Source organism: Bufo bufo, chromosome 1 (genome assembly GCF_905171765.1).
Source record: "Bufo bufo chromosome 1, aBufBuf1.1, whole genome shotgun sequence".
Lineage (NCBI taxonomy): Eukaryota > Metazoa > Chordata > Amphibia > Anura > Bufonidae > Bufo > Bufo bufo.
The window spans coordinates 569,947,892-570,163,337 of record NC_053389.1 but is presented as its reverse complement, the minus strand read 5'-3'; the positions used below and the strand labels follow the sequence as shown (position 1 = coordinate 570,163,337).

Here is a 215,446-nt window from a genome sequence, read left to right as displayed (position 1 = left end):
GTTTTTTCACGGTCCCATTGACTTGAATGGGTCCGCGAACCGTTTTCCGTGAAAAAAATAGGACAGGTTATATTTTTTTGACGGACTGGAACCACGGATCAGGGACGCGGATGACAAACGATGCATTAGCCGAGTTTTCAACGGACCCATTGAAAGTCAATGGGTCCGCAGAAAATCACGAAAAACGGAACAACGGACACGGAACACAACAACGGTCGTGTGCATGAGGCCAAAAACTCAGTTTCAATACTGTATGAAGCAAGCGCTCCATACAGTATTAGAATGTATTGGCTCAGATGGGCCGAAATTATTACCTCGCGAAGTATCGCGAGACTTCGCATAATAACTTCAGAAATTGATTTATACTGTAAAAAAACATTTCCAAAGTCGATTCGCTCATCCCTAATATCTACCAATGAACACAATGGGCAATCTAATGACTGCCAGCTATAGTAACCCAGGGTGACTTAACAAAAAAAAAGGAAAAAAAAGTTTTTAAAATATAAAAAAACGAAAGTTTAAATCACCCCCCTTTCCCCATAAATAAAATACAAAATTAATAAAAATAATACACATCATGGGCAACACCCATACTATTAAAACGTTACAATATTAATCCCATATGGTGAATGGTGTAACTGAAAAAAATTCACCATTTTTTGTCACTTCAATTCCCAATTTTTTTTTTATAAAAAGTGATCAAAAAGACAAACACTTCAAAATGGTATCGCTGAAAAGTACAGATCGCCACGCAAAATCGAGCCCCCACAGATCTGTACGCATAAATAGAAAAAAGTTCCACTTGCTCCTTCATTTTGTCATACTATTGCTGGAGGCTGGCTACTTTTTCATGGAAGGAGAAGTAAAACAAAACAATAAAAAAAGGGAGGTTAGGAAAACCTTTGGACAAGGAATATCCCACTCACAAGGCGCCAACGGTAATAGGACTATTAGTGAATTATTAATATATAGATCTCTAAAAAGAAGAAAAGAAAATAAGAGCAACAAATATAGGGGAGGCTGCTAAAAAAAATAGCGTTAGCGACAGGCTAAATGCTTAAATCATCATCAGAAAAATAAATAAATATATATATATATACATACATAAAGGGTTTGGTTTATAGCAGTGATGGTGAACCTTTTAGAGACCGAGTGCCCAAACTGCAACCAAATACCCACTTATTTATCGCAAAGTGCCAACACAGCAATTTAACCTGAATACCAATATAATATATCTTCCATGTACTTTATCATTTAGCTATAATAGCCGGCCTACATTCAATGTGCTGCCTGTGCCGTTCATAGTGCGCTCTGTGCTGATGAGTGGCAGGAAAAGTCTAAAGCATTTTAGTACGCCATAGACTTTTTCCAAGGCGCGGGTGCCCACAGAGAGGGCTCTGAGTGCCGCCTCTGGCACCTGTGCCATAGGTTCGCCATCACTGGTTTATAGTGTTAATGACCTTCTTAGTCAAAAGCTACACAGAAAGCGCCTAATCTCCACAAACATCAATGATAGGAATCAATAGAATTTCTTGATATATCTCTAAATAGTACTTTTAAAAATCATTAACGTCATGAATGGCGAATTAGTATTATAAAGCCACACTTTAAAAGTTGCTACTCACTTCACTGGGGGGCTGTCAAACAGGTTGTACTCGAGACACCTGAGACTGTACACCCCCCCCCCCCCCCCCCGGCCAAGGTCGCCTAAAGAATCTGAACCGCTGAAGTCAGCACATGAAATCTTAAAAGAACACACACTTTGGAAAGATTACTACTCACTTCACTGGGGGCTGTCAAACAGGTTAAGCTTAAGACGCCGGAGACAGTACCCCCCCCCCCCCCCCCCCCCCCCCCCCCCCCCCCCCCCCCCCCCCCCCCCCCCCCCCCCCCCCCCCCCCCCCGGCCAGGTTCACTTGTAGTGTATCAGAGGTTTGAAGTCAGCACACACATTCCAGGGCTTCTCTTCACTCTCTTTAATGAACAGGGCTCAACGCGTTTCGGGGTGTACATAAAAGACCCCTTCCTCAGGAGCAGAATATTAAACTACAAGTGAACCTGGCCGGGGGGGGTACTGTCTCAGGCGTCTTAAGCTTAACCTGTTTGACAGCCCCCAGTGAAGTGAGTAGTAATCTTTCCAAAGTGTGTGTTCTTTTAAGATTTCATGTGCTGACTTCAACGGTTCAGATTCTTTAGGCGACCTTGGCCGGGGGGAATACTGTCTCAGGTGTCTCGAGTACAACCTGTTTGACAGGCCCCCAGTGAAGTGAGTAGCAACTTTTATAGTGTGGGTGGCTTTATAATACTTATTCGCCATTCATGACGTTAATGATTTTTAAAAGTACTATTTAGAGATATATCAAGAAATTCTATTGATTCCTATCATTGATATTTGTGGGGATTAGGTGCTTTCTGTGTAGCTTTTGACTAAGAAGGTCATTAACACTATAGACCAAACCCTATATGTATTATTTTTTTTTTTTTCTTCTGATACTTTTTCATGGGCCACCCTGTACTAAGAATAAGGGCAACCTCTGCCTGATCACGATAGTGCTCCTCATACATACAGAGTGATGAGTGCTACTAAGGGCTATCTATACTGTATATAATTATGGTGCTCCATATCTCACTATAGGGCTCAATATATAAAAATTCATAATTCTGACTTTTTGAGTGCTACTGGTTGAGGGTACATTCATACGACCGTGCTGCCACCGTGCTCGTGTCGCAGGCCGCGGGTCCACAAAACACGAGTACTGGGCATGTGAACTCCGCATCACGGTGCAGACCTATTGCCTTCAATACAGGACTGCATAGCCTGACAAAGCAGCTGCACATGACTTAAATAAAATACATTAGTAAATTTCCCGCACATTAAAAATAAACATTAAATTAAACTTAAAGCAGACCTTTTAACCTCTTCAGGACCCTGCAATTTTTCACTTTGAGGCTCCATTCACACGTCCGCAATTTCGGTCCGCATTTTGCGGAACGGAATTGCGGACCCATTCATTCCTATGGGGCAGCACGATGAAGAACAGGCATATTCTATTAGTGCCGGCAACGTGCGGTCCACAAAATGCGAAACACACATTGCCGCTTTCCGTGTTTTGCGGATCCGCGGCTCCGTGGATCCGCAAAACACATTGCTGACATGTGAATGGAGCCTTAGGACCAGGCCGTTTTTTGGAAATTTGACATGTGTCACTTTATATGGTAATAACTTTGGAACGCTTTTACTTATCCAAGCCATTCTGAGATTGTTTTTTCATGACACATTGTACTTCATGATAGTGGTAAATTTCAGTCAATATTTTTCATTTTTATTTAAAAAAAATACCAAATTTACAAAAAATATTAGAAAAATTTGCAACTTTCCAAATGTTAATTTCTCTGCTTTTATACCAGATAGTAATACCTCATACACTGCTCAAAAAAATAAAGGGAACACTTAAACAACACAATGTAACTCCAAGTCAATCACACTTCTGTGAAATCAAACTGTCCACTTAGGAAGCAACACTGAGTGACAATCAATTTCACATGCTGTTGTGCAAATGGGATAGACAACAGGTGGAAATTATAGGCAATTAGCAAGACACCCCCAATAAAGGAGTGGTTCTGCAGGTGGTGACCACAGACCACTTCTCAGTTCCTATGCTTCCTGGCTGATGTTTTGGTCACTTTTGAATGCTGGCGGTGCTTTCACTCTAGTGGTAGCATGAGACAGAGTCTACAACCCGCACAAGTGGCTCAGCTTATCCAGGATGGCACATCAATGCGAGCTGTGGCAAGAAGGTTTGCTGTGTCTGTCAGCGTAGTGTCCAGAGCATGGAGGCGCTACCAGGAGACAGGCCAGTACATCAGGAGACGTGGAGGAGGCCGTAGGAGGGCAACAACCCAGCAGCAGGACCGCTACCTCCGCCTTTGTGCAAGGAGGAACAGGAGGAGCACTGCCAGAGCCCTGCAAAATGACCTCCAGCAGGCCACAAATGTGCATGTGTCTGCTCAAACGGTCAGAAACAGACTCCATGAGGGTGATATGAGGGCCCGATGTCCACAGGTGGGGGTTGTGCTTACAGCCCAACACCGTGCAGGACGTTTGGCATTTGCCAGAGAACACCAAGATTGGCAAATTCGCCACTGGCGCCCTGTGCTCTTCACAGATGAAAGCAGGTTCACACTGAGCACATGTGACAGACGTGACAGAGTCTGGAGACGCCGTGGAGAACGTTCTGCTGCCTGCAACATCCTCCAGCATGACCGGTTTGGCATTGGGTCAGTAATGGTGTGGGGTGGCATTTCTTTGGAGGGCCGCACAGCCCTCCATGTGCTCGCCAGAGGTAGCCTGACTGCCATTAGGTACCAAGATGAGATCCTCAGACCCCTTGTGAGACCATATGCTGGTGCGGTTGGCCCTGGGTTCCTCCTAATGCAAGATAATGCTAGACCTCATGTGGCTGGAGTGTGTCAGCAGTTCCTGCAAGACGAAGGCATTGATGCTATGGACTGGCCCGCCCGTTCCCCAGACCTGAATCCAATTGAGCACATCTGGGACATCATGTCTCGCTCTATCCACCAACGTCACGTTGCACCACAGACTGTCCAGGAGTTGTCAGATGCTTTAGTCCAGGTCTGGGAGGAGATCCCTCAGGAGACCGTCCGCCACCTTATCAGGAGCATGCACAGGCATTGTAAGGAGGTCATACAGGCACGTGGAGGCCACACACACTACTGAGCCTCATTTTGACTTGTTTTAAGGACATTACATCAAAGTTGGATCAGCCTGTAGTGTGTTTTTCCACTTTAATTTTGAGTGTGACTCCAAATCCAGATCTCCATGGGTTGAAAAATTGGATTTCCATTTTTTTATTTTTGTGTGATTTTGTTGTCAGCACATTCAAGTATGTAAAGAACAAAGTATTTCAGAAGAATATTTAATTAACTCAGATCTAGGATGTGTTATTTTTGTGTTCCCTTTATTTTTTTGAGGAGTGTATAATAGTTATTACTTTACATTTATCATATGTCTACTTTATGTTTGGATCATTTTGTGAATGCCATTTTATTTTTTGGGGACGTTAGAAGGCTTAGAAGTTTAGAAGCAAATCTTGAAATTTTTCAGAAAATTCCCAAAACCCACTTTTTAAGGACCAGATAAGCTCTGAAGTCACTTTGTGAGGCTTACATAATAGAAACTGCCCAAAAATGACTCCATTTTAGAAACTACACTCCTCAAGGGATTCAAAACTGATTTTACAAACTTTGGTAACCCTTTAGGTGTTCCACAAGAATTAAAGGAAAATGTAGATGAAATTTCATAATTTCACTTTTTTGGCAGATTTTCCATTTAATAAAATTTTTTTCCAGTAACAAAGCAAGGGTTAACAGTCAAACAAAACTCAATATTTATGACCCTGGTTCTGTAGTTTACAGAAACACCCCATATGTGGTCGTAAACTGCTGTACGGGCGCATGGCAGGGCACAGAAGGAAAGGAACGCCGTTTTTTGGAAGGCAGATTTCACTGGGATAATTTTAAGCTGCCATGTCACATTTGAAGACCCCCTGATGCACCCCTAGAATAGAAACTCCAAAAAAGTGACTATTTTGCAAACTACAGATAAGGTGGCAGTTTTGTTAGTACTATTTTAGGGTACATATGATTTTTGATTGCTCTATATTACACTTTTTGTGAGGCAAGGTAACAAAAATAGCTGTTTTGGCACTGTTTTTATTTTTTGTCATTTACAACGTTCATCTGACAGGTTAGATCATGTGCTATTTTTATGACAACTTTTTTTGGTTGTTTGTTTCAGTTTTACATAATAAAGCATTTAAAAAAAAAAGATTTTTTGATGTCTCCATATTCTGAAAGCCGTAGTTTTATTTTTATTTTTTGGTGACTGTCTTATTTAGGGGCTCATTTTTCTCTGGCTGAGATGACTGTTTTATTTCTACTATTTTAGGGTGCATATGACTTTATAATCGCTTGGTATTACATTTTTTGTCACCTTACATCACAAAAAGTGTAATAGCACTGTGATGTAAGGTCACAAAAAATGGCTTTTTTTTACACCGTTTTTATTTTTTATGGTGTTCACCTGTGGGGTTAGTTAATTTTATATTTTTATAGAGCAGGTCGTTACGGACGTGGAAATACATAATATGTATACTTTTTTTTATTTATTTAAGTTTTACACAATAATATCATTTTCAAAAAAATATAAAAAATAAATAAATCATGTTTTGGTGTCTCCATAGTTTGAGACCCATAATTTTTTTTTACTTTTTGGGCGATTGTCTTAGGTAGGATATAATTTTTGTGGGATGAGATGACGGTTTGATTGGCACTATTTTGGGGTGCATATGACTTTTTGATCGCTTGCTATTACAGTTTTTGTGATGTAAGGTGACAAAAAATTTTTTACACTGTTTTTATTTTTTTACGGTGTTCACCTGAGGGGTTAGGTCATGCTGTATTTTTATAGACCTGGTTGTTATGGACGCGGCGATACCTAATATGTCTACTTTTTTATTTTGTTTACATTTAACACAATAAAAGCATTTTTGAAACAAAAAAATCATGTTTTAGTTTCTCCATAGTCTGAGAGCCATAGTTTTTTGTATTTTTTGGGCTTGGGCGATTAGGTAGGGGCTCATCTTTTGCGGGATAAGGTGACGGTTAGATTTGTACTATTTTGGGGGGCATATGCCTTTTTGATCGCTTGCGGTTGTACTTTTAGGCTACTTTCACGCTAGCGTCGGGACTCCGCTTGTGAGCTCCGTTTGAAGAGTCTCACAAGCGGCCCCGAATGCATCCGTCCAGCTACTAATGCATTCTGAGTGGATACAGATCCACTCAGAATGCATGAGTCTGGCAGCGTTCAGCCTCCGCTCCGCTCAGCAAGCGGACACCTGAACGCTGCTTGCAGCGTTCAGGTGTCCGCCTGGCCGTGCGGAGGCAAACGGATCCGTCCAGACTTACAATGTAAGTCAATGGGGACGGATCCATTTGAATTTGACACTATATGGCTCAATTTTTAAACGGATCCGTCCCCCATTGACTTTCAATGTAAAGTCTGGACGGATCCGTCTGAAGCTACTTTCACACTTAGAATTTTTTCTACAATATAATGCAGATGGATCCATTCTGAACGGATCCAAAGTCTGCATTATATGAGCGGATCCGTCTGGGCAGACCCCAGACGGATCCGCTCTGAACGCTAGTGTGAAAGTAGCCTTAGTGATGTAAGGTGACAAAATAATGGGTTTTTTTAGCACAGTTTTTATTTTTATAAATTTTTTACTTGAAACTTTATTTATTATTTTATTATGGAAAACACAATTTTTTTACTTTTCATTTTTGTCCTACTCTGGGACTTCAACTTTTGGGGGTCTGATCCCCTCGGCAATGCATTACAATACATTGTGTATTGTAATGCATTGCATGTCAGCTTGTATGCTGACAGCCTGCCTGTGAGACCCAGCATGAGGGCTGGGTCTCACAGGCTTCCGTAGAAGGCAAGCCCCGAAGCATATGGAAGGCATCGGGCTGCTTTCTCTGCCATCTGGTCACCGTCACTGATGCGGAAGCAGAGGGCACACGTACTCTCCGCAAACCCCGCGCATGCTGTGGTCAGCTTTGACCGTGGCATACCGTGGCATACAAGGGGTTAATACACCGGCATCGTCGGCATAGGCAGCAGGGGTCCGGCTGAATGTACACAAACCCTTTAAGGCCAGCTTCACATCCAGTGATCCAGCTCAGTTCCCCCTCCAGCTTGGTGCAGAAAATGACGGAGGGGAACTAAAGCCAGAACTGGTCCCATAGTTTTCTATAGGATCTTTCATATTCATCCACCGCATCACTGATGACGTTGGATGTCAAACCGCGCTGAACAGAAAAGCGCTACATGCTAGGTTTTCCTGTCCGACACCATCAGTCTATAGACGCTAGATCTGTGCACATACGCATATATCAATTGTGTCTGGCTCCAAGTCTAAAACATGGCTGGGCACAACTGATATATTTGAAGCAGGTTAAGCAAAGGTCTGGAGATCACAAAGCAGATATAAATGCTGGACATTGGTATTGCACAGTAAGGTTTTCAGAATATTTTTTTTTAAACTTCTCTTTATTGAAAGAAAAGGATATTGACATATCACAAGTTGATTCAACGGTAAGCATTATCTTTTACAATATATTCATTATATTTCCCTTTTTTCCTTACATTTGCAAAACAAAATTATAACTTTCCCAAACCCCCCCCCTCCCCCTCATCTCGACTCTTGTTTAGAAGAAGATAACAATAATGTATATGAAAACATCTGTCCCTTTACCAAGATCTATTTTTTGAATTTCTCATTATGTAACACATACCATGGATCTGAATTCCCCAATCTCAAGAACCATTCCGTTTGGACAAACGGATTAATGGTTGTTAGGATCTCTTCCTCTGTGAAAATTTTTCCCATATATGTTCTCCACTTTTTGAAAACGTTTGGCCGTTAATAGAATCACATGTACTGAATCTGCTAGTCGTGATCGAATTTCTGATCTCCCCACATGAAACAAAATTAACTCTGGATCCAATGGGATCTTCATTTGGCATTTGATATTAATCTTATCAATGAAGGATTTCCAGAAAGCTTGGATTTTTATACAGGACCATAATCCATGTGTGATATCAGTATTCGGAAGACTGCATTTAGGGCAATGTGTAATTCTATCAGGTAAAATAGGGGTTGCACCCTTTGGTAAGTGGAAACCGTATATGGCTCGATGCACAATTTTGAAATACGTTTTCCTCCATATTTCATTGCTGATTATTTTCCTAACTTTGTCCCATCCCTCCAATAACTGATCAGGGAGGTTCATGTCCGGAAAATCCTTCAGCCAGGCCTTAAATAAAGATATATCACCTCTCCTAGATTCCTCTTCTCTCAAGCAGCTATAAATGAATGATAAGTCCTTCCGATTTCCCGCACTCCCCAATAATGTGTCAAAAGGGCCAGGTAAAAACTCTTTAGATAGGTCCCTCGCTTTTTCTTGTATAAAGACCTTTGAAATCCCCTTTTGTGCCCATTGTACCAGTTGTTTATTGGTTGTGGCAGATTCAAATTCAGGGTGACCCCATAGTGACATACTTTTTGAGATCCCACAGGAGAGGCCAACATTTTTTCTGATTGCTCTCCAGGTTGCGATAGTGTCTCTAAGAAGAACGCTCCGTTTAACCAATGAAGGCAATCGAGAAAACTTAGTATGTAACAGTGCGCTCAGCTTCCAGGGTTTCACTAGTTCTTTTTCTATATGGGGAACCGAATAGTGAGACGTGTCCTGAATCCAATCCAGACCATGCCTCATCAAACTAGCTAAGTTATACTTCCTAATGTCTGGGAAACCCAAACCCCTTCTTGACTTAAGTCTAGTTAATGTCCGCATAGATATCCTGCTCCTCTTATTCTGCCAAATAAAAGAGCGAAATGCCCGTGACAATTGTTGGACATCAGTATGTTTCAGAAGGAGTGGCAAGGTCTGCATGGGATAAAGGACTTTGCTGAAGCTCATCATTTTTATCATATAGCACCTACCTAGAAATGATATAGGTAAGTTCCCCCATGTTATCAATTCTGCCACAATTTTCTTAATTAAAGGAGGATAATTTAGGGAATAAAGTGTATCTGAGGTTTTGCCAATTTTTATACCCAAATATTTGATGTATTGAGGAGCTATCATTACAGGCACTTCCAACTGGTCAATCTCCTTCTTGTGCTGAGGGGGAAACAGATCTAGCAATTCAGATTTAGTCATGTTGACTTTAAGCCTGATAAGCGACCAAAATATGAGAGGAGATCAAAGAGTACTGGGGCGTCAGATCTGGGATAAGCTAAGAACACTAGTAAATCATCGGCAAATAACGCATGTGTAAGCGTCTGAGACCCTATGGATATTCCTCTAATTGAATCATTCGCTCTCAACGCCTTTGAAAGCGGTTCTAATGCAATGTTAAAGAGTAAGGGAGATAGTGGACACCCTTGTCTGGTGCCTTTTTGTAATTGAAAGGGATCTGAAAAGAAGCCTGGAATAGAGACCCTAGCCATCGGAGTACTATACAAAGATGTAATATATGTACGAAATTCTCCTGAAAATCCCATGGCATCTAATACGTCATTCAGCCATCCCCAGCTCACGTTATCAAAAGCCTTCTCGGCATCAATAGCTAGTAGAGCTGGAGATGGGTGAAATTGGGGATTGGCCTTGATATCATCTAATAACGCCATTACTTTTCTGATGTTGTACACAGCTGACCTATCCTGTATGAATCCCACTTTCATTATTATTGTATTCATAATGGACTAGATAACATGTACATAAGACACATGTGGTTATATTAATATCCTTTTGTTTCTAGTCTTTCCGCTGTTGTGTTTGTCCAATTGCCTATTATGTATATGCTTTTCCTTACCATTATTATTTTGTATATTCTATGAATTGTGGTGTCCCGATATTTTGATTCTGGTGGATGGATATCCATTGCTCCTCCCCCGGTGTGATGTGTGCGCGCATCATCTGGAGCCGCCTCCGGCGCCCCATGCCCGTGCGTCATACGTCATTTCCGCCCGGTCATGTAGTCACGTGATGTGGGCGTGTCTTTGACCTGAAGCCGGCTGTGGGGTGGCCGGACGTGGTTACACCAGAATGATCGCGCGCCGATAATCAGATGCACCTGGGGACCAGCAACTGCTGACATTGGATTGGTTGGTACAGATTTTAAAACTTCCGATCTGCAGTGATGGCGTTACCCCCTGACGAAGGCACGCCGAAACGCGCGTTGGGGTAGCGCCATCCTGGTCTGTTTGAGGTGAGGTCTTGTTTCATTGTTTCTCCCGGTCTTTTTTCATTCACTCATTTATTTTCATGTTTGATCCTTTCATGGCCGGGCGCTTACATCCAGCCTGGTTTTGGGTTTTGTCATTTATTTTGACCCACCTGCCTACTATACAATCAGAGTTGTCTGCGGGCACGTTACTTATCCATTATAGATTCTTTTCCCGCTGACCTCTCATATATTTTACCATCCAGACCGGAGCGTTCCTCCCAGGGTGGCGCTCTTTTTCTCTTCCCTGCTCCCTCTTCTTCTTGTCCCTCCGCATTTTTATATGTATTTTATACTTGTTATATTCCAATAAAGGATTTATTACATTCATTATCTGGCGCTTTGGCTCCTTTTTTCTGTTTTTTCTGATATGTGCCCTTGTAATATGTTGTTATACAGTTGTGTGAGTGATTTAGTTACCTCCGGGGCCATAACTTTATAAAATTCATTAGTATAACCATCGGGGCCTGGGGCCTTCCCATTAGGCCTCATGCACACGGCCGTGTTCCGCGGCCGAGAGCGGTCCATGGTAACCCGGCCAGGATTCCTTCTGACAGCAGGAGCGCACGGCGTCATTGGTTGCTATGGCGCCGTGCGCTTCATGCCGCCGATGCTGTACAGTGATACACTCGTATACGAGTGTATCACTGTACAGCAGCGGCGGCATGAAGTGCACGGCGTCATAGCAACCAATGACGCCGTGTGCTCCTGCTGTCAGAAGGAATCCCTCGGTTTTTGGGGAGACCTCAGCCCTTTAACATTCCAAGTAGCTATCTTCGTCATTTTACCCTTTTTAAGTTACTTGGCTGATGCACAATAATATCCCAATCGAGATGAGTAACTCTTAAACTTCCCTCCCTCTCCCCCCTTTCCCCCAACATAAAACATAAGCTAAACTTAATACTAAACAAAGACCCATTTTTGGGCCACAGGTGGATACACTGCATATAAACTCCGCCCCCAGAAAAACGTAGCTCTTATCGTAGAGAAGAACATATAAGCAACACATTAACATCCCACTTAAAGGTACAGTACCCCACAACATTACCCAGCGTCTCTTAAAATATAGAGTTCTGGTGATGATCACATTCTTCTGATCGTTAATCGCCCCCTTTGCAAAGCTATTGGCAGATCTTTCTCGCAGAGGGCAACTAGATCACGTGCCGGGACCGATTCAGGTACCCCTACTAAACGTAAGTTGTTCCTGCGGGAATGATTTTCTAGATCTTCTATCTTGGCCTTCATCTGTTTGTTCTCTATCTGGAGTAGAGAGCATGTAGCCTGAGTTTGAGCCTGTGATTCTTCCAGTGCATTAACTCTTTCCTCCACCGAGTCAATCCGGCGGCCTTATTCTGCTATATCTTGGTGAAGGTGCGCCAGGGAGGCTGATACAGTAGTGGCTAGTGACTCTTGCAAGTCCGGTAGAATTCGCACCGCCACTTCCAGTGCGAGACTTTTATAATCTATTCCTGCAGATGTCGGTTGCTTGAAGAGATGCAGGAGGGTCTTCACTGGATAGTGGTTGTGAGGAAGGCGGGTCCGCCATTTTGCGCGGCAATGCCAGCGACTGTGTTGCTTTCTGTTGGCTTTTTTGCTTGTTTCTGCTCCCCATGGTCACTAGAAACCGGTCCATGCACCCCCAACGGGAGATAAGGTACCGATCGGTTCGGATTTTGACAAGATAGCCAGGGAACAGAGATTTGCAAAGCAAGTCTGAGCGGAGCTCTACGTCCGACCATGCTGGCGCCGGAACCGGAAGTAAGGTTTTAAATTTTAAGTGTGCACTCCACTATTTATGTTGTCCTGTCCTCAGCATGATTTCTATTGCTACAAGATGTAGGCAATGCTATTAACCCCTTATGGACCGGGCTCATTTTCACCTTAAGGACCAGGCCATTTTTTGTAAATCTAACCAGTGTCACTTTAAGTGGTGATAACTTTAAAACGCTTTGACTTATCCTGGCCATTCTGAGATTGTTTTTTCATCACATATTGTACTTCATGACACTGGTAAAATGGAGTAAAAAAAATTAATTTCTATTTATTAAAAAATAGCAAATTTACCCAAAAATTGAAAAAATTTGCAAATTTTTCCAATTTTTAATTTCTCTACTTCTATAATACATAGTAATACCTTTAAAAATAGTTATTACTTTACATTCCTCATATGTCTACTTCATGTTTGGATCATTTTGGGAATGATATTTTATTTTTTTGGGGATGTTACAAGGCTTAGAAGTTTAGAAGCAAAAAACCCACTTTTTAAGGACCAGTTCAGGTCTGAAGTCACTTTGTGAGGCTTACATAATAGAAACCACCAAAAAATGACCCCATTTTAGAAACTACACCCCTCAAGGTATTCAAAACTGATTTTACAATCGTCGTCAACCCTTTAGGTGTTCCACAAGAGTTAATGGCAAATGGAGATAAAATTTCAGAATTTCGATTTTTGGAAGATTTTCCATTTTAATAAATTTTTTCCAGTAACAAAGCAAGGGTTAACAGCCAAACAAAACTCTATTTATTACTCTGATTCTGCAGTTTAAAGAAACACCCCATATGTGGTCGTAAACTGCTGTACGGGCACACAGCAGGGCGCAGAAGGAAAGGAACGCCATTTGGTTTTTGGAAGGCAGATTTTGCTGCATTGGTTTTTAGACACCATGTCCCATTTGAAGCCCCCTGATGCACCCCTAGAGTAGAAACTCCAAAAAAAGTGACCCCATTTTGTAAACTACGGGATAAGGTGGCAGTTTTGTTGGTAGTATTTTAGCGTACATATGATTTTTGGTTGCTCTATATTACACTTTTTTTTAAGGCAAAGTAACAAAAAATAGAAATTCTGAAATTTAATCTCCATTTGCCATTAAATCTTGTGGAACACTTAAAGGGTTAACAAAGTTTGTAAAAATCAAATCAGTTTTGAATATCTTGAGGGTGTAGTTTCTTAAATGGGGTCACTTTTTGGAGTTTCTACTCTAGGGGTGCATCAGGGGGGCTTCAAATGGGACATGGTGTCAAAAAACCAGTCCAGCAAAAACTGCCTTCCAAAAACCATACGGCGTTAGTTTCCTTCTGCGCCCTGCTGTGTGGCCATATAGCAGTTTACGACAACATATGGCGCATTTCTGTAAACTACAGAATCAGGGCAATAAATATTGAGTTTTGTTTGGCTGTTAACCCTTGCTTTGTTATGGGAAAAAAAGGATTAAAATGGAAAATTTGCCCAAAAAATGCTGTTTTGGCACAATTTTTATTTACAATGTTCATCTGACAGGTTATATCATGTGCTATTTTTATAGAGCAGGTACATATGGACGCGGCGATACCTAATATGTATACTTTTTTTAATTTATTTAGGTTTTACACAATAATATCATTTTTGTAACAAAAAAAAATCATGTTTTAGTGTCTCCATAGTCTGAGAGCCTCGTTTTTTGGCGATTGTCTTAGGTTGGGTATCATTTTTGCGGGATGAGATGACGGTTAGATTGGCACTAATTTGGGGTTCATATGACTTTTTGATCACTTGCTATTAAACACTTTTTGTGATGTAAGGTAACAAAAAAATAGCTTTTTTGACTTTTTTTTTTTTTTTTTTTAGTGTTCACCTGAGGGGTTAGGTCATGTGGTATTTTTATAGAGCAGGTTCTTACAGACGTGGCAATACCTAATATGTGTACCATTTATTTATTTAGGTTTTACACAATAATATTTTTTTTAAACAAACAAAAAAACATGTTTTAGTGTCTCCATAGTCTGAGAGCCATAGATTTTTTAATTTTTTGGGCGACTGTCTTATGTAGGGTATAATTTTTTGCGGGATGAGGTGACGGTTAGATTGGCACCATTGTGGGGGGCATACGCCTTTTTGGTCGCTTGGTGTTGCACTTTTAGTGACGCAAGGTGACAAAACAAATGTTTTTTTTTAGCACAGTTTTTATTTTATTTTTTTGACAGTGTTCATCTGAGGGGTTATGATATATATTTTTATAGAGCCGGACATTACGGACGTGGCTATACCTAATATGTATACTTTCTTTAATTTTTTTAAGTTTTACACAATAATATCATTTTTGAAACAAAAAAAATCATGTTTTAGTGTACCACCCCACAAATAACACCATTTTGGAAAGAAGACACCCCAAGGTATTCGCTGAGGGGCATATTGAGTCCATGAAAGATTGAAATTTTTGTCCCAAGTTAGCGGAAAGGGAGACTTTGTGAGAAAAAAATCAAAAAAATCAATTTCCGCTAACTAGTAGCCAAAAATTTGTTTTTTCTATGAACTCGCCATGCCCCTCATTGAATACCTTGGGGTGTCTTCTTTCCAAAATGGGGTCACATGTGGGGTATTTATACTGCCCTGGCATTTTAGGGGCCCCAAAGCGTGAGAAGAAGTCTGGTATCCAAATGTCTAAAAATGCCCTCCTAAAAGGAATGTGGTATCTCCGTATTCAGGAGAAGTTGGGGAATGTGTTTTGGGGTGTCATTTTACATATACCCATGCTGGGTGAGATAAATATCTTGGTCAAATGCCAACTTTGTATAAAAAAAATGGGAAAAGTTGTCTTTTGCCAAGATATTTCTCTCACCCAGCATGGGTATATGTAAAATGACACCCCAAAACACATTCCCCAACTTCTCCTGAATACGGAGATACCACATGTGTGACACTTTTTTGCAGCCTAGGTGGGCAAAGGGGCCCACATTCCAAAGAGCACCTTTCGGATTTCACAGGTCATTTACCTACTTACCACACATTTGGGCCCCTAGAATGCCAGGGCAGTATAACTACCCCACAAGTTACCCCATTTTGGAAAGAAGACACCCCAAGGTATTCCATGAGGGGCATGGCGAGTTCCTAGAGTTTTTTATTTTTTGTCACAAGTTAGTGGAAAATGATGATTTTTTTTTTTTTTTCTTACAAAGTCTCATATTCAACTAACTTGTGACAAAAAATAAAAACTTCCATGAACTCACTATGCCCAAAAGCGAATACCTTGGGGTGTCTTCTTTCCAAAATGGGGTCACTTGTGGGGTAGTTATACTGCCCTGGCATTCTAAGGGCCCAAATGTGTGGTAAGGAGTTTGAAATCAAATTCTGTAAAAAATGACCAGTGAAATCCGAAAGGTGCTCTTTGGAATATGGGCCCCTTTGCCCACCTAGGCTGCAAAAAAGTGTCACACATCTGGTATCTCCGTATTCAGGAGAAGTTGGGGAATGTGTTTTGGGGTGTCATTTTACATATACCCATGCTGGGTGAGATAAATATCTTGGTCAAATGCCAAATTTGTATAAAAAAAAATGGGAAAAGTTGTCTTTTGCCAAGATATTTCTCTCACCCAGCATGGGTATATGTAAAATGACACCCCAAAACACATTCCCCAACTTCTCCTGAATACGGAGATACCACATGTGTGACACTTTTTTGCAGCCTAGGTGGGCAAAGGGGCCCACATTCCAAAGAGCACCTTTCGGATTTCACAGGTCATTTACCTACTTACCACACATTTGGGCCCCTAGAATGCCAGGGCAGTATAACTACCCCACAAGTTACCCCATTTTGGAAAGAAGACACCCCAAGGTATTCCATGAGGGGCATGGCGAGTTCCTAGAGTTTTTTATTTTTTGTCACAAGTTAGTGGAAAATGATGATTTTTTTTTTTTTTTCTTACAAAGTCTCATATTCCACTAACTTGTGACAAAAAATAAAAACTTCCATGAACTCACTATGCCCAAAAGCGAATACCTTGGGGTGTCTTCTTTCCAAAATGGGGTCACTTGTGGGGTAGTTATACTGCCCTGGCATTCTAGGGGCCCAAATGTGTGGTAAGGAGTTTGAAATCAAATTCTGTAAAAAATGACCAGTGAAATCCGAAAGGTGCTCTTTGGAATATGGGCCCCTTTGCCCACCTAGGCTGCAAAAAAGTGTCACACATCTGGTATCTCCGTATTCAGGAGAAGTTGGGGAATGTGTTTTGGGGTGTCATTTTACATATACCCATGCTGGGTGAGAGAAATATCTTGGCAAAAGACAACTTTTCCCATTTTTTTATACAAAGTTGGCATTTGACCAAGATATTTACCTCACCCAGCATGGGTATATGTAAAATGACACCCCAAAACACATTCCCCAACTTCTCCTGAATACGGAGATACAAATAAAATTCCCTACACATGTTTGGTATCGCCGCGTCCGTAACGACCTGATCTATAAAACGGTCATGTTACTTTACCCGAACGGTGAACGCCATAAAAATAAAACTATGATGAAATTGACATTTTGCCCACCTTACTTCCCAAAAAAGGTAATAAAAGTGATCAAAAAAGTCGCATGTACGCCAAAATTGTAACAATCAAACAGTCATCTCATCCCGCAAAAATCATACCCTACCCAAGATAATCGCCCAAAAACTGAAAAAACTATGGCTCTTAGACTATGGAAACACTAAAACATGATTTTTTTTGTTTCAAAAATGAAATCATTGTGTAAAACTTACATAAATAAAAAAAAGTATACATATTAGGTATCGCCGCGTCCGTATCGACCGGCTCTATAAAAATATCATATGACCTAACCCCTCAGGTGACCACAGTAAAAAAATTAAAATAAAAACGGTGTAAAAAAAGCAATTTTTTGTCATCTTACATCACAAAAAGTGTAATAGCAAGCGATCAAAAAGTCATATGCACCTCAAAATAGTGCCAATCAAACCGTCATCTCATCCCACAAAAAATGAGACCCTACCTAAGATAATCGCCCAAAAACTGAAAAAAACTATGGCTCTCAGACTATGGAGACATTAAAACATGATTTTTTTTTGTTTCAAAAATGAAATCATTGTGTAAAACTTACATAAATAAAAAAAAATGTATACATATTAGGTATCGCCGCGTCCGTGACAACCTGCTCTATAAAAATACCACATGATCTAACCTGTCAGATGAATGTTGTAAATAACAAAAAAAAGTGCCAAAAAAGCTATTTCTTGTTATCTTGCCTCACAAAAAGTGTAATATAGAGCAACCAAAAATCATATGTACCCTAAACTAGTACCAACAAAACTGCCACCCTATCCCGTAGTTTCTAAAATGGGGTCACTTTTTTGGAGTTTCTACTCTATAGGTGCATCAGGGGGGCTTCAAATGGGACATGGTGTAAAAAAAAACAGTCCAGCAAAATCTGCCTTCCAAAAACCGTATGGCATTCCTTTCCTTTTGCGCCCTGCCGTGTGCCCGTACAGCGGTTTACGACCACATATGGGGTGTTTCTGTAAACTACAGAATCAGGGCCATAAATAATGAGTTTTGTTTGGCTGTTAACCCTTGCTTTGTAACTGGAAAAAATATATTAAAAAGGAAAATCTGCCAATAAAGTGAAATTTTTAAATTGTATCTCTATTTTCCATTTAATCTTGTGCAACACCTAAAGGGTTAACAAAGTTTGTAAAATCAGTTTTGAATACCTTGAGGGGTGTAGTTTCTTAGATGGGGTCACTTTTATGGAGTTTCTACTCTAGGGGGGCATCAGGGGGGCTTCAAATGGGACATGGTGTCAAAAAAAAAACATACGGCACACCTTTCCCTCTACGCCCTACTGTGTGCACGTACAGTCGTTTACGGCCACATATGGGGTTTTTCTGCAAACTACAGAATCGGGGCAATAAATATAGCATTTTGTTTGGCTTTTAACCCTTGCTTTGTTACTGGAAAAAATTTATTAAAATGGAAAATTTGCCAAAAAATCTAAATTCAGAAATTTTAACACCATTTGCCATTAACTCTTGTGGAACACCTAAAGGGTTAACAAAGTTTGTAAAATCATTTTTGAATACCTTGAGGGGTGTAGTTTATAGAATGGGGTCATTTTTGGGTGGTTTCTATTATGTAAGCCTCGCAAAGTAACTTCAGACCTGAACTGGTCCCTAAAAATTGGGTTTTTGAAAATTTCAAGATTTGCTTCTAAACTTCTAAGCCTTGTAACAACCCCAAAAAATAAAATATCATTCCCAAAATGATCCAAACATGAAGTAGACATATGGGGAATGTAAAGTAATAATTTTTAGAGGTATTACTATGTATTATAGAAGTAGAGAAATTGAAACTTGGAAATTTTAAATTTTTTTTACAAATTTTGGGTAAATTTTTTATTTTTTTTATAAATAAAAATTAATTTTTTTTTTTACTTCATTTTACCAGTGTCATGAAGTACACTATGTGACAAAAAACTATCTCAGAATGGCTTGGATAAGTCAAAGCGTTTTAAAGTTATCAGCACTTAAAGTGATACTGGTCAGATTTGCAAAAAATGGTGTCCTTAAGGTGAAATAGGGCTGAGTCCTTAAAGGGTTAAAGGTTAGAGTGCATTTTAGGTTCATCCTAAAATTTCACCCACAAAACAAATATCCCTAACTTTTTGTGAGTAGTGTAGGGAAATCCTAAAACATTTAATGTGAAAATGGCTTACTGTAGCTTATTGTACCATAATGTGCCTAAACCTCAATCAATTGCCTTGAAACTTTGCACAACCTATCCTGGAAGTTTCATGGATTTTAGCTACCCACAAGGCAAATGAGTGACATTAAGCTTGTTTTTTGGGGAGCTTAATGTGGCTTAATGCACAAAAACAACTCAGATGTTAACCAGCTTCCCATCCTACTAGACTCTCTCTATGCCAACATATTCTGAAGATTTGGGGTCATTTGAGAAAACATTCGAAAAGTTATTCACATTAAACTATTTTATTCCTTTTTGAAAACATTTAGCTTAATGTACCATAATGTGTCTAAACCTCAATCAATTGCCCTGAAACTTTGCACAACCTAAGATCTCAGCTCCCCAAACCTATCCTGGAAGTTTCATGGATTTTGGTTACCCACAAGGCAAATGAGTGACATTAAGCTTGTTTTTTGCCACACTAAAGTGAACTGGTCACCGGAATTTTGGGTATAAAGCTGAGGACGTGGGTTGCTAGATGGCCGCTAGCACATCCGCAATACCCGGTCCCCATAGCTCAGTGTGCTTTTATTGTCTAAAAAAAACGATTTGATACATATGAAAATTACCCTGAGAGGAGTCCTGTCCCTGAGAGGAGTCAGGGACAGGACTCATCTCGGGGTAATTTGCATATGTATCAAATCGTTATTTTTACACAATAAAAGCACACAGAGCTATGGGGACTGGACATTGCGGATGTGCTAGCGGCCATCTAGCAACCCATGTCCTCAGGTCTATACACAAAATCCCGGTGACAGGTTCCCTTTAAGCTCCCCAAAAAACAAGCTTAATGTCACTTATTTGACTTGTGGGTAGCCAAAATCCATGAACCTTCCAGGATAGGTTTGGGAAGCTGGGAACTTAGGTTGTACAAAGTTTTTTTTTATGGTACATTAAGCCAGGGGTGATGAGGATGAGGGGTCTGATGGTGGCAAAAGTCATTTTAGTTAAATATTGAGGGTCTGTCTCCCCACCCTCGTTAAATGAATGGATCCTGTACCTTCAACAAATTAAAATTTATGAGGATATGGAAAGGAAACGGAGAGCGGCACGTGTGACTGTTCAGACATAGTTACTACATTAAGCCATGGTACATTAAGCCATTTTCACATTAAATGTTTTAGGATGTCCTACGTATGTAATATAAAAATTTTCATCAGTCAAAAAAGACATTTTTGCTCATTCACTGTCTCCATAATAATAATAATTTTCAGTTATTATAGTTTTTTTTTTTTACAGGGGCTTTTTTGCCCCTATTATGGATGCAAAGCCCGGATCTCCTGTGATTCATCAGAACCATAGGTATGGTGCTCAGACTCATTTTCTGAAGAGCTACAGGAGGTCCAGGTATTGTGTCCATAATACTGGAGTAATAAAGCCCCCATTACTTTGTTTAGAGGGATTTCACACTTAGAGTTGCTGTGAAAGTGCTAGGGGTAGAAAAAATTACGGTCCACTGCGCATGCGCCGAGGTTAGGGAAAAATTACGGGCCACTGCGCAAGCGTTACTCGCAGTGGCCCGTAATTCTTTCCTACCCTCGGCGTTGGGTAGGAAAGAAAGTGTGAAATTTGCCTATCCCGTCATTGTGCGCAGACACACCTCCTTCTCAGCCACTCTGGTGGCGAGCAGCGAGACACACCTCCTTCCAAACCTTCCGGTGCGGCTACGTCACAACAGGAAGTGACGAGGATAGCAAAATTTCACGGGTAGCAAAAAATAACGAAACACCAGCACGCCAATCTCATTTATCATTTTGTGTCTCTTTTTGGGTTAGAAAATGACTTAATTAGATTTAATCTTGTTGAACGTCTGTCAGATCATGCACCTAAGTTATGTAGAGGCCAGCATATCAAGCTGAAGCGGACAGGGACTAAGACCGGCTTCTAAATCGCCGGTCTTGGTAAATGTCTCTAAGTGTGTTTTGTGCTCTCAGAAAATGTAGATTTTTGGTAACCTAGAAGCGGCTTGCCACGTACAGTATATTTTAACACATATGGATGATGACCATATATTATATGGCCTCTGTGACAATGTTTTTAAGGCCTCTTTCACACGGGCGTTGCGGGAAAATGTGCGGGTGCGTTACGGGAACACCCGCGATTTTTCCACGCGAGTGCAAAACATTGTAATGCGTTTTGCACTCGCGTGAGAAAAATCGTGCATGTTTGGTACCCAAACCCGAACTTCTTTACAGAAGTTCGGGCTTGGGATCGGTGTTCTGTAGATTGTATTATTTTCCCTTATAACATGGTTATAAGGGAAAATAATAGCATTCTGAATACAGAATGCTTAGTAAAACAGCGCTGGAGGGGTTAAAAAAAAATTTAAAAAAATTTAACTCACCTTAGTCCACTTGATCACGATGCCGGCATCTCCTTCTGTCTCCTTTGCTGAACAGGACCTGTGGTGAGCGTCCATTACAGGTCAAGGACCTTTGATGACGTCACTCCGGTCATCACATGATCCATCACCATGGTAAAAGATCATGTGATGGATCATGTGATGACCGGAGTGACGTCATCAAAGGTCCTGTTCCTGTATTTAATGCTCACCACAGGTCCTATTCAACAAAGGAGACAGAAGGAGATGCCGGGCTACGCGATCAAGTGGACTAAGGTGAGTTAAATTATTATTATTATTTTTAACCCCTCCAGCGCTGTTTTACTATGCATTCTGTATTCCGAATGCTATTATTTTCCCTTATAACCATGTTATAAGGGAAAATAATAATGATCGGGTCTCCATCCCGATAGTCTCCTAGCAACCATGCGTGAAAATCGCACCGCATCCGCACTTGCTTGCGGATGCTTGCGATTTTCACGCAACCCCATTCACTTCTATGGGGCCTGCGTTGCGTGAAAAACGCAGAATATAGAGCATGCTGCGATTTTCACGCAACGCATAAGTGATGCGTGAAAATCACCGCTCATGTGCACAGCCCCATAGAAATGAATGGGTCGGTATTCAGTGCGGGTGCAATGCGTTCACCTCACGCATCGCATCCGCGCGGAATACTCGCCCGTGTGAAAGGGGCCTAAGAGCACAAATGCTTGTTGATGTATATCATTGTGGTATATATAAGATTTGCACACCTCAATATATTACATGTTTTTTTATGTGTAAACCTCTGCTTGGATGTGAGTTTTAGGTCCAAATGTTTGTTTTGATGTTTTAATAATTGCCGTTTGTCACAAAATTACCTGAAGGTGAAGATGGTTGCCAACAGTCCATCAAGGCAACTGCAATCATCGGGTTGTCTGCTCTCAGGAAATACGGTATATAGGTTTTAGAGGGAGGACTAACTTTTCAAGGGCTGTAATCCCTGTATTTTATAGGTTGTTACTTTTTTTAAAATTTCCTGCTTAAAACCACATTTTTGGTGAGTTTATGAAGACATGTGCAGATATTTAGGTCTAAGTTGTATGTATGAACTCTGCACGTGTTGAACGTTCATTTTTAAGAGGTGTGGTCCAGGGCTGCAGCTAACGATTATTTGAATAATCTTTTAGTTGTCAATAATTTCATCGATTAATCGGGAAAAAACACCAAAATGACAAAAAAAGGGGTTTATATGATTTTACTTGAAAAATTATGTTCAAAGGCCATATTAAAACAAATTTAGGAGTCACATAATTATAAAAATTTTGCATTACAATGTAAAAAGACAGCATGTCCACATGGTCAGGGATGAGGCTAGCTCTCTTCTTACACGCTATGTTACTGAGAAGAGGCGTTCCGATGGTGTGGATGTACTTGGGATAGACAAGTATGATCTTGCAAGTTTAACTTTTATGGGGGATCTGTGGATGACACACTTTTATGGTGGATCTGTAGATGACACACTTTTATGGTGGATCTGTAGATGACACACTTTTATGGTGGATCTGTAGATGACACACTTTTATGGTGGATCTGTAGATGACACACTTTTATGGTGGATCTGTAGATGACACACTTTTATGGTGGATCTGTAGATGACACACTTTTATGGTGGATCTGTAGATGACACACTTTTATGGTGGATCTGTAGATGACACACTTTTATGGTGGATCTGTAGATGACACACTTTTATGGGGGATCTGTAGATGACACACTTATGGGGGATCTGTACATGACACACTTATGGGGGATCTGTACATGACACACTTATGGGGGATCTGTACATGACACACTTATGGGGGATCTGTACATGACACACTTATGAGGGATCTGTACATGACACACTTATGGGGGATCTGTACATGACACACTTATGGGGGATCTGTACATGACACACTTATGGGGGATCTGTACATGACACACTTATGGGGGATCTGTACATGACACTTATGGGGGATCTGTACATGACACACTTATGGGGGATCTGTACATGACACACTTATGGGGGATCTGTAGATGACACTATTATGGGGGGATCTGTAGATGACACTATTATGGGGGAATCTGTGGATGACACTATTATGGGGGAATCTGTGGATGGCACTGCTATGGGGAGGGGGATCTGTGGATGGCAGTGGCACTGTTATGGAGAGGGGGATCTGTGGATGGCACTGCTATGGAGGAAGGGGGGGGAATCTGTGGATGACCTTATATAGCATCTTATTCTATATGTGTCATCCACAGATCTCCCCCATAACAGTGTCTCCCGAGTCACAATACACCGACCCAGCTGCTCACAGCAATATCTAAAGAGTATTCCTTTCTCGTTACCCTGCAGTAACTTTTACTTAAACTTTAAATCAGCGCTATGAATTGATCTTTAATACCTTACAAAATCAAATACAATGAAGCTCCGGTAACAAACAGAGTGGGTGGCGGCGTAACGTCACTCACTCACGTGACGCGCCTGCTCCGCCCACTTTATGACTGATGCAGGCGGAGCAGGCACGTCACATGAGTAAGCGACGTTACGCCGCCGCCTGCTCTGCCTGTTACTGGAGCTTCATTATAAGGTAAAATAAAAATGCGCTGATTTAAAGTAAACCGCCCGCCCTCATAGCAACGAATCGGCGATTATTCGATAACTGGATTCGTTGACAACAATTCCCATTATCGAATATCATCAATAAAGTCGATTAATTGTTGCAGCCCTAGTGTGGGTACAACTTTCCGCGTGGGTCACACTTATGTACCAATACCAACCTTTTTGCAATTTTTTACTTTATTATAAAAATATTCCCAAATATCTCATTAGTTATAATGGATTGTTTTGTCTGGGGAGCAATCATTAGGAGAATTAAAATGGCCGCTGTCCTATCATGTTTAAACAATGTTTATGGAGTCATTTCAAATATTGTACAAATAAAGAAACAGTAATCTGTCGGTATAGACAGGTCAAAAGAATCATAGCAGTAAATTTCAAACAATACCGTCATGAGAACAGTATGATATTCTTTCCATGTAAGACATATATGTACAGGAAAGAAAGGAGGTTGGGAAGGGAACTGTGACATTGAAGTAAGGTGATGAAGGGAGGGGGAGGGGGGAGGGTAAGGAAGGGAACAAAAAAATAAAAATAAAAAGCCCAACAATGTCATAATTGGTGAATTTCGTGGCTTATTATGGGGCAGCATAAGGTCTCAAGAAGCGATTAGGGACAAAAAGAGGCTTGAGAATCAATCCAATTTGACCATATGCCTTCGCTTCGTCTGGGGCGTTACAATCTGATCTGCCTGAACTTTGATCTTATGTGCTCAGAGTCCTATGTCATTTCCGGTTTCCCTAATATAAGTTAGTATACAATCGCATAACATTCTCGTATACAAAATAAAATAAAATTCATTAAAATCGCATACATTAAAAATTGTACTTTAAAGTTTGTACAATTTTTTATGTATGCAATTTTATAGAATTTTTATTTTATATACGAGAATGTTATGCGATTGTATACTAACTTATATTCGGGAAACCGGAAATGACATAGGACTCTGAGCACATAAGATCAAAGTTCGGGCAGATCAGATTGTAACGCCCCAGACGAAGCGAAGGCGAAACCCGGGGCGTGTACTAATAGGACTTCGGCCATTTAATTTCTCCTGATGATTGCTCCCCAGACAAAACTGTTCTAACTAATGAAAGGTATTTGGGAATATATTTAAAATAAAGAAATATTTAAGTATTTTAATTTTTTTTATTCCTGGAGAACCCCTTTAAGTATTAGGCTCCCCCAAGGAATCCTCATTTTTTTTCAAGTAGTTTTTAAACAGACCGATCAAAACGGTTATGGTCCCCTTTAGTTATTCCGTTTAGAGAGAATTTTTTTTTTGATATATTGTGTATTAGAGAATTTTGAGTTATTAGGGGGGGGAACTCACGATCCTTATTTCTTGGCCAGGGCAAACACTCTGGCGAGCCTGTCCTGCAATAATGTGAATGGGCACCTTGTAATGTTTACTTTCTCCTGTGGAGGAGCTACAGGGAAACTGAACTCTTAGGGCTCACTCACACAAGCGCTCAGTGCCCATACCGCAGACTTGAGTATGTCCGCATCCGCCAGATTAGACAGAATATAGGGCTTCACCTTTTTGCGGTGTGGAGGCAGGGATCGGAAGCCCACGGAGCATTACGAAGTGATTCAGTGAGCTTCGGTTCTGTGCCTCTGCACTGCAAAAACATGTTCTATCTTTGCCTGTATATTGCGGATCACAGATCCATTCAAGTCATTAGGTCCGCATCCGCAAGTGGAGTGCACACGGCAGGTGCCCATGCATTTGCAGACCGCAATCTGCGGTCTGCAGCACAGGGACTGAGCAAGTACGCTCATGTGCATGAGACCTTACCGCCACATTTCCCCACAAATTATAGTTGATATCTACAGGGTCCTAGTAGCGGATACTTTGTGATCTGTTGTCAGGGGACACTACTAACAAGGATGACGACCATCATATGAAGAGCCATATTTTCTTCTTCCCCCCCCCCCCCTCATTTTTCTAAAGATTCAATTTACTGCAAGAAAAGAAACAAATACAGGTTGTACAAGAGCAATAAAAAAAATTAAATATTTATTTGAATAACAAGTTTGGAGTTTAAGCTGCAATGTTGGCAATGTCAATTTTCTTTGTATTAGATCACAAACTCATGCACCAAATTGGAAAAAAGGAAAGAGCTACCAACTACTTAACAGCTGCTGATTTATAAAGAAAAAATATAAAGGCATGTAATCACTATACAAAATATAAAAATGTATGAAACACTATCAACCACAGAACAGAAAAGGTGTTGATTATACTTAAAGTGTTTTGTACTTATGTGTGCGCACATTTAGAATTACTGAACTGAAGTGATTTGTTACCTCTGAATTTATCTGCACGTGGCCTGTAGTTACACAGCTCTAACCACGCTGCTGTTTTCTGTGCTACTAATAAGAAAGGGCTTTGTTAACATGGGACATGAGAATTACAGAAGAAAAAATAAAATAAAAAATCTTGTCAACCAGAAGTGCTTTAAGCAAATGGTGCACCCGTAAGACCCTTCGATGCCGCAGTAAAATGTGTACCTAGCATAGAAATGGTAACAGAGCACAACCTTAAGGAGGAGTGGAGAGTACAAGGCTAGAAGAGCGCAAGTCTAATAAGTCTAGTCTTTTTAATAATAAAAAAAAAATAATCATGCACCCTCCTGCTATGATCCACAGCCAATTTATTGCCTCTCCATAATAACTTCCATAGCCATTGAACATTGTCAGACCAATAATGATAAATACACATATATAAATGAAGACACTAACTGCTTGTTTGACACTACGAATGGCAATGTCTGTGCTGAGTGAACGCACCTTTAAAAAAAGAGCCTATGCGGCAAGAGATAAGTGTCTATAGATTCAAAATGAATCAACTGTATCGGATAACAATTCTTCAACTTAGAAGCTGCCTCAACATTAGGTGCATCTTCAGTTAATGTAACAGGAAGGGGGGGGGGGGGACAGACGGATAAAAAAAAAAAAAAAAGGGAAGAAGAAACAGAACAAAAAGGCAATGGATTTTTTTCTTAATTACTACCCTTCGTATAACTGACCCAAGGCCACGAAATGGGCAGACACAATGATATATATTTATATATATATTTTTCTTTACAATTATTTAAATTGTATGATGGTAAAGAATAGGGTCTATTTAAAAACAAAACAAAAAAGCTAGGGAAGCCTAAATTAAGAGGTGGCACCAGGCGTTGGGTTTACATTTTGAGTAGCAACTTGGGGGGCAACTTCTATGATTCGTGGCTTATCTATGATTCTAGCAGTGCGGTTGCCTTTTTCTACAATTCCAATGATCCAGGCTTGATGACCTTCTCCATACTTTGGGGACTTGATTTCAGCACAAAACCGGGCAGCCTGTTCTCGCGGTAGACAGATTAGGAGACCTCCTGCAAAGACCAGAAACTCTCAGTATAGCAGACTTGGCATTTACATAGAGGACATGAAACAATAACATGCACATAACAGGTCAGCATTCCTTAATAAATACCCAATTAACATTTTAGAACTGAAAATGATAAATTTCAGGATTACCAATAGGCCCAAAGTGTCTTGTTTCCAATAAATGTAACCAGAATAATGAACCACGCCCGTAAAATACTTACTTTTCCTATATACAGTATACATAAAGTCCCTTGCAGACAATAGAAACAACTACCAGGCTGCATGCTCAGTCTATAACTTGTGTAACACTGTGTATGGTAAAGTACTGGAGGGAGTGTATATCTCACCCAGAATGCTCAGATGGGTAAAATGATCAGGTAAAAGAATCCAGAAAGCTGTGTTCTTTCAACAAATAATAGTTTGCTAAGGTATTGTTGTTTAAGTTATTGCATGGGCTGGATTTTTATGGAATGGCATGTAGGTGTTGGTAGAGGGACCCACCATTCCCTCCCTTCCAGTACAGCATTTTCCCCTAACATGAAGTAATCCCAGGTGTAGCTTCTGGGCTCATTACTATGGAGATAAAGATAGGGCTGAGAGCCTCATTCACAGTCGGGTCGGTGCCTAGAAGCTGGACGACCTGTGGAGGCTGTGCAAAGCCTGATCCCCTGTGTTTGGATTTGAGGTATACAGGCGAGGTAACCTAATGTCTAGTTAGCGTCCAGGCGGGCAAGGTGATTTATTTTTGTCACATACATGTGGATATGCAAAAAGTGAATAATGAACTTGCAAGCCACTGTCTTGTGGTGGATGGAAAATAAAAGCTGTTTGGACTTGGAGTGTCATTGCCGACCCCACCACAAGAACACATATACATGATACTTGCTTAGGAGAGCTCATAGAATTAGGCTATTTTCAAATAAGCAGTAAAGCTATTCAGCAGGCTGTTCCGGCAAAGAAACTGCCTACTAGAGTTCACTGTATCTGGTATAGCAGGATAGGGCTGTGCACCGCCAGACCCTATTGACTATAATAGGATTCATACGGTTTACAACATGAGTGCTGGGTTTTGGCTGGACAAATAACGGTGCATGTACATTTTTTTTGTCCGGCCAAAACATGGCACTCATGCTAGGCCAGATCCAGTGAACTCCAGCAGGTCGTTACTCTGCTGGAACAGCCTGCTGGATAACTTTACCACAGATGTGAAAATAGCCTAAAGCTGGATTTACACAGCCCGATGTTCAGGCTGATTATCAGGAACAAACATTCCTATGAATGCTCGTTTCTAATAATCTGCCCAACTAAAGGTGCTGCAAATCACCCAATGAACAAGCAAAAACCCAGATGTTGGGGCATATAAAGATCAGACAAATGTCTTAAACTTTCTAACCCTTTTTTTTTCCGGAGTCCATGCATGTGTATGGAGGGGGGGGGGGGGGGGGGGGGGGTCATGAGAGATAGCTGTAGGCTGAATAAGCGTTTGGCTGGAAGTGGTTACCACAGCGCTGTACTGCAAAAACTAGCTTTTTCCACTACACAATGGACGGAGCTGTGTATTTCCAATGTCAACTTCCTGTGCAAGAGCTACACTAAAACAGCTGACTGGTGAGGATGTGCGGTGATAGACCCTATCAGACTGATATTCAATTTGATGGACAAGAAATGTGTCTTCCTACACAAAATACTTTTGTGACCCATCTTCAATCATTCAGGCTTTTGCGGGTTCAGGGATTTTAGTGACTTACCTGATGTCTCTGGGCAAGATCCATGCATAAGACCAAACATATTTCCACAGGCCTTGCTAACAGCAGCCATTTTGGCTAAGACAGGAAGGTTATGGATGACAAAGGAAACCTCATTCCGCTGCTGTTTGGCCAAGTTTTGTGCATGTCCTAAAATCCCAAAACCTGTAATATCAGTAGCAGCATGTGCATTAAATGTGTGCATAAGACCGGCAGCTGGGAAGAGAGAGAAAAGACACCAGTATTAGGCCAAATGGGATTCAGGAGCTGAATAACTTAAAGTACCAAAATGATAAACACTGAGTCCCAATCACATATTAAGTAAGGGTTTGTCTTCAGTATCTCTTGGCGACTCAATTCCGAAGGAAAAATTGGTTCCAGGCAATGGAACAGATTTTAGAAAGTGCCAGTGGAGCATAATCTGACAGATAAGAGTAAGGTCTTCAGGACAGTAAGGAAACCTAAGTATAGATATAATATGAAACTGACTGCCCTCTTCTCAGCTTCGAACCTCACTCGCTGCAAGAAGCTCAACACACTAACATGCTGCATTTAATCCAAAGGTGCCAAGTATATAATGTATGTACAACTCAGAAACCACCTCCAGTCGTCATCATAATCCAAAGCACTGATGAGATTAACCCCCTCAGGACCCTGCTATTTTTCATCCTTAAGGACCAGGCCATTTTTTGCAAATCTGACATGTCACTTTATGTGGTTATAACTTTAAAACGCTTTTACTTATCAAAGCCATCCTGAGACTGTTTTCTTGTCACATATTGTACTTCATGAGAGTGGTAAATTTGAGTCAAAATATTTCATTTTTATTTATAAAACAAAATACCAAATTTACCAAAAATTTGGAAAAATTTGCAATTTTCTACATTTCAATTTCTCTGCCTTTAAAACAGATAGTGCAGCTTACGGAGAAGTATGAGGCGGCACTGCTGGTGTGCAACACTATCAGGTGCGGGACGTGGGATTGTGTGACCCAGTCAAATATTGCAATGAATAGTGGTGCTCTGCTATCTAACAAGTCCACAGTATACCATAAGACGATCCAAGTGAAGAAAGAATAATGATAGCGGCACTCACCAAATTGCAGCAAGATTCTTCTTTATTACAAAATCGGAATAGAAGTTACAGCGGGCTGGGGCAGACCAATGTTTACAAACACTGAGTGATCAGCTGGCGACGGCCGTTTCGCGCACCTGCGCTTCTTCTGGCCTCTGACCTAGTCGCGCTACCCATGCGCTCATTTAAATGCATCCACGTTGCCTCGGCAACCACCGACGCTAAAAACATATACCTCGTTTATTTCAAAAACGAGGTGGGGTAATAGACATAACTTTCCCTGACACCAACACTAATATATATATATATATATATATATATCCATATTCACATGCTCAATACTCTATCTGCGTAAACACACACTTAGATCATTTCGATCATTTAGTCCCAAAGGACCCATGGCGGCAGTGCCTCCTTCTGCAAAAGGAGGCGGTCTCTATCTCCACCTAGTACTGGGGCGGGGACGTGTTCAAGGGCTGCAAATTTTAGGCATTTCGTGTTGTAATCATGTTTATTACGGACATGCTCAATGAGCCTGGTGCAACCTTTACCTGACCTAACTGAGTTGATATGCTCCCTGAATCTCTCATACATAGGGCGGATGGTCTTCCCTATGTAGAAGGATCCACAGGAGCATAATACCAGGTACAGTCAGGTCCATAAATATTGGGACATGGACACAATTGTAAAATTTTTGGCTCTATACACCAGCAAAATGGATGTGAAATGAAACGAACAAGATGTGCTTAAACTGCAGACTGTCAGCTTTAATTTGTGGGTATTTACATCCAAATCAGGTGAACAGTGTAGGAATTACAACAGTTTGCATATGTGCCTCCCACTTGTTAAGGGACCAAAAGTAATGGGACAATTGACTTCTCAGCTGTTCCATGGCCAGGTGTGTGTTATTCCCTCATTATCCCAATTACAATGAGCAGATAAAAGGTCCAGAGTTCATTTCAAGTGTGCTATTTGCATTTGGAATCTGTTGCTGTCAACTCTCAAGATGAGATCCAAAAATCTGTCACTATCAGTGAAGCAAGCCATTATTAGGCTGAAAAAACACAACAAATCCATCAGAGAGATAGCAAAAACATTAGGCATGGCCAAAACAACTGTTTGAAACATTCTTAAAAAGAAGGAACGCACCGGTGAGCTCAGAAACACCAAAAGACCCGGAAGACCACGGAAAACAACTGTGGTGGATGACCGAAGAATTCTTTCCCTGGTGAAGAAAACACCCTTCACAACAGTTGACCAGATCAAGAACACTCTCCAGGAGGTAGGTGTATGTGTGTCAAAGTCAACAATCAAGAGAAGACTTCACCAGAGTGAATACAGAGGGTTCACCACAAGATGTAAACCATTGGTGAGCCTCAAAAACAGGAAGGCCAGATTAGAGTTTGCCAAACGACATCTAAAAAAGCCTTCACAGTTCTGGAACAACATCCTATGGACAGATGAGACCAAGATCAACTTGTACCTAAATGATGGGAAGAGAAGAGTATGGAGAAGGAAAGGAACTGCTCATGATCCTAAGCAAACCACCTCATCAGTGAAGCATGGTGGTGGTAAGTGTCATGGTGTGGGCATGTATGGCTGCCAATGGAACTGGTTCTCTTGTATTTATTGATGATGTGACTCCAGACAAAAGCAGCAGGATGAATTCTGAAGTGTTTTGGGCAATATTATCTGCTCATATTCAGCCAAATGCTTCAGAACTCATTGGACGGTGCTTCACAGTGCAGATGGACAATGACCCAAAGCCTACTGCAAAAGCAACCAAAGAGTTTTTCTAAGGGAAAGAAGTGGAATGTTATGCAATGGCCATGTCAACCATCTGACCTGAATCCGATTGAGCATGCATTTCACTTGCTGAAGACAAAACTGAAGGGAAAATGCCCCAAGAACAAGCAGGAACTGAAGACAGTGGCAGTAGAGGCCTGGCAGAGCATCACCAGGGATAAAACCCCGTCTGGTGATGTCTATGCGTTCCAGACTTCAGGCTGTGATTGACTGCAAAGGATTTGCAACCAAGTATTAAAAAGTGAAAGTTTGATTTATGATTATTATTCTGTCCCATTACTTTTGGTCCCTCACCAAGTGGGAGGCACATATGCAAACTGTTATAATTCCTACACCGTTCACCTGATTTGAATGTAAATACCCTCAAATTAAAGCTGACAGTCTGCAGTTAAAGCACATCTTGTTTGTTTCATTTCAAATCCATTGTGGTGGTGTATAGAGCCAAAAATGTTAGAATTGTGTCGATGTCCCAATATTTATGGACCTGACTGTATACCACATATTTGGTCCTGCATGTGGTAAATTGTTTTACCCTATGCCTAATACCTGCAAAGAAAAAATATTTGCCCTGTAAAGCATATTGACAAAAAGAACAGTCCCCACATTTGTAACTTCCTATTGGTATACGTTCAGTGAGCCAATTACTAGTTCTATTCTCCTTAAGCCTGCTCCTCACCAGTTTATCTTTAATCGTGTGACACCTTTTGAAAGTGATAAGAGGTTTGTTATATGTTAAATCCTGGAGCCCCTCTTCATTTTTGAGGATGTCCCAGTTTTTAAGCATAACCTGTTTAATAGTATCTGCTAGAGGACTGTATTTAAAGGCAAATGCAAACCTATCTGCAGTGTTTTTTTCTAGAATTGCTTTTCTTCTTTAATAACTCACTCTGTGTGAATTGGCCTGCTCTTTCTAACGCTGCGTTTAGTTCTGGTTCCGGGTATCCCCTGTGTAGGGGTCTCTCCTTCAATTCCTGAGCCTGCAATGTGTACCCTGCTTCTGTGCTATTGATACGTTTCAAGCGTATAAATTGTCCGTATGGGACTGCCTGTTTTATGCTACGTGGATGATAGCTGTCATAGTGGAGTAATGAATTTGTGGCAGTTGGTTTGCGAAAACCGGTGGTGACTATGGTGCCCTCGTCAATTGTTACCCGTACGTCGAGGAAATCCAATGTGGTGTCTCCGAAGTTTACTGTGAATTTCATGTTCATCTCATTATGATGATTTAGGAACTGGACAAATTCCTCACACACCTGTTGCGAACCTTGCCATACCATAAAGACATCATCCACGTAGCGCAAAAATAACTTTATATGCTGCAAATATGGATTTGAGGTAGAACAAACATAGCGGTCCTCAAAGACTGCCAAATATAAATTGGCGAACGTGCAAGACACGGGTGTGCCCATGGCCGTACCATAGATCTGCCTGTACCAGCACCCCCCAAAGGTAAACACATTATTGCTGAGTACACCATCCGCATGTGGTATGCGGGTATAGAGGCTCTCCACATCAAGGGACACCAAATTAAAATCTTCCTGCCACTGGAAATTCTTCAGTGCTTCCAGGAAGGCATTGGTGTCTCGCAAACATGTAGGGGCATGAGACAAGAGCGGTCTCAAGAGCCAGTCCAGGTATTTAGATAAAGACTCGGTCACTGACCCTATCCCCACCACAATAGGGCGGCCAGGGGGTTGGGTCAGTGACTTGTGAATCTTAGGTACAAAGTACCAAGTGGGTTTTTTGGGGAATGGTGGCACAAGCCGATCCATGATACGAGCTGTAAAAAAAAAATCAACCTCAATATAACGTGTTAGCAACTCACAGAGTTGTACTTGGATAGCAGGGGTAGGATCGTTTTCAAGCTTGGAGTAGACAGAGGTATCTCCCAGCTGTCTATGTGCCTCTTGTAGGTAGTATTCCTTAGTAAGAAGTACAATATTGCCCCCCCTTGTCTGCCGGTTTCACAACGACATCATCCCTGTTGGCTAACCAATTAATTGCAGACCATTCTTCCTTGGTGGTATTATTCTCCACTCTGGGGTACACAAGGGCTTTTACATCTCTTAATATTTGTTTGTGGAAGATGTCGATGCTACTCCCGGCAGGCAAGGGGGGAGAATATGTAGATTTTATGCCCCCTTCAAAGCGACCTGCTTCTGCAGAGGGGGCAGGAAGACCACCTAATTCTGTGTCAGCTAGAAATTCTAAACAGGCAATTTCCATTTCATCATAGGTTTCATCTATTTTGAAGCAGATAGTGATACCTCCTAAAATAGTTATTACTTTACATTTCCCATATGTGTACTTCATGTTTGGATCATTTTGTAAATTACATTTTCCTTTTTTGGGATGTTAGATGGCTTAGATTTTTTTTTTTTAACCCATATTTCTATTTATTTTCCATATATAGGTTAAGGGAAATATTATTGATATTTTGGATAATACCAATAATTAATATTCATAAATAGGCGTGAGTCGTCTAGTGAAGACTCCGCCTATTTATACCTAAAATAGAAAACAAACTATGTTAGCTAACTAATTGCTCAACTATGTTAGCTAGCTACTTGTCTAACTAACTGGCTACACCACTGTTGCCTATACACTACACTTAACTAAACTACATGCGACTCACTGCTACTACGGCGGCTACAACAAAAGACTATAAACCGTGCATTATGAACAATAATAAAGTATTTATTAACACAATGACAAGTTTACAGTCTAATACGCTATATCTATATATATTTATGTATAAATGGTTATAAATATATATTCATATAGACGCACACACCGCAATACAATAATATAAACACAATACAAACCTAACTACACAATTCAATTCCCAATTCCACCCCACACACTAACTATACATTACACTCACACAAATACCAACCCACCCGCCTGGCTACTCACTGTCCCTACGGGGTACAAAGTAAATGGTGGCACTGCAAGGGTTAATACTTGCAGGCCAGGGATGTAGCCATGGGTACAGGTTCAGGGAATACAGCCCAGCAATGCAAGGGTTAAAGCGGGGCTGTAAACCACACAATCACTGCAATGTAGGGGTAAATACAGTGCAGGGAATGATTGACATAAAGGGGTTAACCCAGGGTTGGACATCAGGGGTTACCTGGGTCAGGGGTATTGGGGCTACTGCAGGAGACAAGGATATCAAGGGTTAATACAGCCCAGCAAGGGAATGCTGGGGCTGCGCACAGGGAATGCAGGAGAACTGGGGTGCAGGGATTGCAGGGGTTAATGCTCTGTAGAGCAGGGAATGCTCTGCAGGGCAGGCAATGCAGGGGTTAAGGACATGGGCAGAAGGGGTTAATGCTGGGGAACACAGGGGTAAAATGCAGGGATAAGGAGGCAGGGATACTCAGCCAATCCATGACTTGGTCAGCGATGAACACTGTCTGCTCTCTCTCTCTTCTCTGGGGCTGTTGGGGATCTGAGCGCTGCCTGCGCTTCCTTCCAGGTGGGTGAGGGTTGGGGCAGGTCAGGGGTCACTCCTTTTCTAGCGCAGGGCAGCCTGACACATGGCTGGCTGTGCTCTCCTATTTGGAGGGGGGGTGGGTACTGCCGGAGAGGTCATCAAAAGGGCAGAGGATCTTTATTGATCCTCTGTCCTTTGAAGTGGCCGAACCTGGACATAATTGTCCAGTTGTCGGCCTCTTCCTCCTGCAGGTACGTACCAGAGGGGGGGCACCCATGACTGGGGGGGAATATGCTGGCCGCATTTTATATATATATATATATATATATATATATATATATATATATATATATAAAAACCTGGGGCATATTATATAAATATATATACAGATGTATGCAATAACTGGGGCATATTATATTAGAAAAAATGGGCAGCACTCCAAAAAGTAAAAATACAAAAATCTTTATTTACCCCAGTGGGAAGTGCGACGTTTCGGCTCTAGACAGGAGCCACACATATACATATATATACACACACACACACACACACATACCTGTGGCAATGCATGACCACAAACTGGGGGAATACAAATCTATCCCCACATATACTGGTCAAATTTGGGCACAACATAAGCCCTCCCAAACCCTCCCTCCACCCCCCCCCCCCCCCATCGCAATAGCGATGTGTTTATAATAAGAGACAATTGCAAAGATATGTGAAAATGTATAGAACATCCAATCTCGTGTGAATTAACATTGTACCTAAATGCAATAAAAATAAAGTGATGCAATTTTATGTTGGGTGAGTCATTTGTGGCTTTGTTTTGTATGTATCTTGTACCATGGGTCTGATGGGTCTAATTTGGCATACCATTCAGTGTATATAAATGGGCGTATAGTCTCCACCATTTCTGACTCAGTAAAGAAGGCTGTCATGAATGCTCTCCATTAAAAAAATAAGTTTGTTAATGTCGATCTACGATGTTGTGTCTCAATATGTTCTAGCATCAAACATTTTGACATTTGCTGAATAACCTCTTTCAGTGGAGGTATATTTGGTTTAAGCCAGTAGGTTAGCAGACACCTTTTAGCTACTAAGCTGATTAAATGAATCTAAATAACCTACATAGAAAATGCCAGACCGCTGGTACTAAATTAATCTTTATTACAAAATTACATTAGACAACATACATGATTAAAAGATCCGTGCAGGAGATAAAAAGCAACATCACTGGAGGAGACATACAATGAACGGAGTCCCTATCCTTAAACATGATATTCAGAAGAGATGGTTATGCAAACATGAAAAACATACATAGTGGGGAAAAGGGACATTTACCCATACAAAGTCTCCTCCAGTGATGACGCTACCCCCAGACGAAGGTACGCCGAAACGCGCGTTGGGGTTGGCGCCATCCTGGAGGAGACTTTGTATGGGTAAATGTCCCTTTTCCCCACTATGTATGTTTTTCATGTTTGCATAACCATCTCTTCTGAATATCATGTTTAAGGATAGGGACTCCGTTCATTGTATGTCTCCTCCAGTGATGTTGCTTTTTATCTCCTGCACGGATCTTTTAATCATGTATGTTGTCTAATGTAATTTTGTAATAAAGATTAATTTAGTACCAGCGGTCTGGCATTTTCTATGTAGGTTATTTATATATTTATTGCCATAGGCTTGGGCATTACTTGAATGTTGATTCAACTAACGGTCGAGGTATTTATTTCGGTTAGTGATTAAATGAATCTAGTTTAGTATTATCTCTTTCCATGTGAAATAGGAGGATTTCTGGGTTCATTGGAATTTTTATGTGGTATTTTGTCTCTATCAATGACAGGAAGGATTGCCAAAAAGATTCTACCCTGGGCACAACCAAAGTCCATGGATGAGATCTGTGTTGGATGTTTGGCATTTGGGGCAATGTGTTTTTCTGTCCTCAGTTATCTTGTCAGGATCCCATGGGCTATGAAAACCATACATAGCCCTAAGCAGTATTTTGAAATAAGTCTCTCTCCACACCTCACTGGCCACCATTTTATGGATTAAATCCATCCAATAGTTGATCTGGGAGATTTAATTCTGGGAAATCCTTAAGCCATGCCTTGAATAGGGACAGGTCTTTTTTTCCCTAGAGTTCAGCTCTCTCAGGGAGCTGTATATGGTTGATAGGTATTTTTTGGATTTAGACGAACCCCGGATTGAGTTAAAAGGGTTAGTAGAGAATTCTAGTGATAGATCATAGAAACATAGAATGTGTCGGCAGATAAGAACCATTTGGCCCATCTAGTCTGCCCAATATACTGAATACTATGAATAGCCCTTGGCCCTATCTTATATGAAGGATGGCCTTATGCCTATCCCATGCATGCTTAAACTCCTTCACTGTATTTGCAGCTACCACTTCTGCAGGAAGACTATTCCATGCATCCACTACTCTCTCAGTAAAGTAATACTTCCTGATATTACTTTTAAACCTTTGCCCCTCTAATTTAAAACTATGTCCTCTTGTAGTAGTTTTCCTCTTTTAAATATTCTCTCCTTTTTTACCTTGTTGATTCCCTTTATGTATTTCAAAGTTTCTATCATATCCCCTCTGTCTCGTCTTTCTTCCAAGCTATACATGTTAAGGTCCTTTAATCTTTCCTGGTAAGTTTTGTCCTGCAATCCATGTACTAGTTTAGTAGCTCTTCTCTGAACTCTCTCCAAAGTATCAATATCCTTCTGGAGATATGGTCTCCAGTACTGCGCACAATACTCCAAATGAGGTCTCACTAGTGCTCTGTAGAGCGGCATGAGCACCTCCCTCTTTCTACTGGTAATGCTATAGGTCTCCCTATACACCCAAACATTCTGCTAGCATTTCCTGCTGCTCTATGACATTGTCTGCCTACCTTTAAGTCTTCTGAAATAATGACCCCTAAATCCCTTTCCTCAGATACTGAGGTTAGGACTGTATCACTGACTGTATATTCTGCTCTTGGGTTTTTACGCCCCAGGTGCATTATCTTGCACTTAACATTAAAGGGAGTCTGTCAGCACATTTACACCTTTTTAACAGTTCCCATAGCGCTGTAGCCGCAACACAGATGATTAAAACGGTACCTTTATATGCTTTTGTGGACTTGTAAAACTGCCAAAAACGAACTTTGATGCATATGTAAATGAGGGCTCGCAAGTGCCCAGTGGCGGCGTCCACCGCGTTGGTGCCCAGGCATCTCTGCCTCTTCGGCTCTTATCCCCGCCCAGCCTCTTTCTCTGCCCGCCCATCTGTTTTCTCGCCCCCTCAGCGAGATCCCGCGCCTGCGCGCTGACTTCCTTGGCCGAGGCATGCGCACTGCGATGCCCATTGCTGGCACGGCATCGCAGTAGCTTATGTGCATGCGCCGGCTAACGGATCATACAGAGAGGTAAATTTATTTGTATGATCCGTTAGCCGGCGCATGCGCATAAGCTACTGCGATGCCGTACCAGCAATGGGCATCGCAGTGCGCATACCCCGGCCAAGGAAGTCAGCGCGCAGGCGTGGGATCTCGCTGAGGGGGAGAGAAAACAGATAGGCGGGCAGAGGAAGAGGCTGGGCGGGGATAAGAGCCGAAGAGGCAGAGATGCCTGGGCACCAACGCGGTGGACGCCGCCCCTGGGCACTTGCAAGCCCTCATTTACATATGCATTAAAGTTCGTTTTTGGCAGTTTTACAAGTCCACAAAAGCATATAAAGGTACCGTTTTAATCATCTGTGTTGCGGCTACAGCACTATGGGAACTGTTAAAAAGGGGAAAATATGTGCTGACAGACTCCCTTTAAATTTTAGTTGCCAGATTTTTGACCATTCCTCTAGTTTTCCTAAATCCTTTTCCATTTGGTGTATCCCTCCAGGAACATCAACCCTGTTACAAATCTTTGTGTCATCAGCAAAAAGACACACCTTACCATTGAGGCCTTCTGCAATTTCGCTGATAAAGATATTAAACAATATGGGTCCCAGAACAGATCCCTGAGGTACCCCACTGGTAACAAGACCACGGTCTGAATATACTCCATTGACTACAACTCTCTGTTGTCTGTCCCTCAGCCACTGCCTAATCCATTCAACAATATGGGAGTCCAAGCCCAAAGACTGCAATTTATTGATAAGCCTTCTATGTGGGACAGTATCAAAAACCTTGCTAAAGTCTATATAAGCGATGTCTACTGCACCTCCATCTATTATTTTAGTCACCCAATCAAAAAAAATCAATAAGATTAGTTTGACATGATCTCCCTGAAGTAAACCCATGCTGTTTTTCATCTTTCAATCCATGGGATTTCAGATGTTCCACAATCCTCTCCTTAAGTATTAATTTCCCCACAATTGATGTCAGGCTTACTGGCCTACAGTTGCCCGATTCCTCCCTACTACCTTTCTTGTGAATGGGCACAACATTTGCCAATTTCCAATCTTCTGGTGACGACTCCTGTTACCAGTGATTGGTTAAATAAATCTGTTAATTGTTTTGCTAGTTCACCGCTGAGCTCTTTTAACCGCCTCACGTCCGCCCATAGGATATAAACGTCCTATGGGTGGACGTCTATTTCTGACAGCACGTTTTAAAACGTCCTGTCAGAAATAGCAGCTGCACGCTAATCGTGCAGCTGCTGATCGGGTTGCCCGCTGTCAGTGACAGCAGGGCAACCCAGAGAGGAGGCAGGGACAGTGCCCAGGTGTCCCTGCCTTCACGATCGCTGCAGACACAGCGCTCACCGAGCGCTGTGTCTGCAGAGAAGGAAGCGCACAGCGCTTCCTGTTCCGGCCCGGCGGTCATGTGACCGCCGTGACCGGAGTGTGCAGGAGCTGTGTGAGGTCTCTCAGAGACCTCGATCAGCCCTGCTGTGAGGCTGTACAGCGCAGGATTGCTGCTGTACAGCCTCTATAGGGGTGCATTTGTTCTGTAACTGGGGCTACTATGTCAGCCCCAGTTACAGGAGAAATCAACTGTGAAAAAAAAAATCAAAAGTGAAGTAAATGTCCCCCAGAGGTCTTGTATGACCTTATGGGGGACGAAAAGTGTAAAAAAAAAATAAAAAAAATAAAGGGTTGAAAAAATAAAATAAAATAAAGTTTCACATGTAAAAAAAAAAAGTTCCCAAGTAAGGAATAAAAAAAAAAAATTAAAAATAGAAAAATTAAAATAAAATAGACATATTAGGTATCGCCGCGTCCGTAAAAACCAGCTCTATAAAAGTATTACATGACCTAACCCCTCGGGTGAACACCGTAAAAAAAAACAAAAAAAAAACTGTCAAAACAAGCAATTTTTGTCACCTTGCATCACAAAAGGTGCAACACCAAGTGATCAAAAACGCGTATGTCCCACAAAATAGTACCAATAAAACCGTCACCTCATCCCGCAAAAAATGAGCCCCTACATAAGAAAATCTCTTAAAAAATAAAAAAACTATAGCTCTTAGAACATGGAGACACTAAAACATCATTTTTTTGGTTTCAAAAATGCTATTATTGTGTTAAAGTGAAACAAATAAAAAAAAGTATACATATTAGGTATTGCCGCGTCCGTAAAAACCAGCTCTATAAAAATATCAGATGACCTAACCCCTCGGGTGAACACCGTAAAAATAAAAAAATAAAAACTGTGTCAAAACAAGCAATTTTTGTCACCTTGCATCACAAAAGGTGCAACACCAAGTGATCAAAAATGCGTATGTCCCACAAAATAGTACCAATAAAACCGTCACCTCATCCCGCAAAAAATGAGCCCCTACATAAGAAAATCTCTCAAAAAATAAAAAAACTATAGCTCTCAGAACATGGACACATTAAAACAATTTTTTGGTTTCAAAAATGCTATTATTGTGTAAAACTTTAATAAATGAGAAAAAGTATACATATTAGGTATCGCCACGTCCGTAACAATCTGCTCTATAAAAATGTCACTTGACTGAACCCCTCAGGTGAACGCTGTAAAAATAAATAAATAGAAACTGTGCTAAAACAACCAATTTTTTGGTCACCTTGCCCCATAAAGTGTTATAATGAATGATCAAAAAATCATATGTACCCAAAAATAGTACTAATAAAACTGGCACCTTATCCCCTAGTTTCCAAAATGGGGTCACTTCTTGGGAGTTTCTACTGTAAGGGTGCATCAGGGGGCTTCAAATGGGACATGGCATCTAAAAACCATGTGGAGTTCCTTTTCTTCTGCGCCCTGCCGTGTGCCCATACAGCAGTTTATGACCACATGTGGGGTGTTTCTGTAAACCGCAGAATCTGGGTAATAAATATTGAGTTTTGTTTGGCTGTTAACCATCGATGTGTTAAAGAAAAAAATTTATTAAAATGGAAAATCTGCCAAAAAAGTGAAATTTTAAAATTTGATCTCCATTTTCCTTTAATTCTTGTGGAACGCCTAAAGGGTTAACAAAGTTTGTAAAATCGGTTTTGAATACCTTGAGGGGTGTAGTTTCTACAATGGGGTCATTTATGGGGGTATCCACTATGTAGGCCCCACAAAGTGACTTCAGACCTGAACTGGTCCTTATAAAGTGGATTTTGGCAATTTTCTTAAAAATTTGAAGAATTCCTTCTAAACTTCTAAGCCTTCTAACGTCCTAAAAAAATAAAATGACATTTCCAAAATGATGCCAACATAAAGTAGACATATGGGGAATGTTAAATAATAAATATTTTATGAGGTATCACTTTCTGTTTTAAAAGCAGAGAAATTGAAATTTAGAAAATTGCGAATTTTTCAAATTTTTGGGTAAATTTGGGATTTTTTCATAAATAAAGGTGAAATATTTTGACTCAAATTTATGACTATCATGAAGTACAATGTGTCACGAGAAAACAATCTCTGAATGACTTGGATAAATAAAGGCGTTCCAAAGTTATTACCACATAAAGTGAGATATGTCAGTTTTGCAAAATTTGGCCTGGTCAGGAAGGGGGCAAAGGGCCCAGATGGGAAGTGGTTAAGAGCTTTGGGTGTATCCCATCAGGCCCCTGTGACTTATTTGTATTAATTTTAGACAGCTGACTTAGAACCTCTTCCTCTGTAAAGACACACGCATCAAAAGATTCATTAGTCTTCCTCCCTAACTGAGGTCCTTTCCCTTCATTTTCCTTTGTAAAAACTGAACAAAAGTATTCATTGAGGCAGTCAGCTAGTTCTTTATCTTCTTCCATATACCTTCCTTTTGTTTTTAATTTGGCAATTCCTTGTTTTAGTTTCCTTTTTTCATTTATGTATCTGAAGAATGCCTTATCGCCTTTTTTCACTGACTGAGCTAATTTCTCTTCTGCCTGTGCTTTAGAAGCTATTATAACTTGTTTGGCCTCTCTCTGCCTAATCTCATAAATTTGCCTATCATCCTCTTTTTTTTTATTTTATATAATTACTAAATGCTATCTTTTTGTTTTTAATGATTTTGGCCACTTCTGCTGAGTACCACAGTGGCCTCTTCCTTTTTTTGCTTTTACTGACAAGCCTAATGCAATTTTCTGTTGCCTTCAATAGTGCCACTTTTAAGTAGTCCCATTTCTCCTGGACTCCATTGAAACTGTTCCAATCACTCTAGGGTGTAGAAATGCCATTAACTGATGGTATGCCAAGAAATGATGTGTAGGTAGTTGATATTGGGCTTGTATTTCCGGAAAGGTGTAGTACCACATGTCTAACCGCCTCTATGCCTCTTTCTGACCACTTCTGGAACGGTTTGTTTATAAAGGTTGCATGGAATTCTGGATGCTTCCAAATCTCCACTCTTTTATAGAGATTAAGAATGGCATATTATACATCTTTCTCACCACCTTCCATGCTGCTATTGTGTCTCGCAGAAGTACACTATGTTTACCCGATTTGACTTCCATAACCCCTGGATACATTTTTCACAAAGTCCCCCTCCTTCATGGAGGTTGCCCCCAGCGGCTTCCCTTGGAGCTAGGAAGCCGAGACTTGCAGGGATGGTAGAGGGGGACTTGAACTCCAAGAGGAGACCTCCACCTTGTCTGTACCACCTTCCCTCCGGAAATGGCAGAGGGACAAAGTCGGATTATGTTACCCGATTTGACTTCCATAAGCCTGGGGACGTTTTTCACAAAGTCCCCCTCCTCCATGGAAGTTGCCCCCAGCGGCTTCCCTCAGAGCTAGGAGGCCGAGACTTGAAGGGCTGGTAGAGGGGGACTTGTGATCCAAAAGGAGACCTCCACCTTGTCTGTACCACCTTCCCTCCGGGAATGGCAGGGGGGTGAAAGTCAGAAATTCTTACCCACCTACGGTGCTCCTTTCCTGTGTAGACATTTCCAAAAATCGCCCCCCTTCCGTGGAAGTCTTGCCTCCCAGCCGACACCTCGGATGTCATGGAACTGATGGTGGGATCAAAACACCCTGCCCACCCCCCAGGGTTTCTCTACCTTCTTCCGGGAGGTGTCCGAAAGTACCCCCCCCTTTCACGTCACATGCCTCTGAGACCCAGGTGTCTCGAGCCGTCATGCCCAGGCTCTGGAACTGCTGTCGGTATGAGACAGCCAGGTTCGATCTCATAGCTGGTTCTCTTTCTCAAAACGGACACCCTTATGGAAGTTCAGCCCAGCGGTCAGAGTCGGACCTTGTTACCCGATTACACTTCCATAAGCCTGGGTACATTTTTCACAAAGTCCCCCTCATTTATGGAAGTTGCCCCCAGCGGCTCCCCTCAGAGCTAGGAGGCCGAGACTTGCAGGGATGGTAGAGGGGGACTTGAACTCCAAGAGGAGACCTCCACCTTGTCTGTACCACCTTCCCTCCGGAAATGGCAGAGGGACAAAGTCGGATTATGTTACCCGATTTGACTTCCATAAGCCTGGGGACGTTTTTTCACAAAGTCCCCCTCCTCCATGGAAGTTCAGCCCAGCAGCTTCCCTTGGAGCTAGGGATCCCAGACTTGCAGGGCTGGTAGAGGGGGACTTGTGATCCAAAAGGAGACCTCAACCTTGTCTGTACCACCTTCTCTCCGGGAATGGCAGGGGGTGAAAGTCAGAAATTCTTACCCGCCTACGGTGCTCCTTTCCTGGGTAGACATTTCCAAAAATCGCCCCCCTTCCGTGGAAGTCTTGCCTCCCAGCCGACACCTCGCATTTGTGATCGGTAGGTCTTTCATTTTTTTCTTATGGAATGACAGACATTGATAGGTCTAGTAGTTCGCACTTAGATATGTTTACTTTAAAACCTGACATTGATCCAAACTGAGAGAGGAGCTTACACAGAGCCGGGAGGTCTCTATGAGGGTGTTCTAGAAACAACAATAGATCATCAGCAAATAAAGGGTGTTTGAGTACCCGTTTGCCAATGGCAGTACCTTTAATATGTTTGGAAACATTTATTGCTTTAGAAAGTGGTTCTAGGGTGTAGATCAAAAATAGCAATGGTACGAGGGGACATCCTTGCCTAATGCCTTTCTGCAAATTAAACACCTATGAAAGGTGTCCAGGTGTGGAGATCCTAGCCAAAGGAGAGCTGTATAGGGATGTGATGTATGTTCTAAATTGGCCTTTAAATCCCATGGTGTCCAATACCTCGTCCAGCCATCCCCAGCTCACGTTATCAAATGCTTTTTTTTGCATCAATTGCAAGGAGAGCTGGGAATGAGTGGAGGAGGGGAAGTAGCTTAATCTTATCCAACACCGCCAGTACTTTGCGTATATTCTAAACTGCTGCCCTGCCTTGTATAAAGCCAACTTGATGAGGGGTAATAAGCCTAGCTAGGAAAGTCAATAATCTGTCTGCTAGTATCTTTGAGAGGTATTTGAGATCGATGTCAATAAGGGAGATTGGGCGGTAAGATGATGCTAACATGCTGTCTTTACCTGGTTTTGGGAGTACTTTGATATATGCTGTGTTCATGTTTGGCTGACCTTGCAATATTTGGTTGTATAGAGATGTAAGGATTGTGGAAATTGTTGGAGCTATTATTTCCCTAACCTCACCACAGTGTTTATCCCAGCCCTAACTCATCTCTTCAACCTATCACTAACCTCTGGTGTCTTCCCCTCTGGTTTTAAACATGCTACCATTACACCCATCCTCAAAAAGCCTTCACTTGACCAGTTATAGCCCCATGTCGCTTCTTCCATATGCCTCAAAGCTACTTGAGCAACATGTCCATTCTGAACTGTCCTCTCATCTCTCCTCCTGCTCCCTATTTGACCAGCTACAATCTGGCTTCCGACCGCACCACTCAACTGAGACTGCCCTTACCAAATTCACCAATGACCTATTAACAGCCAAAACCAATAAAACATTCCTCTGTCCTCCTTCTCCTTGACCTGGCCTCTGCCTTTGACACTGTCGACCACTCCCCTCTGTTACAAACTCTCATCTCTTGGCATCACTGACCTGGCCCTCTCCTAGATCACATCATACCTCACAGACCAGACATTTAGTGTGTCCCACTCTCACACCACCTCGTCTCATTCCCTCTCTGTTGGTGTCCCGCAAGGCTCTGTCCTAGGACCCCTGCTCTTCTCTATCTACACTTTTGACCTGGGACAGCTCATAGAGTCCCATGGCTTTCAGTATCACTTTTATGCTGACGAGACACAAATCTACCTCTCTGGTCCAGACATCACCACCTTACTATCCAGAATCCCACAATGCCTATCTTCCATATCCTCCTCTCGCTTTCTAAAACGTAACATGGATAAAACAGAATTCATCTTTCCCCCATCTTGCTCAACCCCCCTAACAGACCTATCTATCATGATTAATGGCTGCACACTCTCCCCGGTCACCCAAGTCCGCTGCCTTGGAGTGACCTTGGATTCTGCCCTCTCCTTCCGACCACACATCCAAGCCCTTTCCACCACCTGCCGCCTCCAACTCAAAAACATCTCCCGCATCCGCGTTTTCCTCAACTTTGTGTTTGCTAAAATGCTTGTACATGCCCTCATCTCCCGTCTAGACTACTGCAACATCTTCCTCTGTGGCCTTCCATCTAGGACTCTCGCACCCCTCCAATTCATCCTCAGCTCTGCTGCCCGACTAATCCACCTCTCACCCTGTTACTCCTCTGCCAATCCCTTCACTGGCTCCCCACTGCCCAGCGAATTCAGTTCAAAATACTAACAATTACATACAAGGCTGTCCACAACCTGTCTCCTCCCTACATCTCTGAGCTACTTTCCCGATACATCCCCACACTCAATCTCCGATCCTCACAAGACCTCCTTCTCTCCTCTTATCACCTCTAACTACTATCGCCTCCAAGATTTCTCCCGTTCATTACCCACACTCTGGAACTCGCTACCCCAACATATCAGACTCTCACTTACAGTGGAATCCTTCAAAAGAAACCTGAAAACCCACCTCTTCAGACAAGTCTACAACCAGTGACCCTGCTGCCTCTATACCGCCATGACCAACTTTACCCTCACCTACTGTGTCCTTCTCCCATACCATGTAGATTGTAAGGCTACTTTCACACTAGCGGCACGGACCTCCGGCAAGCTGTTCTGTCGGGTGAACAGCCTGTCGGATTCGTCCTGCTGCTAGTGACCGTGTGCCTCCCGACTGCCGCTCCGTCCTTATTGACTATAATGGGGGTGGGGGCGGAGTTACGGGGAGGCACAGCAGCGCACGGCCAGAGGCTGCCGGAATAAAACTACGACACGTCCGACATTTATTCCGGCAGCCTCTCGCTGTGCGCCGCCATGCCTCGCCGGAACTCCGCCCCCGCCCCCATTATAGTCAATGGGGACGGAGCGGCAGGACGGATCCGACAGGGTGTTCACCCAACGGAACAGCCTGCCGGAGGTCTGTGCAGCTAGTGTGAAAGTACCCTTGGGTTCAGGATGTCTTCAGTTCAGTCTTTTAGATTTTTCAAGAATGCTGCGGTATTATCTCCGTCCAAAATTCCCGAACACTTGCCGTTCATTGACATGCATTAATGCCGCAAAAAATAAATGCCGGATCCGTTTTTCCGGATGACACCGGAGAGACGGATCCGGCATTTAAATGCATTTGATCCGTCTAACAAATGCCATCAGTTTGCACCGGCAATGGAACTGCCTGCCGGAATCCTCTGCCGCAAGTGTGAAAGCACCCTAAGCCCTCACGGGCAGGGCTCTCCTTCCGTACCAGTTTGTAATTCATCTTGTTCATGCTTAGTGCAATTGTCTGTATTACGGTATGAATGTATACCCCTTTTCATATTTACAGCGCTATGAAATGAATGGCGCTATATTATTATTAATTATTATTATTATTAATAGAGCATGTTGTTACGGACGCGACAATACCAAATATGACAACTTTTTTAGTTGTTTGTTTCAGTGACATAATAAAGCATTTAAAAAAAAAATAATTTTTTTGTGTCTCCATATTCTGAAAGCCATAGTGTATTTGTTATGTTTTGGGCGATTGTCTTAGGTAGGGGCTCATTTTTTGTGGGATGAGATGACGGTTAGATTTGTACTATTTTTTTTAGCACAGTTTATTTTTTTACAGTGTTCATTTGAGGGGTTAGTTCATGTGATATTTTTATAGAGCCGGTCGATACAGACGCAGCAATACCCAATATGACTACTTTTCTTTTTTCCCCCTTTTTTTTTTTACAATTTTTCTTCACTTTATTTTGGAAAAAGGACGCTTTTTTTTTTTTTACTTAAAACTATTTTTTTGTAAAACTTTATTTTTTTAACTTTTTTTCTCTTTATTATTTTTTACTTCAACTTTTGGGGGTCTGATAGCCTTTACAATGCATCACAATACTTCTGTATTGTAATGCATTGGCTGTAAGTGTATTACAGACTGTAATACACTTCAGCCTACTTCCTGTGAGATCCATGGGGCTGAATCTCACAGGCTGTCACAGAAGGCAGCCACGATGACTAAGGAAGGCCTCGGGCTGCCTTCCCTGCCATCGGGTTCCCGTCACAGCAGCGCGGGGACCCGATGGCCACCCCGCAGGATCCCGCAGTGCGAGGGTTAATGCGCCGGTATCTGTGTTTTTACCGATGCATACAGAAGGGGTCTGGCTATCAGTGACTGCCGGACCCCTGCCGCTGATTGGGCGGGCGCAGCTCCTGCACCCGCCCGAGCAGCCTGCCGTACATGTACGGTGCTGGTCCTTAAGTCACGTCCACCAGCGCAGTATATGTAGGGCGCTGGTCATTATGGGGTTAAGTATCTTTATTTATCACGTAACTAGAATAAATTCAGCTATAGGGATGAGCGAATCAGCTTCGGATGAAACATCCGAAGTCTATTCAAATAAAACCTTGTTAGAATACTGTACGGAGCGGGAGCTCCATACAGTATTATAATGTTATGGCTCCGATGAGTCAAATTTATCACTTTGCGAAGTCTTGCGAGACTTAGGGTAATAACTTCAAAAATTCATTTCTACTGTAAAAAAACTTTTACCGAACTCAGGTTCAGTTCAAAGTGGCTCCCGCTCCGTACAGTATTCTAACAAAGTTTTAAGTTGATTCGATTATCCCTAGTCAGCTATTTAAAATGATCGTTATACATAAATTAGAAAATAACTTAGGGGGTCATTTACCTGAAATACGCCCACTTCTCCCCACTAACACCAGGTCTAAAATTGTGGGCGTGGGCAGGGAAGGGGACGGCAGGTTTGTCTCATTTACCATTTTGTACGCCTGTTTCAGGAAAAAATTCTAAATGTAAAACAACTGGGAAGCGGTCATAAATTTAGAACAGATGGAAGATCCGCCGAAGTTATGAAGAGCCCGGTCCCTTTACATATCTCCGGCGCATACACCACCAGCTTAGGAGTTTATCAAGACCGGCGTCTAAATGTGCCTTTTAATATTTAAACCATTATACTTAAAGTGTAACTGTCATATTTTTTATTTTATTTGCTAGTTTATTAGAGCTAGGCATGTATACCTAAGTTAGTCTGTCAATGATTGTGAAAAGATCTGTAATTACCTTATAATAACAGCTTTTGGGGTGTGGCCAGCAGCCGGCATGAGCAGACGTGCCTGAACGTTGCTCCGGCTCCCGACCAGTATCCTGACTGCTGAATCAAGCTAAAAAGACACCAGACCGGCAAAACAGTACGTCAGAACCCTCTAAAAGGTGAACATGGGTCCCGGGAAAGGCCAGGTGGCAGCGGAGCGCTTAAAGAGTTTGCCCGACAAGACTCCCAAAATGGCGGCGCTCCGGCGGGAACCCCGCGCACTCAACACAAGCGCGCCAGGCTGGATTACAGGCAGCTGTGGAGGAGTCGGAGTCACTTGAACTTACTTTGAAGGAGGCCCATGAGCAGCTCATGTCAGCCATTCTGTCCTGCCAGTCTTCCCTCACCACCAAAATTGCTGAGGTACGTGTAAGACTTAGGTCTCCTCCGGCAGGATGTACAGCAGTTGAGAGAGAGAGTGCATGGGGTGGAAGAAAGGATATCAGAGCTGGAGGACCTTGCTTGCCCATTACCAGCAAAAATAAAAGATCTGGAGGGCTCAGTTGAGATGTGGAAACAGAAATGCGACGATTTGGAAAATCCTGCAAGGAGAAATAATGTGCGCATCATAGGCATGCCTGAAAGGGCAGAGGGCTCCGACCCTGCCACGTTTCTGGAGAACTGGTTTAAAGATCTATTTCCAGAGGCGGCCTTCTCCATGGCATTTGCGGTAGAAAGAGCACACAGAGTGCCTGCGCGCCCACCTCCGTCCGGAGCACCACCTAGACCTTTATTGGCTCGAGTCAGGCAAGGGCCAAACAATCTATTATATACGGAAACGCCCCTGCCTCTCTGTTTCCAGACTTTTCTGCTGAACTCCAAATTAAAAGGGCGACCTTTGTTTCGGTCAAGAGGCGCTTACGTAACCTCAACTTGGCTTACTCCATGGCATATCCAGCACGCCTTCGTGTGGTGGAAGGCGGGAAGACGCACTTCTTCACGGATCCGAGAGAAGCTGAGGAATGGGTATCTAGAAAGCCACGGAGAGCTTCGCCAACCTGAGGATCCTGGACTTAAGTATCCTACCATGTTATGTTTTCATAGGTCCCTCACTTTGCCGTTCTGGGACGACCCTGGGTGACCATACACCTATATAGCTGGCCTCTATCATTGAGGGGAAACCACTAATTTTTCCTAATTGAACGGCTATGTTCTGTTTAATTTATAGTATTACATTGTACTGAGTTCTGGTTATCAATACCCTGATCGTACATATCTGCTGCTTGCGGAGCCGGTCAGACACCTGCATACGACTTAAACGACCTGGGCTATGCAGGTCCCTGATTGTAAGGCTACGGAGAGTTTCAGCTCCGTTTATGTTCGGAAACTCCATAATTTCATTGTGAGGTTCTGGATATATATGTTGTGTTCAATGTTTACTTCTTTTGTTAAGGCAGGGCGAAATGTAAATTTATGTCAGTACATGGTCAATGGCTCAATGGCAGTGGGAATGTCTAGTTATAACTTCACTGTGTTATTAATGTGTGCCCATCCGGGAAAATCTTGGCTCTTTTTAAATTGGCCACCTTAAGCATTCTGTCCTGGAACGTGAGGGGGTTGGGGAATCGGGGGAAGAGATTAGCGATCTTCTCACATGTCCGTAAATACAACCCTCAGATCCTCTGTCTCCAGGAGACCCATTTGACTCCTGAAACTGAGGGTAGAATAAAAAAAAAACATGGGCTCAATGGTTACGTAGTGCCTTTGGCAGTTCACACTCAAGGGGAGTCTCCCTGTTAATTCATCGCAGCGTCGGCTGGGAGCCTCATGCGGTGGAAGTAGACACAGAGGGGAGATATATTTTTGTCTTTGCTCATGTGAATTGTATACCATTTGTGCTCCTGAGTACGGTATATATTGCCCTCCCCCAGCAAATCTATCTGTCCTGCAAACTGCGGCTAGCTTTGCGGCCCAGTATCCGCAGGCCCGATTACTATGCATGGGGGACCTCAATATGGTCATGAACACTCGGATGGATAGATTTCACGCTGGACCACTACAGGAGGTTTCAACATCCTTTACAACACTCTTTAATTGGTCCAAGGAAATGGGATGGCTTGATCTTTGGAGAGAGAGACATTCCGATCATATAGAATATTCCGGTTTCTCTCCCTCCAGTGGGGCTCTCTCCCGGATAGATTATATGATGGGCCCTCCCAATACCTGCATGGATATGGTGGATATTCATTATGCCCCCCAGGGATTGTCAGACCATGCACCCCTGATAGCCAAGCTCCAGGTACCGAATACCACTCACCCTCAACTCAAAGTGAGGATACACCCGTTTTGGCTCTCTCTTTTGTCCACCAATGATAGGATCCCGGACCAGCTTAAAGTATTCCTGGACTCACATGCTGGTGAACAAAATTTTCTATTATTATGGGATACCCTTAAAGCATATCTTAGGGGTTGCCTTAAATCTTCAATTTCGTACATTAAAAGAGAGACGCAGCGCAAAGAAGACGACCTAAACGCTAGGGTTAAAGAGGCGGAGTCTAGGTTTCTCTCCGACCCCTCGGATGCTAACAGAGAGCAATGGATGCAAATAGGAAGGATGTATATGGTTCACTGAAAAGAAAAAAGCAGCCGCAAATTCTTCTTCTTTAAACAGCAAACGTTTGAGATGGGTGGTAAGGCAGGGAAATTATTGACCCAGATAGTTAATAATAATGTAGCTGCTCCCCCAGTAGTTCGCATTCAGACTCCTGATAGAGTGATGAAGGAAAACACAGAGGGTATTGTGGCAGGATTCCGAGATTTCTATTGAGATCTGTACCACTCCAGAGTTTCATACTCGGACGTCGACTTTAGAGGCTATCTTGAGGAAGTTAGACATCCTCGGATCTCCTCTGCGGACAGATGTCTATTAGATGAGGATATATCCCTGGAGGAGATACTAGAGGCCGTCGAAGGGCTTGCGAATGGGAAGTCTCCCGGTCCGGACGGGCTTCCCTTGGAGGTCTACTCAAAATACATTGATATACTAGGGCCACAACTACTCAATTTGTATAAGGCGGTCTTGCATTCGGCAGAGTTGCCAGACTCCATGTGTGAAGCTTCTATCATAGTATTGCTGAAGCCGGACAAAAAAACACATTAGACTGTGCGTCTTACAGGCCCATATCTTTATTAAATCTAGATTATAAAATTCTAACGAAGATCCTGGCGAACAGACTGAATAGAGTGGTAGCCAGTATCATACATGAAGACCAAACAGGATTTATCCCAGGCCGCTCTACATCCAATAATATCCGCAGAGCACAGGTAATAGCTCAAATAGGAGTAAGGGATGGCAGGGAATGGGATATGGCCTCGCTTGATACAGCTAAGGCCTTCGATTCCCTGGAATGGCCGTATCTCCTAGAGGTTCTGAGTGAGTTTGGATTCGGACCAGTATTCCTTAAATGGATTGGGATAATATACAAAAACCCGAATGCTCAAGTGGTGATCAATGGGCACACCTCCTCCTTATTTGCCCTGGAGCGGGGCACCAGGCAGGGCTGTCCTCTCTCTCCTATTCTGTTCGCCATAGCGATTGAACATCTTGCTCTTAGGATACATACAGACTCAGTGTTTCGGGGTGTGGAGCTGGGGGGAGGGAGGACAGAGTGGGTTTATATGCGGATGATCTCATCTTATTCATGAGTGATGTGAACACTACTCTCCCTAGAGCTATAGACCTCATAGAACAATTCGATCACTTCTCTGGGCTCCATATCAATTGGAGCAAGTCAGCCCTCATGCCTCTATGGCAAACCACGTGGCCCTCGATCCATCACAACCTTAAAGTGGTGGACTGCTTCAAATATCTAGGCATTATTATAACCAAAGATCCAAAGGCATCCTTTACTAAAAATATTGCCCCTATAGAAACTATTTTTGTGGATATGTTTAGGATTTGGAAATCCCTACCCTTGTCCATAATGGGAAGAATTTGCCTTATAAAAATGGTGTTATTACCTAAAGGGTTGTATTTACTAGAACATGCTTGCACTCCGGTTCCTCATTTCTTCTTTGATCAACTTCACTCATTGATGACAGGTTTTGTGGGGGGGGATGCCAGGCGTAAGCTATCCCTAGATACCCTGCAGAGATCGAAATTGCAAGGAGGGGCAGCGCTTCCAAACTTTCATCTGTATTTTTTAGCAGGGCAACTGCGTTACTTGTCCTCATGGGTTACGGAGACACCATATCAAAATGTGGAATACTTCCTACAATATTGTCTGGGACTCTCCACATTATGGCCGGTCCTAGAGAATATTGGTTTATACTCTGGACGAGCATTGCAAATCCACAGACTAGCTCACCAGGTGTGGAAGGATGCTAAACTACACCAATATAAGGACTGGGCAGAGGTTATTCCATTATGGGATAATCCCTTATTCCCACACCTTCAAGGCATTGAAGGGACCAGCAGCTGGAGGGAATGCAGCATTATTACTCTGCGAGATTTATACCATTGCGGTGTACTCCGCTCCTTCTCTCAGCTGCAGGAGCAGTCAGGCTTGTTGAGGTCACAATTGTTTAGGTACCTACAAATCAGGCATGCCCTGAAGGAACAATTCAAGGATACAGACAGGGCTATATCCTCCTACACCTTCCTTGACAGGGATTATTAAGTCTCAAGGTCCGCGAGGGATTATCTCTGCTCTCTATACATATCTCCTGGGGAATCATATGTCATCAAGGACAATATTGGCAGAAAGCAAATGGAAGGGAAATATCCCTCAATTGACGGCAGATGATTGGTCGGAGGCACTGGAGGCCTGCACTTTAGTCTCGCCGTCTACTAACAATAGGCTTATACAAATGTTTATTTTGCACAGGAGCTATTTAACTCCCTCCAGATTGTATATAATGGGAAGAATGACGGACTCTAGATGTCTTAGATTTTTGGAACATGATATGGGAATGTACAGTCGTGGCCAAAAGTTTTGAGAATGAGACAAATATTAGTTTTCACAAAGTTTGCTGCTAAACTGCTTTTAGATCTTTGTTTCAGTTGTTTCTGTGATGTAGTGAAATATAATTACATGCACTTCATACGTTTCAAAGGCTTTTATCGACAATTACATGACATTTATGCAAAGAGTCAGTATTTGCAGTGTTGGCCCTTCTTTTTCAGGACCTCTGCAATTTGCCTGGGCATGCTCTCAATCAACTTCTGGGCCAATTCCTGACTGATAGCAACCCATTCTTTCATAATCACTTCTTGGAGTTTGTCAGAATTAGTGGGTTTTTGTTTGTCCACCCGCCTCTTGAGGATTGACCACAAGTTCTCAATGGGATTAAGATCTGGGGAGTTTCCAGGCCATGGACCCAAAATGTCAACGTTTTGGTCCCCGAGACACTTAGTTATCACTTTTGCCTTACGGCACGGTGCTCCATCCTGCTGGAAAATGCATTGTTCTTCACCAAACTGTTGTTGGATTGTTGGAAGAAGTTGCTGTTGGAGGGTGTTTTGGTACCATTCTTTATTCATGGCTGTGTTTTTGGGAAAAATTGTGAGTGAGCCCACTCCCTTGGATGAGAAGCAACCCCACACATGAATGGTCTCAGGATGCTTTACTGTTGGCATGACACAGAACTGATGGTAGTGCTCACCTTTTCTTCTCCAGACAAGCCTTTTTCCAGATGCCCCAAACAATCGGAAAGAGGCTTCATCGGAGAATATGACTTTGCCCCAGTCCTCAGCAGTCCATTCACCATACTTTCTGCAGAAGATCAATCTGTCCCTGATGTTTTTTTTGGAGAGAAGTGGCTTCTTTGCTGCCCTTCTTGACACCAGGCCATCTTCCAAAAGTCTTCGCCTCACTGTGCGTGCAGATGCGCTCACACCTGCCTGCTGCCTTACCTGAGCAAGCTCTGCACTGGTGGCACTCCGATCCCACAGCTGAATCCTCTTTAGGAGACGATCCTGGCGCTTGCTGGACTTTCTTGGACGCCCTGAAGCCTTCTTAACAAGAATTGAACCTCTTTCCTTGAAGTTCTTGATGATCCTATAAATTGTTGATTGAGGTGCAATCTTAGTAGCCACAATATCCTTGCCTGTGAAGCCATTTTTATGCAACGCAATGATGGCTGCACGCGTTTCTTTGCAGGTCACCATGGTTAACAATGGAAGAACAATGATTTCAAGCATCACCCTCCTTTTAACATGTCCTCTGCCATTTTAACCCAATCAGCCTGACATAATGATATCCAGCCTTGTGCTCGTCAACATTCTCATCTGAGTTAACAAGACGATTACTGAAATGATCTCAGCAGGTCCTTTAATGACAGCAATGAAATGCAGTGGAAAGGTTTTTTTGGGATTAAGTTAATTTTCATGGCAAAGAAGGACTATGCAATTCATCTGATCACTCTTCATAACATTCTGGAGTATATGCAAATTGCTATTATAAAAACTTAAGCAGCAACTTTTCCAATATTTATGTAATTCTCAAAACTTTTGGCCACGACTGTACATATATTAGATCGTTCTGGAAAGAAGTGCTGGATATCTTATCCACTTTAGGCCTCGGTCCTATCCCATTGTGTCCTAAGGCATGCATCCTTGGCATCCTGGAACAGGATGGATGGACCCACTATAACAAAAATTTACTTAGGGAGACTATTCCTGGCAAGGCAAGTTATAGCTCTCAAGTGGATGGCAGATGATTTGCCCACAGTAGGTCTTTGGAAAAGGCTAGTGAATCAGCTGATCCCACTGGAAAATGTGTTGTTTATACATAGGCAATGCCCTCAAAAGTTCTTGAAAGTATGGGGTCCAAGGTGTGACTCACCGCTGACCATATCCAATAATGCAACTACACCAGCAGACTCATCTATGTAAAGTGAAATAACACAAGTCACTGACATCTTTCCTACTGTTTTTATTGATGTACATGCATCTCAATATATCTGTCTGGGATTTATTCACTACTATATTGTAACTGGAATTACCCATAACTTTGTCCTATGTGATCTAAATGTATGACTATGTGATACTGCCTATCTGTGACATGACCTGCCATGTTACTTTTCAATAAAACGAGTAAAAATAAATAAATAACAGCTTTCATTAATGTCCTCTGTCCCTTTCCACTGCTCCCTTAAAACACCGTTACTAGGGCTGGTCTGTCTCTGGCTAAGAAGACAGGAAGACGGAGGGGCGGTCCTTCACACTGCATGCCTGCATTAGGCATCAGAGTGAGGAGGCATGTCTCTCAATAATCCAATCTGATTGGCTGACAGGGAGCTGCTGGCTACAGCAAGTGTGTATGTGAAGTGAGGGAAAGCAGTTTTAGCCTCAGAGAACAGGCAGAGGAGCCATCTTGAGAAGGTCCTCATATTGTAAATGTTTAAACAGACGTAACTAAGGAAAAAACTTAAGGAAAACAGTGGTATGTGAATGAAAGGAGATTTTTGTATAACTTACCAGTAAAATCTCTCTCTTGCTCTTCATTGGGGACACAGGAACCGTGGGTATAGCTATGTCCTCTAGGAGGCGTTGACACTAGGCGAAAGCTATTAGCCCCTCCCCTGGCAGCTATACCCCCTCCAGCCTGGAGAGAGAGCTTCAGTTTTGTGTACAAGCAGCAGGAGAGGCAAGTAAACCGACGAAAAAACGTGGAACACCAACAATGCCAAGGAACCAACAACGGGGTTCTAACCAGCAACTGCCGCAACTGTCGTCGAACAACAATACTGGGTGGGTGCTGTGTCCCCCAAAGAAGAGCGAGAAAGAGATTTTACTGGTAAGTTATACAAAAATCTCCTTTTCTCACGCATATTCATTGGGGGACACAGGAACCGTGGGACGTCCGTAAGCAGGGGGGGGGGGGGGGGGGGGGGAGAAGAAACCACAGACCCATGGAAGCAAGCGTACCTGCAGGCATCTAAGAACTGCCACCTGCAAGACCACGCAGCCCAAGACAGCATCCACCGATGCAGAAGTATGCATCTGGCAGAATTTGTGAATGTGCGTCAGGAGGACCAAGTAGCTGCCTCGCACAACTGTGCAGCCGAAGCGAGATTCCTCCGAGCTCAAGATGCGCCCACCGGTCTGGTGGAGTGAGCCGTGACACCTAAGGATGGGACCTGCCCTGAAAACGGTGTGCCTCCGCAATTGCAGCCCAAATCCAACGTGCGATTGCCACCGTGGAGGCCACCAATGCCTTGCGAGCACCTCCCAAAATGACAAAAAAAGGGGGGGAACCGTAAGCCAGAAGGAACTGGAGGCTGCTATAATCTTCAGAGCCCTGACAACATCCAAATGGCGTAACACCTTTCCTTTAGGGTGTGAAGGAGAGGGACAATGAGGGAAGGGCAATGTCTCGTTGATATGGAAGTCAGAGACCACCTACGGGAGAAGGAATGGGCCGGAGAACCGCCTTATCCTTGTGAAAAATCCCGAAAGGGTTCTCTGCGAGACAGCGCCGCCAACTCGGACACCCATCAGATGGATGTGACAGTTACGAGAAATACTACCTTCCAGAACAGGAGTCGGAGTGAGATCTCCTGCAAGGGCTCAAGGGAGAAGTCTGGATCGCTGAGAAGACTATACTCAGAACCCAAGGCGGTAGAGGAGGACGGTACGGAAGAACCGTATGGGCCAGTACCTGAAGGAAGGTTTTATGGCCCAGGGGACTCTGGAAAAGCCGTGTCCCCCAGGGCAGAAGGTGCCGACACTTCACCCTTCAAGGCACGAAGGGCTAATCCAAGGTCCAACCCTGATTGTAGAAGGACAGGACCGTGGGGAGAAAAACAAAAAAAAAAAAAAAAAACTGAATGGGGGAATGCCCCGGCCTTCACAGAAGCCCAGGAAGGACCTCCAGGTCCTATAATGGATCCTGAGCAATGCAGGCTTCCTGCCTGATCATAGTGCGGAAGAAATCCAGCGAAAACCCTCTACGCGACAGAATGGCGGTTTCAATAGCCACGTCGTCAAACGAAGAGACCTTAAATGCTGATGGAAGACTAGACCCTGAGAAAAAAGGTAGTTTCTGAGTGACAGTGACCAAGGGATGTCTTCTAGAAGGAGAACGAGGTCGGCGTACCACGCGACGGGGCCAATCCGGAGAGACTAGGATCGTCGGAATGCCCTCCACTAGATCTGTCGTAGAACCCCGGTAGGAGTGGTGGGAACACGTAAGTAGTGAGAACTCCTGCCAAGATCTCCTACTCTGGAGAGAAGGAGGGAAGCTTTCGCATAGTGGGAGGGATTCCCTGTAGAAAGAGGGATGTGGAGGGCGCCACAGTCCAGCGGTCGGGACCGGAGCATGTCTGGAAATGGACGGCCAATGAACGAATGCCTCGTGCATGCGGATGAGGGAAGGAAGTAACGCAGAGGCTATCAAGGCTTGCGGGGTGGCTATGAATCATGAGCCAGAGGAGGAAAAGACAGAAGGAGAGGAATAGGCTAGGTCTAAGCTCATTCCCCATCTGAGACTGGCGCTATACAGAAGTAGCCAGGATATGATGGCTGTGCAAAAAACTCCGCCTGAGGAGAAAGCCAGGCAAGGGGAGTCCACTGTATTGCTAGCCCTATACCTCAGCAGAGGAGGGGCCACCCCTATAAGCCACCAAATGCAGTGCTAGAAGAGTCCACCACCTGACGAAGGAGCTGTGCAGTAAGAACCCTAGTATGGAGTGGTAAGGCAATACCACTCCCCCAGTAGTAGATAGCGCTCGCCCGACAGTGCAAAACTGAGGGGGGAGGCCTGACTATCCCGTAGAAGCCATGTACCCTACTGCTCCAGAGAAGTAGAGCCAACGTAAAAACTCTACCTGGAAGGGCGCTGAACAGGAGCAACTGCCAAAGCTAGCGCCAGAGTAGGACCCCTACCTGAGGGGGACACCCCACTGCAGCGACCACGAACTCTAGCATTAGCGTAAGCTGCACCTGTGGAGAGTACACTGTAGTAGCTAAACCAGAGTGCTAGCAGAACCACCTTCCAGAGAAGGAGGAGTGGTGGATAGAGAATATAGAGTCAGTGAAAACACTCGACTCGCTGGAACGTACTCACCATATTATGTGCAATGGTGCACGCACTACGCTGCGAACAATATCATGACCGACTGGAACAAAGGGGGGGGGGGACACACAGGTGATGCTAGGTAACCACCTGAGAAGGCAAAGGAAGATATAATCTTGCCCAAAACCAGCACCAAAGAAAGAAGGATACAATGTGGAATAGCCACCGTATCTACTTGCAGCATCCATATACTACTAGATAAAGAGTATCGGGCACTCGCGGATACCAACTGATGCTACGTCCCACTTGTAATGAGCTAAGGCATCATAAGATGATTAATTAGTCCCCCACTAGTGGATCACTTGTGGAAGAGGGTAATGCAACAGGAAGCACGGTGATGTGCAACACTCCGTCTATGTAAAGGATAGTACGACAGTCGGAACTGTATCCAATGGTAGTGAAACTACTCCACCTAAGAAGTGGAATGCTCTATGAAGAGGGATTAATGCCCACGGTAGAACTAGAGCATATGGCGAGTCCTGTACCGTGTGGGAGTGCAATTATTGCACCTAAGTAAGGGGGTAATGCATACAGCACACCTTGTAACCAGTGATAATGTCATCACGTCACCTATGGAAGGTAATGCATACAGCAGGTACTGAACTCAGCAGAGATGCCATTTTGCCACCTACAGAAGTGGGAAAAAATACGTCCGGCACTGAACCCGTGTTATTGTACTTAGTCCACCAATAGCAGGGGAATGTATAAGGCAAGTACTGTATCCCGTAGAAGTGCAATAACTCCGCTTATGGAAGGGGGTAATGCATACGACAGTACTGCTGGCCACCATAGATGCAATCCTGGGAGATTGCTCCGGATTTATGTCAGGGTCTGAATCAGCAATTTTTCCCTCTCTCGACTGACTCTCTCCAGGAGGGAGGGTGCGTCTGAGCGTGACCCAGGGAGGAAGGGTGGGGGTGCGAGATATTCAAGGAGAAAAGACAACCCGCTGTGGCCCGCTTGCGCATAGGTTTACGCCTCAGAATCTCGCCTCTGGCAGTTGCGGACTGCGCAGGCGGACACTTCTCAACCAAACTACCCGGTGGGTGGGATGGGAATTTCTAGAGGCCCATCAATCGGATTGCGCAGGCGGTGCATTATCAACCAAACGACCCCGGAGGGTGGATTGGGAAGTTGCAGAGGTGCTCCATTAGGGCTGTTTCACACGAGCGGATGCCGTGCGTGACATCCGCTCCGTGAATGACAGCCAAGACCCGATGCAGACTGCAGAAGCACGGAGCATTAACATGATTGATAATGCTCCGTGCCTCTCTGTGATCTCTTTACTACGAAATCACAGTGACAACTTTATCTCACTGTGATTTCGTAGTAAAGAGGTCACAGAGAGGCACGGAGCATTATCAGTCATGTTAATGCTCCGTGCTTCTGCAGTCTGCATCGGGTCTTGGCTGTCATTCACGGAGCGGATGTCACGCACGGCATCCGCTCGTGTGAAACAGCCCTTAGAGTGCGCAGGTGGAGAAGTATCAACCAAGCGACCCTGGAGGGTGGAGTGGGATATCCAGAGGTCCGCCAATGGAATGCTCAGATGGAGAATTATGAACCAAACGACCCAGGAGGGCAGTTCGGGAGGGAACTGTCAGAGGTCTTCCGTTGAATTGCGCAGGTGAAGGATTATCAACCAAGCGACCCTGGAGGGTGGATTGGGACATCCAGAGGTCTGCCAATGGAATGCGCCGATGGAGAATTATGAACCAAACGACCCAGGAGGGTGGATTGGGAACTGTCAGTAGTCCTCCACTGGATTGTGCAGGTGAAGGATTATCAACTACGCGGTCCAGGAGGGCGGATTGGGAACCTTCAGGGGTCCTTTACAGTATTGCACTGGTGGAGGGATATCAACCCGACAGATGCTCCTCCAGAGTCCGGAAGGTGCACGGACCCAGTCTGGTACCGCATAGTTAATGTTACATATTTTAAGGCTGAAAGGGGATTTTGAACAGACACCCTGGACATGGTGTAAGGCATTACCACAGAGCTACCAGTGTGATAAGGCTGGATAAGAAGCAAGGAGTTAATGCTGCATTTCTAAGGCCCCTTTCACACGGGCAAGTATTCCGCGCGGATGCGATGCGTGAGGTGAACGCATTGCACCCGCACTGAATACCAACCCATTCATTTCTATGGGGCTGTTCAGATGAGCGGTGATTTTCACGCATCACTTATGCGTTGCGTGAAAAACGCAGAATATAGAGCATGCTGCGATTTTCACACAACGCAGGCCCCATAGAAGTGAATGGGGTTGCGTGAAAATCGCAAGCATCCGCAAGCAAGTGCGGATGCGGTGCGATTTTCACGCATGGTTGCTAGGAGACGATCGGGATGGAGACCCGATCATTATTATTTTCCCTTATAACATGGTTATAAGGGAAAATAATAGCATTCTGAATACAGAATGCATAGTAAAACAGAGCTGGAGGGGTTAAAAAATAATAATATTAATTTAACTTAGTCCACTTGATCGCGATGCCCGGCATCTCTGTCTGTCTCCTGCGTTGAATAGGACCTGTGGTGAGCATTAAATACAGTTACAGGACCTTTGATGACATCACTCCAGTCATCACATGATCTTTTACCATGGTGATGGATCATGTGATGACCGGAGTGACGTCATCAAAGGTCCTGTAACTGTATTTAATGCTCACCACAGGTCCTATTCAACAAAAGGAGACAGAAGGAGATGCCGGGCCGCGATCAAGTGGACTAAGGAGAGTTAAATTTTTTTATTTATTTTTTTAACCCCTCCAGCGCTGTTTTACTATGCATTCTGTATTCAGAATGCTATTATTTTCCCTTCTAACCATGTTATAAGGAAAAATAATACAATCTACAGAACATTGATCCCAAGCTCGAACTTCTGTGAAGAAGTTCGGGTTTGGGTACCAAACATGCGCGATTTTTCTCACGCGTGTGCAAAACGCATTACAATGTTTTGCACTCGCGCTGAAAAATCGCGGGTGTTCCCGCAACGCCCGTGTGAAACCAGCCTAAGGCCTCATGCACACGACCGTATTTTTTTGCGGTCCGCAAAACGGGGTTCCGTTTTCCCGTGATCCGTGACCGTTTTTTCGTCCGTGGGTCTTCCTTGATTTTTGGAGGATCCACGGACATGAAAAAAAAGGCGTTTTGGTGTCCGCCTGGCCGTGCGGAGCCAAACGGATCCGTCCTGAATTACAATGCAAGTCAATGGGGACGGATCCGTTTGACGTTGACACAATATGGTGCCATTTCAAACGGATCCGTCCCCATTGACTTTCAAAGTAAAGTCTGGAGTCCCTTTTATACCATCGGATCTGAGTTTTCTCCAATCCGATGGTATATTTTAACTTGAAGCGTCCCCATCACCATGGGAACGCCTCTATGTTAGAATATACTGTCGGATATGAGTTAGATCGTGAAACCTCATTTCCGACAGTATATTCTAACACAGAGGCGTTCCCATGGTGATGGGGACGCTTCTAGTTAGAATATACTACAAACTGTGTACATGACTGCCCCCTGCTGCCTGGCAGCACCCGATCTCTTACAGGGGGCCGTGATCAGCACAATTAACCCCTCAGGTGCCGCACCTGAAGGGGTTAATTGTACTATCATATTAAGAGATCAGGGCAGACCCCCCCCCTCCCCAGTTTGAATATCATTGGTGGCCAGTGCGGCCCCCCCCCCCCCCCCTTCTATTGTAATAATTCGTTGGTGGCACAGTGTGCGCCCCCCCCTTCCTCCCTCTATTGTAATAAATCGTTGGTGGCACAGTGTGCGCCCCCCCCCCCTTCCTCCCTCTATTGTAATAAATCGTTGGTGGCACAGTGTGCGCCCCTCATTGGCCCCCCCCTCCCTCTATAGCATTAACAACATTGGTGGCCAGTGTGCGGCCTCCCATCTCCCCTAACCCCCCCCCGATCATTGGTGGCAGCGGGTTACTAGCAATAGTACAATAGTAAAAGATTCATACTTACCTGGGAGCTGCGATGTTCGTGTCCGGCCAGGAGCTCCTCCTATCGGCCGGACACGAACATCGCAGCAGCAGGTAAGTATGAATCTTCTACTATTGTACTATTGCTAAGTAACCATGGCAACCAGGACTGTAGTAGCGTCCTGGTTGCCATGGTTACCGATCGGAGCCCCAGCGATTAAACTGGGACTCCGATCGGAACTCCGCTGCCACCAATGTTGTTAATGCTATAGAGGGAGGGGGGGCCGATGGGGGGCGCACACTGTGCCACCAACGAATTATTACAATAGAGAAAGGGAGGGGGGAGGGCGCACACTGTGCCACCAACGAATTATTACAATAGAGGGAGGGGGGGGCCGCACTGGCCACCAACCTATTATTACAATAGAGGGGGGGGGCCGCACTGGCCACCAATGATATTCAAACTGGGGAGGGGGGGGGAGGGTCTGCCCCCTGCTGCCTGGCAGCCCTGATCTCTTACAGGGGGCCGTGATCAGCACAATTAACCCCTTCAGGTGCCGCACCTGAAGGGGTTAATTGTGCTGATCACGGCCCCCTGTAAGAGATCGGGTGCTGCCAGGCAGCAGGGGGCAGTCTTGTACACAGTTTGGAGTGTATTCTAACTAGAAGCGTCCCCATCACCATGGGAACGCTTCTGTGTTAGAATATACTGTCGGTTCTGAGTTTTCACGAAGTGAAAACTCAGCTTTGAAAAAGCTTTTATGCAGACGGATCTTCGGATCCGTCTGTATAAAAACTAACCTACGGCCACGGATCACGGACACGGATGCCAATCTTGTGTGCATCTGTGTTCTTTCACGGACCCATTGACTTGAATGGGTCCGTGAACCGTTGGCCGTGAAAAAAATAGGACAGGTCATATTTTTTTCACGGCCAGGAAACACGGATCACGGATGCGGCTGCAAAACGGTGCATTTTCCGATTTTTCCACGGACCCATTGAAAGTCAATGGGTCCGCGAAAAAAAAACGGAAAACGGCACAACGGCCACGGGTGCACACAACGGTCGTGTGCATGAGGCCTAAACCCCACAAAAAAAACCTGTACTGGCCTATACAGAAGTGGCCGGTCAGGAAGGGGTAAAGAGACCAGGGCGGTGACTTAGCGGGCTTCTGAGGGCGGGGGACCGCTTAGGCGGGAAAAATCGCGTTAATGCGCTGCCCCCCCCCCCCCTGCATGCCACAAAGCCGGGTCCAAGTGAATGCGTGGGCCGACCGGGAAGGAGTCCTACCGGTCGGCCGGAGGACCGGCAGAGGTGCAAAGATGTACACCTCTGGGAGCCCGCCACGTGGGCCGGAGAAAAAACACAGGTCCGGAGGGAACCGCTCCCCCTTCGGGAACCTGGAGGACCTCCTATGTGAGCCGAACGGATGTGGTGAAAAAAAATTTAATATAAAACTGGGCGTAATGTGCTGCCCTGTGGCGCCCGGCTGAACTACACCCCGCGGCCCCATGACAACAAGCGTCGCGGCGCCAGCCGCCGCGATAACGACCGGTGCAGGCATTAACCCTTTTCGGAGCGGCGCATGACGACCGCTTCCGAAAAGGGCGAATCATGGTGTCTGATATCGGGGAGCGGGATATTTATCCGCTCCCCTCCTTGCCTGTTCTGCCGCCTGTTAGGCGGGGGACATGGAAATTAACCCCCTATGTGCCCAAGCCATTGGCACCGAGGGAATGAGGGAGCCATTTTGGGCCTATGCTGTACTGAGGAGGTCCTCCTTGGTAAGCGCGATGTCTCCAAGCCCCCTGGCAAGTAGCCGGGGAGGATTAACCCCCTATGTGCCTAGATACCATGAGCACCGAGGGGGGGAGTGAAGGAGCCTGTCCTTAGGGGTCCTGGGCTAACAAGTGGGGCCCAGTGCCTATTAACCCTACAGACCTGAAAAACAATGCCGCCAAGGGGGGGGGGGGGCGGGGGGGAAATGGTTAACCATACTTACCTAGTCCCGTGTACTCTCATTTTCATCTTCATCCTCTTCACTTCACCCTCCCTAAGTGGACCCTCAAGGTCACCTCTTCCAGCAGGGTCACCTCCTCAGCTGCTGGCACCGGAGTGGTAGGAGTCTGGTATGGCGGGAGGGTCTTCTTCTTGGCGGACTTAGGTGACCCCTTGGCTGGCGGGAAGCAGGGGAGCGAGGCTGCCCTGGATCCTCCTTTTGCTTCTGTGGGGAGGTCGAGCAGTGAGGAACTCCGACACCGGCCTCGCTCCCTGGGAAAACAGAGAGGCTAGGCGACTCTGTTTGCCCAAACCTAAAAGGGAAAAAGGAAAAAGAAAAAAGAAAGAAACGGCTAAGTAAGCCGCCCTGCATAAGGCAGGGAAGTCTTTCCTCCTATGACACTAAGCTAAAACTGAAGCTCTCTCTCCAGGCTGGAGGGGGTATAGCTGCAAGGGGAGGGGCTAACACCTTTTGCCTAGTGTCAACGCCTCCTAGAGGACATAGCTATACCCATGGTTCCTGTGTCCCCCAATAAATATGGGCGAGAAACTAAAGATTGCGTTATGGATAATGCTGCTGCAGCAGTAACGTATGCTAAAATAGATTTTTTGATGATAACACTTTAACCTCTTCCGGACACATGACGTACGGGTACGACATGTTGTCCCAGTACTTAAGGACACCGCAATTCAGACCTGCGGTTTGCAGCTTTTACATGCTGCGGCGGTTGCGGTGCCATCGGGTCCCGATGGCATGGAAGGCAGCGTGATGCCTTCCTGAGGCATCTGCGCTGCCTTCCGGTGATGAGCCTGTGAGAACCAGCCCCCTGGAATTGGAATGTATTGTAAAGGATTAGACCCCCAAAAGTTGAAGTCCCACAGTGAGACAAAAAATAAAGCGAAAAGTAAATTTGAAAAAATAAAAGTTTTCCCCCCTAAAAGTTTTAAGTAAAAAACAACAAAAACGTCATTTTCCCCAAATAAAGTAAAAAAAAAAGGTAAATAGAAAAATAAAAAAAGTATACATATTAGGTATCACCGCGTCCGTATCGACCGACTCTATAAAAAATAAAAAATAAATATAAAAACTGCTAAATAAACCATTTTTTGTCACCTTACATCACAAAGTATAATAGCAAGCGATCAAAAAGTCACCCCAAAATAGTGCCAATCAAACAGTCATCTCATCCCGCAAAAATCATACCCTACCCAAGATAATCGCCCAAAAACTGAAAAAATTATGACACTCAGACTATGGAAACACTAAAACATGATATTTTTTTGCTTCAAAAATGAAATCATTGTGTAAAACTTACATAAAAAAAAAAAAGTATACATATTAGTTAATCGCCGAGTCCGTGACAACCTGCTCTATAAAAATACCACATAATCTAACCTGTCAGATGAATGTTGTAAATAACAAAAAATAAAAACTGTGCCAAAACAGCTATTTCTTGTTACCTTGCCTCACAAAAAGTGTAATATAGAGCAACCAAAAATCATATGTACCCTAAAATAGTACCAACAAAACTGACACCTTATCCCGTAGTTTCAAAAATGGCATCACTTTTTTTTGAGTTTCTACTCTAGGGGTGCATCAGGGCGGCTTTAAATGGGACATGGTGTAAAAAAAAAAATCTGCCTTCCAAAAACCGTATGGCATTCCTTTCTTTCTGCGCCCTGCCGTGTACACGTACAGCGGTTTACGACCACATATGGGGTGTTTCTGTAAACTACAGAATCAGAGCCATAAATATTGAGTTTTGTTTGGCAGTTAACCCTTGCTTTGTAACGCGAAAAAAATTATTAAAATTGAAAATCTGCCAAAAAAGTGAAATTTTGAAATTGTATCTCTATTTTCCATTAATTCTTGTGGAACACCTAAAGGGTTAACAAAGTTTGTAAAATCTGTTTTGAATACCTTGAGGGGTGTAGTTGCTAGAATGGGGTAATTTTTGGGTGGTTTCTATAAAGTGACTTCATACCTGAACTGGTCCTTGAAAAGTGGGTTTAGAAGATTTGCTTCTAAACTTCTAAGCCTTGCAACATCCCCAAAAAATAAAATGTCATTCCCAAAATGATCCAAACTGGATGGACAAATGTCTTTTTTCGGCCTTATGTACTATGTTACTATGTTACTATGTATCAGTGGATCCGTAAAAATCATACGGACATCTGAATGCAGCCTTACAGGGGGGGGTGATCAATGACAGGGGGGTGATCAATGACAGGGGGGTGATCAGGGAGTCTATATGGGGTGATCACCCCTCTGTCATTGATCACCCCCCTATAAGGCTCCATTCAGATGTCCGTATGTGTTTTGCGGATCCGATCCATGTATCAGTGGATCCGTAAAAATTATACGGACATCTGAATGCAGCCTTACAGGGGGGTGATCAATGACAGGGGGGTGATCAGGGAGTCTATATGGGGTGATCACCCCCGTCATTGATCACCCCCCTGTAAGGCTCCATTCAGACGTCCGTATGCGTTTTGCGGATCCGATCCATGTATCAGTGGATCCGTAAAAATCATACGGACATCTGAATGGAGCCTTACAGGGGGGTGATCAATGACAGGGGGGTGATCAGGGAGTCTATATGGGGGTGATCAGGGGTTCATAAGTGACAGGGGGGGTGTAGTGTAGTGTAGTGGTGTTTGGTGCTACTTTACTGAGCTACCTGTGTCCTCTGGTGGTCGATCCAAACAAAAGGGACCACCAGAGGACCAGGTAGCAGGTATATTAGACGCGGTTATCAAAACAGCGTCTAATATGCCTGTTAGGGGTTAAAAAAAAAAATCGCATCTCCAGCCTGCCAGCGAACGATCGCCGCTGGCAGGCTGGAGATCCACTCGCCTACCTTCCGATCCTGTGAACGCGCGCACCTGTGTGCGCGCGCGTTCACAGGAAATCTCGCGTCTCGCGAGATGACGCATATATGCGTGACTCTGCGCAGGGCTGCCGCCTCCGGAACGCGATCCTGCGTTAGGCGGTCCGGAGGCGGTTAATATGGAAGTCAGAGACCACCTTCGGGAGAAGAAGGAATGGGCTGGAAAACTGCTGTATCATTGAGAAGAACCAGAAAGGGGATCTTGCAAGAGAACACACCCAACTTAGACACCCGCCTGATGGATGTGATAGCCACAAGAAAAACTACCTTCTAGGACAGGAGCCGGAGTAAGAACTCCTGCAAGGGCTCAAGTGGAGAAGACTGGAAGGCTGAGAGAACTACATACAGACCCCAAGGCTGTAAGGACGGTACAAAGGAACCGTATGTGCCCCTCCCAGAAGGAAGGTCCCCATGGGCACCAGGGAAACCAGAGTACACTGGCAGCTGCCCCAGGACAGAAGTGCACCTGACCCATCAAGGAACTAAGGCTAAACCAAGGTCCAACCCTGAATGTAGAAGGATAGGACAGTGGGGAGCAGAAAAACAGGAAAGGAGGGGATGTCCCGGCTTTCACAGAAGCCCAGGAAGGACCTCCAGGTCCCACAATAGATCCTGGGCGATGCAGACTTCCTGGCCTGAATCATAGTGCGGAAGACATCCGCTGAAAAGCCTCTCCACGTGAGAATGGGGGTTTTAATAGCCACGCAGTCATCGAAAGCTGATGTAAGACCGGACCCCGAAAGAAGGTTGTCTGAGTGGCAGTGACCAAGGGACGTTTCCAGGAAGGAGAACGAGGTCAGCATACTACGCGCGACGGGGGTCAACTCGGAGCGACTAGGATTTGTCGGAATGTCCTCCATCCGGATCCTCTGTAGAACCCTGGGAAGGAGGAGGAGAATTAACACATAAGGGGGGAGAACTTCCACCAAGGAGAATCAGGGCGTCCACGTCGCATGCTTCCGGAACTCTGGCTCTGGAGAGAAAGGTGGGAAGCTTTCATGTAGATACCGTTCGCACACCCAGACCAATGAGAGAGTCCCTGTAGGAGAAGGAATGTGGAAGGCGCCACAGCCCACCAGTCGGACCGGATCGTGCCTGGAATGGAAGGCCACCAAACTAATACCCTGTGCAAATGCAGATGAGGGAAGGTAGCAACGTAGGAACTACCAAGGCATGCGGAATGGCTATGAACCTTGAGCCAGAGGAGTAAAAGACAGAATAAGAATAGGCTAGGTTTAAGCCCATTCCCCGTCCGAGACCGGCGCTATACAGAAGTAGCCAAGGATTAAAGGGCTGTGCAAAAAACTCCGCCTGAGGAGGAAGCCAGGCAAGGGGAGTCACACTGTATTGCTAGTCCCATACTACAGGTCACCCGTAGAGGCCACCGAATTCAGTGTTAAAAGAGTCCACCGCCTGACGAAAGAGCTGTGCAGAGCTGTGAGCAACACCGCTCCCACAGTAGTAGCCAGCGCTTGCTCCGTCAGTGCAAAACTGAGGGGGAGGCCTGAGACTATCTGTAGAAGCCACGTACCATACTGCCCCATTTAAGTAGAGCTAACCTTAAAGCTATACCCGGAAGGGCGCAGAACAGGCGCAACTGCCAAGCTAGCGCCCGGGATGTCCCACCGGATCGACCACGAACTCGAGCATTAGAAAAGCTGCACCTGTGGAGTAGAACAAGCTGTAGGAGCTAAACCTGAGTGCCAGCATAACCACTTTCCCAGGGAAGGGGGAGTGGTGGATAGAGAATACAGAGTCAGTGAAAACACTCGACTCGCTGGAACGTACTTCCCATATATGCAATAGTGTACACACTACGTATTGATGCGGACAAAACCATGACCAACTGGAACAACGGAGGCCCATGGAGATGGGGAGGTCTTTAGAACATAAAGTGATGCTAGGAACCCACTGAGAAGACAGAGGATGTTATAATCCTGTGCGAAACCAGCACCAAAGGAAAGAATAGCCACCGTGTCCACTGGTGGCACCCTTATAGCACCAGGGTAAGAGTGCCGGGCACCTGCGAGTACCGACTGTTCCCACGCCCCCTTGGAAATAAGCGAAGGCACCTTATAGTGTGATTATTCAATATATAGTGCTCCTACCTTTTTCTATGCCTTAGTTTCTTTAAAAAACACACTTTTATAATATGTTAATTACCTTGCTACCAGCAAGTAGGGTGGTTACTTGCTGGTAGCCGCCGCATCCTCCTTTCAAAAAAACGCCCCCTCCTCCTGTTGATTGACAGGGCCAGCGAGCGCTCTCCTCCTCCTCCGCTGGCCCAATGTTCCTTGCGCTTGGCGTCCGCTCCGGAACTCTGGTCATGGCGGTAAGGTCCATAGTTCGATTAGTGGATCGCTCCGCATCCACTGCATTGAGAGCACAGCACTGGCGGAGACTGTCCGGCCGTGTGCTCAGACTCCCGCCATAGAAAAATACCTGCCAGGTGGTTTGACCTATATTAACCCCCTATGGGCCGTCCTGCTAGGCAATGAATAAAAACTGCCAGAAGGGAATGGCTGCAGGGTGCTGGGCTATTGAAGCCCTGTGCCTTGTTAAACTCTGTATTACTGCCACCAGGTAGGGAGGGAGGGAGGGAGTGACCCAGAAGGGACATACTTACCTAGTCCCGTGTACTCACCTCTCTTCACCCCTCCTCTAGTCCAGCAGGGTCACCCCTTCAGCTACTGGCACCGTAGTGGCAGGACGCTGGAAAAGGGGGCTTGGATGGGTGACCCCTTGGCTGGCGGGATGCAGGGGAGCGAGGCTGCCCTGGTCCACCTTGTCTTCTGTGGGGGAGGCAGCAGTGCGGGTGACCGGCGTTGGCACAACTCGACCCCGGGAGAACAGGGAGGCGAGGCGTCCACTGTTTTCCCATTTGAAAAAGAAGGAAAAAAATAAACTAAAATAAAAAATCTTCAGGAGATCCCTGCAGAGCAGGGAGGTCTTGCCTCCTATTGACACTAGAAAAAACTGAAGCTCTCTCTCCAGGCTGGAGGGGGTATAGCTGCCAGGGGAGGGGCTAACAGCTTTTACTAGTGTCAACGCCTCCTAGAGGACATAGCTATACCCACGGTTTCTGTGTCCCCCAATGAATATGGGCGAGAAAAGTGGGTTTTGGGTTGCAGTTTGGGCACTCTGTTTCTAAAAGGTTCGCCATCACTGGCATAGGTCACGTGACTGTGGAACGTTACGTCACTGGCCATTTTAAACAAAAGATCAGTGGTGATGCTGGGAAACATACCCCACAGATCAGGTACTGATGACCTATCCTGAAGATAGGTCATCAATATTAAACTCCTGGAGAAGCCCCTTTAACAGAATTTGGGCCCAGTGATTTAGCATTGCTAAAAATAAATAAATAAAATAATTGTGGTTTACATGCATGGTATCACAATACAAAAAACTGTACATACTAAAAACAGGATGAATCTCTGTTGAACAGTACATTGTTTGCCGGGTGATGATTTCTGGGTTACAATAGTGTAACATTTTGCTGATTAACGCTATATCTGAAATTGCTGGTGTATCTATCTATTGCTGCTTATGCTGGATACACAGGGCATGGAGTATACAATTTAAAGTTTTTAGCTTACAGCAGACTGGCCATACGCATTAGATAGCGGTCAACTGAACTGTTATTCCTTGCAAACCTCAAACAAATGCAAGCACAGCTCAACCAGTGTGCAAGCAGTCTCAATAGAGACAAGAGAGTGCTGCAGGTGTCTTATCTCCCTTAAAGGCAATCTGTCACCACAATCTTGGACTATTATCTGCAATACTACATGCATTTGTGCTGCTGCTAAGGAGTCCGGATTACTATTTGTGATTTAGCGCACGCGGTAGTTTAATTACCCTGCCAAAATAATTTTTGGAACATTTTTACATGACATATAGGGATTATTATTAATAGTTTTTTTTTTCTCTCACTTTTATTTGGAGAAAACAGCAAATATTTTTTTCAGTTTTTTAAAACTATAGATTCTTAATTTTAAAAATATACAAACTGCGTTCCCTATTTGGGGTTGGACGTCTTGATATAATATGCATAATCTTGCGTGAATGGGGGCAGCTATGGTGAACGTTTCAGTTGACGTGGGCATTTCTGCATTTTAAAAATTTTCTTTTAATGATATTTTTATTTGTTAAATATATTTTTGCCACATAATATTCCCCCCAAAGTCAGTAAAAACCTTGGAGAGACACTGACCATTTTATTTTGCACCTTTCCACTGTAACTGGGGCATCCAAATGAGCCCCATTTACAGAGGAAACAGTCCATTGGGGGGGGGGGGGATTTTGATGATGAGGGTCTTCTTAGGCCCTGCAGCTCAGCTATAATCATGTGATCGCTGGGTTCAATAGAGGAAGCTATGTATTGAAGAAAGAAGGCAGAAGTGGTAAGAATCTGCTTCGGTCTCCTCTTCAGGGTCCCGGCTGACATCTGGGGACCCGACCTGCTCCAGCTAGAATGAAGGTAGCAGGAGCTCTAATCCAGCGCCATACATCTACACTCTGGATTAAAGCCCAGCACTAGGAACCATTAAATTATCGGGTTAAGAAAAATCCTTTTCCCACTGGCATCTGCGGTCAGGAAGAGAATCAGGAGGTCTTCATATAGATTACATGGACATCTGGCCCCATCGAAATTACTAGGATCAGTCAACAATAATCGAATGCTTATAGCACCTTTACCCTGTTCACTATTTGTTATCCAGTTTTTTAAAACACTCATGAAGTATACCAATAAAAGCTTTTTTTTTTTTTTTTTTTTTCTTACTTTTTGTTAGGGTTCCCAGGTTCTCAGTGATCAGTGTAAAGAATTGCTTAGAAAAAAAGGAAAACCAACATTTGAGAAAACTTATAATATGCAGTTACCCGTTCGGTTTAACCGCGCCATGTTCATCATCGCCTCCTGATATGCCAACTCCACATCTTCTTGGGTGACGACCAGTTTTATTTTATTCCATTTTTCTGGCTGATGGCGATTCAGAAAACAAATACATAATTTGAAAATTAAAGTACAATAAGATACATACCTAATACATGTATAGTTCACCACATTGCAGACAATATTACCCAGTGTTTCAGTTGTCATCAGCGTAGAACAGCAAATAGTAGAATAGAATAGACTTTTAGGCTGGGTTCACATCTGCACTATTATCTACGTTTTTCTATTCTGTTATAGGAGCAGAAAAGTGAAAATAATGGCAGTATCATATCAGTCACAAGATGGGCACCAAAAGTATCCAGTGCGCCCTTTTGACTACAATGGGGTCAGTCAGGTTTCCATCATGGTGTAAGTCATTTTGCCAGTCAAAATAGCGTAGCATGCTGCACTATTCTGTCAGCCATTTTTTATGGAATCTGCTCCTAAAGGAGCATCCAACAGATGTGAACACAGCCGTTCTTGTAATATAAAAAAAGATATATAGAGAATATATATATATATATATAAAATTATATATATGAGAGAATATTATATATATATATATATATATATATATATATATATATATATATATAGAGAGAGAGAGAATATTATATTATAATATATACAAGCCACGTGAATTATAAAGTGCAAGTGCATATATTTATATATCCCATAATTAGTTAGTTAGTGACCAATATAAACAATCCATGATTTACATATAGTGTCAACATGATTCTATTCAAATATAATTTATATATGTTCATGTGTATAAATCCAATAAAGTGCAAAAGTGCCTATGTGTAAACATTAAAAACCGCTTGGCCATCAAGGTAATAACAATATGTAAACCTGTATGTCCAGGGAGGGAATCATGGTCATAAAACTGTCAGATAGTCACCATGTCTGTACATGTAGATCGCGCCAAGACCTCGGCGTTGTCCTCCTCTCAATGCGCGTGCTCCACCTCTAGTATCCTCATATGCTCACCAACAGCGGTCCCCATCTTGTTTAAGGGCAAAATGATGGGCAACTTAATATTCATAGTCTACAGCTATACAGCCACCTGATACAGATCAAGAAGGGGCGCATTGCAAATTGCGATACACCCTTCTTGGTCGCGATCTCGTTCAGATCCACTGTGCTTTTTTAAAAACCCAGCGACCGGAAATCGGCAGAGCCAGACCAATCGATTCGGCCATCACTGTACAAAATTAACCCCTATCGGGCGTTACATAAATTAACTAAAGAATATAAAAAAAATATATTTTTTTTGAGCAGTGTGTGTGTGTGTGTGTATATATATATATATATATATATATATATATATATATATATATATATATATATATATATATATACACACACACACACACACACACTGCTCAAAAAAATAAAGGGAACACTTAAACAACACAATGTAACTCCAAGTCAATCACACTTCTGTGAAATCAAACTGTCCACCTCGGAAGCAACACTGAGTGACAATCAATTTCACATGCTGTTGTGCAAATGGGATAGATAACAGGTAGAAATTATAGGCTATAAGCAAGACACCCCGAATAAAGGAGTGGTTCTGCAGGTTGTCACCACAGACCACTTCTCAGTTCTTATGCTTCCTGGCTGATGTTTTGGTCACTTTTGAATGCTGGCGGTGCTTTCTCTCTAGTGGTAGCATGAGACGGAGTCTACAACCCACACAAGTGGCTCAGGTAGTGCAGCTTATCCAGGATGGCACATCAATGCGAGCTGTGGCAAGAAGGTTTGCTGTGTCTGTCAGCGTAGTGTCCAGAGCATGGAGGCGCTACCAGGAGACAGGCCAGTACATCAGGTGGAGGAGGCCGTAGGAGGGCAACAACCCAGCAGCAGGACCGCTACCTCCGCCTTTGTGCAAGGAGGAACAGGAGGAGCACTGCCAGAGCCCTGCAAAATGACCTCCAGCAGGCCACAAATGTGCATGTGTCTGCTCAAACGGTCAGAAACAGACTCCATGAGGGTGATATGAGGGTCCGACTTCCACAGGTGGGGGTTGTGCTTACAGCCCAACACAGTGCAGGACGTTTGGCATTTTCCAGAGAACACCAATATTGGCAAATTCGCCACTGGGGCCCTGTGCTCTTCACAGATGAAAGCAGGTTCACACTGAGCACATGTGACAGACGGGACCGAGTCTTGAGACACCGTGGAGAACGTTCTGCTGCCTGCAACATCCTCCAGCATGACCGGTTTGGCATTGGGTCAGAAATGGTGTGGGGTGGCATTTCATTGGAGGGCCGCACAGCCCTCCATGTGCTCGCCAGAAGTAGCCTGACTGCCATTAGGTACCGAGATGAGATCCTCAGACCCCTTGTGAGACCATATGCTGGTGCGGTTGGCCCTGGGTTCCTCCTAATGCAAGACAATGCTAGACCTCATGTGGCTGGAGTGTGTCAGCAGTTCCTGCAAGACGAAAGCATTGATGCTATGGACTGGCCCGCCCGTTCCCCAGACCTGAATCAGTTGAGCACATCTGGGACATCATGTCTCGCTCTATCCACCAACGTCACGTTGCACCACAGACTGTCCAGGAGTTGGCAGATGATTTAGTCCAGGTCTGGGAGGAGATCCCTCAGGAGACCGTCCGCCACCTCATCAGGAGCATGCACAGGTGTTGTAGGGAGGTCATACAGGCACGTGGAGGCCACACACACAACTGAGCCTCATTTTGACTTGTTTTAAGGACATTACATCAAAGTTGGATCAGCCTGTAGTGTGTTTTTCCACTTTAATTTTGAGGGTGACTCCAAATCCAGACCTCCATGGGTTGAAAAATTTGATTTCCATTTTTGAATTTGTGTGATTTTGTTGTCAGCACATTCAACTATGTAAAAAAACAAAAGTATTTCAGAAGAATATTTAATTAATTCAGATCTAGGATGTGTTATTTTTGTGTTCCCTTTATTTTTTTGAGCAGTGCATATATATATATATATATATATATATATATATATATATATATATATATATATATATATATATTTATATTTTTTTCAACTAACTGTTGGCTTCAGGGAATTCAGCCGAGATGTCCACATTAATTCACGTTTTTTGAGGAGGGATAATCTATCACCCCCTCGCTTGGACATTTTCACTTGGTCTAGAATCATAACCCTTAATTATTAATTTACAATTAACACACCCTATGCATGGAAAACATCCCATGCGTTTGGGTTTAAGAAATGGTTGTGTCATACAATGATATCCTCTCTAGATATATCAGATATTACTATTCTATCTTGAATACTCCTTGATCTCTTGTACAACATCATTGGGGGATCCTTGAATGTAGCTATTTGGAATAGCCGTTCTTCAACCTACCCCAATGCTTTCGCACAATCTGCTCAATCGATGGACTCAATTCATTATATATTGACACAAATGGTAACCTCTCACTTCTTTGTTTAGTAACAGGTGTTAGACTATTTCTCGAGATCTGTTTAACTCTAGTTAAATGTCTGACTAAATTCTTCGGATACCCTCTTGATATAAATAAGCCCTCCATCGCATTCAAAGCTTTATCAGCATTGTCCTCCATATCTACAATTCTCCTTACCCTTAACATTTGGCCATTTGGCTATATGGCAACGAGTTCACCATTCTCCTTGGATGACAACTCGTATAATGTATTCTTGTCCGTTCTTTTAACCTCTTACGGACACAGGGGCGAACAGGTATTTCCGATCAGCGCAGCGCGGCGGGCGGTGATCGGAACAGAATGCCTGCTGAAATCATTTAGCAGGCACTCTGTGACAATGCCGCGGGGGTCCTGTGACCCCCCCCCCCGTATCGCAATCGCAGGTCAATTCAGACCTGTGGTTTGCTGCATTTCCGGGTCATTCGGGTGTCCAGTGACCCGATAACCCCGAATAGGATGGTGATCGGTGGTGTGATAATACACCACCAATCACCATCCTTAGATCCTGAGAGGTGGCGGTGACATCACCTCTCAGGATTGCTTCCTATTGGCTGGACGGGCGAGCAGGGGTTAACTTCCCCCAGCTCTGCTCTCCTCCTCCACACTGCTTCCGTGGAGAGAGGAGCCTGTAGTCCAACAGTGAGCCCAGCACCCCCACGTGAGCCACCAAAATTTGCAGGGACAGGATTTAGGGAAAGATTAGATTAGGCAGGGAGACTTTGAGGGAAATTTTTATTTATTTTTGGGCTTCACCCTGATCGGGTGTCTGGTATCCACAGCACACTCAGCTGTGCGACCCTAGACCTCTCATGGGTGCTGCAGCTTGTCCCCCCGTCCCCCCCAATGCATTTTGTGTGCGTGCGCTGACTGTGGCCGGCACTCTGAGAGTCCGGCCACTGTTAGCGCATCGCCCAACCCACCGCTGATCAGCGAGTTTAAATAGTTTTTTGTTTTCAAATTTTTGAGGTTTTCATTTTTTTAAATTCGTTTTATTTATTTTTTCTGGTAGGTTTAGGGTGGGTTAGGGTAGTGAGCGTGAACACCCCCCCCCCCCACACACACACACACACACACACACACACACACTAAATAAAGGTTTTACACACACGCACTCACCTATGGCCCGCCAGACGTTCTCGGCCGAGGAGGCATACGCCCTGCTTGCCTCCGACACAGAGAGCCCCAGTGAGGACGAGGATGACCCCACTTTCCTCTTGTCATCCGCGTCCTCATCATCATCTAGCGATGATGATGAGCCACCAGGCAAAGCAAGGGGACCCCCATGGGCTCGTACTATTTTTCCGGCCCACCAGATAAGTCCACCTGAGCCTCCTATCAGTGAACTTGTTTGGTGTACCTCAGAGGATTTTGAGCCCGTGATTCCCACAGTGGGCTTCACTGAATAGGACTATTTTTTATTTTATTTTTTTCAGTGACCACTTTGTGAATCTGATGGTGGAGCAAATGAACTTGTTGGCACAACAGTTCATTGCTCAACAGCCGGGTTCCTTTTTGGCTAGGTCCAGTGGCTGGACTCCAGTCAGTGCAGCCGAGATGAGGACGTTTTAGGGCCTCGTGCTGTACATGGGCCTAGTCAAAAAAAAACAGTGTCAGGCAGTACTGGAGTGGAGCAGTCCTCTACCAGACCCCACTCTACTGCATGGCCATGACACGTTCCCGTTTTGAGGCCATGCGGAAAGGCCTGCATTATGCAGATAATGCAGCTGTCAGCGCACTCATGTTCCCTCAGCAGCACAGGGGAGAAGGAAGCAGTGTCTCCCTCCCCCCTGTGCTGCTGCCACCAATGGGGAGAGCGGGGCAGAGGAGGGGGGGGCACTGCGCCACCAATGATAGTACTTTTCATGGGTCCGGACTTTAAGCAGCAGGCTACACAGAGCAGCGCCCAGGGATGTCCCAGCACTTACTATTATTCCTGGGCGCTGCTCTGTTCGCCCACTGTGTCCCATTACTGTCTCCTGCTCCATATGCTAATTACTATCGGAGCAATGGGGAGGAGACATCAGCTTCTCTAGTGGGCGTTCCTTCTCCCTGGCTGTAGCGCTGTCCAATCGCAGAGCAGGGTGAAGGAACGCCCACTAGAGAAGCTGATGTCTCCTCCCCATTGATACGATAGTAATTAGCATATGGAGCAGGACTGAAGGAGACTGTAATGGGGCACAGTCTCACAGCGGGCGAATGGAGCGGCGCCCAGGAATAATAGTAATTGCTGGGACGTCTCTGGGCGCCGCTCTGTGTAGCCTAATACTTAACTAAGTCCGGACCCATATAAGGTTGTCTTTAACACATAATACAGGAGACAGGTGCAGGCAGCAGAATCGCATAGCCGGCACCCTGCCTCTGACAGGGAGCTGCGATCAGCGGCAGTTAACCCCTCAGGTGCGGCACATGAGGAGTCAACTGCCGCTGATCTGCTGCCAGTACCCGCCTCCTGTATTAAGGGTTAATTATCATTGGTGGCGCAGTGCGCCCAACTCCCTCAACCCCCCTTCCCCCAGTATTAAAATCATTGGTGGCAGTGGCCACAGGGTCCCCTCCTCTTCATTGGTGGCAGTGGCAGGTTCTGATCGGAGCCCCAGCAGTGTAATCCTGGGGCTCCGATCAGTTACCATGGCAGCCAGGACGCTACTGAAGCCCTGGCTGCCATAGTCAGCTCCCTCCTGCTGTGTGCACTATGCACAGGGCAGCAGGGACAGTGTGAGGTCCTATTCACCTTAATATAGGTCTATTAGGGTGAATAGGACAAGGGATAAAAAGATCCCAGGTTCTGGCCCCTAAGGGGGAAATAGTTATTAAATTAAAAAAAAAAGTGTAAAAAATAAAAATTAAGTTAAAAAAAAACACACCAAATTATTAAGTATAAATCACCCCCTTTCCCAATTTCACATATAAAATATATAAAACAATAAATAAATAAACATATTGCCACGTCAAACAAGTCCAAACTATTAAAATATAAAAAATAAATCTATGCGGTGAACGCCGGAACAGAAAAAAAAAAAAAAAAAAAAAAAAAAAACTGCGATTCGCCATTTTTTTAAAATGTCATGAAGTACAACATGTGACGAAAAAACTATCTCAGAATGGCCTGGATAAGTCAAAGCGTTTTAAAGTTATCACCACTTAAAGTGACACTGGTCAGATTTGCAAAAAATGGCCGGGTCTTTAAGGTGAAATAGGGCTGAGTCCTTAAGGGGTTAAGGTGAAAATGAGCCCGGTCCTTAAGGGGTTAATATTCAAATCAGTATGCAAAGTACCATTATCTATATATACTTGCGTCTCAAGAAATTGACAACTTCTGAAGAGCGTATCCAAAGTGAATTCAATCTGCTCGTCAATAGAGTTCAAATAATGATGACTCGGTGAATAAATCAAACGTCCCAGTCCAAATAAGAAAAATATCATCTATGTATCTCCACCACCACAGAACATGTCTGTACTGGGGAGATACACAGACGTACTGGTCCTCAAGAGAACACACAAATATTTGCATAGGTGGGTGTGACATTAGATCCCATTGCCGTGCCCACCCGTTGCAAATAAAACTTACCCTGAAAAGAGACATAATTACAGGTCAAAGTCAATTGAAGAAGTTCCAATATAAATCGTCAGAATATGAAGACTGATCTAAAGCAATTTCTATAGCCTGTAGCCCCCTAGTATGATTAATAGAGGTATACAAAGATACAATATCAAAGGAGGCTAATATCGCCCCCGTGGTAACTCAATAGTGTTTAATAGGGTTGTTTCGATACCATAAAGTATTGCGATACTCGATACCATGCAAAAAAAAAATTAAACACCAAAAAAGCTGCGTGCATTCCGCATTTTATGGAATGTCCGTCCCATAATTGAACAGTCCTATCCTATTTTTTGGGGGGGGCAAGGTGACAAAAAAAATAAATAAAAAAATTCCGAATTGTGCGTTTTTTAATTATTTATTTTTTATGTTATGGCGTTCACTGCATAGGAGTATTTTTTTTTATATTTTAATAGTTGGGACTTTTTAGACATGGCGATATGTCATGTTTATTTATTGTTTATATATTTTATATGTAAAATTGGGAAAGGAGGCGATTTATACTTAAAGAGGACCTTTCACCAGAGGAAAGCCTCTAAACTAACTATACAGAAGTGTAGAGCGGCGCCCAGGGATCCCGCTGCACTTACTGTTATCCCCGGGCGCCGCTCCGTTCTCCGGTTATAGCCTCCGGTATATAAGTAGTTAGGCTCCACCCACTTGATCCTGCCGGCGTCTTCTTCTCCTATGCTGTAGCGCTGGCCAGGCTATGAGCTGAGCGCTGCGATTGGCCAGCGCTACAGCATAGGAGAAGACGACGCCAGCAGGATCAAGTGGGTGGAGCCTAACTACTTACATACCGGAGGCTATACCGGGCGAACGGAGCGGCGCCCGGGGATAACAGTAAGTGCGGCGGAATCCCTGGGCGCCGCTCTACACTTCTGTATAGTTAGTTTAGAGGCTTTCCTCTGGTGAAAGGTCCTCTTTAAATAAAAAGTAAAAAAAAAAAACACCAAAATATTAATAACTATTGCCCTTAGGGACTAGATCTTTTAATCCTTTGTCCTATTCACCCTAACAGATGTCTATTAGGGTGAATAGGACCTCAAACTCTCCCTGCACCCCTGTGCATAATGCACACAGCAGCAGGGAGCTTACCATGGCAGCCAGGGCTTCAGTAGCGTCCTGGCTGATGCCGTGTGTGTGTATAATATATATATATATATAAATAATAAATATATAAAAATATATTATATTATATATATAAAAATATATTATAATATATATATATATATATATATATATATATATATATATATATATATATATATATATATTTCCCCCCCCCCCCACCAAAAATAATTTAAAAAAAAGGGGGGGGGGGGGGAATGGCCCTGCGTCTTATAAAGCGAATACTAATGAGCATTATGGAAGCGCTCATTAGTACCGAAGGACCGGGAAGCTCTGTACTCACCGCTTCCTTGTCCTCTGCTGTGGCTGTGCACAGCGCGAGGGCGCTCTGTGACCTCACGCTGTGCGCATCGGGTCACAGCACAGCCGCAGCAAAAAGAAGACAGAGCACGCTGGTGGTAAGGAGCAGCGGCGGCCAGGAGCAGGAGGGTTAAGTGTTTTTTTTAATTTTATTTGATCTGTGGCATGGGGGCTAATAAATGGCACTGGGGCTGACAAATGGCATGGGGGCTCATAATAGAGACTCCTAGATGGCTTGGGAAGGCTGATCTGAGGTATGGGGAGGCTGATCTGAGGTCTTACTAACATTGGGGGTCTGATCGAGGGTCTTATTAACATTGGGGGTCTGATTGGGGCTGTCAGAGGAGGTCTCATTAACATTGGGTGTCCGATTGCTGGCCTGATCTGAGGTCTAATGAAAAATATTTTTTTATTATTGTCCTCCTCTAAAACCTAGATGCGTCCTATCATGGGGTGAGTCTTATAAAGTGAAAAATACGATAAATGTTTAGTTAATTTATGTAAAGCCCGAGAGGGCTTAATTTTGTACAGCGATGGCTCTGCCGGTTCCGGTCGCTGGTCTTGGCGCGGTTTTCACGTTGATCTACATGTACAGAGATGGTGATTATCTGACAGTTTTATGACCATGATTCCCTCCCTGGACATACAGGTTTACATATTGTTGATATTACCTTGATGGCCAAGAAAAAATTTGTTTATTCACCAAATAGCAGCAACGTTTCAGTCCTCTCAATGGGACCTTTCTCAAGCAGTGTATATATAAATATGAATATATTTCTATATGCCAAATTAACGTGGAGGTTACCTGTATCAAAGGACTTGAAACTTTTAACTATGATAATTCCCTGGAATTACTGGTCGTGCCGTGCAAATTTCATAATGGAATATCACCATGTACATTATAAGCTATTTTGGTTAACGATAGCATTTAATGGATGTCCATGTGGTTCAGGATCAGAAACCTGACAGCTCTCTGGCAAACAACCAATTTAAGACAACCTTCTCATGGCTGTTGGACCACAAAAATACTTAGAATTATCATTTCCTATTATCAGGAGGATGCACAGAAGCTTACTTACAATATCTAGCCATTGATGAACTGCTACTGCAACTTGGGTCCCCAAAGGCTTGGTCAATACAAGGACATCTCCAGGTACTGCATTGTCTGGCCTGTGTGGATACAAGAGCAGAAAGAGTATGCCTCACATATAAATGTATCTGCCATATCTAAGTACAATGCAATGCCCAAGTCATTCCTCGCTCATCCCACTCTGATGCTTCTTGGGTTCGGCGCAGTTTTCTATTTTCTATCACGACACAGGAAACAGAAGCACTTAGTCAACGGCTGCTGTTGTGACAAACTTCAGTCAGGGGATTGATCGAGTGGTCACCCTTTCTGTATAGAGAGGGACCAGGAAGGAAAGACCAGATTGGGGACTTAGGCTACTTTCACACTTGCGTTTGGGGTTCCTCTTGTGAGATCCGTTTGAGGGCTCTCACAAGCGGCCCTGAACTGATCCGTTCATCCCCAATGCATTCTGAATGGATAAGGATCCGTTCAGAATGCATCAGTTTGGCTCCGTTCCGCCTCCATTCCGCTCTGGAGGCGGACACCAAACGGATCCGTCCTGACTTACAATGCAAGTCAATGGGGACGGATCCGTTTGACGTTGACACAATATGGTGCAATTGCAAACGGATCCGTCCCCAATTGACTTTCAATGTAAAGTCAGGAGTCCCTATTAATATACCATCGGATTGGAGTTTTCTCCAATCCGATGGTATATTTTAACTTGAAGCGTCCCCATCACCATGGGAACGCCTCTATTATAAAGTTCCAGCTAAATCAATTTGCATAAATAAATAATTGGGGTAAAGAGTATATATATCTAAGTTCCAGCAGAAGATTAACCCCTAAAATCACAATTTTAATGATATACTTTAAAAAAGATCCCACATGGGCCTCCTATACCAAAACAAAAAAATTACATACAAGATAATTGACTGATAATTAACATCCAGAAACTAAATGATATTACCTGGGGTGTGGGGAGAATGTATCCCTATGTCTGCCCCTATCCTAAGACCTCAGCCCAGAGGAGACTCCTGATGGTGGAGACCCCCTGTCCACGTTCCTAGACTAATGTCCCTACAGGGATAGGTACACAAAAAAAAATAAAAAATTTCCAGGAGTGCCCCGGGTATGAGGTAAGGCTAATAAGTTGACTATCGTATAAAACTTTACTGAATGTTACTGGATGTTACAAACACACAAAAAGAGTCAGGATTGATATGGTGGTCAAACATCTAACTCAAACAAAGTGTAGATATAGATAGTCGGGGTTGACAATATAGTCAGAGCACCTGAAATAACCTTGACGCGTTTCCCCCTAGTCAGTGCTATGGGATCATCAGGAGGTAAAAATAATAAAGACCCTAGTGGTCTATACAGTGCTGGTGTAACACAATATATACTGGGTTATAGCCAGGTTACATAGCCAAATCATCGCTCTACATATAATTTATACAGGGGGTGCCATTCTAGGGCCAATCGACATATAGCGTGGCACCGCTCCAGACCAGCCACACACCACAGATATCATGTACGGCTATAATCTAGGTGCTGTGGTCCAAGTCCAGGAGGCCAGATAAGGATGTGTTCCACGTCCTGTAGGACAAAATAGTCATATGCCCACATGATGTGGGCATATGACTATTTTGTCCTACAGGACGTGGAACACATCCTTATCTGGCCTCCTGGACTTGGACCACAGCACCTAGATTATAGCCGCACATGATATCTGTGGTGTGTGGCTGGTCTGGAATGGTGCCACGCTAGATGTCGTTATTTTCAGGTGCTCTGACTATATTGTCAACCCTGAAGGTTTTCTAAGAGATGCTATCTTGGAGTACCTCAATGAAAATAAGCAAATAATATCAGTTTCTATGAGGAGGTAAGTTCTAGACTTGACAGCGGCGAATCAATGGATGTCGTATATCTGGACTTCTCCAAAGCATTTGACACTGTACCGCATAAAAGGTTAGTATATAAAATGAGAATGTTCAGACTGGGAGAAAATGTCTGTATGTGGGTAAGTAACTGGCTCAATGATAGAAAACAGAGGGTGGTTACTAGTGGTACACACTCAGGTCACTGTCACTAGTGCGGTACCACAGGGGTCAGTATTGGGCCCTATTCTCTTCAATATATTTATTAATGATCTTGTAGAAGGCTTGCACAGTAAAATATCGATTTTTGCAGATAACACTAAACTGTGTAAAGTAATTAATACGGAAGAGGACAGTATACTACTACAGAGGGATCTGGATAGATTAGAGGCTTGGGCAGATAAGGTTTAACACTGACAAATGTAAGGTTATGCACATGGGAAGGAATAATGCAAGTCACCCGTACATACTAAATGGTAAAACACTGGGTAACACTGAAATGGAAAAGGACCTAGGAATATTATTAAACAGCAAACTAAGCAGTGAAAACCAGTGTCAGGCAGCTGCTGCCAAGGCCAATAAGATAATGGGTTGCATCAGAAGGGGCATAGATGCCCGTGATGAGAACATAGTCCTGACACTTTACAAATCACTAGTCAGACCACACATGGAGTACTGTGTACAGTTCTGGGCTCCTGTGAACAAGGCAGACATAGCAGAGCTGGAGAGGGTTCAGAGGAGGGCAACTAAAGTAATAACTGGAATGGGGGGGACTACAGTACCCTGAAAGATTATCAAAATTAGGGTTATTCACTTTAGAAAAAAAAAAAAAAAAAAGACGACTGAGGGGAGATCTAATTACTATGTATAAATATATCAGGGGTCAGTACAGAGATCTATCCTATCATCTATTTATCCCCAGGACTGTGACGAGGGGACATCCTCTGCGTTTGGAGGAAAGAAGGTTTGTACACAAACATAGAAGAGGATTCTTTACGGTAAGAGCAGTTAGACTATGGAACTCTATGCGTGAGGAGGTGGTGATGAGCGGCCTGGATGTATTTCTGGAGTGTAATATTACAGGTTATAGCTACTAGAGATGGGTCGCTGAACACTGCATTTTCAGCACCGGAGCTACACTGAAATAGCTGATCACCAGGGGTGCGTGATGTGAGACCCCTGCCAACCATGTCTAGCCCGAGAATAGGCCATCAATTACAAAATCCTGGAAGATCCCTTTAAGGACTCACTCTCCAAGCTCATTTTGTTATTCTGTGGTTTTTAACTACATCACAGCTCTGCTGTTTTGTGTATGTATATATGTTTATCATTAGGGATGAGCGAATCGACTTCGGATGAAACATCTGAAGTAGATTCGCATAACACTTACCCGCATTTTTCGCCCTATAGGTTTTTGAGGAGGAAAATAAGAAAAAAAAACATATTTTGAACCAAAAGGTGTGCTTTGAACTAATGGTAGCCTGTGGCTGACACGGTTATTGGGGGGGGGGGGGGGTCTGTGGCCGACACTTACGGGGGGGGTCTGTGGCCGACACTTACGGGGGGGGTCTGTGGCCGACACTTACGGGGGGGGGTCTGTGGCCGACACTTACGGGGGGGGGTCTGTGGCCGACACTTACGGGGGGGGTCTGTGGCCGACACTTACGGGGGGGGTCTGTGGCCGACACTTACGGGGGGGGTCTGTGGCCGACACTTACGGGGGGGGTCTGTGGCCGACACTTACGGGGGGGGTCTGTGGCCGACACTTACGGGGGGGGTCTGTGGCCGACACTTACGGGGGGGGTCTGTGGCCGACACTTACGGGGGGGGTCTGTGGCCGACACTTACGGGGGGGGTCTGTGGCCGACACTTACGGGGGGGGTCTGTGGCCGACACTTACGGGGGGGGTCTGTGGCCGACACTTACGGGGGGGGTCTGTGGCCGACACTTACGGGGGGGGGGTCTGTGGCCGACACTTACGGGGGGGGTCTGTGGCCGACACTTACGGGGGGGGTCTGTGGCCGACACTTACGGGGGGGGTCTGTGGCCGACACTTACGGGGGGGGTCTGTGGCCGACACTTACGGGGGGGGTCTGTGGCCGACACTTACGGGGGGGGTCTGTGGCCGACACTTACGGGGGGGGGGGGTCTGTGGCCGACACTTACGGGGGGGGGGGGGGTCTGTGGCCGACACTGTTATGGGGGGGGTCTGTGGCTGACACTGTTATGGGGGGGTCTGTGGCTGACACTGTTATGGGGGGGTCTGAGGCTGACACTGTTATGGGGGGGGGTCTGTGGCTGACGCTGTTATGGGGGGGGTCTGTGGCTGACACTGTTATGGGGGGGTCTGTGGCTGACACTGTTATGGGGGCATGTGGATGGCATGACACTGCTATGGGGGGGGGGGGAATCTGTGCATGACAGATAAATAGCATCTTATGCTATTTGACATCCACAGATCCCCCCCTAACAGTGTCAGCCACTGTGAATGACCCCAAATACAGGGGGTGGGGGCTGGCATCTAACACTAGCTTTTAAATGGCAGTGGGGACCCAGTGCAGTCATTGTATTCCATTGCAACGGGCCCCGCTCACTGTACTAATGGTATTTACTGTAACTGCGGGCAATGGTTAACTATAGATATGTTCGATCTATCACTGAGCAGCCTGTACTTACGATCATAGCAAGCTGGAGGCAGGAGGCTGGGCGGGCGGGCACTGGCAGCGTAACTTCCTACGTCACATGCCTGCGCCGCCTGCTTCATTCATAAAGTGGGCGGAGCAGGCACGTGCCGTAGGAAGTTACGCTGCCAGTGCCCGCCCACCTGCCCAGCCTCCTGCCTGCTATGATCGTAAGTACAGGCTGCTCAGTGCTGGATCGAACATATCTATAGTTAAACATTGCCTGCAGTTACAGTAGATATGATTAGTACAGTGAGCGGGGCCCAGTGCAATAGAATACAGTGACTGCATCGGGCCCCGCTGCCATTACAAAACTAAAGGCCGGCCCCCAGCCCCTCCTCGCTGATGCACACGCCGGCCGCGCTGTGCAGCTTGCGGTCAGCGGTGCATCAGTGTAAAAATGGCAGCCTTTCCCCCATAAGACACACTGCCATTTTCCTCCCACTTTTAAAATATGGTAGTTTGAATACTGTACGGAGCGAGCGCTCCGTACAGTATTAGAATTAATTGGCTCCTATGAGCTGAAGTTATTACTTTGCAAAGTCTCACGAGACTTCGCATAATAACTTCATAAATCAATTTCTACTGTAAAAAAACATTTCCCGAACTCTGGTTCGGTTCCAAGTGGTAGCTTGGAACCGAACCAGAGTTCGGGAAATGTTTTTTTACAGTAGAAATTTGATTTATGAAGTTATTATGCGAAGTCTCGTGAGACTTTGCAAAGTAATAACTTCAGCTCATAGGAGCCAATTAATTCTAATACCGGACAGTATTCAAACAAAGTATTATGCAAATCGACTTTGCATGTTTCATCCGAAGTCGATTCGCTAATCTCTATTATACTATGCCTGAGGAAGAGACCCACGTTGTCTCAGAAGCTTGCTATGTAACATCACCACGTATTTTTGCTAGCCACTGAAGACTCTTGTTTCACTTGAGTGATAAAAACTTCACACAGAGCCAACATATTGAGGGACATTTATGTTGTGGCATAAAACAAAAAACAAAAAAAAAAAAAAAACGTCACATATTATGGCACACGTGGTACGTGTGCTATAATTTGCACCGCCTGCCGCATTTACTATAACTTTCTCAAGAAGTGGCAAAAGTTATAGTAGCTGTGGTAGACTTCAGTTTCTGGCAGGCACATGGCAGGACAGAGATGCGTCTGATTTAGGAATCTGCGTCTTAATAAATTAGGTGCATGTCACACCAGTGCAGGGTGATCAAGACTTGTGCATGGATGCGCCAGTCTTGTTAAAGGTCTCTCATTGTCCATTTTGTAACTACTGTAGACGTGTAACGACCGATGTATATCTGAAACAGATACAAAGGTAAAAAGGTAAAGGAACCATTTTCTTCTCTACCAAAAGCCCAGTGCTGGTAATACAAATGATGAACAGATTACACAACATTATATAACTGCCTCTGTGTACAACATCTAACTACATTGCTGACCTCAGAGTCATTAGGTGAAGGAATAGGAGGATGCAAATTCCACGTATGATCAACCAGATGTAAGCAAAGCACTTACATTTAAAAGGGATATTCCAGTTACATTAAGTTAACTACTATATACTGTAGATGCTAAGAAGATGAGAGGCAAAGAAAAAAAAAAAAAAATGTCCAAAAGTAGCTTTGATGTTAAGGGGTTAATTTACGTGCAAATACAACAGTTATTTACAGGCTTATTAAAAGGGGTATCCCGGTTACATTAAGTTCTCCCCAATCCACAGGACAGGGGATAGCTATTAGATTGTTGGGGGGCCTTACCGCTGGGAACCCCACCGATCATGAGAACAGGGACACCGTATCCACTGCACTCCCCTGAAGTGAATGGAGCAGCCAGTCAGGCGTGGACGCCATAATCTCTATGGAAGTTTCAGGGATAGCCGAGTACAGCTCTCACCTGTCTCCAGAATTCACATAGAAATGAATAAAGCGGCCGCACGGATTCCCAACCAGCCGCTTTGTTTATTTCAGGGGGCTGCAGGGGGTACTGGACCCCTGTTCTCATGGTCGCTGGGGGTCCTAGTGGTAGGATCCCCACCGCTCTAATAGTTATCCCCTATCCTATGGATAGGGGATAACTTAATGTAACTGGAATACCCCTTTAATAAGCCTGTAAATAACTGTTGTATTTGCACATAAATTTTGGAATTTTTTTCCTTTGCCTCTCGCATCTATATACCTTAGTTCCCAACCCCCCCCCCCCCCCCATAAAATTACCATTTTAGCATGTAGTTTATAAATAACTACAAGGAAAACTCTCCAGCTCTCTGGATCCGGCATTGCCAGACGGTACCGGAATAACCACCAGCCCCATTAACTATAATGGGGGTACAGTGGAGATCCAGCCTCTACCCAGCAAAGATGCCAGGATTCAGCCAGAAAAAAATATATAAATGTTGCTGGAAGGCTGTACTACATATGTGATGTGAAATTAGCCTAAGGGTCCATTCAGACGTCCGTAAGTGTTTTTCAGTCTGCAAATTGCGGGTCCGCAAAACATGGATACCAGCCATGTGTGTTTCTCATTTTGCGGACATGGCCGGCCCTATAATATAAATGCCTATTCTTGTCTGCGATTGCGGACCAGAATAGGACATACTTTATCTTTTTTGTAGGGCTGCGAAATGGAACTACTGAGGTGGACAGCACACGGTGTGCTGTCCGCATCTTTTGATGCCCCATTGAAATGAATGGGTCCGCATCAGTTTTGCAAGCTTCCAAAAATACGGACGTGAGAATGGACCCCAAGGTTAATCTTATAGGACGTTTATTAACTGTGGAAGACTACCTGGGTGAAAACCACAAAATTATGAGGAGAAAATACAAAATATGCAAATGTTGCCCTTGGTTGGATTGAAACTCAGGATTTCAGTGCTGAAAGGGAATAGGAAAAATCCAACACTGTGAAAAAAAAATATATATAGTATGGCAGCCACGTGATGATTCTTAATGAATCTGCCAACGAAATCCATAATAAATCATCAGATAGAGAAATTATTATGCGTCCTGATATAGCAGTAAACATATTTAAATATTGGATATACCCGAGTTGCAATATTTGGTATGAAAGCGAGATGGCTACAGAAGGGACGTCATGTATCTAGACAAAAGGAATTCCTTTGCTTTCGTTTTTCCGTGCTAGAGTATCCTAATTGCGTACACATGCATGGGGATAGACACTATGGAGATATACAGGGTGGGCCATTTATATGGATACACCTTAATAAAATGGGAATGGTTGGTGATATTAACTTCCTGTTTGTGGCACATTAGTATATGTGAGGGGGGAAACTTTTCAAGATGGGTGGTGACCATGGCGGCCATTTTGAAGTTGGCCATTTTGAATCCAACTTTTGTTTTTTCAATAGGAAGAGGGTCATGTGACACATCAAACTTATTGGGAATTTCACACAAAAAACAATGGTGTGCTTGGTTTTAACGTAACTTTATTCTTATATGAGTTATTTACAAGTTTCTCTTTGTTTACAGCCATTGACATGTCGCAGAGGTTAACACGTGAGGAGCGGATAGAAATTGTGTTGATGTCTGGTGAACGCAGTAACCGGGTCATTGCAGCAGATTTCAATGCAAGACACCCTACGAGACCACCCATCTCCCATGCTACAGTTAGCAAACTGCTTGCTAAGTTTCGGGAAACTAGTTCAGTGTTGGATTTGCCAAAATGTGGACGCATGAAATCTGTCTCTAATGAAGAAACATCAGTGGCTGTCCTAGCTTCATTCAGCAAGAGCCCACAGCGTAGCACTCGCCGCATGTCACTGGAGAGTGGCATTAGTCGAACATCCCTTCGGCGGATATTAGCTACAAATGGCACCCTTACAAACTCCAGCTACTGCAGCATCTCAACGAGGATGACCCAGATCTGCGCACTGAATTTGCAGAATGGGCAAAACAAAAATTGGAACAGGACCCTCAGTATACGCAGAAGATTTTGTTCAGTGATGAGGCAAACTTTTATGTGAATGGTGAAGTTAACAAAAAAAAACATTGCATAGATCCCTCCAAGACTGTTGGAACAAAAAAAATTGATGGTATGGTGTGGTAAATGGGGTACAAAGATAGTGGGGCCATTCTTCATCAATGGAAACCTCAAGGCCACTGGATATGCGAAATTGCTACATGATGATGTGTTTCCCTCTTTATGCACTGAAGCTGACACGTTCCCTGAGTTTTTCCAGCAAGATGGTGCACCACCACATTATGGGTGTCAGGTCCGAGCATTCCTAGATGAACAGTTTCCTGGAAAGTGGATTGGTCGTCGTGGGCCAGTTGAATGGCCCCCAAGGTCTCCCGATCTGACCCACTTAGACTTTTATCTTTGGGGTCATCTGAAGGCAATTGTCTATGCTGTGAAGATACGAGATGTGCAGCACCTGAAACTACGGATACTGGAAGCCTGTGCTAGCATTTCTCCTGCAGTGTTGCTATCAGTGTGTGAAGAGTGGGAGAAAAGGGTTGCATTGACAATCCAACACAATGGGCAGCACATTGAACACATTTTATAAGTGGTCAGAAACTTGTAAAAAAAGCATGAAAGAATAAAGTTACATTAAAACCAAGCACACCATTGTTTTTCTTGTGAAATTCCCAATAAGTTTGATGTGTCACATGACCCTCTTCCTATTGAAAAAACAAAAGTTGGATTCAAAATGGCCGACTTCAAAATGGCCGCCATGGTCACCACCCATCTTGAAAAGTTTCCCCCCCTTACATATACTAATGTGCCACAAACAGGAAGTTAATATCACCAACCATTCCCATTTTATTAAGGTGTATCCATATAAATGGCCCACCCTGTACATCACTTTGTTCAAACATGTCACAAGCCCATTGGCTCTTTGTATTTTTAGGCTGTAAGGGAGACACCAATGTTTTTGATAATAAAAGGAGTCTTCTACGATTTGGGGTCAGAGGAAGACTCAAATACCACCAAGAGTCATGTCTTCTCATTATTTTGCCCCTAGACTAAATTTAAAGATTTGGAGCATTGCAGACAACATGGTTAGATCCCTTGTTTAGTGATCATACAAAAATTCAACCATGACAGTCCCATTAAAAAATAAGAACTGATGTGAGTGAATATGTTCTGTGTACAAAGGTTTGGAATTTGATGTGGCTGTATAAATAACAATCCAATAGCAGACTTAATCTTGGCACAAGGCACTGAATGTACAGCCTTGTAATATCATACATTTAGCAACTCACATGATGAACTCATTAGGCTGACATACAGTTGTGGCAACTCCTCCAAGAACAACCCAAGGATTTAATACGGTCTGGCCTCCCGTAACAGAAGTCCCAGCTTCTTCTGCAGCATCCTTGAAGCCCTGAATGATGAGAGGCATCACCTTGTCTCTTTCCTAAAATACAAATACATACATATATGCAGATGACTAAATCCAGCTTTTTCTAGGACACTGCATGCATATTAATATTACTAGTGTACTGCGTTTATCACAAACCCAAAAATAAAGTATGTTTTGCCACTTAAGGATATCTTTAACCACTTATCGACATCTGTCACTTATACCATATTTTTTTGCTTTACAAGACGCACCTAGGTTTCAGAGGAGGAAAATTAGAATTTTTTTTTTCATCAGACCTCAGATACCTCCAATCTTCATCAAAGATCAGACCCCTTTATCAGCCCAACAATACCTAAATTAAACTTGCCTCCAATGCTCTTGACAGCGCCACCACTCTGCACATCCAGACACTCTTCCTGCACTCACCTCTCCCTGTTCTCTTCCAGGCCCGTGCTGCACTGTGACCTAATGACACACAGCGTCAGGTCATAGTGTGCTCACAAAGTCCTGATGCTGTACACAGTCAGGACCGCACAACGCCCGGAAAAGACCAGGGAGCAGTGAACACAGCCAGCGCTAGCAGCGCGCCCCCCCCCCACACACACACACAGCACCTCCTGCATACTAATGAGGGTTTTCATAATGGAAGTGCTCACTAATATTCACTTTATTAGACGTACTGACAGTTCTCCCCCCACCCCCCTCCCACTTTAGGAGGAAAAAAATACTTCTAATAAAGCAAAAAATATGGTATTTGGCACTGTAAGCAAGTACTTCATGATATATGCCTGGATGGAAGCTAGAGCAAAGGGGAATAACTTCAGCTAGAAAATGCCTAGCGGACATTTAGCATTGTGGCGTGATACAGTAAAACTTTTTTTCCTCAATTAGGGTACTTTCACACTTGCGGCAGAGGATTCAGGCAATACGGACGCAAACTGATGGCATTTGTCAGACGGATCCGGATCAGTCTCTCCAGTGTCATCCGGAAAAACGGATCCAGTGAAAAAAAAAAAATTGCATTTTTAAAAGGTCTGCGCATGCGCAGACCGGAAAGCCGGATCCGTTTTGCTGGAACACTTAATGCTGGATCAGGCACTAATACACTTCAATGTAAATTAATGCAGATTCCGGGAAGTGTTCAGTATTTTTGGCCGGAGAGAAAACTGCAGCATGCTGCGATTATTTTCTCCGTCCATAAAACGTAAGAGGGACTGAACTGATGCATCCTGAACGGATTTCTCTCCATTCAGAATGCATTAGGATAAAACTGATCAGTTTTTTCAGGTATTGAGCTCCTAGGACGGAACTCCATACCGGAAAACAAAAACACTAGTGTAAAAGTACCCTTATGCAACTAGTACGGCCATCCACATAAGTATGTTTCAGTGGCTTGCATGTCACCTACAGTGTATTATGAAAGTCTTCAGACTCTTTCACATTTTGTGATATTGCGGAAATTGAAAAAAATATTTTTTGCACTCAATGTTCAAAATCTTTTCTAATTTATTGAATAGGAAAAACTAAAATCTTACATGGACATAAGTATTTAGACCTTTTACTTAGAACTTTGCTGAAGCACCTTTGGCAGTGAGTCCAGTCTTCTTGGGTATGATGCCACAAGCTTTTCAGACCTGGATTTGGGGATTTTCTACTATTCTTCTCTGCAGATCTTTTCAAGTTCTATCAGGTTGGATGGGAACAGTCATTTTCAGGTGACGTTCCATTGGGTTGAAATCAGGACTCTAACTGGGCCACTCAAGGACATTCACAGAGTTGTCCCCAAGCCATTTCTGTGTTGTCTTGAGTGTATACTTACGGTTATTGTCTTGTTAAAAGATAAACCTTCAGCAGAGACTGAGGTCCATAGTAGGTTTTCATTAAGAATCTCTCTTAATGGAATATCTCCATTCAGATTTCCCTGAACCCTGTCCAGTCTCCCTGTCCCAGCTGCGGAAAAACACCCACACCCCATAATGCAGCCACTACCATGTTTCATTGTAGTGATGTACTGAGCAGGCGATAAGCAGTGCCTGGTTCCCTCCAGACATCACACTTAGAAATGATCCCAAAAAGTTCAGTCTTGGTTCATCAGACCAGGGAATCTTGTTTCTCACAGTATTTGGGTGCTTTTCTGCAAAGTTCCATGTGTCTGTTACTGAGAAGAGGCTCCTTTCTGGCCACTGTCATAAAGCCCAGATTGGTGGAGCGCTGCAGTGATGCTTGACCTTCTTTAAGTTTCTCCCTTCTGCACACTGGATCTTTGGAGCTCGGCCAGAGTGACAATTGGGTTCTTAGTCAATTCTTACCAAGGGCATAGGAAGAGTCCTAGTTGTTTCAGACTTCTTCCATTTAAGAATTATGGAGGTCGCTGTGCTCCTGGGAACTTTCAGTGCAGCAGAAATTCTTTGTACCCTTCTCCAGATCTGTGCCTCCACACAATATAGTCTCCGGGCTCTTCGGCCAGTGTTTTTCTCCTAATGGCTTGGTTTTTGCTCTGACATGCATTGCCAGATGTGAGACCTTCTATAGACAGAAAACATAGAAACATAGAATGTGTCGGCAGATAAGAACCATTTGGCCCATCTAGTCTGCCCAATATACTGAATACTATGGATAGCCCCCGGCCCTATCTTATATGAAGGATGGCCTTATGCCTATCCCATGCATGCTTAAACTCCTCCACTGTATTTGCAGCTACCACTTCTGCAGGAAGGCTATTCCATGCATCCACTACTCTCTCAGTAAAGTAATACTTCCTGATATTACTTTTAAACCTTTGCCCCTCTAATTTAAAACTATGTCCTCTTGTGGTAGTTTTTCTTCTTTTAAATATTCTCTAATCTTTTACCTTGTTGATTCCCTTTAAGTATTTAAAAGTTTCTATCATATCCCCTCTGTCTCGTCTTTCTTCCAAGCTATACATGTTAAGGTCCTTTAATCTTTCCTGGTAAGTTTTATCCTGCAATCCATGTACCAGTTTAGTAGCTCTTCTCTGAACTCTCTCCAAAGTATCAATATCCTTCTGGAGATATGGTCTCCAGTACTGAGCACAATACTCCAAATGAGGTCTCACTAGTGCTCTGTAGAGCGGCATGAGCACCTCCCTCTTTCTACTGGTAATGCCTCTCCCTATACACCCAAGCATTCTGCTAGCATTTCCTGCTGCTCTATGACATTGTCTGCCTACCTTTAAAAGGTGTTGTTTAAGTTATATTTATTGATGACCTATCCTCAGGATAGGTCATCAATATCAGAACGGCGGGGGTCCGACACCCGGCACCGCCGCCGATCAGCTGTTTGAAGAGAAGGCGCGCGCCGTGCCAGCGCTGCCTCCTCTTCATTGATTACCTTCTCACCATTGCATCTGCAGCAGTGAGCAGGTGTAATTACACCTAACCATCCCATTCATTTCAATGGTATGGATCGCTCCAATACAGCGATCTGTACCATTGAAATGAATGGGACGGCTTGGGTGTAATTACACCTGCTCACAGCGAGAAGGTAAACAATGAAGAGGAGGCAGCGCTGGCACGGCGCGCGCCTTCTCTTCAAACAGATGATCGGCGGCTTTGACGGGTGTCGGACGCCCGCCGATCTGATATTGAGGACCTATCCTGAGGATAGGTCATCAATAAATATAACTTGGACAACACCTTTAAGTCTTCTGAAATAATGACCCCTAAATCCCTTTCCTCAGATATTAAGGTTAGGACTTTATCACTGATTTTATATTCTGCTCCTGGGTTTTTACACCCCAGGTGCATTATCTTGCACTTATCAACATTAAATTTTAGTTGCCAGATTTTTCTTATTTGTATTAATTTTAGACAGCTGACCTAGAACCTCTTCCTCTGTAAAGACATATGCATCAAAAGATTCATTAGTCTTCCTCCATAACTGAGGTCCTTTTCCTTAATTTTCCTTTGTAAAAACTGAACAGAAGTAATCATTGAGGCAGTCAGCTAGTTCTTTATCTTCTTCCATATACCTTCCTTCTTTTGTTTTTTAATTTGTCAATTCCTTGTTTTATATAAATAAACAGGGCACTCAAGGAAACCGCGACCATGTATTTAAAGCAAACCTGAGCTTTTATTATTACTAAAACAGAAAAATAAAAACAGATAAATAAACAATGGATTTGTACTGTAGTCTTAAACTATAATGGGTAACAGATGTCTAATAGCAATATAGTATACAATTGGCTATCAAATATGGAGTAATGTTAGTATAGAATAATCGGTAATGTTGGAAGCAAATGATCGATATTCCAATCTAACACCATATATACAGTCCAATGGTTATGTTGGAAGCAAATGATCGATATTCCGATCTAACACCATATATTCGGTCCAATGATTATGAACAACCCGAAAAAGTCACTGATGGTCGATAAAGCTTGCCATTTATTATCGAGACCAAGACCAGATGTCCCACATTATCCTCCATCTGATACTGGAGCTTTATTAGTCTGGGTGTTGGAGCCTGAGAGTTTGGGCCGGGACTCAGGCTTGCTACATTGTTTGGGGAAAAAGCACGTGGATTTCTGCTTCACCCAAGGACTTATATGCTGCAGCCTGGTGTGAACAAACACCAGACGCAAGGGGACTGGGCATCTCCACCAGAGGCATCAGACCTGCGGCAGCACTCCTTGGCATACTGGACTTCAACTTTGACAAGTCTACAATAGAGTTGTGTCTAATCTAACTCAAAAAAGATTTGCTGAATTGACGGCTCCAGACCTATACCTACTCCACTGGCAGAGCTCTCTCATAGAGGACGCCGATCCTCATTCACGCGAATACCAAGTGAAAATCCTGTGAGTATATTTTATCCGCAAGGCGAGATTGGTGCTTTTACATACTACACCATAGTGCGGTTTCTCTACCATAGAGCTCCGATAGAGGACATCTACAAGATCTTATTCACGCGTTGGACAAGTGGAGTTCTAGCCGTCTTCAATCTCCCGACTAAATAGTGCTGTATTACCAAAAGCATATCCGGGGAGTGAGAACACCTCAAGGTTTTGATGAAAATTTCGGATAAATATTTGGTCGATTATAAGGTAAAGAAATATTCTAACTTGCAAGTTATTAAGTAGCGGGACGCCGCTACCCACGCTGCTTCGGCAGGACGCCGCTGTAATCAATTGTGTGACATCTGGTCTTGGTCTCGATAATAAATGGCAAGCTTTATCGACCATCAGTGACTTTTTCAGGTTGTTCATAATCATTGGACCGAATATATGGTGTTAGATCGGAATATCGATCATTTGCTTCCAACATAACCATTGGACTGTATATATGGTGCTAGATTGGAGTATCGATCATTTGCTTCCAACATTACCGATTATTCTATACTAACATTACTCCATATTTGATAGCCAATTGTATACTATATTGCTATTAGACATCTGTTACCCATTATAGTTTAAGACTACAGTACAAATCCATTGTTTATTTATCTGTTTTTATTTTTCTGTTTTAGTAATAATAAAAGCTCAGGATTGCTTTAAATACATGGTCGCGGTTTCCTTGAGTGCCCTGTTTATTTATATTATACGTTTTATTGTATTGAGTGAGTGGTCTCAATTTACAGGAGCACCTGGTGGTGTTCATTGCCCCTAGTGCGACATCTTACCTATTATTTAATTCCTTGTTTTAGTTTCCTTTTTTCATTTATGTATCTGAAGGGGGGTGTCTTTCCAAATCATGTCCAATCAACTGAATTTAGCACAGGTGGTCTCCAATCAAAGTGTTCCTTTTTAATAAATTTGCAAACATTTCTAAAATTATGTTTTCACTTTCTCATTAAGGGAGACTTAAGTGCAGACTGATGGTGGAAAACACTATTTATTATTATTTTTTTTTATTTTTAGTACAAAGCCACAACATAAAATGTGAAAAGGTCTGAAAACTTTCCGAATGCATTGCATCTAGTGCTGTCAGATGTTTGGAGAAGTCACAACTCAAATATTCTTCTGGTCTCATTGCCCTACCCCTAACTGGTACATCCTGGACTACTTGTGTACTGCAAAACAGTGGTCACACAATTGTTCTTCTGTTTCAAGTTCATATCCCAACCCCCTTTTTATTGAAGCTACGCTTAAGTGGATCGTTCACCAAGTTCATGCTGCTCCATCTGAGGACAGTAAAGCATGGTTTTGGGAATTTTGATTAACAGGTTTGACTGGTGTCACTTACTAGTTAATCTGAAGTAGTTTTCATAAAAATCACTGTCCATCAGCTGCAGAGTGAGCCAGTGCTGGAGTCCTCTGAATGCTGTGTGCGCGCTCACGAGTCCTTAATATTCATGAGCTGCCGCCTCCTCTCACCCACCTGCCTCTGATTTACAGCTTTCTCCCTATGCACAGTATAGGAAGAAAGAGGTCAATGGACCGTAGGAGGGCAACCTTCTGTTCATGAATCCGAGGACTCAGTGCTTGGCATGCATTACATCTGATAAACAGTGATTTTTTGGGAAACTACTTCAAGGTAACAAGTAAATGACAGCACAGGAATTAGGGACTCCAACTACTTTATGCTGCTGTCAGGTTAGGCAGCATAAACATTGTGGCATATTCTTTTTAAATGGGTTTTCCCAAGACTTAAGTAATCAATATCACATTGGCAAAAGTCTGACAGCTGTTGTCACAAGCTACATAGCAAGGCACCGGAACTACCAGGCAACATCCACCGTGAAGTGCCTGGTTACTGTAACGCTGCTCCCTGCACTCCTGCCAAACTCCTGGTACTCCTAAATGGGAGCAATGCTGCAGTAAGTAGCTCTGTCCACAACATAGAGTAGATGAAGCTGTATAGCTCTGGTACCCATTTCCAGCGCCAGAGTTACAGAGTACCCCGCCAATGTGATATTGAGGATCTATTAATATGTAGGTCATGAATATAAAATCCGGGAGAACCTTTTTAATAATTGTGTGCCTCGCTCTCCATGACAGCACTGAACCTGACACAAATAAGAAGGGAACATGATGTCATCAGAACCTACAGTTCTAAAGCCCCAGGCTCTGTGGCTGTAACTTTAAAGCAATCGTGTATAAAGCATAGAAGGCATTTATAGATAGGGCTCTTTTACAATCTTTTTGGCATTTTGATATTGCCCATCTATTCTGCTTAGGACAATTATAGACAAGTTTTGTCTATTTCACTTATAAAAATAATACATACCCGATCAGTCAGTTTATTACTGACACCGAGAAGCATCAACATGTTGTCACATTCAGTTACCCCCATTGCATACAGGTCGCTCAATACATTTGCACAGGCTATTCTTCCCTGTAAAAAAATAAATATATATGTAAGGCTACTGGTTTTATTATGTATATTTATAGCTGGAGCATATGTCTAATTATTACTATAGCAGCAAATCACTGGCCTCAGTGGTATACAGCATGAGACCGCTGAGACAAGCGATTGGCTGCAGCCAGACAATGTTTGTCCAAGGAAAAGAAATAAGTGGCAGAACTGGATCAGAGGGGGCTAAGAAGGTAAGTTTAAAACGGGTTGTCTCAGATTTTGATGTTGATGACCTATCCTCAGAATAGGTCATCAATATCAAATTGTTGGGAGTCTGACACCCAGCACTCCCACCAATCAGCTGTTTCAAAAGGCAGTGGAGCTCTGGTGAGCGCCATGATATTAAAAAAATCGGTCACGTGGCCTAGGCGCAGCTCAGGTCCATTGAAGTGAATGTGGCTGATCTGCAATACCAAGCACAGCTGCTATATAATGGACAATGTTGTACTTTGTAAGCAGTGAGGAGGTCACAGCGCCTACAGGAGCCTCCACAAACAGCTGATCTGCAGGGGGTCCTGGTTGTTGGATAGGTCTTAAATATCAAAATCTCAGAAAATCCATTAAGAGGGGTTGTGTCAAGTTTTCACAGAATGGCACTATAGGAAAAAGTGCCATCCTATGTGCACTCCCACGGTCCCGGCCACCAGAGAGGACAGAGTTTTTCCTATAGTGTGCAAACACAACCATTGCTGATGGATTGCAGGGTGGCCATAACCATGGAAACGAGCAGTGTATAATGTGTTGGAAAAATGGATCCAGCCAGCAAAGGAGACAATATGGACAATCACAATATATTAGTAAGTGCCTGGTATTAACTTTCTCTACATGATAAATGTAATTTGCTGAAGTGAGACAGCCCCTGTAAACCTTTATCCTGTGGACAGGGCTCAATTTGTAGACTTTGCCTAACCCCTTTAATTGTTTTGATTATTTTATCAGGCTCACAGCAGTTTGCCTACATAAAAATAACATTGACAACCCCTTACAACGGAAAATGTCACGCTGCTAGTCATACTCTAGCATGGTAAATATGGTTGCACAGAAATCCTACCCCGTTTAATCTGCGGGTTAATGCAACCACAATTCAATGTCCTTTGGTGCGATTGTAGCATGTGACTAGAAGTCGCTGTGAAGGTCCTAGCCTAATAGATATACACAAACACTTATTGACCTACCATCATATAAGGGTCATCTACAATAGGATAAATATAGTCTGTAGTCTGAACGAGCGAAAGGCCACCATGTCTTAAGGGGATGACGCATGTGTCCATACCAATACCTATAAAAAGTAAAAATACAATTATGTTAAATTCATTCATTTTAAACTAAATTGTCTTTTTTTTTTAAATCAACAAATGTTTTTGCTGTTCATCTTTCATGAATTACAGGTAGGAGATATATCTATCTATATTATATCCATCTATATTATATATATATATATATATATATATATATATATAATATATATTCGGTTGTGATTTGCCGTCAAATTACAGAATTTTGAAGACTAGGGTAACGCTGTGATGAGAATGATTGAAGAGAGATTTAAGCTGACTTAATTATGTCAAAAACAAACAAACATTCTCATTGCTGTGGGTATCTTTGCATAATGGGGATGGCCAGTTTTAGGCTTTTAGGCTGTCAGGTAGCAACAAATTAACTGGCATTGAAGAAAAAAAAGGAGCAGAACAAAAATTTAACTAGTGCCAGATCAGTTACATGACACATCAATGGAGCCCAACAGTCCCATCTGTCCATCATGCTGGGAGTCATTTTACCAGACAGTATTGTGCTGCATGCTCCGCCATCTTGTTTGTTATTTTTTTATGGAATCTACACTGGAGACTCCTATTATATCCACTAAAGTAGGTGTAAATGTAGCCTAAAAACTTCAAACCGCCTCATTTTCTAGCAGCATAATTCAACTCAACTCTTCTTAGTAAGAACTACAGATACTTGGGATAAGTAGCTTCTCGTCAGGATTTTACTAGGCCATCAATAGCTGACTGTCTGGGGTCCAGCACTCTCTTCTGGGACCATACAGCTCCATTTGTCGTGAGGTGGGCTGAGCTCATTACTAAAAAACTGCTCCCATTCACTTCAATAGGAGCAGTGCTGCAGTATACAGCTCATATGTTTTGCAGTTCGCAAATTGCAGATCCGCAAAACAAGGATACTGGCGGTGTGCGTTCCACATTTTGTGGAATGCTCACGGCCAGCCTTATGATAGAAAAGCCTATTCTTGTCCGGTCAAGAATAGGACCTGCTCTTTCTCTCTTTGCCATGTCGCGGAACGGAAGTACGGATGCAGACAGTACGCTGTATGCAGTCCACATCTTTTGCGGCCCCACTGCGGCATCCATTCAGCAAAATGCTTGTGTAAATGCACCCTTAATCTCATTCACTTGAATGGAACGGAGCAGCAAAAAAATAAAATATTGATGACTAATCCTAAGTATAGGTCATTAGTTTTTAAACTGAAAAACTGTTTAATACAATGTAAATGGGACCCAAATGTCTCAAGACTAAATACATTTAATTCTATTAATCTTTCTTCATGCCCCTTATCAGTTTAGTCGCTCTTCTTTGTACTCTCTCCAGCTCCAGGGCATCTTTTCTATGGACTGGTGCAAAGAACTGAACTGCGTATTCCAGATGAGGCCGCACCAGCGCTTTGTAAAGTGGTAATATCACATGCCTGCCCCATGAGTCCATGCCTCGTTTAATGCATGACAATATCCGGATGGCCTTAGAAGCAGCTGATTGACATTGTATGCTGTAATTTAATCTACCATCCACAAGGACATCCAAATCCTTCTCTATAAGTGACTCTCCCAGTGCTACATCACCTAGGATATATGAAGCACAGAGATTATTACTACCAAGATGTATAACTTTACATTTATCTACATTGAACCTCATTTGCCAAGTTGATGCCCAATCACTCAGAGTGTTCAAGTCAGCTTGTAGTATATGGACATCTTCCATAGACTGCAGAGTACTGGTGCTATTACTCCCATCCTCGATATCATTAATAAATAAATTTAATAATAGAGGGCCCAGCACTGAACCTTGGGGTACACCACTTATAACCTGGGACCATTCTGAATAGGAATCATTGACCACAACTCTCTGGACACGGTCCTTCAGCCAGTTTTCAATCCAATTACAAACTATACTTTCCAAGCCTATAGACCTTACTTTACTTATTAAACGTCTATGAGGGACAGCATCAAAAGCCTTTGCAAAATCTCTATCCACAGCCGCGCCTCTGTCCAGGCTTCTACTTATCGCCTCATTATATTTTTTAAAAAAAGCCGCAATACAGGGACGGCCGAGCAACGGCCGTGTGCATGAGGCCTAAGGCTGAGTGGCAGCAATCAGTAACTCAAACCAGGATTCAGGGAGCTGCTCAGCAAGTACAATATAATGTGATGATCTATTATAGCTCTAATATATGCTCTAACTTAAAGAGCACCTGTCAGCATGATCAACCCTATTTAGAGTACATTTACACAATCGTATGTATTTTGCAGTCTGCAAAATGCAGATCTGTGAAATACAGATGCCATTCGTGTTGGATCAGTTTTTTTGTTTGTTTTTGTTTTCAGGTCCTGCTAATGTCTTTTGTTTTCTTTCTGCATCTATATGTCCTTTCTGCAACAGAACATGTCCTACACTTGGCCGCAATAGGTCCACAAAAGAAGAAAAAATATATATATATATATGTATTTTGCAGGCTGCAAAATACATACGCTCATGTGAATGCGCCCTAAACCAGGCATAGTGCCTGGTAGGGTTGATCATGCTTGTACCACTAGAGATATTACTTTAATATTTATGCAAATTAGTTAGTTGGAGCACAGAGGGGCTGGTTGTAGTGCTAGAAGCAGCGTTACAGCTAGTACCGGTACTCAATCCACTTCCATTTAATTGACAGAACAAGACATCTCAGCCATAGCGCAGAAGTCAAAGACAGGGCAAGATTAGAGGTCTTGTCCCATCAATCAAATTGGGGAGGCTTGTGTACCGAGCATGGGGGCGTAGCTGCACAGTTGCTTCTAGCACTACAGCCAGCTCCTCGGTGCTCCAACTAATTAATTTGCATAAATATAAAAAAGTTATGATATCTCTGCAGTGGTACATGCCAAAAAGAAAATAAAAATAATAATTTTAATCAACAGTATGCCTGGTTTAATAGGGTTGATCATGCTGACAGATGCTCTAGTGTCCCTAGAGATAGCTAGAAATCTCTGCAGAAATTCTAGAAATGAAACAGCGTCATAACTGCTGTCGAATGGTCAAAAGGCTCAGTCTGATTTCTGTTACCACTGACTTCTGTTGATAGACTCTCCAAATTGTTTGCCTATACAGTGATGCTTTCACCACCACAAATCACTAGGTACAGGTTGACCTTTAGTTTCTCAAGACTTAATCAATTTCATTAGGTACCCATACAAGTCAGTCTAAAGTTCATCAAAACAGACAACTCAACCAAAATGATTGTTAGTGGCGTAACATTTAACAACGGAGTGATTATTTCAGCCGACTGAAAACAGAAGGTTATTCACTGAAAAGAAAGTACAAAGAAAGATGGCTTGTGAAAGAAAGATAATTCGATGCTTTGTCCTTCGCCTGGCACCACTTAAAAGGGGTGCTGCAGTTTTTTCAAACTGATGATCTATCCTCTGGATAGATCAGCAGCATCTGATCGGCGGGGGTCCGACACCCAGGACCCCTGCCGATCAGCTTTTTGAGAAGGCAGCGGAGCTGGCAGTGGCGCCGCGGCCTTCACGCCGTTTACCGCAGGCCAGTGACGTCATGACTAGCATCACTGGCCTGGGCGGGGCTAAGCTCTGTTCACTTGAATGGAGCTTAGCCCCGCCCAGGCCAGTTGATACTAGTCGTGACATTACTGGGCCTGCGATAAACAGCGTGAAGGCTGCAGCACTACTGCTAGCTCCGCTGCCTTCTCCAACAGCTGATCAGCAGAAGTCCCGGGTGTCGGACCCCGCCGATCAGATGCTGATGATCTATCCAGAGGATAGATCATCAGTTTAAAAAAACTTGCAGAACCCTTTTAACATTTATGGCCACTATAAACAACTGTAGCAGCCAATATGGACTAATATCTACCTAATAAGGGCTCATGCACACAAACTTATCTTTTGGTCCGTGTCCATTCCTATTGCAGCCTGTATGCCGAACCATTAATTTCAATGGGGCAGCAAAAAAATATATATATAAAGTAGTAACACAGATAGAATGCTTTTATTTTGCGGATCTGTTTAGCGGACTGGGAAAACCATTTGATATACAGTCAGGTCCATAAATATTGGGACATCGACACAATTGCAGCCTGAAGTCTGGAACGTATAGACATCAGTCGCTGGGTTTCATCCCTGGTGATGCTCTGCCAGGCCTCTACTGCAACTGTCTTCAGTTCCTGCTTGTTCTTGGGGCATTTTCCCTTCAGCTTTGTCTTTAGCAAGTGAAATGCATGCTCAATCGGATTCAGGTCAGGTGATTGACTTGGCCATTGCATAACATTCCACTTCTTTCCCTTAAAAAACTCTTTGGTTGCTTTTGCAGTATGCTTTGGGTCATTGTCCAGCTGCACTGTGAAGCGCCGTCCAATGAGTTCTGAAGCATTTGGCTGAATATGAGCAGATAATATTGCCCGAAACACTTCAGAATTCATCCTGCTGCTTTTGTCAGCAGTCACATCAATAAATACAAGAGAACCAGTTCCATTGGCAGCCATACATGCCCACGCCATGACACTACCACCACCATGCTTCACTGATGAGGTGGTATGCTTAGAATCATGAGCAGTTCCTTTCCTTCTCCATACTCTTCTCTTCCCATCACTCTGGTACAAGTTGATCTTGGTCTCATCTGTCCATAGGATGTTGTTCCAGAACTGTGAAGGCTTTTTTAGATGTCGTTTGGCAAACTCTAATCTGGCCTTCCTGTTTTTGAGGCTCACCAATGGTTTACATCTTGTGGTGAACCCTCTGTATTCACTCTGGTGAAGTGTTCTCTTGATTGTTGACTTTGACACACATACACCTACCTCCTGGATAGTGATCTTAATCTGGCCAACTGTTGTGAAGGGTGTTTTCTTCACCAGGAAAGGAATTCTTCGGTCATCCACCACAGTTCTCCGTGGTCTTCCGGGTCTTTTGGTGTTGCTGAGCTCACTGGTGCATTCCTTCTTTTTAAGAATGTTCCAAACAGTTCTTTTGGCCACGCCTAATGTTTTTGCTATCTCTCTGATGGGTTTGTTTTGTTTTTTTAGCCTAATGATGGCTTGCTTCACTGATAGTGACAGCTCTTTGGATCTCATCTTGAGAGTTGACAGCAACAGATTCCAAATGCAAATAGCACACTTGAAATGAACTCTGGACCTTTTATCTGCTCATTGTAATTGGGATAATAAGGGAATAACACACACCTGGCCATGGAACAGCTGAGAAGCCAATTGTTCCATTACTTTTGGTCCCTTAACAAGTGGGAGGCACATATGCAAACTGTTGTAATTCCTACACCGTTTACCTGATTTGGATGTAAATACCCTCAAATTAAAGCTGACAGTCTGCAGTTAAAGCACATCCTGTTCGTTTCATTTCAAATCCATTGTGGTGGTGTATAGAGCAAAAAAATTCAGAATTGTGTCGATGTCCCAATATTTATGGACCTGACTGTATGTATATGAGAGAGACACAGATGCCTATGGACCAGATAAATACAAGATGTCCTTTTTGCATTACACACTAAACCAACTGTGTCAGAAAGACTGTGTAACCCGAGATTTAAATGGATTTTGTCACCTGTACGAAACAGTAGGCACCCGGAGCTTGCTCCACTGTGGGCGCCATCTTTAAAGACCCGACATCATGTACGGAAAATGTCAGGAATGTGTAAAAGGGGACGTCTCACTTCAGTAAATGGCATGTAGAGGAAGTTAATACAAGGCTCTTACTAATGTATTATTATCCATATTGCCTCCTTTTCTGGCTGGGTTCATTTTCCATCACATTATACACTGCTCGTATCCATGGGTTATTACCACAGCTGTGCATGCGTGCCCACATGGTCATCGCTGCTGGATTGCAGGGTGGTCATAACCCCTGGATACAAGCAGTGTATAATGTGATAGTAAAATGAATCCCGCCAGCAAAGGAGAGAATATGGACAATCACAATACATTAGTAAGTGCCTTTGTATTTACTTTCTCTACATGAAAGATGCCATTTGCTGAAGTGAGACAGCTCCTTTAAATCCCACCTTCATCCCCTGTGGGCACTGTATTTATATCAAATACATTTAGCTGGAGAGCCTCTAAGTATGCTTCAGTTTCTGGGCTTTTGTACACGTTGTAGACGGATGAACAGGTTCTCTAATCCCCATCAGACTGCTTTAACCTCTTGGCATGATGCCACACATATCCTGTTTCTTTTGTAAAGGCTGCTTTACAGGTAATCTTTCCTGTGTTTGCATCACTGTGCAAATACCTGGGTGGAAGGGCTGGCCACCATACAGCTCCTGCACAGGCCAATGCTTCTCATCTCTGCTGACAAAGCAAGCCGAGACAAAGGGTATCCTTAACAGTACCGAAAAGACAGAGCCATTAAACCAAAACCATTTTATTGTAGTGTGTGTATGTGTCAGGGTACTTTCACATTTGTGGCAGAGGATTCCGGCAGGCAGTTCCGGCTGACAAATGCATTGAAATACCTGATCCGTCTCTCTGTTGTCATCTGGAAAAACGGATCCGGTATTTATTTTTTTCACAGATTTAAAAGGTCTGCGCATGCGCGGACTGGAAGAACGGATCCGTCAATGCGGCAATTTCAATGCCGGATCCGGCATTCCGGCAAGTGTTCAGGATTTTTGGCCGGAGAGAAAAATGCAGCATGCTGCGGTATGTTCTCTGTCCTGAAATGGCAAAAAGACTGAACTGAAGACATCCTGAACGGATTGCTCTCCATTCAGAATGCATTAGGATAAAACTGATCAGTTATTTTCCGGTATTGAGCCCCTAGGATGGTACTCAATACCGGAAAACAAAAGCGCTAGTGTGAAAGTACCCTTACTTATAGCAAACAATGATATTTCATTCCTTATTTCTGCAGGCTACATTTGGAAATGTAAGAAGTCATCTGGTTGGTTGAAACTGACACTGCTTTTTAGGAGACTTTATGGCTGACGCTCACTGGAGAAGATTTACTAATGCTGTGTAACATTTAGACACTGCAAACACAGACAGTCTAAAAAGGAGGCAGATTTATTAACCCTTTCCCGACAGTTTTTTTTTTTTTTCACTTTTGTTTTTCCAGAACCACAATTTTATTTTTATTTTTTTTATATACGCCATATGAGAGCTAATTTTTGGCTGGACAAGTTCTACTTTTGAACGGCACCATTTTATAATATATATAATGTAGTGGGGGAAAAAAAATTCTAAAACGGGGTGGAATTGGTTAAAAGCACCATTCTGCCATTGTTTACGGGTTTAGTTTTTACGGAATTCCCTATGCAGTAAAAATTACTTGTTAGCTGTAATCTGTGGTTCAGTAGGATTACAGGGATAACAAATTTTATTGTTTCTGCTGTGTTTTAATACTGTAAACATGGCCTTTTTTTTGCAGGGCGATTTGTATTTTTAATTGATACCATTATTGGATGTTTAACTTTTTGATCACTTTTTATTTAATATGGTAGGTGAAGCGACCAAAAAACTGCGAATCGGCCATTTTTGATTTTTTTTCTGATACTCTGTTCACTGGTTGGGATAAATCTAATATTTAAAGCTGAGTGTATGTATGTCCGCTAAAGGAATCCGCACCGTTGCATTTACAATCACGAAATTTGGCACACAGGTAACATCAGGTGTCCGGGAAGGTTTTAGACCAGGTCTCAGCTCTCTAGGACGTTCCTGAGATATTCCCAAAAAATGCATTAGCCAATAGAAGCTTGGTCTCATGACCCTTATTAGCCAATAGAAGCTCGCAGGTCCTCCAGCCTCCACATACACAGTTTTACTCCAGGTTTCCATAACAACCCAGCCATTTATCTTCACTGCTGTAGGAGAGCTTTAAAGGAAATCTGTCACCAGGATAATCGCTATTGCAGTAAAGCCATGGCCTAATAGCACTTAGTACCTTATTTCCAGATGTGCCTTGTTCCAGCAATAGATGTTTTTATCCTCTGAAAATCCAGTTTATTTGTTATGCAAATGAGCCAGTAAGGTGTCCAGAGGGGCGTCACTCTTGCAGGAAGGAGCCATGACACGCCCCCTGCCACAATGTGTCCACCCTCAAAAGACCTAAAACCCCGCCCCAGGTCCCACCAAGCCACGCTCCTTATCTGATTAGGCCACGCCCCTCCCACTCCTGAGCCGAGGATTTAAAAAAAGAAGGTAAAAATCAACTTCTGTCAGCTGCAAAAGTAGGAGAGTGACTTTCTCCCTGCAGCTCACACTCAGACAGCACAGTGCTGCTGTCTTAGAGTAAGCTGTTCAAAAGGACACACCCCCGATCCAGTAAAGGCCACTGTTAAGGGGGAGGGCCCCTGTGGAGGTCGTTGTCAAGGGGGTGGTATGCTATGAAAGTCACTGTTAAAGGGGAAGGCTGCTGTAAAGGTCAAAGTTAAGGGGGTGGGCTGCTGTGGAGGTCCAATTTTAAGGGACGGGGTGCTGTAGAGGTCACTGTTATAGTGGATAGTGTTTATATCTTTTAACGACGCACAAACATTAAATGAAATAGATTAAATATACCCGAACGAAGCCGGGTCCTTCAGCTAGTATTTTTATATTTACAGTACAGGACATTTTTAGACCAGCGTCATTAATGATCTTTATTTTCTTATTTTTATTTGTAAAATAAAGAGGCGGTGGTGATTAGAAATTCGATATAATTTTTATTTTATATTTTGAAACTTTTCACACATTTTTATTTCCCCTTGGGGACTGTAACATGTGATTATCTTATTGTTTATATCATAGATTGCAACAGTTTACCAATGCAGTCTACATGAGTAAGAATCATATTATGGTATCCGAAACACGTGGACGCTACACTGTATTGTGTTATACTTGGATTTTATATACAGTATCTCAGAAACGTGAGTCCCCCCCTCACATTCTTGTAACTATTTTATTATATCTTTTCATGGGACAACACTGAAGATCTGACACAAAAAGTAGTCAGTGTACAGCTTGTATAACAGTGTAAATTAGATCTTCTAGATGTGCTGCCGCCAAATATCGATTCTGCATGGGGGCAAGCAATGGCATTAGAGATCATTACTCTCCATACTGTGAAGGTAGCAAACAATGATTTAGATGTCCGCACCAATGATCCTATTACCCTCGCTTAGTGTCTTTTATTCTAGGACTATCAGCATATACTACTTTTCCTTTGAAGTGGGATTGCAGATTTAGAAAGAAAAAAGCAATGGTTTAAAGAAAGACTGGCAACAAGAACCTGATGATAGAGTAAAACAGAGCGACATTCCTCCTTTCAGATGTGCACGTGAGCCATAATTACAGAGGACTGATGCTCTGGTCACAATTCCTCTTACAGGAACTTCAAACTGCAATGTAAAACATTGGATTTGCCAGTCTGCAAGACTTCATGGAAGCTCCTGAAAAACATTCTGGTGACTGCTCACAGGGAGAAACTTCCAAAAGCTTGCACTAACAAAATGGTTGTCTTTCTTTGAACGGAGAAGATGAGGAAATCTTATCCCATGATTCCATCTCTTTACTTGAATACCTTAAAGGGGGTATCCCATGAAAAACATTTATCACCTATCCACACGTAGGTAATAAATATATGGTTGCTGGGGCCCTGATCCATGAGCATTATGGAAACTGCAGAGTCCTGTATTCATCAGAACACTTTAAATCCCCGATCAGTTGGATAAAGTGAAAAATATTTACAGTGGGTTAACCCCTTTAAGGTTGGGAGTGGGACATCTCTTGCCTGGTCTCCACTGAAATAGAGCATCGAGGAAGACTGATGATCTTGTACCCTACCTCCCAGCCAAAGACTAAGCTGCTAAAAGGGGTTGTGCAGCCAGTACATATTGATGACCTATCCTCAGGATAGGTCAACAATATCTAATCAGTGGGGGTCCTACACCCGGCACCCCCGCTGATCAGCTGTCTGAAGAGGAGGCAACGCTCCATGCGAGTACTGCTTCCTCTTCAGTACACAACACGTCATCTCACCCTGTAGCAGTGCTCCAGACTAAAAATAAATACCTAGTAGCCATTGGCTCCTGAACTAAAAAATTTAGGAGCCATATTAAAACAGAATAAAATTTTGGTATCGTGACAACGCAACGCCGATTAGATCGGCGTAGGGTTGTTTCGATACCAAAATTTTGATTAGCTTTCGTCACCATAAAAAAGTATTGCGATACTCAATACCACGCAAAAAAAAAACACACCAAAAAAAAAATCCGCGTGCATGTCGCATTTTATGAAACGTTCAGCCCATAATACAACAGTCCTATCCTATTTTTTGGGGTGACAAGGTGACAAAAAAAAATGGCGAATCGCATGGTTTTTATTTATTTATTTCTGTTACGGCGGGTAGTTTGGACTTTTCGGACGCAGCGCTATGCAATATGTTTATTTATTTATTGTTTATATATTTTATATGTAAAATTGGGAAGGGGGGGGATTTAAATTTAATATTTTAGGGTACTTTCACACTAGCGTTTTTCATTTCCGGCATAGAGTTCCATCACAGGGGCTCTATACCGGAAAAGAACTGATCAGGCATATCCCCATGCATTCTGAATGGAGAGTAATCCGTTCAGTTTGCATCAGGATGTCTTCAGTTCAGTCATTTTGACTGATCAGGCAAAAGATAAAACCGTAGCATGCTTTTATCTCCGGCGAAAAAACCTAAAGACTTGCCTGAATGCCGCATCCGGCATTTTTCCTCATAGGAATGTATTAGTGCCAGATCCGGCATTCAAAATACTGGAATGCCGGATCCGTCCTTCCGGCCTGCGCAGATCGGTAAAAATGTGTAGAAAGATACAAGACGGATCCATCTGTCCGCATGACAAGCGAGAGATAGATTCGTTCTTGCAATGCATTTGTGAGATGGATCCGCGTCCGGATGCGTCTCACAAATGCTTTCAGTCACATCCAGATCGGCAGATCCGGCAGGCAGTTCCGACGACGGAACTGCCCGCCGGATCACACTGCCGCAAGTGTCAAAGTAGCCTTAGGCCCCTTTCACACGGGCGAGTATTCCGCGCGGATGCGATGTGTGAGTTGAACACATTGCACCCGCACTGAATCCCGACCCATTGATTTCTATGGGGCTGTTCACATGAGCGGTGATTTTCACGCATCACTTGTGCGTTGCGTGAAAATAGCAGCATGCTCCTCTTTGTGCGCTTTTCACGTAACGCAGGCCCCATATAAATGAATGGGGTTGCGTGAAACCCAAGCAAGTGCGGATGCGGTGCGATTTTCACGCACGGTTGCTAGGAGACGATCGGGATGGAGACCCGATCATTATTATTTTTCCTTATAACATGGTTATAAGGGAAAATAATAACATTCTGAATACAGAATGCATAGTAAAATAGCGCTGGAGGGGTTAAAAAATAAAATAAAAATTTAACTCACCTTAGTCCAGTTGATCGCGCAGCCCGGCTTCTCGTCTGTCTCCTTTGCTGAACAGGACCTGTGGTGAGCATTCATTGCAGGAACAGGACCTGTAGTGATGTCACTCCGGTCATTACATGGTCCATCACATGATCTTTTACCATGGTAATGGATCATGTGATGACCGGAGTGACGTCACCACAGGTCCTGTTCCTGCAATGAATGCTCACCACAGGTCCTGTTCAGCAAAGGAGACAGACGAGAAGCCGGGCTGCGCGATCAACTGGACTAAGGTGAGTTAAATTATATATATTTTTTTTTTAACCCCTTCAGCGCTATTTTACTATGCATTCTGTATTCAGAATGCTATTATTTTCCCTTATAACCATGTTATAAGGGAAAATAATACAATCTACAGAACACCGATCCCAAGCCCGAACTTCTGTGAAGAAGTTCAGGTTTGGGTACCAAACACGCGCGATTTTTCTCACGTGAGTGCAAAACGCATTACAATGTTTTGCGCATAACTGACCTGTTAATACAAATACAGGAGGCGTGTGCCAGAATCAAATAGCCGGCACCCGACCTCTATGACAGGGAGCAGCGATCCGCTGCAGTTAACCCCTCAGGTACCGCACCTGAAGGGTTAACTGCCGCTGATCGCAGCTCCCTGTCATAGAGGTCGGGTGCCAGCTATTTGATTCCGGCACCCGCCTCCTGTATTTGTATTAACAGGTCAGTTATCTTCATTGGTGGCGCAGTGGCCACAGCCCCTCCTCCTCCTGTCTCTCTTCTTATTGGCGGCGGCAGCAGCACAGGGGGGAGGGAGAGACTCCTTCTCCACTGCGCTGCTGAGAAGAATATCGGAGGCGGGGCAGAGAACTATCATCTCCTGTGCCCTGCCGCTGTATTCAACTGCAGAGCTGCGGCGGCGGGTCTAGTCGCAAATGGCGACAAGACTAAAAAGTCTTGTCGCCATTTGTAAATTCTAAGTCGCATTGGCGACCATTTTGGTCGCCATCTGGAGCCCTGTGTAGTTTTGATGTAGTATAATTACAAGTACTCACTTCATTCAAGAGGAGGCGGCGTTCAAAGCGTGCACTACTTCCTCTTCTTTACACTACCCCTCGTCTCAGAAACGCAGTGTAATTACACTGCACTTCTGAGATGATGGGCAGTGTAATGAAGAGGAAGTAGTGCTCACATGGTGCGCCGCCTCCTCTTCAAACAGATGACAGCCAGGGATGCTGAGTGTCGGTCCCCCACCGATCAGATATTGATGAGCTATCCTGAGGATGAGTGAAACAAAATGTGCTTCCTGGGACACATATTGGTTGGCAATATAGCTTAACACAGAATAATATAGAAGTATCACCAGTACACGGTGAGGATACTTGTAACTTCACATACAGACAAACCATTTCCATTTAACAGTCTATCCTAAAACTAAGGCCTTATGCACACGACCGTTCCGTTTTTTGCGGTCCGCAAAAAACAGAAGCCGGCCATGTGCCTTCCGCAATTTGCGGAACGGAAGGCCCATTGTAGAAATACCCATTCTATTGCTATTTTTTTTTTGAGGGGCCACGGAACGGTGCAACGGATGCAGGTATCACACGGAGTGCTGTCTGCATCCTTTGCGGCCCCATTGAAGTGAATGGGTCCACACCCGAGCAGCAAAAACTGCGGCTCTGATGCGGACTACAACAACGGTCGTGTGCATGAGGCCTAACCATTATTAGCAAAGCTTCTAAGAGTTCAAATTAATAAACCTATACTTAGGAAACAAAGCTATAAGGGGTTGTTTATTGGGGTCCTCAATATGCAGAGATGCTTTGTTGGTCTAGTGCATTTTCTTTTCCAAATAATGAGAATCTACTTGTCATTCCTGGTCAGTGCAGAAACAATATTAGCCTGGGAAGAAAACGGACCGTGATCAGTGATTCCTCCACGACTTTAAACGTTAGATTAATGTGGAGTAACGACACAAAACAGCAACAAGGAAAGAACTGTATAATAATACAAGAAATATACTTCTTTACCTATTTGAGAGGAAACAAAACGCATTAGCACTACTTACCCAACCTTGGCATAACTGCTCCAAGAAACTGCTCATCTTCCTGGAAGTGATTATCTTGCAAGGACTCCAGCAGTTTTTGCAAGACATCTTGAGGGACTTTGCAACCAGTGCCTTTAAGTTCTGCAAAGCGAGTCAGGCGGAAGCTTTTGTCAAGCTCGTAACTCTCTGGATTGAAGGACTCCCGGACAGACATGTTTTACAGACAGATTAATCTCCGTTTCTGTTTAGAGAACAATTCTGTTAGCTCCTTTATGGATTAACCTAGGCAGAGAAATTCAGAAGAAACAGTCTCATGTAAAGCTACTCTAGATAGAGAATTCAAAGACAGGTATTCATTTTGCCACAATTGTTCTACAAAAAAATAAAAAAAATATATATATATAATAATGAAGCGTTCAAGGATTATTTCCATCCAACTGTAAAATGGATTTCACGTTACTTGTACGTGGACAAACAAAAACATATTTGTGCTAAACTCCAAGCACTGATTAGGCAAGGAGTGGCTGCCATCATCAGCGTTCCAGAAAGGGATATTATGGCACACCATGATTTGTAACTTTTCAACCTTCAACATTTTTCTAAAGTGGTGATAAAAGAGGTGGGGCTTAGCAAAATGGGGTGGGCTTAGTGAGGCCCACCGGATTTATTATAACATGCCAGAAACTGGCAAATTATAGCTCAAGACTACGCATAACCCTGGCTGACAAAGATTTAAAGAGGACCTTTCATCACTCCTGACATGTCTGTTTTAATAGCTTCATGCATTCCCCGTGTAATAATTCTGGAGCATCTATTCTTATGGCTCTATGTTGTGCCATTCCTTTATTATTTCTACTAGAAGTTATGACTGAATTGCTATTAGCCTTCAGTAAGGGTACAGAGGGGTGGTAACCAGTTGGGGGGGGGGTCCCTGCACAGAATGACTCTATCCAATCAGTGCTGCCATTGTCAGACTGTGCAGGTACACACCCCCCAACTGGTTACCCCCTCTGTACCCTTACTGCAGACTGCTGCCAATTCATTCATAACCTCTAGTAGAAATAGAGGAATAGTACAACATAGAGCCATAAGAATAGATGCTCCAGAATGGTTATTACATGGGGAATGCATGAAGCTATTAAAACAGGAATGTCAGGAGTGGTGTTTAAGTTTCTGGCGCACAGAGGGCCAGAGATCAAACTCATTTATTAAAGGGATTATCCTCTGGATAGGTAATCATTATCTGATCGGTGAGGGTCTGATCAGCTGTTTGAAAAGGCACAAAAGCTTGCAGTAGCACCTAGGCTTTCTCCAGCTTTGCCTAAGCCATATTACGTCACGTTCATTGGTTATATAGACGCAGCTCAGCCTCATTGAAGTGAATGGGGCTGAGCTGCGATACCAAGCATAGCTACTATGCAATGCACAGCACTGTGCTTCGTGAGCAGAGAGACTGCCGTGGTGCTACTGCCTTTTCAAACAGCTGATCGGAGGAGTTCCCGGGTGTCAGACCCCCACAGATCAAATACCGAAGGTTAGGTCATCAATCAAAAAAAAATCCTGGAAAACCCCCTTTAAGAGGCTACATAGGCTCAACTTACTCCAGCACAGGGGATCAACAGTGGCATATAGGAATGCTAGTCTTGATAAATCTCCCGCATTGAGTTTTTACACAAACTATGTATTTGTCAATAAAAGTAAAAAAAAAAAAAAAAAAGATAAAATGCTTAGAATCGTGCTACAGTATACCACATCTGTCAAAGAGACCTAAAAACACTGAAGCAGGAAACTTTGTATCGGTCTCAAAACCTTTGGCCACTACTGTAGGTTAAAGTTTTTTTAGAAACTCTAGGTGAAGCCCTTTTTGTTAGGGAACTTCCATCTGAATTTATATACTCCCTCTCAAAACTTCTGAGTGACTAAGGCCCCTTTCACACAGGCGAGTATTCCGCGCGGATGCGATGCGCGAGTTGAACGCATTGCACCCGCACTGAATCCTGACCCATTAACTTCTATGGGGCTATGCACACGAGCAGTGATTTTCACGCATCACTTGTGCGTTGCGTGAAAATTGCAGCATGCTCCTCTTTGTGCGTTTTTCACGTAACGCAGGCCCCAATGAATGGGGTTGCGTGAAAATCGCAAGCATCCGCAAGCAAGTGCGGATGCGGTGCGATTTTCACGCACGGTTGCAAGGTGACGATCGGGATGGGGACCCGCTCATTATTATTTTCCCTTATAACATGGTTATAAGGGAAAATAATAGCATTCTTAATACAGAATGCATAGTAAAATAGGGCTGGAGGGGTTAAAAAATAAATAAAAAATAATTAAACTCCCCTTAATCCACTTGCTCACACATCCCGGCTTCTCTTCTGTCTTCTTTTTTGCTGTGTGCAGGAAAAGGACCTGTGGTGACGTCACTCCGGTCATCACATGGTCCGTCACATGATCTTTTACCATGGTGATGGACCATGTGATGACCGGAGTGACGTCACCACAGGTCCTTTTCCCGCATACAGCAAAAAAGAAGACAGAAGAGATGCCGGGCTGCACGAGCAAGTGGATTAAGATGAGTTAAAAAAATTTTTTTTTTTACCCCTCCAGCGCTATTGTACTATGCATTCTGTATTAAGAATGCTATTATTTTCCCTTATAACCATGTTATAAGGGAAAATAATACAATCTACAGAACACCGATCCCAAGCCCGAACTTCTGTGAAGAAGTTCGGGTTTGGGTACCAAACATGCGCGATTTTTCTCACGCGAGTGCAAAACGCATTACAATGTTTTGCACTCGCGCTGAAAAATCGCGCATGTTCCCGCAACGCACCCGCACCTTTTCCCGCAACGCCCGTGTGAAAGAGGCCTAAGGCTACTTTCACACTGGTGTTTTGGCTTTCCGTTTGAGAGATCCGTTCAGGGCTCTCACAAGCGGTCCAAAAACGGATCAGTTTTGCCCTAATGCATTTTGAATGGAAAAGGATCCGCTCAGAATGCATCAGTTTGCCTCCGTTCCATCACCATTCCGCTCTCGATGCGGACACCAAAACGCTGCTTGCAGCGTTTTGGTGTCCACCTGACGATGGAGGCAAACAGATCCATCCTGACACACAATGTAAGTGGATCCGACCCCCATTGATCCGTTTTCACCGACACAATATGGCACAATAGAAAACGGATCCAACCCCCATAGACTTTCAATGGTGTTCAAGACGGATCCGTTTTGGCTATGTTAAAGATAATACAAACTGATCCGTTCTGAACGGATGCAGACGGTTGTATTATCTGAACGGATCCGTCCAGGACGGATCCGCACAAAACGCGAGTGTGAAAGTAGCCTAAGGGGGTTTGGTCTGACTCCCTAGTATACAGTGCAGAAAACCAAATGTCCCGTCACTCTTCTAGCATACCTATAGACTTCCACTGGCGAGACCAACACTGATGAACAAACAAGGACTCTGATGACAAATGTCTATTAGAAAAGCCTCCTTCAGGTTTATGAAGCCATCACTAGGAGCCACATCAAATAGCGCCCACTGCGGCCTAATGTAACAATGAACCTAGAAATTAATGCTAAAAGTAAACAAGAAATAGGATTGTCCTCCCTGTCAGTCTGCAGCATTTTCTGCATTATCCCGACACAAACGGTTAGAAATCCAGCAAAGAACATGAGAGTTCATATGTTGCTGATCTACTCTTCCATTGGAAATGGACTAAGGAGGCAAGGCTTAATCTATTTGTCCTACAGAAAACACAGAGAGAGGCTCCTGCTTCAGCCAGGTGTCTCACAACCAGACATAGGACTGAGAGGAGGAAGAGGCCAAGCTTCTTGTACACAACGGATATTTATTTGTATATTTCTCAGTTTTAAAGTGTACCTTAATGTTCATAACTTCAAACATGTTCTAAATGTGCTGAAAATAAAACATTTTTTTATAGTTTTCCCACTAAAATAGGCACCTGACGTTCAGGTGTCTAGTGCACATTAGAATCCGTACTGCTGTGTACTAGGTCACTGAGTTTTGAGAAAACTTTTGCCATGTCATAGACATATGAAAAATTTTCATTGGTGGGGGTCTGAGCAGGACTATCCTCTCCTGCAGCAAGGAGAGAGAGAGAGAGAGAACAACATGCAAGTACTTCTCTCTCCTCGTTCAGGTGACATTCAGATTCCCACTGATTCAAACTTTTGATATATCTAGGACATATCAAAAGTTCTGTGAAAACTCAGGCTACTTTTACACTAGCGTTCGGGGTTCCGCTTGTGAGTTCCTTTTGAAGGCTCTCACAAGCGGCCCCAAACGGATCCGTACGGCCCCAATGCATTCTGAGTGGATGCGGATCCGCTCAGAATGCATCAGTCTGGCACCGTTTGGCCTCCGTTCCGCTCAGCAGGCAGACACCTGAACGCAGCTTGCAGCGTTCGGGTGTCCGCCTGGCCGTGAGGAGCCAAACGGATCCGTCCAGACTTACAATGTAAGTCAATGGGGACGGATCCGTTTGAAGTTGACACAATATGGTGCAATTTCAAACGGATCGGTTCCCCATTGACTTTCAATGCAAAGTCTGGACGGATCCGTCTGAACAACTTTCAGACTTAGATTTTTTTCTGAAATATAATGCAGACGGATCCGTTCTGAACGGATACCATCGTTTGCATTATAGGAGCAGATCCGTCTGTGCAGACACCAGACGGATCCGCTCCGAACGCAAGTGTGAAAGTAGCCTTACCTTTTTACTTATTGAATTACAACCTGAATATAGCTTTCCCCCTTATCTGAAGAGAGGTGCAGGCAAGGTAAAGATCTAATAACTTGGAGATCTATCTTTATGGTCTATGTGGTGTTCCGCCAACGTGGTTATTTCTATATCGGCAAAACAATTAGTCCCAGGCTTGTTTGCTTCAAGGAACATCTGAGATCTACTGAAACTTGGAATGGTGTTCTCGCTTGAGTAAATATGTTAGCGAATATCATGCCTATGATCCGAATGTTTTATAATTTGTTGGACAGTGTCAGGATGAGCTAGACACTTTTTACTTGTAAGAAGGGAAGCAGAATGGAATTTGAAATGTGAAGCTCTGGGTCCTTTGGGCCTTAATGATCAGAATGACGTGTTCTTTTTTGTAAATATCATAACGTGCAATATCATGTCATTTTATTCAAAGTATTATGATGTAGAAGGGGGTGTTATATGGAGTAGATAAGTCACCATGTTGAGTAGGCCAAGATGAAGCGGGGAGAAATGTGAAATGGCCATCGCCTGGTCCTAGCTTTTCATACCTCTGCCCAATGACTTTATTCCTTGATAAAAGATCTACATTGGTGAGTGTTGCATACTTTTGCTTCAATACTGTTTCATAAAACTAGAGTGGTGTGCCGAAGCACTGTGGTCCTAGAAACATAGAATGTGTCGGCAGATAAGAACCATTTGGCCCATCTAGTCTGCCCAATATATCTGAATCCTATTAATAGTCCCTGGCCCTATCTTATATGAAGGATAGCCTTATGCCTATCCCATGCATGCTTAAACCCCTTCACTGTATTTGCAGCTACCACTTCTGCAGGAAGGCTATTCCATGCATCCACTACTCTCTCAGTAAAGTAATACTTCCTTATATTACTTTTAAACCTTTGCCCCTCTAATTTAAAACTGTGTCCTCTTGTGGTAGTTTTTCTTCTTTTAAATATGCTCTCCTCCTTTACCGAGTTGATTCCCTTTATGTATTTAAAAGTTTCTATCATATCCCCTCTGTCTCTTCTTTCTTCCAAGCTATACATGTTAAGGTCCTTTAATCTTTCCTGGTAAGTTTTATCCTGCAATCCATGTACTAGTTTCGTAGCTCTTCTCTGAACTCTCTCTAGAGTATCTATATCCTTCTGGAGATATGGCCTCCAGTACTGCGCACAATACTCCAAGTGAGGTCTCACCAGTGTTCTGTACAGCGGCATAAGCACTTCACTCTTTCTACTGCTTATACCTCTCCCTATACATCCAAGCATTCTGCTGGCATTTCGTGCTGCCCTATTACATTGTCTTCCCACCTTTAAGTCTTCTGAAATAATTACTCCTAAATCCCTTTCCTCCGATACTGAGGTCAGGACTGTGTCAAATATTCTATATTCTGCCCTTGGGTTTTTACGCCCCAGGTGCATTATCTTGCACTTATCCACATTAAATTTCAGTTGCCAGAGTTCTGACCATTCTTCTAGTTTTCCTAAATCCTTTTCCATTTGGCGTTTCCCTCCAGGAACATCAACCCTGTTACATATCTTTATGTCATCAGCAAAAAGACAAACCTTACCATCGAGGCCTTTTGCAATATCACTTATGAAGATATTAAACAAAATTGGTCCCAGTACAGATCCCTGTGGAACCCCACTGGTAACATGACCTTGTTTTGAATGTTCTCCATTGACTACAACCCTCTGCTGTCTGTCACTCAGCCACTGCCTAATCCACTCAACAATATGGGAGTCCATGCTCAATGACTGCAGTTTATTGATAAGTCTTCTATGTGGGACAGTGTCAAAAGCCTTACTAAAATCTAGATATGCGATGTCTACTGCACCTCCACCGTCTATTATTTTAGTCACCCAGTCAAAAAAATCTATAAGATTTGTTTGACATGATCTCCCTGAAGTAAACCCATGTTGTTTTTCATCTTGCAATCCATGGGATTTTAGATGTTCCACAATCCTATCCTTTAATAGGGTTTCCATTAATTTGCCTGCTATTGATGTCAGACTCACTGGTCTATAGTTGCTCGATTCCTCCCTACTACCTTTCTTGTGAATGGGCACGACATTTGCCAATTTCCAATCTTCCGGGACGACTCCTGTTACTAATGATTGGTTAAATAAATCTGTTAACGGTTTTGCCAGCTCACCACTAAGCTCTTTTAATAATTTTGGGTGTATCTCATCAGGCCCCTGTGACTTATTTGTCTTCACTTTAGACAGCAAACTTAGAACATCTTCCTCTGTAAAGACACATGCATCAAACGATTTATTAGTCCTCCTTTCTAGTGGAGGTCCTTCTCCTTTTTCTTTTGTAAAAACTGAACAGAAGTATTCATTAAGGCAGTCGGCTAGCCCTTTCTTGATTTAAAGGGGTTGTGTCACTCATGGCATTTAAAGTTAATACAAGCCACTTACTAATGTATTATTATTATCCATATTGCTTCCTTTGCTAGCTATATTGAATTTTCTCTTTCATCATAAACACTGCTTGTTTCCATGGTTACAACCACCCTGCAATCCATCAGCAGTGGTCGTGCTTGCACACTATAAGGAAAAAGTGCAACCTGCTCTGGTGGCCGAGACTGTGGGAGTGCGCACAGTCCAGCTTTTTTAATTTTTTTAAATAATGTGCAAGCACAGCCACCGCTGCTGGATTACAGGGTGGTAATAACCATGGAAATAAACAGTGTATAAAAGTGATGGAAAACTTAATCTAGCCAGAAAAGGAAGAAATATGGACACACACAATACATTAGTAAGTGCCTGGTATTAAAAACTTTCTCTACATGATAAATGTTATTTGCGGAAGTGAGACAACCCCTTTAATGTTTAGCTAGCTTTAAAAACAGTACCTGGCTAATCCGGCTGTTACAGTTAATTTGGAAAGTCTTCAGACCCTATCCATTTTTTTTCACATTTTGTTAAGTTACGGTCTTGTACTAAGATAAAAACACAAGTTTTCTCTGATCATTCTGCACTCAATACCCCATAATTAGAAAATGAAAACAAAAATTTAAGAAAATGTTTAAAAATTTGTTAAAAAGGAAAGACTAAATTTTCGCGTAGACGCAAGTATTCGGATCCTTTGCTATGACACTTGAAATATAGCACTTGGGCCTTCCCGTTTCTCTTGATCATCTCTGGGATGTTTCTACACCTTGACGAGAGCCCCTGCCTATATAAGGTCTCATAGCTGACAACGCATATCAGTGAAAATCAAGCCATGAGGAGGCAACAACTGCCTGTACAGCCCAAAGACAGGATTGTGTGGAGGCACTGATCTGGAAAAGGGTACAAAAATATTCTGCTGCACTAAAAGTTTCCAACAGCACAGTGGCCTCCAAAATTCTTAAATGGAAGAAGTTTGGAACAACCAGGAACGTTCCTAGAGCTGGCTGCCCCTCCCAACTAAGTAATCGGGGGAAAAGGATCATAGTGGGAGAGGTGAACTAAAATCCAATGATCCTTCTGGCCGACCTCCAAAGATCCTGTTTGCAGATAGGAAAACTTCCATAATGTCATCCATCACTGCAGCACTTCACCAATCTAAGCTTTTTGGCAGAGTGGCCAGAAAGAAGCCTTGCCTCAGTATTGAAAGCCGATGTGGAATTTGTAAAAAGACACCTAAAAGGACTCTGACTGAGAAACAAGATTCTCTGGTCTGATGAAACCAAGATTAAACTTTTTATAGTCATGTCTGGAGGAAACCAGGCACTGCTCATCACTTGCCCTATACCATCCCTACAGTGAAGAATGGTGGTGGCAGCATCATGCTGTGGGGAAGTTTTTCAAGACTGGCTAGAGTTGAGGGAAAGTTGAATGGAGCAAAGCACAGATATTCTTAATGAAAATCTGATACAGAGTGCTTTGGACCTCAGACTGGGCTGCAGGTTCACCTTCCAACAAGACAAAGACCCTAAGCACACAGCTAAGACAACACATGAGTGGCTTAGGGACAACTCTGTGAATGTCCTTCAGTGGCCCAGTCAGAGCCCTGACTTCATCTCTGGAGAGACCTGAAAATGGCTGTCCACAACAGTCCCCATCTAACCAGAGCTTGAGAGGAACTGCAGAGAAGAATGGAAGAAAATCCCCCAATTCCAGGTGTGAGAAAATTGTGGCATCATACTCAAGAAGACTGGAGGCTGTAATCGCTGCCAAAGGTGCTTCAACTAAGTCCTGAGTAAAGGGTCTGAATAATTATGTCAATGCAAGACTTTTGTTTCATCTTTTCAATGAGGCTACTTTCACACTCTCGTTTGGTGCGGATCCGTCATGGATCTGCACAGACGGATCCTTTCAGATAATTCAACCGTCTGCATCCGCTCAGAACGGATCCGTTTGTATTATCTTTAACATAGCCAAGACGGATCCTTCTTGAACACCATTGAAAGTCAATGGAGGACGGATCAGTTTTCAATTGTGCCAGATTGTGTCATAGAAAACTGATCCGTCCCCATTGACTTACATTGTGTGTCAGAACGGATTTGTTTTGCTCAGTTTCGTCAGACGGACACCAAAATGCTGCCAGCAGCGTTTTGATGTCCCCCTCCAAAGCAGAATGGAGACAGAACTGAGGCAAATTGATGAATTCTGAGCGGATCCTTTTCCATTCAAAATGCATTAGGGCAAAACTGATCCGTTTTGGACCGCTTGTGAGAGCCCTGAACGGATCTCACTAACGGAAAGCCAAAACGCCAGTGTGAAAGTAGCTTAAATTAGCAGAGATTTTGAACATTCTGTTTTCACATTGTCATAATAAGTTATTGCAAGCAGATTGATGGGGAAAACCTGACTTATTTCAGCACAAGGCCACAACATAAAATGTTAAAGTGAAAGGATATGAAGACTTTCCAAATGCACTATACATAGCCTGAGATACATCCGAATAAAACAGCTGTGAGCTCAGCCAGTGTAGGAGAAAATGCTGGCAGGCTGTAGAGAGAAATAGATTCTCCTCTCCCTGCATAGCTGTACATGACTCCAGGAGGGGTGGTTACCATGGACCTCTGTGCATGTTATCACCTTCCATTCTATATCACTACAAGGAGAATGTGTGCTTTCGGTCACACACGCTGGGGTCACCCCATATGCCCAATAAGACCATTTACTGAAGCCATGACCCAGACATTTATTAGCATCCAGATCGTGGCATCAAAAAAGTCAAGCCAAACGCTTGCACCACACATACAAACATCAACAAAATAAAAAAATATAAATATTTGTACCTGATCTTTAGCGTAAAATATGCTGGTTGCTTCTCTAGCAATGCCTGTTTCAGCAATAATTATTATCACTAAACAGGGACAACTAATAGTAACATTTTTGCCATAAACAATCATTTTCAAATAAATAATTTAAAAATAAAAATATGAGTATGGCCAATCTCAGGGAGGCGTATTTAGGGCAAGAAATACACTTCAGAGGTGTTTACTGTCCTGAATGCTACTCCTATGTCATGGACCCACGGCATTATCATGATTTATAATGCAGTGTGTTCCTGCCTGACCTCAACCCTAATGATTTGCGCTAACAGCAATATGTGAATACAATTTATTAGATGTGTCACGAACCAGCAGGTGTGAACCCACTGTGCCACGTGTCCCACCTCCTCTAAGTGAACCTCTGGATCTTCACAGTACCCCTGATGGTGGGGATAGACTTTCTCGAGGGGAACACCAGGTCGCTACCTCTTGAGGAGGATAGGCACACGAGGCAGCTGGTCCTGGCGGACCAGAAGGTACCCGAGAAAGGTACCAGAGGTGCAGGACAGAAGTGTAGTCAGACAGGCAAGAGGTCGGGGCAGGTGGCACAGGTACAGGTCACGCAATCCGGGTCGGCAACAGGAGAGTCAAGGCAAGCAGATAGGGATCTAACAGGTAGCAGAGTCCAGGAATATAGATACGAGTCAGGAACACTAGTGGAAACAAGGAACCTTAGCAGGACACAAGGACCTTGACACAGGCATCTGGGAAGGGGGCTGAGCCAAATTATATATGTGCAGGAGGGCTAGGATAGGTCAGCGAGGTCACATGACCAAACCCATAAAGCCCAGGAAGTGAAACACGCCGGCCCTTAAGGAAGTGCTACAGGAAACAAGCAGCAAGAATGCTGTGGCCAGGGCTGTGTAGTGGATCCCAGAACAACAGCACCCACGCAGACAGAGCCCAGGACTGCAACAGTGAATGGGAAGCAACGGAAGCAGATCACCGCTGAACACGGCGGTAAGCAGCTGTTACAGTACTCACCCCTTACACCCCCCTCTTCTTGAGTCCACGACGAGACAAACTTCTCAATCAAGCTTGGAGCATGAATGTTTTCCGCTGGTTCCCAAGACTTCTCTTCAGGACCAAAGCCCTTCCAGTCCACAAGATAGTAGGTCTTCTTACTGCGCTTCTTGATGTCCAGGATGTCTTTGACCTCAAATGTCTCGTCAGAATCTTCAGATACCGGAGTTGGAGTAGAAGGAGCTGTCGAGAAGCGATTAAGAACTACTCGTTTTAGCAAGGACATGTGGAAGGCATTAGGAATATGCAGAGAAAGAGGCAGACGTAACTTATGTCACTTTTGTTGATCCTCCTAAATACTTCAAAGGGTCCAAGGAACCTAGGAGCAAACTTGAAACTGGGAACCCTTAGGCCTCTTGCACACGATCGTATGAAATTTGCTGTATTTTGCGGTCCGCAGAAAATACAGATGACATCCGTGTGAATTCTGTTTTTTGCGTAACAGAACTCCTGCCCCCTAATAGAACAGTATTATCCTTGACCGTTATGCGGACAATAAAAAGGACATGCTCTATCTTTGAACGGAAACGGAATGCATACGAAGTATACGTTTTTTTTTGCGGATCCATTGAAATGAATGGTTATGTATACGAAACGCAAAAAAAAGTAAAGTACACAGGAAAAAATAAAAAATAAACACGTTTGTGTGCAAGAGGCCTTAAGCGGATGTTTTTAGAAGAGAGCCATACCTTATCTCCAGATGAGAACTGAGGCGGTTTTCTTCTTCTCTTGTCTGCATTCGCTTTCATGCGGGTCATCGCTTTGTTGATGCAGTCCATGGTGTCACCCCAAATCCTCTAAATATCCCTACAAGAGGAATCGCAAGCTGGTACCCCAGAAGAAGTAGGAACAGGGAGAGGAATACGTGGGAGTTGTCCATAAACGACAAAGAACGGAGAGGATCCAGTAGACTCACTATTGTGGTTGTTATAGGAGAATTCAGCCCAAGGTAGTAATTGTACCCAGTTGTTGTGTTGAGTTGAAACAAAATGCCGGAGATAGTTTTTTAATATTTGATTGACCCGCTCTACTTGCCTGTTGGTCTGGGAATGAAAACGGAAGAGAAGTCCAGCTCATTTTCGAGCAGCCGGCAAAGATCTCTCCAGAGCTTAGAGGTAAACTGGACTCCGCGATCAGAAACAATATGGCAAGGTAGACCATGCAAGCGGAATGTGTCTCACGAACATTTTAGCAAGTTCAGCAGCCGAGGGCAGTCCAGCCAAAGGAATGAAGTGCGCCATCTTGGAGAAGCGGTCCACGAAGAGGGCAAACCTGACAGACACAATCACGCACATCCTTAGACAGTGTGGGCCACCAGTAGCAGCGAGACAAAAGTTCTGTGGTTTTGCGGACCTCTGGGTGACCAGCCAGTTTGGAGTTGTGACCACAAGCTAGAATACGTTTTCTCTTGGCAGATGGCACAAATGTTTTCCTGGGAGGGATGTCTTTTACCAGAACAGGAGCCACTGTAATGAAGCAAACAGTATCTACAATGTACTGGGGCTCCTCCTGCTGGTCGGAGAAATCAAATGACCTAGACAGCGCATCCGCCTTGATGTTCTTCTCGGCCGGGTGAAAGTGAAGCTCAAAATCAAAACGGGAGAAGAGTGACCATCTGGCTTGGCAAGGGTTCAGAGCCATCTGCAGATATGTAAGGTTCTTGTGGTCGGTAAAGATCATCACTGGATGCTGGGCCCCCTCCAATAGATAACACCACTCCTCCAAGGCAAGTTTTATGGCCAGAAGCTCTGTCTCCTATGCAGTAATTCCTCTCAGCAGGGGAGAAGAGCTTGGAGAAAAATCCACATGTAAACATCTTGCCCTTGGAACCCTCCTATAGTAAAACAGTACCAGCTCCTATGGAGGAGACATCCACTTCTAAAAAGAATAGGTGAGAGACATCGGGAAGACGCAGAACAGGTGCAGAAGCAAAGGCCCTTTTTTATTGGACGAAGGCGGCCTCTGCCTCAGGAGTCCAGTCTCTGGCATTCACCCTTTTCTTAGTAAGAGCGGAGACGCAAGATGAAAAGTTCGGGATGACCTGACGATAGAAATTATCAAATCCAAGGAAGCGCTGTATATCACAAAGACGGGGCGGGGCCAATCCATTACTGTATTCAATTTTTCAGGATCCATCTGCAACCCGGCATCCGAGATTATGTATCTGAGGAACGGTACAGAAGATTTTTCAAAGATGCATTTCTCGAGTTTGTCATAAAGTCGATTCTCTCTCAACCGCTGTAAAACCAAAACGTACATGCTTCCAGTGAGTGGTCAGACCTGGAGAATAGATCAGTATATTGTCCAGGTACACTATCACGCAGACATAGAACAGGTCCCAGAAGATATTGTTTACTAACTCCTGGAATACTGCGGGAGCATTGCACAGACCAAAGGGCATGATGAGATACCCGTAGTGTCCATCACGAGTGTTTAAAGCACTCTTCCACTCATCGCCCTTTCGAATGCAGATAAGGTTGTATACACCTCGCAGGTAGAATTTTGTGAAGACCTTAGCTCCCCGGATCCTGAAACTCTGAACGGACAAGGATAGGACTGTTCTATTAGGGGCCAGCTGTTCTGTTCCGCAAAATACGGAATGCACACGGACGTCATCCATATTTTTTGCGGACCGCAAAAACATACGGTCATGTGCATGAAGCCTTACATTACTTTTACATGTAAACCTCTGCTTGACTGCGAGTCTCAGGTACAAATAAGGGTACTTTCACACTAGCGTTATTCTTTTCCAGCGTTGAGTTCCGTTCTAGGGGCTCAATACCGGAAAATAACTGATCAGTTTTATCCTAATGCATTCTGAATGGAGAGCAATCCGTTCAGGATGTCTTCAGTTCAGTCTTTTTGACTTTTCAGGGCAGAGATAATACAGCAGCATGCTGCGGTTTAAGGCTACTTTCACACTTGCGTTAGGAGCGGATCCGTCTGGTGTCTGTACAGACGGATCCGCTCCTATAATGCAAACGCTTGCATCCGTTCAGAACGGATCCGTCTGCATAACCAGATCAGATTTTTCACTTCGTGAAAACTCAGATCCGACAGTATATTCTAACACAGAGGCGTTCCCATGGTGATGGGGACGCTTCAAGTTAGAATATACTAAAAGAACTGTGTACATGACTGCCCCCCCCCCCATATTTAACTCATTGGTGGCCAGTGCGGCCATCCCCCCCTCCCTCCCCCCGTTTTTAACTCATTGGTGGCCAGTGCGGCCGGCCCCCCTCCCTCCCCCCCCTGTTTTTAACTCATTGATGGCCAGTGCGGCCGGCCCCCCTCCCTCCCGTTTTTAACTCATTGATGGCCAGTGCGGCCGGCCCCCTCTCCCTCCCCTGTTTTTAACTCATTGATGGCCAGTGCGGCCGGCCCCCTCTCCCTCCCCCCCTGTTTTTAACTCATTGGTGGCCAGTGCGGCCGGCCCCCTCTCCCTCCCCCCCTGTTTTTAACTCATTGGTGGCCAGTGCGGCCCCCCCCCCCCCCCCCGTCTTTAACTCATTGGTGGCCAGCCCCCCTCCCCCCCGTTTTTAACTCATTGGTGGCCAGTGCGGCCATCCCCCCCTCCCTCCCCTGTTTTTAACTCATTGGTGGCCAGTGCGGCCTGCCCCCCTCCCTCCCCTGTTTTTAACTCATTGATGGCCAGTGCGGCCGGCCCCCTCTCCCTCCCGTTTTTAACTCATTGATGGCCAGTGCGGCCGGCCCCCTCTCCCTCCCCCGTTTTTAACTCATTGGTGGCCAGTGCGGCCGGCCCCCCCATTAAAATGACCGACCCCCCATCATTGGTGGCAGTGGAGAGTTTCGATCGGAGTCCCAGTTTAATCGCTGGGACTCCGATCGGTAACCATGGCAACCAGGACGCTACAGCATTCCTGGCTGCCATGGTTACTTAGCAATTTTATAAGCATTATACTTACGTGCGATGTCTGTGACCGGCCGGGCGCTCCTCCTACTGGTAAGTGAAAGGTCTGTGCTATAAGCAATGCGCCGCACAGACCTTTCACTTACCAGTAGGAGGAGCGCCGGGCCGGTCACAGACATCGCAGGTAAGTATAATGCTTCTAAAATTGCTAAGTAACCATGGCAGCCAGGAATGCAGTAGCGTTCTGGTTGCCATGGTTACCGATCGGAGTCCCGCACTGGCCACCAATGAGTTAAAAACAGGGGGGGAGGGGGGCCGGCCGCACTGGCCACCAATGAGTTAAAAACAGGGGGGGAGGGGGGGCCGGCCGCACTGGCCACCAATGAGTTAAAAACAGGGGGGGGAGGGGGGCCGGCCGCACTGGCCACCAATGAGTTAAAAACAGGGGGGAGGGGGGGCCACACTGGCCACCAATGAGTTAAAAACAGGGGGGGAGCGGCCGCACTGGCCACCAATGAGTTAAATATAGGGGGGGGGGGGGGTCTGCCAGGCAGCAGGGGGCAGTCATGTACACAGTTCTTTTAGAATATTCTAACATGGTGATGGGGACGCTTCAAGTTAAAATATACCATCGGATTGGAGAAAACTCCGATCTGATGGTATATTAATAGGGACTCCTGACTTTACATTGAAAGTCAATGGGGGAAGGATCCGTTTGCAATTGCACCATATTGTGTCAACGTCAAATGGATCCGTCCCCATTGACTTGCATTGTAAGTCTGGACGGATCCGTTTGGCTCTGCACGGCCAGGCAGACACGAAAACGCTGCAAGCTGCGTTCGGGTGTCCGCCTGCTGAGCGGAACGGAGGCCAAACGGTGCCAAACTGATGTATTCTGAGCGGATCCGCATCCACTCAGAATGCATTGGGGCAGTACGGATCCGTTCGGGGCCGCTTGTGAGAGCCTTCAAACGGAATTCACAAGCGGAACCCCGAACGCAAGTGTGAAAGTAGCCTTATCTCCATCCAAAATTCCGGAACACTTGCAGGAATGCCGGATCCGTCATTTTTTTCCCATTGACGTGCATTAATGCCAGATCTGGCCCCGAGTGTTCCAGAAAAACGGATCCAGCATTGCGGTCTGCACATGCTCAGACCGCAAAAAATGTGGAAAAAAAAAAAATGCTGCATCCGTTTTTTCCGCCTGCCAAAATCCTCTGCCGCAAGTGTGAAAGTACCCTAATTCCTGTTTGTCACAAAGTTGCATGAAGGTGGACCTGTCTGTTCACAGTCTGTCAAGGCTGTATTTTATACACCGTTAATGCTTAAAAAATAAATAAATAAAACAAAAGTGGCTTGACCAGTCTTGATGCAGTTGTGGTGATTTTACGATTTTAGATATGTGCAAATACGTTTAGGCCTAAATTATACGTACAAACTGTGCCTAAGTAGTTGTGTTGTGCAGAACTTTCTGCTTCATGCAGATTAACCATATTAATATTTATGCAGTTGGAATGTAAAGTTACACTGGGGAGCACTTTGTGCACATAATGTGACTAATGACTAAATTTCTAAATATATATGGGTTTTGGGTAGTGGTTTGACTAATGGGAACCCCACTGATCCAGATAACAGAGGTCTCATTCCCCCACTGTAGTGGGGTGCAGGTCAAGCATGTGCTGCTGCTCTACTTATTCTCTATGGGACGGCCAGATAGAGGACAGCTTGATTGACCTGCCGCTCAGTGAGAGTCGCAGCGGTTGCCACCTATCGATCACATAATTATCCCCTTTTAAACCTGGCTCAACCCCTTCAAGGCCCCCAAATAAATTAAACTAATGTCAGCTAAACCTGCTGTTTTCAGCTGAAACAGTAGTCAATCTATTCTGTATGGGGAGCACCCGACTCCCCTGAGAGATAAGGGGAAAAGAAGGATCAGATGCATTGAGTTTCAACAACCGATCCTTTTGCTCTCTTGGGAGATAAGCAGCTGCCAAAGGTGTCTGGCAGCAGCCGGCTGTCTTTAGTTGGCCGGCGCATGCGCAATATGAAAAGCTATTCCTCTGCCCATAATGGGCAGAGCAGTGCGCAGGTGTGGGCCAGTTCCCAGCCCGCTGTCCTCTGGTGCCACTCGTGACGTCTGCCGGCTGGAGGTGTGTTTTTCTGGGCACATCGCCCAGTAACGCCACCCCTGGGCACCTTTAGAAGCTCATTTGCATAAGTTTAAAAAGTGTTATTTTCATGATCTGGAGAAGGGACACAGAAGAGAAAGGTACGATTGTAATGAGGGTCAAAGAGTCTATAACCTGATCTGAGTGGTCTAAAACGCTCAGATTAGGTGAAAGACTCCCTTTAAGATCTTATAATCTGTATTCAGGATCATCATCCCTGACAAGCAGAGCGGAGAGGAGGATGAGGCAGCTCTTCAGGTCAGTGCTGTGAAGTAACTTATCCTCCTGTGTGATTAGGACAGGTTTTGTGCGTACCAATAGGACGGCGACCATTTTTTTTCCTCCTAATGATTGCTCCCCAGACAAAACAAGCCATTATAACTAATGAAAGGTATTTGGGAATATATTTAGAATGAAGGAATATTTTGGTATTTTCACTTTCTTAATTCCTGGAGAACCCCTTTAACCAGCTGATAAGTGGAGGTGTCAGACCCCTGCTGTTCTCATACTGATATGTCCTCAGGATAAGCCATCGATATGAAAATTCAGGAGAACCCCTTTAACTGTCTAATGGGTGGTGGGATTCTACATTGCAAGTGACTTGTCGTCAAATTGCACCACAAAATAGTCGTGCAACAGCAAGTCACAGGCAAATCGCACCCAATTCTTTGGCTGCATAGTCGCTGATTTATATGACCATAGCTGCATAGTAGACCTAGCCTAAGGAACTTATCTGTCTAACTATTGCATGGACTTCGCTATTCATTCTAGTCAATGCTGGCACAATACTGATGGACTTAAACAGGAAATCCATAAAGTGCCTCACAGCTAGTGTTGAGTAAACTTCTGTTTTCAAGTTCGGCGTACAAGTTTCAGGTTATCTAAGAAATCCAATATGGATTCCACTACCACGGACCATGTTATGGTCTGTGGTAGCGTAATCCATAACGGAATTCTTAGATAACCTGAACCTTGTACGCCGAGCTTGAAAACACAAGTTTGCTCATCCCAACCCACAACCATTTAACGAAATTGCAGAGCATGCTGCATCAGCACTGCCACAAAAGAAGCAAGACCCTGACCAGACCACAGTGCGTACCTACCAGACCACCATCATCTCCATGTCCTACCATACCTGAATCCCCATAAAGTGAGGAGGAACGGGAGCTGACCGGCGTACAGGCCTTGGAGTTTCTAAAACCTCAACCAAAATGGAAAAAAAAAAACTACGCCTTTGTATACAAGGAGGCCCTGTACATGGAATAAATCAGACATGTAAAAGGAGAAGCAGCCCATGCTGACTGGACAATCATGCCAGCTCAGGCCCTCCCTATCTCTCCTACAATTAGAAACAGATTCGGGAAAGCGGTTAAATGCATTACAGAAGCGACGGACAGAAGGGTATGTGCTGCCATCACACAACCAGGAACACCTTCAGAGCGTGCCTTTAATGCAGCAAAGCCAGGCCTTTATTGTGTGCAACCGCCAGGCTTTATGTGCCCCACACAGCACACGGGTACCTGCATCTGTTCACTGCCAGGTCCGCAGAAAGGCTGCTAACCCTTCACTGACCGCACTGCTGCCACAGCTATAGACGAGCATGGCTATCAACTCTGGAGCAACCCCTCAGAGCGACTGATCTCCCTGCCTGCCAATTTCCTCCCATTATTAAAGGGATTTAGAATTAATATATTAATTTTTGGGTAATTTTAGCATAATTCCCTGTTTAAAGAGGACCTGTCAGTTTTAGTAACTATTTGCATTCCCCATGTAATAACAATTCTGGAACATCTATTCTCATGACTATGTTGTACTATTCCTCTATTATTCCTACTAGAAGTTATGAATGAATTGTTAGCAGTTTGTAATGAAGGGCCAGATGCATGTTACCATCCAGTAAGGGTACAGAGGGGTGGTAACCAGTTGGGAAGGGGGAGGGGGGGTGGGGTGTACCTGCACAGTCTGAAAATGGCAGCACTGATTGGATAGAGTCAGTCTGTGCAGGTACACACCCCAACTGGTTACCTCCCCTCTGTACCCTTACTACAGACTGCTAGCAATTCAGTCATGACTTCTAGTAGAAATAATAGAGGAATGGCACAACATAGAGCCATAAGAATAGATGCTCCAGAATAGTTATTACATGGGGAGTGCATGAAGCTATTAAAACAAGCATGTCAGGAGCAGTGACAGGTCCTCTTTAAGACCTCCCCTTTAAAGGCAGCTTTGCAGTCAGATTATCTGAAACGAGAGTATCTCTGAACGCTCATTCCAGATAATCGACCCGTGTAAAGGTGCAGCAGATCACTTGATGAGCAAAGCACTCGTTCATTGGGTGAAATTATTGTGCGGACACTTCAATCATTGTTTCTGGGCAGCAGATTGTCCTGTGTGAACAGTGATCTGCTGCCCAAAAACTGAACTGTACCCGGACATAACCCCATTTTCACCCAGGCAGCCCCTCTGAGAAGATCATCAGAGTATTTCATGCTCCGATGCTCTCCCTTGCCCTGGGCTGAATCGCGCAGGGCAAGGGCTTTTTCTGCAGATCCGGTGACGTTCCGGGTCTTTGCTAGGTGGAGGCTTCCGCCTAGCAGTGAGCCCAGTGATGTCACCGGCACTAATGGGTGGGCTTTAGTCATGCCCTAGCTTAGTGATGGTGAGTGAACCTGAATACTACAGTCCAGTATAGTATATCTTCCATGTACTTTATCATTTAGCTATAATAGCCTGCCTACATTCAGTGCACTGCCTGTGTCGTTCATAGTGCGTCCTGCGCTGAAGGGTGTGAGTGCCGCCTCTGACAACAATGCCATAGGTTCACCACCATTGCCCTAGCCTATATATATATATATATATATATATATATATATATATATATATATATATATATATACACATACACACATACATACACACAAGCCCATGGAGAAAGCATTGGAGCATGAACTGCTCCGCTCAGAGGGGTTGCCTGGGTGTAGAAGGGGATTTGTCAGGGTTCAACCCCTTTAATTTTTTATGAGGACAAGTGAGAGCAGTAGCCATCTCTCATCCCCATACTGTAGAGGTGATCGATGCATGTAAATGCAGTTCTTCACCTCCACCGACGAGCAGGCAATTGTCGGGAAGGAACGCTTTCTCCCTGATAACCGCCTGCTCAGTTAGGCAGTGTAAATGTGCTTTAGGGGGCTACAGTCACTTGTGCAAAAGGAGGTTATCAAAGCGGGAGAAGACGAGATAGTAATGATCACGGGACGGCCATTTATCAGGACTTTATCAGGGGTTGTGTCACTTCAACAAATGGCATTTATTATGTAGAGAAAGTGAATACAAGGCTCTTACTAATGTATTGTGATTGTCAATATTGCCTCCTTTGCTGGCTGGATTTATTTTTCCATCATATTATACATGGCTCGTATCACGAGGTTAAGGCAGCGCAGATATGAGGCGGCAGGGACAAGAGCTGCCACACATGCCTGCTCCCACGGTCCCAGACAGTGCTTTTTTGTACAATGTGTAGGCATGACCACCGCTGCTGGATTGTAGGGTGGTCATAAGCCCTGGATACAAGCAGTGTATAATGTGATCATGAGCCTGTCCCTAGAGTGAAACGACTGATAACAGGGAACAATAGCTTGTAGTCAGACTTTAGGTCTCGCGTCCCTTGAACTACCACCTTCGCCACCACCGATGGCACCAGACCAGCATAGCCAAATGTGAAGACTTAGGAAACACCATTTTACACAACCACCACCCCAGCGCAGAGGAATTTCCTCCGAGTAGTCGTGACCTCATGTTAACCCTAACAGAAAGGTTACCTGAGGTCACCCAGGCAGACAACTACATGACAGCTCAGCACAAGACACTTAAAGGGACATCCTCCAGACGTCTGAAACACAAATGGCGTAAAAGCTGAGGACTGGCGCGGGCGGCTATTGGAATAAAGAGCGCATTAGAGCCATTTCTATTATAGACTGTCATGCAGTGCTCCAGGGTGCAGGTGAAGGGGCCACCACTGCACAGAAAGCAGCAGGATTCCAATGGGGGCCCTGAAGAGCCTGCTGCACACAATAGCAGCATGCAGATGGGGGAGGCCGGCACTGCAAGGGTTACTAGGAGAGGGGCTGCTGGAAGCTGTGCGGGCACACACAGGCTGCAGGCCGGGGGCACACAGGGCACTGCACTCAATATGCATTTGTTATGGCTCTGGGCCCCAGGCCCGGGCTGCTCCCTCCTCCCCACCCGCCTTAAAGGCGCAGGGCGACACCAAGTCGGCCGGACTGCCTCGTCCCGTCTGCCAGGCCTACGGTAAAGGCCGGCCAGAGTGAAAATGTCGGCACTGGGCTTCCATTAACCCCGCCGCTGCCAGTCCTCCCAACCCTTAAGGCGGCACGGCCTGCTCCACACCCCCACCGCAGCTCACCGGCCGGGCACACGGATCACGTGTGAGGGGGACACGACCCTACTCACCAGATCTAGATTCTTTACTTAACGGTTCCCCTTTAAGCGGCGGTGGCGGGCGCCCTCCCCTGTGATTCCTCCGCTCCTCCTCCCTCCCTCTCACTTACCGGTTCTCCATCCGCCTCCCTCCGCAGGCTCCCGCACACCCACAATGCACCGCGCCGCCTGCACACATGCACTCTCTTATACTTTATTATTATAGCAGTCAGCTATTCGTGACTGAACCATGCACTTCTAGGCTGAGCTACCATGACCCCCACTTTATACATGTCAGGTCGTACCCGGCAGGGTGCGCTCTATTGCCCCGGGCATAACTGAGAATAAGGCAGCTCTTGCATAGAGGAGCATGGCCCTGGTGTAGACACTGGGCACCTTATATACCGGTAATCCTATGTATTGTATGGCAGCCAATCAGATCACTGCTTTTGTGTTTATAGCCTACATTGCAGAATGATAGAAAGGATTTGATTGGTTGCTGTGTTGCACGTCTTATCAGATCAGTTTTTTATTCATGTGGGGGACATTTAGGAAAACTGGCTTAGGGCACTTTCACACTAGCGTTTCTGTCACAGGGGCTCAATACCAGAAAATAACTGATCAGTTTTATCCTAATGCATTCTGAATGGAGAGCAATCCGTTCAGAATACATCAAGTTCAGTCCCAATTACATTTTTTGGCCGGAGAAAATACAGAAACATGCTGTATTTTTCTCTCCAGCCAAAAATCCTGAACACTTGCCGGAAGGCGGGCAATAATTTCCATTGAAATGTATTAGTGCCGGATCCGGCATTAAAATTGCAGCATTGACGGATCCGTTCTTCCAGTCTGCTCATGCGCAGACCTTTAAATCTGTGAAAAAAATAAATACCGGATCCGCTTTGAGAGACGGATCCGGTATTTCAATGCATTTGTCAGACTGATCCGTCTGACAAATGCCATCCGTTTGCGTCCGGATTGCCGGATCCGGCAGGCAGTTCCGATGACGGAACTGCCTGCCGGAATCCTTTGCCGCAAGTGTGAAATTACCCTTAGTTGCCCATAGCAACCAATCAGATTCCACCTTTCCTTTTTCAGCACTCCTTTGGAAAATGAGAGCATCAATTTGATTGGTTGCTATGGGCAGCTAAGTCAGTTTTCCTTTACACTAGTTTTCCTAAATGTCCCCCTTTGTGTTTTGTCCTGTGCAGGGATCCGGAGGGACGTGGGTGCCGGGGACTGGGTAAGTATAGTCTATAGCAGGGATGCTCAACATGCGGTCCTCCAGCAGTTGTAAAACTCCCACCATGGCCTGCTGTAGACTGTCTGGGCATGCTGGGAGTTGTAGTTTTGCAACAGCTGGAGGGCTGAAAATTGAGCATCCCAGTCTATAGGATTGTGGGGGTTATTTCTAATATTGGATAACCCCTTTAAAGCCTGTATTAGGCTACTTTCACACTAGCGTTTTTGCTGGATCCGGCAGGGTTCAGCAAAAACGCTTCTGTTACTGATAATAAAAACAACTGATCCGGTTGTATTATCTTTAACATAGCCAAAACGGATCTGTCATGAACTCCATTGAAAGACAATGGGGGACGGATCCGTTTTCTATTGTGTCAGAGAAAACTGATCCGTCTTGATTCGCATTCCATGACAGAAAGAAAACCGCAGCTTGCTGCAGTTTGCTCTCCGATATGAGAACACAACAGAACGGAATGCAGTTTGGAGCATTACGTTCTGTTCAGTTACATTTTGTCCCCATTGACAATAAATGGGGACAAAACTGAAGCGTTTTTTCCCGGTATTAAGACCCTATGATGCTAGTGTGAAAGTAGCCTTGCACTGTCAGATTTTTTGTCCGATGATTGCCAATGAGTGTTCATAGTAACGCGTTTGCTTGTTCATCAGGCAATTGTGATCTTTCAGCATGCTCAAAGATCACGATTTGCAGGCAGCAGATCGTGCTGTCTAATCTAGGGTTGGGAGATATACCAGTCTTGGCGATGTACCGCGGTATTAGGAAACATCAATATGGCAATATCGCTGTTTCCTAAAAACCGCTGTATTTTGTGACGTCATAGAAGCGAGCGGTCATGTGTGCTGACCACTTCAAAATCTGCAGGAATAAAACAAGATTATGACCCAGCGTCTTCCTTGTGCAAGTTCTTTATTCCCGATCATCACAGCAAACAGGCAACGTTTCGGCTTAACACAAGCCTTGAGAAAGGCTTGTGTTAAGCCGAAACGTTGCCTGTTTGCTGTGTTGATCGGGAATAAAGAACTTGCACAAGGAAGACGCTGGTCATAATCTTGTTTCATTCCTATTACTTTCAGCGGGAAGGAGTCTAACCGCTGGTGACCATGAAGCTTCCAGAAGGTGGGACGTTGGTGCTGTTCTTGATACAAAACTTTCCACTTCAAAATCTGCGTCCGCGGCTGCCTGCCCCTGAATGTTTGCATACCACCAGTATAATTACTGCCCGCAGCGGCCGCCTCCGGCTCCTCCTGGCTCCCTTAATGAAGTCTCCACCCACCAACATCTGACGTCGGAATGAGATGATGAGCGAGGCCACCGAGCAGCACAGGACAAGAGCGAGTGGCAAGAAAGTCTCTCAAGTTACTCTGAGACCGAGTCCGACCTCCACAGAGTTCACAACTTCGCCTGAAAGTGGAAAGAGAGACCCTAATATACACTGCTCAAAAAAATAAAGGGAACACTTAAACAACACAATGTAACTCCAAGTCAATCACACTTCTGTGAAATCAAACGGTCCACTTAGGAAGCAACACTGAGTGACAATCAATTTCACATGCTGTTGTGCAAATGGGATAGACAACAGGTGGAATTTATAGGCAATTAGCAAGACACCCCCAATAAAGGAGTGGTTCTGCAGGTGGTGACCACAGACCACTTCTCAGTTCCTATGCTTCCTGGCTGATGTTTTGGTCACTTTTGAATGCTGGCAGTGCTTTCACTCTAGTGGTAGCATGAGACGGAGTCCACAACCCACACAAGTGGCTCAGGTAGTGCAGCTTATCCAGGATGGCACATCAATGCGAGCTGTGGCAAGAAGGTTTGCTGTGTCTGTCAGCGTAGTGTCCAGAGCATGGAGGCGCTACCAGGAGACAGGCCAGTACATCAGGAAACGTGGAGGAGGCCGTAGGAGGGCAACAACCCAGCAGCAGGACCGCTACCTCCGCCTTTGTGCAAGGAGGAACAGGAGGAGCACTGCCAGAGCCCTGCAAAATGACCTCCAGCAGGCCACAAATGTGCATGTGTCTGCTCAAACGGTCAGAAACAGACTCCATGAGGGTGATATGAGGGCCCGACGTCCACAGGTGGGGGTTGTGCTTACAGCCCAACACCGTGCAGGACGTTTGGCATTTGCCAGAGAACACCAAGATTGGCAAATTCGCCACTGGCGCCCTGTGCTCTTCACAGATGAAAGCAGGTTCACACTGAGCACATGTGACAGAGTCTGGAGACGCCGTGGAGAACGTTCTGCTGCCTGCAACATCCTCCAGCATGACCAGTTTGGCATTGAGTCAGTAATGGTGTGGGGTGGCATTTTTTTTTAGGCTACCTCCATGTGCTCGCCAGAGGTAGCCTGACTGCCATTAGGTACCGAGATGAGATCCTCAGACCCCTTGTGAGACCATATGCTGGTGCGGTTGGCCCTGGGTTCCTCCTAATGCAAGACAATGTTAGACCTCATGTGGCTGGAGTGTGTCAGCAGTTCCTGCAAGATGAAGGCATTGATGCTATAAACTGGCCCGCCCGTTCCCCAGACCTGAATCCAATTGAGCACATCTGGGACATCATGTCTCGCTCTATCCACCAACGTCACGTTGCACCACAGACTGTCCAGGAGTTGGCTGATGCTTTAGTCCAGGTCTGGGAGGAGATCCCTCAGGAGACCGTCCGCCACCTCATCAGGAGGATGCACAGGCGTTGTAGGGAGGTCATACAGGCACGTGGAGGCCACACACACTACTGAGCCTCATTTTGACTTGTTTTAAGGACATTACATCAATGTTGGATCAGCCTGTAGTGTGTTTTTCCACTTTAATTTTGAGTGTGACTCCAAATCCAGACCTCCATGGGTTGAAAAATTTGATTTCCATTTTTTTATTTTTGTGTGATTTTGTTGTCAGCACATTCAACTATGTAAAGAACAAAGTATTTCAGAAGAATATTTAATTAATTCAGATCTAGGATGTGTTATTTTTGTGTTCCCTTTATTTTTTTGAGCAGTGTATATTACAGCCGGCCCGACCCAAGTGAATAAAGGTGTAATGTCTGCCTATGACGGTGACCATGTATGTCTTCTACTGCAGCCCTGTCTGACTCTGGCCTACTCCTTCCTGCCTGCAAGCTGCACCGCACTACTGCACATTGAAATAGCAGGCATTAGGGAATGAGTCATCATGAGTTCCTCCCCACTCCCCTATACATGACCAACAAGAGGACATTACAAGACATTGTTTTATTGGGGGCCACCATATGTCAGTATAATGTCACCTTGTGCCTGCCCCCATACAGTAATGTCTCCTCGTGGCTGCCCCCATACAGTATAATGTTTCCTTGTGGCTGCCCCCATACAGTAATGTCTCCTTGTGGCCGCCCCAGACAGTGCCCCATACAGTATAACGTCTCCTTGTGGCTGCCGCTGCCCCACACAGTATAACGTCTCCTTGTGGCTGCCCCCATACAGTATAATGTCTCCTTGTGGCTGCCCCCTACAGTATAACGTCTCCTTGTGGCTGCCCCCTACAGTATAACGTCTCCTTGTGGCTGCCCCATACAGTATAATGTCTCCTTGTGGCTGCCCCATACAGTATAACATCTCCTTGTGGCTGCCCCCTACAATATAATGTCTCCTTGTGGCTGCCCCCATACAGTATAACGTCTCCTTGTGGCTGCCCCCATACAGTATAACGTCTCTTTGTGGCTGCCCCCATACAGTATAACGTCTACTTGTGGCTGCCCCCCATACAGTATGACGTCTCCTTGTGGCTACCCCCATACAGTATAACGTCTCCTTGTGGCTGCCCCCATACAGTATAACGTCTCCTTGTGGCTGCCCCCATACAGTATAACGTTTCCTTGTGGCTTCCCCCATACAGTATAACGTCTCCTTGTGGCTGCCCCTATACAGTATAACGTTTCCTTGTGGCTGCCCCATACGGTATAACGTCTCTTTGTGGCTGACCCCATAGAGTATAATGTCTCCTTGTGGCTGCCCCCATAAAGTATGTCTCCTTGTGGCTGCCCCCTACAGTATAACGTCTCCTTGTGGCTGCCCCCATACAGTATAATGTCTCCTTGTGGCTGCCCCATACAGTATAACATCTCCTTGTGGCTGCCCCCTACAATATAATTTCTCCTTGTGGCTGCCCCCATACAGTATAATGTCTCCTTGTGGCTGCCCCATACAGTATAACATCTCCTTGTGGCTGCCCCCTACAATATAATGTCTCCTTGTGGCTGCCCCCATACAGTATAACATCTCCTTGTGGCTGCCCCCTACAGTATAACGTCTCCTTGTGGCTGCCCCCATAAAGTTTAATGTCTCCTTGTGGCTCCCATACAGTATAATGTCTCCTTGTGGCTCCCATACAATATAATGTCTCCTTGTGGCCCCCATACAGTATAATGTCTCCTTATGGCCCCCATACAGTATAATGTCTCTTTATGGCCCCCATACAGTATAATGTCTCCTTGTGGCCAAGTGTTTTTTTTCTTTTAAATGGGTATTTATCACTTTATATATATCCAGTTATCGCAATAAATTTCTTAATATCGTTATCTTGGGAATATTTTTGATATCGCCCAACTCTATCACAATCTGCTGCTGGCAAATAACTAGACAGCATAGGGACGAGCAATGGCATAACGATAGCAGCGGTCTCCTCCGCTAGCCAGCAGACTATTGCCAGGAAGGAACGCTTCCATTCCGACAATCTTCTGCAGAATCCAGTTATGTAATACAGCCTCAACTCCAGTCCTCAGGGCCCATCTGCCAGTCATAATTTGAGGATATCCCACAGAATGACTACCTGTGATAAGTCCTAATAAATTGACACCGATTATATCACCTGCTCAATATTAGGCCTCTTGCACACGAACCTGCTGTGTTTTGCAGTCTGCAACTTGCGGATCCGCAAAACACTGATGCCTCCTGTGTGCCTTCCGCAATTTGCGGAACGGAACAGACGGCCCATTATAGAAATGCCTATTCTTGCCCGCAAAACGGATAAGAATAGGACATGATCTATCATTTTTGCGGGGCCACGGAATGGAGCAACGGATGCGGACAGTACACGTGTCCGCATCTTTCGCGGCCCCGTTGAAGTGAATGGGTCCGCACCCGAGCCGCAAAAAATGGGACTAATAGTTATTCTTTCAATTATAAATTGTAATTGACATAATACACTGCATTCAGGGCAGTAGTAGGTGATTATAGAGTTGCAAGATCAAGTTCCTTACTAGGACTTAGTAAAAAAAATAACTAAAAAATTAAATGAATATGAGTTCGCAGCACCGCTAGTTACTTCCATTGGAGGAGCAGAACAACGAAAATAATGGAAGTGCTGGATTCAGACAGCAAATAACTGAGACAATTCTGCAGATAGGAGCGGGTCCCAGAGGTGGGACTGACACATATCTGACATTGATGGCATATCCTAGCAATATAATGGAGCAAGTCATTGCATATAATAGTAGGAGTGAGCTGCAGGAGGCTGTAAATCACTTTCTATGATCAGGACAGGAGCCTTCTCAGAATCCAGTGTAAGGCTGAAACGATTACTCGATTGAATCGAGTAATTAGACACAAAAAAATCCTTGATGCAAATTTTTTGCATCGAATTCGTTTGTGTCATGTGACCACGAAGCGGGAGTGAAGCGCTTGCTGTTACTCACCGCTCCGTGGTCACCCGCCGGCCCACACCGCGCTGCACTGTACTGTATCCTGACACATCGTCAGGTCATAGTGCACATAAGCGCATACTATGACCCGACGTTGTATGACGTCAGGAGCTGGTGGCACTGGGGGGCAGCTGAAGGCACTGGATGGGAAGCTGATGGCACTGGGGGGCAGCTGATGGCACTGGAGGCGAAGCTGATGGCACTGAGGGGGCAGCTGATAGCACTGGGGGGGCAGCTGATGGCAAGGGGGGAAGCTGACGGCACTGGGGGGAAGCTGATGGCACTGAAGGGGAAGCTGATGGCACTGGGGGCAGCTGATGGCACTGGGGGGCAGCTGATGGCACTGGGGGACAGCTGATGGCACTGGGGAGGAAACTGATGGCACTGAGGGGGCAGCTGATAGCACTGGGGGGGAGGTGATGACACTAGGGGGACAGCTCATGGCACTGGGGAGGAAGCTGATGGCACTGGGGGAGCAGCTGATGGCACTGGGGGCAGCTGAAACCATGGGGGGCTGATGAGTTTTTATAAAGAAAAACGTTCTTTTAATTAGTTTTTTGTTATTAGAGTACTCGATTAATCGTTGGATTAATTGATAGAATACTCGATTACAAAAATAGTCGATAGCTGCAGCCCTAATCCAGTACAGTACGTACAATATATCGTAAAAATAAAATGGAGCCACCCCACCGGGTGACTAGAAGAGCAGCTCATCCTGGCACGGGTGAAAAGCCGTATTGAACATGTAGTACTATAAACAGGTGCAACTAGACATCCAATCACTAGAGCTAAAAGGTCCCTTTACACTGGATGATTATCGGGAACAAAAGTTCATACGAATAATTGGGCCATGTAAAGGTGCCACCTGTCACTCGAACAAGTTTGTTTATCGGGTGAAAGCATCACTGATGCGGACATCAAAATCACTCTTTCTGTGTAAACAGGGATCTGCTGCCCTGAAACGATCTATATGGGGAGCAGCGGTTTCCACTCCCCATAGAGAGGAGATGATTACTGTATAAAAATGCAGCTCTCACCTCTTTTAACAAGCAGGCAATTATCAGGAATGAACAGTTCATTCCCAGTAATTGCCTGCTCAGTCAGCCCATGGCCCTCTGGCTGAACTTTTGTTTTAGTGTGTTTTCTGACATTTAAACATTATATAATTTATTGTTTTACAGTGAAAAATAGTGCATAAAATGGGGAAAAAAATAGAAAAAGGAAGAATGGTTTGTATTATGCAGGTTCAGAAATCATTAGTAACATCAGCAGAGCCACGTAGGGAAGTTCAGACAGATCATCATGAAGCAGCCAGAAGCGATGAATGAATCATTGGTATTTGTCATCACTCCAGCACTTCATTGTCTACAGCGCTTCTGAGGGGATTTTTTAATTCTGTTTTTTGTTCTTATATTTTGTAGCTTTTAGAGCTGGCCATATACAGTAGTCTCCTGTCAGCCGACAACGTCGGGTTCGGCAGACACGCTAATGTGTGTTGGTAGCTCCCGATCCTCCCCCCAAAGATGTCAGAGATAAGGATCGGGCAAAATAAATATTTTCGCCGAGCCTTTGGTTCTTCCAGGAGTATGCAAGGAAGAGAACCATCTCGCCAGCGCCACCTATTGGAAGTGGCACCCTATGAGTAAAGATCTGACTTTTCAACAAGCCTTGGGATGTGACAAGGAAATATAGCCAAGCCAGATAGTTCTCTTTTCTTGTGAGATATTTCTTTGCATTATTTTTCATGGAACATTACCAATAAGGCCTCTTGCACACGAACGTGCCGTGTTTTGCGGTCTGCAAATTGTGGATCCGCAAAACACGGATGCCACTCATGTGACTTTCGCAATTTGCGGAACGGAACAGACGGCCCATTATAGAAATGTCTATTCTTGTCCGCAAAACGGGCAAGAATAGGACATGATCTATAATTTTTGCGGGGCCACGGAACGGAGCAAAGGATACGGACAGCACACAGAGTGCTGTCCGCATCTTTTGCGGCCCCATTGAAGTAAAAGGGTCTGCACCCGAGATAAAAAAAAACGCGGCTCGGATGCGGAACCAAACCATGGTTGTGTGCAAGAGGCCTAAGTCTCCATACCTTGGATTACTTCCAGTAAGTCTCCATACAGGGGTGGTCTCTTTAAGGAGATTCAGTACCCTGCGTAAGCCATTCTCCTGGGAGATAGGCTGCCGCCAAAGGTGCATGGAATACACATAGATGTTTGTGTATGTGCCTAAATTATGGCCAAACAAGCCATGCCCACTTTTCACTCCACTTTTACTGAGTGACGTGCATGGCACAAATGGCTGGTGCAATTCTGGTGCAAATTGTTAATAAATCTGTCACGCAGCAGATAAGGCACTCTTCATTCCTAGGCTGGGTTCGATGGCACAGTCGTGCTTGTCTTTATTCCTAGGCTGGGGTCTATATTTGGAAGGCACAGTAGTGCTTGTCTTTATTCCTAGGCTGGGGTCTATATTTGGAAGGCACAGTAGTGCTTGTCTTTATTCCTAGGCTGGGGTCTATATTTGGAAGGCACAGTCGTGCTTGTCTTTATTCCTAGGCTGGGGTCTATATTTGGATGGCACAGTAGTGCTTGTCTTTATTCCTAGGCTGGGGTCTATATTTGGAAGGCATAGTACTGCTTGTCTTTATTCCTAGGCTGGGGTCTATATTTGGATGGCACAGTAGTGCTTGTCTTTATTCCTAGGCTGGGGTCTATATTTGGAAGGCATAGTAGTGCTTGTCTTTATTCCTAGGCTGGGGTCTATATTTGGATGGCACAGTAGTGCTTGTCTTTATTCCTAGGCTGGGGTCTATATTTGGAAGGCACAGTACTGCTTGTCTTTATTCCTAGGCTGGGGTCTATATTTGGATGGCACAGTAGTGCTTGTCTTTATTCCTAGGCTGGGGTCTATATTTGGAAGCCACAGTAGTGCTTGTCTTTATTCCTAGGCTGGGGTCTATATTTGGATGGCACAGTAGTGCTTGTCTTTATTCCTAGGCTGGGGTCTATATTTGGAAGGCACAGTAGTGCTTGTCTTTATTCCTAGGCTGGGGTCTATATTTGGATGGCACAGTAGTGCTTGTCTTTATTCCTAGGCTGGGGTCTATATTTGGAAGGCACAGTAGTGCTTGTCTTTGTTCCTAGGCTGGGGTCTATATTTGAAAGGCACAGTAGTGCTTGTCTTTATTCCTAGGCTGGGGTCTATATTTGGAAGGCACAGTACTGCTTGTCTTTATTCCTAGGCTGGGGTCTATATTTGGAAGGCACAGTAGTGCTTGTCTTTATTCCTAGGCTGGGGTCTATATTTGGAAGGCACAGTAGTGCTTGTCTTTGTTCCTAGGCTGGGGTCTATATTTGGAAGGCACAGTAGTGCTTGTCTTTATTCCTAGGCGGGGGTCTATATTTGGAAGGCACAGTACTGCTTGTCTTTATTCCTAGGCTGGGGTCTACACTGCGTGCAGAATTATTAGGCAAATGAGTATTTTGACCACATCATCCTCTTTATGCATGTTGTCTTACTCCAAGCTGTATAGGCTCAAAAGCCTACTACCAATTAAGCATATTAGGTGATGTGCATCTCTGTAATGAGAAGGGGTGTGGTCTAATGACATCAACACCCTATATCAGGTGTGCATAATTATTAGGCAACTTCCTTTCCTTTGGCAAAATGGGTCAAAAGAAGGACTTGACAGGCTCAGAAAAGTCAAAAATAGTGAGATATCTTGCAGAGGGATGCAGCACTCTTAAAATTGCAAAGCTTCTGAAGCGTGATCATCGAACAATCAAGCGTTTCATTCAAAATAGTCAACAGGGTCGCAAGAAGCGTGTGGAAAAACCAAGGCGCAAAATAACTGCCCATGAACTGAGAAAAGTCAAGCGTGCAGCTGCCAAGATGCCACTTGCCACCAGTTTGGCCATATTTCAGAGCTGCAACATCACTGGAGTGCCCAAAAGCACAAGGTGTGCAATACTCAGAGACATGGCCAAGGTAAGAAAGGCTGAAAGACGACCACCACTGAACAAGACACACAAGCTGAAACGTCAAGACTGGGCCAAGAAATATCTCAAGACTGATTTTTCTAAGGTTTTATGGACTGATGAAATGAGAGTAAGTCTTGATGGGCCAGATGGATGGGCCCGTGGCTGGATTTGTAAAGGGCAGAGAGCTCCAGTCCGACTCAGACGCCAGCAAGGTGGAGGTGGAGTACTGGTTTGGGCTGGTATCATCAAAGATGAGCTTGTGGGGCCTTTTCGGGTTGAGAATGGAGTCAAGCTCAACTCCCAGTCCTACTGCCAGTTTCTGGAAGACACCTTCTTCAAGCAGTGGTACAGGAAGAAGTCTGCATCCTTCAAGAAAAACATGATTTTCATGCAGGACAATGCTCCATCACACGCGTCCAAGTACTCCACAGCGTGGCTGGCAAGAAAGGGTATAAAAGAAGAAAATCTAATGACATGGCCTCCTTGTTCACCTGATCTGAACCCCATTGAGAACCTGTGGTCCATCATCAAATGTGAGATTTACAAGGAGGGAAAACAGTACACCTCTCTGAACAGTGTCTGGGAGGCTGTGGTTGCTGCTGCACGCAATGTTGATGGTGAACAGATCAAAACACTGACAGAATCCATGGATGGCAGGCTTTTGAGTGTCCTTGCAAAGAAAGGTGGCTATATTGGTCACTGACTTGTTTTTGTTTTGTTTTTGAATGTCAGAAATGTATATTTGTGAATGTTGAGATGTTATATTGGTTTCACTGGTAAAAATAAATAATTGAAATGGGTATATATTTGTTTTTTGTTAAGTGGCCTAATAATTATGCACAGTAATAGTCACCTGCACACAGATATCCCCCTAAAATAGCTAAAACTAAAAACAAACTAAAAACTACTTCCAAAAATATTCAGCTTTGATATTAATGAGTTTTTTGGGTTCATTGAGAACATGGTTGTTGTTCAATAATAAAATTAATCCTCAAAAATACAACTTGCCTAATAATTCTGCACTCCCTGTATATTTGGAAGGCACAGTAGTGCTTGTCTTTATTCCTAGGCTGGGGTCTATATTTGGAAGGCACAGTAGTGCTTGTCTTTATTCCTAGGCTGGGGTCTATATTTGGAAGGCGCAGTAGTGCTTGTCTTTATTTTTTTTATTTTTTAACCCCTCAATCGACATTTTGCTAAGCATTCTGTATTAAGAATGTTATTAGTTTCCTTTATAACAATGTTATAAGGGAAAATAATACAGTGAATTTACTTTAATGGGGTCCGGGGTTGCTCATCCCTATCATCTCCTAGCAACCATGCGTGAAAATCGCATTGCATTCGCACTTGCTTGCGGATGCTTGCGATTTTCACGCAGCTCCATTCATTTCTATGGGGCCTGCTTTATGTGAAAAATGCAGAATATAGAACATGCTGCGATTTTCACACGACGCACAAGTGATGCATGAAAATCACCGCTCATCTGCACAGCCCCATTGAAGTGAATGGGTACGGATTCAGTGCGGGTGCAATGCGTTCAACTCACGCATTGCACCTGCGCGGAATTCTTGCCCGTGTGAAAGGGGTCTTACACTAGCATTTTTACTGGATCCGGCAGGGTTCAGCAAAAGCGCTTCCGTTACTGATAATACAACCATTTGCATCCGTTATGATCGGATCCGGTTGTATTATCTTTAACATACCCAAGACGATCCGTCATGAACTCCATTGAAAGTCAATAGGGGACGGATCCGTTTTGTATTATTGTCTTGCCTCGCATCCCAGGACGGAAAACAAACCACAGCTTGCTGCGGTTTGCTCTCCGGTATGAGAACGCAACAAAATGGAATAGAATGCATTCTGGAGCCCTCCGTTCTGTTCAGTTCAGTTTTGTCCCCATTGACAATGAATGGGGACAAATCTAAAGCGTTTGTTTTCCAGTATTAAGACCCTATGACGGATCTCAATACCGGAAAATAGAAACGCTAGTGTGAAAGTAGCCTTACCAAGGTCCCCTTTTTCTAACCGAAACAAAGAAAACGCTGGACTAGTTGTAAGCTACTTGGCCATATTTCTGCTGCAAGAACCTGCCGCAAAGATTGTGGGTGATCTTTTTTTTGGGGGGGGGGGATTTTTCGGCATAAAATGCCTTATGAATCTCCTTGGTTTGAAAAAAAAATAAAGTCACAAATGATTAATAACAAACTTACGCAAAAATTTTAATCTTTTGTTGTCACTCACTAAATTTGAAATGTGAAAAAAAAAAAAACTGTGGGCATGGTCTACAAAGAGACTTAAGTCCATATTTACTAAATAGATTATGCCAATTTTTGGCGCAAACTGTGGCACGTGACCAGTTGTCGTGACGTAAGGGGCAAGGGGAGCAAGTCACCGCTGTGGCCTGTGATTGACTACAGTGGTCATGTCCCCCCCGCGTTGATGGATTTTTATTTAATGACTGTAGGGAGAAGGAGATCTATCTGGCCTGAGAGTGACAAAGAGCGAACCCAGTGACATGGACCAGGTAAGTATGATCACCACCGTGGGTCGGCCACTCTGGGATGATTGTTGCAGTATTGGATAACCCATTTAAACTTACAATAGTGTTTCTTTATTCCTAACATGGTTTTTAGGGTTGGTTTACACTACAGTTATTTGGTCAATTATTTCCATCAGTTTTTGTGAGCCGGAGATGCGGAACGGAAGCACGGAACGGAACCCTACGGAAGCACTACGGAGTGCTTCCGTGGGGTTTCATCCCGTACTTCCGTTCCGCAAAAAGATAGAACATGTCCTATCTTTTTGCGGAACGGCCGGATCGCGGACCCATTCAAGTGATCGTACAAGTAATCGTCTTGTTAACTCAGGTGAGAATGTTGACGAGCACAAGGCTGGAGATCATTATGTCAGGCTGATTGGGTTAAAATGGCAGACTTGACATGTTAAAAGGAGGGTGATGCTTGAAATCATTGTTCTTCCATTGTTAACCATGGTGACCTGCAAAGAAACGCGTGCAGCCATCATTGCGTTGCATAAAAATAGCTTCACAGGCAAGGATATTGTGGCTACTAAGATTGCACCTCAATCAACAATTTATAGGATCATCAAGAACTTCAAGGAAAGAGGTTCAATTCTTGTTAAGAAGGCTTCAGGGCGTCCAAGAAAGTCCAGCAAGCGCCAGGATCGTCTCCTAAAGAGGATTCAGCTGCGGGATCGGAGTGCCACCAGTGCAGAGCTTGCTCAGGAATGGCAGCAGGCAGGTGTGAGCGCATCTGCACGCACAGTGAGGCGAAGACTTTTGGAAGATGGCCTGGTGTCAAGAAGGGCAGCAAAGAAGCCACTTCTCTCCAAAAAAAACATCAGGGACAGATTGATCTTCTGCAGAAAGTATGGTGAATGGACTGCTGAGGACTGGGGCAAAGTCATATTCTCCGATGAAGCCTCTTTCCGATTGTTTGGGGCATCTGGAAAAAGGCTTGTCCGGAGAAGAAAAGGTGAGCGCTACCATCAGTCCTGTGTCATGCCAACAGTAAAGCATCCTGAGACCATTCATGTGTGGGGTTGCTTCTCATCCAAGGGAGTGGGCTCACTCACAATTTTGCCCAAAAACACAGCCATGAATAAAGAATGGAACCAAAACACCTTCCAACAGCAACTTCTTCCAACAATCCAACAACAGTTTGGTGAAGAACAATGCATTTTCCAGCACGATGGAGCACCGTGCCATAAGGCAAAAGTGATAACTAAGTGGCTCGGGGACCAAAACGTTGACATTTTGGGTCCATGGCCTGGAAACTCCCCAGATCTTAATCCCATTGAGAACTTGTGGTCAATCCTCAAGAGGCAGGTGGACAAACAAAAACCCACTAATTCTGACAAACTCCAAGAAGTGATTATGAAAGAATGGGTTGCTATCAGTCAGGAATTGGCCCAGAAGTTGATTGAGAGCATGCCCAGTCGAACTGCAGAGGTCCTGAAAAAGAAGGGCCAACACTGCAAATACCGACTCTTTGCATAAATGTCGTGTAATTGTCGATAAAAGCCTTTGAAACGTATGAAGTGCGTGTAATTATATTTCACTACATCACAGAAACAACTGAAACAAAGATCTAAAAGCAGTTTAGCAGCAAACTTTGTGAAAACTAATATTTGTGTCATTCTCAAAACTTTTGGCCACGACTGTACTAATTTATCTGCAAAATCCCTGTTACCAGGCAGATTAGGTATAATTTATACATCCCACCACTAGATGGGGATAGAACTTAGGTTCTATATATACCTAGGTCAGGCCTAGTGAGACAGGACGGGGACAGGTCAGTGGTTGTTGATTGGTTAGTCAGTCTGCTGAGAGGCAGAGAGTGCAGATCTACTAGCACTTCTGCTCTGATGAAAGTTTAGTTCAGAAAGGGACAAGAGAAAAGACTTAAACATCCAAAGGATAAAAGCCACAAATCAGGCATCAAGGACCTTTGGGATAGTCAGGTGAAGGATACCATAGCCTCCGGCAACCTCACCAAATTACACTGATACAGAAAATATCTTAAGCTCAAATCAAGCCTAAGAAAGCCTAGGAACAGTGGATTTGCAGATTAACTCTAATACCAACAAGAGACTGTATTCTGTACTGCTGCAACCAAAGTCAACATCAGTAAAAGTTGTGAGTTGTACCTTACCACTGCCTACTTCATTATTACTACTATTGGTTGTACCACCATTAACGGTACCGGCGTCACGACAAAAACCATCACCTCAACCACCATCTTGGCTGATGCTTCCCTACCACAGAGCATGCCCCGGAGGATTTCGTGCTGTCCACCTCAACACTGTGCTGCCAGCCCAGGGAGGCTTTCTGCTAACCGTGAGTAAACTGATGAACTGTGTTTAATTACTTGGCCCCTCATCGGTCCACCGTGCACCTCACGTGTTGCCCCTGCGCTCCTGGCTGGCTGCATATATTTTCTTGGCGTCACGAACAGGATATTAACCCTTGCGCCATATTTGAGAGACTGTCGCATGTGAATAAGCCCCTTTGCTTTATTGAGAGACTTTTGCTTATTGTGCGCTGTTTTGGGCTACAGAACCGTTTAAATTGCTTGGAAAGTATATGGAGGTGCTATACTAGTCCCCAGCATAAAAATCGCAGTGTTCAAAGTGAGAAAATCCGACATTTGTGTGTCACTAAAACGGCTTGCTGTCAGTGAATAGACTGTTTATATGCACTTAAGATGGCCGCTGGAGCTCTTGTTTAAAAAAACAAAAAACTGTGCCATCACTGTGTACAAGTTAGCGACACCCCCTGAAGAGCGGGAAAACGTAGTACCGCCCATTTATGCAAACTGTCTGGTCAAGCCCATCCTACCTTTACTGTGTTGTTTCTGAGTGGCCAGACCTGTATGCAAACGCAGCGCCGCCTCCTCTGCCTGTAGCCACATCAAAGGGAGACGCCGCGCACGGGAGGAGAGTGTGACGTGCGTGTATCCCAAAATATCGCGAGATCTCACACAGGCGAGCTAACGGAGCGGATCGCATTGCCTGCCGTCCACCAAATAGAGCACACAGTCTGTGAGTACTTTGATTTGCCCCACTAAGCTAAAGGGAGCACCGCTAGCCAGGAGCGCTACCAGAAGCTTAAGTAAGCGCTGCCTGAGTATTGCATTCAGCCGGTATCAAGTATTAAAAGGGCCATACACCGCAAGATAGCGGTCGCCCATAGCAACGCCACCTAAAAAGTATCTACAGCCACAATTGACCTACTTAACTATAATTCACCTATTGACACCATGTCTGTGCAAGAAGATAACGTGCAGTCTGACCTCCGCGGACCTCCTGCGGCAGCTGCAGCCTGTCCCAGCGCAATACCGACTGCTGCAGCACCAAGTTTAATGCCTTTAACTATGCCTTATTATTTTGGGGCCCCCTGGTTCCCACGGTATTCTGGAGAGGTTCATACTTTAAGGGACTTTAAAGAGAAAATTCTTGCTGTGTTCAGATTGTACCCTGTATCCCCAGAACAGCAGATGGAGATTCTCCTTGCGCAATTGGAAGGAGCTGCTCTCAGAGAAGTGAAATCCTGGCCAAGCTCAGAAAGGAGGACACTGGAGCAGATATTTGAACGTCTCTACACTACCTTTGAACCCAGAACCGTGTCGGAGGTCAAGATGAGGTTCTTCAGCAAAAAACAGCAATCGGGTGAGTCACTCAGAGACCTTAGAGCTGTTGTTCAAGTAGACCCCCGTGAGGCAGAGAATCAGGACAAAACCCTGAAAGAGCAATTTATTGAAGGTGTCAATACAGACAATGTAAAGAGCCAGCTAAGAATGCTAGCCGCCCAGCATCCAAGTGCTGCTTTCTTAGACTTTAAAGAATTAGCTATCAGTATACTGGGAAAAAGTTCACCAACAGAACCTGTTAGATCCGCTGTAGTGCCAGCAACACAGCCGGTCACCCCTGTGGAACCTTTACCTGTCGTCAGTCAGGCAACTCAAGCCCCAATTCCTGACGTAGTTGCTGCCCTTATTGAGCAAGTCCAATTCCTGACTAAAAGTCTGGAGAAAGTTCACAAAAAATTGGAACAATGGGAAAAACCACTATTGCTGGAGGATGAGAAACCTGTGTCCAGAAGGCTCTTCTCTCCTTATTATAAAGAGACTTATTCTAGAAATTCAGGCGGACGCCCACCTGACCGCACTAGTACCCTCAAGCGGCCTATTTGCACATACTGTCACAAGCCAGGCCATACTGAAGCCACCTGCTGGCGGCAGTTAAACGGGCGACCCCCGAGGTCAAGGACCATCCCTCGGGAGGTAAATCAATAGGTCCAGAAGATCCCTATTGGATGCCAAGATATGTAGGATCCCGTCCAGAAGTGACACTTCAAATAAATGGAGTTCCTTTTGTTTCCCTAGTTGACACAGGATCCCAAGTCACTACCATCCAACAAACTGCATTTGAAAAATACTGGGACCAAATTCAGCTTACCCAGCCCACAGAATCCTGGCTGAGTCTCATAACCAGTAACGGCAAACCTGTACCAATACTGGGTTAATGGGAACCTACCATTCAAGTAGGAGGAACTATCCTCTCCCAACAAGGCATTATTGTAGTACAAGTCAAAGAAAATAACAATAACCCTCCAATAGTCCTAGGCATGAATGTCCTCAGGAACTATTATGTTGAAATGCTGGAAGCCTTTCACCAGTCAGTGCCTACTGCTTCTTCTGCTTCTAAGAAGGTAATCCAACAAACCATCCGTGTACTAAATGCACAACAGAGATTCGCCAATGAAAAAGGAGAAATCTTCTGTGTCCGTATCCGAGATAATTAACCTGTGATTCTCAGGCCCAACACCGAAACCCTCTTGTGGTGTCGAGCTGTAGTCGGAATTCAAGGTCAAAACTATCAAGCCTTGGTAGAGCCAGTTGTCTTGGAAGACTATCCTCTAGTTAGAGCTGCAAGAAGCCTAGTAACCGTCTCTGAAGGTAAAGTGCCTATTCGTCTCTTAAATTTGAGTGATCACAGTGTAACATTAACAAAATACCGTCCCATTGCACAGCTGATTCAAGTTACATTTCAAGACGTCATCAGCGTGACTACAGATCTCAAGAAACAACACCCACAGGGCCAAAATTTAAGCACCCCTGGTGGAAAGAACTTCATGTGGGAGATGCTTCCACACCAGAACACCAATTGGAAGGAGTACTGCAAGTCGTGAAGGAGCATCACCGTGCCTTCAGTAAGCATTCTACAAACTATGGGGAAGTGGATATCATAAAACATTCCATCCCTACAGGTTCACACCCACCAATCAAGGAAAGGTATTGGCCTATACCACCTACTATGTACCAATCCATAAAACAAATGATCCAGGAGATGAAAGACTCCAATATCATCAAAGACAGCCATAGCCCATGGGCTGCACCACTAGTCCTTGGCTGTAAAAATGACGGCAACATCAGATTCTGTGTGGACTACAGAAAAATCAACCAAATTACTCACAAAGATGCTTACCCTTTACCACTCATAGAGGAATCCTTGACAGCTTTAGGATCTTCAGCCTACTTCTCTACTCTTGATTTAACCAGTGGATACTGGCAAGTACCAATGGCACCAGAAGATCATGAATAGACTGCATTTACCACCCCTATGGGCCTATTTGAGTTCAACTGCATGCCCTTTGGACTTTGCAATGCACCTGGAACTTTTCAGAGATTAATGGAGCGTTGTCTGGGCCACATAATTTTTGAAACTGTCCTGTTGTACTTAGATGATGTCATTATCTACTCCAAATCTTATGAAGATCATTTGAAACATCTGGCCGAAGTTTTCCAAGTTCTCATTAAGCATGGACTAAAAGTCAAACAATCTAAGTGTTATCTACTGAAGCCAGAAGTTAAATACTTAGGGCATATTGTCAGCTCTGAAGGTGTTAAATCAGATCCAGAGAAGATAGCCGCAGTCCGAAATTGGCCTACTCCTACCACGGTGAAGGAAGTAAGAAGTTTCCTCAGTTTCGCAGGATATTACAGACGTTTCATTCCTCACTTTGCCCAAATTGCAGAGCCAATATTGGAACTTTTGAGAGGACATCCTAAAAGATATCAGAAATCTCCAATACCAGTTGAATGGAACACTGAAAGAGAAATTGCCTTCCAGCTCCTGAAGAAGAAGTTAACAGAACCACCAATCTTAGGATATCCGGATTACCAACAACGATTTCATCTTTCCACAGATGCAAGTAAGAAAGGTTTGGGAGCTGTCTTGTCACAAATACAAGAAGGTAAAGAAAGAGTCATTCCCTACGCTAGTAGATCTCTTAGAAGTACTGAAAGAAACTATCAAAACTATAGTTCCTTCAAATTGGAATTCCTAGCACTCGTAATGGGCTGTTACAGAAAAATGTAAAGATTACCTTGCCGCAACACCCTTCGTGGCCTTCACAGATAACAACCCACTAGCACATCTTAACACCGCCAAGTTAGAAGCGTTGGAACAAAGATGGGCCTCACACCTTGCTAACTACAATTTCACCGTAAAGTACAGAACAGGAAAAGCGAACAAAAATGCGGATGCATTATCCCGTCTGCCGACCAAAGAAGACCCTACTTCACAAGAAGATGTTTGGGAAGAAGTAGAGATGCCATCCTTCTACAAAAACTTTGCCCACCAAGACACCATCACTGTTAAAGGAAAAAAGGTTCTTAACCTTCCACAACTAGTGGATCCAAAATCCCAAGTGGACAAAGAAAGATGGATCAAGCTGCAAAATGAAAGCAGAGTGTTAGGTGAACTGCAAGATTTCTTCACCAGCAGAAGAACACCAGAAAGAATCCGCAGGAGGAATGCTGATCTAGAGTTGTCAAAACTATGGAGACACAGAAAACACCTCTTTCTACAGAAGGGCCTACTATTAAGAAGAACTTTAGACCCAATTACCTGGGATCGTCTATATCAAATCCTAATACCACGCCGAGATGCAAGAATAATTCTTGAGATGTACCATGATCAATCAGGACATTTTGGCGTGCAGAAAACAGAAGCCACCATCCGTAGAAGATTCTACTGGATTGGGATGAGAGGAGACATTGAAAAATGGTGTCGAGAATTTTCCACCTGTGCTGTCGGAAGAAATGAGAAACATGACCAAAAAGCACCCTTACATTCCATTGTAAGCAGAACACCGTTAGAAATAGTTGCAATTGACCATGTGAAGCTGGAACCAAGTCGCTCAGGTTACACATATGCTATGACCATCATTGATCATTACACTAAATTTGTTGTACCTGTGCCTGTCAAAGACTTGACCGCAAAAACAACTGCAGATGCCTTCTGGAAACATTTCTTGTTGCCATATGGATGCCCAGAGAGAATCCTTACAGATCAGGGATCTGCCTTTGAATCACAACTCCTTAAAGAACTGTGTACCTTTCACAACTGTCAGAAAATCAGGACCACAGCATACCATCCCCAAGGGAATGGGCTTTGTGAAAAAATGAACCAAACTCTAATTGAGATGTTAAGAGCAGTCCCACCTGCTACAAGAAATGATTGGCCTACTCTATTGCCTCAGTTGATGTATACCTACAATAACACTATTCATTGTTCTACTGGGTATACACCCTACTACCTTATGTTTGGCCGACAAGGTACATTACCTGCTGATCACACTTTGGGCGTACAAGTGCCTGATGCAATCAACCCTCTACCAAAAACTGATTGGGTGACTGAGCACCAAAGACGTTTGATTGATGCACAAGAGATTGTTCAACAACGCATGGGACATGCCCATGAGAAACAACAGAAAGACTATAATCAATCTGCCAAGGCAGAACCTCTCAAGATTGGTGATCGTGTGTGGTTAAAAAATAACCATTGTACCAGCAAATTAGATAGCAAATGGGAGAGAGAACTTTACACCATTACTGCTATTCTCAATCCACAAACTGATACATATGAGATTACCCAAGAGGATAAATCCCGTGTAGTACATCGAAATCGCCTAAAATTGTGTCTTAAAGAAGACACTCCAGTAGAAACTTCTCAAGAAGAAGCTGTTCCAGAAGAAATTCAACCCATTGAGCCAGAACCTGAAAAATCGTCTGATTCAGAGGAGCCAATACAGTTCTTGGGAAAAACATTATTAGCCTCTGATCCTTGGCAATGGTTCTTAACTCCATGGCTCAACATCTTAGTGCCTGCTAAAACCAACACCACAACAGTTCAACCAGAAGCTGAAGTTACTGCAACTCAGGAAACATCAAGTTCCCTTGAAGCAAGGTCTGAAGAGTCTCAGCCGCTTCGTAGATCCGATAGGATTACAAGAGGACAACCACCAGTCCGTTACGGAGATTTCCTGCTCCAGCAGCCGAGAAGATAACTCCCAGCTCTGCATATTCAACGTTGAGTATATCCTTAACTTGTCTGGAGTTCCACAGATCCAGAAAAATACTAATCTACGGTTATCATGTTCCATTTTCCTTAAAGGACTTTTTAAGGGACTATTTTCCTGTTTTGCAACGTTCAAGCCTGCACCCGGAGATAGACTTTCACGTACCTGAGCCTCCGTGATATTATTCTTGTGATATTCTACTTTGACATTTACTTGTGCCCAGGGAACGGACTCATACCCTGTGAGCCTCCTGAGATGTTAAATTTTTTTTTTCTTCATCATTGTGGACAATTTTGGTTTCCGGTACATCATCAGTCTTCAGGAAAAAAAAAAATGTTACCCCATTTGTCACATTTCGTTGTTGCCTAAGATATGCTTGCCTAACCCATTTTATTTATAGGTACAAGAAGTACAAGAATGGAAGTTATGGTATTGTTTTCCTATGCATGCATGTTTTCCTTTTCTTATATATCTTACAGGAAGATACAACATCGAGTCAAGAATGTGTCGAGGTCGACTTATATTTTACCATGGGGGTATGCAGCGTCCCAATACATGTGTGTGGGCACTGCTTAAAAGCACTTTTTACCCTAAAAATTGTATTATGCTGTATTATGTGACTTTGTACTAATCTATCTGCAAAATCCCTGTTACCAGGCAGATTAGGTGTAATTTATACATCCCACCACTAGATGGGGATAGAACTTAGGTTCTATATATACCTAGGTCAGGCCTAGTGAGACAGGACGGGGACAGGTCAGTGGTTGTTGATTGGTTAGTCAGTCTGCTGAGAGGCAGAGAGTGCAGATCTAGCACTTCTGCTCTGATGAAAGTTTAGTTCAGAAAGGGACAAGAGAAAAGACTTAAACATCCAAAGGATAAAAGCCACAAATCAGGCATCAAGGACCTTTGGGATAGTCAGGTGAAGGATACCATAGCCTCCGGCAACCTCACCAAATTACACTGATACAGAAACTATCCGGCTAAGCTCAAATCAAGCCTAAGAAAGCCTAGGAACAGTGGATTTGCAGATTAAGGCCTCATGCACACGACCGTATTTTTTCACGGTCCGCAAAACGGGGTTCCGTTGGTCCGTGATCCGTGACCGTTTTTTCGTCCGTGGGTCTTCCTTGATTTTTGGAGGATCCACGGACATGAAAAAAAAGTTGTTTTGGTGTCCGCCTGGCCGTGCGGAGCCAAACGGATCCGTCCTGAATTACAATGCAAGTCAATGGGGACGGATCCGTTTGACGTTGACACAATATGGTGCAATTTCAAACGGATCCGTCCCCCAGTGACTCTCCAATCCGATGGTATATTTTAACTTGAAGCGTCCCCATCACCATGGGAACGCCTCTATGTTAGAATATACTGTTGGATATGAGTTAGATCGTGAAACTCATATCCGACAGTATATTCTAACACAGAGGCATTCCCATAGTGATGAGGACGCTTCTAGTTAGAATATACTACGAACTGTGTACATGACTGCCCCCTGCTGCCTGGCAGCACCCGATCTCTTACAGGGGGCTGTGATCCGCACAATTAACCCCTCAGGTGCTGCACCTGAGGGGTTAATTGTGCATATCATAGCCCCCTGTAAGAGATCAGGGGCTGCCAGGCAGCAGGGGGCAGACCCCCCTCCCTCCCCAGTTTGAATATCATTGGTGGCCAGTGTGCGGCCCCCACCCCCGGCCCCCCCTCCCTCCCTCTATTGCATTATCATTGGTGGCCAGTGTGCGGCCTCCCCCGGCCCCCCCTCCCTCCCTCTATTGTAATATCATTGGTGGCCAGTGTGCAGCCTCCCCCGGCCCCCCCTCCCTCCCTTTATTGTATTATCATTGGTGGCTCGTGTGCGGCCCCCCCTCCCTCCCTCTATTGTATTATCATTGGTGGCCAGTGTGTGCCCCCCCGGCCCCCCCTCTATTGTATTAATATCATTGGTGGCTAGTGTGCGGCCTCCCCCCCCCCCCTTCCCGATCATTGGTGGCAGCGGAGATTCCGATCGGAGTCCTAGTTTAATCGCTCTGGGGCTCCGATCGGTAACCATGGCAACTTAGCAATATTACAATATTAGAAGCATCATACTTACCTGCTGCACTGTCTGTGACCGGCCGGGAGCTCCTCCTACTGGTAAGTGACAGGTCTGTGCGGCGCATTGCTTAATGATCTGTCACTTACCAGTAGGAGGAGCTCCCGGCCGGTCACAGACAGCGCAGCAGGTAAGTATGATGCTTCTAATATTGTAATATTGCTAAGTAACCATGGCAACCAGGCCTGCAGTAGCACACAAAATAACACACGTGCCGTGTATGGCACATATCCTGAACTTAGTCGTGCAGCGATTCGTTGCCAAATACCCCGGGGTCCAGGACGTCTTGAGGCAGGCCAGGAAAATCTCTGGCCATTTTAGAAGATCTTACATGGCCATGGCTCGCCTTGCTGACATTCAGCGGCGACACCACCTGCACATCTGATTTGTGACTGCCCAACGTGCTGGAACTCCACCTTGTGCATGCTTGATAGGCTGCTCCAGCAGCAATGTGCCGTTAACGACTACCTGTACGAACTCTGCAGCAGGACAGGTTCTGGGGAGCTTGGTTTCTTTTCACCGCGCCAGTGGCTGCTCATGGGTGACGCATGCAGATCTCTGCGGCCATTTGATGAGATCAACAAACTGGCCAGTCACAGCCAGGGGGTCATCAGTGATATTGTACCTTACGCCTTCTTTCTGGAGCGTGCATTGCGTTGTGTCATTGGTCAAGCCGTCGAGGAGCAGGAGCTGGAAGATGAGAAAGTCGCAATGCTGAATGAATTCCGAGGGGGGACTACATATAAGACAAGTCAGCAGGAGTCAGAGGAGGAGGGTGGCTGGGGGAGCAGGAGGAGCAAGAAGAGCAAGCTTCGAGGGGGACTTTAAACTTGTCGGGGATCCCTGGTGTTGTCCGTGGCTGGGGGGAGGAGACCGAGGACGACATTCTTCTGGGCGATGAGTAGGAGCCAGGGTGGTCCACCGCTTCCAATTTAGTGCAAATGAGGGCCTTCATGCTCCAGTGTTTGAAGAGGGACCCCCATATAAAAAGCATAAAGGGCAAGGACCAGTACTGGGTGGCAACGTACTTAGACCCCCGGTACAAACACAAAATGGCGAACATGTTAACAGCATCACAGAGGGCTGTCAGAATGCAGCATTTCCAGGTCTTGCTGCGAAAGATGCTGCATTCTGCTGGTGCTGGCAGAGGAATTTTCACCCACAGTGAAATAGGTGCGGGTACCAATCCTACCGCGCCTGCAAGTAGAGGGCGGTTTGAAGATGTGTTGGTCACTTCGGATATGAGATCATTCTTGCAAACAACCCATCGACAGCCGCCCTCCAGATCCAGCCTCAGGGAACGCAAGTGTCTGACTACATCGGGTTAACGGCCGATGTGGACACTCTGAGAAGTGAGGAACCCCTAGACTAATGGGTGTGCAGGCTTGACCTGTGGCCAGAGCTGGCACAATTTTCAATGGAACTCTTGGCTCTTGCCCCTCGTCGAGTGTCCTGTCCGAAAGGGACGTTCAGCGCAGCAGGGTGGATCGTGACCGATAAGTGCACTCGCCTAGCTTACGACAGTGTGGACTACCTCACATTTCTAAACATGAATCAGGCGTGTATCTCGGAGGAATTCAACACCTGTGATGACCATGTGATGACCACATGTAATTGAATTTCCTCATGCCATCCCACACATATCCGCCACCACCCAGAACAAAGAATAGTCCTTGTCTTATGTATATACAGCGGCATAAAAGGCCTTTTCTGTCAGGTGAATGCCTAATTTTTGGGGCCTGTACTGGCCTACAGTAAAACTTTTATCCAGTGACCGCCTAATGTACCTCCAGCCACATAATCATAATATGGGCATAACTACCATGAGAGGGCACATATCTGGACAAAACTACTGTGAAGGTTGTACAATGAGGGCAATACTACTGTAAGGGGGTACAATGTTTTGAAAGTATTGGTGGGGGGTGCCAGAGAAAAGACCCGCCCCGGGTGCCAAACACCCTAGGTACGCCACTGCCTCCAGTCACATAATCACAAGTTCTTTTCTGTCAGGTGAATGCCTAATGTTTGGGGCCTCTACTCCAGTCGCCTACAGTAAAAATTTTATCCAGTGATCGCCTAATGTAATTTTTTGGGGCCCGTACTCCTGTGGCCTAAAATAAAAAATTTCTAGGGTCCAGCAGGGCACATTTTTAAGAGTTTCCCTCTGAGATGCATAAAATGGCCCCTGATTAAAATACCTATTTTTTGTGGGAATTTTTGCCATTGATCCCCCTCTGGTATGTCACTGTCCATGTTGTGGGACTATTTGTGCATTTCTAGTAATATTACCTGAAGGTTTTTCAGGTTTGCCTGCCGTGAACGCGCGGTTCGCGAACATTTGATCGCGAACGCGCGTTCGTGAAACGTCCCGGCCGATGTTCGTTCATCACTAATTTTGATGTCATATCTGTCTTAACTCCAGTAGTGTGTTCTATATTGATAATATCGCAAAACTATTTGTCATTAATCCTTTTCTGTGCTCTATTATGACAATATCACAATAGTGTTTATTTCTAGCCTAGAGTATATTGTGATGTCATGCTTTTGCACCACTCACGCCAGTTTTGGAATGTGGGTAGAAAATTCTCAGGATAAGTCATCAGTATCTGATCACTGGAGGTCGGATACCCAGGACCCCCGCCAATCAGCTGTTTGAGAAGGCACTGGCGCTCCTGTGAGTGCCTCAGCCTTCTCGCAGGTTACCAAGCACAGTGCCATAAATAGTATAGCAGCTGTGCTTGGTATCAGACCCATTTCACTTTTACGGGATGGAGCTGTGCCCCACCGATCAGATACTGATGACCTATCTAGAGGATAAGTCATCAGTATTGAAATCTCAGAAAACCCCTTTAAATTTTTTTTATATTATGTTTTTATGTGATCAACACAAAGTAGCAAGTAAGTGTGTAGTGAAAAGAAAATGATACATGGTTTAAAAATCTGAAAAGTGTAGCCTGCATTTGTATTCAGCCCTCTGTACTCTGATAACCCTAAATAAAATCCAGTGTGATCAATTGCCTTCAGTAGTTACCTAATTAGTAAATTTATTCTCAGTTTACCTACAGTATACAGTGAGGAACAGAAGTATTTGAACACCATGCGATTTTGCAAGTTCTCCCAATCATGGAGGGGTCTGAAATTCACACTGTAGCTGCATTCCCACTCTGAGAGAAAGAATGTACAAAAAAAAAAAGAAGGAAATCACATTGTTTGATTTTTAAATAATGTATTTGTCTTGCACTGCTGAACATAAGTATTTAAACACCTGAGAAAATCAGTGTTAATATTTGGTACAGAAGCCTTTGTTTGCAACTACAGAGGTCAAACGTTTCCTGTAGTTCTTGACCAGGTTTGCACACACTGCAACAGGGATTTTGGCCCACTCCTCCACACAGATCTCCTCTAGATCTGTCAGGTTTCGGGGCTGTCGCTGAGCAACACAGAGTTTCAGCTCCCTCCAAAGATGTTCTGTTAGATTTAGGTCTGGAGACTGACTAGGCCACTCCAAAACCTTGATATGCTTCTTGCGGAGCTACTCCTTGGTTATCCTGGCTGTGTGCTTCGGGTCGTTGTCATGTTGGAAGACCTAGCCACGACCCATCTTCAATGCTCTGACTGAGGGAAGGAGGTTGTTGCTCAAAATCTCATGATAAATGGCCCCATTCAGCCTCTCCTTAATACAGTCGTCCTGTCCCCTTCGCAGAAAAGCACCCCCAAAGCATGATGTTACCACCCCCTGCTTCACAGTAGGGATGGTGTTCTTGGGATGTAACTCATCCTTTTTTTCCCTCCAAACACAACGAGTGAAGTTTAGACCAAAAAATTCTACTTTGGTCTCATCTGGCCACATGACTTTCTCCCATGCCTCCTCTGGATCATCCAGATGGTCATTGGCAAACTTCAGACGGGCCTGGACATGTGATGACTTGAGTAGGGGAACCTTCTATGCAATGCATGATTTGAAACCATGACGGCGTAGTGTTCTACCGACAGTGACCTTTGAAACTGTGGTCCCAGCTCTCTTCATTTCATTGACCAGCTTCTCCCTTGTAGTTCTGGGCTGATTCCTCACCTTTGTTATCATCAGTGATACCCCACGAGGTGAGATCTTGCATGGAGCCACAGTCCGAGGGAGACTGACAGTCGTCTTTAGCCTCTTCCATTTTCTAACAATTGCTCCAACAGTTGATCTATTTTCACCAAGCTGCTTGGCAATTTCTCCATAGCCCTTTCCAGCATTGTGAAGGTCCACAATTTTGTCTCTGGTGTCTCTTGACAGCTCTTTGGTCGTAGTAGTTGGCGTCTGACTGACTGGGGTGAACAGGGGTCTTTAAAGAGCTCAGACAGGTGCTACTAAGTTAGATTAATGAGTGGAGTAGAGGTGGACTTTTTAAAGGTACAGTAACAGGTCTTTGAGAGCCAGAATTCTTGCTGTTTGCAGGTGTTCAAATACTTATGTTGAGCAGTGCAAGACAAATAAATTCTTTAAAAATCAAACAATGAGTCCCGGCCCTGATGGGTTGTCTGCACGTTTCTATAAATACTTTACAGAGGATCTGGCCCCCATTCTCCTAGATGCATTTAATTCTATATCCGCCACATGCCCCTTCCCATCTCAAACCCTGCAGGCCCATATTACAGTCATCCCCAAACCAGACAAGGACCATTCCCTTTGCTCCAATTATAGGCCCATCTCCCTTCTTAATATCGACCTGAAATTATTTGCTAAAATTCTGGCCTTAAGATTACACCCCCACATACCAAAATGTACTCATAGAGAACAGGTAGGATTTGTCCCGGGACGAGAGGCCCGTGACAACACCATCAAATCCATAAGTCTGATATCTAAAGCTAAACAACTAAAGATACCCATGTGTCTTCTCTCAGTGGATGCGGAGAAGGCATTCGACAGGGTCAGTTGGCACTTCCTAGAAAGGACTCTGATTCATATTGGGATTGGTCCCAAGATGATAAATAGAATCATGGCCTTATACTCTGGCCCTACCGCTCGGGTTCGTGTCAATGGTGTCCTGTCGGATTCCTTCCCTATCTCAAATGGAACGCGGCAGGGATGTCCTCTCTCTCCGTTTCTTTATATTCTTGTCATGGAATCTTTAGCGAATGCCTTGCGAGCCAATGACGCAATTAGAGGCCTTCACATTGGCAATATAGAACATAAACTATCATTGTTTGCCGACGATCTCTTGATGTACTTAACAAACCCTAGAATTGGTCTCCCCTCGGTACTGAAGGAATTTCAGATCTTTGGGACGTTATCCAACTTCAAGGTCAATGTCCAGAAGTCTGAACTTTTAAATATTTCTCTCCCTTCTCGAGATATCACCGCACTCAGAGATACATTCGCTTTTAAATGGGCCTCAAGTAAGCTTAAACACCTGGGAACTTACATCTCTTCTGACACTTCCCACTTGTTCAAGCTCAACTTCCTCCCTATACTCCACACCATTGAAAATAACTTACAAGCTTGGTCAGCTTTAAATGTTTTGTGGTTTGGCAGAATAAACACCTTAAAAATGGACGTTCTACCCAGACTTCTTTATTTATTCCAGACAATCCCCTGTCGGATCCCAGCCTCTTACTTTGCACGTTTAAGGAAACTCACTTCTCATTTTATATGGGGTGGATCCAAAGCCAGGTTGAGCTACAATCTTATGATCAGGTCCAAGGAACACGGAGGCACAGGTTTGCCTAACTTCCTATCATACTACAGAGCGGCGGTCGCCAATTGCGTGATTGACCTTACCCATAATCTTGAGAGAAAACTTTGGGTTGAATTAGAACACGCCCTAGCCCCTGGTCTTATCCCAGGCGTTTTCTGGTTTCCGTCAAGTACACTGACCCAATTGCCTATTCAAAGATTATCACCTTTTCTATCTTCTCTAGTACACATTTGGACCAGGTTCGCCTCCACGACCCGATTGGTTACGATCCCTGGCCCTCTCACAAACATATCTGGTCATCCATTGATGCCAGCCACACTGTTAGCTCTACCAGCCCTCAGCTTACAATCCAGACCCCAGATCAGGGTCAAAGATATATACTCGGTTAAAGGGATTAAAGATCTTAAAGACCTAGGCCATATTATACCTGACTCACCAGGGCGATGGTTTCACTACTTACAATTACACAGTTTCACTGGATCTCTGGCACCCGGTATGCAACTTCAATCCTCAGTAACTGATTTCGAGAAACTATGCCTAGCTTCTTCTGCTCCTGGGCATTCTATATCCCTTATATATGCCATTCTGAACTCGGGAGAGATCGGGGATGACACAGAAGAGTTCCCCTCCCCAACTAAGAAAATTATGCTATCGTGGGAATCTGAGTTGGGATACCCTCTCACACCTGATCAATGGAAGAGATCTCTCCTTTTCACCCATAAGTCTTCGATTTCCTGCAAGATCCAGGAACTCAATTATAAGATTTGGTCTAGATGGTATAGGACCCCGGTTAAGCTTAACCAGTTTTATCCTTCGGTGCCAGACACGTGTTGGAGGTGTTCGAAAGATAGGGGCACTATGCTGCACATCTGGTGGGAGTGTACGGGAGTGGCAACACTATGGAATGACATCTTCAAGCTATACGAATATCTATACAAAATCCATATCCCTATGTCGCCCCAGATAGCTCTCCTTTCAGTTTACCCGGGCAGAATTAAGATAGTTAAGAAGGGCATTCTTAGATTTTTTGTCATAGCAATGCGTCAAATAATTCCCAGAGCCTGGCGATCACCAGATAGTCCCCTCAGGATCACTTGGGTTAATGCTTTGGATTCTCTAGCACGTCTAGAGGAGCTGGGAGCCGAGGATCAGGGTCTTGGAGTTGCTCACTCTAAACAATGGGAGGCCTGGTACCAGTTCCGTGCATCAGCAGGTTTCTCGGGTTGGTTGTCCTCAGGATCTACTACTTAAAGTATTCTGTCCAGTCTGACTGCAGTTATATCTTGTATAGATTACTAGTTCAATCCCTTTCCCGCCCCTCCCTCCTTGCCCTCCCCCCTAGATCCTTTGTCTTGTCTCCCCCGTGCTACTCCATTCATCTAGTACTGATGATTGGCGATTCTCTTCTCTATATGCTGATTTGATATGTACTATTGTAATGCCCACATATTGCATATACTCAAATGTAACTAGCTTATAATGCATATTTTCAAATGTATATGGTTTTCAATAAAAACAAATTGAACCATAAAAATCAAACAATGTGATTTCCTGATTTTTATTTATTTATTCTGTCTCTCCGAGTGGGAATGCACCTACAATGTGAATTTCAGACCCCTCCCTGATTTCTAAGTGGGAAAACTTGCAAAATCGCAGGGTGATCAAATACTTCTGTTGCTCACTGTAACTACAGCTAGAATGGTAGTATAACTTGTATAGCTGTTCTGTAAAGGCCTCAGAGGTTTGTTTGAGAACATTACTGATCAAACAACATCATGAAAACCAAGTAACACACCAGACATGTCAGGGATAAAGTTGTGGAGACGTATAAAGCAGGGTTAGGTTATAAATAAAATATCCCAAGCTGTGAACATCTCATGGAGCACTGTTCAATCCATCGTCAAAAATTGGAAGGAGTATGGCACAATCCTACCAAGACATGGCCATCCACCTAAACTGACAGCCCAGGCACGGAGAACACTAATCAGAGAAGCAGCCAAGAGGCCTGTGGTCACTCTGGAGCAGCTGCATAGATCCGTTACACCGACATTCACCCTGATCAGACCACGCCTCTGCCTGGCTTGCCAGGCTTTGGTGTATGGCAAGCCTGGAGGCCTTTGTAAGAACTCCGGCTGCCATGGCAACCATCGGGACACTGCCATCGCAGCATGGTGGTCCAATGGGTAGAGAGCTCCCTCCCTCTGTTAACCTCTTACATCAGCGGTCACTGCTGATCATGGCCTGTAAGAGGTTAAAGTGCCGGGATCTGTGCCAGCACCAATCTCGGCCGTTGCAGCAGAGTGTCAGCTGTATGTTACAGCTGACATCCGATGCTGATGGTAACGGCTCATTTTCTGAGCTGCTGCCATCTCAATACAGCAATGGCGCACAGAGGGGGCAAAGTGGGGGCATCAGGACATTTTATAGTGTCACAGCCCTAATCAACAGTTCTGCTATAACTGTACTCCCGATTGCGGTACATTACATGCAATCTGAATATAAAGTTATGTCCATTTAACGCAAAGGGTTAAGTTATGTTTTAAGTGTTTCACCCCAGGTTATGCTCTATACTGACACTAGTGAACAACCCTTTGATTTTAGTGTAAGAGGTGGTACATTTTTTTGTGGTTCTAGATATGGCAACATATATATTAACATATATTTTATGTTCTGACACCCTAATCAAATGGGTTGTCTGGTTTCCAGTACTGATGTCCAGTACAGTATCTGGGGAATGTCAGGGACCTCTAAATTAAAGGGAATATGTCACCAGTTTTATGCTGCTAAGTTCTAACAGCTCCAGTGCATACCACTAAGTCCTCATATTCATGAGCTCACGGCTCTCCCCAACCTCTTTGCCTCTGATTGACAGTTTTTCTCCATATGAATAAGCAGCAGGTGGGCAGGGAAAGCCAGGAGCTCATGAATATCAGGACTCCTTTGGCTTGCGCTATAGTTGTTTAGCACAAGATTTTAGCAAAATGGCTGGGTCAGTTAAAGAAAGTGACCCAGCATTTTGCTAAGGGGACCTGTCACTAGTTTGTGTTGCCCTTAGTTGGGACACCATAAAACTGGTGATAGATTCCATTTAAGACTGTTCTCTCCACACCGGGATGCAAGCCTTCTCGATACTTTAAGATAGATTTTTGAGGTGGTCGATTTCCTACTAAGAAGAAGGGTCTGAATAACTTTCACTGACAACCCCTTTATTAGGAGCAACAATTTCTCAGTATCCATACCGATAGGTGAAGATTTTCTACATCTTGATATCTTATGGAGCTGCGAGATGGACATTCACAAAGAACTATTGGTTCCTCTAAACCAAGCTTCCTCAGAAGAGCAAACCAACTCCTCTTTAGCCAGAAAGGGCCTATAAATATTAGGGTACAACTATTCTTTTAAAATTTTTGTAGAACTCTAGGAATCAATGGATTTGAGAGGAAGGCATAGTCTAGTTTGAAATTCCAAGCCTGGGAGAAAGCATTCACCCCCAAGGGGAGGTCTCTGGAATTGAGAGAAAATAATATTTCCACTTTGTGATTTTTCCTTGATGCAAAGAGATCCACCTCAGAGACTCCTGATTTGCTGGTCAGGAATTGAAAGGTCCTTCGACCCAGAGTTTACTTTGGAATTCAATGCTGCTTTCAGATGTACTGCAGCCAGGGATAAAACTGATGTTGTCCATTGGTGAAGGGCCTTCCATATTGCCAATACTTCCCTGAAAATAATGACTACAGCCTGAGGATCAGGGTTCATCTACCCTGGCAAGAAAATATATCTGTATGTGCGCCCAACCCTCTCACTCCTTGCCTGAGCAATTTAGGTTTCTAGTGTCCTAGCTTCATGCTACCGAGCTTTCCTCTTTACTGCTGTGACCCACTTTTGCCAGGCTTAACCTTGGACCACTTTCTTGGATTCCCACAAACTCTGCCTGTCCTGATCTTGGCAATACTTACTACATGTTTTGCCTGCTGCTTTGGTGCCTTGCACTGATGTCTCTGACACCCATAGGTCAGCTATCAACCACACCAGGACTACTCCAGGAGGTAGAGGTCTGGTAGGTCCATGCAGCGAAGTTCAGATCCCTGTATAGGGGTTAAAGGGTGAATACCAGGGAGCCACCAGGATAACGCCTTTAAGTTTAGCCCAAAGTCAAACCAAGTGGTTGATGCAGTGGTTCCACACCCACTGCCTTAACAGTTTGCTCAGGCTATGGAACCCGTGGCTCACCCATAATGAGCCTGCCTGAAGTTTATAAACAGCTGTCTACCATCGCTGGGAGCAACCACTGCATCATCTGCATACAACTTCTGGATTTCCTGTCTACTACCGTTCTAGTACTGCAACCTCAAACTGCTATGTCTGCACCATCACCTCCATCAGTCACAGTGTCTAGGGTTTCCAGTCTACCTTTCCCACTTCCTGCATGCTATGAAAGTTATCCAAGGTTGCGTTGTGGATTCCTGAACTACCATCCACTTTGAGTTACTACCTCACCAATTCTGTATCGACTGGTCCACGATAGCATTTCTGTCCTCCTTGCTGTCTTGTGAAGCACTCGCCTGGGCTATTCTTCTATGGGAATGCAGCAATCCTCTGACCAGTAATCTACAAGAAGTCTTATCTACCTACCGCAAGGTGTTTGAGAGCCTGGTCATACTTCTTCAGCAGCCTCATCTCTCCTGCTCCGCACCCTGGCTTCTGAATTGTCATGAGGCTCTGTTGGCAGCTTTCTTGGAGGGTCTGTGAGTTCACATAAAAGATGAACTGGCTGGTCGTGATATCCCATTCTCCCTGAATGATCTGATGATCCTGGCTACCTGAATTAATATCCGCTTCAGGGAAATTTCACATGAGACGAAAGTTCCTATGTTGTCAACTACTTTCCAGAGGCCCATACTTCCGTCACCTACATCCCTTGATCCTGAGCTTGTGCAACAGGACAATCTCCAATTGTCTCAGGAGCAGTGTCTACACAGACCAAATAAGGACTTATGCATGTTATACTGTCCTCATACACGTTAGCACGGTGTGTAATCTGACATGTAGCTAAACCTTCTCCGTTTTGATAAGAAGAGAAAACTGTACTGCTTTAACTTTCTCTTTATTGATAGTAGATTGACAGGAAAGGTTAAACTACAGAATAAAAACAGTAGTATTTTAGAACATAAATATCCATGGTACATGGCATAAGACACAGAATAATCTGCTATACACGCAGTACATTAGGTAATGCAATGACAATGCTATCAACACAAGAAACATACTGTATATTGAACTGCAGTAAATGTCACAAGATAGTGTCCTTACCAACTATGCTTAAAAACAGGCTGAATAACAGATGATGGGGCAGGAAATCCAGTGAGAGTGTGTGGCTACTGAGACATAAGATGGTGGCTGCTTGCTATACTAGCATAAGACTAGAAAGAACCAGGAACTACCCACAATGCCCTGGGACTCCCATAATGCATAGGAAAAACAGGCTGGATGAAATACATGAACTCATCAATAGATGGTGCTGTTACCATACAATATAATGCAAATTAATTACAACACAGTTAAATGCAATGTCAAGCTGATAAACACACAGAAAACAACTGGATCTGCATCTGGGGACAGAACACTCCCCGCTTGACATCAACCGACGTCACTATTGTATTCGTTGGGTACAAACAGTAGAACGAGTTCTCCTACTGGTCTGAGGAACAATTTGGTCTCTCCCTGTCTCCATATTTTCAATTCTACTTTGCGTATAATTCCGTCCTTACTTGGGAATGTCTTAGTCACAAGACCTAACGGCCACTCGTTTCTTCGTGACTGGCAGTCTTTCATTAGGACTACATCGCCGGCCTGGAGGTTAGGCTTGCTGGTTTGCCACTTTCTCCTCGGTTGCAGAGTGGGAATGTATTGCTTTTTCCACTTGTCCCAGAACGAGTTTGAGAGACTCTGTACTTGACCCCATCGATTCCTGTAAAGATTTTTGGAATTAAATTCTCCAGGTGGAGCACAAATTTGTTCAGTCTCATGGGTAAGCAGTGTGGCGGGTGTGAGAACTGTTGGGTCATCAGGATAGCTAGAAATCGGAGTTAGCGGTCTGGCATTTATGATAGCTGATACTTCCGCCATAAAGGCAGTCAGGCTTTCATGGGTCAACTTTGAAGATCCTTCTTGTAAGAAGATTGAGTCGAGGATTCTCCGTGCGATGCCTATCATCCTCTCCCAAGCACCTCCCATGTGTGAAGAGTGTGGTGGGTTGAAGGTCCAAGTGCATCCTCGTTCACTGAGGTATTTTTCTATGTTGTTAACATCCAAGTTGGAAGAGAGTTGTAGTTCTCTCTCTGTTCCGACGAAGTTTGTGCCTCGGTCAGAACGAATGTGTTTGACAGGTCCTCTAATGGCAATGAAACGTCGGAAAGCATTAATGAAACAGGAAGTATCCATAGATTCAATTACTTCAATATGGACAGCTCTGATGGACAGACAGGTTAACATAATCGCCCAACGTTTCCCGTGCGCACGACCTCCCCTGTTTGCCGGACAACCACAGGCCAAGGGCCGAACATGTCTAGGCCAACATTGAAGGGTGGATCTGTACTTAGTCGGTCATACGGGTGGTTTGCTATCTTTGGTGTCTGCGACATACCACAAAGTTTCCGACAGGTAACACATTTAAATATGAATCTGCTTACACATCTTTTAGCTCCAACTATCCACAGTCCAGCTGCTCTTAGAGCTCCTTCAGTGAACAGATGACCTTGGTGCTTTGTCTGTTCATGGTAATGTTGCACGAGCAGAGTAGCTATATGATGCTGTCCAGGAACTATAACAGGATGTTTCTCTGCCAGGCCTACATTGGCTTCCATAAGGCGTCCACCTACTCTTAAGAGCCCATCTTCATCGATCACTGGGTCAAGTTTCCTTAAAACACTACCTTTGGGCATGGGTCTTTGGCTGACTACACAGTCGATTTCCGTTGCATAGGTTTCATGCTGTACAGCCTGGATGATAAAAAATTTTGACCGCTCTAGATCGAGAACTGTGTAGACATGTTTACGATGATGCCAACCTCTATCTCAACATCAGTATGTGGGTCTACAAGTTCGAATATGGCAGTTCCTGCTGTGTTGGGCGTCGGCTTATACAAAAAGGTGGGGCCTGTAAGCCAAATTGTAACCTTGAGGCGGTCAGCAGCGATGGATATAGTTGCTTGGTCCGCAGAGTTGAGATGCGTAGGTACATATTTCCATTGTTCACGAGAGGTAGATCTTCTGATCCTTAGAGCTCTGTTCTGACGTAGACATAGAAGCGTTTAGCTTCATTACAGATATATCCCAGTACTATCTTGCTATCTGTATAGAACTCAGAGTCTTTAATCTCCAGGTCCATTTCTGCAGCGATGAGTTCGGCTAACTCCACCGCTAACACTGCGGCACTTAGTTCCAGGTATGGTATTGTGTGTTCCTGGAGTGGCGTTAGTTTCGCTTTACTCATGACGAACCCTACATGGCATTGTCGGCTGGTATCTAACGTCTTCAAGTAAGCTACAACCGAAATTGCTTTGACTGAAGCATCGCAGAAAACACAAAGTTTTTGTGTCTCAACCTTGGTAGTTGGTACAGAAACATATGGACGAGCTATGTGAAGAACCGATAAGGCTGTAAGAGAATTCTTCCAGGCCATCCACGTGGTTCTTTCCTTCATGGGAAGGGGAGTATCCTAGTTCGACCCTTCTCTGGTGAAGTCTCTTAGCATAGCTTTACCTTCGATGAGTATAGGAGCTTCAAATCCCAGTGAGTCATATAAACTGCTTATGGCCGACAGTACTCCTCTGTGAGAAAAGGGTTTTTCTTCTCTGCTAACCTGAAAGGTGAAAGTATCAGCTTTTATGTTCCAGAGTAGGCCAAGGGTCCGTTGCATCGGAGGTGAGTCAAAGCCTAGATCTAAATCCTTTAAGTCTTCTGAATGATCCTGAAAAGGAAAGGCTTCCATCAATTTCTGACTGTTAGAAGCGATCTTGTGTAGCCTCAGGTTAGACAGAGAGAGCATCTCCTGGGTTCTTTTAAGAAGACTGATTGCAGTCTCATCTGAGGGCATTGATTTCAGACAGTCATCCACATAGAAGTCCTTCTCTACAAAGAGTCTGACATCCGCTCCGTACTTTTCTTCTACTTTCTGAGCTGCGCGTCTTAATCCATAGATGGCGCCTGCAGGAGAAGGACTATTGCCGAAGATGTGAACTTTCATACGATACTCTGTAACATCTTTAGAGGGCTCGTTGTCCTCGAACCATAGGAATCTCAAGAAATTTCTATGTTCTTTCTTAACTAGGAAGCAATAGAACATCTGTTGGATATCAGCCGTGAATGCAACGGAGTCTCTGCGAAAACGGAGAAACACTCCTATGAGCTTGTTGTTTAGATCCGGGCCTGACAGCAAAACGTCGTTCAATGATACACCTTCACACTTGGCACTTAAGTCAAACACTACTCTGATCTGACCTGGCTTCTTCGGGTGATACACCCCAAACATGGGAAGGTACCAGCGCTCTTCTGAGTCTTGAAGTGGGGGTGCTAACTCTGCATGACCGTTCCGGAATATCTTTTCCATGAAGGTAAAGAAGTGATCTCTCATCTCAGGTATACTTCGTAGGCTGTGCCTGAGAGAGACAAATCGTTTGAAAACTTGTTCTCTATTGTTGGGTAAGCGTTGTCTTTGAGGCTTAAAGGGTAGAGGTGCAACCAAGCTTTTTGTCTCGTCCTGCACCATTCCCTGCTCCATTATTTCTAGGAACAGTTTATCTTCGAATGACATCGCTATACGATTGTCTTCTTTAGTCATGCGGAAGACTGTGGATCCCAGGTGGTCTTGATTGGCATCCCAGATGAAGTCATCGTAGGCAGGACCTGCAAGGGTACCTGGTGATGAAGTGCTTTGAGGCAGTTCCTTTATGAAGAAGTGATTTTCGCATGGTTTAAGAAGAGATGGGCGTCCATTCTCAAGTGTACTGGTAAGCATGCTGTTGACAGTTGTTGGTTTGTGCACACCTCCCAAACAGACTTCTCCTACAATGACCCATCCTAGGTCAAGTCTCTGGGCATATGGAGCGTTGTGAGGTCCATTGATCTGCTGTCTAACCTTGTGGACCTGTAGGATATCCCTCCCGAGGAGTAAGACTATCTGAGCTTCAGTATCAAGGTTCGGGATCAGGTGTCTTATACGCGTCAGGTGAGGCTGATGCGCTGCTACTTCTGGCATGGGTATCTCGGACCTGTTGTCAGGAATCTAGTTACATTCCAGTATAGTTGGTAAAGGCAGACGCACTTGACCATCGCTGCACTCAACTATATAGCCGCTTGCCCTCCTTCCGGCTGTTTCCACAGTACCAGCACAAGTTTTCAGAGAGTAGGGGGCACCGGGTCCTCTGATGTCGAAGCTATCAAAGAAGGCAGACTTCGCTAACGACTTGTTACTTTGATCGTCTAGAATTGAATACACTTTGATGGCTTTGCTTCGGTCGTCTGCTGGGTAAATCTTCACTAGGTAGATTTTAGAGCAGGATCTGCCTCCTCTAAGGTCTCTGCAAACCTCTGTACATTTAGAAGTAACTGCCAAAGTGTCAGTATTTGTGTCCTTCAGCTCCCCGCTATGCTCTTGGGTTTTGGGTGAAGCTCACGAAGGTGGCCCAGGGTGTAAAGCTGTGTTATGATTTGTGCTGTCACATTTGGCACACTTTGCACTAACCTCACAGTCCCTGGCGAAGTGCGAAGTTGAAGAGCAGCATTTAAAACAGATGTTGTACTCCTTGAGGAAGGTCTTGCGGTCTTCCAATGATTTTTCCCTGAAGGTTCTGCATTTGAGTAGGGAATGAGGCTTCCTGTGTAAGGGACACTGCCTGCTCAGGTCCTTGGGTTTGTCTCCGCCTTGACAGGAGCTGAACTCTTTATGGACTGAACCTGTAGAAGAAACGTTAATTTTGTGGACCTCCACCATTGCCCTATGAGGTTTACTGACTGAGGTGCTGACATCATGAAATCAAAGCTAGGATCATTTCAGATTTTTGCTTGTTCAGAGAAAAAATCTACAAACACGTTAAATGGAGGAAATGGAACTATGGGATTAACACCTCTAGCAGTGTCAAGGAATGTCAATCCCACCAGATCCCCTTCTGCCTTTGCTACACTCAGCTCCATTAATAAGTCACTTAACTCTCTAAGCTTTGAATAGCCTTTGTTCGCTATTTTAGGAAAGTCCTCAATTCTCTTAAATAATTCTCAAGTCTATCCCAGACAATTTTTAGACCAACGTCTGGATAATTTACATTGATGTCTCTAATCTACCTAGCGTGTTCGGCGGACTCACTTCCCAGCCATTTTACCAGGAGATCCAGTTCCTCACTACATGACAGACCTAAGTCTCTGGTGGCATTTTGGAAGGAAGCTCACCAAGCTTGATAGTTCTCAGCGCGGTCGCTGAACTTTACAAGTCCCTTGGTGACCAGCTCACGTCGAGCAAGGAACCTGGCAAAGTCCATTGTGGCTTGATTGGCGCTGGAACCGGCTGGTGTTGTGTTGTCAGAGTTAATGTGTGGTGCATGGCCATACCTGTTGGAAGTATCTGGTTTAATCCAGTCCGTGTAATACCGTTCTGAAGCGAAGGGCATCTCTGTTAGCAGGGGCGGATTTCTGATTCTCTGTTCTGGAGAGAAGTTGTTGTATCCGGTTTCACTCTGATGTGTATTCTCGAGTTTGCTGCAAGGAGACTGATAGTCGACTTTGTGATGATCCGAATAAGCATGTTGGCTTGGCTTGTCAACAAACTGCTTTGTATTAAGCGGTGGATCTGGGCTGTCATCTGACTTGGAATGTTGATAGACGTATTGTAAGGTTCGCTGTTGTGGATCTTGGAATTCAAGTCCAGGATGGACGATGCTGCGATGACTCTTGGTTTCTAGATGTTCTGTGGCTTCTAGATATTCTGCTTCTGTTATGGCAGCTGCTGTCTCTTTATCAGCGGCGAGTTTTACTAGAGTTGCTTGAAGTTGCGCTTTCTCCAGCTTTATCTGCATCTCTTGTTCTGTGAAGCTGGATTTTGCCTTTGCAGCTTCTGCTTTTGCGCGGGCAATGGCGGCAGCTTCTCTGATCGATGTCCTGTTAGAGCCACTTATCTGAGACCTTGTCTTGATGGAAGATGCTTGACTATTAGACATGTTGTGACTGTTAGGATAATGGCGGGCTCCGTATAGTCTGATATCCGGTGCGACTGTTAGGAGGCTGCTGCAATATCCGTATGCAGGCTCTGCATGGAAAATGGCGGGCTCTGTCTAATCTGATCTTCTGAGCTTGTTCTCAGCAGTCGTTTCACTACTGTCTTCAGCAGTTATTTCACTGAGCTTGTTCTCAGCAGTCATTTCACTATACTGTCCTCATACACGTTAGCACGGTGTGTAATCTGACATGTAGCTAAACCTTCTCTATTTTGATAAGAAGAGAAAACTGTATTGCTTTAACTTTCTCTTTATTGATAGTAGATTGACAGGAAAGGTGAAACGACAGAATAAAAACAGTAGTATTTTAGAACATAAATATCCATGGTACATGGCATAAGATACAGATTAATTTGCTATACACGCAGTACATGAGGTAATGCAATGACAATGCTATCAACACAAGAAACATAAATTGAACTGCAGTAAATGTCACAAGATAGTGTCCTTACCAACTATGCTTAAAAACAGGCTGAATAACAGATGATGGGGCAGGAAAACCAGTGAGAGTATGTGGCTCCTGAGACATAAGATGGTGGCTGCTTGCTATACCAGCACAAGACTAGAAAGAACCAGGAACTACCCACAATGCCCTGGGACTCCCATAATGTATAGGAAAAACTGGCTGGATGAAATACATGAACTCATCAATAGATGGTGCCGTTACCATACAATATAATGCAAATTAATTACAACACAGTTAAATGCAATGTTAAGCTGATAAACACACAGAAAACAACTGGATCTGCATCTGGGGACAGAACACATGTATTTCAGAGGAAAAGGACTCTATGTGCAGTCCTGCCCTCTCAAGGGGAAGAAACCACAGAGCCTGAAGTTGAAATTCTGCACACAGAAAAGATCTCATTCTATGTCCTGCCTGTATGGACCTCTCACCTGCTACTAGGACTACCCAGGCTTTTCTTGCACAGTCCTGTTCTTGATTGAAATTCGGGGCAGATTCAGTGTTTTGGTCCTGCCTGATGAGCTCCTCCAAATTCTCATAATCTTCAGTGCCTACCTCCAGCCTATGCTAGTTAGGGCACACGACAGTATTTTGCGTTCAGTATACTGGCCGTTTTTTGAGTTCAGTATGCGGTACATATACTGAACCATTCATTTCAATGGTTCAGCAAAAAAAACTGAAGTGTCTCAGTGTGCATTCCATTTCAGTATTTCCATACCTTGAAAAGATAGAACATGTCCTATTCTTGTCCGCAAATCACTGTGCTTGGCTCCATTCAAGTCAATGGGTCCGCAAAAAAAACGGAACACATATGGAAATGCTTCCGTATGTCTTCCGTATCCGTTCCGTTTTTGCGTAACCATCTATTAAAAATGTTATGCCCAGCCCAATTTTTTCTATGTAATTACTGTGTACTGTATATGGTATACGGAAAAACGGAAAGGAAACGGAAACACAACGGAAACATAAAACGGAACAACGGAACGCAAAACACTGAAAAAGCCATACGGCCGTGTGCATGAGCCCTTAATGTGATGTCTTTGATATGAAGGACGCCACCACATAGCCCAAATGATTGTGCAATTGACCTGGTGCCAGGAACTACTCCTCCATGTGGCTGAAACACAAGCTATGTCTCATAACATTAAAGAAAATTATTTATTTGGAAGTCTTCTATATCAGCAGGCATCGGGTTCTTCTTTGTCAAGAATGTATTTTGGCCATGCATTGATTACCGTGGACTAAACAAAATGAAGGTAAAAAACAAGTACCTCCTACCGCTAATTCCAGAACTTTTTGATAGGTTCCATGGAGCCAGAATTTTCACTAAGTTGGATCTCAGAGGAACATACATCTGATCCACATGAGAGAGTTATGAGTGGAAAACCACATTTAAAGGGAACCTGTCATGTTCAAGATGGTGTTTGATCTGAAGGTAGCGTGTTTTAGAGCGGGAGGAGCTGAGCAGATTGATATATAATTTTGTGGGGAGAGATTCAGTAAAACTTGTATTTTGTACATTTACAGTCAGGTCCATAAATATTGGGACATCGACACAGTTCTAAATTTTTTGACTCTCTACCCCACCACAATGGATTTGAAATGAAATAAAAAAGATGCGCTTTAACTGCAGACTGTCAGCTTTAATTTGAGGGTATTTACATCCAAATCAGGTGAATGGTGTAGGAATTACAACAGTTTGCATATGTGCCTCCCACTTGTTAAGGGACCAAAAGTAATGGGACAGAATAATAATCATAAACCCAACTTTCACTTTTTAATACTTGGTTGCAAATCCTTTGCAGTCAATTACAGCCTGAAGTCTGGAACACATAGAAATCACCAGACGCTAGGTTTCATCCCTTGCTCTGCCAGGCCTCTACTGCAACTGTCTTCAGTTCCTGCTTGTTCTTGGGGCATTCTCCCTTCAGTTTTGTCTTCAGCAAGTGAAATGCATGCTCAATCGGATTCAGGTCAGGTGATTGACTTGGCCATTGCATAACATTCCACTTCTTTCCCTTAAAAAACTCTTTGGTTGCTTTTGCAGTATGCTTTGAGTCATTGTCCATCTGCCCTGTGAAGTGCCATCCAATGAGTTCTGAAGCATTGGGCTGAATATGAGCAGATAATATTGCCTGAAACACTTCAGAATTCATCCTGCTGCTTTTGTCAGCAGTCACATCATCAATAAATACAAGAGAACCAGTTCCATTGGCAGCCATATATGCCCATGCCATTACACTACCACCACCATGCTTCACTGATGAGGTGGTATCAGGGCCGTACTGGCCTGCCGGGAAACCGGGAAATTTCCCGCTAGGCCAGCATGCCTGAGTGCCGCAAGGCCGCGGCCCTGGTGACAAGTGGGGGCGGCCGGCGGCAGGGCACAGCAGCAGGAGATGAGCGCTTCCATTGTGGAAGCGCTCATCTCCATAGTCATCTGTATCGCTGTCCTCAGGACGGCGATACAGATGTCTATGCTGTGGCAGGGGAGGTAGAGGTGTGTCCCCTCCTGTTCCTCTGATAGGCTGCCAGCCTAGTGCTCGCAGCCTATCAGAGGCCGGTTCAGGTGGCGCGATGACGTCATCGCGCCGCCTGAGCCGTATAGCGAGGGACACAGGCCGGAAGAGGCCTGCATCGCATCGCTGGAGGTAAGTATAAGTGTTTTTTTTTTATATAGGTACAATACTGGCACATGATAAGGGGGGATTACTGGGCTGGCACATGATAAGGAGGGACTACTGGGCTGGCACATGATAAGGGGGCTACTGGCACATAAAGGGGGCTACTGGCACATAAGGGGGACTACTGGCACATGATAGGGGGCTACAGGCACATGATGGGGGGCTACTGGCACATGATAAGCGGGGCTACTGGCCAGAAGGGGGCTATTGGCACATAAGGGGGACTACTGGCACATGATAAGGGGGACTACTGGCACATGATAAGGGGGGGGCTACTGGCACATGATAAAGGGGGCTACTTGCACATGATATGGGGGCTACTGGCACATGATATGGGTGCTACTGGCACATGATAACGGGGCTACTGGCACATGATAAGGGGCGGCAACTGGCACATAAGGGGCGGCTACTGGCAAATAAGGGGGATTTCTGGCACATAAGGGGGACTACTGGCATATAAGGGGGACTACTGGCACATAAGGGGGGCTACTGGCACATAAGGGGCGGCTACTGGAACATAAGGGGGACTACTGGCACATAAGGGGGGCTACTGGCACATAAGGGGGACTACTGGCACATGATAAGGGGGGCTACTGGCACATAAGGAAGACTACTGGCACATGATGGGGGGACTACTGGCACATGATAAGGGGACTACTGGCACATGATAAGGGGGGGCTACTGGCACATGATAAGGGGGGCTACTGGCACATAAGGGGGGCTACTAGCACATAAGGGGCGGCTACTGGCACATAAGGGGCGGCTACTGGCACATGATAAGCGGGGCTACTGGCCAGAAGGGGGCTATTGGCACATAAGGGGGACTACTGGCACATGATAAGGGGGACTACTGGCACATGATAAGGGGGGGCTACTGGCACATGATAAAGGGGGCTACTTGCACATGATATGGGGGCTACTGGCACATGATATGGGTGCTACTGGCACATGATAACGGGGCTACTGGCACATGATAAGGGGCGGCAACTGGCACATAAGGGGCGGCTACTGGCAAATAAGGGGGATTTCTGGCACATAAGGGGGACTACTGGCATATAAGGGGGACTACTGGCACATAAGGGGGGCTACTGGCACATAAGGGGCGGCTACTGGAACATAAGGGGGACTACTGGCACATAAGGGGGGCTACTGGCACATAAGGGGGACTACTGGCACATGATAAGGGGGGCTACTGGCACATAAGGAAGACTACTGGCACATGATGGGGGGACTACTGGCACATGATAAGGGGGCTACTGGCACATGATAAGGGGGGCTACTGGCACATGATAAGGGGGGCTACTGGCACATAAGGGGGGCTACTAGCACATAAGGGGCGGCTACTGGCACATAAGGGGCGGCTACTGGCACATGATAAGCGGGGCTACTGGCCAGAAGGGGGCTATTGGCACATAAGGGGGACTACTGGCACATGATAAGGGGGGGGCTACTGGCACATGATAAAGGGGGCTACTTGCACATGATATGGGGGCTACTGGCACATTATATGGGTGCTACTGGCACATGATAACGGGGCTACTGGCACATGATAAGGGGCGGCAACTGGCACATAAGGGGCGGCTACTGGCAAATAAGGGGGATTTCTGGCACATAAGGGGGACTACTGGCATATAAGGGGGACTACTGGCACATAAGGGGGGCTACTGGCACATAAGGGGCAGCTACTGGAACATAAGGGGGACTACTGGCACATAAGGGGGGATACTGGCACATAAGGGGGACTACTGGCACATGATAAGGGGGGCTACTGGCACATAAGGAAGACTACTGGCACATGATGGGGGGACTACTGGCACATGATAAGGGGGGCTACTGGCACATGATAAGGGGGGCTACTGGCACATAAGGGGGGCTACTAGCACATAAGGGGCGGCTACTGGCACATAAGGGGCGGCTACTGGCACATGATAAGGGGCGGCTACTGGCACATGATAAGGGGCGGATACTGGCACATAAGGGGGGCTACTGGCACATAAGGGGGATTACTGGCACATAATAAGGAGGGGCACTCTGGCTACTGGCACATGATATGGGGGGGCTCTTATTACTGGCACATGATGGTGGGGGGGCTCTTATTACTGGCACATGATTGGGGGCATCTATGGGAGCACATCTTACTGGCACATGATTGGGGGCATCTATTGGGGCACTTATTACTGGCAGATTATTGGGTGGCACTATAGGGGCATCTACTGAGGCTAAAAAGAAGGGGTATTTTATATGGGGGGCTCTGCATAGGGGCATTTTATACTGGGACACATTATGGTGGGTACTATGGGGAAGGGGGGGAGCACTATGGGGGTCATCTATGGGGGCACTGAGAAGGGGTATTTTATATTGGCACATTATGGGAACATTAGCTCAACTGGGGGCATTACAAAGGGGTATGTTTTGCACATTATAAGAAGAATTATTACTACTGGGGGGGCATTATGGTGGGCTTTATTACTCCCCCATGGTATGAGCCTCTCCCTGCTCTGCTATCCCTCTGCCCCTTCTCCAAATCCTTATTATGAAATCTTTCTCATTAGGATAAAACACAACCTCAGATCCGCCGAGACCCCGGCCAAAGTGTTGAAGTGGTGTCCGAGATCCCCAAGGGCCAGGCCAAGTAACTGTAAGTTTTTATGTGAAATATGTTTATGTTTGTAGTTTCAAAAACACGGATGAACAGCACTCCTTAGTAATAATGCTGCGGGTGCTCGTCTCCAAGGGAGGTGGTAAAAAGCCCCCCAAAAATAACAACTCATAGATGTCCAAAAAATAAAAAAATGGAGACAGCACGTCCAAAAGGCGGAATTTTATTCCAGATGCAACGTTTCGCCTTAGTGATAGCCTTTGTCAAGCATGCTTGACAAAGGCTATAACTAAGCCGAAACGTTGCATCTGGAATAAAATTCCGCCTTTTGGACGTGCTGTCTCCATTTTTTTATTTTTTGGACATCTATGTTTGTAGTTGATCTTTATTGTCGATTTTACATTGCAGATTTTTTATTTTTTTTGCAGCATATGGGTGAGATTTTATAAATATTTTTATTATTTGGTCGAAAGGCTCATTGGGGGGATTGTAACAGGACTGCCGTAGAATATCTAAAATAGCTGGTCAAGTAAAATGTTGCATGCAACAATCATTACATAGGTGGCCAACAAAAAAGGGGCGGGTCAAAGGGCGTGGTAAAACACTGTCTGAGCATGCTGAGAGTTGTAGTTTTGCAACAGTTGGAGGCATCCTGGTTGGGAAAACACTGTGATAATAATATGAACAATGGGGTTCTACAAAAGAGCTATCGTGGGGCAAAGTTCATAGTGCTTTCTCCTATTATAAACAAGTAAATAATGACGCAATGCTGTGGGGCTGGTATGCAACTTTTTCCAGGGCTGGTTTTTATCCCCAGTCCGGCCCTGGGTGGTATGCTTAGGATCATGAGCAGTTCCTTTCCTTCTCCATACTCTTCTCTTCCCATCACTCTGGTACAAGTTGATCTTGGTCTCATCTGTCCATAGGATGTTGTTCCAGAACTGTGAATGCTTTTTTAGATGTCATTTGGCAAACTGTAAACTGGCCTTCCTGTTTTTGAGGCTCACCAATGGTTTACATCTTGTGGTGAACCCTCTGTATTCACTCTGGTGAAGTCTTCTCTTGATTGTTGACTTTGATACACATACACCTACCTCCTGGAGAGTGTTCTTCATCTGGCCAACTGTTGTGAAGGGTGTTTTCTTCACCAGGGAAATAATTCTTCGGTCATCCACCACAGTTGTTTTCCGTGGTCTTCTGGGTCTTTTGGTGTTGCTGAGCTCACTGGTGTGTTCCTTCTTTTTAAGAATGTTCCAAACAGTTGTTTTGGCCACCCCTAATGTTTTTGCTATCTCTCTGATGGGTTTGTTGTGTTTTTTCAGCCTAATAATGGCTTGCTTCACTGATAGTGACAGCTTTTTGGATCTCATCTTGAGAGTTGACAGCAACAGATTCCAAATGCAAATAGCATACTTGAAATTAACTCTGGACCTTTTATCTGCTCATTGTAATTGGGATAATGAGGGAATAACACACATCTGGCCATGGAACAGCTGAGAAGCCAATTGTCCCATTACTTTTGGTCCATTAACAAGTGGGAGGCACATATGCAAACTGTTGTAATTCCTACACCGTTCACCTGATTTGGATGTAAATACCCTGAAATTAACCACCTCAGCCCCCCCTAGCTTAAACACCCTTAATGACCAGGCCACTTTTTACACTTCTGCATTACACTACTTTCACCGTTTATTGCTCGGTCATGCAACTTACCACCCAAATGAATTTTACCTCCTTTTCTTCTCACTAATAGAGCTTTCATTTGGTGGTATTTCATTGCTGCTGACATTTTAACTTTTTTTGTTATAAATTTTTGCAAAAAAATGACATTTTTCACTTTCAGTTGTAAAATTTTGCAAAAAAAAAACGACATCCATATATAAATTTTTCTCTAAATTTATTGTTCTACATGTCTTTGATTAAAAAAAAATGTTTGGGTAAAAAAAAAAATGGTTTGGGTAAAAGTTATAGCGTTTACAAACTATGGTACAAAAATGTGAATTTCCGCTTTTTGAAGCAGCTCTGACTTTCTGAGCACCTGTCATATTTCCTGAGGTTCTACAATGGCCAGACAGTACAAACACCCCACAAATGACCCCATTTCGGGAAGTAGACACCCTAAGGTATTCGCTGATGGGCATAATGAGTTCATCGAAATTTTTATTTTTTGTCACAAGTTAGCGGAAAATGATGATTATTTTTTTTTTTCTTACAAAGTCTCATATTCCACTAACTTGTGACAAAAAATAAAAACTTTCATGAACTCACTATGCCCATCACGTAATACCTTGGGGTGTCTTCTTTCCAAAATGGGGTCACTTGTGGGGTAGTTATACTGCCCTGGCATTTTAGGGGCCCAAATGCGTGCAAAGTAGTTTGAAATCAAAATGTGTAAAAAATGGCCGGTGAAATCCGAAAGGTGCTCTTTGGAATGTGGGCCCCTTTGCCCACCTAGGCTGCAAAAAAGTGTCACACATGTGGTATTTCCGTACTCAGGAGAAGTTGGGCAATGTTTTTTGGGGTGTCATTTTACATATACCCATGCTGGGTGAGAGAAATATCTTGGCAAAAGACAACTTTTCCCATTTTTTTATACAAAGTTGGCATTTGACCAAGATATTTATCTCACCCAGCATGGGTATATGTAAAATGACACCCCAAAACACATTGCCCAACTTCTCCTGAGTACGGCAATACCACATGTGTGACACTTTTTTGCAGCCTAGGTGGGCAAAGGGGCCCACATTCCAAAGAGCACCTTTAGGATTTCACAGGTCATTTTTTACACATTTTGATTTCAAACTACTTACCACACATTAGGGCCCCTAGAATGCCAGGGCAGTATAACTACCCCACAAGTGACCCCATTTTGGAAAGAAGACACCCCAAGGAAATTCCGTGAGGGGCATAGTGAGTTCCTTGAATTTTTTATTTTTTGTCACAAGTTAGCGGAAAATGCTGATTTTTTTTTTTCTTACAAAGTCTTATATTCCACTAACTTGTGACAAAAAATAAAAACTTCCATGAACTCACTATGCCCATCACGAAATACCTGGGGGTGTCTTCTTTCCAAAATGGGGTCACTTGTGGGGTAGTTAGACTGCCCTGGCATTTTAGGGGCCCGAATGCGTGAGAAGTAGTTTGAAATCAAAATCTGTAAAAAATGGCCGGTGAAATCCGAAAGGTGCTCTTTGGAATGTGGGCCCCTTTGCCCACCTAGGCTGCAAAAAAGTGTCACACATCTGGTATTGCCGTACTCAGGAGAATTTGGGCAATGTGTTTTGGGGTGTCATTTTACATATACCCATGCTGGGTGAGATAAATATCTCGGTCAAATGCCAACTTTGTATAAAAAAATGGGAAAAGTTGTCTTTTGCCAAGATATTTATCTCACCCAGCATGAATATATGTAAAAAGACACCCCAAAACACATTGCCCAACTTCTCCTGAGTACGGCGATACCACATGTGTGACACTTTTTTGCAGCCTAGGTGGGCAAAGGGGCCCACATTCCAAAGAGCACCTTTCGGATTTCACTGGCCATTTTTTGCAGATTTTGATTTCAAACCACTTCTCACGCATTCGGGCCCCTAAAATGCCAGGGCAGTATAACTACCCCACAAGTGACCACATTTTGGAAAGAAGACACCCCAAGGTATTACGTGATGGGCATAGTGAGTTCATGGAAGTTTTTATTTTTTGTCACAAGTTAGTGGAATATGAGACTTTGTAAGAAAAAAAAAAATCATCATTTTCCGCTAACTTGTGACAAAAATAAAAAATTCTAGGAACTCGCCATGCCCCTCACGGAATACCTTGGGGTGTCTTCTTTCCAAAATGGGGTCACTTGTGGGGTAGTTATACTGCCCTGGCATTCTAGGGGCCCTAATGTGTGGTAAGTAGTTTGAAATCAAAATGTGTAAAAAATGACCTGTGAAATCCTAAAGGTGCTCTTTGGAATGTGGGCCCCTTTGCCCATCTAGGCTGCAAAAAAGTGTCACACATGTGGTATTGCCGTACTCAGGAGAAGTTGGGCAATGTGTTTTGGGGTGTCTTTTTACATATACTCATGCTGGGTGAGAGAAATATCTCGGCAAAAGACAACTTTTCCCATTTTTTATACAAAGTTGGCATTTGACCAAGATATTTATCTCACCCAGCATGGGTATATGTAAAATGACACCCCAAAACACACTCCCCAACTTCTCCTGAGTACGGCGATACCAGATGTGTGACACTTTTTTGCAGCCTAGATGCGCAAAGAGGCCCACAATCCTTTTATGAGGGCATTTTTAGACATTTGGATCCCAGACTTCTTCTCACGCTTTAGGGCCCCTAAAATGCCAGGGCAGTATAAATACCCCATTTTGGAAAGAAGACACGGCAAGGTATTCAATGAGGGGCATGGTGAGTTCATAGAATTTTTTTTTTTTTGGCACAAGATAGCGGAAATTGATTTTTTTTTTTTTTTTTCTCACAAAGTCTCCCTTTCCGCTAACTTGGGACAAAAATTTCAATCTTTCATGGACTCAATATGCCCCTCACGGAATACCTTGGGGTGTCTTCTTTCCGAAATGGGGTCACATGTGGGGTATTTATACTGCCCTGGCATTCCAGGGGCCCTAAAGCGTGAGAAGAAGTCTGGAATATAAATGTCTAAAAAATTTTACGCATTTGGATTCCGTGAGGGGTATGGTGAGTTCATGTGAGATTTTATTTTTTGACACAAGTTAGTGGAATATGAGACTTTGTAAGAAAAAATAAATAAATTCCGCTAACTTGGGCCAAAAAAATGTCTGAATGGAGCCTTACAGGGGGGTGATCAATGACAGGGGGGTGATCAATGACAGGGGGGTGATCAGGGAGTCTATATGGGGTGATCAGCCCCCTGTCATTGATCACCCCCCTATAAGGCTCCATTCAGATATCCGTATGTGTTTTGCGGATCCGATCCATGTATCCGTGGATCCGTAAAAAACATACGGACGTCTAAATTGAGCCTTACAGGGGGGTGATCAATGACAGGGGGGTGATCAGGGAGTTTATATGGGGTGATCACCCCCCTGTCATTGATCACCCCCCATAAGGCTCCATTCAGATGTCCGTATGTGTTTTGCGGATCCGATCCATGTATCCGTGGATCCGTAAAAAACATACGGACGTCTGAATGGAGCCTTACAGGGGGGTGATCAATGACAGGGGGGTGATCAATGACAGGGGGGTGATCAATGACAGGGGGGTGATCAGGGAGTCTATATGGGGTGATCACCCCCCTGTCATTGATCACCCCCCTATAAGGTTCCATTCAGATGTCCGTATGTGTTTTGCGGATCCAATCCATGTATCCGTGGATCCGTAAAAAACATACGGACGTCTGAATGGAGCCTTACAGGGGGGTGATCAATGACAGGGGGGTGATCAGGGAGTCTATATGGGGGGATCACCCCCCTGTAAGGCTCCATTCAGACGTCTGTATGTGTTTTGCGGATCCAATCCATGTATCCGTGGATCCGTAAAAAACATACGGACGTCTGAATGGAGCCTTACAGGGGGGTGATCAATGACAGGGGGGTGATCAGGGAGTCTATATGGGGTGATCACCCCCCTGTAAGGCTCCATTCAGACGTCTGTATGTGTTTTGCGGATCCGATCCATGTATCCGTGGAGCCGTAAAAAACATACGGACGTCTGAATGGAGCCTTACAGGGGGGTGATCAATGACAGGGGGGTGATCAATGACAGGGGGGTGATCAGGGAGTCTATATGGGGTGATCACCCCCCTGTCATTGATCACCCTCATGTAAGGCTCCATTCAGACGTCCGTATGTGTTTTGCGGATCCGATCCAAGTATCCGTGGATCCGTAAAAAACATACGGACGTCTGAATGGAGCCTTACAAGGGGGTGATCAATGACAGGGGGTGATCAATGACAGGGGGGTGATCAGGGAGTCTATATGGAGTGATCAGGGGTTAATAAGTGACAGGGGGGGTGTAGTGTAGTGGTGTTTGGTGCTACTTATTACTGAGCTGCCTGTGTCCTCTGGTGGTCGATCCAAAGAAAAGGGACCACCAGAGGATCAGGTAGCAGGTATATTAGACGCTGTTATCAAAACAGCGTCTAATATACCTGTTAGGGGTTAAAAAAATCGCATCTCCAGCCTGCCAGCGAACGATCGCCGCTGGCAGGCTGGAGATCCACTCGCTTACCTTCCGATCCTGTGAACGCGCGCGCCTGTGTGCGCGCGTTCACAGGAAATCTCACGTCTCGTGAGATGACGCATATATGCGTGACTGTGCGCAGGGCTGCCGCCTCCGGAACGCGATCCTGCGTTAGGCGGTCCGGAGGCGGTTAAAGCTGACAGTCTGCAGTTAAATAACATCTTGTTCGTTTCATTTCAAATCCATTGTGGTGGTGTATAGAGCCAAAAATGTTAGAATTGTGTCGGTGTCCCAATATTTATGGACCTGACTGTATATTCTTGCTCATTGTGGGCTTTGAAGTTAGAAGGCAGTCTTATCAGTGACAGTCTTTCCTCTATGACTGTCTATACAGAGATAGCTGTCAATTATTCATAAGACTGCCTCCTTGACTTCAAAACCAAGAATGAGCAGAAATATAATGCGCAAAATACAAGTTAGGCTACTTTCACACTAGCGTTCGGGGCTCCGCTTGTGAGCTCCGTTTGAAGGGGCTCACAAGCAGCCCCGAACGCATCGGTCCAGCCCTAATGCATTCTGAGTGGATGCGGATCCGCTCAGAATGCATCAGTCTGGCAGCGTTCAGCCTCCGCTCCGCTCAGCAGGCGGACACCTGAACGTTGCTTGCAGCATTCGGGTGTCCGCCTGGCCGTGCGGAGGCAAACGGATCCGTCCAGACTTACAATGTAAGTCAATGGGGACGGATCCGTTTGAAGAATTTTTTCTAAACTATAATGCAGACGGATCCGTTCTGAACGGATCCAAACGTCTGCATTATAGGAGAGGATCCGTCTGTGCAGACACCAGACGGATCCTCTCTGAACGCTAGTGTGAAAGTAGCCTTATACTGAATCTTTTTCCACAAAACTATACATCAGTCTGCTCAGCGCCTCATACTGTATAACATGGTGCCTGTCCCTTACATTGCATTTTTATGGTGACAAGTTCCCTTTAATACCAGAGATGGCCATTATAAATATCTCGTCATGCCCTTTGGTTTCTGTAACGCTCCTGTGGTTTTTCAGGAATTTGTCAATAATATTTCTGTGATCCCCTCCATACCTGGATGATATCCTGATTTTCTCACTTCACCTGACTTCACACCGGAGACATGTATGCAAGGTTCTCCAGCACCTGAGAGAGAACAGACTGTGTGCTAAATTTGAAAAATGCTTGTTTAAAAGAACCTCTCTACTCTTTCTAGGCTATATTATCTCTGATCGTGGCTTAGACATGGATCTTGAGAATCTATCTGCTGTATTGACCTGGCCTTGGGTCTGCATGCTATGCAACGATTCCTGGGTTTCGCTAATTATTACAGACAGTTCATTACACATTTTTCCTCATTGACTGTCCCTACTGCTGCCCTTACTAGGAGAGGGCTGAATGGCAAGGAATGGCCTCCTGAGGCCTGTTGGAAAGGGCTTGTCATCTAGTTATTAACTGCCCAGACCACAAGAACTTAACTTACCTGCTGTCAGCTCAACACCTCAGTCCTTGCCAAGCTCAGTGGTCACTGTTCTTTGCACGTTTTAATTTTGTTTTGCATGCCCTCTACCGTTCTTTTGGTCCTACTGATCATACTGGAGAGCCCCAGTGCATCATTGATTCTACCTGCATGTTGTTCCTGTTTAGGTGAGGGTCATTCCATCAGGCATGACGTTTAGCCCTGTGTCCAACAGAAAATGGGTTCTGGCTTGGGGTCATCAGTCCATGGTTGCCAGTCACCCTGGTCTCCGCAGGAATATGATTACTTAGTATTACTGGTGGTCTACATTATCTAAAGACGTTCAAAATGTTGCTGCTGCCTGTACTCAGAACAAGTCACTAAAACAAAACTCTACACCTCTTGCCTATGCTTGATGTTTTGTGGCAGCATATTGCCATGGATTTTATCACTGGTCTGCATTCCTCTTCTAAATGTACAGTGATCTGGGTGGTGGCTGATAAATTCTCAGTTAGATTACTTTTTACGTATGCCTGGTCTCTTGTTTGCCACTCAACTGGCCAAGCTGTTTGTTGAATACATTTTTTGGTTACATGGGCTGCCTCTGCACACTGTCTGATCAAGGTGTCTAGTTTACGTTTCAATTTTGGAGACCAATCAGCAAGCTGTTGACTATCAAACTAGAATTTTCTTCAATTTAACATCTGCAATCCAATGGTCAAGAGGGGCATATCAATGAGATCCTGGTCAACTATCTCTGAAACTTTACTTCTGCACACCATGATGACTGGGCTACTTTACTCCCTTGTGCAGAATTTTCTTACAATATCCATTCCAGTTAATCTTCTGGTAAAAGCCCTTTCTTCATAGTATATGGCTATCAATTAAAACTTCCTCTTCCTGTAACTGTACCATCTGAGTTCCTGAAGCTGATTCTACTATTGTTAATGTCTCATCAACCCCAAAAGCAAACCTCTATTTGGAGTAATAGGTCCCTTCACACCATAAAGTAGTATATCACCCAAACCAAAAGAAAAACAGTGCTGGACCACAACTTACACATTTAACACCATCTTTATTGAGATACAATATTATAATTGGAGCCATCATAGAAAACAGATAAAAAAATAGGTAATGAGCCCACCCCTGTAATAGTATCACACATAGCCATTTGCTGAAGTCACAGGACAGTGCCAATAATAATCAGTATAAGTGCAAATCCAAAACTCCTTCATAATATGCTCAAAGACAGAGCTCACCCACCACACCTGATGCACGTTTCGCATCTGTACACCGCATACATGGATTCATTTTTTAGTAAAGTATATTTCAATTAATTAAGCTGAACAAGAATTTGTCTGACAACTTTTTAAAGTGTATGGGCAGCTTTAACCCCTTCTCTCATATGCATTTTAGGGCTTAGTGACCAAGCAATTTTCTTCATCTTTTGATCATTGCATTCCAAGAGCTATAACTTTTTTATTTTTCCATCAAAGTAACTGTATGAGGGTATGTTTTTTGAAGTACAAGTTGTAGTTTTTAATGGCACCATTTTGGGGTACACATAGCTTACTGGTTAACTTTTATTAACTCTTTCTGGAGCGGATGGAAAAAACACAGCAATAATGCCATTACGGTAAGTTTTTACGACTTTCACTTTGTTAACATTATAATGTTACCCCCTGGGTCAGTACGATTACAGAGATACCAAATACATAGGTTTTTTTAATGTTAATATTTTTTCACAATAAAATCCCTTTAAAAAAAAAGAAAATGTCTCTGCATCACTTCTTCCAAAGACCCATAACTTTAAAAAAATTTTGCTCTGCAGAGAGATGTGTGAGGGCTTGATTTTTGCAGGCATTTTTCCATCCAAAAGTATTTTTTTCAATGGAAAAGAAAGGTGTATTTTTTTTACTTGCAGTTTTTATTTTATTTTATAAAAGTAACTTTTGTTCTCCACTTATTAGTCCCACAAGGGGACTTGGACATGTGATGCTTTTATAGCTTCTATAATACAATATGCTACTTATGTACAGTCGTGGCCAAAAGTTTTGAGAATTACATAAATATTGGAAATTGGAAAAGTTGCTGCTTAAGTTTTTATATTAGCAATTTGCATATACTCCAGAATGTTATGAAGAGTGATCAGATGAATTGCATAGTCCTTCTTTGCCATGAAAATTAACTTAATCCCCAAAAAAACTTTCCACTGCATTTCATTGCTGTCATTAAAGGACCTGCTGAGAACATTTCAGTAATCGTCTTGTTAACTCAGGTGAGAATGTTGACGAGCACAAGGCTGGAGAGCATTATGTCAGGCTGATTGGGTTAAAATGGCAGACTTGACATGTGAAAAGGAGGGTGATGCTTGAAATCATTGTTCTTCCATTGTTAACCATGATGACCTGCAAAGAAACGCGTGCAGCCATCATTGCGTTGCATAAAAATGGCTTCACAGGCAAGGATATTGTGGCTACTAAGATTGCACCTCAATCAACAATTTATAGGATCATCAAGAACTTCAAGGAAAGAAGTTCAATTCTTGTTAAGAAGGCTTCAGGGCGTCCAAGAAAGTCCAGCAAGCGCCAGGATCGTCTCCTAAAGAGGATTCAGCTGCGGGATCAGAGTGCCACCAGTGCAGAGCTTGCTCAGGAATGGCAGCAGGCAGGTGTGAGCGCATCTGCACGCACAGTGAGGCAAAGACTTTTGGAAGATGGCCTGGTATCAAGAAGGGCAGCAAAGAAGCCACTTCTCTCCAAAAAAAACATCAGGGACAGATTGATCTTCTGCAGAAAGTATGGTGAATGGACTGCTGAGGACTGGGACAAAGTCATATTCTCCGATGAAGCCTCTTTCCGATTGTTTGGGGCATCTGGAAAAAGGCTTGTCCGGAGAAGAAAAGGTGAGCGCTACCATCAGTCCTGTGTCATGCCAACAGTAAAGCATCCTGAGACCATTCATGTGTGGGGTTGCTTCTCATCCAAGGGAGTGGGCTCACTCACAATTTTGCCCAAAAACACAGCCATGAATAAAGAATGGTACCAAAACACCCTCCAACAGCAACTTCTTCCAACAATCCAACAACTGTTTGGTGTAGAACAATGCATTTTCCAGCACGATGGAGCACCGTGCCATAAGGCAAAAGTGATAACTAAGTGGCTTGGGGACCAAAACGTTGACATTTTGGGTCCATGGCCTGGAAACACCCCAGATCTTAATCCCATTGAGAACCTGTGGTCAATCCTCAAGAGGCGGGTGGACAAACAAAAACCCACTAATTCTGACAACTCCAAGAAGTGATTATGAAAGAATAGGTTGCTATCAGTCAGGAATTGGCCCAGAAGTTGATTGAGAGCATGCCCAGTCAAATTGCAGAGGTCCTGAAAAAGAAGGGCCAACACTGCAAATACTGACTCTTTGCATAAATGTCATGTAATTGTCGATAAAAGCCTTTGAAACGTATGAAGTGCGTGTAATTATATTTTACTACATCACAGAAACAACTGAAACAAATATCTAAAAGCAGTTTAGCAGCAAACTTTGTGAAAACTAATATTTGTGTCATTCTCAAAACTTTTGGCCACGACTGTAGTACTTATGTCATACAGTATATTATACTGCCAGTACTTCAGTCAGTACTATCAAGCTGCGCCTCCGCATACACTGCAGGAAGACCTGGGGGCCTTCATTAGGCACCCTGCGATCTCATTTGCAAAGCTGCCGATGCTTGAGAGAGGGAGCTCCTATCCCCTAAATCATTTATTGACCGTGGTATCTAAGGCGTTAAACAGATTAGTGCTTCTGCTGGTCTGGACTGTATTAGTCCGGCTGTCATAAGAGAGCGGAGACCCGTGCAGCACTTATTTTAGGCTGTCATAAAAAGTTGGCGGCTTAGAATAAAGCCCATTAATGACTGCCACAAATACCTCTATCTGCAGACATTAAAAAGGTTAAAATGCTAAAATAAAAAAATATAGTTACTGCAATACTAATTGTACACAGGAGGTGGCAGCATATAGTTAAATTATTCTTTCAGACACTGCTGGTGTTTTTCATGGGGAATCTGATGCATGACTTTATGTATGTCACATAAAATAAATATTCCTGTAACATCTGTATAATATGCAATAGTAAAACCTCAAGACCTCCAAAAGCCACCTGAAAACCCACCTCTTCAGGAAAGCCTACTACCTGTAATAAGCATGCTGCCACTAAACAGGCAGATGAGCAGCTTTTACCTTCACCTATTATGTTTTTCCCTGTTCCCTTTTAGGTTGTAAGCTCTCGCGGGCAGGGTCCTCTTCCCCTCTGTACCAGTTTCTCTCTAAGTTCATGCTCTTGTACTTCTGTTGTTTCATATTCTGTATGTATACCCCCTCTTAGATGTACAGCGCCACTGAATTAATGATGCTTTCAAATAAATAACAATAATTCTGTGACTCACTGCTATGTACATTTTATTGCTATATGTATAGTTTATGGGGGACATTTATCAAATCAGATATGTCAGTTTTGTGGCTTTAAAAAGTCACAAATCATGGCAACTGTGTTGTTTTCTATGACATCTGGTCAATTTATGCGACATTTGGTGTTACATAGTTAATACAGTTGAAAAAAAGACATAAGTCCTTCATCAACATCAAGTGTTCCTCGACACATTTCAAAGTGATCTATGTTTAAGAGATGAAAGTGAGATTAGGCCTGGGTCATGGCTCATTTACTAAGTGCGAATTTAGCAAAAGTCGCAACCTACGCCAGGAAATGCACTGGTGTACTTTCACACATAAAGATGTAAACCACATTGCACTCACTCCAAATATATTATTAAGGTGCAGGCACACAAAGCAAAGACAGACTTAAAACTGACACAAAAACAACTACAAATGATAAATGTCCCCCTATATTTTTGTTACAGTAGTGGAAAAATGAATCATTTACATTTTCTACCATTTGCATATAATTTAGATTGTAAAAAATTGTCCTCGCCGGGTGGACGACCCAAGATGGAGCAGGAAGCAGAAGGCGCTCAAGCCCTCATGGAAGACTCTGACGACGGAAGCTCCTGCGCACCGTCTGAAGCTTATAGTGACCGAGACACTACCCCTATCACCAGAGCCTTCCTGAAGGAATCCCTGGCCTCTGCATTCGAGCCGGTAATGAATGAACTGTACGCTATAAAAGCGGATATCAAACATACATGACACAGGGTTGCCGCCTTGGAAAATGCGCAGGCCGCTGTCATTAAACACAGTGGCGTCATGCAGACGCACATGGGGGAGATTCATGAGCAAATAAACGTGGCCTTCCTACACCTGGAAGACCAGAAAAATAGAAGTAGAAGGAAGAACATCCGAATTAGAGGAGTTCCAGAGACTGTCCAAACAGGATCTATCCATACGGTTAGACAGATTTTTGCATCTATATTAGGGCAAGAAAGAGTGGACACTGTTATCATTGAAAGGGCCCATAGGGCCTTGCGACCCAAACCAGACCCTGAAGCACCGCCACTTGACATTATATGCAGCCTTCTTAGCTACTTGGATCCAGTGGCCATGCTAACAGCCGCCTGAGAAAAAAGCGACATTCAGTTTGATAACAGTAAGATCTTGTTGTTCCAAGATCTATCAGCAAGCACCCTGGCAAAGCGCAAGACTTTAAAGCCGCTAACAGATGTTTTAAGAGCTAAGGAACACCCATTTAGCTGGCTCTACCCTTTTGGACTGAGCATATCCATCAGTGGCAAGCAAACCTCAGTTCACCATCCTAATGATTTACAAAAAGTGTGGGACCTTTTACAAATAGAGCCGCTGGACATACCTTCTTGGCTCCCCCTTCTCTAGAGGCTGCAAGCTACCACCTCTACCGTCTCAGGAAGAATGGCAAACGGTCAAGCGGTTCAAGTCGCCTCAGCGAAGAAGCGCCACGCAGAACTGAAGAATACCTGAGTTGGACTCCTGGACCGTCTTTTTCTCTCCTTTGGCACCCTTAGGCCCTGGGTATGGTAATGCCTGTCCACTGAGGAACTCTCCTCGTTCTTATCTCACTTGTGTGTACTTGTTTCGGTGAGCCCTCATTGCCACCTTTGTCAACCACTGAAACTCTTGCACACATCCCTACCTACAATCTATTCATTAGAGGCACATGTTACCTTCCTTTAAGTTTTGTTGTTCTGGAACCCAAGCGATGATTTGCCATATCTCTTTGGGCTAACTCCATATATCTCACGTGAAGTTACCTATGTTGTATACCGATAACTGCTTAATTTGTCGTTGCAGGTTACATTTTTTTCTTCTGCTCTTTACTTCATGTTTTACCCTAATTATATAGGCTTTGCCCCAGGATTTTATCCGCCCTGAACCCAAAATGCACTTCCAGCCGCGATGAGAAAACTGGTGGATACCACCAACTGCCACTGATACTTACAGGTAGTGGCTGGAGCATCTTTAGAGTATGAGTGCTGTGTGAGTTCACACTGGCTTGGTGTATCCCACAGTTTTCCTCCCCCCACCACAGACTTCTCTGACTTATTCCCCTCTTACAATAGTGAAGATAATGTATATTCGCTATTTTTACACTAGTACATGTATTCCTCAACAGAATCCTGCACATGGTTATTATGTTTATAGTTTATATAGGTGGGTTAAATGGGTAACCTCTCTTTGTCGCTATAAGAATACTTTTGTCAGCTTGTGTAAACGGTTCTGTTTAATATGGATCCACTGAAAGTGATTTCTTTAAATGTCAATGGCTTGCATATACCTCTAAAAAGGAGTCGGTCTTTCATATGCTTAGGAGAGAGAGTGCAAGTCTGCTGTTTCTCCAAGAAACGCATTTCAGACATAACCGTATCCCTACCCTATTTCCTAAACAATACCTGAAATGGTTCCATAGCACATATTCTTCGGCCTCAAGAGGGGTATCCATTGGCCTTAGGGCTAATGTCCCCTTCCAAATGCTTACGCAATCCATTAAGTCAGAAGGCCGTTATATCTTTTTAAAAGCAATGCTTTACGGCAGCAAAGTGACTCTCGCTAACGTGTATGCCCCCAATTCCAATCAAATTCCCTGGCTAGTTGGCATTTTAAAATCCTTGCACTCCTTTACAGAGGGTACACAAATTTTGGGTGGAGATTTTAATCTGGTGCTAGATCATCCCATGGATTCTACTTCCATAACCCCCCAAACACACTACCAAACAACTTCGCAAACTCAGAACTGCCCTGACTGCACACAAAATCTCAGATGTATGGAGACTGCTGAATCCTAGAGAAAAAGATTTCACCTTTTTCTCAGCCGTACATGGGTCCTACCAGCGGCTGGATTACCTGTTTATCTCGAATCACGCCCTGGAAAGAGTGAAATCCACAAATATTGGTCTGATCACAGTCTCCGACCATGCACCCGTATCTCTAGAGATTCACTTAAAAGGTATCCCCCCGAGAGCTTGGACCTGTAGGCTAAACAAAACTCTTTTAGAGAATGAGCAAGACAGGGTCAGATTAGAGGGAACTTTGAAAATGTTCTTTGATCTGAATTCCTCCCCGCAAATAGATAAGCCTATATTATGGGAATCTCACAAGGCTTTTGTCAGGGGGAACTGATAGCACTAGGTGCTTGGATCCATAAACAAAGAACCATTAAGATAGACTCTATCATTTCCCAGCTCTCCACTTTAGAGAATATTAATAAACTTTCCCCTTCTGACTCCACGTACGCAGATATTGTCAAATTACGCACTCAACTAAAAGACTTGCTGAACATTAAGTCAACCAAGGCTCTCAGGGTAAGGTACAGGTTTTATGTTCATGGAGATAGAGGCTCTAAACTCCTTTCTCAAATAATAAGAGGTCAAAGGGAAAAGGCATTCATATCTCATATCAAATCTGGACAGGGACACAGCCTTATGACAACTCCTGCCATAGCAGAGGAATTTGCCAGCTTCTACTCCTCTTTATACAATTTGCCAGTAAGGGACCCCTCACACCTTCAACAGAAGATGGACTCCTTTTTAGCCTCTGTACATGTACGCCCGCTATCAGATTCAGAAAATAATCAATTATTGTCTCCAATAACCGAAAAGGAAGTCCTAGAGATCCTTTCAAGCATCCCCTCTGGAAAATGTCCAGGCCCGACGGCCTACCCATTATCTATTACAAAAAATTTAAAAATAACTTAATTATGTAATGGCCCACATAACAGTCATCCCAAAGGAGGGAAAAGACCCCACTAAATGTAGTAGTTACAGACCCCTTTCTCTTCTCAACGCAGATATTAAGGAAAGCAAAATGTTAGCAGTCATACATGCCATTTACTATGCAAAGAAATACAAGATCCCTTTGATACTTTTAGGCACAAATGCCGAAAAAGCTTTTGACAGGGTCAACTGGACCTTCATGGAAAGCGCATTACTACATTTTGGATTCCCCCCTGATTCCATTTTGGGCATCCCACTGCTAGAGTGATAACCAATGGATACCTCTCCCCCTCGTTTCACATCACAAACAGCACGAGACAAGGCTGCCCTCTCTCTCTGACGCTTTTTATCCTAGCCCTAGAAATATTCCTTAGCAAGATCAGGTCATCCGAGACGATAAAGGGTTTAAAAGTGGGACATAAAACTCACACGCTGGCGGCCTTTGCTGATGACCTTTTGCTGTTTATTACAAATCCCAGTGAAGCCCTGCCAGAGGTAATGAAGTTACTGGATAATTATGGTGAAATCTCAAATTTCAAGGTCAATTTTGAGAAATCAGAAATTCTAAATGTTTCAGTCCCCAGGGAGAGTATAGTACAATTGAGCTCTCTCTCCCCCTTTCAATGGCAGACAGAAGCAGTTAAACACTTGGGTTTCATGATTCCTTCTGACCCATCGAAGCTCTTTAAACTGAACTACCCTCCCCTATTTACTAAAATAAAGAATTTCTTGAATTCTGTTAAACTTCCTTACTTGTCCTGGTTGGGAAGGAAAAATCTATTGTCCACGTATGTCCTCCCTCAGATTTTATACACCTTGAGATGCCTGCCCATCTCGCTATCCAATAAATTATTTTAAGATTTTTGGGGTCTCTTTAGTAACTTCTTATGGTCTAATAAAATACCTTGATTGCCCTACTCTCTCCTTATAAAGGAAGGCCATGAAGGGTGGACTCTCACTCCCTGACCTACAGACTTATCTCCACGCCATACACTTAGAAAGATGGATAGTTTTAGCCGACCCTAATAACACTAAGTTATTTGCTGATATAGAGAGGTCATTAATGGGGGAGGAGGCTCTTCATATTCTGTGGGCAAAACCCTGTTCTATGAGAAAGTCAACCCTTTTTAGTGACCTCACCTGTAACATGATTCACTATTGTAGTAAAACCAAGGCTTTGCTAATGAACTCGGGTAAACTATCTCCAATTTTGCCACTCTTCTCTACTTTTTGAGGGAGAAGATTGGAGAATATCAGAGGTTCTGGTCAACTCTAACCGGCAGTAGGATATCTGATCTAAAAAAAGCTTCGGACCTCACGGTCTACTTAAAATCAATCAAATCACAGATACCCAAACCGCTTCTTTCTCTTCTGGTAGAGATGGACCTAGAAATCACATGCAAGACATATAAGAAAGTTATTGCCCCTACCCATACTGACCCAACTTGGTTAGAGAACCTTACACTAACCTCGACTTCACCACCTCCTAAGTGCCTATTGTACCTCTACTCCCAACTACTTGACTCCTCTACAGAATGGCCTTTATATTTGAAGGTTTGGGTGAGGGAGCTTCAGCTCGCTATCTCAGATGAAGAGGCAAATTTTTTTCTGTCCCATTCTCATGGTTTCTCCAGGTGTATACGATTACAGAAAAACTCATTTAAAATATTGGCTCATTGGTGCAGAACTCCTGAGTTTCTTTACAAAGCACATCTTTCGCCCGCTAATGATTGTTGGAGATGTCACAATGGGGTAGGCTTCATTTCCCACATCTGGTGGTCCTGCCCTAAACTAACCTCCTTCTGGAGAGAAATTGAAGCTAACATCAACAAAATTTGCAATTCCAACAACCGCCTCAGTCCAGCTGTTGTGCTATTGTGGAAGCCACAAAACGATTTCTCACCTTCTGCTCATAATCTAACCACACACTTATTAGCAGCTGCCAAATATATCATTCCCACCAGATGGAGAGAGGAGGAGCCCCCCACAGTTAAAGATTGGTTGGACAAGATACAACAGATCTGTCTTATGGAGGAGTTGGTGGGCTGGAATATGGGCCGGAGATCTGCATTTTTGAAAATCTGACATTTCATAATGAATCTATTAAAACGTAGGATTTGTGAGCCCCACTCACTTTTAGGTACAGAGACTTTCTAGCCCTCTCATATACTCTCTTTCTTAATCCCTCTTAGTCCCTATCTCTCTCAACTCCTCTCTCTCCCCTCACCTCTACTCTTCCCTTTTCCCTGATGTTTTACCTCTCCTCCTTTTCTATAGCTTCCCCCCCCTTTTATATTTTGTTAGAGCCGTTGATGATAGTTATTTGTCCATATCTACTAGATGATCTCAATGTTTGCATCTACTCTCTTTACTGGACGAGATAGTTGCACACCCAAGTCCCTAACCGTTGACAATGGTAACCCTCCCATCAGTCACTGATGTTTCCCACCTATGATGTTCGTATGTTTCTTATGTTATTACTCAAGTGTCCTTTGACACGTGAGCATGTTTGTACTACTCTTCGGAGGCCCTGTGAACAATACTTCTTTTGTAATGCATCAATATTGGCGTCCTTAGACGTGCTGTTATCTTATGTCTTGTTTGTTTTAAATATTAATAAAATAAAGAATTTTCAAAGAAAAGTTTGATAGAAATGTACTGTTAATACAGGCACTTTGAAAAAACTGGAGAAGAGCCCTAGGAAAAAAGACAGGTATGAGATGTTTTGGACTTATGATAGTGGTAACTGGAATATCTGTGTCCACATATGAGTAAAGTACCACTGTACTGAAAATGCCATGATTTTTTTTTCACAGTATCATTGTTATGTTCAGCGGGTGTAAACCTGCTGTCCCACGAGACCAACTCCCTAAGAGGGCGATGTCTAAGTGCGCCTCTCGTTCCTCACAATACCTCTGATAGTGAGTATAGACTTTCCAGAGGGGTGCACCAGGTGCTACCTCTGAGGGGGGGGGGGGGGTTGGGACACGAGGGAACTGGGAGCTGGCTGTGGACCCACTGTACTGACTTCCAGGTGGTACGGAACACCCACAGGGTGCTTGGAGGCCTGAGGCTGAACAGGTGGAAGAGTAGTCAGGGTTCAAAAGCCTAGGTCAAGGCAGGCAGCAATGAGGCAGTCTGTGAACGTAGTTATAGGTCAGGGGCAGGCATCAAATAGGCAAAGTCCATTTAAACAAGAAGCAGGGTCCAGTACACAGTAAAGCAGAATCACACTAAACACCTTCACACAATAGGGCTAGACAAGCTAGTAACCAAGTTCCTCAGGCATCTTCCTGTAGAAGGAGGTGCCTTTAAATACCTCCTGCTGAACAGGCATAGGCTGGGGAAGATAGAGGGCGTGCGCAGGCTGTCTCATAGGGAGGAGAGACACGCCCGCACACACCCTAAATACTCTGAGCCGGAGAGCAAGCTACGCTCAGAGCCAGGATGGGAATACCGCCAGCAGGAGCGCAGACCACAGCTAAGAACCCTGCTGCCCGCACAGTGCACAGCAGAGGGGAGGAGTGAGGAAACCCGACGCCCTTGCCTGCGCGGGGACAGAATCGCAGGCCCGGGCTGCCGGGTTAACAATTATATGGAATAGATGTCCACATCTTTGTAGGATTCCAATAATAAAGTTGAACAAAATAGTGAAAATAGTTAATAGGGTCTGTCGGGCACCATTTGTTTCTGTGTTTTGATGGAAACACCACTTCCATTATTTTTGTAGTTCTGCTCCTATAATCAAGCAGAACAATGGAATTATATAGCAGTATGTAGAGTATGTCAGCACTTTGCATCTTGCAGATTCTTACAGATTCTGTAAGAAAGAAAACAGAAAGAAACCGAGTACAGCACAATCCCACAGAGAATTAATGAGCGGCAGGGCGCATGCCCTACTGGCCACTCCATCAGATCAGGGGAATGGGACCCCCATTCTCAGGATTGGGGGGTTCCCTGCGGTCAGACCCCCATAGATCAGTTAGTTAACTTCAAAACTTGGTACAACCCCTTTTAAATGGGTTTTCCAACTGTTTCTAACTCTGGATAGGTCACCAGTATCTGATTGGTGGAGGTCCAACAGCTGGGACCACTGCCTCACCGGCGCTCCTGTGAGCGCAGCGGCCTTGTTGCAGCTTACCAAGCACAGCAACATAACATTGTATAGTGGCTGTGTTGTCACTTGATTGGGACTGAGCTGCACCTAGGCCATGTGACCAATGAACATGATGTCACTGGCCTAGGATAAACTGCAAGAAGGCAGTGGTGCTCACTGGTGGTGGACCCCCACCGATCGGTTAAAAAGTGTTGTAAAACCCTTTTAAACATTTAGCTATACAGTATAAATAGATATATAAAAAAAAGAAGCTGCATCAGCTGTTGTATGAGATCCACTAGGGAGCACTGTAACCTCAAGGTGACATCACTTATCACTAATCCAGTGCCACAGACTGGATAATCAGCATTTTAATACTGAGTAACTGAACTTATAGGTTGCTCAAATCTGAAGATTAAAGGTGTGGGACTCTGCTATGCTATGTCCACACCCTGTTCTACAGAGTACCCTGCAAGGTGTTCCCTCATTTTTGCATCTACACATTGTATGTGATCACTTGTCAAACCGCTCAATGACATCAAACATACCTGTACCGTGAATAATCTTACTGGGAGCGGCTACTGAAAAGTATAAACCATAGAATCATCAGTGGAAAAGTAGCTGAACTGGTAAAATAATTCATGTCTTGGTCATCAGTGATCATCAATGTTTGATGAGTTGAAGCTAGGTCATGCATAAAAAAAAATTAAAAAAATGGATGAAACCGCTTCTTAAACGTTTATAAAATGAATGGTCAGTTATTACATAATTAATATTATTAAAGAGAAGCCCAGTTTGTATGTTTTCATGCAATGTGAAGTCCTCATGCTAAGTGTGCAAAGAATACTCCCCAACTCTGTGGGAGGAATTTATCAAGCCCCCCACTTCACGCCAAAAAGTTACGATTTTTTTGTGCTAAGCCCTTTTGAGTTAAAATTTGCAAGTGTTACAACACACTTGGCACTATTCTAAAAAGTGGGCAGGATGGGACTACACTGCCCAACAGATTTAAGATTACCTGTCATCAACTTTATGCTGACCTCGATGAGGGCAGCATAAAATAGTGACAGAATTCCTGGTCTCAGCGGTGTGTCACTCATGAGCTAAACGTAAGTGGTTGCTGAGAACCAGCATCAATCATTGCAGCCCAGGCCTTGAAAAGAGTCAAATCTACCTGAGAAGAGTCCTGGTTATTCATAATCTCCTGCACTCACCCATCTGCTGATGGTTGGCAGTTCTCTCCTATAGAGAAAGGGAGAAAACTACGCAAAAGCCTGTCAGTCATCAGCAGGTGGGCAGGGACAGCAGGAATTCATGAATAACCAGGACTCTTCTCAGGAGGCCGTGACTCTTTTCCAGGCCCAGTCTGCAATTATTGTGATGTTGGTTCTCAGCAACCACTTACTTTTAACTTATAAATGACAGACCGCTGAAATCAACTCACCTGTCTCTACTTTATGCTGCTGTTAGTATGGGCAGCATAAAGTCCAACCGATAAAATGCCTCCCCATACGCTCAATCCCCTCACTGAGGTTGTACTTACCTGATGCCCGGAACCCGCGTCGCTTCTGACACCCGCACGGCCACCACTGCATCTCCACAAAACATCCGGCGGGGGTGGTGGGGAAGGGCGGTTATGGGGTCAGCCAATAGCAGCCTTCCAAGTGTCACCAGCTTCTAGATTTCAGTTTCTGAAGCACAGACCTCCTTAAATGTGCCTGAATTAAAAGGCATGTGGCTGATAAAAATTTGGCGCATCGTATGCCAATCTTGACAAATTCCCCCTATGACTTTTTAAGCCAGAAATATAACTGGATGAACAATGGGATATGTGCTATATTAAAGATGATTGGCCAAAAGGATTGCTGGCTACTATATTATAGTGACCAGATCAGCAATTTGGCAGATTTTTTTGGGGATATGATCTAGGGTCCTGCACTGTTCTCAAGTTTTATTAGAAGATTCTGCACAGTTGTCATGCTGAAAGTTCTACTAATAAATTAATTCTAATATAGGTACTGTAGATGCTAAAAATAATAATAATAAAAAAAATCACTGTGATTTTTCAAGCCATGGAAATAATATATGGGTGGGAGGCATAGCGCTAGAAATATATGGAAAGACGAAACCTTTCAGCTATAAATCACTTCACTTTTGGTGATACTGTCCTGCATAGGGGCTATATAGAGGGTACTCATTCTTGAAGTGTATTGTTTGCTAAACTTGCCTCATGCCAGGACTGGACATCATTCTTGTGTGTATGGAGAGCTCCCAACTCTCAGACAAATTGATTTGATTTGCAAGGTCTTTTAGTTCTCCTAAGAGAGCCTGCCACCAGAGAGGTCGCTTCCTTTTTCCTCTCTTCCATTGAGAACACATACACCCTTGACGGAACTGAGAGTGTATGTGTACGAGGTAGTCAGGAGAGATAGCTGTTGGCCAAAAGAACACTCGGCCAACAGCTATTGAAGGTGTAACCTTAAAGGTTCCCCTGACATGTAATGCACTTAAGCACCCTAGTCTACAGCCTTCTGTCATTTCAGAAGATGGTCCACCAATAGCAATGACAAACTTTCCTTCAGAAAGCTGAGTTCACTTCACTTCTTTTGTTTTCTTTTAGCTTCACTTGAGAAATACAGTACATGTCCATAAAAACATAGTTAATTTTAGTAATTGACCCCAGTGATCCAAAGGGCTCAAATCTATTTTATGAATTTATATAGTGCTTACATATTCTGTAGCACTGTCCAGAGATTGTCCTCACAAGCATCTATCCTCTCCCTATTTGGGCTCACAATCTACATTTCAAATTAACCTGTATGTTTTTAGAGTGTGAGAGGAAACTGGAAGAAACCTACTGAACATACTGTATAAACTCTATGTTGCATTCGAACCCAGGACCCCTGCACGACAACAGTGATAACAACCATGCTGCCCATGGAACCTATAATGAATGTCCGTAATACAGTATATAATAAATGATTATAAATATTGTTGTAATTGCATTTTTTATGCCGTTTTCTAAGTCGAAACCAGGAGTGAATTCAAATAAAGAGAAGTTATGTGACACAAGGAGGATGCGTCACTGCAGTGGGCAATGATTGGCTCCAGCAGCCGTCAACCGGATATTGACAAGCAGGGACCGGAGCGCTACATCGGTGACAGGGAAGAAAAGGAGCTAAAAGGCACAGGTGGAGAGCAGGTAAGTATATTTCCTTCTGCAGGTCCAGCCAAATGGGGGGTCTCCCAGAAAGGCCCTCGAAGATGGAAGACCCCTTTAATACTTTCTCTCCTTTTATGATTCACTCCTGATTTTGGCTTGAAAAACTGCATAAAAAACATGAGCATGCGGCAGCACCATAAGTGCTGGTATAAGGAAGCAGATTTCTTACTCAGTTCCTAGTCTGCCCTATAACAGAGACATTGTAACATTGTAGTATACAGTAAATCAATTCTCTAATGGAAACTGGCACAATGGGCTGTATTTGCTATTTTGAAATGAAATGTCTTTTATATTATTCACATAGAATGGTCTCTTTATAGTTCTTTTTGAAGCCCTGATGGAGAAAAATCAATTCTGTTTTAATGGATTTATCACAAATGCATTTTAAGTTAAATCATCTCTCTTCTTTGAAATATGGACTAGCTTTATTTCCACTTTGTTACTAACAATTAGTCTACAGCAGTGATTCCCAACCTACGGCCCGCGGGCCAAATGCGGCCCGCGAAGCCGTGTCATGCGGCCTGCCCAGTGACCGGACTTTATCAGCGCAGGGAGCTCTGCGAACGGCACAGGCAGCAAAGCGATGCTGCCTGTGCCTGCAATCTCCCCGCCTCCTAGCTAATTTATTCACTGCACTTGCCTTGCCTCTGTGAAATTGAAGAGAAGCGCTGTAATCTCGCACAGGCGCACTGGCAGCGGCATTGAAGTGCGCATGCACCGTCTTTCTGGCCTCTGCCAGTGCGCCTGTACGAGATTACGGCGCTTCTCTTCAATTTCACAGAGGCAAGGCAAGTGCAGTGAATAAATTAGCTAGGAAGCGGCTCTGGGTGGCGGGGGGGGGGGGATATCTGTGGATGGGGGGGATATCTGTGGATGACACTGAGGGGGGGATATCTGTGGATGACACTGAGGGGGGATATCTGTGGATGACACTGAGGGGGGGATATCTGTGGATGACACTGAGGGGGGGTGTATCTGTGGATGACACTGAGGGGGGTGTATCTGTGGATGACACTGAGGGGGGTGTATCTGTGGATGACACTGAGGGGGGTGCATCTGTGGATGACACTGAGGGTGGGGTATATCTGTGGATGACACTGAGGGGGGATATCTGTGGATGACACTGAGGGGGGGTATCTGTGGATGACACTGAGGGGGGATATCTGTGGATGACACTGAGGGGCAGTTATCTGTGGATGACACTGAGGGGGATCTGTGGATGACACTGCGGGGGGATCTGTGGATGACACCGAGGCGGGGGATCTGTAAAAGACACTGAGGGGGGATCTGTGGATGACACTGAGGGGGGGGGGTCTGTGGATGACACTGAGGGGGGGATCTGTGGATGACACTGAGGGGGGGGGGATCTGTGGATGACATTGTGGGGGGGATCTGTGGATGACACTGAGTGGGGATCTGTGGATGACACTGAGGGGGGATCTGTGGATGACACTGAGGGGGATCTAGGGAAGGGTGTGGGGATGTTGGGGTGGGAGCTCTGGAAGGGGTGGGAGGTCCGATAGGTATGTGGGGGTGGGAGATCTGGGAGGGGGGGCCCATACATTTGTTTGCTATGGGGCCCAGTAATTTCTAGCTACGCCCCTGATTGGTAAGATTGGGCGGGCACTGGAGCGATAGAGCGCCCTGCTGTAGGAGAAGTCGGCGGGAGATGAAAGGAGGAGGGGCCAGCTCCTGGTGGTGTCGGGCACACGGCGCAAGCATGGCGGTGGAGGATCTGACTGAAGCCTAAAGACCAGACATCAAGGTAGACCTGCAGAAGAAGGTGACAGCGCAGTATGTGATGTATACATGTGTGTAATGTATGTAATGCAGTGTGTGATCATCACATACTGCACTACATACATTACACACATGTATACATCACATGCCCCCTCACAGCAATAATGCCAAGATATGTGCCCTCTTCACAGTAGTAATGCTCACACATGCCCCCTCACAGTAGTTATGCCCAGATATGTGCCTCCTCACAGTAATAATGCCAAGATATGTGCCCTCTTCACAGGCGTAATGCTCACACATGCCCCCTCACAGTAGTTATGCCCAGATATGTGCCCCCTCACAGTAATAATGCCAAGATATGTGCCCTCTTCACAGTAGTAATGCTCACTCGTGCCCCCTCACAGTAGTTATGCCCTGATATGTGCCCTCTTCACAGTAGTTATGCCCTGATATGTGCCCTCCTCACAGTAGTTATACCCTGATATGTGCCCCCTCACAGTAGTTATGCCCAGATATGTGCCCCCTCACAGTAATAATGCCAAGATATGTGCCCTCTTCACAGATGTAATGCTCGCACATGCCCCCTCACAGTAGTTATGCCCAGATATGTGCCCCCTCACAGTAATAATGCCAAGATATGTGCCCTCTTCACAGTAGTAATGCTCACTCGTGCCCCCTCACAGTAGTTATGCCCTGATATGTGCCCTCTTCACAGTAGTTATGCCCTGATATGTGCCCTTCTCACAGTAGTTATACCCTGATATGTGCCCCCTCACAGTAGTTATGCCCAGATATATGCCCCCTCACAGTAATAATGCCAAGATATGTGCCCTCTTCACAGATGTAATGCTCGCACATGCCCCCTCACAGTAGTTATGCCCAGATATGTGCCCCCTCACAGTAATAATGCCAAGATATGTGCCCTCTTCACAGTAGTAATGCTCACTCGTGCCCCCTCACAGTAGTTATGCCCTGATATGTGCCCTCTTCACATAGAAACATAGAATGTGTCGGCAGATAAGAACCATTTGGCCCATCTAGTCTGCCCAATATATCTGAATCCTATTAATAGTCCCTGGCCCTATCTTATATGAAGGATAGCCTTATGCCTATCCCATGCATGCTTAAACTCCTTCACTGTATTTGCAGCTACCACTTCTGCAGGAAGGCTATTCCATGCATCCACTACTCTCTCAGTAAAGTAATACTTCCTTATATTACTTTTAAACCTTTGCCCCTCTAATTTAAAACTGTGTCCTCTTGTGGTAGTTTTTCTTCTTTTAAATATGCTCTCCTCCTTTACCGAGTTGATTCCCTTTATGTATTTAAAAGTTTCTATCATATTCCCTCTGTCTCTTCTTTCTTCCAAGCTATACATATTAAGGTCCTTTAACCTTTCCTGGTAAGTTTTATCCTGCAATCCATGTACTAGTTTAGTAGCTCTTCTCTGAACTCTCTCTAGAGTATCTATATCCTTCTGGAGATATGGCCTCCAGTACTGCGCACAATACTCCAAGTGAGGTCTCACCAGTGTTCTGTACAGCGGCATAAGCACTTCACTCTTTCTACTGCTTATACCTCTCCCTATACATCCAAGCATTCTGCTGGCATTTCGTGCTGCCCTATTACATTGTCTTCCCACCTTTAAGTCTTCTGAAATAATTACTCCTAAATCCCTTTCCTCAGATACTGAGGTCAGGACTGTGTCAAATATTCTATATTCTGCCCTTGGGTTTTTACGCCCCAGGTGCATTATCTTGCACTTATCCACATTAAATTTCAGTTGCCAGAGTTCTGACCATTCTTCTAGTTTTCCTAAATCCTTTTCTATTTGGCGTTTCCCTCCAGGAACATCAACCCTGTTACATATCTTTGTGTCATCAGCAAAAAGACAAACCTTACCATCGAGGCCTTTTGCAATATCACTTATGAAGATATTAAACAAAATTGGTCCCAGTACAGATCCCTGTGGAACCCCACTGGTAACATGACCTTGTTTTGAATGTTCTCCATTGACTACAACCCTCTGCTGTCTGTCACTCAGCCACTGCCTAATCCACTCAACAATATGGGAGTCCATGCTCAATGACTGCAGTTTATTGATAAGTCTTCTATGTGGGACAGTGTCAAAAGCCTTACTAAAATCTAGATATGCGATGTCTACTGCACCTCCACCGTCTATTATTTTAGTCACCCAGTCAAAAAAATCTATAAGATTTGTTTGACATGATCTCCCTGAAGTAAACCCATGTTGTTTTTCATCTTGCAATCCATGGGATTTTAGATGTTCCACAATCCTATCCTTTAATAGGGTTTCCATTAATTTGCCTGCTATTGATGTCAGACTCACTGGTCTATAGTTGCTCGATTCCTCCCTACTACCTTTCTTGTGAATGGGCACGACATTTGCCAATTTCCAATCTTCCGGGACGACTCCTGTTACTAATGATTGGTTAAATAAATCTGTTAACGGTTTTGCCAGCTAACCACTAAGCTCTTTTAATAATTTTGGGTGTATCTCATCAGGCCCCTGTGACTTATTTGTCTTCACTTTAGACAGCAAACTTAGAACATCTTCCTCTGTAAAGACACATGCATCAAACGATTTATTAGTCCTCCTTTCTAGTGGAGGTCCTTCTCCTTCTTTTTCTTTTGTAAAAACTGAACAGAAGTATTCATTAAGGCAGTCGGCTAGCCCTTTATTCTCTTCTACATACCTTCCGTCCTTTGTTTTTTATTTAGTTATTCCTTGTTTTAATTTCCTTTTTTCATTTATATATCTGAAGAATGTCTTATCCCCTTTTTTCATAGACTGAGCTAGTTTTTCTTCTGCCTGCGCTTTAGAAGTTCTTATAACTTGCTTGGCCTCTTTCTGCCTAATCTTGTAGATTTCCTTATCTTCATTGCTCTGTTTTTTTTTATAATTACAAAATGCTAGCTTTTTATTTTTAATGATTTGGGCCTCTTCTGCTGAGTACCACAGTGGTCTCTTCCTTTTTTTGCTTTTACTGACAAGTCTAATGCAATTTTCTGTTGCCTTCAATAATGCACCTTTTAAGTAGTCCCATTTCTCCTGGACTCCATGTAATCCGTTCCAGTCTGATAAGGACTCATTTATGACTAATTTCATTTTTTGAAAAGACTGTTTTTCTAAAATCTAAAACTTTTGTTTTTGTGTGGTGGGACTCTTTCACAGTTCTTATATTAAACCACACTGACTGGTGATCACTAGATCCCAAGGTTTCGCCTACAATTACATCATATACCGAATCCCCATTTGTGAATACCAAATCCAAAATGGCCTCCCTCCGGGTTGGCTCCTCAACCACTTGTTGTAGAGATAACCCCAGTAGGGAATTTAGAATATCTGTACTCCTGGTAGAACTTGCTATTTTGGTTTTCCAGTTTATATCTGGAAGATTAAAATCTCCCATAATGATAACTTCTCCTTTCATTGTCATTTTAGCTATTTCTTCAACTAGTAGATCATCTAGTTCTTTAACTTGACCAGGTGGTCTATATATCACACCTACACGAGTTACTGCATGGTTAGCAAACTGCAACGTAACCCAAACTGACTCTATGTTGGCCTCACCAACTTGTATTAGGTTAGATTTAATGCTATCTTTCACATACAGGGCCACTCCTCCTCCTTTCTTGCCTTCTCTGTCTCTTCTGTATAAAGAGTACCCTGGTATGGTTATGTCCCAGTCATTTCTTTCATTAAACCATGTCTCCTTAATAGCCACTAAATCTACATTCTCAGATGCCATTATTGACCCAAGTTCATTGATTTTTTCAAACTGCGAGCATTTGTAGACAGGACTCTGAGCTTATCATTTCTTAACCTCTGTGCTTCTGACCTGTTCTGGCATTGTTTCGGGGGGCAATTGGACTCTTTTATTTTCACTCTTTTGCCCCCCCTTCCTAGTTTAAATACTCTTCCGCAAATTCTTGGAGTTGTTCACTAAGTACATTTGTTCCTTTGAGAGAAAGATGCAAACCATCTTTTTTGTACAGTTCCTTTCTATTCCAAGTAGAGCTATCATGAGAAACAAAGCCAAATCCTTGCTCTTGACACCATTTACCAAGCCATATGTTGAACTCCTTTATGCGCCTCTGCCTATCATTCTGAACATTATGCACAGGCAGAACTTCAGAAAATGAAATGGTGGATGCAAAATCCTGTACGTCATTACCAAGTGTGATAAAAGATTTTTTCACCTCTGACACTTCATTGCAAGCCAGGTCATTTGTCCCTAGATGGACAAGAACATCCACGTCCCCTTCCTGTTTTGCTTGCTTAACAATATTAATAATACGTCTTCTATCTCTTCTAGCAGTAGCCCCAGGGAGACATCTCACAAAACCATTTTCTTTAAGCTCCACACTTCTTATGATTGAATCACCCAGCAACAGCTGCTTCCTTTGAGACTTCACTTTATCTTTTTTGTCCTTGGCTGCAGTCTTGCATACATTAGACATAGGAGTCGATGGTTTCTCACCCTCTGTGCTTGAGTCCATATCCATGTTGTCCTTACATTCTGAGAGTGCTGCAAATGAATTATGGAGAACCACCGACTGTGGGACATGTCTTCTATCCACCACTCTAAGTCTTCCAGAACCTACAGTAACCCATCTGCCATTTCTGGGGGTCCTCTGTGGCAGTGGCATTGCAGCAGTCCTAGCTGGAGTTTGTTTAACAGATAATTTAAATATCTCAGATTTCAAAAATGAAATTTCCTGCTGCAGTAAGGAGAACTGTCTACAGATCTGACAGCATCCGAATCTCCAAAGAGTGGAACATGAAATAAATGCACAACAATTCCTGCACTGAACCAAGTCTGCCATTTTAAAGAAAAATAAATAAATACATTTTTTAAAATTTAAATCAAACAAATCTTACCTTTTTTTTGTATTGTTCACAGTAGTTATGCCCTGATATGTGCCCTCCTCACAGTAGTTATACCCTGATATGTGCCCCCTCACAGTAGTTATGCCCAGATATGTGCCCCCTCACAGTAATAATGCCAAGATATGTGCCCTCTTCACAGATGTAATGCTCGCACATGCCCCCTCACAGTAGTTATGCCCAGATATGTGCCCCCTCACAGTAATAATGCCAAGATATGTGCCCTCTTCACAGTAGTAATGCTCACTCGTGCCCCCTCACAGTAGTTATGCCCTGATATGTGCCCTCTTCACAGTAGTTATGCCCTGATATGTGCCCTCCTCACAGTAGTTATACCCTGATATGTGCCCCCTCACAGTAGTTATGCCCAGATATGTGCCCCCTCACAGTAATAATGCCAAGATATGTGCCCTCTTCACAGATGTAATGCTCGCACATGCCCCCTCACAGTAGTTATGCCCAGACATGTGCCCCCTCACAGTAATAATGCCAAGATATGTGCCCTCTTCACAGTAGTAATGCTCACTCGTTCCCCCTCACAGTAGTTATGCCCTGATATGTGCCCTCTTCACAGTAGTTATGCCCTGATATGTGCCCTCCTCACAGTAGTTATACCCTGATATGTGCCCCCTCACAGTAGTTATGCCCAGATATGTGCCCCCTCACAGTAATAATGCCAAGATATGTGCCCTCTTCACAGATCTAATGCTCGCACATGCCCCCTCACAGTAGTTATGCCCAGATATGTGCCCCCTCACAGTAGTTATGCCCAGATATGTGCCCTCTTCACAGTAGTTATGCCCTGATATGTGCCCTCCTCTCAGTAGTTATGCCCTGATATGTGCCCCCTCACAGTAGTTATGCCCTGATATGTGCCCCCTCACAGTAGTTATGCCCAGATATGTGCCCCCTCACAGTAGTTATGCCAGATATGTGCCCTCTTCACAGTAGTAATGCTCACACGTGCCCCCTCACAGCGTCTGCATTTCTTTCTGGCAAAGCTACCTGGTTCCGGCCCGCGAAATTTATACCAAGTCTAGTGCGGCCAGACGAAAAATGGTTGGGCACCACTGGTCTACAGTCACAATTCTAAATGTACAAATTGGTATATACAGAACCAATAAACTGGTTGTAATCCCCTAAACGGGTATGGGGTTGTGTCTGTAGGGATGATGCCTCGTGACACGGGCTGTAGGAAAGAATCTGAATGCATAAATTTTATGTCACACTGAGGAACATACATACAGTATATATATTGTAGGGACTCGCTCTGGTACACAGGATTAGCGGGACGCAGTATAAAGGCAACAAGTTCTTTGGATCAAACAGTTCAGTGTTTTATTCACACTTTAGGCAAGTGACAAAACAAACAGTCATATTCAAACAAAAAGTCACCTTGTGGTGTTGGGGGTAATTCACACCATGCGGCAATTCTACCTCAAAGAGTCCTTGCTGATAGCAGCACTAACCTGTTTTCATGCCACACAGGTAGCAAACCTTCATCCAGACACAAGGCTCCCAGATCCCAACACAGAGACATGGCTTCTGAGCCCAGCTGCCTATTTAAGGACAGCCAGGTGCTGCCAAAACCCGGATCGGCATTTAAAATCCAATCCGGTATTTGACCTCATCTGGCTTTAAATCAGCTCAGCAGCACATGCTGGGAGGAAAATACCTGTTTTCCCAGACCAAACCTCTCACTGTGTCCCATACCCCCCCCTTTGTTCAACCCTGAGGGGGTGAACACACGCCAGACAGTATACACGGGACAGGGCATGCATGTTTCCCTGTAATCGGCCTGCCCTGTGTTTCACCGAAAACTTAAAGTTTTGTAGGGAGAGAAACCATCAGGTGACCCGGGCATTGCTGTCCTTGGTCTGGCTCATCCACTTGAGAGGGGAGTGGTCAGTCACCAGGCGGAATTTTCTCCCCAATAAATAATAGCGGAGAGATTCTAGTGCCCACTTAAAAGCCAGGCACTCTCTTTCCACTATACTATACCGGGTCTCGGCTGGGATGAGCTTATGGTTGAGGAAGAAAATGGGATGCTCCTCCCCGTTGACTTCCTGAGACAGTACAGCACCGAGGCCTACTTCAGAGGCATCGGTCTGTACTATAAACTCCCTTTTGAATTCGGGCTTCACCAAAACTGGGCCGACTTCAAAGTGGAGAAAGCCTCTTCCGTCCGAGCCTCCCAGCGAACCATCATTGACTTGTGTCCTTTCAAAAGTCCTGTCAAGGGTGCGGCTAGAGTAGCAAAGTGGGGAACAAACTTTATGTAATAGCCCACCATTCCCAGGAATGACTTTATGTGCCTAGTGGTGACAGGTCGGGGCCAATTCCGTATTGCCTCTATTTTGTTCACTTGGGGTTTGATGACTCCGCGCCCAATGACATACCCCAGGTACTTAGTCTCTTCTAACTCTATCGCACATTTTTGGGAGTTAGCGGTTAGGCCAGCTTTCCCAAGGGAGTCCACTACAGCCTGCACTTTGGGTAAGTGACTTTCCCAGTCGGTAC

At 44.3% G+C, this 215,446-nt stretch overlaps 1 protein-coding gene and 1 long non-coding RNA gene across 4 annotated transcripts; both read right to left on the bottom strand.

Annotated features, from left to right (window-relative positions):
• Positions 1 to 26,526: 26,526 nt before the first annotated feature.
• On the bottom strand, positions 26,527 to 136,707 carry SEPHS1 (selenophosphate synthetase 1). 3 transcript variants are annotated; one of them, XM_040413159.1, is made up of 9 exons: positions 136,553 to 136,636; positions 115,030 to 115,290; positions 101,485 to 101,588; positions 100,181 to 100,288; positions 92,893 to 93,047; positions 83,104 to 83,194; positions 73,490 to 73,589; positions 29,486 to 29,698; positions 26,527 to 27,742 (listed from the first exon to the last, which is right to left on the bottom strand). In XM_040413159.1, the coding sequence occupies exons 2-9, from the start codon at positions 115,220 to 115,222 to the stop codon at positions 27,528 to 27,530; spliced, it is 1,179 nt and encodes a 392-aa protein (XP_040269093.1). In that variant the 5' UTR covers positions 115,223 to 115,290; positions 136,553 to 136,636; the 3' UTR covers positions 26,527 to 27,527. The 3 variants fall into 3 exon arrangements, with proteins under 3 accessions (XP_040269093.1, XP_040269094.1, XP_040269095.1); XM_040413160.1 differs by lacking the exon at positions 136,553 to 136,636 and adding an exon at positions 136,651 to 136,707 and having other exon boundaries at positions 27,528 to 27,742; XM_040413161.1 differs by lacking the exon at positions 136,553 to 136,636 and adding an exon at positions 133,218 to 133,237 and having other exon boundaries at positions 27,528 to 27,742.
• A 15,965-nt stretch (positions 136,708 to 152,672) lies between these two features.
• On the bottom strand, positions 152,673 to 169,203 carry LOC120987123. Its single transcript, XR_005775922.1, has 3 exons — positions 169,068 to 169,203; positions 164,950 to 164,953; positions 152,673 to 152,682 (listed from the first exon to the last, which is right to left on the bottom strand). It is a non-coding gene; the product is annotated as an uncharacterized LOC120987123 (long non-coding RNA).
• Positions 169,204 to 215,446: the final 46,243 nt, after the last annotated feature.

Bases quoted from the DNA above. Each gene is read 5' to 3' on its own strand.
- SEPHS1 (XM_040413160.1), bottom strand. From the start codon at position 115,222: ATGTCTGTCCGGGAGTCCTTCAATCCAGAGAGTTACGAGCTTGACAAA. The intron at 101,589-115,029 runs GTAAGTAGTGCT...TACTTTTTATAG, and splicing joins AGCAGTTATGCCAAGGTTGG to GTATTGGTATGGACACATGC. The intron at 29,699-73,489 runs GTAACTGCATAT...CTCTCTTCCCAG, and splicing joins GGCGCGGTTAAACCGAACGG to CTGCCGGTCTTATGCACACA.